The 222,566-nt window shown below is 50.1% G+C and overlaps 16 protein-coding genes across 31 annotated transcripts; 11 read left to right on the forward strand and 5 right to left on the reverse strand.

The window, feature by feature from the left end:
* Window positions 1–2,935: 2,935 nt before the first annotated feature.
* CBX7 (chromobox 7) lies at window positions 2,936–21,731 on the forward strand. Of its 6 annotated transcripts, none has more exons than XM_086752755.1 (7): window positions 2,936–3,091; window positions 4,548–4,591; window positions 8,594–8,659; window positions 9,184–9,250; window positions 9,862–10,201; window positions 12,276–12,464; window positions 12,594–16,791. In XM_086752755.1, exons 1-6 carry the CDS (start codon window positions 3,023–3,025, stop codon window positions 12,422–12,424), a joined length of 735 nt encoding a protein of 244 aa, XP_086608881.1. In that variant the 5' UTR covers window positions 2,936–3,022; the 3' UTR covers window positions 12,425–12,464; window positions 12,594–16,791. The 6 variants fall into 6 exon arrangements, with proteins under 6 accessions (XP_086608881.1, XP_086608890.1, XP_086608865.1 ...); XM_086752764.1 differs by having other exon boundaries at window positions 12,896–16,791; XM_086752739.1 differs by having other exon boundaries at window positions 12,276–12,410; window positions 12,896–16,791.
* A 2,703-nt stretch (window positions 21,732–24,434) lies between these two features.
* Window positions 24,435–41,089, forward strand: CBX6 (chromobox 6). The gene is made up of 5 exons (XM_086752791.1): window positions 24,435–24,528; window positions 24,697–24,740; window positions 24,937–25,002; window positions 25,197–25,263; window positions 33,223–41,089. The coding sequence occupies exons 1-5, from the start codon at window positions 24,460–24,462 to the stop codon at window positions 34,192–34,194; spliced, it is 1,218 nt and encodes a 405-aa protein (XP_086608917.1). The 5' UTR covers window positions 24,435–24,459; the 3' UTR covers window positions 34,195–41,089.
* A 4,654-nt stretch (window positions 41,090–45,743) lies between these two features.
* On the forward strand, window positions 45,744–56,544 carry NPTXR (neuronal pentraxin receptor). The gene is made up of 5 exons (XM_086752804.1): window positions 45,744–46,481; window positions 53,316–53,538; window positions 53,675–53,919; window positions 54,233–54,412; window positions 54,831–56,544. The coding sequence occupies exons 1-5, from the start codon at window positions 45,876–45,878 to the stop codon at window positions 55,053–55,055; spliced, it is 1,479 nt and encodes a 492-aa protein (XP_086608930.1). The 5' UTR covers window positions 45,744–45,875; the 3' UTR covers window positions 55,056–56,544.
* A 5,924-nt stretch (window positions 56,545–62,468) lies between these two features.
* Window positions 62,469–67,405, forward strand: DNAL4 (dynein axonemal light chain 4). The gene is made up of 4 exons (XM_086740124.1): window positions 62,469–62,487; window positions 63,852–64,072; window positions 64,905–64,988; window positions 66,189–67,405. The coding sequence occupies exons 2-4, from the start codon at window positions 64,001–64,003 to the stop codon at window positions 66,351–66,353; spliced, it is 321 nt and encodes a 106-aa protein (XP_086596250.1). The 5' UTR covers window positions 62,469–62,487; window positions 63,852–64,000; the 3' UTR covers window positions 66,354–67,405.
* Window positions 67,406–71,845: 4,440 nt separating this feature from the next.
* LOC104487634 (extracellular serine/threonine protein kinase FAM20C) lies at window positions 71,846–76,825 on the forward strand. Its single transcript, XM_086740125.1, has 10 exons — window positions 71,846–72,351; window positions 73,817–73,992; window positions 74,080–74,158; window positions 74,663–74,755; window positions 74,939–75,054; window positions 75,152–75,332; window positions 75,435–75,544; window positions 76,224–76,305; window positions 76,445–76,504; window positions 76,591–76,825. The coding sequence occupies exons 1-10, from the start codon at window positions 71,873–71,875 to the stop codon at window positions 76,823–76,825; spliced, it is 1,611 nt and encodes a 536-aa protein (XP_086596251.1). The 5' UTR covers window positions 71,846–71,872.
* Window positions 76,826–78,259: 1,434 nt separating this feature from the next.
* SUN2 (Sad1 and UNC84 domain containing 2) lies at window positions 78,260–89,227 on the forward strand. Of its 4 annotated transcripts, none has more exons than XM_086752826.1 (19): window positions 78,260–78,306; window positions 79,182–79,342; window positions 79,911–80,086; window positions 80,233–80,367; window positions 80,504–80,599; window positions 80,782–80,875; window positions 81,053–81,123; window positions 81,389–81,513; window positions 81,866–82,096; window positions 82,180–82,257; window positions 82,360–82,403; window positions 82,858–83,023; window positions 83,115–83,342; window positions 84,366–84,450; window positions 84,552–84,667; window positions 84,858–85,025; window positions 85,460–85,552; window positions 85,667–86,697; window positions 86,752–89,227. In XM_086752826.1, the coding sequence occupies exons 2-18, from the start codon at window positions 79,209–79,211 to the stop codon at window positions 85,778–85,780; spliced, it is 2,154 nt and encodes a 717-aa protein (XP_086608952.1). In that variant the 5' UTR covers window positions 78,260–78,306; window positions 79,182–79,208; the 3' UTR covers window positions 85,781–86,697; window positions 86,752–89,227. The 4 variants fall into 4 exon arrangements, with proteins under 4 accessions (XP_086608952.1, XP_086608942.1, XP_086608967.1 ...); XM_086752816.1 differs by lacking the exon at window positions 78,260–78,306 and adding an exon at window positions 78,695–78,748; XM_086752841.1 differs by lacking the exon at window positions 78,260–78,306 and adding an exon at window positions 78,695–78,748 and having other exon boundaries at window positions 79,914–80,086.
* A 1,513-nt stretch (window positions 89,228–90,740) lies between these two features.
* On the reverse strand, window positions 90,741–110,282 carry GTPBP1 (GTP binding protein 1). 4 transcript variants are annotated; one of them, XM_086752858.1, is made up of 14 exons: window positions 110,073–110,209; window positions 108,596–108,933; window positions 106,493–107,451; window positions 104,450–104,561; window positions 101,973–102,153; window positions 100,563–100,911; window positions 100,023–100,146; window positions 97,998–98,112; window positions 97,391–97,535; window positions 97,064–97,246; window positions 96,110–96,245; window positions 95,354–95,532; window positions 94,644–94,841; window positions 90,741–93,040 (listed from the first exon to the last, which is right to left on the reverse strand). In XM_086752858.1, the coding sequence occupies exons 4-14, from the start codon at window positions 104,553–104,555 to the stop codon at window positions 92,948–92,950; spliced, it is 1,809 nt and encodes a 602-aa protein (XP_086608984.1). In that variant the 5' UTR covers window positions 104,556–104,561; window positions 106,493–107,451; window positions 108,596–108,933; window positions 110,073–110,209; the 3' UTR covers window positions 90,741–92,947. The 4 variants fall into 4 exon arrangements, 3 of the variants coding, with proteins under 3 accessions (XP_086608984.1, XP_086608993.1, XP_086608980.1); XM_086752867.1 differs by lacking the exons at window positions 106,493–107,451; window positions 108,596–108,933 and adding an exon at window positions 93,482–93,523 and having other exon boundaries at window positions 110,073–110,282; XM_086752854.1 differs by lacking the exons at window positions 106,493–107,451; window positions 108,596–108,933 and having other exon boundaries at window positions 110,073–110,282.
* A 548-nt stretch (window positions 110,283–110,830) lies between these two features.
* Window positions 110,831–121,481, forward strand: JOSD1 (Josephin domain containing 1). Of its 3 annotated transcripts, none has more exons than XM_086752895.1 (5): window positions 110,831–111,065; window positions 112,045–112,874; window positions 117,157–117,285; window positions 117,397–117,591; window positions 118,998–121,481. In XM_086752895.1, exons 2-5 carry the CDS (start codon window positions 112,690–112,692, stop codon window positions 119,095–119,097), a joined length of 609 nt encoding a protein of 202 aa, XP_086609021.1. In that variant the 5' UTR covers window positions 110,831–111,065; window positions 112,045–112,689; the 3' UTR covers window positions 119,098–121,481. The 3 variants fall into 3 exon arrangements, with proteins under 3 accessions (XP_086609021.1, XP_086609006.1, XP_010122384.1); XM_086752880.1 differs by lacking the exon at window positions 110,831–111,065 and adding an exon at window positions 111,588–111,683; XM_010124082.2 differs by lacking the exon at window positions 110,831–111,065 and having other exon boundaries at window positions 111,963–112,874.
* A 219-nt stretch (window positions 121,482–121,700) lies between these two features.
* On the reverse strand, window positions 121,701–123,701 carry TOMM22 (translocase of outer mitochondrial membrane 22). Its single transcript, XM_086752906.1, has 4 exons — window positions 123,568–123,701; window positions 123,335–123,453; window positions 122,934–123,051; window positions 121,701–122,458 (listed from the first exon to the last, which is right to left on the reverse strand). Exons 1-4 carry the CDS (start codon window positions 123,673–123,675, stop codon window positions 122,384–122,386), a joined length of 420 nt encoding a protein of 139 aa, XP_086609032.1. The 5' UTR covers window positions 123,676–123,701; the 3' UTR covers window positions 121,701–122,383.
* A 227-nt stretch (window positions 123,702–123,928) lies between these two features.
* CBY1 (chibby 1, beta catenin antagonist) lies at window positions 123,929–127,521 on the reverse strand. The gene is made up of 5 exons (XM_086740126.1): window positions 127,081–127,521; window positions 126,230–126,494; window positions 125,751–125,856; window positions 125,547–125,662; window positions 123,929–124,507 (listed from the first exon to the last, which is right to left on the reverse strand). The coding sequence occupies exons 2-5, from the start codon at window positions 126,305–126,307 to the stop codon at window positions 124,427–124,429; spliced, it is 381 nt and encodes a 126-aa protein (XP_086596252.1). The 5' UTR covers window positions 126,308–126,494; window positions 127,081–127,521; the 3' UTR covers window positions 123,929–124,426.
* Window positions 127,522–136,247: 8,726 nt separating this feature from the next.
* On the forward strand, window positions 136,248–159,097 carry DMC1 (DNA meiotic recombinase 1). Its single transcript, XM_086752930.1, has 14 exons — window positions 136,248–136,341; window positions 148,285–148,375; window positions 149,000–149,044; window positions 150,840–150,986; window positions 151,292–151,374; window positions 151,977–152,029; window positions 152,935–152,976; window positions 154,222–154,294; window positions 154,933–155,024; window positions 155,866–155,939; window positions 156,038–156,152; window positions 157,006–157,066; window positions 157,599–157,715; window positions 158,400–159,097. The coding sequence occupies exons 2-14, from the start codon at window positions 148,319–148,321 to the stop codon at window positions 158,467–158,469; spliced, it is 1,029 nt and encodes a 342-aa protein (XP_086609056.1). The 5' UTR covers window positions 136,248–136,341; window positions 148,285–148,318; the 3' UTR covers window positions 158,470–159,097.
* On the reverse strand, window positions 140,023–161,468 carry LOC147602111 (uncharacterized). Its single transcript, XM_086745780.1, is given in 10 exon segments — window positions 140,023–140,100; window positions 140,376–140,516; window positions 144,371–144,442; window positions 144,975–145,029; window positions 145,122–145,171; window positions 145,174–145,224; window positions 145,226–145,306; window positions 145,308–145,397; window positions 145,400–145,485; window positions 161,309–161,468. Coding segments are annotated over 10 exon segments (864 nt in total).
* Window positions 161,469–161,482: 14 nt separating this feature from the next.
* DDX17 (DEAD-box helicase 17) lies at window positions 161,483–181,328 on the forward strand. Its single transcript, XM_086752916.1, has 13 exons — window positions 161,483–161,792; window positions 165,366–165,516; window positions 167,442–167,541; window positions 167,678–167,811; window positions 168,565–168,630; window positions 168,927–169,068; window positions 171,042–171,202; window positions 171,291–171,463; window positions 171,799–171,909; window positions 172,407–172,468; window positions 172,864–172,923; window positions 177,147–177,386; window positions 178,078–181,328. The coding sequence occupies exons 1-13, from the start codon at window positions 161,749–161,751 to the stop codon at window positions 178,599–178,601; spliced, it is 1,968 nt and encodes a 655-aa protein (XP_086609042.1). The 5' UTR covers window positions 161,483–161,748; the 3' UTR covers window positions 178,602–181,328.
* KDELR3 (KDEL endoplasmic reticulum protein retention receptor 3) lies at window positions 180,396–188,370 on the reverse strand. The gene is made up of 5 exons (XM_010128193.2): window positions 187,830–188,370; window positions 186,728–186,828; window positions 185,961–186,119; window positions 185,380–185,632; window positions 180,396–182,150 (listed from the first exon to the last, which is right to left on the reverse strand). The coding sequence occupies exons 1-5, from the start codon at window positions 187,918–187,920 to the stop codon at window positions 182,110–182,112; spliced, it is 645 nt and encodes a 214-aa protein (XP_010126495.1). The 5' UTR covers window positions 187,921–188,370; the 3' UTR covers window positions 180,396–182,109.
* Window positions 188,371–193,478: 5,108 nt separating this feature from the next.
* KCNJ4 (potassium inwardly rectifying channel subfamily J member 4) lies at window positions 193,479–209,036 on the forward strand. Of its 3 annotated transcripts, none has more exons than XM_086752964.1 (3): window positions 193,479–193,817; window positions 205,354–205,529; window positions 206,737–209,036. In XM_086752964.1, exons 2-3 carry the CDS (start codon window positions 205,492–205,494, stop codon window positions 208,064–208,066), a joined length of 1,368 nt encoding a protein of 455 aa, XP_086609090.1. In that variant the 5' UTR covers window positions 193,479–193,817; window positions 205,354–205,491; the 3' UTR covers window positions 208,067–209,036. The 3 variants fall into 3 exon arrangements, with proteins under 3 accessions (XP_086609090.1, XP_086609080.1, XP_086609099.1); XM_086752973.1 differs by lacking the exon at window positions 193,479–193,817 and adding an exon at window positions 204,699–204,775; XM_086752954.1 differs by lacking the exon at window positions 205,354–205,529.
* LOC104477232 (endosome-associated-trafficking regulator 1) lies at window positions 201,858–202,982 on the forward strand. The gene has a single exon (XM_010117259.2). The coding sequence runs from the start codon at window positions 201,858–201,860 to the stop codon at window positions 202,980–202,982; it is 1,125 nt and encodes a 374-aa protein (XP_010115561.2).
* Window positions 209,037–222,566: the final 13,530 nt, after the last annotated feature.

Genomic DNA, 222,566 nt, shown 5'->3' on the forward strand with positions numbered 1-222,566 from the left:
TCATGGCAGCACCGTGCTCGTAGGTTGCCAAGGCTTGATTCTGCTGCAAGGTCATTTCTTGAAGCTTCATCAGGCAGCATTTCTTCAGGGATGTACTGGGTTGTTTTGAAGCTATGCTGATCTTTGCTGCAGTCTTCTGAAAAAAAAAAAAAAAAAAAAGAAAAATCTTTGAAGGCTTGGTAGATTATAAATGATCATTAATAAATTTTTAGTGTTAATGTAAATGCTTGTATCAACTGGAAGCCGAACTGCTTAATCAGACTAGCAGCAATTAAAATGGTAATTTCTCTGTACTAGATTCTGCATGCAATTTTAACTCAAATAAAACTCTTTGAAGTTAATTGGAATTTTGATTAAAGGCTCCTGGACCTGGGTCTCTGAATTTGTACTAAGGAAGGTTCAATATTTGCTTTGGTTTTCTGCACATTGGGTTCACGGCTATATATTAGTGCGACTGTACAATTAGTCATAACAAGAACAACTCCAATAACGATTGCTGTAATCTAGTTCTTGATATAGTTTAGAAAAGGTCTTTAATCTCAGAATGGCTTTTAAAGTACTGCTAAAACAGGCTGCAAGATCTGAAAAACCTGATTCCTTAAATTGTTTATCTTAATTATTTCTAGTCCCTATAAACGGCTTAGTAACATTCACTTAACAGTAATTCAGAAGTTGGGATGGGGAAGGAGAGAGACATTCTTGCTCCTCACCTGCAGGGTTCTGGTTTTGCTTGTCAATGCAAATAAAAAAAAAAATCATCCTACTTGAATTACAATATAACCATTAATAGAATTAAAGGTAACTGTGGTATAACAGCTTTTTACTTTTTTTTTTTTCCAAAATGTTCCAAAAACCCTCCAAACAAACAAACCCTCTGGAAAAAAACTGACCAGACTGTTGTGAGACACTTAGTAGCATTTTCTGAAAAGTAAAATGAGCCACAAGCAGCAGATTCTGGCACTGAAGACACTCGAAGATCCAGGGGAGCACTGTTGTTGCAGCAGCCCCGACTCACACAGGTTTCACCGCAGCCAGTACAACCCCACCTGAGAATAAAGCCCCCGTGAAGGCAGGAGGACGTGCACGGAAAAAATCCCCCAGCAAACCAGAAACGCATATTTTTGTTATGTCGTGGGATTTGCCTGGAACTTTGTTGCACGCTGATGTCATCTTGTGGACAGATTTCATCACTCGCTCATCCTTCCAGGCAAAGGAGTGCTTTTTTGAAAGCTGCGACCTAACTGATGCAAATATTGCTTAAGCTTCACTTGGGTCAGCTGTTGGTGTGAGAAAAGGGAAAAGCAAAAAGAAAGAAGGGAATAACCATGCAAAAATCATACTGATTATATCGAGCATGTGGATTCTTGTTGTATGCTCCTGTTTGTAAGAAGAGTATCACAGTTTTCAACCAAAATGCAAGTTGATTAATTTTACTATTCATTAACAAAGTTTCTTTAATTTTGAAATATATGTATATATTCTTGACCTTAAAAAGACACATATTAAATAACAAGTTGCAAATATCCAACACTAAGAAGTGCAACAGTTTATCCATTATGGATTCACCTGCAAGTTTGTGGTGACTGTGGGATTTACTTGTTTTATGTTATCCTAAGGTGATCGTTGGAGCACAGTTTCTTCCATTTCCAGTTTGGCACCACAGTAACCGGATTCAAGTGCAAGGCAAGGGACCACAAACGGGTCGCTGCAATTCAGAGAAGTGTTCTGATCTTCTTTTGTCTCTAGTTTTTCTGAAGCTCTCAATTTCGAGATACAAAGTAAATTGTATCTTAAATACCTTTCTCTATTCTCTCTAAAACATAGAAGTGTAACACGAGAAAGAAAGGATTAGAAAGAAAAGCAACGCTTTTAACTAATTTATATTATTTTGCAATACAGTAACAGAACTTTGAATATTCAACGACTATGACATTACAAAGCCAAAACTACATTATAAACTGCTAGGTCTATTTAATGGCTAGCCCAACGACCACAACTCCTAGCAGTGAACTTTGAGTTCCTAAATGGCTGCACCATGAGGTGCAAGAATAAGCACCCCGCCAGTTACCACCTGGACACGTGTGGATTTGGTACGTTGCGTGAAAACGAACGCTTTCGAACCGAATGACTGACATTAACTCGCTCTCGTTGTAGGCTTCCTTTGGTATAATATCGGCCATTGGCACGGTAAGGTTCATCCCGTCTCAAGCTCCGAATAGGAACAGCATCCAGTGACACGCGGTCACAGCGGAGGAGAAATTGGGCACAGCCGTGGGAGGAAAGGTGGAAATAAGTCCCTACTCCAATTAAAAAAAAAAAAAAAAAAAAAAGTCCTGGGGAGACTTTAAAAAAATAACCTTGGCCGCCTTGGAGAGGCGCCCTTCGGCCCTGGCTGCTTCAAGATGCCGAAGGCAGGGGCACTGCACCTGCCCGTGCTACGCCGGCGAAATCCCGCAGCGCTGCGTCGGGGGGCTTGAAGCGGGGGCCTGGAGACACGGCATTTCACGGCCCACTCCCCCCCCCCCCCCCCGCAAGCGCCGGGGCGTTGGAAACAGACGGCTCATTTTCGGCCGTGAGGAAAGCGGGGTGCCGGCGGGAGATCCCGGCTCCCGGGGAGCAGGGGAGGGCCCGGTGCCGGCAGCGGGGGGGGGGGGGGGGGGGAGGCGGGAGCGGCTCCTCAGGCGGTTCCCGCCCAAGCCGCGCCCCTGCCCACCCCCCTCCCCACACACACACCCCCCACCCCCCCGCGCGCGCCGGGGAAAACGTTGCGCAGGTTCTAAAGCCGGGCGAGGGGGAGGGGAGGGGGGCGCGGCCGCGCGCGAGGGGGCGTGTGAGGGGGAGCGGCGGGTAACGGCCGCCGCTGCCACCACCGCCACCACCGGGCCACAGCCACCGCGGGAGGCAGGCCCCCTCCCCTCACCACCCCCACCTCAGCCGCCGACCTTCCGCCTTGCGACAGCCGGCTCCCCACCTTTGCGGGGCCGCCGGTGGCCGGTGCCAGCGCCGCCGTCCCGCCGGCTGCATGGAGCTGTCAGCCATCGGCGAGCAGGTGTTTGCGGTGGAGAGCATCCGCAAGAAGCGCGTGCGGAAGGTGGGCTGCGGCGGGGCGGGGAAGGGGAAGAGGAAGGCGGGGGGGGGGGGGAAGCTGCTCACCGGGACACCTCCCCCCATCCCCAGGCCTCTCCCGCCTCACACAGGCCGGGGGGGGGGGGGGGGGGGGGGGGAGGGCGTGGTGGGTGTGCGGCCCTGCCTGCACCCCCCCCCCCCCCCGCCTGCACCTCAGCGTGGAGTAACGGAGGCGGCACCGACAGCGGCCTGGGGCCGGCGGGTGTGTTGGCGGGACTTGCTGGTGGGGTGGGTGAGTGGGTGCTGCAGAGGGCTCCGTGGGTTGGGTTCTGGGGCAGCCTGGGTGGGGGGGGTAGGTGGGGGGGGGTGTGTCATTGCTGAAGTGGGGGTTCAGTTTCTGCAAAATCGGTGCTGGTGACAGCAAACCGGCCAGCCCGCGTCCCGGCACGGTCTGGAAGGGCTCGGCCGCCAGCTGAGTGACTCAGTTTCCCCGGCGCTGGAAGCCCTCGCCGTCCCCGCGGGGGGCTGTGAGGATTAACCCGTGAGCACGCCGCCCGTAGAGATCCGACGGTGGAAAGTTCCTCACCGGGCGTGTTTTCAAACATTCAGGGAGCTGATCAGTTCCCCTTCCTCGTGAGGAAAACGAAACCGGTTCTCTCGCTCCAGTGCCCAAGCGCTTTGCTGGCTGTGCTGCCCTGTAAAGGTGTCCGCAGCCGCAAATAGCGGCACTTCGAGGGTTGGCCGTCCTGCACGCACGAAGGCCTCTGCCATGCTTTGGGAAGCACTTAACAAGCCCCTCAGTGTAATATTAAATATTTCAATAGTTGTGCACATTGCTCATGGGCCCCTTGAACACAGTTTCCAATCACTATCATTTTTTTTTTCTTTTAAAATCTTTCACCTGGAGTGAACAAATAAATGGATAACTCTGAAGTTCAGCTGTGAGCTGCTGCTTGCTTGGGTCGAAAGGCTGAGTGACTGTGATGGATGGAACAGTGTTTGAGTAAAGCATGTAGCAGCTGGAAGGGAACATGCCAAAGAGACGCTTCATACGTTCTGAAATATTGTATTTTTTCTCTCTGCTTAAAAAAAATTTCTTCTGACACTTGCTCCTGGCATACATCTCCCTCTCACGTTTATACGTGCTGACTTCCTGTACGATTGCCTGTAAATGCAGGGATGGTTGCGGTCTTGCTCTCCGGTTGGCTTTTAGGGTTCTAACTGCTAGGCTTCTGCAAAGGTACGATCTCAAGCTGCTGGTAGGCCAAGCACACTTGAATACCCCTGCGTGCCTGTTTTCTGGGGAAAAAGGTATAGCAAGTGTAGTTGAATGAGGAAGTGGCTTTGTTTTGAAAGTAAAGTGATGGGAAATGAGCTTTTTCAGTTGTAGAGTTTAGTCCTGTTGATTGATTGCATCTCTTACTGCAGCCCGTATTTGGTTGCAGAGTTCACCTGTTTGCTTCTTCCTTTTTCCGCCTTAGGGTAAAGTAGAATACCTGGTGAAGTGGAAAGGATGGCCCCCAAAGTAAGTTGTGTTTTACTCTTTTCCTTTAATATTCAGTAATAGTTTACACTGTATCTCTGCAACTGAGGATCCCGTTCTTAATGGGTAACCTTTTATGCTTCATTCCAACAATGATAAAGAAAAACAAAGAGCCGCAAACCAAAACCAAATCTATTTCCGGACTGGCAGCTGAGAGATTGGCACACAGTTTGTATCTATTCTGACTGGGTTTTTGCCACCACTGAAATATTCCATTGACATGCTTTCTAGATACAAATGTTTTTAAATTCATTACGAGTTCAACAGGGAACCCTGAGTCTTCTGAACTAGGAATGGCTCCTATTTTCTGAGTCAGCACCAAGAAAGCCCCACTTTATTTTTAGGGCTATATGCAGTCTTTTAAAACAGAAAACAGGTTGATGGTCTTGTCTTGTTGTCCTACTGCTTCCCCTCTGCGATTCACAAATGGAAAGAGGCAATGTTTCAGATTTATTGATTGTAGCCAAATGCAGGTGATCTTTGTCCCTTTAAAATTACCGCCATGCGTTTGTTATTTTGAGTGCCTTTCTGCTTTTGCTGTGGTTGCTATGTTGCAAAAAGGGGAAAAAAATTGCAGCATTGCTTTGCACTGTTTACAGAGACTTCTCTTATTAAAATGCAGCTGCCTCAAGAAGAGTGACTCCTCTCTGCCTAAACAGTCAGTAAAATGCTTTGAGTTTAAAAGGATTAGGTAACTGGAGAATATTACTATGTTAGCTAGTTCACCAACCCATATGGGGGCCTGTCTTTGCTTTTCTGTTTGAAACTGTGTGTAGATACATAACGCGCGTGGGTACAACGACATTACACGTGCAGTTGCACTGCACGTTGCTAAGCAAAGGGGGCTGCTTTTACGGGTTCATCCTTGCAGCTGTGAAGCAGGGCCCACTAGGATGGTCCTGAAAGATTATACCTGCTGTCCAAGAAGCTGAAATGGGTTCCTGCGTGCCTAATCTTCGTGCGTACAGGGCGTGTGTGAATATAAGCGGCTTCCCCTCTCTGGTGGCGGTGGGAGAGAATGACTTTGTTCTTGATTGTAAGTTCTGCTGTCAAAGTGTCACCCTGTGCACTTGTTGAGCACCAGTTGCCAAATAGTGTGGGTCATTTCTTGGACTGCTTCAGCCTTTTAAGTAGCCAAGCCTAAATTTATCACTGGTAGAGGCTGGGAAATGTATTTGTATTCTGTGAGGCACCCCATCCCCTTTGGCCAGAATACTGATGTTTATCCCATTCTCCTTTCAACAAATGCATTTAGGTCCTTCTCTTGTAAAGTCACTTGCCAAGAAGGTGGGCTGAGGCATGGCGTAATGTTTCCTTGGAAGAGCAGCCCTTATTCTTACTGTGGCCTTTCCTTGCACTGCGCCTTGGAACTCTGGGGGAGCCAGAAACTCTCTTTTAGGAATTAAAAGCGCAGCCTTCTGCCCAGGGAGCAAGGGGATGTCAGGGTTCCCTTCTCTTAATCCTGTGACATGTCTGAACATCTTCCTTCCCTCTTCTCCCAAACTCCAAATCTGAAGGGCACTGATTTTTAATTTTTTTTTTCCTCCATTTTAACTGTTCTCTCAGTGGTTTGAGTTGCTTAAAACCAGGATGCTTTGAGCATTGAAGTCATTTTCATCCTGCTAGCAGTCTCTGTTCCTTGTTTCTAAACATACATATGCCTGTGATGGCATGCAGCACCACAAGCTCTTTGCTTCCAACATATTCTGTTTCCTCATCCCACATCATGTTTCTCTTCATTCCTCTCCCCAGCCTTGTCACATTGCTCTTTGTAATCTCTGTAGCAGTTATCTCATCATTCCCAGTGGAGACTTCATGGAGGGGAATAAGGATAGGTTAGTAATTTGCTGCTTTCCCATGTAATTAATATTTCACTTTTTTTTTCTTTTTAATAAAAAATTATCGTTAATGCCCTGCACCTCAGATTTCTGGATTGTACTGCTAGAGTCAGGGAATGGAGGAGTTACAGTCTGATTCTAACTACAAGCTTGTTTACAACTTGTGTTGGAGTTAAGAGGGGAGGGGGAAGAGGAGGAGTAGAAGGAGGGAGAAGGAAGATCATATGATCTATGTTTTTCAGACTGCCTGCTCTCTGCAGTTCTGCTGCAGCCTGGGCTGTGTGTACCCGTATAGCTCTGTGTGCGTGTGTGTGCGCGCGCGCGTGGCAAACTGAACCATGTTTTTTTTTATATGCAGTGTTTTGCCACTGCAGCGAAGCCAGAAACTGAGCTGCAGAGAAAAAGGCAACACCCACCAAGGTTTTTGTTTGGTTTTTTTTTTTAAGCAAATCCCCCTTTTTCTTCTGCCCATGAAAAGCAACCCAATGTCTTTTTTTTCCCCCCATTGTGTTATTTTTTTTCTTAAATTTGTAGAATGAGTGCCAGAATCCCTGCAGCTGGGAGGAAATCTTCCTCTGCTCAAACAGCATCTTGGCTTTGACAGCTCACAGTCAGGTTGCTGCAGGAGGTTTGAGCAAAGGAGGGAGGGAGGGAGGGATCAGCTGGTTATGAAGACATGTCTGTTCTTAACTCTCTGATGTACAGTGCGCCTTGGGAAATCTCAATTTCGTATTTTTGTTTCTCCCTTTTGTAAAAGAATTGTACTTTAATTTCTAGAATCATTCTCCAGGAATGTTCCTACATTTCAGTACCTTTCCTCTATCTAACAGACAGATGAAAGGGAAAAGCATTCCCAAACCACCTCCCTTGTGTACATATATACATGTATCACGAGCCTTCATGTGCCGTCTGTGCTTCATCCAGACACGTAAACATCCTAAAACACTTTCCCTCTATTTAAAGGCACTGATACAAATGCACCTTTGCCCACCTGCATGTGGCTCTTGCCTGGCTCTCCTCTCCAGGGGCTGGGAGGGGCTCTGCCTCCAGGTCCTGGACCTCACATTCCAAGAAAATTAATATTCTGAGTCATTTGGAATTTCAGACTTGTTTTCTTGCCTTTGAGTTTGTATGGTAGAGATGTGCTACCCACCTTTTCTGGGCAAGCATGACCCCTTAGAAGCAAATATGCCACAGGCACCACCTTGTGAGCCTTTCACCTTCCGCAATGAGAGTTTTTGGCTGCTTCTCCCTGGTATTAAGTGCAGCTGTGCCCCTTGGGAACTGTTTTTGGCATTGCCTGCTGGGTGGGTTCAGTCCTTTCCTGAGCATCTGACCCATCACAGCTGTCTGGCAATCGAGGAGGGAGATGGGGCAGTGAGTGACACTGTTCACAGGCTACTTTCAGAGCATGGAGCTTATTTTGAGTCGTTTTGGTAGCCCTAACCACAGTGCAGATGGGTTCCTCTTGCGCTGGTACAGAAATACTGATGACCTCTGCAAGTCAGAAATAACCTGCAGGGGGAGTTGAGCAAGAGGAGGAATACTTGGAAGGTCGCCATCAACTCACCCCAGGGCCCAGGTTTAAACATGTTTAGATGAATGGCATCAGTGGAGAAAAATTAAACTCTTCTTAAATGAATACTTTCAGCTCCAGCGATTAGAGGTAATTAATAATGCAGGTGAGAAAGCATACTTACTCTTTGAAGACTCTAAATTAAGAAAGACCTATTTTTTTTTTCAGAAAGCTGTATCAGATCACATCTCAATGTTCCATGGGGTTTGTTGGATTTGGGGGAGTGCTGTGGATGAGACCTGTTTAGGGATTGACTTAAAATCAGTTTGCAAGTGTCTGCACAGGCTTTGCAAACAGCGTGGAGGGGGCCCTGGGGAGGAAAGCCTTCCCTGTTCTCCTGCAAAGAGCTGCTTGATGCTTGGCCCTGCCTGTTTTGGGAAGGGGAGGTGGTGTCTGTGGGAAGTTGGGGAGGGAATTGCTGGATTCCTCAGAGCTCTCGCAATGTTGTGGCAGGCCCCACTGACCCCTGTGAAGACAGTATCCAGGGCTGCAGCACAGTGGTAGCAGGCCTGCAGAGAGAATGTTTCATTAAAATATTGTTTACTTTATATTCCTTATGCTTTTCTTCAGATACAGCACATGGGAGCCAGAGGATCATATCTTGGACCCTCGCCTGGTAGTGGCTTATGAAGAAAAGTAAGGGCACATGTTCTTTCTCTCCCTGGACACAGGAAAAGGAAATAGTGTCTTTATTTCGTAGGGTGCATAAAGTGCCCCTGTTGTCACTACTTCAGTCAAAGATGAGATGTATAGCAGTGAATCCTGCTTGATCTTTGTACCCTGGTATTGGCTGAGGTGGACAAAACAGGGTTAAAGCGGCTCTGATTGACACTGTTTGGGAAATGAGGCCAAGAACAAGCAGCATTGAGCCAAAGCGCAATCAGTCTCAGGCTTTAATCAGGTCCAGGGCTGAACTAGAGTGATGCGAGGTGGTAAGTTCCTCTGACCCATCCTTGATCAGCTGAGTCAGAGAAATTCCCTTATTGCAAAGCTTTCAGCCCTACAAGAAGCAGTTCTGGGATGTTTTCCAAGTCCGCACTGGTCACCATTGGGTTTTAGTGAAGGAAATGAGGGAGCTGTGCTGTGAAATGTAGAAGTCCCAGCTAGGCTTTGTGCTGTGGTATTTAGTATTCGGTTTGATTTGTGTTCCCCTTTCACAGGGAAGAGAGAGACCGTGCATCGGGGTACAGGAAAAGAGGCCCCAAACCAAAGCGCCTCCTACTGCAGGTAGCCTCTTGCTCTTCTTTGTATTTCTGACTCGTTAGCTGCTGTGCTGCTCCTCTGCACACAGGGAGGTGGAAACTGTCCATTTGCTGTTGCATGGACAAAATTGGAGGTAACAAGCTAACACAACAACATGAAATGAGCAAATAGGCAGATAGTTTTAACCTGTTAGCTGAAGAGCCAGCTAACTTGTCTTTAAAAAAGCAAAACGAAACAAAAAACATAAACCAATGACAGCTTTTGCTGTCTGAAGTAGGATTTTATAAACTTTGGGCTTGGGTGGTGGGAAGTTACCTGGTTTGCGTGCACTTTTAATTTCATGTTGGGCTTGGACTTTCCATCATGTTAAAGGTAGCCACTAGTTGGAAGTGGAGTCCCAGCACACTTTGACTACTGCCAAGCAAACAGCCAGTCCTAAGAAGCACATATTAGGAAGAGTTTAGATGGCAGTTGAAGAGGTGAGAGAAACAGTGTTGTGGAAGCAGCACAACTTATCCTAGCTCACCTAGATGTTCAGGGACTGAACAAAGAATAGTTTCCTGGCTCCCAGATGAGAGCCCTGACTGCGTTATCAGATTTCCGCTCTGACCCTTGCTGCGTTGATGTCTTGGCAGCGGCTGTATGGCATGGACTTGAGGAGTGCCCACAAGGGAAAGGATAAGCTCTGTTTCTCTCTTGCACGGAGGTTTGGAGGAGGAGACAGTAGCCTACCAGCAGCAAAGCCAGGGCAAGCGGAGTTCTCAGAGAAAACAGGGGGAGCGGTCCTGCCGTTCTCTCTCCGGAAGCAACGCAAAAACCAGAAGTACCTGCGACTGTCAAGGAAGAAGTTCCCCCGCATGGCAAGCCTGGAGAGCCGAAACTGCAGGCGTGATTTCTTCCTGAATGATGCAGTGGGCCTGGAGGCCAGGCAGGGCCCTGAGGACTGGGAGGCCATGCAGCACACCAGCAAAGAAGGTAAGGCCAGTCACTACTTGGCTGTGAAGTTCTGGGGCATGTGAAGGATGCTCTGCATGCTTCCTCCTTGCTTGCCTCATCCCGGGATTGCTGTTTAGGTCAAGTCCTCAGAGCAGCTCTTGCTGGCTCACGTTGTGGCCCTTTTGTCTGCAAGTTCCTGTCTGATTTGGATGAATGACACGTTGTAATCTGCTTTTTTGGTGCTGTCGCCTCTCTGTAGTCTCATATCAGTGACCCCCTCCCAGCGTTTGAAAATGTGTGGAAGAAACTGCAAGTTACTCCCCTCTTCTAGTTTCCTCCCAGCAGAGGTGACATGCAGGTGTGACAGTGATGACCTCTGCCTCTGTCAGCATACCCACACATGTTCAGCCTGCTGCTCTGCTAAAAGGAGCTTGGCTGGCAGTGGACAAGCTCAGACGCCAGCACTCCTGTCATAGCACTGCTCTGAGGAGCGCACAGGAATGCCACTAGGAACGCATAGTGCGTTCCTCTGTCCGCTCCTTCCCTTTCCGCCCCACACCTCACGTTGTCTCTGAAGTCTCTTGCTATAGAGCTACATGAGAGGGGGATGAGAGATGAAGTGAGGATGGTAACTCCTGCCTGATCCCACTGAGTACGCAGCATGAGTGTAGGCATGGGAGATGTCCAGGCACACTTGACATTTTGCGGAGGGATACCAGGATCTTGTGCAGGAGGGCTGTGGGATGTAGATGTTGCTCTGAGTTACCAGGGAAACTCTCTCCCTGCATTATTAGAGCTTCTGAAGGCGTAGCTTTCCTGAGGAGTGGAAAACCAGGGCTTGTGCTGCTTGTAGTAGCTGAGGGGATCCTGTTACTCCTTGCTAGGAGTAGCTGTTAGCCAAGCCAGATTAGGTGGGATTTGGGGGACAGGGCTGTATTCTGAGAATCAACGCTATCCTCCCCTTTCTGAGAGTGACTTGAACAGCGCTCATAATCCAGGGAGGCAGCAATGGGGCTAGCAGAGAGGAATCCAGTGTTGCATCCTGCCAACGGGCAAATGTGTGGGGCTGTTCCCCCCTAGAAGCACTGGGCTCTAAAGCATTTGAGGATCAGAAGAGTGAATGGCACTACAGAAACATGAAACTGTTTTTGTTCTCCCCTTGACACATGGCCTGCATGGAATTCCAGTTATTGTTAGGGGAGACTGGGCTCTTTCTGAGATGAAAGTAGGCACCCCAGGTATTTGAGACAGAAGCCTGGAAATATGCTCTTAAGGGGCCCTTGTTCCTTGCCCAGGTTGGGACAACAAGTATATAGTACAGGTATAGTGACAGGGAGAGGGCAAGCTTTCCTTCCTCTCTCTGCATTTTTATGTCTGTCTCTAGGGGCTGGGAGGAGGTGAGGCTTTGGGTGGCAGAGGGACTGATAATTATTTTTACAGTGAAAAAGTGCAGGGATGCTTGAGTTTCTTGTATGGAGCTATTGGGGAGCAAAGGAAGGATATGAGAAAGGGTGAGCTGCCTCTCCATGAAGCAATATTGATGGATTTTTGAGAGAATTGCACCCAGTCTGCGTGGCAGGTGCAGTACAAGGAAGATGTTCCATTTCGGATCCCTTTGACTCCTGTAGGACTATCTGAACAGCATGTGTAAGAGTGTGTGATTTTTGACTTTTCAGCAGGGCAGGGCATTTACAAGTAGGTGAGCTCACACCTGGTTCAGTATGCTTTGCTGACACAGAGCCAAATTAGGGGCTGAGATGGGGTGAGAGATATCAGAAAATTGTAGGGGTTAGATGAGCTGGGTGGTGTTACAGGGTCTTTTGACCTCTGCGTAGGCTGTTTCGATGCTGGTGTATGTCTGGACACCTTTGCTACTCTTTCCTTTTCCCATTATATCCTGCAGTGATGCTCCATTTTCCCTTAGCCTCTGAGGGGAGGGCTTGCCCATGCTCTTTCTTGCCTTGTATGTGCAGACTCAGTACAGGCTGATTTCACCCACTGTTTGTCAGAAAGGAGGCCCCTTTTCCACCCTTCCCTCTCTTCTTCCTCCTTCCTTCTCCCTCAACCTCTCTCTCTCTCTCTAACATGCTTTTATCTGCCTCTCCTTCTGCAGCAGATGTGGATGGCAGTCTCCCTTGGATTCCCACTGTGCCCCCCAGCGAAGTGACAGTGACAGACATCACAGCAAACTCCATTACCGTCACTTTCAGAGAAGCACAAGTGGCTGAGGGCTTCTTCCGAGACCGGAGTGCGCAGTTCTGAATCTCCGTTTTCAGTGCTCCCCAAAACCAGTGCTTTTAGGGTAGGGCTAGGGAAGGGTTATTTTTTCCCTTAAGAAAAAAAAAAAAAATCCAAAATGTCTCCTCTTAAAATGTTTACAGAGACCTTTTTTTTTTTTTCTTTCCCCTCTTCTCCTTTTTTCCCCTTTCAGATACGCAAAAAAAAAGGGCAGTGTAGGGGGGTGTGTGTTTGTCATTGCTTTGTCCATCTGAAAAACTGACAGCCCTTTCCCTGGCAAAGACTCCCCTCCTGGATGTGAAAGCAGCAAGCTGAACAATTTGCCTTTTATTCTGTTAAGTGGCAGCAGCTGCATTTGTGGGGAGAGGGCATGTGGAGGTGGAAAGAGAGCTGGATCTCTAGCCTGCTGCCTTGTTCTGCAATTGATATCCCTTGGATAAAGATACTTCTCTGTGCATTGCTCTTCCCACCTTCCTCCTCCCTCTCTTCCTGCAGCAGTGAGAGGCGATGGATCCTACCTGTGTAGATAACTCCAGCCTGTTAAGACTTTCTCTCCAGCACTGTTTTCCCTGTGGTCTGCTGTCAGGACTTCAGAACCGTATTTGCCTGTCTGTGGTAAGTCAGTCTTTGCAGCACGGGTCTGTGTAGACAGCAGAGGTTTCTCCCTTTGATTGTTGATCACCCGGAAAGACTGAAATGCATCTCTGAAATCTAGATTGGCGACGTAAATTCAATTTGCCCTCATTAAGAGCTCATAAACCCAGCGCAGTCAAGACATACCATTCTGTATATGTTAAACAGAATTTCCAAGCTCGGCGCTGCTGCGTGAGGAATGCGTTATGGAAAGTGGGGTGTTCTTGCTCTTTGCCAAATTCAGTATTAATAACAAATGCTGCCCTGAATCTGTGGTAATAAGTTGCTTGAAAACTGACTCCACTCCCCTGGGAGGAGGGGCTAATAGGACAACCAAAGCATTGCCTGGCACTGCAAAGATATCCAAGATACTGGCACAGGCCCAGGACAGAGGAATTGGACAGAACTGAGCTAGAAATGGACCTTGATTAGCAGCAAATTCTGTTCTTGGATCCCACTGAGAGATCCAAGGTAAACAACATGTAGGGAATGCATGTATTAGGTATGAGGAGGGGAAAAAAAAATCTTAATTCTTAGCAATGAGAGTTCTTGGATTGTACTGCCTAAATAATATTCTTCCATGACTCCAGTCTCCTCACAGTATCTGTGATCCTGTACTACTTTACTGATGGGAACTTCCCCTTGGAAGGCTTAAAAAATCTTTGCCAAGGAAAGTGGTCTGCATTTCAATAGACCCTGCCTGATATTGCACTTAAAAATGCCTTGTGCTGGACTGCCTGTGACACTTTGATGTTTTTGAAGAATTGCTGTGTTTTGAGTTGGTAGTTTAGCATAGCATCTCTTCTTGCACATGCATGTTCTCTTCAATTTTTTTTTTAAAAGCAAATTTTATTTAAATAACTTAAAATGTTACATACAGACCTTTTCCTATGGAAAGCAAGAAAAGTAAGCCAGAGTCTAAGGTGGGAACTGCAGGACAGAGTGTTGCAGGGTAACATTGGCTACTGTCATGATTACTGTCCTTAAATCCTTTGTTTCCTCTCCCCACCCCACCTGAAGCATCTCTTATCTGCTGTATTTATTCTAAATGAAGCTACGATCCTTCTGAGCTGTGAGGTAGACACCTGTGGCAATCCTCTGTGTTCCTTTGAAGAGCCTGGCTTTTGGCTTGCAGAATTTGGGAGCTCTGGGGCTTCTGGTCCTCCAAACATCTACTTTTTGCAAAGTACTTGGACTGCCCCTACGGTTTTTATTAAAAGCAGATTTTACCTCAGATAGGATATGGCAGCTCATTGTAGACTTAGGATTTCCCCTTCCATCTCAGAGCTGCTGGAGCAGACGTGTCTTCCACTGTGTCACAGCAGTTTCAGGATCACTGGGAAGATCACGAATTTCTGGACTATCCTTTTGTCTCTCAAAGAAGTGACATGGGAGTTTTATTATGGAGAAATCTGAGAAGGTGAGAAGTGGAAGCTAGGGGGAGGAATTATGTGGTGGGAGGAAGAGTGAGTGGGAAAGAAGCATGCAATAGCTAGCAAGGGCAAATCGATGAGGTAAGCATAGAGTCAGGATGTTTGCTGAACGTGGGTGTCCAGAGCGAGGCTTCTGAATCTGGAGTTGCACCACGTAAACAGGATCGCCCTCTTCTGCAGGATGTGGGGTCAGACAGTGTTGTCATCATCACCCCCACACACACCCACGCACCCTCTCTTCCCGACACCTGCCAAATGTGCTGAATACCTGCATCTCTCTTCTTGTGACCAGTGGACACATGGCTGAGCCCACTCTTGAGGGTTATGGCAGGTTGGATAGTTATGGTTGTAGAAGCATAGTATTTTAGCTTTTTTTTTTAAAGTCCCAAAGTCCAGCTCACCCTGCTAAATCTTCATGGTGTTTATAGGATCTGGCTTCTTTATTCTAATGGGGCTACTGCCACCTTTGTCCTTTCTTCATCTCAGTGTACAAATACACCAAAAAAAAAAAAAAAACAACCTTTCTATTTACTAAGGTTCCTGGCTTTGGCTGACATTGGAAGCAATACCAATCCTGTGGCAGGAAAGAGCTTGTCCTAATAAACTGGATTTCTATCCTCTGCCTTTCTGTCCACTCACCAGCTGAAATTTCTCAACGTTTTGTTTTGACATTTCTCTTTAAACATCTTTTCTTCCTCTTGCAGTGGAATTTTCAAAGACCTGTGGTGGTCTTTCAGAGAGGATCCACCCACAGCTTGGTATCTTAATCATTTTTTGGATCAGGCTAGCTTGCGTTCTGGTGGTGACTAATCATCTCACTACACAAAGTGTTGAATAAAGCACCTGTCTGCCATGCTGCTTTGTGTACAGGTCAGTGAGGAGTTAACCCTTATCAGGTTAAGATGCAATGAGTTCCATATGCGTGGGTTTGGTTATTGTGTGTGAGGAGGAGTTTGTGGTAGGAAACAAAGCGGTTATTGTGTTGGGGTGGACTTTCTTTTTTTTTTTTTTTGACATTCACGAATTCTTGCTTATCTTTTAAATCTTCTCAAAAAGATATTTCTCTTGATCTTTTTAAAATGTAGCTCTGTTCCATATTGACTGGTGACATATTGTTGTAAACTTCCTTGATAGAGCTGGCCTTCAGGGACTTTATTCCACTTCTGCAGGTGTAGGGATGTATGGAGATTTTACTTAGGATGTCAAGAAAGAGAGGTTGCCTGGGTTTATTTATGTCTTCTCCCCAACACTATCCATCTGCCAGTTCAATCCAAAATCTGAAAGCTGAATTGGGACCTCTTGGGCTAACATATCATGAAAATCAGATGCTGTGCTCAGAGCTTCGTTAAGCATTCCGTTTGATTAGAAGAGCCAGAATAGCATCCAGCTGAAGCCGAGTTTAATAATTCTATTTGAAGCACAAGCTGAGAATAGAAATGGGATAACTCTCCCATACCTCCTTTGGCTCCATGGCTGTAAACAAGAAAAACAAACTTCAGCCAATGGAAATTACTGAACTGTACGCAAGAAACCAACTTCTCGAAGAATAACTGTTCTAATAGACGTTCTTAGAACTGTTTCCATGTGAGAATTTACCAGCCACATTTGGGGGACAGAAGTTTTTGTTTCATAGATCTTCTCGTAGTGAACTTGCTGTATACAATATGAGAGAACTGAGAGGCTTCATGAGATTGGAAAACCTTTATTGTTAACACTGTGGTTTGGTTTGTTGTTTGGGGGTTTTTTTGTTGTTTTTTTTTTAAAAAAAACAAACAAACAAACATGTAAAGGACTGCCTCTGTTCCTGGTTGATTATAAACTAGATGTTATTGCTCTGATATATAAGTGATGCCTTGGAACAGCAAGTTTTAACATTTAAATAGTGGCATTAAGTAGCCTTGTAGCTCCTGCATGCTCCTTATTGTCTTGCTTTTGCTTGAGGGCCGTTCTACTTGTCAAGTCAGACGAAGGTGTTTTTTGGTTGTTTTTTTTTTTTTCTTTTTTTTTTTTTTCAAGCAAGGCCAGGATATTATTGTGAGAACGCCCAAACGCAGTTCCATTTGCCAAAATAAGCCCAAATTTGTCAGTGCATTGACCTTTGCTTATGTTGGAGCCTCAGACTGAAAGAAGCTTATTGAGAAATGAATGGCTTTTTTTGTTGTTGTTGTTAGTGTTGTGAAACTGTCCAGAATTGTTCTTCTGGTGTTTTGTGACTGAATGTATAAAATTGTTTGTTCACCTCACAGGGGGCCCTTGGCCCCAATACTGTTTCCTGCTGTACGCCAGCTAGTGCTGTTTGATGGTTTCACTGGAATAGAGAAAGAAGGCCTCACATAGGTCAAAAAAACAGGCAGGGCAGCTCATGCAAGACCCTCAGTGGTAGCCACAACAGAGACTGGGGTGCGGAAGACAGCAGCAAGGGCTGTCAGCCACATCCATGTATTTGGGCAAAGCTAAATCTACCACCACCTCTCCACCGCTTCCTCTCCTCTCAAGCTTTAAGTTTATGCTTTCTGAAATAGGGAAAGTGTAAAACCTATTTTTGCTGAAGCTAATTGGTATCTACCCACCTTCTGTTCCTCCCTTGCTTACCTGCATCCTAGGAAGAAGAGGGCAGTGGGCCTTTCTAGGAAAACAGTAGGGGCAGCTGCTTGCCAGAGGAGGGAGGGAAGCAGCTGGCTCAGACTTGCTCTTGCCATGCTGTGCAGGCCTTTGGGCGAGTCGGCAGTTGAGAGGGAAGGCATGTTAGAAGCGCAAAGAACTTGTAGTGAAACTGATCCCTTGCATCAGCAGGTGGATGCCCCTCGGAGTTCTGAGTGGGCTCTGAGGAGAGAAGATGGGCAGTGATGCATTTATGTATCCAACTCTTATCATTTGGGAAAGCAGGGGAGATGTGTAAGTTAACAGCTCACGTAGGGTTAACTTCTACATGGCAATGTATATCATTGGAGCATACAGGTAAAGGGAATGTGTCTCTCTCGCTGTGCTTGTCTTCAAAACAGTTGTCCCCAAGGGCATGGTAAACTTAAGACAATAGCTTATGATCAAGAGACCATGTTGTCCTCTGCCCGCAGAACTTACTGTCCTCGCAGAGAAAGCATGAACCTTCTGGGTGTCGAACCACTTGGATTCCACCCAAGCAGCTGGTTAAGATGGGAAAGCCTACAAAACAGCCCCAGGACAATGGCAAGGAGAGAGAAGCAATCACTTAAAATTTAATTCAGACCCTTCAAATATTTTCCTGTAACAAGCACTTCCTGGAGTGATGACCCTTTTTTTTTTTTTTTCTTTTTTCTTCTAGCTCTTTCCCTTCCACCCTTAATTTCTTAAAGTACAGTGGCTTAGCAGGGAGCAGGTGGGAGATGATCCCTAGTTAACTGGGAGTTGTAGAGAGGAGCAGAGCTCAGCGGGAGCACGTAATGGCTGATAGAGGGGAGATGGATTGCTACCGAGTTGGGATGGGGTAGAAGCTTTACTGCTGAGATTGTTTCCATCTGCTGTGGGCTGCTCTGCAAAGACATTAGGGGGGTCTTGTCTGAAACACAGTGTGGATGGCGCATCAGATGTTGAAAGGGAGAGCTTACACTACTGTTCGGAAGCTCTGTCGCAGCTTACCTTATTACTGGGGCAGCAGAGTTTTGACTGGGAGGGGGATTTCGGAGGAGGAGGAGATGGAAAGCCTTTTTTATTATTTTTTTAACCAGAAAATGTAGTGTCAGCACAAAGAAGCTTTTTGCAAATCTGTAAAAATGTTAAGCAGCTTTTTTTTTTTTTTCTTGCTTTTAAATCTGAAGTATGTTTTGAAGCACTTTGGAAATGCAAAGCACTAGGAGTACTAAGTACTCCTTATCCTCTGTCTAAAAGTGGCATTTGAAAAGCAAAAGATGTATCTGTTTCAGGCCACTGGCTGCTCCTTATCATTTTTCCAGAGCTGCCACCCAGCCCTTTGCCTCCCTCCCATGGCTGCAGGGGGAGCCATGTAGCGGGGGGCTCCCTAAGTGGGGAGAGGGGACCTGCAGAGTCCCTGCTCGCCTTCAGGGTCCAGGATGGCTTCCTCCCTCCCCACCCCATTTGTCTGAGGAAAGGGAAAAATGAAGTTGAGATTCAGTTTGAGTGGTCCTGGTCTGGAACTACGACCACTTCTTCCAGCTCCGGAGACATCTTCATAGAGTTTCCTGTTTGAAAAATTGCACCTTATTAGCTTAGTTGAGGAACAGGGAGATATCCGTCCTTCTGCAGGGAGTGGGGAGAGGAAGGGAGGGTGAACCAGGAGCTGTCTTCAGTAGCTGCTGGATTTTTCCAGAGACCGTTTCCTCACCTCATCTCCAAAAGCACAGCAACAAAAGAACTAAAATCTTTTTGATTAAGCTTTTGTTCTACAGATCTCCACAACCTTTTGAGCAGGCTGAGATGATAATGTTGGTTTTTTTTTTCCTCACCTAGCAAGCTCTACAGCTGGGGGGAACCCCAGTTCTGTGACTGGGTTTTCAGCACCAACCTTTTCTCTCAGCATATGCAGATCGTTTGGACTCTCTTGCACACTGACTCATCTAATTTGGCACGCTTCCTTTCTGTTGGGGGGGGGGGGAAGATGGGGGATGGGGTCAGTTAGAGGGGAGGGTCCTCGATTATTTTTGTTCTTGTCTCTTCAGTTGTTGCTGTTGTTCCTGTCAGCACGCTAGAGTATCTGAGTCTTTGCACACAGAAAGCTTCCTTTTGCACAGAATGAGCTTCTAGCTTTTGTACAGACTAATTGAATGTATTTGGGGGGGGGGGGAGAATAAGGAGTAAACCAATTCCAAACAAACCAATCGGACTATAATGCCTTTTCTGAGCGAGTATGTGCTGTAAAAGGAGATTGTAATAGCAAAGGGAGGGCAGGCTCAAGTATAATTTGACACAAAGTGTGGTTTTATTTTTGTACTGATACGGATAAGAGACTGTACAGCATCTATTTATTTAGATGATTTATGTGGTAAATGTTGCAAACAAAATTATTAAATATGAGAACTGACATTTACCTAATGGTCTGTTTGTGTGGTCATTTACCTGCCCTTGCTTGAATTCTACAGCTGAATTATTTTCCGCCAGTCACATCGGTTGGTACAAACATGCAGTGTGGCTGAAAAAAGAATGGAAAATGTGTGTGCGTGCGTGAGAAAGATCAGTAGAGAAGGATTGATGAAGAATGGAGCCTACAAAAGGCTGGTTTTGACATTACTCATTACTTTGATTCAAGGAGGTTAGATTTTTATTAATTTTTAACCCACTGGCTAAGTTAGAGCTGTGCAGAGGTGACCTGCGACAGCTGATCTTTGATGTATTAGAATTTGAAGGGGAGAACACCGATGGTGGGGTGACTACTGCTCTGGGTCTAGGGAGTTCTTGACATCCTTGCACAATGCTGTGGTGCCAGGACAGCTCTGCTGGCTCCAGGACAGTGCTGGTGTGCATCTCTTGTGGCAACAGAGGAAATCTGAGGCGAGGCCCAGGCTGCCAAACATGCTCCATGCTGGTTTCCAACAGGGAAGCCACTCTCCTCCAAGCCAAGCCTCCAGAGGGTTGGCGTGTGGGGCTTTCAAGGAGCTCCCCAGCACAGCAACTCCTCGGTGGAGTCTGGCCCCGGATTCACTGCAAGGAACACAGAGCTTAGCCAAGGAGCCTGAATCCTGAGACTGCTGGTACTCCCTGGAGAGAATCCCAAATGTCATGTAGTCCACTTTGGTTTCTGACTTGTTCCCTCAAAGCGTGTGACACCTCATCCTCTGTGGAGGGGGAGGCTAGCTGTTAAGCGAGGTCTGGGACTGTCTGAGATGTCTTCAGTAGATGTAACATGGGGGTGAGTCCTGCATCTGAACGCAGCTATGACGTTGATCACAAAAGCGGAGGGGGGGTGGGGTGCGTTTCCTGAGTCAGTCATGGCTCAAGGCAGCGTGGTTAAGTCTCGCCTGCGTTACCAAAGCACAGTCAGCGTGCTTGGCCTGAGCCAGGCAGGCTGGATTTGAGTGATGGCGTTGGAGGAGGACTCCAGCCAGCCACTTATGTTCTGGCAGCAGCTCGTGAGTCAGGTGAAGTTGTAAGAAACTGCAGTGCAGTGTTACGGGAAAGCCTACTCCGGAGATTGTTTCTTCCTACCCCTGCCAATGCTGCAGAGGCTGGCTGGCACTTGGAACTCATAATGGCTTGTCCTTTTGTATGCATGAGTTGGTTGGATTAAAGGTTAATCTGGGTAGTGTGTGTATATATATATATTTTTTTTTTTTTTTTTTTTTTTAAATAATCTGTTGCTATGCTGCCCCTCTGATCTGTGCAGCGCAGCCGGTTTGCCTTGTGCAGCTCTGCTGGTAGGATGCCTGAGAACAAGGGCACTCAGCTGTGCCTCAGGACGTGCCCCCGGGCCCCTGCTACGGTAGGTAGCACCCGAAAGGGGAAATGGCAGGGTTTGAGCAGCTTGGCACTCTCTCAGAAACATGGACTGAAATGCAGCATGTGTGGCAAGTGCTGCAAGGAAACCAGCCGTCACGTCCTCTCTGTCCAGTGCTGCTCACCTTCCCTGCTCTTGGTCCTTCTCTTCCCAGCGCTTTACTCACCAAGCAACTGCTTTTGAAGCAAGAGTGCTAGAAACCTGGGCCAGCTTTGGGAGCTCGTAAGCAGGCTCCAGTGGTGGACATCATAGTATGCCAGTGGCACTGCGTGAACCCCCACGAGCCTTCTCTCTCTGCTACATCAAAAAAGTCAGCGGGCTGGAGGGGTGGTTGTTCTGGCCGCTGCTTGGGCCACGTTGAGCTACCCATAACTGCTGCGCGAGGAGGTTACGCGGTCAGCTCTGAGGGGTCTGTCTCTCCTCTTGTGTGTTTCAGAGTTGCAGCTGGGAAATCTCACATTTTGACACGGATGACCATAGCGCCAAGGGTCTCCTTAAAAAACGATGCAGCATTTGCTTGAGGGGCTGGGGGGTGTGCAGCTGCACCAGCTCCTGAGGTAGGCGAGGGAATGACTGTTTCTTTACAGAAATCTGCTGCTTTTGACAGCAACCTCCCTGGAGCAAACAGCAACAGAGTCGGCTGATCAACCCTTGGTGTTGTTCTAATGGAGATAAGTGCTGTTACTCCTGCCAGATCACGGGTCTGCAAAAAAATGAGCCCGGAGGCAGCTACCGGCTTTGAGCAGGTGAGTTTCCCATTATCTAGTGCCACTTAAAAAATAAATAAAAATGTTCTTGCACCTGCTGCTCTCTCCCTGTGCTCGTACACCGCTTGCCAGTGATTCTGGTGAGAAAGGTCTTCTTGTTCCCCCAAAGATTATTGCTTCCCTGCGCTAGCTTCTCTGTGCTATCAAGAAGTGCTACAGTGTTGCCTATGGCACCGGGGTCTTGAGGACAGCGAGGCACCAAAAAACTACTTTATTTCAGTGCCTGTAGTGAACAATAGCTGTTCTGGGAGAGCCATCTTCCTAGGTTGGGTTTTTCTTTTTTTTTTAAAAGTGTTTTACTGGAAACGTGAATGAAACAAAAGAAATACCCAACAATGCTCTGAACAGCTGGATATTCTACTGCTATTTTGCTTTGTAAGAGTAGAAGTTAGATGAAAGGCTGGGCAATACCTGTACGATGGCTGCTCACGGTGATTTGAGCAGCCACTGTGGCTGGAAAGAAGGTCCTGCTGCCAGGCGAAAGGAGAAAATAACTGTAATTCACATGGAACTCTCTGAAATGCTGCTGCCCCTTCTGGTTTATGGATTTTGGGGGTGCCTTGTGCTCCTGCCCCAAGGCGAGGTGTGCTGCTTGTGACCCGTACATCTCTTTGCGGACAACAGTCCTGTGTGTTTGTGTGGCTGTGTAAGGATGTCTCCCCCATCTGATTTGGGAGTGCCTGCTTTTTAGGGTGGATAATATCGATGGTTGGAAGTTCAATTATTTGACGCTTAGCCACAAGTGTAAAAACAGTTGTTTAAACAAAGTGAACAGTAATAAATAACCCAGTTTAAATGTCGATGGTGTTAATGAACACTTAATGTGCAAAGTTAAAAGCAGTGAAAAAAGTGAAAAGCAAAACACAACGGGTGTGATCGACTTGTTCTTTTGAAGTCACCTTCAAGCATATAAAGAATTGAGATTTTAAAAAGTGGTGTCTAGAGAAATGGGGCAGTTCAGAAGGACTTGTCCCATTCTAGGTGGGAGTCTTGAGTGGTCTGCCTGGGGTTTTGTTCTCAGTTGGCCTGTGATAGTAAACACCTCAGAAACTGTGATAGTAAACACCTCAGAAATGGTCTCTTGCCACCTATTCTCAAAGCGACTGATATGACCTAAATGCAGAATTGTCAGTGGTGGAGTGGAGTACACTGTGGTTCAGTCCCTGACCACAGAAACACCTTGTTCTCTGAATTGTTTGCATCTCCTGAAACAGGGTCCATGTGACGGTCCATTTGCCGTCTCTGTCAGCATTCAGCAACCTCTCCATCCACCCTACTTCAAATGAGGACAAGGTGGTGGGAAACACGTCCTCTCTTGAGTCACCTGTCCTCTGGTCAGAGAGCTTGTGGTGGCTGCAGCGTTTCAGCTGCCAAGGTGAAAAAGAGCAAAGCGCTGTAACGCATCTTGCCTGAAATGCAGACAATGGTGAAAATGCTCGTTCTTCTACCTGCCCACCTTAATTTTGCGAAATCCATCCTGGCTGGTACTGATAAATACAGCCATTTTATGAATATCAACCTTCTAGGTGGAACTTTTGAACCAGAGGTGGAAAGGGAAAGGGGAGGCGAACAGCAAAGAGTTAGCAAAGGTCACAGGGGCTGTGAGAAAAGCAGGTAGCAGAGAGGTGCCAGTGCTCTGCAGGCAGCTGGTGAGATCGTGGTGGGTTGAAAGAGCAGCAAAAGCAGGACGGCCGTGGCCTACAGCCCTCATCACAGCTCCTCCTCCTTCCAGGGGGTGTCATTCTGAAACAAACCCCCTCCTAGCCCTAAAAACAGAGCTAAAGCAGGAGACTGTCCTGCTGTGCTGTGTGCCAGGTTGTTCTTCCAGGCAGCGGAGGACCACGAGCTCCACATGAAGGCAGCCGCAGGGCCACGAGCTTCCATTTTGAATCACACAGAATGACTTGTGACTGAGGTTTTTCCTTTCTCTTTAGCACCTGCAAGAGTGTAAAGCACACTGCAAATTAAATAGGATTTTGCAGTAACACTCAGGGCAGGGAATTCCTTTAAGTGACTTAATGTTTTTCTATTATTTTTTTAAAGGTTTATGTAGCATGCTTGGCCCATTTACCTTGCAGTACCTTATACTGGCTGAAAAATGAGGGCACGGACAAGCACCAGCCAAAAGAAAAAAAAAAAAATATTTAGGCGCCTTTATTATTAGTTTTTGCCTTAGTCGGTATTTCAAGACGGCCTGCTTCCCCGTTTACTCCCCCGGTGCCATCCCGCCGACGAGAAATGGGTGACGGTGCATCTGCTTGTGCAGAAGAGGACGTTGCGCGGCCCCCGCTGCCGCCATTGTTTTAAGAAAGGAAAAAAAAAAAGAAAAAAAAAAAAAAGGACCCGTTCGGGCGGGAAGGGGGCTGAGGCGGCAGAGGCGCAGCAGCACCGCCGCCATGCCGAGGGTCTTCCCCTCCCGCTTCCCTGCGAACCAACCGCCCGCCACCGGCCCTCAGCCTCGAACACCGCTGCCCCCCACCACCCCGGGGCAGGGGGCGACGGTCCCGCCCTCACGCCACCCGCCGCGCGCGGCCCCTTTAACGGCCGGCGCCTGCGCGCGGCCCCCTCCCCTTAGCAACCGCCCCCTCCCCACGGAGGAAGAGGAGGAGGAGGAGGAGGGAGGGTCACACGCGGCCGCGGCGGGAGGGGGCGCGCGGGCGTGCGCGAGCCGGCGGCGGCGGCAGCAGCAGCGGCACGAGGAGGGCGGGGCGGCAGGCAGGGGGCGGGGCGGCGCGGGCGGGCGGGCGGGATTATTATGGGCTGTGGGCGCCGCCGCCGCCGCTGCTGCCGCCGAGGAGCAAGATGGAGCTGTCTGCAGTGGGGGAGCGCGTCTTCGCCGCCGAGTCCATCATCAAGCGGCGCATCCGAAAGGTGAGGGGGCCGACCGGTGTGGGGGTAGCGGGGGGCGGCCGCAGAACACCCCCCCCCCAACACCCTCCTTCGTTTCCCGCCACTGGGCCCCGGCCGCGCTGCTGGCCGGCCCGCCGGGTCGCCGCCTCACCTCACCTCCCCCCCCCCTTTCTCCCCCGTGTGTTGCAGGGGCGCATCGAGTACCTGGTGAAATGGAAAGGCTGGGCCATCAAGTGAGTGCATCCCGGCGGGGGGCTGCCTGCCCGCGCCGCCCTACGGGGGCCGCCCCTGGGGCTGCGGGGATGGGGGGGGACGGGATGGAGGTGGGAAGGGGGGGGGGGGCTCCTCTGTGTACGGCTGTGGGGGGGTTTGGGCGCTAACCCCTTTGCTTGTGTACTCCCCCGTGTCCGCTGCCCGCGCCCCCGGCAGGTACAGCACCTGGGAACCCGAGGAGAACATCCTGGACTCCCGCCTCATCGCTGCCTTCGAGCAGAAGTGAGTGCTCATCCCCCGATCCCCCGCCCCGGGCTGGGGGGCTGCAGCAGATTTGGCTTTGGGTGGGCGAGCGGGAAAGGGCATCCAGGCTCCCTCTTTTTTTTTTTTTTCTCCTTTTTTCTTTTAAACTTGTATATTTCTGTTTCTCCCTTTGGGAAAAGTTTTAACTTCTTGACAAATTTGACTCCCTAAAGGGAACGAGAACGTGAGCTGTATGGGCCAAAGAAGAGAGGACCTAAGCCTAAAACTTTTCTCCTGAAGGTAACTCTTTTTAAATAACTTAGGCCTAGCCCAAAATCTCTCAAACCTTGCTGGTCCGTGCCCTTGGAAGGACTGGACTTTGAAGTGATTTGTGCCTGCTGCTCGGCTCTGGGAACGCGGGGAAAACCTGGGAAAAGCGAGTGGGGGGCAGGGATGCAGAAGTGTGTGAGGGGAGAGCGTGTGTGCGTGCAACGGGTGCCCCAGCAGGACGGTCGGCACACGCAGATGTGTGCGGTGAGGCTGCAGTCTCTTTTCCAATATCCTCTCCCTCTTTACGGCCTTCTGCTGCTGCAGTGGAGAGCTAGCCTGCCCCGCTCCCTCTTCCTTCAGTAGCCTATTCCATCCAGCCAGTGCCCTGCAGCTTAGCAGCATGCTGAGCAACCAGGCAGCTGTGGCGGGAGTCCCGCTGCCACTTGTGCTCCTCCAATTGTGTTTCAAGATGTAGCTGCTCCACAGGAGTTGCATGAAGGGCTTGTGTTTTGATCAAGCATGTTTGAAACAAGCAGGCTCGTTTCACTTTTTTGGGGGGGGGGGGGGAGGGGAGGCAGAGAGGAGGAAGAGTGTTTCACCTCTGTGTAGGATAGCAACTGAAGTTTCCAGTTCCCCCCGATAGATGCAGCATCTCTGTAAGAGGGTATTGTTGTACTACATCTACTTGCTTCCAGTGACAAATGAGGAAGGTAGTCTCTAGTGCAGCCCCCCTCCAATTTTTTACTTTCTTTTTTTATTTAAGAAATCTGGTAGCTGTGCGACTGCTATGTGAGCTCTGTGGACTTATTAGTCTACAGACAAAACTCCTTGCTTTGCTTCCCTGTTACCCACCTCTCTCTCAGACTATCTCAATCTCAGACTTCAAATTAACATAGAAACACAACACACCTTTTACGATTAAGGCAGATGAGGGAGTTCACAGCTTCCCTGGTTTTAATCCAGTAAAAAGCCCTGGAACAGCCAGGGTGGACCCTGTAGTAAGGCATCGCTATCACTAAGTCATCCTATGGCTTTGGGCAAGTCATTTAGCCTTTGTGCGTGTTTCCCCATCTGTGAAACAGGTTAATACTTTTCTTTGCCTGACAGCAGTAGGAGCTTTATTCAAGTTAGCACAGCACTTTAACTATGTGAGCACTGGAAAGAGCAGTGAGGGGTAGGGTGTCGCTCCTCTGCTTTAAGAGGACATAACAAAGCATATGGAAGAAATGCAGAAACAGGCGTATTCTGATGCTCTGAGGAGAACCCAGGGAACTCTGGTAATCCTCAGGGAGTCCTACTGATGGAACTGTCCTTCTCCCTCGTTGCCTCTTTTTCTGATAAGAGTTTTCGGTATCTGGAGGCTGAAAACTATGAACATAACTGATAATGTACTACCTCTTACTCTTTATTCAGGGAAACTAGACTAGTTGGTTTTTCTCTTTCTGGCAGTCATGCATTAAATGAAACCCTTGTGTTTAGGTTTCCAACAATGCAGAGGAACACTTAAAGGGAAACCACCAGCTTAAAATAGTTCTCTGCTTGAATTAAAAAAAATACTGGTGTTTGTAACACCTGACATTGTTCACAGTGGTAGAGAAGTGTTTATGCTATGCCTTTAATGTTACTGTGTGTAATCAGCTTCTTTTCTTTTTCGTTCTGAATGTGATATAGCAAAATCCACTGCCAGTTTTTGAATCCTTCAAAAAAAACAAAACCAACCCCCAAACTCAAAAATAAAACCCACTCACTCCTCCTCTTCTCCCCTTGCCCTTTAAGCCCCCTCCTAAACTTGGAACCTGAATTATTCAACAGCATCCTTTGAATCACGTCCCTGACATGTTTCTCTGGCACATCTTCCTTCTGCCAGCTTCTCAAACGCTACTGAAAACCTGTAGGTTTGCAGAGCTGGCTTGGTACTTTGTAGAAGATGTATCGCGATAGGGAGCGAGATGAGCTTTCCTGAAGGCTGGTGCCACGTTGTGGGAGAGGCTGGCAGGGCAGAGCACTGCCACTGCTGCTTGGTTTGCAGCTCTGGGAAACTGAGCTGGTGAAACTGTTAGCGCTCTGACTTGCCATTTTTTCTGTGACTTCGGATCCTACCCTAAAAATAACACCCTGTGCTGGGCAGCAAGAAGTAACTCTATCTCAGCTAGCCCTATCTGAACTTGTTTGAGCTCTGTTCAAGCAAAGTGCTAGCAACACAACTGTGGCTGGAAACATGACCGAGACCAGCGTGATAGCTCGCGTCGTGTGCGTCTCTCTGACCTGCCGAAGATGCACGTTTGATCTCTGCTGGCCCTGCAGCACTGGTGCTGCTGCGGGAGGAGTGGGATTTGGTTCTGCCTCGTGCATCGCTAATGGTGGTTTTGGTTCTTTCAGCTGCAGAATCTCTCGCCAGTGAGAATTTCAGAAGCAGGGGAAGAAATTTGACTCTTGCATCCCAGAGGGAGTCTTGGAGTTGGCAGTTAGAACAATATTCTATTTGATCTGTTAACCAAACAGATTAGGCCTGGATGCAATGACGTTTAAGCAGGAGTCTGGCCTAGAACTGCTTTGGTAGACTAGTCTGCTCTCAACTTGGGAGCTTGCTGGGATTTTTCATGTGAGTCAGTGCTTAACTTAGGCTTCCGAGTATCCAGTACGGCATTGAAGTAAGTGTCCCGATACGCTGCTCAGTCCCCTGGCTTGTGTGGGTGTTTCAGTTTGCAGTTGGGGCTAGGTTTACCCTGGGATTAGTTCTCAAAAGCTGCAGATAGGCACCCAGGGGGATTTGCAGAAAGCATTCCAGCAGGTTAGTGGCCCACGCCTTTGGAAAAGCTTTGAAAAGCTGCATCTTTGGCCACCTGCTGCCTTTGTAAGCCAGGCTCCTGTTGCTGAGAGCTGTCTAACACTTGCCCTTTCCGTCAGGCTGCAAAGGGAAATTACAGTCCAGGCTTTGTAATATCGCTATCAAGATGGCCGGTGTTGAAAGTGACCCTTGCAAACTTCAACTGCAGAGTTTTGGGCAGGAAATGGGTCTTTATCCTCTGCATGCTAGGGGCAAACTTTCCCACAGCTGAGATCCAGCTTGGCGGGAGGTTGTAATTCTTGGGAGGCTGCTGGTATGCTGCAGGCTTTGTGCTGAGCCTATGGGAAGTGGAGTCCTTGGTCTGAAATGGGCAGCACTGTATGTAAGGCTCTTACATTACTACTTAGGTGTCTGGCAGAAGTCATCCTTGAGGACAGGCCCTTCAGCTGGAGGTCAGAATGGAAGCTGGTGCAAGGTTAGAAAGAGACACAGCGCATGCTATAGTGATCTTCCTCTTTTCCCCTGCTCAGTTTGCTCTTTTTGTTTTGCTTTTCCCTTGGCACTCTGCTGCGTGGAATGCAAAACTCACCGACTAATCTAATAAACTCTAGCAAGTGCTGTTAAGAAACAGAGCCCGATCTGCAAGCTCAGTGGGTGGCTAGCAAAGCCCCCTAGTTGGGGTGGCTGTAAATACTGAGGTGAAAAGGCTGGAGAAGGCTGGAGTAAAGGAGAGCCTTAGTAGGGGAGGGAGGGGGGAGGAAGAAGAGGGTGAGCTGCGTGCTGTTCTAACGCTTTGCCCTTTCTTGAACTCTAAAGTTGGAGTTGGGTTTCTTTTGATCTCCTCCCTGTTCGTAAATTATCCCCGAGCGGTTTGAAAACAGACCATTCCCCTTTGTAGCATTTTGTTCCCCATCCAGTAGGGAGACTTTAGTTTATGGCAGTGTTGCTTGGGAGAACTGTGCTATGAACTGGCTTGCTGTTGCCTTGTCACTTGGAAGACTGCAGAAGAAAGAGGGCAATAAAAAGGCAGAATGGCAGCCAAAAAGGGGAAAGAAGAGCTCTCGTGAATGCCGTTTGGAGCAAGGACTGTGGGAATGCAGGTGGAGAATAAAAGACAAAGCAGAACCAGTAATTTATGAGAGAGTAGCGCTGCTGTGGTGCAGCAGTGCTACTGGAAGTGACTTGATTTTGAAAAAAAATTAACTAGAAATCTGTTGCCTTACAAAGTCTTTTTTTTCTTTTTTTTTTTTTTTTTCCCCTTCTTCCAAATTGCAGAGGTTTTGATACAAATCAGGTAAGAGAGGCTTTTCTCAGCACGTGTCCGTGTACGTGCTTGTGTGCCTCAGTGCATTAAGGGAATGAATGAACAAATATGCTTGCTGGGCCTCAAGGGACATTTATTCAGAAATAGTAGGGAACAGGGGAGATATACTGGTTCCCAGGGGCAATGAGGGAAAGCTGTATGAGCTAAATAAAGGTGATACATATCCCAAAAGGGAAGGGGGGGAAGGGAAGCAATCCTAGCAATTGCCTTGCTCTCGTGACAGAGCACTGCAGCAAGCCTCCAGAAGCTGCATCCTGATGTAGGCTGAGCTGTAAGCAGAGAGTAAATTGCTTCGTGTACATGCTGAGTACCTCCTCAGCAGTGAGCAGATCCTGCAGGTGAAAACAGGCAAACCTGGAGAGGTTTGGAAAACTTCTGAGTTAAGTAGCAAACTGTGGTGACACAGCTGAAAGGATTAAATAGGTTTGTTTTTCAAAGACCTCATGCTTGTACAGCTCGTGTGATTGAGTGATGGATCCGTAGCAGGGAGAAGTGAGTTTCCAACAAATAAAACTGAATGCTGAGTCTTCTCCAAACCAGAGGTAGCAAGTTACTTAATGAAAAGTTGGAAGCAGGAGAGGGAGAGCCCAGAAAATGTGCTGTCCTCTGCAGGGAAGAGACTTGAGTTTGTATAGTTGATGCGTGAATAAACCTGATCCTGTGGTAGGAATACTGAGCTTCTCAAGTGAGAGGGCTCTGGGGGCTGGTGTTAGATAAAGCCTCTGATACGATTTTTCTTGAAACCTTACCTGGAAAAACAAGCTCAAGGTAAGCTGAATATTTGCATATTGCTCTTTGGAACTCGCGTTGAAGCTGGTCACTAGGGACAGCAGTGTAGCACCTAGGGGAGGCTTTTAGGTCCCAGCTTACCTTAATTGGCTAAAGAGGTTGATGGTGCATGTAGTCTGCCTGGAGACTACTGAAACTTGAATTTAATAAATGCAAAAGCTGAAACATGAGTCAGAAGCAGCTTCAGCCTTGAGGAAGTGCCCCAGAAGTAACTGGAAACACAGACACGTAGCAAGTAAAGGAGACCTAGTGGTTCTGGCACGCTGGAGAAGTCCTAGCCATGGACCAAGGCTCTGTGCTAGCTGCTGTGTAAGTGTAAAACCAAGACAGGTCTCCCTGTCAAAACAGGACAGGAGCTGATTAATCTGCACAAGGCTGAGACAGTCAAATCTGCAGGACTCCTAAAAGTGGCTGTGCAATGACCATCCCACTATTACTGCTTCTCATTTAATGTGGCTTATGGGAAGCTTTGAGGAATTTTGGTGTGTATAAGGCAAGGGTGGCTCAGAGCAGATGTAGGGGGAGGCCTGCTTCTTTCTCATGTGGGTGGTGGAAGGCAGCGCTGTGGGCAGGCAGCAGTTAGACTTTGAGCAGAGGGGGCAGAACTCCTCACTCCAAGGCGTGATTACAGGGTAAGGAATTAAGATAGAAGACGTGTGGTGTTGGCAGCAGGAGAGCCCCTGAAGGATGCCTGTGTCTATCCAGTGATGCTGTGGATCAAGGATTTTTACCCCTGCATGTATATGTACTCTGCCTGTCTTCCCTGTCCTGCATTTTGGAACAGGACATTGTGTCGCTCTTTGTTCTCTGCTGAGCAGTGGTATATTGGTGAGAAGCCCAAAGCACAAGAGAAGCAATGCTGGAAGTGTTGGCTGTGATGGGGAAGGTGGGTAAAAAGGAAGAATAAAATTGTTAATCCAGGCTGTGCTGGTGTGTAATGTCAGAAAGCAAACTGTAGCTTGTCCTAGTGTCATCTGCCTCAGAGGGACCTGTGCTCCAGCCTGTAGGATGCCTGGGCCAGAAAGCGTTTCTATTATTTTTTCTGAACAGTTTGGGGCATGGAGTAACACGTGAGGCCGGGCAAAGAGAAACTAGCTGGACACCAAGATGATCCCTGCTACAGCAGGATGTCCTGGGGTTTGTCTGTGCTGGGGTCACTTCCCTCTAACTAGGTGAAACAACCCCGACAGCCCAGCGTTAACACGGAGAGTGTCTCTGCCTGCCTTGGCAATCGTGTTACTCGTCCTTTTTTTTTTTTTTTTTTTTTGTCAGTTGGCTAATACGAAGTCTAGAGTCTGTGGTTCCGATGAGCCTTCAGTCTGCGTTTTCACATGTAGCCAGGGAGGGAGACCTCACCTTTGCAGTCCTTTTAAAGCCAGGATACAAGTAGTACTGCAGAGCATGATCCAGCATTAGCCAGAGAGGAACAAAATGTCTTCACATCTCTGTTCTCTGCTCCTTCAGGATCTTCTGTGGTTCCCATGGGGATCTTGGTGGGAGAAGAGGGGTGCTGGGTGACAGCAGAGTTCTGAGGATGTAGGGCCAGGGCTTTGAGCTTATTGTGCAAGAGCTGGCCTGGGCCCCTCGCTTAGAGCTGTTAGGTCTCTGCCTTTACACGCACATTTTTTTTCCCCAGGCGTTTCTCTGGTAGGAGGCACAGCCTGCAGGGTGACAAAGGAGATGGTGTTGGAGTGCTTAAGCTCTTAGCTGGCAAGAAGCCATCCCAATCTTGGCGTGTACTAGGGGGCAATGGGATGGAAAAGTTAGGGAGGAAAAGCAGCTGTCGTCTTCTAGCACTGCAGTTCTTGTTGTGTCCACGAGATGGGGGAAGCTGCTCACTAGATGGGCAATCACAGGGGGGCTGGCCTGTCCCCTCCAGGCCTGGGCGACCTCTGCCTGTGACCACCGCTGAGAGGGAATAAGGAAGGGGGTTGGTTTGGGCAAGGAGTGGGGTGCAGGTGGAGGCTGAGCTCTACAAGCAACTGTGCTCTGACAAGGCGTGATGTAAGAATACACTCTGGGTTTCCATTCCCCCAGGGTCTTTGGGTCATACTGCCTCAGCTTACCAAAAAAACTGTTCTTCCTGCTGCCTGAAAATGTTCCTGTCTCTGGTGTCTCAACTAGGGCAGGCTTTGGCACTATCTGCAGGCACCAGAGGAGCTTAAAAGTCTTGTTCCCCTGCCCTGGTGCTCAGGGAGGGATGGCACCAAGCAGCTGAACCAGTGCTGTTCCTGTTTGGTTTCATTAGTAGGTTTCAAACAAGTGTGGTGTTCGAAACGACAAGGCAATCTCTTCTTTGGAGATGCAGTTAAACTTGACTTGAATTCCAGCTGGCCTAGTCTCTGGCTTTAAACACTGGACCTTGCTTCCACAGCAGGGTAAGGATAAACAATTCTCTTGTGGTCTCTGGTTAAAATTAAGCTTCAGATCTCTGCATTTATTGTGTTTAGCTAAGACAGCTCGATCAGACCACCCTTCCCTGCCTCCACCTGTTTCTCAGGATCTCCTTCTACCATGCTTTCCAAAGGAGATGAATTTGGCTATGGGAGAGGAAGAGCGAATGGATGCATTACTCTTCTTCTACCCCTTGTCTTGTGCTCATTTTGTAGAGGATCTGATACAGTCCCCTGTCTAGGGACTGGTATGTAACTTTGGGTGCTAACTCAACACTAACAGCCCCAGTGTCTAGGAGAACGCTTGCTTGGTTGGCTGACAGTGGAGGGTTGTGCACGCTGGCTGATGACCCGAGGTGGGGCTTGGAAGCCATTAACTGTAACCTTGAAACATGGCTAGAGTGTGACAGTTTCTTCCTTAGGGAAGCACGTGTCAGCAGGGGTACTGCCTAGGGAATGATTAGCTGCCCAAAAAGGATGTAGAAGTGCCCCATGCTTGTATGGGGGGCTGTGCTGTGGCTCTTAATAATCCATAGGTGTGTATGTGTGCTTGTCATTAATGTGGGTATAAATGTGACATGGCATTCTTGTCCTGAGGTAAGCAATGCACAATTTAAGATTTGGCTTGCACCTAGGCTGCCTCTCTGACCCTGTTTTTTTTTTTTTTTTTTTTTTCTCTCTCCCCACCACCGCAGGCTCGGGCCCAAGCGGAGGCCCTCCACATTGGGGATGTACACTTTTCTGTCAAGCCTGGTTCCAGCACCTCCTCTCCCAAGCTCCACTCCAGCGCCGCGGTGCACCGGCTCAAGAAAGACATCCGGCGATGCCACCGCATGTCCCGGCGTCCCCTGCCGCGTCCAGACCCCCAGAATGGCGGGAGCGTAGGTGGCGGGGCTGGCATCCGTCCTCCTGTCTCACCCTTCTCGGAAACCGTCCGCATCATCAACCGTAAGGTGAAACCCCGTGAGCCCAAGCGCAGCCGCATCATCCTCAACCTCAAAGTCATTGACAAAGGTGGGAAACCAGCCAACGGGGCCGGGGCCCTGGCTCGGCCCAAGATCCCATCCCGAAACCGCGTCATTGGCAAGAGCAAAAAGTTCAGCGAGAGCGTCCTCCGCACCCAGATCCGTCACATGAAGTTCGGCGCCTTTTCGCTCTACAATAAGCCATCCACTGCTCCTGCCCCTTCTCTGGAGGGCAAAGGGGAGGCCGAAGGCTCCCAGGCAGCTTCCTGTGGGCTCATTATGGGCTCCACCCCCTACGACGCCCCCAGCTCCAGCTCCTCTGGCTGCCCGTCACCTGCCCCCCATTCTTCCTCCGACCCAGATGATTCCCCTCCGAAGCTGCTCCCTGAGACCCTCAGCCCAGCCATCCCCGACTGGCGTGAGTCGGAGGTCCTCGACCTCTCCATCCCACCTGAGTCAGCTGCCACCAGCAAGCGTTCTCCCCCAGGAGGGTGCAGTGGGGGGCAAACGCCCTCCTTGTCCCTTTCATCTTCTGACCCGGAGCAGGAGGCCGGCGACTGGCGTCCCGAGATGTCTCCTTGTTCTAACGTGGTGGTCACAGATGTCACCAGCAACCTCCTCACCGTCACCATCAAGGAGTTCTGCAACGCGGAGGATTTTGAGAAGGTGGCGGCAGGCGGTGGCGGAGGAGGCAGCAAGTGAGCAACCAGGTCCCCCCGCTCCAGGGGTGTGGGGGCAGCTCTACCTGCGAGAAGTCGTGGTGCGAATGGCTGTCCTTAGTTCTGTCCTTCTCCCCTTGGCTGTCCCTCTGCCCTCACTGCCACCCTTCCTCCTCCTTTCCACCTGCCCATTCCCTCTTGCCTGGAGGCTGGAGCATGTCAGTGGAGGGCAGTGGGGGCACCCGCCGTTCTTGGGTGTTGCTGCCACTGGGAGGGGGCAGGGAGGGTTGTGGTGGGGCTGGGAAATGGTTGTTTGTGCTTGAATGTGGTGTTGTCCAACGGGCAGTGGAGCCTTTGGGGATGAGGGATGGGTGAGCGTATGTCTGTGTGCCTGTGGGGGTGGTGGGGAAGATGCTCTTTCCCCTCCTTCCCCTTCCTTCTTTGACAAAAGCTGAAGAGAAGCTCCAGACCCTTGAGGGGAGGATGTAAGAGGATTGGAGCCCTTGTCTGCTCCACCCAAGCCTTCTCCCACAATGTGCATGCAGTCTTTTCCATTCCTATGTTTCCCCATTGCCATGACTCTGATCCTGCCATCCTTCCCCTCCGCAGCCTGTGGCCTGGATCTGCTGTCTCCTGTGCTGTCCTCGTGGCAGTGGCTGATCCAGATGCCCCCAGACTGAAGGGGAGAGGGGCAGGTGAAACGTCATGGCTGGAAGGTGCTTCAGACAAAACTGGGGTGGTGGGGGGTGCCCCATGCAGCGTACGCCCCATATTGGCTTCCCCTTTCCTTTGACTATTGGTGCTACCTTGGCAGTTGTATGGGCATTTTCAGGTGGCCTGGTCCCTCTTCTCCTGCATCTTCCAACTTGCTTAGCTCCGCAGGGGGAAGGGAGGAAAAGGGGAGTCTGCTTCCAGGCCAGATCTTCTTCCTGGTGTTCATCACTTGCACTTGCCTGGGGGTAGAGGGCATGAAATGCCCTTCCCTGGCTTTTCTGTGGTGGAAGTGGGAGTTGGCTGTGCATCCATCCTGCAGTTCAGGGGCAGGTAGGCCAACAGCGTGACGCTGTCCCAGCAGGGTGAGGCTGATCTCCCACCTTGCGCATAAGCTTCCCCCGCTCCTTCGGAGGGAGGGAGGGAGGGATGGATGGATGCTAAGGTGGGTCATTTGCTCTTCCTGCTTCCTTTTGTCTCTCCTCCCCCTTCCCTGTGGTGAATGGCCTGGAAGAGGGTTCCCCTCTGTGTTTTCAGCATCTGAAACGGCCCTTACAACTGTCAACCAAAGGTGCTAATAAGAAATAACTGGCGCTCTCGCATCACATGCGTGTGTGCTGGATCTCTTCCCCAAGAGCTCCTGTGCACTGATCTAGAAATTCCTTCTCTTTGCCCCTTGCAAGTAGGAGCGAGCAAGACCACAGCTTGCCATTCTTTCCCTCTCCCCCTGACCACCCTTGTTCACATCCAAAATAAGCTCTCTCTTTCACCTGCTGTTTTTGGCTTCCTCTGTTTTCTGTATGGGTCCTAAGCTTCACGATGTGATGCAGTTCCTTTGCTCTCCCTTCTACCCCTACTCGCACATGTCTGGGCCTGTAGGGACAGAGAAAAGAGGTGCTGATCAATCAATGGGAGAGCCTCACTCTCTCAGCCCTGTCCCCTGTATTTGGGATGGGGCAGAGGGGCATCACTTCTACATAATGTGCTGCAGAGGTGAAAAGGGTGGAAAAAAATTCCCTGTGCCGGGGCTCACTTGCCCTGGGCAAGTGAACACGAGTGGAATTGGCCCCTCTGGTGCTTCCACATGAGGGTGCTCTGGAGCAGCTGGCTCTGAGGAGTGCTCTCATGTGGAGTAGTGATTTTGTGGTTGCAGTGGTCTGAGGGTAGAAGGAAGGCGGTTTCTGGGAGAGAGGCAATATTTGTCTGCCCAAGGGGCGTCGTTGGGGTGGTAGAGGAATAGACCAGCATCTGACCCTTAATTAGGGCTTCTGTGCCCAGAGCTTGTCTTTTCCCCACCTCCAGCGCCTGGATTGGTGTAATGAAATCTTTGCTGCCCTCCCCAGAAGCCTTGCCTCGCAGCAGGTGGAATTCAAAGCCGTGAGGCATGGTGAATTCACACCCTTTGCAGCTCGGTGTCTGCACAGACAGTCCGAGGGGGATTCCAGGTGCTGTTAGCACCACCCTTTGCACACCTCTTTCATTTTCTTTCCTTGGTTCAAGAGCTTAGTGGACTCTTTGGGGATGTGGTTGCATTCACAGCTGAAGCTAGGGGCAGGGAGAAAGAGACTTCCTCAATCCATTCACCAAGCTAAGGCTTCCTATAACTTGTTGGACTCGTGTGCGTGACTGTATTAATACCTGCCTGTATTTTTCGTGTCTGTATTTTTTTTTTTCATCTTTCCTGTGCCTGGCACACCCGGGGATCCCTTATTTTAGCATAGCCTATCCATTTGACTGCAGCTTCAAAGATGAGCAGTTTGTAGGCGTAGGGAAAAGCTCTTTCTTAGGGAAATAGCGAGGACATTCTTCTCTTGTATTTCCCCCTTCTGCACAAGGATTATTCTGCGGGTGCAAGATAAGAGGAGCTTATTTGTGAGGTGGATGCAAACTGGCCAGTCACTTTAGGCTGTCAAGTTACTGTTTGGTGTGTATGTGGTGATGTGTTTTGTTTCGTGGTATTGAGGTTCTGAAAAAAAAAAAGACTGACGTGTTTAAGTGGGAGATAAAAGGGAACTTTAATAGGAAACTCTTGATGTATTTTGGCCAAGATGTGTTCGCTTGGCAGAATTCTTTTCCCCAGTGTCTCTTGTATGGTGTTCTTTGGGGGCAGGGGGCAGGAATTGTTTAATTGAAGGGTTTTTGCCTTTCTCCAGAGTGACAAGCAAGGGGACTGTCTGTGAAAAGCAAAACAGTGGGTCACTGTAGGGATACTCCAAGAGGACCTTCTTCCTGTGGTGAGGAGATGAGGGGACTTGTTGTGGCAGAGGAACTTGTGCAGTAGATCCTCTTTGTGGAGGAAGAAAGGAGTATGATCCGGCTTGCAGACACAGCTCGACTGCTTGTGTGACAAATCTCTCCCTGGGTGAGTCACCAGGTGGGAACCAAACCCTGAACCTCTGGATCCAAAATAAGGATCCCGTGCTGTTTTGAGTTAGAGGTCTCCTAACTTGAATGCAGCAGCAGCCTCAAGTTCCCTTAGGTGGACAAGCCACTTGAGGCTGACTAACCTACCTTCGTATTCACGTGGGTTACACTCCTCCTTCCAAATTTTTGCCCTTACTCCTTAACGGAGATGGGAAGGAAGATCTATCCATGCTCTTTAAAAAGGGCGTGGGATGGAGGGAGGAGTTTATTTGAAAGTATCCCCTTCCCTTGCCCGTAACCCCTAGGAAAGAAAAAAACAGGGAAATATTCTCTGTGTCTGTGCCATGTTTGTTCTCTTGTCGTCGTGTTTTTAGAGGAGATTTTATGATGGAGTGGAAAAAAGTGAAATGATTAGTTTTGCATAAAAAAAGAAAAGTTTAAAAAAAATTTCTACAGGGAGAAAGCGAGAGAGAGAGTTTAAAAATTAATAATAAATGCAGTGATTGCACAAACTGTAGTGGTATTAGATGGTCCTTAGAGAAAAAGAGTATTTTGTAGTATCGAAGCATGTGTGTTTGGGATGGTGTTTGACTTGCTTGAACTGGAGAGAAAGGCATTCTGGGACTAAGCAGCGATCTCTGAGCTGAGAAGGCAAGTTGCATTTTGGAGGACCCTGTCTACAAACCTTTCCCGTCCTTGCCTCCCAAGTGTTGGAGTGAGTTTCCTTCCCTCCCATACCTCTCCTGTGAGCTAAGGTGGAGTCTCCAAGTGGTTTTCTGGCCGAGTGGCCTTCAGAAATGGCCGGTCGTGTTCTGGCAGAACATGGATCAGGCCACCAACATGGAAACAGTTGACTTACTTTGCATGCACAGCAAGCTGCTAAGATTTGGGGTTGGCATGTACCTTTCCTGCCAAGTTGCTGTCTCTTCTCTTTTCCCTCCCCCATATCCAAGCAGGATTAAACATGGTGGGCTTATCTCCCGGGAAGCAGATATGCCTCCCCTCGGTAGGGTCTCTTAGCTTCTTCCAGCATCAGGTAGGGAATGGCATTTTTCCATATAGGATTCACCACATCAGGACAGAGAACCGAGTCCCATCTGTATGTAGTCCGGCGTTCCCATCCCTGACAGCAGTCAGATCTTTGGAGCCAGATGAGAGAGCTGCTTTGTGTGCTCTAAAGGTGTTGCTGAGTGAGGCACACCCTCTTCTTATGGCCAGCAAACGCTGGAGGTTTTGGGGAGGGGAGAGGAGCACCCTGACGGGACTGTGCTCGCGTAGGGCTGCCGCCTTCCACTCCAGCTTCCTGCGAGGTGGCAGGGAAGAGTTGCCCAAATGTTTCTTCAAAGCAAGGAGGCAGCTCTCGTGTGCTGGCTTCCTCATCCCAGATGCCTCTGCTGGATGTTCATCTGGTGCGTGGGAGTAACTGTGGGGGAAGAGAGAAGCCACCAGATGTTGGTGTCTGAACAGAAGGTGGCAGGCAGGGGACGCTAGGACAGCTTTTCTTGTCTGGACTTCTCTGGTGCCCTTGGCTTTGCAGTGGCAGGTGAGGGATGTCTCGATGCCTCCCAAAGCCTGGGCTGCTTTTGGGAACTTCTCTCTCTGCCCATCGAGCTCTGTCAGTGCTTCCCACGGCCTTCAGCTTGGAGCGGCAGCTTCCTGTCTCGTGCTCTCTTTTCTCCTCGCTGAGCAGAGCGGGACTGGGGAGGCGTGAAGCTAATGGGATGCAAGCTCCTTTTGGGATGGAAAACAGAGAAACAGAGTGTGGCGAGCAGGCCTAGCTGTAGTGAGCCACTACTTAATTTCTGTTTTCAGAAGAGAAAGGGAGCATTCCTCTGCATCTCCCCTTACCAAAGTTCCCAGGGGGATTTTATGAAATAAACAAACAAAAAAAAAAAAATCCTGCAGGTAGGAGCTGTCTCTGAGCTGAGTCTTCCTAGGGATTTCACTCCCTTTCCTAGCCCCTCTTTGTAGAGGAGGTTTCGGCAGCTCCCAGTGTTTGGAGATGATCACCGTCCTGGGGACCTCCTGGCAGAAAGAGGTTGCCATGCTGAAGGATGGTGTCCCGAGCCCCCCGTACTTTTGCCCACCCCTGGTTGTGGCATTAGTGGGGCTGCTGGGGAGCAGGTCCTTCTTCCCAGGGAGGTGTAACAAACCTGGAGTGCGTGTCTAAGTGCTTATTTTTCCCCTCGCCTCCTTCCCCACCTTCCGACAAGACCTTTTCCTCCTTGCCTGGCGCATCCTTTTACTCCAATGTCGCTTGCTTTTGCTGCATTTTTCAATCGCCCAATAATCGTGCAAGAGCTGGGATCTTATTTACTTTTTATATATAAATATATAAATATAAAATAAACTCTCCCCTTCCCCTCTTTTCCCCTCCCTGTCTCACCCACCACCCCGCACGCAGCCTTCCTGATGTCGGTTCTGAAGGTGATGTGGTGTAGAGGGTTGATTTGGGGCCAGGGATTTGGTGCCTCCTGGCTTCTGTTCCTTCTTGGTTTGCCATGGCCTTTCTGCCAGCTGTGTCACTGCCCTGTGCCTCCGTCTCCCGCACGCAGAGGGGGTGGTGGGTGGAGGGGACCATCCTGCTGAGGGTGCTGGCAGCCCGACTCCTGCGGCGTTTGCCCAGAGCCAGAGGAGTGCTGAGTATCACTTCAGAAATCCCCCTCTCCCTGTCCGTGCTTCCTTCCCTAGGTAACTCCAGCAAGTATCTTCACTTCATCGATGCTTTGGGGTTCAGCAAATAAGTGGCTTTATTTTCTTTTCTTCTATTTTTTTAGGTCCCTCCCCAGAGCGCAATGTGTATGGTTTGTTTTTGGGGGTGTAGATGGGAGGAGATGTTGGAGTCTGTCTCCATCCTCACATTTGCTCTTCCATCCTCTGCTTCTCTCCCCTTTTGATGTTGCCCTGTGTCAGACTGACATCTCTAGTGGGGTTGCACCCTTGTCTGTGCAGGGTCAACGGGCTTGGCACCAGCAGCTTCACGTCTTCTGCGTGGTGAGTCTGAGGTGCCCTCTGTCCCACCTGCCTCACTTACAAGGATGTCGCAGGAGTTCTTCTTTCTCCTTTTCATTAGATTTCTCCTTTCAGGAGTGAAGGGAGGTGTTTTCAGTTTGCCCTTCCTGTCTTGGTGGGCTGCCTCTGGCAGCTCTTCTGGCTTCTACATGGTGGGAAACGATGTCTCCAGGACTGGCTGAAAGCATGGTCCTTGGAGTGAGAGCCCCTCCACCTTGGGTAAGTGCTGTACTTTGAGCCCTCTCCCTCCCGATGCACTCAACGAGAGTGCCAGCAGAGACGGCGCTGAGGATGGAGGAGTGGTGATGCCCTCCGCACCCTTGGGTTGAGCAAAGCAGGGAAGTGCGCAGCAAGCACTGGGAAGAAATGAGGTGACAGAAGAGCGGCTAGATGCAATTAGGGTGATGCCAGCTGCAGCAGTGGCTCAGAAAAATATATCTGGCGGGAGGGAAGGGGCACGGTTGGGACAAGCAGCCCAAGCGTTCATTCCTGTTGCTGGGCCCTGGTTCTTGACTTTGTTCCTTCTTCAGCTGAGCACTTAGAGCTTGCACTAAACCGTAGGAGCATGGCTGCATGCATCAAAGCACTTCATGGGGCTTTGGGGCCTTGTAGGGCTAGTGGGGCCCTTAGGTGCTCCTGAGCAGCCCCTCCAGCTGCGCCCCGCTCTCTGGGGGGTGCTGAGGGTTTCCATTTGGGCAGAGCAGCAGGTAGGTGCTCTTTAGCTGTCCTGGAGGGAGCCTGCTGCTTCCAGCCCTTCAGCTGCGGAGGGGGATGTAGTCTTAGGTCAAGTTCTCAAGCAGAACAAAAAAAAATTCATTGTGATTACTTTTTTAATTTTTTTTTTATTTTTTTAGAAAAAAAAAGTTGTCATACCCATGCCTCCCCCAGGCTAATTGGCTTGGTCTGCTCTCCTCCCCTCCTCTTCTGCTCTCCCCTGCCATTAGGCCTTGTACGCTCCTTAAGAATAGAGGACTCTCTCTATTTGGAATTTTTTTTTTCCCCCCTGTTTTCTTTTTGGATAGAAAGTTGTCCAGTGGTGGTGGAGGACAGGGGCCTGCCTCATCTGTTCCTTTCACCTTCCCCAGTGCCAAGCTTAGGCTGAAATCCTGCAGATTCCTGCTAATACTGAACTTGAGCAGGCGAGTTACCCCGCTGAGCTCTGCGGTACTTGGGTGCTTCAGATTCTGCCTGTTGCTTGAGTTTTGGCAGCGTCAGAGCCTTTTCCTTTCTCTTAGAGAAGATCAGACCTCACTCCTAGAGTGCTGATGGTTCTGGTGCAACCCATCTGTCTTTTATTTCCCCTCACTTGGCATACAGAGTGAAGGTGGTAATTTTTTTTTTTAATTTAAAATAAACCTAAATATGTATCTTGTAATTTTTTTTATTTTGAAAAAATGCATTTAAGGATTGTGCACGGATGAATTGTATATCTATATATTTTTTTTTGTCTTGCGATTTTCATTTTAAATATAGTGTTTGTTCAGGTTTTATTTTGTTTTTTTTAATCCAGTTCCCAGCTGGCTAAACTCTGTCTAGAGCTGATGGGTGGGAGGCGTAGCCACTGGAGGGGTGATTGAATCGCCCCTTCCTGTGGTGCTTCCCACAAGAAAATGGTTTGCTCCAGGTTTGGGGGTGGGGGTTGTGCTAATTACTCTTGTATTCTTGTACATTTTGTTCTTTCTGCTGCTCTTGAATATTGTATCGATGCCAGAAATGGGGAGTTAAAAATTAAAAAAAAAATTAACCCCAATAAATTGTTACATTCCAAAACCTGCTGTCTTCTCTTCCTTGAGTGGGCTGTGACCTGCTGGGGGTGTAAGTGACCTGCAGACCTGGTAGCGAGGACACTGAAACACCTGCCCTTAGCCAGCGTCAGTCAGCTCTGCAGTCAAATACAAACACGCATCAGACCTTCTCATGTGCTGTGGGTCAGTTCTGGTGTGGGTCTTCAGACCTCTGTGGACACGGAGAAGCTCTGCCAACGGACAAGGGGGACTTCTGTAATGCCAAGGGGAGGGGGGCCGCTTTGGGAAGGCCAAACTGTAGCAAGCTCCTCCAAAGTGCTCTGGAGAACCTCCCGTGGGCCTCCTGCATCCTTTTCTTTTAACAGTGAAATTAGATCTGAGCACAACCTTAGCCCTTGGAGGCTGGAAAACGCTTTGGGCTTTTCCCAGCTCCAAAACATGCCTAGGTGCACTGGATGATGTGCTAATCTAAGCCTGAGAACTACTCTTAATGTGCATCATCAAAGCCCCACTTTCACTCCATTAGACTCTTGCCCATAAAAATGCATTAAAAAAAAAAAAAAAAAGCTAAAGAAAAAATTCCAGGTGGGGAAAGTGGGTGGGTTTTGGGTGAGGAGGTGCTCTTCAGGCAGTCAGGGGGGAAGAGTGGGAAGTCAGTATTTCTGGGTGCTGGGAAAGGGTAGCGGCTGGGCACAGCTGTGGGGTGTCACCACTGAGCTGGCTCCCACCAGAACGCCCTCAGGGCTGCCCTTCTGTGTGGTGAGTGGGGTCTTGCCCGGAAGGGGAGAGGTGGGGCTGAGCTGGGGTTTCCTGGGCGAGAGTCACTGCTTCATTAGCCAAGGCTGCGGGTGCCTTGGGACACCCCTTCCCTGTCCGAGACTCAGAAAGTCACGGGACAGCCCTCTCCAGCAGTGATGTGTTTTGGCTAGCTAGAAGTGAGGAACACTGCCCGCCAAAGCTGAGCGCGGCCAAGGTGTTGTGCTGTTCACATCGTGCTGTCAGGCTCGCCTTGTTTCCATTGCGTGCCAAAACACTCATGAGCCCAGCACTCTCTCCCTTGTCCCTGTGCCCTAGTTTTGCTCGGACGTAAGTGGGCTTTTGGCTGGATTTGAGTACCACAAATGAAGCCACCTCTGACCCATGTTTCTGGAGCTGGAGGAAGGCTGGGAAGGCAGATGCCAGCCTTGATCGGGCGCATCCAACGAGGTCCTGCACGAGCATGCTGGCGCAGGCAGACCCTGTAACCAGGGCAAGGTGATGCAAGCCGCGTTTTTGGGGCCATAAGACCTGGAAATGAAAGAAGCCAGGATTTCTGCGCTGTGTGGAGTCTACGGATCCCCAGGTGAGACAGACTGAAGGTGGACATGGGCCCACAGGGTGGCAGCTGCAGAGGAGCCCTTCTGCCAGCCGGTGAGGGGCTGCCTTGTTCCTGCAGGGAGGGTTAGATGGGGGACAGCTCGTCCCTCTGGCTCAGAACAGGGGGTGTCTTTCTCCTGTCAGCAGCCCATCCCAAATGTCCCTCTCATCTCGGGGGCCACGGCACGGTGGCCCCTTGGCCCAGCTTGTCCTGCCTGCAGCTGCCCCGTGAGGACAGCTGCCAGCCCGAGACACCGTTTGGGCGCTAATTAGATGGAAGAAAATCCCCTTAATCTCTCACTCCCCATCCCTCTGGGCTGAATCCATGAGCTCTTGTTAAAACCAGCTTCTGTCACCACTCCTGCTCAAAATCGGCTCCCCAAAGCCCCTCCATCACCTCCCCCCACCCCATCACCCGCAGGAGGGCATGGTTTCGGCATCACTGCGTCCTCATGGAGCCAGCCGCGCACCGAGCATCTTTGAATCATTATTCACAGGACGGAGAGGCTGCTCTGTCTGCTCACCAGTCTGAGTCATCACCCCCTGTGAAAAATCTATTTTTGCTGCTTCTTTGTCTCTGGGAAGAAGTCGTGGTCCCTGCTGAGGGAGAGGTCGAGACCCCAGGAGTGGTGAGCCCTGCCCGCTGCGGCACCCAACTCTTCCACCTCTGGGCACGGGCAAGTGGGTCGGGGCTGGTGTGGAGGGGCTCACCCACCCTGCTCACCCCTGCAGCAGCATCAGCCGGAGGGATAAACCTCGCCGCTGCGATCCTGCAGCCTTTGGCGATAAAATCCGGATGGCCAGGCTAGCGCAAAATCCTCAGCACAGCATCGCTTGCCCCAGCCAGGAACCCCAAAAGCCTCGTAGAGGTGTACAGCTTTTTTTTTATAGGGTCGCAGGGAAAGGAACCCTTCCCCACCCTTTGCATGGTGTGGGGTGGGCTGGCACCCACAGCACCCACGTGGGTGCATTTCAAATCCACTCCCGCCTGGCCGCTGACAGGGGTGGGCATACTGCAGGCAGGGGGTGACACAGGGGGGGTGCAATTCCCCGCCAGCACCGGAAAGGGGCAGGTGGGAGGCTGGTGGCCTCCCTTCATGCTGCGAGGCGCAGGCTTCTGTTTCCTTTGCGTCCTGCACCAGTGCCCACTCGTCCCTGCGCACCAAGCGCTCACCTGCCTGGAGCGCGCGCCGGCCTCGCTGCCTGTCACTGAGCTTTCTCCACATCCACCTTCTCACCCCCATCCATGTTCACCTGTGCTTTTCCTCCTCATGGTTCGCTTCCTCTCTCCTTCTTCTTTAAACCCCTCCATCCAATTTCTTCTCCTCCTCCCCACAGCCTCCCGGCACCACAGGCCTCTTGCTGGCTCTGCGGTGAGGATTTGAGGAGGGCTGGGGTACAATGCACCCTGTGAGGAGAGAGTGCAACTGTGCCCCACCAGCAGCATCCCACTTCCTGCTTGCACGAAGCTGAACTTGAGGAATCTTTGTAGCTCCAGCTCCCTCGTTATCCACTCAAAAGCGCCTGGGGGAAGAAGATGTAATCTTTACTGGTGTTTCACATCCAGCGCTGGAGCTGTTTTAAACACACACGAGCTGCCGCTTCCCTGCCGGCTAGGAAGGATTTCCTGCCATTATTGAGCGGAACCTTAAAATCGATTTGCTTTCCCTCCACCGCTCCCCTTTGCTCGGCTGGGCTGCGCAGCCCGGGCCTCGTTGCACCTGGAGAGGGACGAGGGCACGGCTTGTGTTGGGCGGGCTGTTGGAGCAAGGAGAAAGCGGGTGTCCAAAGTGTCGTCTCTGCGAGCGGTTTAGGATAAAGCGATGGTCAGGGAAGATTAAATGTAGGTATTTATTTCCCAAATGGATGGCGTGGGCGTGCGGGGCAGGGGGTGAGGCATCCCACACGGCCGCTCTCTGCCAGCGCTCGTGCCTGGGCTGGGAGAGCAGGAGGCATTCCCAGAGCTGGGAAGTCACCGGGTTTAATTTTTAGGAGAAAGGTGAGGAGGAAAAGGCCATGAGGGTGGGGACGCCCGATTGCGAGGTGATGACCCTCAGGGTAACGAGGGGGCCTTTCCTTCCAGCCTAAACATCTTACCCCGGGGGCGGGGGGGAATCTTCCCCTTGGGCTGTCCCGGGGGAGCATCCCCTCGCTGGAGGGGGATTTCAGTGATTCCGAGCCCAGCCTGAGCCCAGCCTAACCCCGTCCCCGGGTGCCCCCACGGCCTGGGGGAGGGGTGCTCATCCCACAGCCAGGGAAGGATGCTCGGCGGAGGGTTTGGGGGGGGGGGGGGTTACCCTGAGAGAGGCTGGGCCGGGGCGGGGGCGGTGCGGTGCGTGCGGCACCGCCCGGCAGATATAAGCGTGGCGCGGCGGGGCCCCGGCGCCGGTGTTGCTGCCGGTGCCGTCCTTCCCCGCCGACTCCCTCCGCTCCGTCCCTCCATCACCCCCCCGCTTTGTTTTCTCGCCGTCCGCGGGCTCGGGCCCCCCACGCCGCTGCCACCCTGAAGTTTCTGGCGGTGCTGCTGGCGGCGGGCATGCTGGCTTTCCTGGGGGCCATCATCTGCATCATCGCCAGCGTCCACCCGGCCGGTACCGCCGCTCCCGCTTCTCCCCCCGCCGCCGCCGCCGACAATGACTCGGCCGCCGCCGCCCTGCTGCCCGCCGCCGACAAGGGGCTGGGAGCACTGCACGGCCCCGCCGAGGCTCTGGCCAGTCCCGGGCCGCGCTTACCGGGTGCCCCTCCGCCTCCTCCCCTCTTCAGCCGCTTCGTCTGCACGCCGCTGAGCGCCGAGTGCCCGGCTACCGGTAGCGCCACCGGTACCGGCAGCGGCCCCGAGGAGCTGCTGGCGCTGCGGAGCGCGGCGGCCCAGCTGCGCCGGACGGCGCTGGAGCAGAAGGAGCGGATCCGTATGGATCAGGAGACCATCCGGGAGCTCACCGGCAAGCTCAGCCGCTGCGAGGGCGGCCTCCGAAACCCCCCCCTCCCCGCCGCCGCCGCCGCCCCCCCGCCTCCCGCCGCCGCCGGGCTCCGCGCCGCCCCGCACCCCGGCACCATGGGCCACCCCCCCGCCGAGCCGCCCGCCGTGCGGGAGCTGGAAGAGGCCGTGCGAGCCCTCCAGGACCGCATCGACCGGATAGAGGTGCGAGGGATGCTCCCCGGGGGGTGGGGGGATGCTCCCGGGTGGGGATGCTCCCGGGCCTCTTGGAGGGGGGGATACTCCGCACACACCATTCCCCAAGCCTGCTACCACCCGCACCCCGAACGCGCTCGTCCCCTTTGCGAGGCTTCAGGCAGGTGCTCCTCACCTGCCCTTCCCCGAGGTCTCACCCCAGGGGCGAGGGGCTCACTCTCAGCACGCCCCTCTCTTCCCTCTGTGCCGGGTGGTCCCAAGGGGCCAGGGCTGCCCTGCTTCCCCCCACCCCAGTCTGCCCCCAGGTGGGGTGCCTGGCTTACCCTGTAGCCTCCACCAAGGCCTCCACCAGAGCGGGACGTCAGCTCAGGGCCAGACCCTGCCCTTGAGCAGAAAGATAAATCCCATCCGCTGCTGTTGCGGTTACGAATGGGACACCTCGCAAAGTAAAGGGTGGTGCCACCCACTGCCAGCCCAGCACCCCTTCCCCTCAGGGTTCTTATGGAGAAGGGGGCAGCTGGGGCCGCTCGCCGTGCCCATCGCTGCGGCATCGGGCTGTTGGGTCTTGGGATGTTGACCCCTGGTCATGTGCCCAGCAGGCTCAGCCTGTAGCCCAGCCGCAAGCCAGTGGCACCAAAGGCTCTACCCCAACACCTGCGATGGGGCCTGTCATAGAGCGTTGGGCACGTTGGTCTGTCTGGGCTGGTGTGGGCTCAGCAGTGGCACAGAACTCGGCAGAATTCGCAGGACGCAGCCGGGGCAACAGTTTGGGCAGATGAGAGCTGTTGGAGGGGAGTTGGCTCGTTTCCCCAGGGAGTCTGCTTGACATGCTCCATCTTTTCTGGGGGTTGTGTTGTCCTCTGAGGTCTGCTGTGGCCAGAGCCACCTAAACCTCCTTACTTTCCCCTTTGGTTCCCTGCTGTCCTCTCTGCTCCTCCCTAGAGCGTGGAGCTTGGAGGGAGGCCAGGGCAGGACCCTGTGGGGTCCCTTGCCCCAGCTTTGCCCTTCTGGCCCCCCACCCTTCACTACAGCCCCACAGGCACAGTAGCGGCAGGCCACGGGTGAAAAATTCAGAGCCGCTAAGGTCACAGGCTGAGAAGCGAGATGGAGAAGGGAGGGTTATCATAATGGCTGGAGAGATGAAGAGGGAGAGAAAGCTGCCAGTAAACGCGTGCACACGCATAGGGAAAGAGCTGGAGAGCGGAGGAAGCACCGGTGAGCAGCCAGGGTAATGGACACGCACATGCATGAAAACAAACACGGAGACATGCCGAGCACGTGCGGGGAGAGGCGCGGGGGGATGCGCAGCCCGGCTGAGCACGATGTCCAGAGCCCAACGCAGCCAAAGAGAGGGACGGAGCCACCCTGAAACCCTCCCCTGCAGCTCCAAACAAAGAGATTCTCATGAGCAGGATCGCACAACCGGGCTAAGAAATGCAGGTGCGGACAGCAGACGTGCTCACCCAGAAATAAAGGGCAGGGAGGGGGAATCAGCCCCTGCACACGCCCACCAGTGTGTGGGCAAGGACCAGGCGATGCGTGGTGGGACGGTGCCCGGCACATCAGTTTGAACCTTGGGGAGCATCGGGCCTTTAGCTGCTCTCCGGTCACGATCTCCCCATTCCCTGAGTTGGCTGCGTCACCCGTGAGCTGCCCTGGCCCCTCTCCTGGGGTTTCTGGTGATGGCGGGGCGGGGGTTTTGGGGTGGAGGAGGGTGAAGCTGACAAGGGCCAGAGCAGGCTCTCGCCTGCACCTGCGGAGCCTGGAGCGATGGCTGGGTTGAACCTCGCATGTGCACATAGAGATGAGGAAGATGAGCATCGCGTCACCAAAGATGTTCCCTCTCACGCTGCTGGGGACCCAAGGGTCCCAGGGGTACTCCACAGGGGAGATGCGGCACCCCGAAATATGGAATGGAAATAGGAAATAGGGCAGTGTATTGCAGGTGAGATGGACTTTGGCGGCCTGGGGTCTGGCCTGCTGTAAGGTGTCACCTGGGCCGGCCTGGTGACAGCCACAGCTCAGCCAGCCAAGCCCTGGGGTCCCACCTTGGCTGTGAGGCCAAGGCTGTCCGTACTCCCCTCTGGGCAGATACCCCAAAACTTGACGACAGGCTGCTTGTATTTCTCTATCCCATGCATCTCCCACCGGTCAGCCCTGGGAACCTTCCTGGATACCCCATGGTGGGGGATGGGGGGGCACCCCTGGCCCCAGCAGCATCTCCTAAAGCTCTCCCCAGCTCACCCCAGAAGGTGACCTGGATGGGGACAGTCCCAGAGCGACTGGCAGCACGCCAGAGGCTCCGCGAAACCCAGCGGGAGGCAGGGAAGGAGAGGAAACCCTGGTGAAGGCTGCAGTGGCTTCGCCTTGGGAGAAGGATGACAAAATGCCATACCCCTCCCCAGGGAGGCTGCGTCCCAGGGCATCTCCCTGCGGGCAGTGAGTGCCAGCAGGGATGCTCACTGGCAGCTCTGGAGCTGGGATGGTGGGGAGGGGGCTGGCAGAAGATCGCTGACCTAATCTGGGTGCTTTCAGCCCCAGCTGCAAGGCATAACAAGATTTATCGATTTATTTAACTATTAAGTCATTTGATTCATCTTTGGTGGTGGTGTTTCCTGGGGTGGGGGGATCCAGGGAGGGCCCCCATGGGCTCGCTCTTTGCCCTCCACCGTTTTGGTAGGGACAGGCAAGCACAAGCATGGTGTTCGCATTGAGACATCTTCTGTCACGTTCTCCTAAACCCCCAAGGCATCGCTCACGCTTTCCTCTCGTGCAGCAGCCTGGCTCGGTTTTTTCCTTCTGTTTTTGAGAAGTGTGTCTGTTCCCCCCCCCCGCCCCCCGCTGCCGCTCTCCACGCGTGCTCACATCCATACGCTCGGGTGCATCTTGGCACGCAGAGCCGGGGGGCCCAGATGCTCCTTTTCCACACTTTTAATTACCGCTGCACATGGAAACGGAGCAGTTTTGGAGTGAGGAGGGAATAGCCCCAGCCCCCTGGGCTGTGCTGGGTGCAGATGCCATTTTCATCCCTTGGAGGGGAGCTGACCTGGAGGGGGGACAGCCAAACAGGCCCTATGGGGAACCTGGCCTCAATAGAGCTGTAACAGCTTGTTTGCTTCTCAGCCGGTGTCCGGCTGTTCTGTTGTGGCCGGTGACCCGGCTGCTGGCAGGAAACCTGTGGGTAAGGGCATGGAAACAGGAGTGAGCCGTCTGCCTCCCTCCCATCTCCATCTCCAGCAGAGTGAGGATGGAGACCCCTGAATCGTGACAGCCCTGGGCCCCCCAGTGAGGTTTGAGGGGGACAGGAATGGGCAGTGAACTCTCCTCTTGGGAGGAGGAAGAGGAGGGGAAGGCCAATGCGTCCCTGCTCGCCCCCCACCCAGAACAGTTGCTCCTGGGGTTTAATGACCCTCAAGCTCCTGCCTGGGTCCGAAAGAATCCAAAAAGGTGGCAGGGTCTGAAAAACCCCGGTGCGGCGGGTGTGCCATCCTGCAGCAGCGAGCATCCCATGGCGGTGGCCGCCGAGGAGCTGCAGGCAGGCTGGGAGGATTCGTGGGTCCAGGGGAGGGAATGAGGCTGCTGTGTGCGCACACCCAGCTCAGCATCGTGGTCCCTGGGATGCGCCGGGGGCATCTTCCCGCAGGCATCGTCCCATGGTCCTGCCCACCCTGTCCCAGCAGCTAAGGTGGGCACTTGCATGCCAGAGGCCGAGGGGGAGCAGCGGGGCCCAGATTTGGCGGTGCATTAGTAAATGAGGCTTTGATCTCCTTACATAAATCAAAGTGAATTTGCCGACCGAGGGCTACAACCCGAGCGAGTGCACATCGACGTGCCTGCCAATGGCCCCCCACCTCCCCCACCCCGCCAGCTGCTGACATTTAATGTGATTAATATCACCTGGCATCTTTCAATCTTTTTCGCTGGCTCCGGTGGCCAAAAACATCGAACGAGCCTCCCCCACACCCGCTGCCCACTCCCCTGCTGCCTGCGCAGCAGCAGATGGGAAGCCGGGCGCCTGCCGAACAGCCGGGGAGAAGGCGCTTCCCCCCCCTTCCCCTCCCCGGAGGTCACCAGTTGATAACAATTGCACAATTAGCATTAATAATTTTGCAAATAATTTGATTTGGGAGAAAGATGCTCAAGCGACAACTTGGAGGTGCGGAGGACGTTGAGGGGATGCAGCCCAACTCTGCACCGGGGGGATCACCCAACACGTCCTGGCTGCGGAAGGTGGCATAAGAAGGTCTGGTCTCCTGTCCGGCCGTGGTCTGGCTGTGGGGATGGGGATGGGGTCTGCTAGGATGCTCCTGGGATGGTGGGGTGGGCCTCAAACTTGGCTGGATGAGGCTACTGGCTGCATCCCTTGCCGCAAGGAACATGGGGCCAGCAGTGGTTTGGGCAGCAGTGTGGGTCCTGCTGTTGGGCTGGAGGAACTGGGAAGAGCTGGGAAGAGGGACGGAGGGGGAAAAACCTCAGGAAAGGGGAAGGAATTGAGCAAAAGGGGAGAGAGAGCGCGTGTGTGCACGCAGAGGGGAGCATCAGGAGGAGACGCTCCGAAGCCAGAGAAGCGAAAAAGTCATAGGGAGAAAAGTTACAGAGGGAAGAAAATAGCAGCAGGAGGAAGGGGGAGGAAAAAAAAAGCGCTCAGTCACTACTGAATAATGTAGGGCAGGCTATCGAGGGCTAGCGAGAGCGACAAAAGCTCCCAGCCTCTTCTTTTTTCGTCATTAACAGATGGAGCCATGCATGAAAGCAGGGACGTAGGCTCCAAACCTGCGGCTCGAGCAATCAAAAGCGTGCGGCAGACGGGAGCGTGCCAGCCTCCGCCGCAGCCAGGCGGCATGAAAGGATGCGAAAAGCTCTTGGAGCCCGCGGGATGTGGACAAAGAGGCGAAGGAGACCCCCTCATCCCACCTGCCCTGCCCCCTGCCAACCCAGCCAGCTCCGTTTGGATACGAGTGCAGGCAGCCCCGGCTGGGAATTATCCCTGATGGAAGGATGGGAATTAACCTTTTCGCTCGCCTTTCTGCTCATCCTGCTATCCCTTCCCTGCTTCTCAGCCGGCTGCGCCAGTGGGCCCCCAAGACCCCCACAAAAAAAGGGTTAAAGCCCTCTCCCTGTTGACTAATCCCTCCCTGTTTTACGGAGACCGCAGGTAGGACGCCCTTTGCCGGGCGCTTTTCCCTTCCCAGAGGGGTTTTGCTCTCTGCGAGAGCACCCCCGGTGCCGCCGGAGCGAGCCAGCAGCGAAAGCTGGCGTTCGGTCAGGGCTGGCAGATGTCCCCCACACAACCTCTCTTTTCTTGCTGGGTTTTGGTTCTCCACGTTGTTTTTCCTCACAAAACCTGCGCATTTGTCCTGGCAGAGCCCGCTGGAGGCTTTTCCAGGCCCCAGGACGTCACAGCCGCTCTCTTATTTGCAGCCTGAGTTTGTTCCTGCCCGGTGCGGGGCCATTTGTGCTCACACGAACACCATCTTCTCGCTGCCTCTCTCCTTGCTCCCTTCTCCCTCCTGTTCCCATCCGCCACGGTTGCATCCTGCCTGGCCAAACCCGGCTTTCCTCCAGCCTTCCCCTCCCCTCTGTTTTTCGTGATGGATAGCAAAGATTGGAGGTGACGTGGGGGGGCATCCCCCGTCGTGTCTTTCTGTGTGTAATCATCAAGTCCTGTCCATCCTGGAAAAGTGGGATATAGGGAAGAAGAAAAAGCTGGAAGCCATGACCACAGATGAGTGTGGTGACCTCCTCCAGGCCACCTCCAAGGCGGAGGGGTTCCTGTCCAGATCAGCAGGGATGGCATCACCCCATGTCCCACCAGCACAAGCGGTGCGAATGTCCAAGGCTGAAGCAGCCATGCAGACCTCTCTTGGTGCTGCAGCAGCCGCAGTGGCCTCTGCCTTGGCCTCTGCCAGACTTCCCACCACAGCCACTCCAGCACCTTCAGAAAGGTCTGGCAGCACAGAGAAGGTGGTCACCATCTTCCCAAGCCTACGTCAGAGAGCTTAACACCCACGGATGTGGGGAAGGGAGAGGGCTGCTATTTACGGAGAAACACCAGGAGCATGGCAAAGGGCCACATTCTCCCTTCCAGCCTGGTTTTCTTCCAGCCAGGATGGAGACTCCCAGCGAGATGGGAGCTGGGGTCTTTGCAGGGTGCAGTAGTGGTTTGGAGCATCTTCACCGGGTTTTGGATCAGCCGCAGAAAGTGTTTTGGTCTGGGTTTTAACCCTGATGAGCCAAGATGTGCTCAATATCCTCAAGCGATGGGTCATGTCTCGAGGACTGGAGGACCTACCACTGGTCCCACTTCTCTGTAGCATCCTGATGGCCCGGGAGAGGCTGGCTTACGCTTACGGAGAGCTACCTGCCCAACCTGGCACACGTGCACACACCCCCCACGCACCGGCTGAGCTGGGCTAAGAGGATTACAGCCCCATTATCTGATGTTAATGTGCTGGCTGTGGTGAAGCAGCCTCACGCGCGGTGGGGAAGGGGAGCTCCAAGCTCCTTCCTGGGTTGTCCCCTCCTCATGAGAGGCTGCCTGCAAGGGATGAGGGTGCTTCCCGTGCGTCCTGCCCTTGCTCTTTTTCTGAAGCAGCAGAAAGTCACTAAGAGCAGCCAAGCTTCGTTTCGCTTCAAACTCAATGGGGGCTCTGAGAGGGGAGGTACAAAGTCAGCTGGAGCCTCTGGGAGAAGACCCTGCAGCAGATGTGAGGCTGTGGTTCCAGCTCTCCCCATGGTGGTGTGGGCTGGGCATGTCCTTATTTAACCTCTCATGGTGACATCACACTGAGTTTTCTCTTTTCTCCTTCCTTGCTCCCCCATCACCGCTGCTGCCAAGTGCAGCAGGAGCTGCCAGCCCGCACCAACGGCTCAGTGCCCACTGCCCCGGCGTTCGCCCGCGATGCCCTTCACACCAAGATGGAGCAGCTGGAGGAACAGCTCCTCTCCAAGATCCTGACCCTGCAGAAGGAGCGCCAGGCCGCCAGTACTGACCGCAGCCAGCAGCAGCACGACATTGAGAAGGAGCTGAACTCCCTCCAGAACCGGGTGACGGAGCTGGAGCATGGTGAGTCCTGCCTGGCGGGGATGAAGGTGGTGCAGGGGGGGTCCCTACCCCTGGTGCATCTCCAGGAGAGCCTCAGGACAGGCCACCCTCATCCCAATTATATGTGCTGACCCTCCTCTCCATCCTTTACACGTAGGACCACCGGGCTACAGTCCTCCTGATGCCTTCAAGGTGACCATCCCAGTACAGAACAACTACATGTACGCCCGCATAAAGAAGAGCCTGCCGGAGCTCTACGCCTTCACCATCTGCATGTGGCTGAAGTCCAAGGCCCTGGCGGGGCTCGGCACCCCTTTCTCCTACTCCGTCCCGAGCCAAGCCAACGAGATTGTGCTGCTGGAGTGGGGCACCAACCCCTTGGAGCTGCTCATCAATGACAAGGTCAGTCCAGCTGGAGCAGGGATGGGAGAGAAGCCTCTGCCCTCATCTCCCATGCTTCAGCTTTCCTGGGAATTGATGCTCCTGGGGGTACTGGGATGGGAGAGCTGGGAGGAAGGGGCCTGGGATGGAGAGGGGAGGCAGGAAGATGGGGAGGATGGCTCACGGGGAGGCAGAAGCAGTGCATTCAGATGTCTGTTGAATTTGGGGTGCTGCCACCGTGGGGGTGCACCCCTTGCTCTGCAAGGGGCTGGGTGGACACCGGCGTCCCAGTGGCAGTCCCACCAAGCACCAGGCTCTTGCTCTTCTCATGAAGGTTGCCCAGCTGCCACTGAGCTTGAAGGACAAGGCCTGGCACCACATCTGCGTGGCATGGACCACCCGGGACGGCAAGTGGTCGGCGTACCAGGACGGTGAGCAGCGGGGCGCTGGTGAGAACCTGGCCTCCTGGCACGCCATCAAGCCCCAGGGTGTCATCATCCTGGGCCAGGAGCAGGTAGGTGCCAGCCTGACCCCCAACGGCTGCTGGTTTGTATTGCTCTGTTGAGAAGCTGGCCAGGGGACAGCCCTCAAATGGGGTGAGGGTAAGGGGTAGCACAGGCAGGAATGCTCAGCACAGTGCATTGGCAGCTTGGGTGAGGGGTTCTCCTGCCTGCTCATCCGACCTTCTGGTGGGCCACACGCACTCGTCATCTTCTCCTCTTCTCTCTCTCCATCCTTCTGTCCCCCGTTTTCTCCCTGCCTTGTCTTCTTGCACCTCCTCCTCCACGTGCCCATCCCCTCTTTGCCATCGGGCATCTTGCTCCGCTTCTCCCCAAACTTCTCCCTGTCCGCCTTGCCCTGTTTGCCCACTGGGTGCATGTTCCTTCTTCTGTCCCCATCCCTGTCCCATCACCTCTCCTGCTCTTTCCCAGGACACACTGGGCGGCCGCTTTGATGCCACGCAGGCCTTCGTAGGGGAGATGGCACAGTTTGGCGTGTGGGACCACATGCTGGCACCGGCGGAGATCCTGGGCTTGGCCAACTGCACCTCCCACCTCCAAGGCAACGTGATCCAGTGGGACGACCAGGCAGTGGAGGTCTTCGGAGGTGCCAGCAAGGGGGGCTTTGCCGCCTGCGAGGAAGGGAGGAAGGCGTGAGCAGCCCCTCAACCCCTCTCCAGCGCCAAGGAGCCTGGCGGCAGCCCCGAAGCAGAGAGCCCCTTTCTCCCCTCCCAGATCACCGACCTGCGCCACCACGCTGGGGCGATGCTCAAGCCCCCCACGCTGGTGTCCTGGGAGGGAGGGAGGGGCCCTGGCAGCCACTCTCTTGCCCCTGCACTGGCGGTGTGGCTCGTCCTCCCTCCCGGCACATCTGCCCCTGGGTCTTGCCTTGCCCCACTTCTGTTTCGGGAGGACCTCGCCGTACCAGAGATGCGTGCGGGTACGGTGAGGGTCCCTGCCTTGTCAGCCCCAACAGGGAGTGGGAAAGAGACCTTCATCCTCCCCAAACACAGTCCAGCCTCGGTGGGATGCCAGTGTGTGGGTATCCCCTGAGCACATCCCCTTTCCTTATTTATTTCTAGCGCCCGGCCAACCGGTCTTGTGAGCCCGTACTCCAAACGAGGCCAAAGGCTTGGCCAGGAGCATCTTCCCCTCCAGCCCCATCCCCTCTTCTGCCGCCTTGGTTTTCAAGCGCAGCCCCGGGGAGGCTGAGGGAGGATGGCAGAGGGTTGGTGGGGCAGTGCTCCCCCCACACACCCCCTTCTCTTGCCTCTGCTGCCTATTTGGGCAGGGCTGCCCAAGGGGAGCCAGGCTTTCGAGGCAGAGTGGGGTTCCCACAGTTGGGGGGGTCAGTTGGCCACCGAGGAAATGAGGAGAAAGGGGCAAAGCATCTCCCCCAGCCCTGGCCAAGGGGAAAAGAGCGCAGCACTGCCACTGAAGGGAGCAAAAGCAAGGGAAAAAAAAAAAGTAGACTCGGGATGGTGGTGGCTGGACGAGCCCTGCTGTTCATGCCCCGGCCTTTTGGGCATTGGATTGGGTCGCTGCCCCTGCCACCACCTTGGTCCCCTGCGTTGAGCTGCTCCTGGCCAGGGAGGGGGCCACTGCTGGCCTCGGAACTGGGGTGGGGGCGATGGAGTGGGCTGGTGTTTTCCCCGTGGAGTGCCTGAGAATATGCTGTTTCCACGCTGTGTGGTCACCAACGTCTCAATACGTGACTGAGTGAGAGTGTGTGTGTGTGTGTGTCTGGGGGTGGGAGGGTTATTTTGGGGGTCTCATGGTTGCTCAATGTGATGTTTAGCTTCCAGTGCTTCCCCCTACCCCAAGTCCCACTTTGCGCTTTTGGCAACGGCTGCTCCCTAGCCCAAGGGAGTCAAATAGGGCAGAGGGGACAGCCCTGCCACCCAGCATCACCCCCCAGCAGGGTCCCCACTGGGGGGACGCAGAGGGGATGGGGCGCAGCCCTCGTGCCAAGTGGGAAACACTGTGACCTTTGTGCACCCCGCCGAGCTGCCCCCCCTTCTTCCTCGTTCGCTTGTGCGCTTTCTCTAATGCTCATTTGTGAAAGGGGCCTCTGACATGCGCCCGTGTTGGGACATTTCTTTTGTAAAGCTGATCGTGGACAATAAATGTGATGTTTTCTGTTCGAGCCTCCTGTGGGGCGTGGGGTCACTGCAGGGATGGAAGGGATCGGCTGGCCCAAGCCGTGGTGTCCTTCCTCGGGATGCTCAAGTGGAGGGAGATGGCCAGGCCCACAGCTGCGTAGCTGATGTTACAGAAATACCATCATGAGGGTCTGGGTATTGCCACAGCGGAGGTGTCACAGTTTGGGCACTTCTCATCTACCCCACCGTGCAGGAACACAGGCTGCTGGGGGCTGGAGGGGGAGCACCTCTCCACAGAGGAGGTACCCCCATCCTGACAACAGGGAGCAGAAAGTCAGTGGGAAATTACGGCCTCCAGGTCAGACCATGATGGTGAGGAGCTCACACCTAAATCTAATTAAGAACTAGTAATGAGTTCCTGACCTAGCTAGGCACAAGCTGGTTTGCCCTCAGCACGGCTCTTGGAGCTGCCTCTTCTAGAGCAACCTCTGGCCAGGTCTGCATGATGGTTTTGCCCCTCAGTGGGTCCCATCCCTCCTAGGAAAAGTACAACCTCACTGATATCTGGGGAGACCAGAGCATAAAAGCAGAGGACCCAGTTTTCCCCAGGGCTCTGCCACTGCTGATGTGCTAGTGGAGTCTCCTTGCTGAGCCAGAACCATCCCCCGCTTCTTCTGGAGGGTATTTAATGCCATAAAACAAAGTCTGGGGCTCTCCCTTTCAACCCCTCAGCACATCTCCTCAAAGTTGAGAGCTTTTTTTTTTTTAAGAAAAAAATAACTCTGAGTACGTACTTCAGCTGGAGCATACGCTCAAGTGCTTTGCTGAGCTGCAGGCTCAACCCCGCATCACTGACTGGAAGGGGTTCAACAGGTGACCTCTGCTCATATGCCCAGATAACAGCAGCGTCGTTAGGAAGGATGGCACCTTTTAGAGGAGGAAATGCCCAAAACCATTGCTGGGGTCCCACACTTAGGAGGAGGTGCAATAGGGGAGGGACTGGTCCAGAAGACCCTCCTAATAAAACTGCAGGAGCCTTCCAAGGAGGCTTTTGGGGCTGCCGGCCAAGGCAGGAGAGCTGCGGGAGGATGAGCAAGGATGGAAACAGCCTGGCCGCTGGTGCAGGGTACTGGCATAAAACCCATTTCCTCCGGAGCCCAGGAACCCAGCCTACGCCGGAATGTGTGTGAAGCCCCTCCACCTCGGAAAAGCAGGAACAAAGGGACACCAGGAGATGCTTGAGCAGGGACTGCCCTCCGCCTCCCCACCAGATGACGCTGGCGCGATCCCAACCCCAGCCGTGTCCCCAGTACACCTGGATCCGTCACTGCTGGGATGGGAGAAATGGGGGAGCCTGGCAGCATGGCTTCTGCAGGGTGACCTCTTCTCCCCTCAGAGGGTCACAGCCAATTGGGCAGACCAAGGGGACGCAGGAAGACTTGATCTAATTTATCCAGACATTTTAAAAGCTTACGGCAAATGCCTCTGTATAAGGCTCTTCAGGAAGCGAAGGCATTACGGGGAGATTAAAAACGGGTTGGGAGACAGAAAATCAAGAGTAGGAATAAATATTTTATTTCCATCCTGCCCTGACTCTCTGCAGGAAGCAGCGGCTGCTTCTGGCCCATCTGGGGAGGAGGAGAGCAGAAGGAGAGCTTAATTTTGGTAAGCTGTGCCTTGCAAGACCTGCTAACGTGCGACAGGGCTTAAAAGGTTGAGGAGACAACAAATCAATGGCGTTGCTGGCTGGAAGGAGTAATTACAACGACTTACACATATTGCTTGCTTCTAAATTAACCAAGAGCACTCAGGAGAAGCCCAGCGTCTCTCTAAGGGCAGCCGGTTGGAAAACAACGCGTCGCACGCAGAAGAGGCGAGGAACAACAAAGTCGCCCTTAGGGGGGTTAAAGAAGGGAATTTTTAACAACGGCGCGGAGCAGGTTTCGTGGTTAGGGTAGGAGTGCTCAGCTGGGATGCTGTGTTGCGTCCAGATAACTAAGATGGCGGGGTGGAAAAAGAGGGCAAGAGCCGAAGGCAACCCAAAATGTGGGCAGAGCAGAGGTAGGGGCATCGCCGGGCTACGGCGGTTCAGCGGGGGCTGGCGGATGAGGGGATGGTGGGGAAGACAGACGGATGTGACGGATACTGCTCGCGTGTTCTCCTCGATCCCCCCACCACGGGGCTGTTAACACACTTCAAGGGCAGGAAAGGGACTGCCATTCCCCTTCCTAATCTGCAGGAGTCGCTGCTACGGGGCTTCCCATGGACTGGGCGCTTAGCCGGACTCCAACACCTCCCGTTGAAAAGGGCTTCGTCCTGCAATGAACAAGAAGATCAGGTCAAACACAGCAACAGGAGACCTTCGGGCTTGACAGCTATTAATTATCAGGTTTGAGAAGAAAATGCTGCAATTCCTGAACCCCTCCGGCCCCTGCCCGCCTTTCCAGAGGGCACCACCAGGCAGCCCTGGGACCCCCAGGTGCGCTCCTGTGCTCTCTGACCCCCACAGCATCAGCTTTGGGCTCGCAAGTGGCAGTTCCCTGCAGCAGGTCAACCTCCCGATCCCCTCAAACCAGGTCAAGCCAGCCTGCACTTCGACCCCAGGAGGTGACACTTCCGAAGTCCTCGTTACCCGCGCTGCCCTAGCAATGGGAGGCCACCTTAATTGCCTTCCTGTGCCTCTCCATCCTGCCAGGAGCCTCCTCCGCTCCCTCCCGGAGCCAGGAAAGCTCATTAAGACTCGTGTGGCACTCGCATTGGGAACGCGCCGTGCTTCCAGAGCATCTGGCACAGGAATGGCTGCTAGCGCTGCGGCAGCAGACGTTACTAGAGGCGGCAGCCGTTACTAGAGGTAGTAGCTAAAGGCACCTGTGGGGCGCTGCCTTGCCCAGCAGATCAAGGGATCCAACTGTCCCAAAGCAGGTTGCTCTCTCCTCCGGAGCAGAGGCCTGGGCTGCTTTCAGCTGCCACCCATTCCTGCACACCAGTATCACCTTCCTTGAGCTCAACGCAATGTTGCGGATCCATTCTCAGCAAAATTTGGCTTCAGCATCTTCCCCTCTGGGCCTCCTGAGCATTCCTCCTGCCTCTGGAGAACTGTGACCATCTTATCCACCCTGGGGCAGCCACAGGGTGGACCTTGGTGTGCCCCGAGTCCCCAGGCCAGGTCCTTCGGTACTGCCCGAGGTGGTGTGGAGCAGCCCCTGGGCTGCGGCTGGCAGGGAGGACAGCAATCTCCAGCCCCCTGCTTTATTGCAGAGAGGAGAAAGGGCACGGATGGAGAGGTTCCAAAACCTGGCCAGAAGCAGCCAAGAAAAGAGAGAGTTTGTGGGTGCCCTCCACCTGACGAAGAGTCAGCCTGCCGTCCGGTCTGCTACCGTCAACAGTGGAGATGGCTAAAAGAAAGCACAGGGCAGTATTTTCCAGTCAGTGGTTAGATTTCTGTTTCTCAGCTAAGGAGTACAACACAATCTAACGCCGGGTGGCAAACGGCACTTCTCTGTTTTAATGCACTTCACCATGGCTGCCGAAGGCAAAGGGCTGAAAGAGTTTCCACTTCTGATCAGTGGTGAATAAGAACAGACCAGCCGGAGCAGACCAACCATTACAGTTCCTTAGAGATCCTGAAGGGCGAATCGGACCCTTGCTCTGGACTCCTGGCGCCTGGTCTCTCTGCACGGAAACTAAAGACCAGGTGATGTGAAGCCGACTGCGTATCTGCCTTTTGCGCTAGCAGCTAAGGGGCCAGCACGCGTAAGCTGTGTTGGCCCAATAAGGCTTTGACTGGCTCGCAGTGCTGTAAGGGAGGCAGCCCGCGGAGACCCCGCACTTGAGAGTCCAGAAACGAACTGCTCACGTTTTGCTAAGCCATAGCTGACGGAGACAGGCCAGTGGGATGCTTCCCTTCCTCAGGAGGCATCTCTACCTCGCAGCCCCGCGGTTTATCCCGCCACAATCACAAAAAAAAAAAAATGGCGTTCCTATCTTTGGGCCCTCTGTAGTTCTGGGTTTTTCCTTAGCTTTTCACCTAGGAGCCGCTGATGAATAATCCTCACAACCAGTCCCAGCATTTCCCGAGGGGAACGCTCCCTGTGGACGCATTGATCAAAACTGAAGCACATTTAATTGAACCCAGAATGGCAGACGCATGCGCGCTCCCCACGTGTGCGCGCACACACACACACACGAACAGAGGCGTACGCACACAAACACGCTCGCCTGTGTCGACTCGCTGCTTGGTAGCAAAAGTGGGTGAACTACACAGGGATTAAAGCATTAAAAAAACCACAGCAAGAATATGATGCTTGAAAGCGCTGTGTCCCTGGAGAGATTAGTGTAGCTGCCTGGAGATAAAGTAATGATGATGGAAAGATCTTCTTCCTCGCAGAGGTTCTATTCCTAATTATCTCCCCTACAAAAAAAAAAAAAGATGATCTCCCAGCTTTCATCTGTCTCTTGACAATTTTAGCACCGCGCCTGCCTCATTGCAAGAGGCCGATGCTTGCCAAAAGGAGGAAGGAGAAGAAATCGGCACAGGAGGGAGGAGAACGAGGGCGACAGGAGGCAGTGCTTCATCCCCGTCACCCGCAGCAGCGAAGGCAAAGGGAAAGACAAACGATCACTGCAGCATTGTCTTTCCCAGCCCAAAAACAGCTCCGCTGCCTCCATCACTGCTTTGTCAGGCGAACAACCAGGAGGTCTGCTTCACTTTTACACCAGCAAAAGAGACAAGAAGACGTCCTCCCTGTGGTTATAGGGCAGAAAAAGGTGCTTGGGGATTATGGTGAGGGAAGAGGACTCCTCCATGAGCTGGCAGTGGCGGGAGAGTGCCCAGCTTGTTCTCCCCCTCTCTTTTCTTCTTCAGACTGCTAGAAAGCCATTATTCTTTCAGCAGCCAGCCAGCAATAGGATGTTTCAAACACACACCAGCCAGAAGACCGTACGGAAGATCTGGCCCACAAGCCACCCTACACAACAAGGATGGGCTCTGACAGGAACCCCAGCATCATGCCCAGCAGCTGGGGCTTTGCATAGAAGTCTTTCTCCTAGGTATTATCCTGGAGCTTGCTGCTTCTCCACCTGTATTTATTTCAGACTAACACAATCTTAGACCCCCAGGAAACTGTTTAAACTGGTTTAAGGGCAATCAGTGCTCAGCTAGCAGGATGCAGAGGCAACACAGGTTTCCTAGAGAGCCGAGAAAATCCTCAAAGCAAACAGACGTTACAAATATAAAGGCCAGGGGGGCGAAGAGCTCACGGGGAGGGGGATTAGCGTTACAGGAGCTGTTCACAAACCCATGACCCATCCTCACAGTATCAGTCTCCTTTCCGGTTGCATCAAGATGCAAACACCAGCAGTTGCCTCTCCATACAATGAGAGCATATACAAAAAAAAAAATAAACAAACCCTGAATTGCCCCAAACCACTCCAATATTTGTCCTCGTTGTTTAAAACAGAAGGTAGAACTAGGCCCCAAAAGGGTTTTAAGTCAGAAAAACATTAAGGCTGCAGCCACAAGGCAGTTCGGCCGCGGGTGCGGCTCGGAGCCCACCACTGCAGCCCCGCCAGCAGAAACCCGCCCCGACGCCTTGGAAAGGGCGGGAAGTACAGAAGCCTCCCGGAACCCCCTTCAGCCCAGCCCAGGGGAGACAGGGCCCCTCCTCGCTGCTGGGAGACGGCCTTCCTGCCTTCCCTCCCTCCCAGCAGCCGCTGACCCTGAGCCCCCTCCTCCTGCTCCAGCCAGGGTCGCTGAGCCCGGATTGGGCTCGGCGCAGGACAGGCGCCCCGCGGCCACCCCACTACCGCCTCAGGCCCCCGCACTGTAGTCGGCAGGGCAGCCCACCAATCAGACGCGCCAGGCGGCGCGCTCATAGCCAATGGACGGCGAGGTAGGTGGGACTTCCTGCGCCGGTTGCTACTACAAGCAAGGCTCTTCCTTAGCAACGGGCTCTGGAGTGGTTGTGTGGGCCGCGGCGGCGGTGCAGGTGAGGCCGCGCCCGGCGCCCTCTCGTCCCCTTCTCCCTCTGCGTCTGGGGCCGCTTGCCGAGCCCTTCTCTCCCTTTCTGCGGGGAGGAGGGCAGCGGGCTGGTGTGAGGGGGCCGTTTCGGGTGTGCGGCCCGCTCGGACCGTATTGGGGCCCCTTGGTGGTGCCGCGCCGGGGGCGGAGGGGAGGCTCCTCCTTGCCGTGTCCCAGTGCCCAGTGGCTCCGATCCTCTCCCGCCGCCGACGCTGCGGTGTGCCTTCCCGGACTCAAGGCTGGTGGGCTGCCCCTAGACCGCCTCCCTGCCCTGGCTTTTAACCGCCGCAGCCGCCCGTCGGCAGCTCCTCCCTGGGGAAACCGGCCCGTGGGGCAGCCCCGGCAGCCTGCCTTGGTCTGTGGCCCCGCGCACATCTCGGGGAGAAGCTGAGTGTTGAAGTGGCCCCTGGGGTTTGTCCCTCTGTGGGAGGCTGGTGGCAGCCAGCCAGGCAGGTGTTCTGTCCTGTGGTGCTTCTGGTGAGGATGTCTACAAGTCCCATGGTCCCTTGTGTGAGAGCTGGTAGCCTGTCAGAGTTGGTGCTTTATCCAGCAACTCTGCATGCTTGGTGTAAACGCTTGGTCTGTGTGGTGTTGCCTGACACCATGCTCGTTTTGTTTTCCCTTTAATATGGGATCACCTTGCTTCCGCTGGGTAGGAGAGGAAGGTGCTTTGCTCTGGATGAGAGAACCAGAGGGAAGCCTGTGGAGAAATGTTCTGAGTCTGCCAGTCAGACAGTGCTGTGCCTCTGCGTTGCCCAAGTAGAGGCTGGTTGGTAATTAGACCCAGAGGCATGGTCCAGCATTTTCCCATATGGTCCTCCTCAGCTGACAAATGCTTGAGGATGTGAGGAACAAGTGCATAAACCAGACCAAGATGTTCCTGTTAAACATTTCCATCCACATATGTACGCTGATCCTGTTCCTAAAATACTCTTATGCTTTGCTTGTCATGCGCAGTTTGAAACCCTCGCAGATAATAGCGTCCTGGGAAAATCCTCTTGGAATTAATCAATAGATGTAACGGCTGATGTATTGTTCCCTCATCCCTTGTCGGAAGCTGTACCCTGACTTGGCTCTTCCTTCAAGCTGGATTGGTGCTTCTGCGAAGTGCTGTGCTCTTGAAGCCTCGTTTATGGAAAATGTTACGTTTTAAAAATTTGTTTGCTTTAATGGTCTGTGAGATAACTCTAAGTGCATGGCGTGTGAAAATGGTACTGGGAAACAGTAAGTAGCTGAGACAGTAGGGACAGTATTCTCGTAATAGTTTTAATGGCCTTCCATTTTAATTTAAAGTTTTCTTTCTCTTTCCTGTGTTTGTTTTTGTTCAAGCAGCGTCCTCTGGGCCGAGAAGTTTCCCCTCCTGCTGAAGCCGCTCTGCCCGTGTCCTGAGAGCCGTGTTCCTCTCAGCTGTCTGTGCTGCAGCACCTTGCTGAGCTCCAGGCAGCCCCTCCGCCCCCTCCCGGGGTCACTGTGGAAAGACCATGGCAGACACTGGGGAGGGGAAAAAGGAGGAGGCTGATTATAAAAGACTTCACAGCTTTCCACTGATTAGGGTAAGAAGAGGGGTGGATTACACATTTACCTGTGTTACTTTCATTCTTGCTAACCTTCCAAACTAGAATTTCTCCCCCTGACAAGCTGCTGTGAGAACATGTGTACTAATGGTCCTGCGGAGGGATCCCAGCCATCACCGCTGTTTTGTCTCTGTTCTTGACCTCTGTCAAGGAAAATTACTAGCACCGTTGTTCCCCCTGTCAGCCAGGGGAAGCCTGAGGCGAAGCGATCCCTCTAATAGATTGAACTTGCTGCCTTTGGAGTCCTCTCCTGTGTTTTGGATGCAGCTTTTTTTTTTTTTTTTCTGGATGCAGCTGGAGTAAAAGATCTTGCTAGCCAGCCAGATAGCAGGAAAAGAAGAAAAGGCTGTGTAATTTAGACTTCTTTGTTGTGCTTATAGCAACAGTTAAGAACTGTGGTTGAAGCAGTATTAGCCTGCTTTCCCTTTATCTTATAACAGAAAAACTGACAAAGGTATTATCCCCTCCTTTAAGCTGAGCTTACTTAGTGCTAGTCTAACTGTTAGGTAGAAAAGAATTCTACATTGCTTGGAACAAAGGAACGAATTGATCATTTGTAATGCAGTGTACCATTTTTGTATTTACTGTTCTCTGAAACCGTGGAAATGCTCCATGTACTGAGAAGCCGGAGCTCCTGGTAATGCTTCCCACCTTGAAGCGTTAAAAGGCAGGTGGACTAACTGCCTTTTGTCCACGCCCAGCAGTCTGGGCCCTCGCTGTAGCCTGGGTAAAGTAAGGGCTACTTACTGTTGCCTTGTGTCTAGCTCTTGTATTTTCTGCTTAGTTCCTCTTGGTTTTTTGCTCTTCCCAGCACACAGACATGCCGGAGGAGATGCGTGTAGAGGCCATGGAGCTATGTGTCACAGCGTGTGAGAAATACGCCACCAACAATGAGGTACTAGCCAAATCCCAAAATGGCCAGCCTTCAGTTGCTGTGACTCGGGGAGCCTGCAGGAGCAGGGCAAGGGGTGTGGGGCAGAGAGGAGTCAGATTCTGCATCCTATTACTCTCTCTCTGCACTGAGCAAGGGCTGAAGACGGCAGGGAGCTTGGTTAGATCTGAGATGTGCTTCCCTTCCCGGTCAGCAAGACCTGTAATAGCACTTTGCTTTCATGCAGGAAGCAAAGATTAGTGGTGATGCCACCTCCCAAACCTTACCTCCTTCCTGGCCCTGCCTGTGACGTGCTTCCACTCTGTTCATGAAATGCCCTGAGGGTTTGGTTCAGAACTATGTGGAGATGGGCCTGTCCTGTCTGTTCTTCAGTGTTGAGCAAGGCTGTCCCTGCCAGACTTGGGGAGAGACTCTTGTTTTGGGGATGAGCACGTGAAACTCTTTGAACCTTTAGCTACAGTCTGTTAAGTCTTCCCTCTGGGCTTTCAGCCTGTTGAATGAAATTACTGAGACCATATAAATGGGGGGTGATGGAGAAGTTATGGTCTTTGGGAAGGTTGTCCTTAACCCTGAGAGCCAAAGATAAAGGAAAACACACCTTTTTCCGTGGGCAGGGCACAGACTGCTTGTTGCTGGAGCAGTTTTGTGTTGGAGCAAGGCAAAGCTCTGAAGCCAGAGATTCCTTCTGTCCCATCCTGCCTGAGACATCGCATGTCACTGCAAAATTTTCCTCTCTTGTTTTTTAGATCAAGCAGGGTGTGATCTGGGAGAAGTGAGGGTTTTAAGAGTCAGCCTAGTTTCAGTGTTTTGGTAATTAGCTGGAGAAAAAAAAAAGGACTCCTGTAAAAATAGCCGCAGCTTAGTGACCTGAATCTCCTCTCACGCTCACTGCACCCAGCATAACTCCATCGGCATCTAAACGGGAGCTCTTGCTTCAGACTGGGTGAACGAGAAAAGTGATTGCTAGGTGCAGTTCTTTAATTTCTCCTAGCTGCTGTGTCAGGGGCTGCTGAAAACACAGAGACTTGTTTTACCCTTGGGCGTAGCTCTGGGGAGCTCCCAGTTCCTGCAGCGCAGCTCCTATACCTGTTGCCCATGGCTCGAGTAGTTTATTAAAGGGAGAAGATGACTAGGGGGATCTTTGCATAAAAACTCGCTGCTTGCTCTGTCTCACACTATGCTCTCCTTCTTAACATTCTCCAGAGCGCTGCCAAGATGATCAAAGAGATGATGGACAAGAAATTTGGGTCCTCCTGGCACGTGGTGATTGGAGAAGGCTTCGGCTTTGAGATCACTCACGAGGTGAAGAATCTGCTGTACATGTTCTTTGGTGGCAGCCTGGCCGTGTGTGTCTGGAAGTGCTCCTGACATCTGGCCTGGTCCCAGACTCGCTGCATTACAAGAGATCTCTTCCTTCTCTTGATGACAGGTTTTGGACAATCTGGAGGTGGGGCTTTATTTTTAATAGTTAAACGTCAACATTTTTTTTCCATACTGACGCAACAGTTCTGTGGGATACATATAGTTGAGGGATGTGTGCGTATAAATTTGCTAAACTGTCGTGTCCTTGCTCGTGGGATTTCTCACCTGTCTGTGGCTCTTTCTTTGCTGTTTGAGCCGAAGCAGGAAGGAGGTGGGGAATAGGTAATCTCACCACAGGCTGCAGAGCTGTACAGCAGCACTAGGAGGGAGAAGCAAAAGAGAAAAGGTGCTATGTAGCCCTCCTTTTTTTTTTTCTTTTAATTTTTTTCTTTTAATTTTTTTTTTCCCTCTGCCACGTGTTCCATATTGTGTCCTCTTCTCTGCCTTCCCCACCATTGTGTGGGATGCCTCTGACCAGCACCCATCTCTCCTCTCTCTGAATGCCGAGAACGCCTTCTTCCGCCCTTCCCAGATGTCCATACAGAACTGGCAGTGCCAAGGGTCTCCCTTCGGGCTGCCCGCGGAGGTGTTAGCCACAGGGAAGCAGACTCAGCTTGCCCTTCCCCGCTTCTTTTGGGAGGGTACGACAGCTGAGCTGCCTGGGTGTAGGAGGTTGCTATGCAAACTGCCCCCTCCTTTCTCGCCCACCGCACACAGAGATAGCATGAAAACACAGGCGGCTGACGACGCCTGGGGAGTGGGTGAGAGCTTTTCATACGGCTCAAATGCCTCCCTGTCAGTTCTTGGGGGTGTTGCGAGTGCTGTGTTCTTTCAGCATCTTGTTTGGAGGCTGGTAGAGGAAGGAGGCTCCATGTGAGATATCACTTGGTCATCAGAAACCTAACGTCTTTCTCGACTTGCGTTCTTTTAGCCTGTTTCATTTTTTTAGAGCTGTCAGTGTTGGAGGATGGAATGAACATAGTTGTATGTTACGTCTATGGCTTATTTATATAAATCTGGGGAACTGTGTTTTTACAATAAAAAGTTAGTAAAATGCCCTTTTCTGTGTGTGTTCTAAAATGAAAATCCCAAAGTGGAGGATGAGAAGGAAAAGTAATTGAGGAAACACAGAAATAAGCAAGCAACGGTGTAGGTTAGGTGGAGGACAGTGACAAGTGTCCATCCTGTGTGTTTCCTGGGCGAGTTGTAGGTATCGGAGATGTGATCTCATCCTCTCTGTTCAATTCCTTTCACCACTGCAAGCCACGATGCTGAGGAAGGTTGCCAGGTCTGCAGCTGTCAAAGCAGCAGCAAGGGAGTGTACCTGTGTCCTCTGCCTGGCCAGTGTGCCTCTGCTCTGACCTTTGGGGTCTCACATTTGTGGCCTCCTTGATTTTTCAGACCTTCCTTTTAGAAGGTCACCAGCAGTATCACTGGCACCACGTGTTTTGTGAGAGGCCACAGTCTAGTCCATAGGTCAATTCTGAAGGACCTCTCTGCATTAGTGTCTGTGGTGGATCAAACTGGTGGAGTGTGTTATGGTTCCTTTTGTTCCTTCTCTCAACCTCAGCGTGACGCTAGAGATGTCCTTCCTCCATTTCAGTGTGTCAGAAGCTCTTGTTTAAGCCAGGAATTGGAGTAACCTGAAGACAACTAGAAATCACTTCAAATTTGGACCATCTGTGCTGGCTGGGCCCCACATCTTCTCACATAATTCCTTTCTGATCAGGTAGAGGGGACTTGCAAGGTCGCGAGGGACACATAACTGGTACCATAATGTAGTTGGTACCATGACACCTACCCTGTGTGGTGGAACCACAGTGCCAGGAGCATCATGCAGTGCAGAGGAGTCCAAATCCTTTGAGCTGTCTCGTGCTGTGGTTACTCTGTCTCACTCCAGCTGGCTGCCTTTCCATGAAGATAGCACTGTTGACTGGCACTTTCTGCAGCTGGCAAAATCTGATTTGCTGTTCCGTGATGTTCTGTTTCCTCCAGGTTGAGAGAAAAAGGTAAAGCCAGTGTCTTTGGAATGCCCCTCGTTGGAGCATGATGATACTGTCAGTCATACCACAGTGGCTTTAATCGTGCTTCTTTCACACTAATGAATAATTAACTGCTGTGTGCATATGCACAGACACGCTGGTCATGGACATCTCTGCGGGGTCGTGCTGACCTGCCGATGATCACGGGGATCTGTTTACCTCAGCACGCAGTCTTTTGGCCTCGCTGCTGGTCTCTTATCTCTTTGGCCACCAGCTGACCAAAGTTGATGTCTCAGTGACCCGCATCGGCAAGAGGCCAATGTTGACCGCTCCCCAGACTTCTCCAAGCAGGAGCGTGCAGACAGATGGAGGTGAGCTAGGTGCGAATTTGCAGCAAGTCAGCTCCCACACTGTAACTCCCCCAAGGTAAGCGCAAGGTGGCTCACGGGAGAGTGGCAGGCTATTTTTGTTTCCAAGGATAACAGCTTTCCCACAAGAAGTTACCATGAAGAAGTCGACCCATCTTAGCTGGGTTGTGTGGCACTGTAGGTGAAAGCACAAGCCTCAGCTTCCCAAAATTCAGCTGTGCCTGTCAGGCCCCTGCTCTGAGGGAAGTGCTCAATAAGAGATCAATTTTCCTGCCTGTTGTAAGGTGAGCCATGCTGTGCTGGCCCTTGTGTGTAAAGAGAAAGACTTTTGCCCTCCTTTTGCTGTGGAACTGGCACACTTTCGGACATGCCTGTAATTTTCAGGGGGGTACAGTTTATGAATCGGTGACAGTCCCTCATCCTGTGTTTTCCCACAAGAGATCCCTCTGCGGCTGATGCTTTGGAGCCTCTAGGGCCTATCTGCTTTTGACTGTAAAACTGCTGTCCCTGGCTGGAGGATTTTACCCTATGAATTTTCAGCAGAAAGCTGGTAAAGCTGGCAACAGGTGGCTTGCTATTGTGTTCTCCTCTCCCTCTCATTTCTTGCCCCCTGCATATTGCTGCCATTACCCGTCAAAGCATCAGGCTGAATCAGATGTAGAAAAGGAGATGAAAAACGCAGGGTGATGCATCAGTGCCAGCCGAAACGACCCTTCCTCTCCGCCTGTCCCAGAAAGCTGTGATAGCATCTCAGAGGGCTGGTGCTTCATGACTTCATCCCTCCCCACTGAGGGGAGATGGGCAACATCATTATCCGCTGCCGGGGAGGCCTGACTCAGTGCCAGCAGTGGAAATGTCCTTGGATGTATGGCTCCTCCTCCACCCCAAGGGTGACTCGAACCTGCTGGGAAGGGGGGAAGGTGCTGGGAAGATGGAAGAAGAGCTGGGGCGAGGCGGGGAAATGGGAAGAAAGAGGTGCAAACTCAATGGCTTCTCTGTCATGATGTCATGGCAACAAGGCACGTCGACATGGTGTCAGGTAATCGGGGCAGGCTTTGAAGTTCTCCAGCTCTTCCCCATTGCTGCGGGCTTCTGTCTGGCTCTCTGAAAAATCTCTTGGTTAATATTTAATGCCGGCATTGAAGTGCTGAGGGTGGCAAGTCCCCCACCTAATCCCCCTGCCTCTGCTTTCCAATGGGATGCTAAATTGGGGCTGGAGGGGTAGGATTGCAAGCTCCCCTAGCCTCCTGGTCAGTAGGGTGGCTTCAGCCCACAAAGTCCCTGTCCCTGTCAGGCTCTAGGATGTGGGAGGGAGGTTTCTATCCCCCGAATCCAGTTCGGAGCTGGTTTGGGGCACTGGAAGGAGAGGGGTCTCTCTCTCTGCTTGGTCTCCAAGAGCTGGCTCTGGAATAAAGAAATCTGTGGCTCTGCTCCAGGAGCCAAGCCTGGCTCCTTTGATGCAAGCAGTTAGCACATGTTTTTTGTTGGTGGGTTTTTGTTGTTTTTTTTTTTGTTGTTGTTGTTGGTTTTTGTTGTTTTTTTTTTTTCCCCACTAAGAAATGACCTAACAATCCCATGTTCCAGCTACAGCCCCTCCTAGGCTCCTTCCTTCCAAATTATATGTCCGGACTGGATCCAGCAAATCTCCGGGAGCAAGACGCTGTGTTCCTTTCCCTGGGGAAGCCATATGGTCCCCTCTGCCCGGCTCCTTCTGCAGGGCTTCGAGCACGCCAGCCGGGCTGGAAAGCTCTCCTCCTCCTCCCTGTGTGCCCCGGCTCCCATCGGCCATCTTGTTAGCGCAAGGCGCGGGGAAGGGAACGCAGAGCTGGCTGAATCTGGGGCGGCTGATGGTGTCAGCCGGAGGCGGTTTCCAGGCAACTGTCGTGCTGTGGGACACAGCGAGCAGAGAACACCGGGAACACGGCGTTCCTGCTGCACCACCTGGGAGGGGGCCGAGCCCGGTGTGGATGGAACTGGCATGGGACAGTGTGGAGAAGGCAGCGCGAGTGAAAGGGTAGTGCAGGGATGGCAGCAGAAGAGGGGGTCTCCAGCGTGCCGCCTCCTGCCCACTGCTCATCTTAGCCTCCCTGGCTTGGAGCGAGGATGCCCAATCTGGCTGCTGGTACATCACGCAGTGAGGAAGGACCATGTGATGTACATGATTTCATGTGCCCTCCGCATCCTTTGGGAAACTGAAAAGAGGAAAAACATTGCTCTGGACTCTGTACCCAAACCCCCTGGGCAAAACTCCCCTTAACAAATCCAAAGCTCCCTCCCTACAAGTCACCAACCATTTTTGCCCAGGCAGCCCAGCTCTGTAACCCTGGCTGTTTCTGGAGAGGTGAATTTCTTCAAAAATGGGCTGCCCTTCCCTTCTGCGAGCTGCCAGTCCTCTCTCGGTGGGTCCTGCTGCCCCTCTGTGCTGGTGCCCGAGCATCCCCGCTCCCGCCTGCCCACCTCCACTGCCGGCTTCAGAGGCCCTGGGAGCATCCCTGGTGTGCCTCGCTGGCCTGGCAGCTTTTCCTTACGCTGCCTGCCCAGCTTTTCCCCTCCCGGTGATGCTGCTGCTCACACTCCCTTGGTTCTGCCTAATTTGAGTGGTTTTTGAAAGGGGAGTTAAGTACAGGTGACTTTGAATAGATGGGGAGGGATAAAATTGCGATGGCTGAGCAGCAGGAGAAAAACTCTCCTGGCCTATGAGTGTACAGATGCAATGGACATGGGCGCTGCAGAGGGGCAGAACCACTTTAATGCCTTGTATACTCAAAAATGTTCTCCAGCCCCGTGCGGGTGGCAGCACGACGGCACAGGACATGCGGGTGTTATCGGTTGCCATCACTGTTCCCAAGCCAGCCTTGCAGCTATTGATTTGGAACTTGCCCCGTTCACGCTAACCTTGGGGGTGACATCTCGCCCCTTATCAGCGCCGATAAACCCCGCTGCAACCTCCCGCCCCGTCCCACTGCCGGCCTGGTGGCATCACTCCGTGAGGTGACAGATCTTTCTTCTCTAGCTCTGCTCTTGCACCAGTTGCTTTTTTTCGCTGCGATGCTCTAAATCCAGGACGCCTTGCTCCTATTTTTCCACAAAGGAGTGACGAGACCACGGCTACATCAACTCTCTTTTAGCCCTGTGTGGGTGCCCACCCCTTCCTGAGTGTCTTGGGTGAGGAAGGATGAGGCGCCGGCTGCAAACGCTTTTCCAAAGGAAACTTAAAATCAGCCTCCTTTTCCTCCTGCTCTTGGCCCTCCTGGTGCACGTGGCGATGGATTTAGCTCTCCCCGCAGACCGCAGGCCCTGCGGCTGTGATGTGAAAGCACCGACAGCCTCGGGCATCCCGTCAGGCAGCATCTTGCTGGCTGGCCCCAAAAAACTGAGCCTACGAATCCTTCAGGATTTCAGCAGCAGCAATGGCTCCTTGGAGAAAAGCTCCCAGCCGCAGGGAGCAGGGCTGCAAGCAAGGGCTGGAGAGCCAGGGGTCCGGCACCAGAGTGGAGAGGGGAATGCGGGCTGGACCAAGGGATCAAAGCTGGCAGCGCTCTTTGAGCATCCTCTTTACAACATCCCAATCCCGGAGGTGATGGAGAAAGACAAGCTGTTTGTCGTTAACCCCATGGAGAAGTTCAGCCTGCACAGCAGCGGGAGTGACGAATGGTGAGGAGCGAGCTCAGCCCTGGCTTGCTGATACGTGGGTTAGAGGGGACAAGCAGCAGGGATCAAACATGGCGTTTCCTTGCGTAGACTAGCATCCCACCCCAGAGGGGCCTCAGTTGCTGAGGACGCTCTTCTCGTGCCTCAAATCCTCTCTTAGCTTGAATTTCTGGGCTGCTACCTGTGAGCCTTAGCACACAGCGTAGTCAAAGGAGACTCTTGAATTAATCATAGTACCATGTAGGGTATCTTTTAAGGTATCTCCTCGTCTCCTTTCCTTCCCTGGTGCAGACTCCAGCCTTTGGTCTCTCTCTCTATATATATGTGAGGAAGTCCCCACTCTGGATTTCCTAACCTCTTTTATCCCCCTTTCCTAATATGTTGAAGATGCAAAGCCCGCAATGTAGGTTACCTCTGACGGTGAGACCATTTCCCGTCCTGCGTTGACCTCTTTAGGCTCAGCCGTGTGGTGAGCTCACCGCTGCCGGCTGCCTATTTTTATCACTGGACTACTAACCTCTAATTAGGAGGGAAGATATTAAAAGCTTGAGCGCCGATAACACATAACACAGTTTCCTTATGGAAAGTACACCTTCCAAATGTGGTGGCTGCTAAAAATGGGAGAGAATAAAAGCTTGGTTAAGAGTTGGTTTCCACAAATGGGCATTTGCCTTGTCTCTGAAGACCAACTCAGCTATGGGTAACCACAGGAGATGGGTCTGGTTTGATGAAATCGAGGTGCAGTCTCCATTTTTCTAGAGAGACAGACGTGGATTTGGGTTATAGATGTCCTGGGCTGGACTGTCCCATTGTGGTGCTGGTGCAGAGTCGGGGCAGATACCCCCAGGACCCCTTCTTGAGTGCCAGCAAACTGCAAATTTGTAGGAGGCACAGAGACAGGGATAGCGCTAACCCAAACTCATCCCCCTGGGGAAACCAGGGCTGTGTGATAAACCCATCCGAGGGGAACCTGGACATTGAGGGTGGGAGTTCAGGTTGGTGCTGGGGATGGCTGGGAAGCCCCTGCTCCTCCAGTCCTGTTTTATGGACGTGTGTGCGTCCCCAGCAAGCACATGGGTGTAGCCAGTTGTATTCCCGGGAGCTAATCCCTTGGGGGAAAACGAGACAAGCTGCTCCGGCAGGGAAATAAAGGCACGGATGAGAGGAGCAGGATCAGCCTAGGGATTTTCCATGGGGCATGTGACGGTAGACGCTGAGCCTCCTCCGGCTGTGCCAGCAGGTCACCCTGGCCACCAGCCATGGGTGGGATCTGCCCAGGTGCCAGGAGTCCCAAGGAGAGCACACGGGGCAGGGGGGTTTCTCCACCATCCAGGGCTTGTGCGGGGGCTTCCCTCTGCATCAGTCTCCATGCGCTGGCTCCCAGAAAGGGGCTGGGGATGCGAGACCCGTCCTGTCCCAACTAAATACTGTCATTGTTGTTGGGGTGGCGGTGGCTGTTGGGCTGCAGGGTCAGCAGCAGTAAAGCCGAGACGCTCCTCCCGACAGGGAAGACGGCCTACGACACCTACCCACCCTGGCTCAAATTCCATGTTGGCATCAACCGCTATGAACTGTACCCCCGCCAGGACCCCCTGATGCCCACCCTCCTCCGGGACTTGGCCACGCAGAGGATTGTCAGCTCAGGTACTACCTCCCTGCCTGCACCCCTGCCCACACCCCTGCCCCGCTGCCTGCTGCCCACCTCCCTGATCCCTGTGTGCCCCCTTTCAGTCCAGAAGTCGGGTGGGACCCAGCTCAAGCTCATCATGACATTCCCAAATTACGGGCAGGCCCTCTTCAAGCCCATGAAGTGAGTAGAGCCAAGGACAACCCTATACCCCACCTGCACGGCCCTGTTAGGTGGCAAGCAGTGGCCAAAGGAGACCACAGAGAGAGAAATGGATAAACGCTTCGGGGCCTGCCTCGCTTCAGCCCTCCCACCCCAAAACTGGGGCGGCTGGGGTGGTCCCCTTCCCCTCACCTTCCCTGGTGATGCTTGCCGCAGGCTGGGCGCAGCTTGTGATGGGGTAGTGACCTCCAGTGGTGGAAAGAAGAAGATGGTCCATGAGGACCATCCAGGGCCCTCCAGTCCATGAGGGGTTCCCAGCCCTTGGGTTGGGAGCTGGGGGTGTGTGGGGGCCTGGATGGGGGGTTTTGGACAGCACCACTAAGCAGGAAGTGGCTGGAGGACACTGGGTCTGGCTGTGTCTCTGGTGGCACCAGGGACATAAGGTGAGCAGTGGTTTGCAGCCAAGCCCACGTGTGGAGTGACTCCATCCATGGCCATCATTCCCAGCCTCCCCTCTCTTTCCAGGCAGACCCGGGACCAGGAGACCCCCATCGACTTCTTCTACTTCTCAGACTTTGAGCGGCATAATGCAGAGATTGCAGCCTTCCACCTGGACAGGTGAGCGCAAGCTTTGCATCCAACTCTGCCCTCCCATGACAGCAAAGCAGCAGAGAAACTGCTCCTTCATCCAATCTCTTCCTCCCCATTCCATGGGATACCTGCATCTCACGGCGGTTTGAATAACTCACTGTGAAAACCGGCTGGGGTCATCAAGAAGTTATTCCAAGTTCTGTGTTTCAGGATCCTGGATTTCCGGCGAATCCCCCCAGTTTCTGGCCGTTTGGTCAATGTAACAAAGGAGATTCGTGACATCACCACAGACAAGAAACTGGCCAAGACTTTCTTCATCTCCCCAGGTGAGCTTTCATGCTGTCCATCCTCTCCTGTGGCCACGCGCGTGGAGCTCGTTGCCTTCCCACTCTTCGTCAAACTTTGCTTTGTCCTCACGGCCAGCGGGCAACGTCTGTTTCTACGGGGAGTGCTCCTACTACTGCTCCACCGAGCACGCCATCTGCGGCAAGCCGGACCGGCTGGAGGGCTCCATGGCCGCCCTGCTGCCCGACAAGACCTTGGCCAAGCGCCGTTCCTGGCGCAGCCCCTGGCGCCGCTCCTACCACAAGAGCAAGAAGGCTGAGTGAGCCGGGGTGTGGGGGATGTGGGGGCAGAAGAGCTGCGGGATGGGAGGGGTCTGCCCCATGGCCACTTTCACATCCCTTTCCCTGGTCTCTGCCCGCAGGTGGGAGCTGAACCCCAACTACTGCGCTCAGGTGCGAAAGACGCCACCCTATGACAGGGGCCATCGCCTCCTTGACCTCATCGACATGACCATCCTCGACTTCCTCATGGGTGAGCCCCGCTGAGCTGGCGCTGGGGGCGGCGAGGGCCCCTCGGGACCAAGAGGCCCCAACAGCTGCACGTCCAGCTGCACGTCTCGCGGCACCGTGCCCTGCGAGGTTTGTTGGCCAGACCATTGCTCAGGCTGCAGAGAGCTGCGCTCTTAACCAAAATGAGAGCAAAGGTCTGTGCTGTTGGACGCATTCTGGAGAGAAGCCAAAGAACAAGGGATGCTGGGGAGATCCCAGCTGAACACCCCCGGCATGGGAAGCGCCTCCCGGCAAGCTCCCACATGCAGCCCTTGGGGAGCTGGGGACGGAGCAGCGATGCTCCCCAGGGTTTGCGCTGCCTCTGCCATCCCCAGGGCCGCTCCTTCCTCCCCGCGCTGTGCCCTCACCGTCATCTGACTTGGAGAGCTTCCCATCTCCTCGTCCCCAGCCGCCCGGCCGTGCCTTTGCCATTACTTCTGCTCCATTTGCCGCTGTTGTCCCTCGACGGGGCTGCCAGGATGAGAAGGGGCCTAGAGGCCCCAGGGGTTCTGCTCAGGTCCCCCTCCACAACCATGGCCACCTTAGAGGTGCCCCCAGCCCTTTTCCTCAACCCCTGGATTTCAGTCTCTCACCAGGAGAGACTGACCCCGCTCCCCCCTCCCGGCCCACCACCCAATAGCAAATTTGTTGCCCCACCGCAGGCAACATGGACCGGCACCACTACGAGACCTTTGAGAAATTTGGGAATGATACTTTCCTGCTCCACCTGGACAACGGCCGTGGGTAAAGTGGGATGGGGCAGAAGCAATCCCGGCAAAGGGATGGGAGGGGACCACGGGTCTTGCCAAAATGCACCCCGTCGGGCTCTGAGTCATGGGGTGATGCTGCCCTGATGCCCACCAGCGGGCTTCTCCCCCTCCAGCTTCGGCACGCACTCACGCGACGAACCATCCATCCTGGCCCCCCTCCAGCAGTGCTGCAGGTAAAGGGCTCCCACCCCCCCACCCTGGAGCTGCTGTCGGGGTGAGGCTTCCCAAGTTGAAACCTCTCCCTCCTCATCTTCGGCAGCATCAAGAAGTCAACCTACCAGCGGCTGCAGCTGCTGGCCACCCAGCCCTACCGCCTGAGTGACCTCCTGCGGGAAGCCTTGGCCATCGACCCCCTGGCCCCCGTCCTGGCCGAGCCCCACCTGCGGGCGCTGGACCGGCGCCTGGGGAAGGTGCTGGCGGTGGTGGGACGCTGCCTGGCCGGGGCGGCCCATCCAGACCAGGTGCTGGTGGATGACGTGGGGTCGCGGGTGTGAGGGAGGGGCTTGGGTACCATGCTGGGCTGGGGTGTTTTGGTGCGCTTCGGTCGACGACGATACGGGGAACGGCATGCAGCTCTGACTCGGTGTAGTGTCAGCTTTCGGCAGCGCCGAAGCTGTGCACCAGGAAAGCGGGCTGTGAGGACAGCCGGGACAGGGAGGGTATTTAAATAAAAAAGTTGGCCTAGTGGAGAAGACACCAGCTGGGATCTCCCGCGTTGGGGCAGCTGCCCCAGCGCTGGCCTGTCCTTGCGCGCCTGGACGAGTCGCTTCAGCCTTCTCAAGCCTTCGAGGAAAGGGATTTTTCCTGCCTTTCCCCAGCAAGAACTGCCAAACTCCAGTGGCTGGCAAGCTCCTCCTGCCCCATCTCCCCAGCACGGCAATGCTCCGGTGACCCCCAAAATGAGAGCTGAGAGCTGAGGCTTCCCTGCTGCTGGTGTGGGGAAACTGAGGCACCAGCTCCCAGCCGCTCGCTGCTTATCCCTGCCTCGCTCTTCCCACGCCCACCCAAAAACCCCCGCAGCGCTGGGCATCATCACCTCCACCTCAGCACCGGGGGTGCAGCAAGGCGGGTATAAGACCCACTCCCCCGCCCCTCAGCAGCATCCTAAATCCCTCGGGAACCACCGCCGGCTCTGTCCCCGCCCGAAAAAGTGACTCTTGGGAGGGGCCGGATTGACCTGGGGCGGTGCACCCTATTTAGTGCCGGGTGGCTCAGCACCCAGCTTATCCCCTGAGCCTCCTGGGGGGGGTTAATCCGCCGCAGGGTGACGTCAGCCGGGGCAGGTGCCACCGCTACGGCCCCTGCCAGCGTCCCCGGGACTGGGAACAGGGGTGGCATCGGCATGGCTGGGCGTAAAGGTGCCACTGGGACATCCTCTGGCCCAGTTTGTTGCCCCCGGAGCAATGGGAGGCTGTGGGAAGGGGTGAAAAATGGCGGCTGGCGCAGCGGGGAAAGCCAGGCGGAGATTTAGGCCGGAATCAAAAATGGGCTCAAAAGGGAGAAAGAAAAAAAAAAAAGGGAGACAAAGAGGATCTGTCTGTGTTACACAACGGGGCTGGGGACGCTGAATAGGGGCTTGTTGCGGGTGCCCCCGCGACGCTGGCAGCGTGTCCTGCGGCCTGCACGCCAACCCTGGCACGGGGCGGTGGGAGGGGAAGGTTTCGGAGCTGTTTTGCAACAGGTTACTCCCCTTCTGCCGCTTTCAGCGTTTTTTAACCGTTTCTATAAACGCCTTTTTGCCGCCGTACCCACCCAAAGGCGACCAGGCCCTTCACGCCCCACGGACGAAGCCCCACAGCCGTGTCCGGACACAGGCGGCCGGTACCCACCCCCCACCCCCCCCCCGCCCCGAGCCCCTCCCAGCCAAATTTTTTTCCGAGGCGCTGCCGGATTGCGAGGCCGGGGCGTGGGAGGGTGCCTGGTTTTCGCTCAGCCCCGCGAGTTCGCACAAGGGCTGCGTCGCCGCGTGTTCAAGGTCCCACGGGAGCAGTCGGATTTGGCTCGCACCCCATCCCCCCTCCATCCCCCGAGCCGGCTCAGCCACCCGTGGGGGTGGTGCGGGGGGGGGGGGTGGTACCGGGGTGTCTGGGGCCCGGGGGAGCAGCAGAACTCGCTCGCCCGGTCGGGGCGGCGTGGGCAGGGGGGGCGTCGAGCGGGGCTGCCCACGCGGCGGGGATGGGTTCGGTCGGGACGGGTGGTTCGCGGACGCGCCGGGTATTTCCCGCCCCACCGGGACTGCGGGGCTGGGGGGGGGGGGGGGGTCGGGGGGGCGGTTCCAGCGGGCGCGCGCGCGCGCCGTGCGGCGGGGCGGGGCGGCGGCGGCGGCGGCGGGGGGGGGCGGCTGGGGGGGCGGGGGCCGGGGCCGCAAAACAAAAGGGAGCGGAGCGGAGCGGCGGTGGCGGCAGCCGGGAGGGACGGTGGGCGCTTTTTTTTTTTCCTTTTCCTTGTCTTTGCTCGCTGTGTCTCGCCAGTGGGTTTGCGTGGGGTGGGCGCGGCGGGTTTTGGGGGGTGGGGAAGTTGCGGGTGGGCGGGCACGGGGGGTGCTGGGCCGGGCCTGGCCAGGGCGGCGGTGGGGGGGGGGGGGGGGGAGGAGGAGGAGGAGGAGGAGTGCAGAGGGTCCGATGGGCCGGTGACGTGACTCCGCGCGCGGGTGGGTACTCGCGTGGGTAGCCCGTGGGAAGGGAGGTGGCTTTATCACCCTATAAGGGCAGGCGGCAGCGGGGCAGGCAGTTCCGGGGGGGGGGGGGGGTCGGGGGTCGGTGTGTGCCGGGACCCCTGGTGCCAGAAGTGGGGTCCTCCGCGGGTGGGGTCCTCTCCCCGTGACGCTGTCCTCTCTCCCCGGCCCCCCAGGTGAGCCGTGACCCCCGTGCCGCCGCCATGTCCCGCCGCAGCCAGCGCCTCATCACCTCGCGGTATTACCCCGGGGACGAAGATGCCGCGACCGGTAGCAGCAGCAGCAGCAGCTCCTTGCTGGGGGGGCAGCAGCTCCCCTTCAAGGAGAGCACCAGCAGGTTAGTGGGGTGTAGGGGTGGAGGGTCTCCCCCAGTTCTCCCCTTCCAGATTTGCCCACAGTGCTCCATCCCACATCATGGACTGGGCACCGGTGGGGCATCAGGGGCGGCTTGCAGAAAGGGGCACGATGGCAAGGCCACTGTGTTTTGGCATGGCCGTCTTGACACTGGCTGTGCCCGCTCCAGCAAAAGCCCCATTCTGCTCGCCTGTGGCACCTCTGCGTCCCCCCTGTCCCAGCACGGGAGGCTGCCATGGGTGATTCGGGGCGGCTGCGTGCCTCCTCTCCAGCTCGATGGCAGGAGGGAGGTAACGCTGCAAGTGCTGGGCCGGAAAACCACAGCGGTGTGAGCGGAAGTGGTGCCGGCAGCTGCCCAGCGATGGGCGGGAAGGCATTTTGCAAAGTGGTGGTTGCACCCCTCAAAACCTGTCACCATCCGGTACAGTGCGGGGGGAAGTGATGCTGGCTGAGAGATTGGGGTGAATTCCCCATTTCTCCCCCCATGGGTGCACTGTGACCCCCCTATCCCATAACCACACGTGGCTGATGAGCCTGTTCTCACCCCCCAGCAGGACTATCAGGAGGAAATCAAGCAGCACAAAGCGCCTCTCTCCCACCCCCAGCACCCAAACCTCCTACTACAGCGAGTCCCTGGTGAGCGAGTCCTACCTGGGGGGCAGCCGTGGCCTCGCCGCCCTGGGCAGCTCCATGCTGGACGATGCCCTGGACAGCAGCACATATTGGGGTGAGCCCTCCCTCCCTCCCGCGGCAGCTGGGGACCTCCCTGGGCACTGGGGGGATGTTCGGGCAGCCCCACAGGCCAGGTAATCGGGTTTGTCCCCTGTGCTGGTGAGTGGTTTCTGAGGAGGACTCTGTGTGTTTTGGGGACAGGTGGGGAGCTCTCTAGCAGGAGGAGAAGAGGCACAGGGGACACAGAGTCCAGTAAGATCAACGGGCTCCTGGAGAGCAAAACGTACGACACCTACGCCTCTTCGTCCGGGTACTCCTCAGAAGATGACTACGCTGGTAGGGATGCATCCGCTTCTCTGCGGTGGCAGGGATGCTGGGACAGATGTCCCCAAGGGTACCAGCCCAGGCCCTGGCTGAGACCAGGGGTGCGGGCTCCATTTGGTGACTTACCACTTCGCTTCTTCACTTCCAGGTCACTTGTACTCAGGCCAGAGTAGCTCTGGGTCGGGGCTGAGGACTGCAGCCTCCCGGGTGGGCTCCTTCCTCTGGCAGGTGCTCACCTCCCCCGGTGAGTGGACGGATGGGGAGGGGGTCCCTAGCAGCACCTTTCTTCCCTGCCCGCGTCTCCACTCCCTACATTCTGTGTGTGCTGTTGGTGAAGGGGTTTTACCCCCCTGTGGGAGCATCCTCGGGGATGGAGGGGATGTCTCCGCTGGGATGTCACCTGAGGCTCGGTTTCTCTCCTGGCAGTTCGGTTCGTGGGGTGGCTGTTTTCGGGGCTGGCAGCTGCCTGGCACCGCCTCACCGGCCTGTCTCCTCGCATGGGTGCTGTCCCCTTCTCCAGGTAAGTGTGGTGGCGGGACACTGGGATGGGGGGAGGCGTGGGGAAAACTCGGAGGGTACCGGAGAGGAGCTGCCCCACGGAGCCCGGTGTGTGTGGGGTGGGTGTTTTGTGCCAAAGCTCGGCTGGGCTTTGCAGGTGGCTGTAGTCCTACAGGCGCCTTTCTTCTGCGTGCTCCAGGCGCTACCCACGGCTGAAGAGGTCCCTGCTTTTGCTGCTCCTCCTCCTGCTCCTCGCCGCTGCTGCCTATGGTGAGTTGGCCTGACTCAACCTGTTTCCCTGAGATCTGGGGCAGTGCGGAGCATCCCGCTGCCCTGCCCGGGGGATGAGATGGGATGGCCATGAGCTCAGTGCTCGTGGCTCCTGGTACCCTGGGGCATCTGCACCCCTGCACTGGGGCCTCCTGGTAACCCCCAAGCAATGCTGGTGGCTGAGCCTCAGCGCATCGGCCTTGTCCCCTGCGATGGTCTGTTACCAGCCCTCTGTTTTAACCATCTCGCCCCTCTATGTGCCCAGGAGCTTGGTACTTCTACCCATACGGGCTGTCGACGCTCAGCCTCCCTGCCTTCCCGTGGTGGGGAGCTGGAAAGTTTTCCTCCTCTGCTGTGCCTGGGGGAGGGGATCTGACTGCACTGGACCAGGTGAGCCTCGGGGAAGGTGCGGTGGTGGCCCGGGTGGGGCCAGTGCCTTGCAGGGAGAGCTGGGATAGTGTGGTCCGTGGCTGAAGGAGCCCTTCTGGGGGATGGGGAAGTGGCAGAGGATGGGGCAGATGGTGGCCACACGCTGGTGGAAGTGGCTCCTCCAAACTTGTGGCCATCTTGCCCTTGGGACATCCCAGGGATGGAGTGGGGGGAACACCTGCCCTCTCCTGGCAAGTGGCAGATGAATAAGATGTAACCAACCCTGTGGACCAGCTGGCCTGGGTCCCCTTTGTGTAGGGGTCCATCTGGAGCAGGTGGGGGGCTGCATCGTGCCCTGCTTTTGCTACCGCAGGGGCTGCAAGGGGAGCACCAGCTCCTGGCTCGCTTCCAAGCCCTGGAGAAGCGCTTCGAGGCGCTGGAGGCCGCGGTGTCACAGTGGGAGCTGCGGCGAGGGGCGGCAGCGGTGGCAGCAGGGGGAGAGCCGCCCCCGAGGGACATCCTGGAGCTGCTGGAGGGGCTGGTGAGCCGCCGGGATGCAGGGCTGAAGGAGCATCTCCACAGCGATATGGCCAGCCACCTCCAGGTGAGGGGTGTGAGGGGGATGCAGGGATACGGAGGGCACATGGGGCCAGGCTCTGACATCCCCCCCAATTCCTCACCCTGCAGGGTGAGCTGGATGCCCTTCGAGCCCAGGTGCAGAAGAATTTAGACGGGCACCTGGGGAAGATGGCGCAAGCCGCTCAGGTGAGGGGATGAGCATGTGGTGGTACCCGGGGTGCAGTGTGTGCTGCAGGGCATCCTCACCGCCAGCGTTGTGGGTCTCAAATGTTCTCCTTCTGCTGGCAGGAGACGGAGGCGCGCTTGCTGGAGTTGAACTCGGAGTGGCAGAGGTAACGCTGGCTGTCCGGGCAGAGCTGGTAGCGGGGTGAAATCACACTCAATTAGGGGTAGGCAGGTAGCAGGGTGAAATCCCCACGGCGAGGCTTAGTGGGGGGGTTTCCAGATCTGGCATGCCTGGGGCAAAGGAGACATCAAGAGGCACAGTCCTAGGGGAGAAAAAAGGAGGAATGGATGTGTGGGTACGTTGGCAAGAGAGCGCCCTGCCTGGCAGCCTTTGCCGCTATCTATTTTTTATCGCTGTGGGAGAGCAGATCTTTCGGCCAAGGGGTGAGCTGGGGATGCTTTCCCACAGAATGGAGAAGAGTCCCTTGATGCGGGAATTAAAACCATTTGGGGCTGGAGGTGGGGTGAGCACAGGCACTTAGGGGGTCAACCTCTCCCCCCCCTCAGTTTGTGAGGGGAGCTGGGGCTGTCAGTGCAGGGTTTTGTTGCTTTTTGGCACAGCTCGGCACAGGAGGGCCTGCGAAGCAGCTTCCGACAGGAGGTGGGGAAGCTGGAGCAGGAGGTGGCGGCACTGAGGAGGGAGCTGGCGGGCCTCAAGTCGGACCAGGAGGTGATGGGGAAGCACGTGGAGGGGTTGCTGGAGCAGCTGAAGGCCGTGCGGGCTGAGGTGAGGCCCCCCCCCCAGTCCCCACCCTGTTTCGCAGAGGGAAGCGTGAGGGTCCCTGCCCCAGGGCTGAGCTCTGTCCCCGTTGTTTCAGGTGGAAGCGCAGTTCCCGGCCTGGGTCGCTCAGTTCCTGTCACAGCCCCGGCAGGATGGCACTGCCACCCTCATCCTCCAGCGGGAAGACTTGCAAGCAGAGCTCCAGGCCCTGGAGCGCAAGATCCTGGCCAAAGTCTTGGAGGACCGGAGGCTGTCAGCACGGGATGCTCAGGCCGGTATCGGAGTGGCCCTGCGGCAAGGGGGGACTGCGGGGGTGACAGAGGAGGTGAGTGCTGGCCTGAGCCCTGGGGACATGATGGTGACCACAGGTGTGGGATTGAGGGCTGTGCGGTGGGGGGCTGGCATGCATGCCTGGCAGATGGCGGAGCCATGGGGACAGCCCTTCCAGCTGGGACGTTGATCCTGGGCTCACATTCAACCTGGCAAGAGCATCCCTGAAACTCCTCCATCCCTCCTCTGCCACCAGCTTCCTCTGGGCTGTGCCTGTGCCCTGCCCTAGAAGGGGTCGTAGGTGGCAATATCACCACGCCTGCCAGGCTCCTGCTGTCTTAAAATCAAGTTTCTGCTTGTGCTTCTCTCGCCCAGAAGCGGGGCAGGTGCCAGCAAGGTGTCCGTGGGTTGAGCGTCTTGCTTACCTCCCTCCTTCTGCGGCGCCGCAGAGTCATGTGGGGCAAAGCGTTTCAGCGGAATGACACCGCAGGAAAAAATGAGCTTGCTTGCTTTGGAAAAAGTTGTTGGCAATTCCCTGTGGAGGGGAGGGATTGAGCCAGGATTAGCAGTGCCTGCAGCCCGCCCAGGCTTCATGCGCGCTGTAAAGTGTGGAGCTGGAGTGGTGCTGCGGTGTCCCAGCTCCTGGGGTTGGCTTCTCAGGGATGCTCTGGTTGGCGCGCATTGCGATGTCAGATTTTCCAGATGGGGATCCTGTGGGACGGGGTAGAGAGGACAAGGAAACGATGCTGGGGAGGACCGGGTGGGCTGTCGGGCTGTGTCCGGTACTCACTGGTGGATGTGGGGCCAGATCCTTTGGGATGGGGATGGGTGAGCCTGGCGTGCCTGGGTGCTGTGCCTTCGTTGCACAGCGCTTCTTAGCTGGGGTATTTTTAACAACCGGTAACGAGGCTTCCCGGCCAAATGCGTGTCCTCTCATTTTTGCCGTGGTGATTCATCCCCTGGCTGTTCTGTGGGAAGGTCCTTGCACCCTCTACATCCCTGTGGGGTAGAGGCGGGTGAGGGGCAGGATGCCAGTGCCAGCCCTTCACCCCTCTCGTGCCCTCTGCTCCCGCCGCAGCAAGTGCATCTCATCGTGGGTCAAGCCCTGAAGCGCTACAGCGAAGACCGCGTGGGGATGGTTGACTACGCCCTGGAATCGGCCGGTAGGTGACGGATCAGGGAGGCTCTCGCCCACTCGGGGTGAGCCGGCTGTCCTGGGGAGGTGTCACAGGGCTTAGCTGCTGCCGTCCCTTCTCTCTGCCAGGGGCCAGCATCATCAGCACCCGTTGCTCGGAGACCTACGAGAGGCGGACGGCGCTGCTGACCTTGTTCGGCATCCCTCTGTGGTACCACTCGCAGTCCCCCCGTGTCATCCTGCAGGTGGGCACCCTCGGGGCGAGACCCCACCAAGGGGGAGGGTGGGATGGGATGGTTCTCACGTGGGCTTGGTGCTTGGTGGGTTTTATTGGGCTCTTGCTGTCCCTCCAAGCAAGCAGCCAGGCTGGTCTCGGGGGGAGAAAATGGCAGCGATGGTGATAACCTTGCTGGTGTCTCCTTCCTGTGCTTGTAGCCAGATGTCAACCCTGGGAACTGCTGGGCGTTTCGTGGGTCCCAAGGCTTTGCCATCATCCGCCTCTCCAGCGTCATCCGCCCCACAGCTGTGACACTGGAGCATATCCCGAAATCCTTGTCACCCCAGGGGACCATCCCCAGTGCCCCCAAGGACTTTGCTGTCTATGTGAGTGCCCTGGCCTGGAACCAAGGGAGCAGTGAGGGGATGCGGTGGGAGGGTGCTGTGGTGGAGGGTGCAGGAGGGGAGGGCTAGCGAGCCCCGTACCTGGCTGGGAGGTGCTCTTGGGGGTGAGTGTTATCCTGAAGAGGAGGAAGAAGCAGTACTTTGAGGGGAGAGGGGGAGCATCAGGCCGTGGGAAGGGTTTTGGGAGACACTAGAAGAGAGGGGATTGAGTAGGTGTAACTTGTGGTCTTCCCCCCCACATCCTCCCCACTGGCCCCTGTCCCCACTTGTCCTTTTGGCCTGGAAGAGCAGGAGTGGGGGCAAAGCACGCTTGCTTCTCCATCTCCCTCTTTTGGCCCTGGGTGCACTCATCGCCTCTGGTCTTCCTCTCTCATCACCCTTGGTTCTCCCTTTCTGCCTCCCTGCCCCCCCCATAGGGTTTGAAGGAGGAGGGAGAGGAGGAGGGTCTTCTCCTGGGGCAGTTCACCTACAACCACAACGGCGACCCTATCCAAACCTTTTACTTGGAGGTAAGTGTTTTGCCCTCTGAGCACCTGACCCTGAGAAGAAAATGGGGCCACTGGGGTCTCTGAGCCCTTAAGAGCTCTCAGGGGCTCAGGTTTTTCCTTCCTCCTCTCCCCAAGGGTGACTCCGTGGGCACGTACCAGCTGGTGGAGCTCCGGGTGCTGAGCAATTGGGGCCACCCCGAATACACCTGCATCTACCGCTTCCGCGTGCACGGGGAGCCGGCGCACTGATCCCCGGCTCCCGTGTGGGATGAGGATGCTGCTGGGCCGAGAGCAGGAGGGGGATTCATCCGATTTGCTGCTTCGCGCGTAGAAACCCTGCGGTGCGCCAGCAGCTGCCCCAGGGAGCTGCTCCCCTCGAGGGAGAAGAGGTGGTGTTCAAGGGGTGAGGCTTTCACTCTTCCAGGGACCGGGGTGGTCCCTGGAATGCAAGAGCATTCCGCGTGGGTCCTAGCGCAGCCTGGCTTGTTTTTTTTCAGCGCGTATCGGACGTTTTAACTTTTTAAGCTAATTTTTTTAATGGGGTCTGTGCAGCCTCTCGTCCCCGTTGCCCTTCTCCTCTCTGACGGTGCACCTAGCGTTGCCGGGGCTCGGGAAAGGGGTCTGTAACTTTGCGATGCGCTTCACGCGGGCTTGGGCGCAATAACGGCGTATGGGACCGGTGGCTGGCTCAGTGCTGCTGGAGGAGGTGGGAGCCACCGGTCAGCAGCCGCCGAGGCTCTCCCCTCCATGCGGGGTCATTTTTCCTGCCTTGGCGTTGGTTTAGGTAAAGATCTCCAGACCTTTGATGCTGGGCCGGCAGAGGGGAAATAAGACAGTATTAACTAAGTATTAACGTGAAACTAACGGTTTGGGGCGGCAGGAGGGGAGAAATTCAGCACGCGTGGGTGACGGAGCCCGCCCCAGTGCTGCCCTCCAGCCGCTTGAGCCCTCCTGCCGCTGGTGGCTGTGTTGGGTCTTGGTGATGCTGTTGGCTCCCTGGTGTTAAGCTTGACGATGCTATTGAAAACTTCCTGCTGCCTGCTTCCCCTTTTGGGTTTGTTTTGGTTTTGTTGTGGTTTGGTTTTGGTTTTTTGTTTGGGTTTTTTTTTTTTTTTTTTTTTTTTTTTCTTAAGGGATGTGGGGAGGGAGATTATTTTCCAGTTGGGGTGTTGGGGATTTTTTTTTTTTTTTTTTTTTTTTTTTTTTTGGTAGTAACAGAGGTGGGGGGCAAAAAAAAAAAGACTTTTTTCCATGTGATTTCTACTCAAACAGAGAATGTTACTTGGCTCCGCTTGGGCGAGTGGTTTAGATGCGGAGAGGGCTAGAGCTTTGTTTAGTAGGAGAATAGCGCGCACAGTAGGATAAGCTAGAATAAGATGAGCAGAGCTGTTTAAAATTATGGGCCTTGAGTTGTCGGTGGCTTGGTAGTTGGACCTGGGAGACAAGGTTCTCTCTGGACTGCTGCTCGGTGGGGTGCTGGAGGCACTCCTTCCCTCCCTGCTCCGGAGGTGTCCTCAGAGACTGCAACGCGTGGCTGTGGCCTCTTGCCCGTGACTGCATCTGTATGCAGGCGACCGCTCGTGGTGAGCGGGAGCTGCTGCACCACTCTATCTGTGCCTCGGTGGTCTCTTGGGTGGGAGATGGGGTGGAGGGGAGACCGCCTTCTCCAGGGGCTGTGGGTGCCAGCAGGCTGCTTTACCTGGGGCTGCAGCAGGACCTCCCTGCACCTGCGGTGCTCAGGGCTGCCTCTGTCACCTCCTGGTCCCTGATGGCAGATGGCTGGCATGGCCTGACCTCCTTTCTCTTGGAAGGGCTCCCTTTCCCTCCTGCCTCTTTTTCGCTGGCATCATTCAGCTCCCTGAGCCCAGGCTGGAGAGGACTGGGCTGGAGCAGGACAGGGAGTCCTGCCTGCAGCAGGCACGTAAATCCTGCCTGTACCCATCACGTGATGGAGGGGAGATGTGGCAGGGGACTGCAGGAAGGATGCACAGGGACCTTCCCTGGGCTGAGGAACACCAGGGCCATCTGGCCACTCCAGCTCCTGGCTGCCTGCAGCACGCTTAGTTTGGCTTATGTTCTTGGACGATGTCTATAACCTCCACATTTGTCTTGCGTTTTGTTGAGAGGAAAAAAAAAAAGCTAAAGGGCTACGTGTTGTACATGTTTAGTGTTTGAGCCCTGTCCGATGCTGGCATCGTCTTCCCCAGGCATGGTGAGTGCTGGGGAAGCACCACGAATTGATTCCCACTCTGGTCTCTGCTTGAAGCGCTGCAGGGCCAGGGGTGCAGAGGAGGGGAAGGGGCTGAAGAAGGTGTGGGTGAAGCCCTGATGTGCGTTGGGCAGAGGCTGTGCCAGCCCGAGGGGATGAGGATGACGGGAGCATGTCCCTTCTGGAGGGGTCTCTTTGCTCCAGGCAAGGGAAGCAAGCCCAAAGGGTGCAGCCCCGTCCCCATCAGGTTAAATTTACCCCGTAGAGACCCTTGTAGAGCTGGGAGGCCCTGCTGCTGGGACAAAGCAGACCAGCAGCCAGATCCAGTGACGATAAATTCTCTCCTATATTGAGCGTAGTCTTAATTCTTGGCATCCGCAGCCAAAGTTATTTTAAACTTCTCTACAGCTGCCTGCTCGCCTTGGAGTCATGTCCATTATGCCCTGCGTGCATGGAGTTGTGCTTTTGTGAATTCCTAGACTTCTCCTGGGCTCGGCAGAGCGGCTCCTGTATTTAATTGAATGATAAAGAGAGCAGAGATGAAGCTCTCTGCCTTCCCCAGGGGTTCTCTGGCTGCTGGAGCACATGCCATAACCACGAGGCTGGAAAACCCCTTTTCTTACCTCCCTTCTGGCCCCCTGGCCCGTGGATTGTTGGGGTGAATGATCTTTTGGTAAATGAGGCACCCACGCCAGCGCGAGGTGGGAAAGGACGACCTCTTTTCCCAGGAAGGGAGCTGGAGCAGGGTCTCTGCTCCTTCCATGGGGGTGTTAACCACTGGCTATGGGACAGGGAGCATTTGGCTTTACAGGGTGAGCTTGCCCTGTCCTTTGGAGATGAAAGTCTGCTGTTTTGGGGTAAAACCCCCTGGAGACAGAAGTGAGAGGTCACTCGGGGGGTTTATGCTCTTCTCTATCAGACAGTGCTGGTTTTAGAGGCCTCACGGTGCTGACTGCGTGAGGATCCCCGGGCAGGCATGCTGAGGTTATGTGTGGTTTTCTCAGCTCCCAAATTCTGCAGCCCGAGCACCCGAAATGAGTGCCTGGCCAGCTGCCTCTTGCCAACAGCTGCTCGCAGCATTTCTGTAGCACTTTGCTGAGCTGCAAAGGAAAAGAGGGCACATGAAACCACTGCTTCAGCATGGTGCATCCCTCTACCCAGGGGTGTTTAATCCTAGTGCTGATGCAGAAGATGAGCCTGGTGAGGCACGAAAAAATGCAAAACAGCTGTTGGAGCAGATTTCCCTTACAAACTCCATTGCCCTCCTCTATTCTCTCTCCTTCTGGGTTTGCCCTACACATGTGTTATGAATGAGCCCTGCAGAAACAGATGTTTACAGGCAGGAGAAGAGTTTGTATTTGATGCTGTAGCCTGTTGCAAATGCTGCACTGTTTTTGTTCATTTTATTTTTTAATCAACAGATTGTAATTTATGCCTATGCAAGGAAAAAAAAAAAGACCAAGACAAATAAATTATATCAAAACTGCTGTGAGTTTTTTGGGTGTTCTGCAGGTGAATGTGGTGGTGGGAATGATGCACAACTAGTAGCTAAACAGAAGCCTTGGTTGTAGTTCCTCTCTCTATTCTCATAGCAGTCCTTATTTTCCAGCCTGACATACTGACTCTGGGGTCAGCAGTTTTCACCTTGTCTTTGAGCAATGATGAAAACAAGACTTACTCTTAAAAACTTGGATATCTTAGAACATTTAAAATGAAAATACTGCGTCTTTGCTGACTTCTAGCAGTCTGTGTCTGTGATGACTATGTCTATGCTGCAGTGACCTCGAAGCCGTCCCTGGGCATCACTCTGTCATCTGCCTTATCATGGCCATGAGCTGAGCCCAGCTCAGCCCTGAGGAGTGTGGCAAATGAGGGTGGCCTGACACAAATCACAATTAAGGGTAGCTGTGTGTTGCTCTGTTTTCCTTCACAGGGGCTGTAAATTACTCATAAGGCAGCTGAGAGCAAGTAGAAAGGAAATACTTAATTGTCCTCAGCCTGAGAAAGCTAACCTAGATCATTTTAAAAGGCTGCAAAAAGGGAAAGGGGACTGGCTGGAGGATGGGGAAGGTTCACACTGGTGTCTGCTTAACCAGGATGGGCTGGAGACAGGCTTGTGTTGAAGAGAGCCCATGCATCTCGTTGCAGAAGGCCACTCTAGGAAAAGGCCTGTTCTCTGCTGGCCCTGGAGCTCCCCCTCACTGGTTTTGCCGAGGGGAGGGACACAGAAAAATGGGATATGGGGATAGACAGAAAAAAAATAGATATGGACAAAGGGGAAGGGATTGGGTATTGGGTGCTCACAACCAAGGGCTCAAGCGTAGACATGAGCAGAGGGGTGAGGACACCTCCAGCAGCATCTCCACTCCCCACAGGTCTCAGTAGCATCTGATCCATCAGGAGCGGAGGGGCAGGGTGGGCCTGTGCTCTGGTTACTACCAGCTCCCAGCCCAACACTTGGCCATGTTAGGAAAGGGCTGTGCAGGGCAGGAAAAGCTTTCATGACCCTCTGACACCAACCGAGGTGGCAGGGAAAGGCCCATTCCAAGCCCTGGGCAGTGCGATTGTATTTACAGGAACAGGTGAGGTGCAAGTGGCTGCGAGGGCCCAGGGAAGCACAAGCTCGTGCAGCAGTGGAAGTGCTGTGCTAAAACTGCATCCTCTAGCACAGTGTCTCTGATAGCGCTGGACCCTGCTACCTTTGCTAGAGCAGCTCTTCACCCCGCCACACTGCATAGCTCACACCATGCAAGCATTCTGACTTCACCACTCTGCCACCAAGAAGCACTAAATCTTCGGCAGAGCAAAAGCTGTGGGGGCCGTGCAGAGGCTCGGTGGCAGCACGGCCTGCCCTTCCCTGCCAGCACTACACGCGCAGCCTCCGCCCGTAGCCAGCAAAGGAACACGGGGCCAGGCAAACGCGCTTCGTCTGGCTTTTGGCGTCAAAGCAGCAACTGCTGGTTTTCCAGAGGGACAAAAAACAACAAGGCATACTTTAACTTGGAACAAACTTTTTTAAAATTTATTTTATAGATCACACCAGCCTGAGTGATCTTTGAATGCTGGTCACGAAAGAGAGATCACACCACCTCCTTTGCACAAACTGAAGTAAACCCTCTTCCAGTCTCGGCAGTCTCCTTCATTTGGAGCAGAAGGAATGGAGAAAGAGAAAACCGCCTGGAGTTCCCTGCTTCCCTGGGAAGCAGAGGGCAGTGAAATCAGATGCAGTTTGATGCTGCTACAGGGCCAGAAGACAAACAAACCAGGCCCTCATGCCCTGCTTAGCCACACTTCACACCCCTCACAATGCGGGTGCTATTAGTGTCGTAGCCGCCTATGGTTCCTCCCTCGCCAGGAGAGTGCTGGTGTTCAGGCACGGAGCTGGATCAGGACTGTCTGACCTCCTCGCTTCCACCCATGCTCAGGCCACCGCTGGCTCTTAAGGCAAAGCACCCTCATCTCCAAACCATGTTCCTCACCTCTCCCACGCCGCTTAATGCTCTTGCAGTGCTGGTGCTGGCATCGGGAGATGCGCTCTTCCCTCCCTGCCCTAAGCCCGCTGTCGCTCAGTCGGCTTGGAAGCCTCCCTCGAATCACAAGGTGAACTGGGATGAACTGGGATGAACTCCACACAGGTGTCACAGAGTGAGAAACAGGAACAACCCACTAAGGAGGGACAGAAACTTTTCAGTCTCCCTCTAATTAAAACCAAAGTCCTTCACTGGAGGAGGAAGCCCTCAAAGAAACCGAGGCTGACCGCACCTGCCGGGGAGAGCAACGATTGGTTGAGGATGCCACCTCCTCCCTCAAAATGCCACCATGCTCCCACAGCTCACCACAAGCCAGCAGAGGATAACTCTGGTCCTTGTGGGAGCCAAGTGAAGACGCAGGGTTAGAAGAAGAGAGATCAAAATAAGCAGGGAATTTATCACTTGAACAACCCAGCGTCAAAAAACATGATAACAATAAAATTAATTGATGGACTGTCCTTGCAGGGCCTTCCTGGCAAAGCCAGATAAAATCTTAAAAAAAAAAAAAGAAAGTCAGAAAAATTACCATGTACTTCCAAACCTGAAAGCACTTCTGTAAGTTTGGTACCAATCCATCATCGCTCTCTTCAGCCAAGAGGGGAGAAAAATCCTACCTCTGCCAGGGCAAGGTTTGGCCAGTGAGTTCCAGAAAAGATCTGGGAAATTCTGGGAGTCAACAAAATCAAGGGGAGGTCATGTTTGCCTGCTGTCTCTGTTCCAGACATATATTCCCACCTGTGATCTCTGTCCGCCGAGGTGAGAAGGCTCTTTCTCTGGCTTGAGGGACGGACGGAGCGTTCCCGCGCTGTTCTCTTAATACTGTCAACAGAGCTGCCGCAGCCCTGAGAGGCAGGTTAGATCTGCTCCAACGTGCACTGAACAACCAACGGGAAAAGCAGCATGATGGGAAGGGGAGCAGGATGGGCAAATGGCTGCCCGTTTAATTCTGTCCCTAATTAAAATCTTAAGTGCTATCAACGTATTTGACAAGGATATTTAGTATAGGATTCCTCAACTTCACATCAAAAACTGCTTTCTAATTTGTTTTCCTCTTATATCTCTGCCTGATGAACTTTCTTACCATCTCCTTCCAACTTCAGCCACTACAACATTAAATTAAACCCACTTTGAAATAGTTTAAGATGGAGGGAATCCAGAAACATATTTGGCACAGGGCCACAGTGGTAAGAAAACAATGCCCTACGCAGCCGTCCTAAGCAACGTGTTTTAACCTTTGCGAGTCTGAAATTTCAGGCTTCTGATAACCCCTGCATCTCAGACAGCCAACAGGAGGAGAGCAGCAAGTCCTGTGGACAGAACGGGGTGAGGGAGGAGGGAGGCAGCTAACTGGCTCTTTGCAGTCCTATCCAGACTCTCCTCTCATCTTCATGCACACAAAATATAATAAAAACTAATAAGAATAAAAACTAAGCCCATGATGTACAAAAATGTGTCAATAAGGGGAGGAGGAAGGTGTCAGTTACTCAGTTCTGTGTGTCTCATCACCTTCACTAGCTTATAAATCATGCTCCTCTCCATCGCTTCCTTCTGGGAGGAGGGACGATTCTTCTGCAGCCAATCAGTCGGGATGGGTTTTGGTTTAAGCTGCTCTGGATCTTTTGGATAAGAAATGAAGGGAAGGGGAGGAATTCCTCAGAGCGAGGAGGAGTAAGAAATTCAGCAGCCACTGGCAGGAGTCACACAGGCTCCCTGAGACTTCACTTTATGGCGCTGACCCCCACGTCGCCGGCCTCCTCCTCCAACTTTTGACTGAAAAACAAGAAGATGCACTTTAGTGCACAACGATCTCTGAACCAGAATATCAACACAGCGGGAGTTCAGATGGATTACACACACGTCCAGACAGCGGGAGGGCAGTTGTGACTGATGAGCTTCCTACCACCACAGGAAGGAGACAAGGCAGACAGACATACCATGAAGGAAGGAGGAGAGACAGATACACCATGAAGTTCAGCCCTTCAAGCTGGGGAGGGCTCAATTTCCCATTTTTCTGAATGCTTCACTCCCAAAAGCGTCAGCAGGTGCCATGGGGCTCAGCATCCGGGAAATCAATGTCTCAGGCTCCCTTGGCTTTGTGCAGAAAGGAAGGAGAGCCCCCCCGCTCCCCTAGCAGGGCTCTCTTGCTAACCTGACTCTGTTCCCAGCCTCAGGCCAGCAAGCTCACCATTATCCTTTAAAGCAGCCATATACCTTATTGCCCTCACGGACGTGGGGCTCTTCATCCAGCGCAGGCTGAGGGGAAGCAGCAAGGAGAGAGAGGCAGAGGTGAGCAAGAACAAAAGCAACGCAAACTCTCAGGGCGAGGGATGAAACAAAGCAAAAGCTGGGAGTGCTACTTAGAATCACAGCGATGCTACAAGACGACAAGGAGGAGATGGGGGATCCGTAAGAAGCCACAAGGATACGCAAAAGGAGGGAATCCCTGCCAGAGTGCCCTCTTTCAGCAGCAAGCCTGGCTCAAGAGGGTGAGATCTGACCAATGACAACTAAAACAGTTAAAATTAAGAGGGAGGAACACTGACTAGGTTTCTTGACAGAGTCTGTTCCTGAACCTTTCGCTTACTAGGTAAGTATGCTAAAAGGAGAAGATTGATGTAATAAAGCTGATAAATAGCTCCCAAAGCTTGCAGTCAGAATTGAGGTTCCATTCCCTCCAGACCAGAAAGGCTAGGTATTCTCAGACAAGCTGAGCTGAGAAGTCCTAACCAACAAAATAACGTGGACAAATTTCTCTTGAAAGAGGTGAGACTTTCCTTCTACTCCTTGGATGTCTCCATCCTCCCTCTTTGACAGGAGAGAGAACCTGTGTCTGATACTACTACTTAGGTGGTCATTTCTCTAGAACAGGGATGTTCTACCTCTCATTCAGGCAGCAGAGACCCATTCTATGACTGGCTGTCAGATGCTTCACTAGTTCAGCTACTGGGTATATGGAGATGCTTCGTGAGGACAGCCAAGTAGTGAAACAGGTTGCCAAGGGAGGTTGTGCAGTCCTCCTCAAGGCTTGGAGGTTTTCAAGACATGACTGGATAAACCCCTGAGCAACCTGGTCTGACCTCACAGCTAATCCTACTTAGAGCAGGAGGTTAGACTAGACGCTTCCTGAAGTTCAACCCAAATTGTCCCAGGACCCGAAGCTGCTGAAAGGTCAGCCACACTGAGTCATCCAGTCATCAGAGAACTCTGATTTCTGCTGTGAGACTACTTATATTTCTATTCATTTCTGTTACACATTCAGTCTCAAGGTGAGTTCAAGGGTGTGAGGGGATAATGCTTGTGCTTTAGAGTGCCCTTCCTCCAACGGATGAAACCAGCAAACAGCTAGGACAGATAAAATATTTTCTTCACTTACCAATGGTTGCAGGGCAGTGGGTGTCAGCGGTGCTGCGGCTGTTGAGGGGGCCTCGTCCCCAGCTGGTGGGCCTCCAGCTGCTGTCCCAGCTGGGAGAACACCATCCTCTCGTTTTGTAACGGCTCCCTTCTTGGTTGACTGCATCTTGATCTGCTGTGGCTTGGAGTTCATTGGTGAATTATTGGTGGTCTGAAGCAACTACAAATTACAAAGGAAGAGGCCAACATCAGCATTAAAACAGCTAGGCTGATATGGCAAGGTTCAAAGCTGCTTTTTAACAAAAGCTTTCAGAGAATTGATACCAATAGCCACCGGGAGAAGAATGCAGCAGCAGCTGTTCAAAGAAATCCAGGCCCCTGAGCTACCCTCAAGAACCCTGACAGAGTGGGAAGGGTCACTCAGTTGAGGTGTCACTCAGCCCTCCTCACTATGACTCAAAGGGACCAGCTACAGGCTGTCAGAAGGAGACCAAGCTGTAAGAACCACAGGCATCTGGCTCATCCCCAGCCTTTGCACTCCCTCATTCACACCAGCTAAGACCCACCACATGACAAAGCACACTGGTCATCTGCAACCCATGTCAGGCTGACGTTTGTGATCAAAGGATGGCCTCTTCCCTCAATTTTCCAGAGCCATCTAATTCTCCTGCTGGCTTCTCACAGCAAAAAGTAGCTAATAGGCAAAAAGAAGTCGGACTTTTCAGCCTTTACCTTTGTGATGGTACCCACAGCTTTGGTGCGGCCTTCACGAAAGACCAGACGCTGGTCTATATGCAAATATTCCGGGGTTTTGATGAAGCGAAAGTGCACTGTGGCTTTGTCCCCTGTCCGCAGGCAGTCCTTGTCCATGCTGAGAATCGTGGCCGTCTGACGGATGCTGCCACAATGCACTGTGAACGTAATGCACAAAGTAATGCACAAAGGCTTTCAACAGCGAGTGCCATCAGTGGAATAAGCTTCAGACAGACATCTAAGGCAGCTCCTGCTACCCTACAGCTAACAGCGCTGAGTCTGGAATGTAAAAATCCATTGCGTACCAAAGACTATATGGGTCACATGGCTGTCTTTGTTCAGTCCTCAAAAAGAAAAGTTGCTTTCGAACGGAGACTTTTCTGAAGCATCCTCAACAGGATCCTACATGCCAAGCAGCCGGACTAGAGGGCAGGACCTAAAATGAGTCTCTCAGGCAGCATCTGAAGCTGAAGAATCTTTGCACTGTGGAAATCTGGCTCAAGCAGGCTCCAGGTACACTTGGAATCACACATCTCCTTTTTACCTACAGCCTTCGCCACTCTCCTCTGTCAGCTCCCTCCCCTCTCTCTAACGCATTGCTGGGAAAGGTCAAACCAGGAACTAAGGCTTATACTCAGGCTGACAGAGCCATCAGGAGAAAAATTATCTCAGGCTCATGCTGATGCAAACCGTTACCACGCAGAAACAAAGATGAGACAACACTGAGACACGTACCCATGGCCTGATATCGTGGGCTGATGGTGGTGGGGTGATGGAGCACCAGAATCTCTGCTTCAAACTCCCATGATGCTTGTGGATTCAGGCGGGGTGACACCATTACCATGCCTTTCCGGATGGAAGAACGCTTGATCTGAAAAGCAGAGACACAAAAAACCTTAGCACAATTCTCCAGGGAAGAAATTTGCTTCTCTGGCTGACTGCATCCGGAAGGATCCTAAGGGATTTCACAGATACTAACTCGTGCTCACCAAAAGACAAAGTGAGAGCTGTTTAGTAGTATGCAATGATGTTATGCAAAGGTTGCGAAAATCAAGTTCAGCTGAAGTTTCTGAAGAAGGTTTAGTTAGAGTGCTGAAAATGCTGGACACTGATACAGAGTTTTAACTCACTGATCCTTTAAAAGCAAAACATACACCATGGCTGCACAGTACCCAATGTGCAGACATCTCTCCAAAAGCATGATGTCTGTTAACACAAAATGGTAAGACTGAACACATGAAGTTTGGTAATAGCTTAAACCATATCCCCTTAAAATCAGTGAAGCTTCTATTGACAGAAATCTTTCACCAGAGGAATCGCATCAAATTTTGCTCATTTTTAAGACTCAAATAATGCAGCTGGCCCTATAACTTGAGAGGAATAGTGTAAATACCCTGGCTAGGCCACTAACGCAGTTGCAGCACAAGAGACCTTTCTTGCAACGCCTCCACTTTGTTATACATCTCCAACACTACTCCTCATGACCTTGAGTCCCACTGCCATGATCTGGCAGCTGTCAGGTGGAGCAACCAGGACATAGGACCCACAGAGGTTCTACGAGATTTTAACGCGCTGTGAAATGAGGCAGCTGAGGTTTGCAAAAGCAGTCTGACTGCAGCTGGATTCCAAGAGCACTCTAAAATTAGGAGGGTGGTTCCTGCTCTGGAAGTCTAAAGAATATTGTCTCACCTTTTTCAAAGCAAAGGAGGCAGTCTGGCCTCCCCGCACTTCTTTGACAGGCATCCTCTTGCGGTGGATGGACTTAACAGCAATAGGTAGGAAGTTGCCAAGTGGATCTGGCCCCAGCAGCAGAGTGTCATTTAGCTTGATCAGGCCTCTCAGTGTTGTCCCAGACACAACTGTTCCCACGCCCTATGCCAAAAGAGAAAAAAAAAATAAATTGGGGTTACTTGACCATGCTAGCAGAAGAGCTCCTGAACTCCCCTCTCTAGGGAAGCTGCCTTCTTCAACCTGAAAGAAACAGCAGAAAATTCTTCCAAATACCAGGCCCCTTACCGGGACAGAGTAAGTATCATCTATCTGGAATTCTGCTGGCTCTTCTTCCCTGTAACTGGTCCGTGGAGACAAGAGATTAAGAAACATCTTCAGCAAATCTAGGTTCTCCCCAGTGACATTTGAAATCTGGAAAATTGGGCACATCCTGTAAAGGAAAATTGATGAAAATGGAGTTAATTCACCTCCCTGCCTGGAATTCCATGTGTAGGGAGACATCCAAAATCTTGGGACTGAATTCAATACACAGTGCTAGGAAGGGAGAGCCTGGCAAGCAGTCAGATGCACAACAACACCCCATGTTTGAAAACCTGCAACATTGCCTCTGCCTTCTAATGACATTTAGGAATAGGTGTAAGGTTCCAGGACCGAAGGAAGCCGAATACCCTGCCATCTTCTGCAGGCTGCCCAGAAGCAGCCTCTCATTTCTGTCTCAGAGAGGGGAACACAAGCAGGTCAATCTCAGAATCAAAACATTCTTATTAAATCAACACACCACATGGCAGACGCAACCTTCACACAACTAGACAATGGGACTCTCTTTCTGAATCTTCTCACCCAGTCTCCAAATAGGATTGAAAGAGAAACGACTCTCCTCTACTCCCGTTACCTCTCTGAGCTGAAGTTGGAGGCTGTTACAATGACATCATCCTTGCTCTGAACCAGCACGGGAATCTTCCTGCACCCTGGGGACTTCAGCAGTCGCTGTAACAGCTTCAGGGTTTCTTAAAGGGTGAAATGAATATTGTTAGGGCAGCATCTCCCATCTTTACAAATCGCTTTTGTGGGGTCTTTCCCCAAAGGGAGACTGGTGCTCTTGCCACAGATAGACAGGAGAAGATGGCTGAAGGTGTCTGAGTGAGACTGAGTTTGCTGCAGCCCAGGTGGGACTTAGGAGCCATTCCACCTCCCATTTCATGCCAGCTAGCCTGCTGCCAAGCAACACCGTACATGAACAGACATGTTTGCAACGCTGTGAAGTAGACATTTTATAGCTGTCTATTGAGCAGCTTTAAGCAGTTACAAGTTATTTCCTCTTCCTATTTCCCTGGAATTCAATGAAAACCAGCAGCACTCAGGAACTGAAATATTTGAGAATACATGAATTAGAAATCAGTTTTGACCAAACAAACCTCAACACACTTTCCCTGGCGATCAACCTGCCCTACAAGGTTAGAAAAGTGTGAAAGAGGTAAAGATCACCACCACAGACTAGGACAGTGTAGGTGGACCAGATTAAAAAATAAGTATTTTGGGACAAATCTCATGGCTCCCTATTTTGATCTTTTGCCTCTTTTTAATTTATTTTCTAAGCCTCATCTCTTATCAGCCAGCCAGCCAGTCTCCTGCAAAGTGGCTTGCAACAAATAAGGGGGAAAAAAAAAAAGGCTAGTCAGGGCTTAAAAGAGCAAATCATTTAAATTCTACAATTGTCATCCAATTAGCTGGTTTTTGCAAACAAATGATTGCCTATGGGAAAGTAATGTTTTGGATACAGAAACACAAACATCTAATCATGCCATCTGCTCTTCACAGACACACTTGAGCCAAATCTTGTATCTATTTAATTTCAACAGAACGTGACACAGGAGTGGCTTCTCCCAAGAGCAGCTCTTCTCTCCTCACCGTGAGCTAAATGTTCTCCTTCCTTCCAGTTATTATCTTACGGTCGGGGCTTACATTTATTTGCCAAATATCTATTAAAGAGATATCTAGATTATCTTCTGATCATACATGCCTGTTTACCTGAAACTTATTTAGGATTTTTACAATAATGAACTAACCACAGACAGTACCGGGAGCATTCACTTTCCTGATTCTTAGGAGTGATTATAAAAAAAATCAGTACTCCAACTAACCACAGAATGTTCCTGAAGGTGTGAGAAACGCACCAAGAGAATTTAAAAGGTGAAAGTTGGTCACAGCCTGAAAAAATGTCAAGCATAGGTTAAAGGGACACTGTTGGGGTTAAAGGTGCTGCTTTAACTGCCATTGGGCAAAAAAGTCGCTAGGCCCTCCTGCTCGCTGCCATCCCTGCTTGTGCCTAGTCCAGTCCTGATACCATAGCCCACACGTGCAGCTGCTTTGAACCACGATTTATTATGCATTGGCTGGTTGTTCAGACAGAGGAAGGAGCTGCTGTAGTTAGGCCAGCGTATCTGAGAAGTGCCCAGGTGAGCAGCACGTAACAAGCAGCTGCCTCTTCACCTAACAGCTGTCAGAGAACAAGTTCGATCACAGCTTAAGATCACAATCAAACTGTGGGCAAGGAGGAAAGCAGCTTCCAAGAGAACTTACAGACTTTCTCTCCAGGTTTAAATACCCAGAGAGAAAGCAAAGCCACAACCCCAACTGTATGTTTCTCCCATTACAGCTCAGTTAAGCAAAATCCTGTGGCAAACACTTTCAGGTTGCCCAGCTGAGTTCCCCAACCTGGGTAATTTTGAAATGGTGACTACAAGTGAATCACCTGCAAAACGGGCAAGGGGAAAGTGTAGATTTCTGGAAGGTGTTTAAGATGCAGTCAAAACCAGATAAAGCAGCTTTCCTCCAGCAGTAATTCCTCAACCCAAGCAGAGGACAACAGCACGTACAGAGGTAAGAAACAGCCCTGGAGAGAGCTCATAGGACTCACCTTGCAGGATGTTGGCAGGGCACATGTCAATCTTGGTCACCACAACAAAGACGGGAACATTAAGTGCAAGCGCCAGCCCCAAGTGCTCCTTGGTCATTCCAACAATCCCAGCGTTACTGCCAACCTACACCAGGGATACAAGACAGGGTGATGTAAACGTTCCTCCTGTAGAGAGCTGGGTTACAGAGAAGGTCTTGTGTCAGACGTGCAGCAGGCTGTGATTAGGTTGCAGACACGTCATTGGGACCGTATGAGCAGACCCAGCTCATTTCAAATGCTGTTGGACACTGGCTAAGGACTCACTGTTTAGAAATCTTTCAGTTTTCAAGAACCATACAGCTTGGGCTTGTCTGAGACTGACAGTCCTCGGGAAGTTGCCTCAGAGCAAGATATCCACAGTGGCTGCTGCTCTCCACCTCTGGGAGATGCTGCCTCCCTCCACAACCCCACAGGGACTTTGCAGTAGGAAAGAAGTTGAGGCTGTCAAAGCTCTGAACAGCCCCGCTCCTGCTGGTACCGTACATCTTTCTTGCTACCTACCATCAGCATGCAGAAGTCGGGTAAATGGCCGGTCATGCCAAAGACGGTGGTTTTCAGGTACTTTTCGTGACCAGCCAGGTCAATGAAAGTAATGACCTTGGTGGATTTCTCACAGATCTTTGTCCATTCCAAGCTGCCACCGTGGCTGTCGGGCTTGTTCACCACGTTGCCCTCACTGTCGAAGCCCAGAATGTCATTGCCCACGCTGCTGGTGCGGCCTGACTCAATCTCATGCTTATGGCGGAAGAGCTTTTGCCGAGCAAAGCCTCGGCCATTGTCTAGTTCGCCATGTGTCAAGACACCTAGCAACGTGCTCTTTCCTGCATCCACATTGCCAACCACTGCTACCCTGGAGGGGAAAGGAAAAAGGAACTTGGTAAAATCTGATACCTGAAGAAACAAACAAGCAATCACAAAACCTAAACAGCACTGCTCCTGCAAATAACTAGCTCTTTCTCCCTGACTTTCAAACAGAAATTGAAAAATGTCAGACTTTCACAAGCAGAGCAGAGATTCTTTCACAGTTAACAGCAGAGATCCCAGACTCTGGCAACTGGGATGTGAAATATCGTGGAAACGTGTCACTGCTGTTCAGAACAGAGTCAGCTGAACCGGACGTTGCTTGATGCCATACAGAATATCTCTCATCCAACCCCTAGTCTCTGCAATCCAACATATACAGTGTGGCAAGTCAAAAGAAAGACTAAATCCTGACTTGGTCTAGAATATCTCTGCCTTTCTCATATTCTTCACGTTGTAATAGGACCAGGTGCTAGGGAAAGCACAGAAATTTAAATTGCTGTTTCCAGAAAAGGAAAAGCTCAAACAGCAATGAAATGTTTTATGGGCAAATCCTCTCCTACAGCCACTTCCTTCCATGTCTCTGATAAAGGTGGCTTTTATGGCTGTTGGCAAATGTCAGAAATCCATTCCGTCCAGGTCTGGGCAGACTCTCAAGTCTTGTCACACAAGTTATTATATGTCCATTAAAAGGTGACTTGGACCATCAGAGTCTTGGAACAGAATTGAATCCTCAGTCAAAAGTACTGTATTCCAACAGTGTGCATACATGCACACATATACTGACACACGTGCATATGTGACTCCTTATTGGGGTTCCAGTCCACAAAAGATCCCCAAACTGTGAAGCTGTCATCCAGACAGCAACAGCTCTCAGCTAAACACAGGCGAATCTCCACAAACAGTTTCTTCACAAAAGAGGCAGCAACAACAAAAAGGTGATTTCACTAGCAAGGAGTGGTCAAGCCAGCAAGGAGTGGTCAAGCCCTTTGCTGGGTAGCTACAACACCCAGACTTGAATCAGCGTTGCCGGCTCAGCATCGCAGACTGCTCACATTGTAAAAATGCAGCTGGGCTGCTGACTAACCCTGTCTCCACCCGGCTCCTCACCTGACCTCCAGGAAGTCGTTGTCACCCACACGTTTCCGAACGAGGTAGTCGCGCACCTTGCCCCCTGCCTCCTGGTGCTCCCGCAGGAGGATCACATCCGCCTCGATCTGTTCTGCCATGCTCTTCAATGTGGCATAGGATGCTTCCATGTCTGCCTCGCTCAGACCGTACTCAGTCCCATCTAGTATGGTGTTGAGGAGACAAAGGACAGTCAGTGAGCTCCACCTTGCAACAGCCAGCAGCAATGTCGTTCTGCCTGGGACTTCCACACCGATCAGGATTTATAAGCAGATTGGAGATCAGACACGTAAACGCAATAAGCACCCTTTGCCCAAAATAAAAAAAAAAAAAAAAGGATGGTCTTCACTCTAAGTCTTAAAAGATACTAGAAAACACCACCTTTCATCTAGAGGAGTTTTCTTCACAATTTCTACAAGCAAATATTTAGGGATTGTCCAGAAAGATACATGTCTGTCTAATTCCCTTACTTCACATGTTGAAGGTGCTTTGTGTGCAATTTCCTTCAGTCAGATAAATTGTCCTCTCGCGTGTCCTCTCACGTTGCAATAAAGGGAAAAGAATTAACAGAAGGAAAGCTCTGACTGAAATATCACCACAATTAACCAGAGAATGTGGGTCCAGCTTAAACAATCAGCTTATTTTATAAAACCACATCCCAAGTGCACATTTTCTGCAAGCGTGGCCTGCACAGCAATTTCTTTAGCCCCCATGTATTCCAGCTAAAACAATGTTTTTGGCATGCCTCATTGCCTTTGTTCTGGCACTTGAAAGAAGTGCTGACAGCACATGAGGCCAGAAGAAACCAAGAAGGCACTGCTGCCTCTGAACAGCCCACCTAAGCAAAGAGTTGACAGTCAGAGCAAGCCAGTGGCAACTATCTGGACAGTTTTAAAGGCCACCACAGCACTCAGCTGCTCTCCTAATCAAGGTGCTGAGAAGCTGCACAGATTTCAGGCCAGAATCTCCTCTGTGGTTGAAAAAAAACCCCAACAAACAGGTGGAGAGACAGACAGCACCTGGATGACCAAAGCTATTGCTGTGTGCGCATTCATATGCATGGCTGACTCATCAGCTGGTAAGCAGTACCTGCAGTTTGCATGAGCCCATCAGCACTTTAACTACCGCACAGCTCTACAGGTAGAGTTGCTGGGTGCTTCTCAGTCACTCGAGCTGGGTATCCATGATGATCAAAATCAGACACTCAAAGTGAATGCAAAGGAGAGGTGGTGGCAAGAACACCAAGATTTTTTCCTGTTGGCTATTGTTTCCAATTTACAGGAAAGATCCCCATCTTCCTTGACTATGCAACAACCAAAATGAAGTCAGAAGTTTTAACTCATATTTTAAGAAACAAATACCTACTTCTAAGTGCATCACTGCAACAACCACCAGTTAACACCCTCACAAGGTATTCTAGAGGAGAAAGCAGTTACTAGCCCAATGAACTAGATCTCCGCTGCAGATGTGGTCATCCCAAACACCAAAGATTCAGACTACACCTAGGAAGCTTGCTTGGAGGCAAGAGCATTATCCCTGTGATACTGCCTGCATGACACCTGGCCATCTAATCCTGGTTTCTCTTCTATGTCGGCTGCTTCGCAAGACGCCAAGAAAACCAAAAAAGTACACGGTTTTGAGGTAACACAACTCTCTCCCTCCATTATTTGAGCCAACCTTGGCACTGATGACACGGGTTTTGTATTCTTCCTCAAAAGCAGTAACTAGTAGAATGTCTGATCATAACAATTCGATGTCGCGCAGATATCTAATATATTTGAAACACACCTTTAGCTTTATGATAGCCATAGACAATTTTTTTGTATTCAGAAAAGGAATTTCAATTTTGAAGCAAGGCCATGTTCCATATTACGTTACCAGCATCAGATGCAAATATTCAAACTGTGAAAAAGAACAAAAAGGTAACCCATGCTAACTGCTAAAATCTGCAAAGGCAAATGACTGCAGTCGTTCCCAAGTTAACGTGACAATAAAGGGAAACCTTTCTCTCCACAGTACAGACACACACTAACAAAGAAAGTCAGCATTTTGGCTATCTGAAGTATCTCCAATACATTCCTGTGGGGTAAAAATATTGTTATTTACAATGGAGAAGTGAACAAAAACAGATGGAACAAGACCTCCATCAGACACTGGAGACGTCTGTACTAAAACTTGTTATAATTTCAGATCCTTTGTGCCCAGACAACTTATGCCTTATTTCCAAAAAGAACTTGTATGATTTTATACAAAAAATATGTTCAGTTCTACGACATAAGACAGCTGCTGGCAGGATAAAATAAAAGAATCTGTCCCACATGTTCTGCTATACTTTATGGAGGTTTCCAAGTTATTCTGGAGAAGTAAGTACTACCTTCAGCAGCAGTCCAGCTAGATGGACTAGGTTTTTCTTATAATTTTCATCTTTTTTTTGTTGTTTTCCTGAGGAAGCTACTCACCTGATCCTTGACCAATGACATAGATGGTCTCCCCACATCCCTCATCAATTCTCTCTGACATCTGCTGGAGCAAACTGTCATATTGCTCTGAAGTTGGACTCACCATCACCAGCTGGAAAAAAGATTAAATATCCAATTTGTAGATGTCAAGCAAACAATTTCAAAACCAGCTTCAGTTACAAGGAAAATCAACCCGTGTGCTTTATTGAAAGAGGAGGGCTCTTTTTCAAGGACCACTTTCTGGTGGTTTGTTTTTGTTTTTCTTTTTTTTTTTTTAAACCAGCTTCACTGACAGCTATTTCCTTGTGGCACTGTACAAGGTTATTTGTCTGAACTCAGAGTTCATTATGCTCAGAGTTCATTTATATCTGAGCTCAGATATACTTCAAAGCAAATAAGAATACCAAGCATCTCATTTTGAAGTAACCAATGTTTAAAAGCCACATTTAAGGGAACATCTCACTTCTACTTCCGTGTAGTACATGTTTCCATGCAAGGCAAACAGAAAGGGGAGGAGATATTGTCTCCAAAGAAATTCCTTAGCTGGGTATTCCACAGTCTCCACTGCACAGAGTGCTGCTGCTCCCCCAAAGCATGGGACAGCCAGAAGAAGCCAGCCAGACCTCGCTGCAGAGCACACCTAGGCACCAAAACCTAAAGCACCTCAGAAGTCTTTCACATACGTGATTTCTCCCGTTGTTTTCCAAGCAGGCAGAGGGGAAGGAGAGGACACGCATAAGGATTATTTTCAAACTCCTAACAAAACTTTAGGTACTTTACACTACAATACTGACAGGCAGACATACGAAGCGGTTTGTGCGAGCATATTTGCACGTTTCACCAGAGGAGAGCTGCAGTTTTGCAAGACAGCAGCTGCGTTACCAACAAGCTTTGACTGCAGTTATTGCAACAACCATAACTTCCTTTGCCCTTCCCTGCAGAGGCATCAAGAGAAGGAAAAAGTGGACAGAAACAAACAGTAAAATGAGCACAAGACAGTGCTTCAGGAAGGATTTTTCTTAGAATAGAATGGTGTAGCACCATTTCTGGCAAAAACCTGTGTCATTCATACAGTACAGCTGAAGACACTCGTACAGAGTGGCTACAGGGGTGGCGTGGCAGATCAAGGAAACCTTCATCACCCATTCAGGACCAAATGGCTACCTGCCTTCTGGCTGCCTCCATGACTACAAATCTATTGGTGGCTGAGGATGCTGGTACAGTGGCTCAACAGCTGTTGCAATTGAGATATGTAAAATATCTATGTTAAAAAGTCACTTTTAGTAAGAGTTGTAAGGGCTATCACCTACCAGTAGCCCCATGGATAGGTACACCTGTGCCACACTACAACACTCAATGAAATACACACTTCCACTAGCTGTCACTACATACGTTCCAAAATCACACTCAGACAGATATACTTCCCTTCACTATGCACTAAGGCCAGTCTGAAATCTGTGCTAGATTTGCCTAAAACATATGGTTTACAGCAGTTCATCTTCAAGCCTGCCCAAAATTCTCTGCTAACACAGGCTGACTTGCTAGCACAGCTAACAAAATGTGCATTCAAGGAGGAATTACTTTCACCACCTAGTACCACCACCACACAGGTGATGAAGACCTTGATTAGAAATCCAGAGTGTAAGGGCACCAAAAAGCCCACAACTAATGCTTAAGCAGCTTTCAAAACTATAGCGATGCATGCATCTGGAAAACTGAAGCACAGACAGCAAGTGCTGGTTAGAGAGTTTAAGGCAGCCAAAAGCAACGCTTTCCTCATATGTTAAGGGTCACACAGAGCATGAATGTGTTTGCAAGGGCCAGACAGCTATGAGAGAGACAAGCACCTGCAGGTGCTTACTTTAGATGTGTGCCCTACCTAAGACTTTGAACTACTCAGCATAGTCTGCAGAGGGTTAGCAAAGCACTCTGACCTAGAAGGCCACCTAGTCTTTCTATTTTGTGCTACAAAGGATTGAGTTTTGCTTTTATTACTTGTTCTTTTGGTTTTGTTTTCTTCTTAAAGGAGACCACTGCACGTACATTTATTGGGAGGGAAATCAGCAAGTGTTCAGAGGTTTGATCAGGACAGGAGTGGAAAGCTGTGTGTTGATGTGTAGGGCTTGTTTTGCTCAGCTTCCAGAAATTCCTGGAAGCACAGCAGACAGGCCCACTGTTTGGGCTAGTGCACCAGGACAGGTCAGGGACTCAGGAAGATCTCTTAGACACACTGTTACAGTCATACAGATCAATAAAATAACAGGGGCCGCCAGTGTAGAAGCACACTAACTTCAGTTTCTTCAGATCTCATCACCAGCTTCATTTTTCTACAGGTTCAAACACTTCAGCAGTGTGAGTGGGCAGGGTGCTGAAGTACCAGGGGACACTTCAGCTGAGCTGCTTGCTGCAGCCTTTCTTCACGGTGCCAGGCAGGAGGGCTGGGGGCTCAAACAACATGGTACCCACACACAACAGCTCAAAATACTGTCCCCCTGTCCCCGCTGCTTTCATTGCCATGCAAAGGTGCTGCCGAAGGGTGTTCCAGTGGTTGACTGCCTCCAAAGCCTACCCTGGAGCCGATGAAGCTTACAGCTGATACGATATAGCAGGACATCAAGAGAAGGACATGTAGAACAAACAGCAGCTTTCACAGATCACACTTTCCAATGCCGTTCAGTATTTCTAACGGCTGCTTCCGCAGCCCCCAGCCAGTTCTGCAGTTTCCTAGGTCACTGCAAGACTTTACTTGCTGTTTTGAAGATCCTGGACAGAGGGAGCCTGTTCTTTGTCATCTCCTTGGTCGGAGAGATGCCTTCCATCTCAGCCTCTGATTTTTTTTTTTGCTTTTCACCTTTGAGCAATTCCCTCCATGCATGCACTATGTATTCTTGTTTTTCAGAGGTTTTCACAAAGTCAGAAATTTTCACTTTTGTTCTTTCCACTTTGCCAGGCATTGAGCAGTTAACAGTAGGAGCCATATGGGTCTAGCAACTTCAGATTTCCTACAGGACAAAAAAAGTAACAACCAGTTATTGTTTTATTCTCATGACAGCAGAAGGAATATATCTCAGAAGTTTGAGGTGCCATCTCTAAAGTCCCTTCCCAATCTCTGGAGACAAGTGGCTTTTCCCACCTTTCCTCCAATCAGTTTTGGGATTAATATACACCAGAGATGGGTAACAGCTACAGCTGTTTGAGCTTACTCCAGGGGCACAAGTTGGACCGTGCCATTCTGCACTGTCCAACAGCAAAGCAAGAGGCCATAGTATTAATTAATAGCAATTTGAGGACACCAGTGAGATCAAGTTAAGGTTCTATCAGCACTGCTACAGGCAGTCCTTACAAAAGAAGCATCACATATCCACAAGGCAGACAAACTATAAAGATTAATGACAAACCAAATATTATGTGGTACATAGTGCTGCTCTTTATTAGAGTAACACAGCCACCACCAGCCAGTAGGAAGTCAGGGGAAAGGCACCTTCTGTAATGTCATATTTCGCTGGCACATACATAGTTCAAGCGCTATTAACGTTCTGTTGTCAGTGTAGATCTAATACAAGTATCAGCTTCACCAACAACCTTGTGTGATATGGTTTCGACCTGAAAGATGATTACTACTGCAGCATGTCAGTACTGAAGGGAAAACAAACACCCATTAAGATCGACACGATAATAAAATTGTGCTGATGAATAGAACTGTTTGCTTGACCAGCTGACAAGGTGCACTTGACAACTGAATCCAAGGGTTCCTCTCCAAAGAGAGCACACCTTACAATGAACTCACCGGGGGAGGACTGGGGGAAAAGTATGTAACACAGTGAGGGGGTGGGTCAGAACAGGACAGAAGTAGCAACTAGTAAACAAACTGACTGCAGTGGGAATCACCATTTTAATGGAAGCGCAGCAATTCAGCTGGGAAGACTGAAAAGATGGGAGGACTGGAAGGTAGGGGGCAGGTTAGCCTACTGCATTGTCACCATATGGGACTGCAGTTCTGAGGACATAGTGGGAGACTAACTTGGAGAGACGGGGCAGAGCTCATAGTCTTAGCTCTCATCCAAGGTGGGTATGAATTAAAGGTCCAGGGAAAAAGATAGGCTGTATGAAAAAGTAACTTGTAATAAAGGTCAAAAAAATGCTTACCTATCAACTCCATAGTGCCTGCAGATTTCTAGGAATGGAAGAGAGGCTGACAACACAAATGGAGGTTGTGAGATAAAAGCATTCCTCTCTCTTCGTCAGAATTTTGGTCAGGTTCCCAGCTGTCAAGAATCAGTAACACAGTTCTCGGTGTCCTCCTGCGCCCTCTTCCACATCGGCCACGTCCAAGACAAAGCACAGATCGATACTGGCATCCTGTATCAAAATCTTGTCAAGCTCATTAAGTCAAGAACAGGAGGCTCAATGGATACTGCACGTTTGATTTCTTTCCTTCACCTTCTTATAAGACATCTTCATAACATCATTTTGATACAGCACCACTGTAAAACAGCCAGTCATCCCCTCAAAACCAAACATTTCCATATCCACAAACCACAATTCCTCTCTCTTCATTTCTCCACAGAAGGCAAGAAAATCCAGGACTTTGGAACAACTCCAGCTGGAAGCATGAAGAGGAGGGATGGCAGAAAACCAGGAGGAAACACCAGCTATGCTGACTTCTGGATCACATAATTACAAGTGGACCAAACTAAGTTTTCAGGAGACTTCAGAGTGGGAGATGGCATCACAATACAACAAACTCTTGTCAGCAAAAGGTATACAGTTAAAGAGATCAGCCCGTTGGGAAAAAACAAAGACAGTTAGGAAAGGCAGCTAATGCGTCTGTGGCGCACTCTGGCATGCACATACTACTACAATGTACCTTCCTGCAAGATGGAAGTGAGAACGGATTCTGACAGAAATAAGACCACCACACAGTTTTGGATCCTAACAAGGAACTGCACAAGGTGAACAAACTTTCTTGTGTTGACTTAGCCCAGTTTGCAAGAGCAAGGCAGCCTTGTCGCTGAGCCCTAGCACTCAAAAGTTCGGCACTCTGACCCGCTTTTAGGATTGTGAAGAAAGCCCCAGGAACTACCACGACTGGCAGCAGAGATAACTACAGAGAACCAGCGCTGAGGAAAAATGTTAGCGAGACATTACAGTGGCTGTCAGCTTCAAACCCCTGTGCCGGCTGAGAGGATGCAACACCCGCCGCAGGCCCTTCCCCGGGGAAGCTGAGGAGGGGAAGGAGCGGGGCGGACAAGCCTGCCAGCCCCCTCCCTCCCCGGCCAGACCGCAGCTCTTCGTAGCTCAACTTCGCTGCGCTTCTCCCGGCCGCGTCCCCACGGCAGGGCAGGCTCTGCCGCCCGGCCAACTGATGTTGGGGCCGCGGGAGGCCCCCAAAACCCAACTCCAGCCCGCGGGGAAACCTCCCACCCACCCCGGCGGAGGCCCCTCACTCTCCTGAGGGGAGCGGCGAGGAGAGGGACCGGTCCCGGCTGTCGGGCCGGCCCCGCTCCGACCGGGACAGGAGGCAACGCCGCGGGCGAGGGGACCACCGAGGAGAGAGCAGCGCGGGGTCCGGCGGGGTGATGGCGCCCGCCGCCGCCACCGCCCCCCCGCCCGCCGGGCCTACCTTACTGGTGAGGTCGATCTCGGGCTCGCCGTTGAGCGCTTCGCCATCCTCGGCGTCGAAGGTAGCGCGGAGGGGACAGGCGGCCGCCGCCGCTACGCGGGGCCCCCCACCCGGGGAACTGGGTTCCGGGGCGAACATGCAGGCCGGCACCGGGGAGCTCCCCATCGGTGATCGGCTCCGCTCCGCCGCCGCCATCTTCCCTGCCCCGGTCCCTCCTCCCCTCCCCGCGCCCGCCCCTCCGCCCCGGGAGGAGCGGTGGCCCCGCCCCCGGCCCGCCAAGGCGGCGCCAGCCAATCGCCGGCGGGGGAATGGGGCGATTAGGCCGTAGCCATGACGACGGCGGGCGGGGTCGTTGTTATCCCTAGAGGGCGGGCCACGCCCCCGCGAAGCGCGCGAAGCCAATGGGAGAACCACTGCCAGCTCGACTTGTTTTCTATATATACACACACGGCAGAGCCCGCTCGACGTGTCCGGTGTTTCCTGCCCAATAGAAGAGCTGACCCTCGTGACAAACAACCCTAAAGACCAATCGAATAAGAAGACCCGAGCGACTGGGTGGGACTAAGTCCCAGCCACTGATGGGCAGGGCCCGCCCGGGTGGGTGGGCACTCTCTCTCTGGCTAGCCAATAAGAAAGAGGAATATTTTTCACGGACAGTTGTATAGGCCAATGGAACGGGGAAAGAGCTCGCACCTGGTGTCTCTCCAAGCCGCGGACTCGGTTGTCCCGACTGGGCTCTTCGCTAAGGTGACGGGCGCCGGTGTCCCGCCGTGCTGGTAGCGCTCACGCCTCGCTCGGGAAGCCGCCAGCTCCCAGCGTCGGTGCGGGGGTCAGCAAAGGGACCCGTTGCCCGCAGTACAAAGGGGAACGGCCCCGCCGGCCCGGGGCTCCTGACTGAGAGCCCCTCCGCCGCTCCGCTGGGCGAGCCCTGGGGGGCTCAGACCGGCAGGAAAGGAGAAAACCCCGCCCGCTGGGGGTTTTTCGGGCTGGCAGGTGACCCCGAAGCGGCGGGAAGCTGTCCGTCCCGTTTCTCCGCCGGGTCGGGCACCCGCTCCTCAGCTGCCCCAAGGCCCAGCCTGGCACGAAGTGACGCCGGGAAGGGTTCACGCGTGTTCAGCGGGCGGTGATCCGCTGCAGTCGTGCCGGCTGCTGCCTCCCAGCGTGAGGCCCGCCGCTCTCGTTAATTAGGCAGGCGAGACGAGAAGGGAAATGGAAGCTGAGGGAAATGAACTCCCCCGAGGTTACGCGGCGAATCACCCGCGGGGCCGGGAACGGACCTTTCCCCGCCCCGCGCCCGGCCGCGCTTCTGGCTCCCGGGCCCTTTCGGGGCCGAGGCGGGAACCGGTTCCGCCGCCGCGCCGGGGCCCCCTCCCGCCCCGCGCCGGCCGTTAACGTCAGCGAGGGGGGCGCGCTCGCGACGTCGGCGCGTGCGGGGCGGGCCGCGGAGGGAGGGGGTCACGGGGCGGGGGGGGGGTGCGAGAGAGGAGGGAGCGGGGGCGCGGCGCGCATGCGCGGGCGGTTGTCGGTGTGGGGCGGCCGGGGCCGAGGAGCGGGTGAGGCGGTGGCGGGGTGGCCCAGCGGTTCCCTTGGCGTTCCCGCCTGTGGGGAAGGGTACGTGCCTCGGCCCGGCGGCGAGCCCCGAGGAGCGGGGAGGCGGTTGGAGGGGGGCTGGTCGGGGGGGGGGGGTGGGGCTGGTCGGGGGCTCCCGGGGGGCTGTTGCGGTGTTGGGCTGGGCCTCGGGTGTGGGAAGCGGCTGCCGCCCGGGGAGGAGGAGGAGGAGGAGAAGGAGGAGGAAGAGGTGGTTGTTGTTGTTGTGGTGGTGGTGGTGGTGTTGGTGGGAGGGCCGGGGTGGGAAGGTGCGAGGCAGGCCTTGGGACTGGTCCCGCCTGCTGCCTGCCCTCCACCTCGTCCCCACGGGCTTTGTGCTGCCTCTTCTCATCGCTAATGGAGACTTCCCTTTGTCGGAGTGCAGGGTGACTTGTGAGGAATTGCCTTCCCCGGAGCCCTGGACCTGGGTTTTTTTTGTGGCCTAAGCAAAGAGGAGGAGGTTTCCTTTCCCGAGCTGTTGGCATCTCCTTGCCTGGATTCATCCCAAAGGAAGGGAGGAATGCAGCTGATAAGTCCTTAACCACCCGTGCTCCCATAGGCAGGACTAGAAGCTGGCTTCATCTTCTCTGCTTTGGCACTTTGGGGGTGGGCCTCTCTTTGTTACCTGCTCTGGGTACCTTTTTAGTGGCACTATAGACCAAAGGAGATGGAAGAAAAGGAGCGATGTGATAAATTCCAGCTGGTACCTTGAGACTAAGGGGATTCATATATTTTGACTTTTTTTTTTTTTTTTTTTCTTCTCTGCGGGGGGTGGGGGGGAGGGAAGTATTACATTTTATGGGGTATGGGAGGAGGGAGAAAAATATGTTGCAGATCTCTATGTGGTTTTTAAAACCAGCCATCAGAGGCAATTACTGAATAAACTGGGGCACAAGAGAAGGGTTTGTGAGCTGGAAGCAGAGCTAGCCTGCAAAAGAAAGGGGTGGTGGGCTGCTGTTGTGACTGTGGAGGAAGAAACTTCAGCCGCCTTCGTTTCTCACCACCTACTCTCCATCCACCCTGCGAGAAAATGAGTTGCGTGCCATGGAAAGGTGATAAGACCAAATCGGAATCGCCAGAGCCACCCCAGCTACCACCACTGCATATTTACCATGAGAAGCAGCGTAGGGAGCTGTGTGCCCTCCATGCCCTCAACAATGTCTTCCAGGACAGCAACGCCTTCACTAGGGAAACCCTGCAGGAGATTTTTCAGAGGTAGGATACTCTTTGCACTGCTGTTAGCTGTCTCTCTCCATTGTTGCTCAGAGGAATTTTTCAGATCTTATTTGGGGGGGGGGGGGGCGGGGAATAGAGCAAAGGAGGGCTTCAGAGTATGCCACTGCTTTGAACTGAACATAGCTGCTTTTAAAAATTCTCCTTCCTTCTCCCCTGCTCCTCCTCTCTCCATGCAGAAATTCTCTCTCTTTTCACTTGTTTCTTAAACTATTCTGGCTGCCAGTTTTGGCTCCCAGGGCTTTACCGCAGATGCGGTCATGTGGTTGGACTGCTGTCTTCTCCCCCACCCACCTTAATGCATCTTCTACCCATCTTCCGTGTTTTTGCCCCTCTCTCTTGTAGATATGTTATCTTGATGTTAATAATGGATTTGGGGGTTGGCTTGGGAGAGTGAAGGTGGCAGGAACGACAAATGGGTCATCATAAAAACTTCTTGATTTAGTACTGTGACACTTCTAAGTTTTTTGGAAATTAGGAGCTTTGCCAAATGAGTCACTCCTTATTCAAGCAGTAAAGTGATGTTCTTCAAATATTATTGGTTTTTTTTTTCCACGCAGCGAGACCCTGTGTACTCTGTCAAACTGGATTTAATTTCAGTAGCTAGATCCCCATTCTCTGTGGCATTGCTAAATATTTCTCAGAAGCTTCAGATTTAATAAAATTTAATAAAATTACTAAAAGTGGTTTTGAATATTACTGAGATAAATGTGAATTATTAATGTGGCCTGTACAGTAGCTCATATTTTGCTAAATGTTTACTTTATGCCGTTTTGGCACTCTGTGGAAATTCAGAGCATGCCTCTGAAAACTGTGATGACCTTTCATTGATGAAGCGAAGTAGTCAAATAGGAAACGGGGTCTCCTCTGATACTCAATCTGTGAATCTTGTACTCATTGCATAAATTGCGCTTGAATACCCATCGCCACCAGTTGATGGCATCTTGTGACAGGTAGGAAATCGCGCTTCATGGCAGCTGTTACACAGGTACAGTTGGACAAGGCAGTTGCAGTATCCTTTGCTGGTGAGCAGGGATCTGCGCGCCTGTTGCTGCTGTCCTGAAAATCGGCAGATTTATGGAACTGGTGCTTGACTCATCAAACACGTGCCTGTATTTGGCAAAAGAAATCTTGTGATGGGCAACAGCAAATATCAGATTGAAATGCTGGTTTTGATAGTGTTGTAAATAAAATTCCTGTTGGTGAAGTGGAGCTGGTCGATGGCAGGCTCAAGGCGCTCTTTGTCCAGTGACAAAGTGATATCCAGTGATACTATGGTTTTGTTCCAGAGCAGCAATTGTCAGAATCTTAATCACAGATGGATTGCTATTGGCCTGAAGCAAACAAAGGCAGTTCATGTGGTAGAAGGAGTGTGATGATCTAATTAGTTGGCTTTCATTGGGTTTGGTGAGACAGAATTAGTGTGCAGCATTAAACCTCTCGGAAGGAGCTGGGATGTTAATCTGATCGGACCTCTTGCTCTAGATTGGAGATTTTGTCTTTGACTCCAGCCTGGTGTTGTTTCATTCTCATATTTGGATCAAGATACACAGATTGATTCAGCCCCAAGAAGTGTGGAAATATAGATGGAAATTCCTCTCAGAAATGGCTGAACTATGATATACATAAGAATTGCCACTACCTTTGCATCTCTGTTGGGTTACTACTCATGTCTAGCTCTTTGACTTGCCTTTAAGAAATATGGATTTAGTTGCCCTTTATACATCACTTCATGATATCTCTTTTCTGTGTCTAGTCATGTTCTGTGTGTTGATAAAGGACTGATGAGTATTTTTAATAAGCTACAAAAACATTGCGAGGTGTGATTTTTAAACCTGGGGTTGACAAGGTAACGAAATCACAAATAAGCTCAAGCTTTCCTTAGCTTTTACCACATCCCTTGAAGAATGATTAAACCGCATTGCTTGATCATCTTTTCCCCTTTTGCTGCATCCCACTGCATAAGTCCAGTGTAGTCTCATGATTGTCATCTCAAGCGTATGCCAAAACTTGGTCCAAGCTCCCTTCGGATTTTGTAGTCCTTTCTCTTGTCTTTCCTCTAATGCAAGAAATATCTTTTTAATGTTCCTCTGGCTTTTGTTGCAGGAAGTAGGATTGCGTGTTCCAAATGTTGCATAAAGATACAAACAAAATCACTTCACTGGAGTCTGTGTATTGAGACTTGATTAGGAAAGACAACTCTGTACTGGAATCTCAGAGCCCATTGTGTTAAGACAACATGTTGATGAAAGTTTCTGACATAGAAGGCTCAGGAGGATTATTAACCGGATTTCTGTCCAATTTTGTCAGTCTTCCTCAGCTTAGTGTCTAGATATAAAAAAAACCAACTAACTTTGAGGAGGCAACTTAATTCCTTGTCTAATCAGAATCCTTCGGCTGATGATTATGGGACCTTTGTTTAGGTGTGTGTGAGTAGGGATGCTGAAGCGATTCTTGGTGAAAGCTTGCTTCTTTGAATCTCTTCATCTCATTTCTGGGGCTCTGAAAGTTATGAGAAGGAACAAGGATAAATGTGTTCTTTCAGCTCTCAAAAGCGCTTGTCTCTGGAAAACCGTGCCACAAGAGGGTGCTTGTGCAACCCAAAGGGCTCTGTTAATTGGGAGGCTTTCCTAGCTCACTGGTGCTCGTGAGAGATAATAGGTTGAAGCAGTGATCTTCAGGAATTAGTTGTAGCCAAGTGATCTTGCTTTATGGAGATGCTGGAAGAGCTGTGACAAGTTGCAGTAGTATCTCTGTGCTTAGTAAAATAGAGCAGAGATTTGGAGTCTGGAAACCATGACTCTCTGAAAATGTCACTGCCTCGCTCAGAAATGCCCTCTGGAGGGTATTAATAGCTTTTCCTATTTCCACATTGTTTCGGATTCTTCTCCCTTCTGCAGTTAAGTCACTTCCCAGGCTATTCTGCAGTCTGCTCCACTGCAAGAAAAATCACAGCTGATGCAAAAAGCTGCTTGCCTGTAGCCTCTCTAGCCTTGGTTGTTCTGCACCTCCCTACTCAATCCACTGCTTTCTTCTTCTAGTCAAATGCCTTATGTTATCAGGGAAGGAATGCAGAAGGACTGAGGGATTCTCACTAGATGAAATATGCCTGCAGAACTTGCACCGTGAAAAACGTGCAAGAACATCAGGAGTTTTGGGGGACAGAGTTGACACAAGGGAGAGGCAGGTGAAATGTGGATCTTTGGATGGTAAGAAACATCTGAACCTTGTGGCAGCAGAGCTGATGGAGTCCTTACCAATCAAAAGAGCAACTCATCAAAAGAGAACTGATCTCAGTCTTGGCTTGCTTTGGTTTGGCAGTGCGTGACCTTGCTGTTCGCTGCTCCCAGCTTCCCCCTGTGCTTGCTATTCCAGCTGTTGAAGCCCATCTGTCACCTTCATAATAATTCACCCCCTTGTTGTTTCCCCTCCTTACAAAATTTATTGGGGAGTAAAAACTGTAAAACAATACAAGTGTCTAACTGGGTTTTTTTTTTTTGCCACGTGTCCCCATGTCTTATGCCTTGCATCCATTATCTGCATTTGTGCAAAGGTTGTCATATCTTTTTGCGTGTAACGTGGTGGACTGTGATTCTGGATTTTTAGTTGCTGTAGTAATGCAAGTGATGTCTAGGCAAGCTTATGGCTTAAGCTGAAGAGATTTGTTTGTAACAAGGTTAGCTGTTTTGTTACCTACAGCAACAGATATATATATATATATATTTTTTAAGTCTTATAGCAATGGCAATGCTTTAGAAAGCTCCCAAATCCAAATATCTTCACAGCTTTGTGTCTGAATACTTCTTTCATTTACCAGAGGGGGTGGGGGAGAACAACCTTTTCTGCAGCCGACCCTTTCTGCCTCTTACCTCAGCCGGTTTTCAAGACTGATGTTGAACTCTTGAGATTATGATAGCCATTGTTCTAAATGGCAAACTGGCATTTACTCCAACTGTGAACTGAGGAAAAAATAATTGAAGCATCCTTCAGAAGTACCAGTTCAAGGGGGGAAGAAAGGCTTCCCGCTTTGTGGTCTCTTTCACAGCAAAGCTAGGGTCTCAGGAGGCTCCGTACATCAAAGTTATTCTTAATGCATTATTTAGCCCTCTCAGCCTCTCTGTTGAGTGATAAGGGGGAACAGAATAGTTTGTGTTTGAACATAAAAACCCTGAAAATGGGCTTCAAGTTATAAGGCAACTGGCCCCTTCCAGCTATGGCATGTAGGTTCAGCAAATGCTAGAGCAGTCTCCTGTTCTGTTTGCAGGCTGTCTCCCAACACCATGGTGACGCCCCACAAGAAGAACATGTTGGGAAATGGAAACTATGATGTGAACGTGATCATGGCAGCGCTTCAGACCAAAGGCTATGAGGCAGTTTGGTGGGACAAGCGCAGGTACTGAGAAGTCATGTAATTCTGGAGATGGCTGCTGTTAGTAAAAACAAGAAAGAGATGAAGTTGAAGTACCAGAATATAATCTTACTGTTGTTTTCTGCACTCTTTCAGGGATGTTAACATCATTGCCCTGTCTAACGTGATGGGCTTCATCATGAATTTGCCCTCCAGCCTTTGCTGGGGCCCCTTGAAGCTCCCCCTCAAGCGACAGCACTGGATCTGCGTCCGGGAGGTGGGAGGCACCTACTACAACCTCGACTCCAAACTCAAGGTGCCCGAGTGGATTGGAGGTGAAAGTGAGCTCAGGTAGGATTATTTGTATCTTGTTCTTCCTGCAATCCTTCCCTGTCGGAGGTGGGGAATCTGTCCTTAAACAGCAATTGAAATGTTTATGGTTGACCTTCAATAGCAAAGTTTGAGAGTAATAAGGTTCCTGTGCCTCCACTTAGAGTTATATGCTGTTTGCGTGGAGCTAGGAAAATGGTTTTGGCAGTGGTGATCTCTGCGAGCTCAGGAGAGCCTAGCTTCGTCCCTCACATGGCTGGCTCTGTCACTAGTGATGAAGGTAGAGGCCAAGCCTGGTATTAGCAGGTGACACCTGCAACGAGATGTGCTGTGCCTGACTCTCTCCCCAAACGTGAGAGTATCAGCATTCCTTTGCCTCTTTAGTAGCAATCTGTGTAGAAGTTCCCAACAAAAGGCTTTTTGGACTAAAAGTGCAGCCTTATCCCTGACACCAGTGAAAACCGCTTGCTAGGAATTGCTTGCCTGTGTAAGCAAAAACTGCACTTCTGGCTCAACTCCTCTCCTCTCTTCAATCTTAACACAAGATGGTTCCTGTAATTACTTTGGAAAGTCTCGCTCGCTCTTACTTGCTGTTCAGCTTCCATTCCTTTCTGTTCTAAAGCTTACTAGCAGCTTTGCTGCCTCAGCCAGGCTTGTTCTGAGTTAGGGATCGCACACAAGCAGCGTTTGCAGAGCATACCGTGCTGCTGAAGTCTCAGTACAGCCTTTTGTGAGCTTCTGGGATAAAGTAACGCAGTTCTGGAACTGCAGTGCAGAGCTTCTGGTGGATTTTATCCTGGGTGTGCTGTTCTTCTGCAATAAATAAGGGCTTCCTCTATAGGGAATTTTGAAAATATGGACTGAAAGATATCAGAGAAAACATTGATTTGACTGTCATGATTATCGGGAGATAATCCAGATTTGGTATTAGAAAAAGTTTACAGGCAGAAGGGGGCTGCAGAACCACATCAAATGACCAGGTGGTATGCTGCTGCTATGACCTGCGATAAGGACGTCTAAATGACAGTGGTTTTTTTCCCAGAAGTGTTCTGGATTTGTTGTAATTACTTTAAAGTACAGTGGGTTTTTTTTTTATCTTGGAGATGTGAAGAAACTGAACTTGGTTTAAATTCTGTTTTTGCCACCTTGGAAAATTGGGAAGTTTATATAGACTTACCCCTGCTGAGGCAAAGATCATGCTTATCGGATTGTGCAATAGCTTACTGGGTTAGAGGCCTGTTGAATCTCGTGGGGCAAGTTTAATGTTTGGTTTTGTTTTTTTTTTTCTTGTCAGGAAACAACTGAAGTCAGTGTATGTGGGTTTCCTCCTGTTTCTTGTCATGTTTGAAGAGTTAGTTGCATTTAGTTGTTGTAGAAGATGAAGTTCTACATTCAGTAGTGCTTATTTCTGTTTCTCTTTACGATAGGAAATTTTTGAAACACCAGCTGAGAGGAAAGAACTGTGAACTCCTGCTGGTGGTGCCAGAGGAGGTGGAAGCACATCAGAGCTGGAGAGCTGACGTGTGACCTGGACCGACTCTGTCCTCCCACTACAGCTCTTCCCCTTTACCGAACTCCTGACGTCCTGAAACCTGGATAACGGGTGCCCCGACTCTTTTCATCTGGAACTTCCTTTGTTTAGGCTCTTCTCTTCCTTCCTTGGTGCAATAGGGCAACGGCATAGGACATTGGGGGAGGTGGGTGGGAAAGAATTGAGGGCAAAGTGGAGGAAACTGGAAGCCAATCACTTTAATTGCAAAGGCAGATGAGCTGCGTGCCCTTCAGCTAGCTAGGAGGCGTCGCGCTCTTTAAAATTGGGCTCTGGGGCTAGGGTGTCTGGAAGCCTCTGGCCTCCCTTTCCCCACACGGGTCAAGGCTGTGTGTGGTGGGACACTGCTCCCTCCAAGGCTTGCCGGGGAGGAGCAGGGGCCAAGCACACTGCTGCCTCTTCACAAGTCTCTCCCTCCAAAACAAGTCATGGTGAAGACGTTTGCAATTCCTAAGGGTCTCTCAGGACACTCTCAAAACACTAGGAATGGTACGGTGCTCAGCGTAACCCTCTGCTTCTTAGGGATGGTTTGTGCCAGGAATTAGAAAACGGTAATTACAACAGTGTCATCTTTCAAGGAATTCTTTGGATAGCTAGCGGATTCTTCCCCAGTATCTCCAGGGACTTAAGTATGTGGTTAAGGCGATGTGGAAACAGCAAGCACAGGCGTATTGAGGAGTATCGAGTTTCTGGACTGGAGAGACACTGTAGTCTGCTTGGGTTTCTTTGTGGTCCATTGGGTTTTTTTAATTACTTTTTAGTTTCTATTTTGGTTTTCTGCATGGTCATCCGGTAGTTTAGGGGCTGCTCGGAGAGAGGAATAAAACTAAAGGGGTTTTGAGAGGAATTTGTTCCTTTTTATTTTCCTCTTTCCAGAAGTCTAGCCCGCAGTCGCAAATGTCATGCAAAATGTCCCAGAAAGAGGTAAAGTTGCAAAGCAAAAATCGGCTGAGGAAGGAAGCCTTTATAATAGTCAGGTGTTGCCCCTTCTATTGTTACTGGCTGATAACGTGGGAGATGCAGAGGGTCCACTACAGCCTTCGGGCGTTACAGAGACTCTGGCCTGCTGGCTGAACCAACTTCTCCTTTACCATTGGCCAACAAACATTCCATTCATGGACGAATCGCTTTTTCCTCCCCTCCCTTCCGCGGGGAAGAGCGACTAGACGTGGAGATGCTAGGAGTCGTCTCTGCTGGCTGTTTCCCGGTCACCTGGGTGAGCTCTAGCTCAGTCGCGCCTTCCACAGCGAGGAGGAGGAAACGCTGAATCTAGAACAGACTTTGTGGCATTTAGCTCTTCCTGGCCAAGCTGCTGTTTGCTTCCCTGCTTTAGGCGTGGGATATCTCAGTCAAAGAGTGATCTCTGGGACGCGACGGAGCTTGAAGGACCCCGCTCCATCGTGCAGGGAAGTCTCATTGCTGGTGTTTGAGCTTGCGAAAGGAGAGGGGCTGTAACTACCTTTTCTCAATTATTTTTCTCTTAAGAGCTCCGCAAAGCATGAGCGGGTGCTCGAAGCTGAGAGACCACCAAACTCACACCTTCCCAACAGAGAACAGAGGCCGTGTGACGACGGGACAATGACGATGTTCACTGACCCTCAGACATCTGGCAAGCACCATTTTGCAGTCTTTTGAGCACAGCCTCCCGCAGTTAAGGGCAAATGGCTCTTAGGTTTTAAAGTCCCAGCATTTCTATTAAAAGTCCTATTTCGTAACACATTCCACTGACCAATACCAGCTGGCAGAGTTTTTAAACACTTTACAGGCAGGACGCGCAGCCTGCAGGCGTTCTGCTCGTGACTTGAAGCCATTTCCTCAAGAGGGAAAAGGGGGAAAATCCCAATCTCAACAGCAACTTTTTCTATGCTGATTAAAGTCGCACTTTGGAGAAACCCTGTTTGCATGGAAACTGCAAGCCAACGGATCAGTGCACAATATGCAAAGTTGTTTTAAAATATTTTTGGGGGCTGCTTTCCCCTCCTTGTTTGTCAGCACCTTTCCCGTGGCGGGGGGGAACAGTGTGATCCAGCTGCTCAGGTAAAGGGAAAGTGTACGATCACACCGCCGCGGGAGGTGAGGCTGCTGCACCCGAGAGGGTGGGCCAGCAGGTCCAGACCCACCGCTTGGGAGTGGGAAAGCCCGTGTTTTGTTTTCTTGCTTGTTTTGGTTTTGTTAGAGCCTTGTCTTGGGTTTGTTTACAGAGTTGTATTTTGTTTAACCAAATATTAAAAATGGGGAAAAAAAAAATTTCCATATAAATGTCTTATCACTTCTGTATGTTCAACTGAATTCTTCTGTAACAAAGTATGTAAAGGAAAAATAAAGTTGTGGTTTTTTTTTTTCTTTGGTTATAAAACTGCAACCTTTCTCTGAGTCAGCCTGAAAAGTTGGTTTCTGGTGCTGAGGCAGAATCCCTGCTCTGAGACCTTCCCTAATGCACGCGGAGTTTTCTCAGCACCTGAAGGTGACAGAGCCCTGTCCCTCTCTGCCCCCTGGAACAGAAGGGTCCCTACCCGCAAAGCCACCAACAGCTCTGAAAGAACGGAGCCTCCCTGAAGGATGTCTATTAAAACCACACTGCTCAGGTTGGATTTATTTAATATTCAATACAAAAAAATATGCAGCTGATATCTGATGTTCTACTTCATGAGGCAGAGGATCAGCACGGATGTGATCGTCTTGAACCCGGCCTGCTGCTCCCTCGGCGCTCGCGCACACGTGAAGTCGCCGTGAACGTATTTTTGCAGACGCATCTTCCTGCAGAGTGTTTCCCACAGGGTACAGCTACCTGCACCCCTCCTTCCTCTGCTTCACCTGCTGGGAAAGCTGCTCCTCCTCCTCCTCCTCCTCCTCTCACTGGTGTCCTTCGGCTCCAAGTCAACCAGGAAAGGGTTTGTTTTGTTTGGCTGCTGCCTTTCAGAACCTGACCTGTGCCCCAAGGTGGTTTTGGGGGGGCGGTGGGGCAAGGAGTCTGGAAGAACTCCGCCAGTTCAAGTCTGTAACTGTTTACGGTGTACTGACTGAATAAAAGGAAAGACTCACAACTTCTAGCAGGGGGGGAGGATGCAGACAGGAGCCAGCATCAGGTCCAGAGGCGGGGGCTTCCCCCTCCACCACATTATGAACAGGTCAATGTCCCGAAGGAGAACCAAAAATAAAAACAAACGGGAAAAAAAAATGCCCTGACCCAATAAATCAACAGTTCAATATACCATCATCTCAAAGTCTTCCCACATGATATGAATCCAACGCAGCTTCCGCAAATTAGATTTTTCCGGACAGTGGAGGCAGGGCCCCTGGCATTCCCCCTGAGAGCCCCGTGTTGGGTCCGAGGAGGATCTGGAAAGAAAACGGTCAGGTGAGGGGCTGTGTGGACACGGGGTGGCTGCCCCACGCCGCCTTCCCCTCCCTTGGCCACTTGGCGAGGCGCCGCAGGTGCCAGCAGCCTTCTACAGAATTAGTTCCTCCCCTGTGACGACAACCAAGTTTAATGCTCAACCACACCAAATGCAAACGGGATGGATTGGGACGTTACCACGTTTGCCCACGCGCACTCCCCGCTGCGTATTTCGGCCCCGTGAAAGCTGGGCTGCACTTGCTGGAATTTGCCACCAGCCCGTTATGGAAATCAGTGAGACCATCCCGTTCAAAAATCCAACCAGAGTATCTGGTGGGATGAACGAGGCTGCAATGTGTAACAAACTGCACTCTTTCCTGTGTTCCCTAAGCTCCTCCAACGGCCGGTGACCGGGAGGAGGCGCAGGCACCCGGAGCCGACTCCGGCAGAGAGAGGGCTGCGGTGCTCCCGCCTCACCTGTCGCTGCTGCAGCTGCTGCTGTTGCTCCATCTGCAGTTTTTCCGTTTCAAAGACGACAGGAAGAACCAGAATCATGAAGGAGGTGGTCCCAATCCACAGAGCTGCCCTGGAAAACCTAGGGAGGGGAAGGCAGGTTAGGAATAAGAGTCAGTTCTTCAGCTGCTCCTTCCAGGCGCCTGGCTTCTCCTGCGTTTCTCTTCTGTGCCTCAGACAAAAGCCCTCCCCCTATCCCACTCGCAAGCCAGCTTCCCCCCAGCACCTTCCCCCCGCTCGCCTTTGCCCACGCTGCCCAGAAACAAAAACCGGGGCCCCGCCGCTCCCCGCCCCGCAGCCCCGGGGCCCGCTCCCCAGGGACACCCGCCCCCCGCCCAGCCCAGCCCGGCCCGCCGTCCCCTCACCGGTACATCTTCTGCGCTACCGTCAGCGACAGCTCGAAGGTGGCTCCGGCGGCCGAGCGGACGCTCTCGGGGAACATCTCCGTCAGCCCCCACAGCCGCTCCGCCAGCGTCTCGTCCAGCTGCGGGCGGCACGCAGCGCGTCAGGCCCTGCGCGCCCCACGGGGTCACCCCGCCCGCACCGCCCCGCACCGCCCCGCACCAGCCCGCCCCACCGCCGCCGGCCGCCCCGCTACCTCTTCGTCGTCCTCTTCTTCCTCCAACTCGTCCTCCAGCTCCTCGGCCTTGCCCGAGCCGCCCTTGGGCAGCAGCTCCTCCGGAGAGAGGGACGCAGCGGCAGCCATCACCACCAGGCGGGGACGGAGGGGGCGGTGAGACAGCGGAAGCGGAAGGGCGGGCGGAGCGCCGCCGGAAGTAGGGCGGAGCCTCCCGCCGCCTGGGCAAGACGCCGGGGCATGCAGCGACCCCTGGCGGCCGGGAGGAGCGGCAGCCGCCCTTCCCCCCCCGGTCCCCGTCCCCGTCCCGGTTCCCCCGGCCGCCCCAGCTCGCAGCGCGACCCTTTACACAACAAACACCCGTGAAATCCGGTTGTAAATGCAATATTTTTTTTAATGTAAAGTATGCAAAACCCTGCAGAACACGCAACTCCAGCATCCTGCTCCCCAAGGGCACGCCGTGACACTTGTACAAGCCCCTGCAGGCCCCTCCGGCGGGACAGATTTCGGAGGGCGTGGGGTGTGGTGGGGCAAGGAGAGGCCCACCCGGCGGTGGATCTTCTCCACCGGCTGCGGTCAGGCTGCCTTAGGAAAGAGGGTACCAACCGCCGGGCTGCGGTGAGGAAACATCGCGAGGTAAAGTGCTCGAGAAGAAAACGTGAGCGTTAATTAACAGCATGGCGGCGTGACCCGGGGCGCCGAAGCAGCCATCACGCGGCACCGACAGCACCGCAGAGCGCTGCAGGCACCTCGTTACCGGCGGTTCCGCGGAAGGCAGTCCCCACACACAGCACCAAAGCGGCCAGGAGACCCCAGCCAGCCCTGCTGCCGCAGGGGCAGCCCCCTTGCCGCCCCACGTCCTCCGGCCACCTCTTCTTCTTCACTTCCTCCTCCGGCTGTGGTTCTTCAGTTCCTCCAGCTCCTTCTCCATCAGGTGGGACTCGGCCGTGGTCTCGGAGAGCTGCAAGGCACAGGGAACGACGACGAGAGTGAGCGACTCCTCCAACCTCCGCAGCTGCGGGCCGTCACCCGGCCTGCAACCTCGCAGGGTTGGGAGGCGCGCGGCAGGACACGAAAGCCCCTCAGAGGGATCAGAGGTCGCTCTCCCTCTGGAGAAGCGCCTCACGTCGCGGCAGCACATGCCGCAGGATGCTCGTGCCCTGGCAGCTTTTCCGATTTCACAGCACAACCTTTTCAGAGGCGTCGCCGAGATTTACGGCCGCAAGCCAGCACCCGTGCGAGGGAATTTGTTCCCGTTTGAGTGAGAGGGAAGCTGAGGTTTCACACTTCCCTGAAATCGCCTGGAAAACCTGAGAGCTGCTGGGACTTCCGCTGAGTACTCCGGCCACAAAAGCCGCCTCAAGTTTTAAAACACGGGGAGAGTGTAAGGAAGGAAAATGACGAAGGAGTAAGCGTGTGTTTGCTCAGACTGACATAAAGGCTAAATCAGTTATAGAGTGAGGATACATCTGCTCTATTTCATCGAAAACATCTCCAGATTTTAAGCATGAAAGCTGAGATCTCTGTGTAAGGTTGAATTTTAGCTTATTTAGGGCTTGGGAATCCTTTCATCCACAGGTTTACACGTAGAATAGATGTCACACCGCTTGTCACAGCGGAAGGAAGCTTTAATCTTCTGTGACCAGGAGGGGTGACTGTAACCCGGTTTCACAATTCGGGCAGAGGGGCAGGGAAAACGCCTGCACTCCACGCAGGAAGGGAAAGAGGAGACACGGCGCTCGCAGGGGCTCCTGCCTCATCCAGCCACAGCCTTCACAAAAGTCAAGCTCTGCTGCGGGGTACGGGGAACCTTTCCCTCCTCGCACAGAGTAGATCAGACTTTACTCCCAGAGTCACTGTGCCGTTCAGAGTTGTCTTGCGTAGCAGGGTAAAGCGGAAAGAGCAGGGTGCAGTGAGAACGGCCTCCTTCGGCGGCCCCCGCACCCTTCGCTTGGGCACTGCCGCTGCTGCGGACAGGTGGCAGTTTGGGAAAGACTCACCATGTCCAGCAGAATATCCACTTTCAGCCGAAGGAGGTTGTTTTCTTCCTCAAGCTGCTGGTTTCGTTTGCGTAAGCGCTGCATTTCCCTGCGATCCCCCGTGAAGCTTCCCGATTCTGGAAGGAAAGAAAGAGGTCAAAAAAAATACGGACTGTCAGCCAAGCGTGGCTACTTCAGATCACATCAAGCTGAGCTGCACTCTACCTGCCACCCACTGGCCATTTTCAAACTTGAGGCTCTGGCCAGTGAGGTTCATGGTGGGGATGCCGTACTCCAGGCCCAGCTCAATCTCCCGGGTCGATCTGTCCAGCTGCAGGGACGAGATCACGCTCAGCGTTTTACAGAAATCCAAAGCCAGCTCCCGCTTTCCCATTTCTTAGCGACTGGCATTCCGGTGGACGCTGCTGGTCTGACTGGCCCTGGAGCCTGAAACCCTTACTTTAGTCAGTGGAGGACCGTGCCTGCACCTTCTCCCACCCAAACACACACTCCTCTCTCTGGGCACAAGGCGAAACAGTTCTGGGCCACAGGTGGGGTGATGACGCTCCTATCCTGAGCTATCCCGTTTTTAAACTTCGCGTCTGGTCACCGTTGATGGGAAACGGTGCCGCGGCGCGGGAGGAAGGAGGAGGCGAGGAGCCAGCCAGCGTTTCGGCAGCCGAGCCACGGGCACTGGGACTCACCAAGTGCAGGTTGGAGAGAGAGGCGCATTTCCTGGGGGGGGTCTTCTTCGGGCTGAAGGTGTTCCCGAAGAGCGGCATGGCGCGCTGCCGGCCGGGCGTGCGGGGCGCTCCCGACGGCCTCGCGCCGAGCAAGGGGGTCGCGGCCGGCCTGGGGCCGCAGGCCAGCAGCAGCGGTGCGAGGACGAGACGGGGGCGTTGGCGGGGAAGGGGTTTTCCTGTGGGGACCCGTTTTCTGGTGCTCCCACCGACGCGGCCTGGTTTCCACCTAAAACCGGACCCCGCACCCACAGGAGTTTAGGCGGGGGGAGGGGTGGGGGGGGGGTGTGGCCTTCCCGCCGCCCCGCGCGGGCACGCGGCCGCCCTCGCACCTCCGCCGTCACGTGACCAGGGCGGAGCGGGGCCGCCCCTGACGCCCGTTCTCCCCCTCCGCCCCCCGCCCCAACTTGCGCCCGGGCCCGCCGCGTACACACACACCCCACCCCCCCCACAACCCCCCCGCGCAGGCGCACTCGGCAGCCATCCCCAGCGCCACGCGGGCCGGCACCGGTGGGGGGGCGGGGAGGGGGGGAGCACGGGCCGCACCACCCAACGGGAGCGTTGAGGAGAAGGGAAGCGAGAAGCGGAGAAGGTGATTCCCCGTCACCGGGATGGTCCCGCGTTCTGTGTTTCCCCCCCCGACACTTCACCGGCGAAAACAGCGAGCTCGGCGAGGGCAGATGAGGAACACTCTCCCGCCCCCTCCCCCCGCCCCAGAGTGGTAGGGTCCCCCCGCGGTGCGGGGACGGGGAGCCCAGGCCGTACCATCGGGGTTCGCCCTAAGTAGGGGGGGGGGGGGGGAAAGGAGAAAGCACCTCTCCGGCGAGCCGCGCCTGCTCCCCGTCCGTCTCCGCGCCGATGGGCTCCGCCGCCGCGTGCCCCGGGAGCGGTTTGCGGCCGTTGCGTTGCTATGGCGACGGCGGGCCTCCGCCGCTTCCCGCCCCCCTCCGCCCCGACACTGCTGTCGAGGCGGCGGCGGCGGCGGCGGCCCTCAGGCCCGGGCGGCGGGACGGGGCCCCGCGGTCGTGCCCGGGCGGCGGCTGCCGTGAGGAGCGATGGCCGCGGGGGATGCTCCGGGGCTGCCGCCGCCGCGGAGGGCCGGGCTGGCGGGCCTTCGCGTAGCCTCGGCGGCCTTTTGGCGTCCCGGCTCCGGGCCCCGCTCTGGCCCCCGAGCCTCCCCTCTGGGCCCCGCTGGCTGCGGGGGAGAGCGGGTGGCGCGGAGGAGCGGCGCCGGTGGAGATGGGGCTCTTCGCGCCGTCCGGCTGCATCCCGCTTGCGGTGTTCTGCCCGCTGGTTCCTTACACGTTCCCTAAAACGCCTGAATTGGTTGAAAGTCTTCCAAAAATTGGGGTTTGTTTTTGCAGCTAAACAACGAAACGCTATTAGGCAGAGAATCCTTCCTTATTTAGGAACATGGGAGAAGAAGTGGAGGAGGTCTGTGGCCCTGGACTCCCCGAGTTCAGGGAATGGTGGGTTAGAAGTTGGAGACAGAAGAAGAGGCAGTTCTGTAAGAAGCTGTCCTCTGCAGCAGTCCCAGCGCCCCGATTTTCTGCGGATGTTACGAAGGCCTCCCTGCTCAGCACACGATGGGATACATCTGGTTTTCTTGTGTTACTTGCTGGGTTGTATTCCATGGGAGGTGGCTTTGGTAGTTGGTTTGGATAATACTTTGAGTGAACGGCAGGGGTATGTAGCAGATATCACCAGTGTTTTTATACTGCAGAGGCAAAATGCCACTCCTTTTCTAAATGTTAAAATAGTTCTCCAATCTATTAGAACTTGGTGACCTGAAATTACTTGCTTCATTGTTAGAAAAAGCTTCTGTTGAGGACTTTGCGAGGCTTTCTGGAAAATTTTAGATTACTGAGATTATACGAGGATACTGACTTCAGTCAGCAAAGAAATAAACAATAAAAAACAAAACAAAGCAAAACAAAACGGGAGGGGGGTGGGGTAGCGGATAAACAGAAGTGCCAGGAAAGAGAGGAGAAAATAAGGGAATCACCAACCTTTTAATTTAGTTTGTACATGTGTTAATACTGCACACACAAAAAAAAAAGTTTGTCAACAGTCTTCATTCTCAGTGTTTAACTGACACTCTGCCTGAAGTGAACCAGAAAATTCCTCAACTGGAATGAGAATTGGAAAGATACCACAGTACCAGCCCGATAATTACAGACAAGAAAAATCTCAGGTGCTGCTGTGTCATCTGGTAGTCCAGTTAAGCAATATCTGATTCTTCCAGGACGCATGCTATAAAAACAGTGGCCTTCTGACTCTGTGCATTGGAAATTAGTATTTTATTTTTTTTTCTTGTAGAATGGATTACAGGGATGGGGGAACCAAGACCCTTAAAAGTAGAACACAAACTTGTAGTTCTGAACAAGGGCTTTGTGAAGTAATTGTGGCTTCTACCAGCATTTAACATCCATATGTGTGTGCGCGCATAAATTGGATAAGAAAGACGAAAAGGCCAGAGTGAAATGAGAGCAAGAAGCTTGGACAGAAAGCTGTAAGAATGTAGAATTACAATTTTGAACTGAAAAAAAACCCTGCAGCTAATGTAACTGTTTGTAAGACTCAAAGGCCATACAGGACAGTGATGAACTGAGCTCTTAACACTTGCTTTCATTTTTTTTTTAGTTGCTAAATACATTGAAAAATTTTTAGTTTCCAAATACTCAGACCTGAAGAGCTCTTGATGAGAGAAGCATCTCCCTGAGATGCTCAAAGACTAAGGCATGCGTGTTTCCTTTATAAATATTTCAGGGGTTTGTTATTGGGGAAAAAAGGGACGTGCCCCACCAGTCATACAGGGGTAGTAATGTTCACCTTCCTAGAATAAACCTGTATGTTTCAGCACAGTTATATGCTTGAGTTCTCCTTGCACTAAGCAGGCTGGGTATTGTAGTAATAGATCGTAATTATTGTAAAAACTAAACTGTGTTGTTTATCCAGCGTCTCACAGGGATTCTCTGCGGCAGAGACTGGAAAAAGCCAGGCAGCCCATCCCTACCGCCCTGGCATGTGAGGTGAATGTGTCCTTCTGTGTGCCCGATTGCTGCGTGCACAATGCTAATCTGTACATGAATAGTTTACAGTTGGTAGGGCTTGTGAATGAGAGTTCAGAAAGCTTCTCCAGAAGTTTGAAAGCAAGAGAACGAGGTCCAGTGTCTGATTTTTGGAGTGATTTGCTTCAGGAATCTTTCTTCCTTTGCATGGTTTTACTAAATTTTGTTTCTTGCCAGACTCCATTTCCTTGAAAAATGCTGTGGAATTTCCTCGCTGCACCAACCTCCCAAGCTCTTCTGACAGTAGCTTTTTGTGGTTATTTCTCCACTTATATCAGGCAGATATTGAGACAAGAGCTGCCCACTGCTGTTTCTAGCATTGCCTCTGAATATATTGCATTGTTCTCCTGCCAGCGGGTAGTTTGACGTATGATTTTATGTGATGTTAAAAGCATTATGTTGTAGCACTGTGCATCCTTCTGTGCCTGTCACTTTGTGGGGAAGCAAACACCGCGTGCGCTCTCTCTCTCCCAGTACAATAACTAGAGATGCTGCTTAGGATCTGCAAAAGTTCATTAAACAGCGAGGGACCTGCATATTGCAGACATTGTGTAAGGAAACCACGTCTCTTTTTATGAAGACATCTTTGGGAACACTGGTGGAAGGCAGGTGACAGGGCAAAGATAGCGCTATAGCACATGACATTGTGGAAATTTTGGAATAGACCCAAGCTGCTCTTGGTGGCCTGATTTGAAGCATCTTCCTTGGCTTTTGTGGTTCACAAGCGATACAGAATCTGTAGCTAAGATGGTTTCAGACCCACTTTTAACTCCATAGTGTTTCTCTTGCCTTTTTTTTCCTACACACTGTGGGATTTATTATTGTTCTCTGTTACATCAATAATTACAGGGAAACCCCACTGACTGGTGAATTCAGTAGACTTACTCTAGGCTTACTCTGATGTCAAAGAGAATATTTATTGTGATTATTGCTGCTTCAAACTTGCTACATTGACTGGTAGGCTAAATGAGACTGAGTGTAGAACCTATAAAATAAAATATTTTTTGGCATATTGAAATTAATTCCATGCCTCATTTCTTCAGCAGTGAGATAACTTGAGATAATTCCTGTCGCCTCAGTACTCTGCAGTTAACTATGTCCCTTCTTTTAGTATCCTAGGTATTAGAACATCTCACCTACATTTTATTGACAAAGCAAGCACCTCTTTTCTTTCCCTATTTGTTTCTTGTCACTCAAGAGATAGAAGAGCAGCTGTTTCACCGCTCTGCAAAGAATTATGCTTTCCTCCTGCTTGACTATCGCAGATTCCACCACCAGGCGGCCCTCATTGAAGTGCTTATAGCTCGGCAAAGAAAACACAAGGACAGTCAAATGAGATGCAGAAACCCATCCCCACAGGAGTAATCCGAAACTAATACTTATCCTGTAAACAGAGGTTTTTCAAGTGCTGTGCAGGCATCTATCAATTAATTCTTGCAGGAATGCTAATATCCACCCATCAATTGTACTGTAACTGTTGATGATAGTGATGTGTCATGGGTGGTATCCCCGCATCGAATCACCAAGCGATAGCCAGGAAAGTTCATGCCTTTGTCTTCTGGATAGTAAAGCTCTTAATAACGTAAGTAAAATAATAAAATGAGGGAAAAGCACGGTTTTGATTTCTGGTCACTCACGTCTGCCCTCTATCTTTCACCCAAGGAATATGCCTTCACCTAATTCACCTCTGCCTTCTCTCTTTTAGTTACTTATTCCTGGGTTCTTAATTTTCTGCCACTCTTCACAGCAGGTTTTTATTCTCTCCTGACAGTTCCAAATATCTACACTAACTGCCTGATTATTCTCTTTTGCTAGCATGGCCTTCTTTAAAGAAAAGGGGAAGGATAAATATTTTCATCCTTTTTTTTTTTTTTTTTGCCAAATAGTGCATTTTTAAATTACTGGCTCTTCAAAGCTGCAGTCATTGCTTTGGCTGAAGTGTAGGCTTGATTATTCAAAAAACCCAATGATCTCTTAACTAAAAAGTATATAGAGTTGTCATTTTTTCTGTCCTTAACGCTAGGTTTTTCTCTTCACTGCTGAGTCCAGCCTTCTATATCTGATTCTGTTCTGGTTTCCCAAGATTGTGTTTCGGTAACGATGAGTCCAACACACAGCTTTGCAATGCAATTTCAGAATGGATGGTAGGTGCAAGTGGTTTTGTTCCTGCCGGGAAATGCAGCTTGTGCATGCAGTAGGCTGCAAATTGAGTGATCCCTGCTCTTTCAAACTCAAGTTTCTGCCCTCCTTCCCTGAATTCACACGTATACTTGGGCCTTTCTTCTATCTATGAATGTGTAAAACGTGTATCATCTGCTCTAAGAAGCAGAAAAAAGTGTATATGAAACCATGATGTTGTATACAAAGTTCACGGACCTCTGAAGAGTTTTTCTGATCATTGCTCACCGTTCTGGCCACCCAGTTCACCGTAAGCAAATATGCAGGCAGTTCTGCCACTCACGTGCTCTGGATGGAATTCATCGCGTCCTTATGGAGTTTGCTACGAGTCTGTCCTTCGTGACCAGGAGACCGACGGTTTGGATGACATGTGCGATCCACACAGCAGTGAAAACTTCTGCTAAGCTCTGTTTCATTCTGTTCCTGTTACCTGGCTACTCTTTGCTTCCATGTCTGTCTGTTACCTGGCTACTCTTTGGTTCCATGTCCATCCTTCATTCTTCTCTTTGTCTCTTCCTTTCACAGTCGTCTGTTTCTGTGGGTCACTTAAGACATCCTTTCCAGGAAATGACGGAAACCTCTAGTCTGTAGATGCCAAATTAGTGGATGGGGGGAGGCTATACCAGGGAAAAGATCTCTCAATATGGGTCAGTTTCTTATAGAATTATAGAATAATTAGGGTTAGAAAGCACCTTTAAAGGCCATCTAGTCCAACTCCCCTGCAAGGATCAGGGACATCTCCAACTAGATTAGGTTGCTCAGAGCCCTGTCCAAACTGGCCTTGAATGTTTCCAGGGATGGGGCATCAACCACCTCTCTGGGCAACGCGTCTCAGTGTTTCACCACCCTAATTTTAAAAAAATTATGCTCTGATGTAACCCTCCACAGCTGGCAGCTGCTGCGGACAAGATGTTAGGCCTTTGGGCTGAGCTGCTGTTGTGTTTATATGTGAGGGCAAACAGGGCTTGCATTCTAAATCCCCTTCTAAGCTTATTTTACCTCATGCCTTAGATGAACATCAACTGTGCGTTGTTCATAAAAACAGGCGATACTGCATCATGAGAAAATGTGAATCTTACTGTATATAGTACACTATGAAGATAGGAAAAAAAAGGCTTAAATATTCTTTTCTCTTCCATATTCTCTCATCATTCCTTCTTTCTCTCCCCTTAGGCACGCTACCAACCCCAAGAAGCTACACTAACTGGAACTATTTGCAGCTGGAACCAGAAAAACTAAAGATGAACAATTTGCTGCACCAAAGTGAGAGGAGAGTTGTAAGAACACTGCTGTAAGCAGTTCTGCCTAGTCCCTACTAAAGTAAATAGGAATTTTGTATCCAAACCAGATGGTCATTTTTCTCCCCAGGATGCCTTAATGTACAGGTCTTACGCTATCCTCATTCTTTCTGTTAGAAAGGTACGCCTGTGGATCACCTTTTATCAAAGGCAAAAAATTTGAAATAACATGGGCTTTAGATGATGTGGTGTCTGCAGTAGCACAAGAACGGACTGTGTGGCCCAAAAAGTCCTTTCCAGTCCTGGGTGTCTGCTGCAAGCTCATACACAGATGAGGTAGCTTTTCAGGCTTTTGGGGAATGCAGATGACTGCTCACCGATCGCCCGAACTAGCCTGGGGTAAAAGCTATTCAGCGACATGCAGGGGATTTAGAGTCCATTCCTATGAGACCTGTGGAGGGCAGGTACTGTAGTGCAGTAAATGGGGGATCCAGTTGTGTTGTTTTGGTTTTCTATCTTAATTTTGCGTTGTTCCCTGGGGTAGCAAGGGATGGAAATATGAGGCCTACTAGGACAAGGTAGAAGGTGGTCCTGATAGCTCAACAGTTGTCATATAAATAGCTGGATGGTGTCAGTGTGTTCAATAACACTAAAGCAGGATCTTCATTGGTTCACAAGGGAAAGAGAATCCTGAAAATACAAATTCTGAATTTGCATTGAATGCCTAAGCCAAACGAGCCTTATGGAGGATGCGCTTTCTGCATAAACTTGGTTACAAGTCTTGGATTCTAAATGTATGAACTGTGTTTTTCATTCTGCCTCCCTTCCCCAGATTTCTTCAAGATGACAAGTAGTCCAGAGAAGACTGGAGAGCACTCTGTACTTATAGAATGTAAGACAAAAATACATTCACAAGGATGCGCAGCCAGCAAGTGGATGTGTCACAGAAGCTAAGGCTTTCATTAAAAGTATCCATTGCTGGCCTCTTCATCTCGTTCTTATTACTGACAAGTTTGTTGGTTTGGGAGGTTTTTTTTGATCAGTTTGTCAGATGATATGAGAAAGGAGTTTTTACTTTACTATTCAGAAAGAATTCCTTGAAGTCATCAGCAGTCTTCTCATTTTCTAAGTTTGATCTTACTAATTTCAGTCACATGTCCCACAAGCATTACACTTCCCTTGTCATTTAGGGATTCTTGCTCACTGCAGGTCGTCATTCCACAAGCAACACCCTGTCGTTTATATTGTACTCTCCAGCCAAGATCGAGCAGACATTTCCTTTAGAAAAGAAGTAAGCAAGGAATGTGGCACAGGGGGCTTACATATTGTGAAGAATCTTGTATTTTTAATGTTACTGGGAGGGAAAAGATGTCATATTTAGAAACTGGTTCCCAGCTCACACGTGTAATTTGATTCATTTTGGAAATAAAAGCAGATGAAAATCTGAGTCTCTGAAGATTTAAATCTTGCCAGTCTGAAAGAAAGCTAGATTGTTCTAATGGGTCAGCAGGCAGGCTGTCTGCACAATTCATTCATTCATTTACTGCTGAAGTAATGTGCTACTTCAGTTCCAAGATTAAACAACTGGTGGTGATAACTTCTTGTCAGGGATCGTGTCAGTATGTCAAGCCTTGTGTACGACACAGGAAAGCTTGTAGTCGAAATTGAGCAGGTGAGCCAGAGTTCAACAGGCTGCAAATAAGGATAATCAAGTCAGTAAAAAATGAGAATTGCCATTTCCAAAACAAACGTACTGTGTTGATACTTAGTCACCTAGACAGGTAGTGACATTTTCCAAAGTGCTCCATGATAAGCATTTATTTTTTAGTCAATGAGAACTGCAGGTGCCTGGCACTTAAGCTTTGACTGTCCAAATGTGAGCCTCTGATTGAATTCCTGGTTTGAAATCTTGGGACCTGAATGACCTGGATGATGGACTAATGCAAGAGCATTACCGCCGGACTTGGGTACAGACTAGCAAATTACTTTGAAATGTCTATTAGAAATTCATTGTTCTTTATTAAATGTGATTTTGTTCGTGGTTTAGGAGAAATGAAAAGACGGTTATTTGCCACACAAGGGAAAAATTCTAAGCATAGAGAGCAAAGAAAGTAAGGCAGAATGAGGGAAGCAAAGAAGGATATTTGGGCAAAGTAGCATGGAAAAAAGTATGCATAATGGAAGGAATGGTAGTGGTAAATGTACACTGGACAGGAGGCTGGGAACGCTGAACCTGACAAAGGGGCCAGTAAGAACATTCAAAGTTGATACTGATAGAATCAGTAATTTATTTCTCTACAGATGCCTTGGAAATAAACTGAATTATATTGTTCTTAAATAGAAATTAAGAACAATGTGTCTGTTGTTACACACTTTGTAGTTTTTTTCCTGTATTGTACATTGAAGAGGAAAAGAAATAGGTGATCAGTTACAAGGTCTGCCTGTTCCGTTAAAATCTAGAGCCTTAGGAAGCAAGCTGGCAGGAGAGCAAGTTATTCTCCTTAAAATCTGAAATTAAATATATCAAGCATTTTCTTTTATATTTACTCATATTGCATAATACTTTTACTTCTCTCAGCATAACACACAATTTACTCAGCTTGCATCTTGCTGATTTCTCCGTATTTTTGTAATGAAGGTCTGTGCTGCCACAAGTCTGTCAACAAGTGGAAGCAACTGTTTCTCTTGACCAAGTTAAATCGAGTTTGGTGTATTTTTTTCTTTTAATATACACTATTAGAGCAATCTTGCCAGGCTCCAGATCACTTTTATTCTTTGGAATCCCTCTCTTTGCTTATATTTAAATATCATCAAAGTGATACTGCCGTACTGCCAGCATAGTAATTTGTCTCACCACAGCCAGGGTCTTGCCATTACAGAGTATTAGAAAAAAGACCCCTTTCCAGTGCTGCTTTGTCACTGTGGAGTAGAAATTTCACCAAGTAATTATGCAGGGAGTGGATATTTGGGAAAGATTAGTTTGCTTATAAAACTGGTTTAGAGAAATAACAGTAACCATGTGGTGACAGTGCCATTTTTTTTTTTTACCCAGATCTGCACACTAAAACACACAAATCTTTTGTGCTTTATTGATTTTGTTAAAGCAATTTATCAAGTCAATAAATCTTGAGTAAAGAAATCTTCCAAACTTGCTTCTGTTAGAGACAGCCGACTTGGGCATTTTATGGAATAGTTCCATCAGTTACTTTTTGCTAGATAAGGACATTACCCTGGTGTCATGGCTATTTTGCAAGCCTGTAATTGCCTTCTATGACCCTGAAATTTCTCCTGCCATTTTAGGAGGACAGGATGTTTTTATTCCTTTTCCCATGACTGCAATGTGGTGCTGCTAGCACTAGTGGCTGCTGTATTTTGCCCTAGAAACAACTGTTTCACTTGTGCATGGGCTAGACTTTTTTTTTTTTTTTTTTTTAAATAATACATGAAAATTAAGGCATTGATCCTACCAACAGGGTAAATTACTCAAAGTTTTTCTGCCTTTCATTTTTCTTGAAGGAACTGAGACACGGACAAGCTTCTAGCGAGTACCAACCTCATCAAACAAGCAGAGTCTTCCAAGTCCAAACAGGTAAAATATAACAGAGTGACGTCTCCAGGTATAGAATGGGGAAGAAAAGGTAAAATATTATTTATTTTACTAAGACTGTGCAGGCTTGTTGTTCTGAAGGCCTTTGCTATGCTATAATATGTGCTCCCCATACGAGAAGCAGGAGATTGTGTGTACATATATGTGTGGATGTTTGTCAATCCTCGACAGCTGGAACCCATCAAAGCTGCTTGTGTTTGTATCCTCGTCTGTGCCTAATCAGTGCAAATAGTTCCTTGGGTATTGGATTCACTGACATGTGCTAGGCGAGGGGAATCCAGACTGCTAATATTTAATATTTCAGACCTCCACACCCAAGATGCAAAGCTTAAAAAGGGTAAGAAGGAAAGTGCTTGGAAGCAGTCTTAAAACTAGAAGACTAAAAATAGCACCTAATCCTAGAGAGGTGCTGCCCTGTTTGGAGAAGGATGGGAGATGAAGTGATAGATTGAGTGAATTTTTCTCTCTCCCGCTGACATATCTGATCGTGTTGGCATCCACATATGCCCTGCAATACAGAAAAGATTCTTAAGCGTAGTTGCTTGTGTAAAGGGAGTGTGGAAGTGGGATTGCTTTGCATGTCTTAGTGTTGCTTTTTTGTCTGTTTTTCTGCCCAGATTCTGTCCCTAAGCCACTAAGGTCCCTTCCCTGTCCCCCGTTAAAACCTTTCATCTTCCTGAGAAGAATGAGTGAGAGGACTCTACTCCTTTCTCTGGAAGCAAGTCCTCTAAGAAAGCTGAAACAAGTTCTGTTGTGTTGAACTGCTGACCAGTACAGCTTCCAAACCTTAGTGCTTTGGATATATTTTTAGTCTCATAGCATTGTGTGCTTCTCAACAGGCCTCCTTTAGCAGCTGCTCTTTAGGAACATATTTATTCTAGCTGTGTCTGGAATTTCCTTCCCTGCCTTTTTTTTCCTATCACATATATGTGAATTCCTCCTCAAGCCAACACCCAGAAAAATCCTCCACCCGGATAGTTCATTCTCCTGAGCTGATTTGCAGACAATTTTAGTTGAGAGAGAGTTCCTTTAAGGCCACTTGGTCATTCCTTACAAATGCCTAGTATGAAATATGGTTGTTATTCTCCAATTTGCTTTTGCTGCATTAGCACTGTGATAGCTGGGAGTGGGGAACAGCGGCTGGCCAGTTAGGAACATCTCATGGCTGCAGTTCATTACTGAATACTATTTTGAAATCAAAGATTTGAGTGTAATGTGATTTCCTACTTGTCTCATACTCATTGCTCTAAGAACAGAGGTCATATGTGAAATTTGATCTCAGAAACTCTGACCTACTCCTCTGTCTTATTAGCTGTCTTATTAAATTATTAGTTGGACCATTACTGAAAATTAAGGATCTATATGTTGCAAAATCAAGCAAAGTATTTTAAAGCTGACTACAACTCCTGCAAGGTCTAAATATTATTCTAAGCTAAAAATAACTTGCGTGATGATGCAGTCAATGCCTATCCAAGTTTGAAAAACAAACTGCTCATGATCTGTTCTGGCCACTAGCCTGGCAAACATATGGAATACAAATGGAGCAAGATTATTTTTTTTTCTGTGGTTTACATACAAACTCAGTTGCAGAAGCAGCAGGCAAAGCCAAGAGTAGAAAACTGGCCAAAAGAAGAGCATGTTCAGTTCTGCAGCGTGGCTGGTTTAAACGAAAAGCTGCTACCAACCAAGCGGCTGAGCTAGAAAGCCTTAACTTTTCCAAACTTATAAGGCATGTGGAAACCCTGTGAAAATGATTTTTAAGTTTTTCAAGTAGAGGCTCTTCAAAGTTTGGGTTTTTTTTTTTTAATGAAGAAATGTCTTGAATACCAGTGCTGAACCTCTTCCAAGTGTGAGTTTAAAAATGTTTTTCTTGTAAAATGCCATTCTTTGATGTGACCAGTGAATTCAGCTGTGTCCTGGAAATTAAAAATTTTCTATTAGCTGCACTTTAAATACATTCTTCTTTCTGAAGCATGCCAATGAAGATGCTATCCTGAGTACAAAACAGAGCCATGTACTCAAAGGCATTATTCAACCTACTTGACAAGAGAAGCACTCAGCTTTTCTGAGCTAGAATGTAATAGGGAGGAAATAAAAAACATTCAATGAATTATGCTTTTTTTTAGCTGTAACACTGAAAACTCCACTCTCCTGTGTTCTATGGATAAAGTGGCTTTGCTTTGTGTCTTCTTCAGATTAATTCTCAATGCTGGTATGTGAATAAGTTAGAGAAGCATTAACTCTTTTGGCCATAACAGTAAAGACAATATTTGCAGTACTTCCAGCTTGTTTGTATTAGGAGTCAGAATTTCTTTGGTGTGAAGAATACACACACAGTCCTGTGTTCTGTAGCGTGGTTGATCCATCCGTGAGCAATTTTATTGTTTTAACTCCCTTTCTGAGGAGTTACTGCAGTTAAATCAAGTTTTCTGCCTCAGCTTCCTCCTAAAGCATCCTCTACTGTTTCTCTCTCTTTTCCTGCATCCACCAATGTGTACAGCAGCCGCCAGACAAATTCTACCTCCTGCATTTGCATTCAGTCAGAGAAGTTCCTCTGTCTACAGGAATGGTGGGAGTCCACCAAACGGCAAAACTGATCCAACACCTTGCTGGGGCAGTCTTTCCCTGTCTCTCTTCCCCATCCTCCAGCTGCCTGATCCCATCTTCTTTTTTTTTCTGTTCAGATGAGCACCAGAGTGGATACAAATAGGAGAAATGCAAAGCCATCTAGATAAGGGAGAACATGATGCCCCACTGGCTCAGACCAAAGCTCTGGCTAACTCTGAGAGCCAGGAGACTTTGGTTAGGAGGAATGTGCCAGCCTGGCCATGCTCTGCAGGCCGCTCGGGCCTGGCCCTAGTGCCTCTGTATTATGTGCTTCGTTCCCTTGGGTGGTGGCTCCCTATTTCATCTGCGAGCAGAGGAGTATTTAGTCACTTCTTCAGGTTTACCTAGTGAAATTAGGATAATTCACCCATGGACTTTGACCAAGTCTGTCACTGAGATTTAACTGAAATGCAAGCTTGTCAGTGGCGTTGTCATCGACTGAAGACTGATAACAATTTAATAGAAAATAAAAGTAGAATGAAGAAAACACTGGTAAAGTTTATCTGACCTTGGATGTCAACTCAAATGAATAAAGATATATGTAACTGCAATTACTTCTCCCAGTAAGCTACATATGTGGGCAGTCTTATTTCATAATTAATTTGTTATTCCCGTTTATCATAGTTGATTAAGCTAAAGTAGAACAACATGCACTTATTCCAGAACAAAAATCTATGTATGTGGAGTTAGTCAAGAGCAGTTATTTTTGAATTTGCAAAAGCTATTTAGAAAGCTCTCCCAGTTTAAAAAAGATCTGTATCTCCCAAAGTACACACTTCATGATTCAGAGTTATATATTTCCCCAACTGCATTTCGTTTCTTGCAATAGAGATTTTTGTGCAGAGATCAATAAATGAATGTCACAGCACCAGCCTCCCAAGCAGGAAGAATTATTTGTTAAAAATGAAAAAGCTGCTTTCAAATAGGTTTGTGTTTGGTTTTTCTTTTTCTTTTCTTTTTCTTTCTTTTTTTTTTAATATGTATTAGCATAGGATAGAAATGTGCTCAGTGAAAGATGCTAAAGGATTGAATTTTAGCTACAACCAGGATATGCACTTAATCCATGTCTGTCCATTTTGCTACTGGTCTGCTTTTTAGCTCAGGCAGTCCTTGAGTTTCTTCTAACTGATCAAGCTACCAGCGAAATTAGAAGAGGGTATGTCAGCCGTTAGTTAGTGACACACTGCTACATCGGAAGGTTTTTTAAGGACAAATAGGAAGCCCACCTTACAAATAATTAAAGCCAAGAATTTATTGTTAGTATAATTGAAATCTTGCGAGTCTAATGATTATTGATCCAGATAAAACTTACAGAAAGAGAAAGAAGAATAATGCAGTTAGAATACTTTTATAAAATGGTAATACATACACTTCTTGGCTTCTACCCCTTTTCCTTGTATTTCACTTACCCTTCCACGGCTCCTGCGGGTTGTAAGGTTGGTGGTTTCATTCTGGTATGTGTGCGGGGGGTGATATGGAGAGTTGTCAGCATCTGGAGTCCTTTGCTGGGAGAATATGATATTCATGTTGATGGTTTCTCCTTCCTCGCTCTAGGATCCACTTGGTGTCATTTTAACGTATTTGCTAGCACGCATTTACACCTTTCTTCATTGGTCTGCAGCACCATGCTACATCTGATTTATGGATATGGTGCCTATTGCATGTTAGTTGCTATTTTTATGTTCTCTTTGTTACCCCTAAAACCAGTTTCATCCACTCCAGGTCAGCATTTCTTTGACTGATCACTGGAGAGTTGATTATAGCCACCGGGTCTCCAGTGCTAAGCTTGTGCCTTGCCTGTTATCTTCATTTGCCTGTACTCCTCTGCACCATGGCTTGTGTCCCCATTTCTCAAGACCTCTGCTATTGCACCAGGCCTGCATTTCTCTACACTGCATCATTGTGCTAGTCACAAATCTGTCATTCTATGTAGAATAACTGTTTGTAATTGCTGTTGATAAAAAAGGATGGCTGTACCACACACAGATAAACAGAAGTAAAACAGATTAGCCATAGACCTGGTCAATTATGGAAGCTGCTGTTCACAGCTAACCAAGTAAAACAAAGGTACAGAAAGGTCAAGAGAAGTCCAAACAAAGCAAGCCTGAGAAGCCTCGGTCCTTGCAAATTCGGTACAAAACTTATAGCAAATTACTGAGAATGGCAGTACTATATTATAGGGCTACATGGTCACAATGTGTTAGCCCCAAAAGCTGAGAAAGGTAAGAGCAAGCTGTACACGCTAACAGATAATGCATCAGATTTGAGCAGGTTTTTTTTAGAACTGGTGATTTTTTTCTCTTTTGGGGTAGAAAATACAAGAATGCAAGAATTAGAATTCCCGTTATCTGACCTTTTAAAACTACAAGTTAGCTGAAGTATATTGCGTATTTTTACAGACAAAATTGCATTACGTAGTGAACAGTGGAAAACAAGGGTAATGGCAAAGATAGTAAAGCACTGAAATTGTCTGGTTCTTTCTCAGAAACCTCTGATAAAAGAAAATCCACAGCTTCCCCAGGCAAACAAACATCTGCCAAATTTAGCTGATTCTGCTTTGAGCGAGATAATCTCTTGATGTTCCTTTCAGTCCTATTGTTCCCTTTTACTAGTTTGCTTTTTTTTTTTTGTCTTAAATAAAAAAATCTGTGTGCATTCTCAGAAGGGACTGCTTTTGTTGCCTCCTTTGTCTTTTTGATAGACATATGATACACTGATGCGTGTCTCCAGAAAGCCTCTTCTAACTAGGTTTTGCAGAGCTTAAAAGTGGCCTTGCTTATTCCAGTCTGCATTTTTAAAAATACTATCATCCTTCATTGTATATTAAGAACTACTTATTTCACAATCACCTATTAAAATAATCCCAAAGAAAATTAAGCTCATGGTGCTTGGACTGCTATCACTTACTGCATTTCCATAGTTGATATACAGATTATTTCTTTTTTTTTCATTTAGAAGAATACCCATGCCTGAATTTTCTATTTGATGTTTTGATATTAATAAGCTATCTCTGGCATCTTTTCTTCTCCAGTCACATCCAACCTGTTGTAGTCCTGACTTGACCTGGCACCTCTTTAATATCAATGGGTACAGCCCTCTTAATTCAGCATTTCCTCCAGAGCTGCAATGCTGAACCAGGGTCTGGGCAGGACATCTTGATACACAGAAGGGAGATCACTAATCCTATACCATATCCTTAATGACTAAGTCCAGGTAAATTAGAGGTGGCAAAATCTGGGTCATTTTAATGTAGGATCACTCCCAACAGTGTCATATTGAGTATTTTGTCAAGGCTTTGACTAAGGATCTCAAGAATGGGACAGACACATCACTCAGTCTCACAGTACCATCTTTATTCCTTCCAGTAATTCCATTTTAACAATGGAGCCCTCCTGCTGCTCCAGTCTGAACGATGAAGCTTGGCTGGTCTGATATTTTGCCACTCCTGCCCTGAGACCCATCATATGCATACAGCTTTCTTAGTTCTGACCAAAGAGAAGGAAAACATAAGCAAGGTTGTTTCCTTTATGGAAAACTTAGTCTGCCCAACATATGCAGACAGAGTTTCAGGCACATTCACAAGATGGACATGGCGTTCAAAGAAGTGTTATCAGAGGCACTCCAGATAAATGAGACATTTGGACCAGAAGCAACAAAAAGATAAGCAAGAATTCCTTAAGTACAAAAGTTTGTGTGGATTTATCCTAATGTGTTCTGATAATCTGAATTTGATTCTGTTATCCTTTTCTTTTGCTAGAGGTATAACCCATTAGCTAACAGGGGTTTTCAGAAGGTACGGAGAAGGAGTGGGCTGTGAGGTGTGGAGTTAGTACAAATTCCATGGGGCACATTAAAGCAGCATGGCCTTTCCCTGAGACTGACTGAGGTGGAATCTGTTTGCTTGGCGCTTCCTTGCAGAGAGGTTTTTGTCAGATTTTGTTTAGGAACCCGTGATCATTAATTCTAACTGAGTAAGGGAGCAGGTAAAATGAGACATCAATGCAAGGCTATCATGATTTGGGTAATTTTGGGGATATAATAGCTAACATAACTTCCAAAGTGGTGCTGGACTTTTACTCTGTATATTCCTTTGCTGTAGGAGACATAAGAAGGTTTTTACCTTGTTAATACTTGGATTGCCTTTGAAATATTCAGTATTCCTTCTCTCTCTTCCCTTCTCCCCACTAAACATGTATTTTCAACTTTACGGGGAAAAAAAACCCAAACAAACAATTGCTGCTAGAGAAGGGAGAGCTGAAGAATATGAAGAAATTCCTGCATCTTTGTCTGGGACCAACCGTAAGTGGAATGCATTCCTATGGAAACCAGAAGGCACAGTTATTCCAAAACAATTCAGACATAAACTTACGCTCGTATCCCAGGCTGAATCTTCATGGGTTATATAAGGGAAGGCTAAATATGGGATTATTCTGTCCTGGTTAAGAACAGGCAAACTGACAACTTGAAAGTTCAGAGAGGGCATTAGATTGCATATTTGACGGTAGTCCATTTGATCCACACAAATCTGAATCAAAACCAGCCAACTCAAAAAACCCCACATGAGTTCCCTACTGCAACCATGGATTAAAATGGTTTGTGGGGATGAAAAAATCAGCTGGATACTTAGTATTTCTATTGTAATTGTTTGATTTGGGTCTTGTCTTGTCCAAACTGGTATAAGATCTCAAGTGGGCAGAAATGCAGATCACAGCGGTGTATCTCACTGCCAGCGCCTCGCCCGCAGCTGGAGGTGCACTGATCAGCAGCAGAACCTGTAAGAGGGAAGGAGCAGGCTCCGGGATGCCTGGGCTCACTTGGCTGGTGTGTCGTCTGATGGGGTATGTGGGGTTATTGCACAGCGCCAGCTGGAAGCTGAATGAGCAGTTAATGATCACACAGCATTTTGAAGATGTAGAATGTAATCTATTGCCCAAAGTAGCACTTTGGGGTGGGAAATTATCTTTAGATTCTGTGCATTCATTGACCCCTCTGAGAACTGTTTTACAAACGGGAAGGATAATGGAGGGAAGGTTGTTTACAGAGGCATTAGCTGCTGCAGAACTGTTCCGCAGCCCCAGAGGGATCACTCTCTGCATGTGCATTCTGTTCTGGAATAAAAGCATACTTTGTGAAGTAATTTGTTTTTAAAGGACTGTCTGCCTAAGTGCTCTTCTGGAATAGCTCTGGCTGAATAATGCTGGTTTTAAAAGCAGTGCCAGCCAGTTCCTCTGTATAGACAAAGCCTTGGGCACCCGGGATTAGACTTTAGGTTACTTATATAAATTGCTTCATGTCTCAACTGGGGACCCTGCGAGCACATCCTGCTGATGGTTAGGGGCTGTGGGTTTTGTTGGTTGGTTTCCCAACTTGGCCAGCACTGACAACACCCATGTGCCCTCTCAACCTCCCACGGGCAGAGGGTGAGGAAGCTTCCACATGCACCTTGAAACAGGCTGAGATGCTGCTCCCATTCCTTCTGTCATCTGAAACCCACTGAAAGAAGGGGTTAATACTAAGGAATCAAGCTGATAAATAGTGATCAATGATTTACTGACCTTGAGAGAAAGAACAGCAGAGTGATAAACTTAACCTAACGAGATACTTTCAGGATGCTCTAGCAAGAGCTAAGGTAAGTTAGATGGGAACACCCTGAGGGGGTACAGACACACTGGCTGAGACCAAGATAAGGGGACTTAAGAAGTTTAGAACCAACTGATAGGGTGGAAAAACCAAGGAAATTGGAAACAGCAAGAAACCACCCTGGCAGCAAGAACAAAGCAGGACAAAGGTTTGAACCCGGGCAGCTGGACACAGTGATAAGGAGGAGAGAACGACCACCAGAGAGACTATGACTCTTGAGAACAGACACGAGATGGACACAGAGACCAGGAAATAACCTGTCGTGGGAGGAAAGTTATGATAATGATTTTTCGGAAACCTAATTAATATATAACCAAGTCCGTGGGAATTCTATGAATATGTATGTCTATGATGCATAAATACTGTACCTGTTCCTTAACACGTTGCACACGTTTCGAGGAGCGATCCCCTGTGTGCCTGGCGCTGTAATAAAGAATACCTGCTTAATAGTTACATGGACTATTAAGTTTCTTTTATTTTAGCCTTTTCGGCTTCACCACCCCCCTCAGCAGGGCGGGGATCCCGAGGGGCAGCCAGCAACGTCTCCTGCTCTGAGGGCTGCACCCGCGTCTCCTTTTGGTGCAGTCCCAGACCGACTGTGCTACCAGGGCCCAGCAAAAACAGGTGATTGCTTTCCAAACACGGCCTCCCAGAAGGCTGGAGAATTGTAGAAGTGTTCATACCCTAAGCAGCACCTTTTCCATCTTTTTAAAATAGCAGATTAAGTCATGCATATGACTCAGCCTCATTTTCTCATCCTTTGATGTCAGGCGAGTCACTTCTCTCCCGGCTTTTGGAAACAGACGCTCTCTGCCAGGTTTTGGCCATCCAATCCAAAAATGCCGTGTGCCTTGTTTAGGAAGAGATCTGTGCGGCACCCTGACAAAATAAAAGCTGAGCTGTGTTCAACTGAATGCCCTCCAAACCCGTGTTTTTTATTAAGCCTGTCTTTGCCAGATGTGAAGTTAAGGGTCATACAGTATTCCCCGGCGATGGCAAATGTAGGAGTTGATAAATTTCAGAAGATAAAATGATTGAAGACAATAATTCCACTAGATTTCAGGGGGCGGGGGCGATGTGAGGAAGGGGCGGGCCGCGGCCGCGCGCAGGCGCTCTGGCGGCAGGCCAGCGCCCGCGCCCCGGCAGCCAACGGCCGCCGGGTTTTGGCGGGAGGGCAGCGCCCCGCCCCTCCCTCCTCCCCCGCTCCGGCGGGAAAAGCGCCGGGTCGGGCGGGAAGCGGAGCTTTGGAGGGGTTTAGGGAGCTCAGGTGCCTGCGCGCTGGGGTGTGGGGACCTCTTGCAGCCCCGCGCTCCGGGAGGTGCCCGGGGACGAGCGATGTTTTAACTCCTGTTGTCCTTTTGAGGGGGAGTTGTGTTCTGCGGGGAGGGAAATTCTGCGGCGCCTCACCCTGTGGGAACAGAAATTTGCAGCCCCTGGGAAGGCAGCTGGCCAGGAAAAGCCACGTGAATCCATGTGTGGAGGGATGGTCAATTATTTATTTTTCTCTGAGTCAAGAGATGTGAAATTCTATCGCGGTGCCCCTCAGGCCAGGTCTCATCTCCTCTCCCCTAACATGGGGCCCAGGCTCCAGTCAAGTCAGCCGCCATGTTTCTGTCTGTTCCGAACCTCACTAAACCCAGCCTGGGGCCAGGTCCCCGTCGCAGCAACGGCCTGTGCCAGTTATCTGTCGAAAAGAGTGCAGCACATAGGTCTTGCCTGCATATCCTCACAATTAGCTCCCGGGGCAGTAACAGCAGGGCACCCCAGGTGGCACAAAAGTGTTTGGGTTTCCCCGCAAAGGTCCTTGTTTCTTCATGGATTCGCTGCATTGTCTCAGGCTTTCACCCTTTTATCTGGTTCATTGCAGGCAGTGGCAGCCTGAAATCGTCTGGGTCTTTGGTGCGCCAACGCAGCAGCCACAGGAGGACTCTCCACTAAAGAGGAGGATTTTTGTTCATTCCTAAAGCTTTTAGTAGGGTGTGGTATAATTCCCCCATTTTCCCTCATAGCCTGCAGGAAGGCACAGGTCTGGGTCTGCCTTGTTTTTCTGCTATGAGATGCCAATTGCCTAAGGATGAACGATCCCACAACCTGTTCAGCTGTGCTTGGAGTGCAGCATTACATACATTTCAAGAGGATTCTTAATGGAGAAGGGGCTTGTAATACAATTGTAATGCCTTTTGCATTACTTGTTTTCCTTCCTTCAGTATTTGAACCTAAGGGAGTTTTAAAATATCTTCAAGTATTTTTTAATTAATGCTTTACTGTAATTATTTTTCTGATTGATATAAGGCATGATGTGAAGGCATGATTTCTCTTTCCATAATTGTCAGGGTTCTGAAATAGAAATTAAATACGTCCTGGCACTCTCAGAAACAACTGATTTTATAGCAATATTTTCATTAGATACTAAAAGAAATTACTCCATCATATTTTCACTCCAAAACCAAATAAGATCATTCTAAAATTATAATATTTTCTTTCTCACTTCTCCCAGCCTCTGTATACACAAGATTCTTGCAGCAAATTAGGCAGACCTTACGTATCCATTTAGAAGCCGAAACAAGCTATTTGCAGATTATCCTGTCCTGTGTTAGACTTCGCCCATCTTGTGCAGTTTCATAATAAACCTGCCTTACCTTTAATGGATTTTATTAACAAGGATGAGCGAGCAAACATAAATACACACATGAGGCAGTTTACAAAACTTTTGATCAGCCATAGCTAGAACAGCAAGCTCACAATTGAGACAAAAGCAACCTATCCATTTACAGAATCACAGAAATGATACAGTAGGTTATAAGATCATATTTCTAACAAACTAATTTGTATTCATTTTTTCTTGCATTCATAAAATTTAAGGAGGTCATATTTTGCTTTTTATTTAAGCATGCTATCAATAAATGCTTGTTCTGCCTTCAGGCCTTGCTTATAGGAAGTCACATAAAGAGGGCAGTGAAGCTATAGTGGAGTACAGACATCACAAATTAACCATGAAAAACCATGAAAAAAGCTCTCTGTATATGTTTTTGCATAACAAAAGCCTCAGATTTTTATTACCCTTCTCTTATTTTCTTCATGCAAGCATACTTCTTACAGGCATTACTTGCATGTCTTTAACATTTATTAGGTATTCTGAACTCCAGCAAGAAATACAGCTTTATAGTCTACTGTCAAAATATATGACTAAGGAGTTGTAGCCTGTTCAATAGCACTGTTTTGTGGGCTTTCTGTCACATAAAGACGGGGAAGCTGAGATGCACAGCCTTTCCATTACCCATTCTGCCTGCAACTATGCTGACTTTTGTTGTAAAAATACTGTTGGCCTTTAACTGTCTTACCAGAATAAATTCCACTAATGATTAATCATTTAAAATGTTCCCACCTCCAAACTCATAGTCTGACCCAAGATTCTCACAAGGGAATGAGATCTTTTTTTCCTAATACCTGTTAAACCCTTTCTAGCCAAACTAGTTCATCAGCGAGTAATGCAGCAGATGTTCTTCTTTTGGTCTGGAAGGTCAGATAACGAGGAGTGGGAAGCAGAATCTGAGTTTAAATCCATATGTGATGGCATACTGAGAAAGTTCTGTAGTTCCAGGACTTCTTAAAAGTCCTTCTACAGTCATTTACTCATTTATTGTCACCCCAATACTATCTTTGTTTTGCATTTCTCAGTAGTGATCAATACTTTATTGCCTGCTCTTTCACGATGAAGGCCATGGAGGATCAAGTAGTCCAAGAAGAACCAGGATACCAGGATGATGAGGTAACTTTATGGTTGATTGAAAAGTATGCGCAGCAAATGTGGTTTGAAGGTATTTTGAATGCGTTAAGAAATCCATGGAGAGACAGGAGGTCCCCGAAGACCATCAGGGAGTTCAATGCATTTAGAATTTTGTTCCAGTCTAATACCAAGAAAATCTCATTCTCCTAGTCCCTGTACAGCCTTGCTCTTCAAGTACTCTTCATTAACCTTTCAAAACCTAAGCACAGTTTTTAATGGGATTATCATTATTTCTTTGTATTTTATTCTTCTATATTAAATGCAAGGGGACTATCAGTTAATTTTATGCTTCCAAGGAGGGTCATCAGCCTGAAAAGGCTGAGAAACTGTGTCGGAAAGAACCAAGATGATGACAACCGTAACACAAGTTTTATTAGAGCAGCAGAGGACTGCTTGCCTGTGAAGATACACTTTATGAAGAAGGTGAATGGAAATGTGTAGGCCCTCTTGGATCACTTTGGCTTCCCTTATTTGGGTAGTGCAACAACTTATGTATTATTACGAAAAACAGTTTAAATGTTTACAAATTTGAAACAGGCATATAGTGAGATAGATGTAATTACAAGGAAAAGAAAAATCTTTTTTTTTTCTGCTTTTTTTTTTTAGGAATCCTTTTTTCAGGATATTGACCTGCTACAGAAGCATGGAATTGTAAGTATTAGCAATGACTTCACTGCACAGAATTGTCCATGTAAAGCTACTGTAAGGTTATTTCCAAAAGCGTGTACACGTTGATAAAAATAACTGAAGTGCCTCCTTGCAGTAAATTCTAAATCAGTCATGTGAAGACAAATTTTGCCTTTGGTGATAAGACAGGTTTTCAGAAAATCTCATTCCCATCAGATTCCTAAATAAAGTGGCAAGATATTCAAAGTATTTAGCACCCAGCACTCTTGAAAAACCAACTACTTGCTAATTTATTTGAAAACTGTGTGATAGATTACTTCCTGTTCCTGCCAATCTTTGTAATTACTCTTGCATTTTTGGTGCATGTGAAATTACACTGTGACAATTGCTGCTATACTATTTTCAGCATGCTGGTGATGGGGGTAGAGTGGGAGTGAAGAAAATATTAGTAGTTAGAGAAATAAGTGGTTAGTTTTCTTCATCAAATATGAATTCCTATAGTCGTTATCATCATCATTATTTTGACATAAACACTGCCTATTTATTTGAATTACTATTATTATACGTTTATCCAGGAGACTGTCTCATGGATGGGAACCCTATTACATTCAGTGTTACAGAAGTAGAATCAAAAGTTGGGTTTGCCCGAAGTAATGTAAGATTTGACTCTAATATAAATTACTAAAGACAGATATAGACGGGGGGGAGGGGGGGCGACGACACACACAGACACAGTGAAACAGCATTAGTCAGCACTGCAGTTACTAGGCTCAGCATGCCAGCAGTGTAATCATTGTCAACTTTTTAAACTGGCAAATAATTGACGGTTTTAAAGAGAGTTCTGAAGAAGGATCATGAGGTTGGGAGTGCTAACTATGGGGACAACCTAGGAAAAATACAGAAATTATTGTGTTAAAAATTTAACAAGATGACCGAAGAGGCTGGCCTCTTGAACTGGAAGGGAGCTGTACTAGCCTGTCACTGTCAAATGAGGCATGGTATGCAGATAATTATGCTAAGGTATGAAAGATCTTGACAATAAAGAATAATGACTTAGGCTGTACTTCTCACTTAATAAGGGTTTCCTGCTCCTTTTATTTATTTTTTTTCCTTCCTTCCAAGTGGTTATTCCCACACCCCAGGGGAAGTTTTTATTCTCCACTCTGCTAGTTAAAATCCTTGCGTGAACATACGATGACCCATTATGTGTTAAATTCATTTGCTTCAATAAATAGTTTTTGTGGCTTAGATTTGTTTTTCCTAGGAGTAGAGAGAGAAATATTTCCTAAATCTGACTCTGTGGCCACAAAGAGAGTCAGATTAGCACAACCAAGCCTGAAGATGCTGTGAACATGCACAAAGTTACAGTCAGTTTCCGACGATCCGTGCGAGTCAGCTCCCAATGATCCACGATCAGATTATCTAGTTTATGGATTATCTGTGCTAAGGGACCAAGGACAGATTGAGTGTTACAGGGTGTACTAGGTTGGGCTCCACGCTATCTGAAATAATCCGTACTGTTTCTTTGCTACCAGCTTGGATCTAGAAAGACTGGCACCGAACAGGGACAAGTAAATACAACTGGAGCCAAGATGCCTTTCTCTCAAAAGCACCAGGATGTTTCTGCACCATGATCCCTCACACCAATATTACTCAAAATTTTCTGTTGTTTGTCATAACAAAGAGTTTGCTGTCAATCTGTTTCTTTCTTGGTGAAAATACACATGCATGTGAATGTATAATAAGACATTTTTCAAAGATCCACTTCACCTAGTTGTTAACTGTCATGAGTTCTCACAGAAGGCAACTTTCTTCACAGAACGTAGCAGATATTAAAAAACTGAAGGCTGTTGGGATCTGCACCATCAAAGGAATCCAGATGACCACAAGACGGGCACTGTGCAATGTAAAAGGGCTTTCAGAGGCCAAAGTGGACAAGATTAAAGAAGCTGCAAACAAGCTGATTGTAAGCCAATCACTTTCTTGATAGTTTAAATTTATGCTGGCCTCTCCAAAATGCTGTGCACCATTTCTCTTAACAGATTTTTTTTCACCACACCATCAAGATAATTTTGAAAATCATTCCCCTTGTTACTCTGAAGGTATAATATTTTATACTCTACAACAACCAGACAAACGCTGTGGTGCTTTTCATACCCAGCCTGTGTAAATGAGGCTGGAGTGGAGAGAAAATATTTAGGTGGGACATTGCACTTTACCTGCAGCTTAAAGCTAAAATGAACTTCTTGTGTTCTCTTTGCTCTTCCTTAGGAACCAGGCTTCCTGACTGCCTTTGAGTACAGTGAAAAACGGAAGATGGTATTTCATATTACTACTGGCAGCCAAGAATTTGAGTAAGCTTATCTCTGCTTAAATCCTTCCTTAGTCCAAACAGTCATATTTATTGTCCTTAACGAGACACAAAAATATACAGGAATAAATATTCAGCTAGGACACGTAGGTTACCTTGCCTTTGGAGCTAGTGCTGGCTCAAAGATGCCTGTGTCAGTAAGCAACAAAACCAACTCATTTTCTGCGGGGAGACTGGACTTTGTACAGTCATTGTACATAAACAGAGTTGGGATCCAGAAATCCTGAACGTATCATCATTTTTTTCACCTAGTCAAAACAACCTGCAGGTCTCAGGTCAAAATTATAAGTCTTCAAGACCTCCCTTGAGATATTTTTATGGAATGTTACCCTTTCAAAGGTATTTTCTCTCTTCTTTTTTTTTTCTTTCCAGTAATGATTTCTATAGCTCTTTCTCTTGCACACAGAAAGGAAGGTTGAGACACTTAGTTCTTTATGAACCAGTGACCATTTAGTGCCCTGCACTTAATGCATCAAGTGAGGGGCTTTTTTTTTTCTCTTAAAGTAGCAAAAATTTATCTTTTTTACTTTCCTGTTATGATTTTTTGGGGGTTTAACTATACCATAATCCTCTCCCTTTCTCCAGTAAACTTCTGGGTGGTGGGATTGAAAGTATGGCAATCACTGAGGCCTTTGGAGGTGAGAAAACCACGTTAAATGAGTATTACTGAACAAAGAATTGCAACTTACTTGAGATTTTAAATAAAGATGGATTACTTCTATCAAGCTTATCACACTGTAGTCATAAAGATGAGTACCTGCATAAGGGTAAGACGAAAGAATACACTTCTCTTAAGTATTTTCCCATTTTTCCTCTTCATTTGCTTGCAGACTAAGCTTGAGCTGAGTAATTATTAGACTTGGGGCATGCTGATTCAGTACAACATAGCATTTTTAATACTATTACTAACATATGTCATACAGGAAAGATTTCCCTGATGCAAGCTGTGTTCCTTTCCAGTAACAAAACTGCCACAAAAGATATTTTATTTATGTACACTTAGGATACACTGCATTTCATACAAGATTTTGAAATCACAATTAAGCTATTATTATAGTAAATTTGATCAGTTAGTGGTTAACACTTCAACAGCAACAAGAAGAGTTCGTAAAACACAGTACTCTTCCCTTTAGAAAAGAGAAACTGGACACTGACATGATTTGATATAATGAGATTAATAAACTCATAAGCTTCTCCTTGATAATTTTACTGAAAATGAAACTGGGCCAGGTCAGTGAGTCAACCACTTCTTTCCTCCCCTTCCCTCAATTTTCCACAAGTGCCCTGTGGTATTTAACTTCTACACAGAAAAGAATAAACAATCTCAGCAGTCAAGTGTGATCAAATTAAAGCATTTCAGATTTTGCTTTTCACGTAACACATTTCTACTGCAGAGAATATGATTTATAAATTGGGATTAAATGACTTTAAAAGGTAGAGATAGAGATGAATTTTGTAAGTAAGAGTGTTTCTAACTGCAGTAACTCCTGAATCTGGCAAACTCAGAAAAACTTTTTTTTTTTTCTTTTTCTTTATTTAACAGAGTTCCGGACAGGGAAAACCCAGCTGTCTCACACCCTTTGTGGTAGGTGTACTACCTTATAACGCACATCCATTTCTTCTCAGTGAATCCATTCTTTACAACTATATCAGAAATAAACATGTGGAGACAAGTCAGAATCTTTTACCTCTGGAAATACAGTGAAACAGGCCGTGGTGACTCTTACCTCCATTCATTGAGTTTGAGTAGAGAACTCATAGAAATGATTACTTTTTAATACTGCTTACATCAGTGTAAGTTTTGGCATAAGGAGAGAGAAGATAATAGACCGCCTTAGAGAAACCAGGGAAACACACCATCTGGAAAAGCAAAGCACAGGTATGGGTTACAGGTGGACAGGGGCCTTGCTCAGAAAAGGGCAAAGGCAAGATGCTTTTTCAGCAACTCTTTTAATTTCCTGGTTTCAAGAGGTTTTGCTGAATATGACATTCTGAAAGGGCACTGAAAGCCTGCTGCTGGCTGACAGCAATTGGATAAACAAAGACTTTGGCAGTTGCTGTGTTTGGGCAATGCCAAATACAGTAGGACTCTGATTTCCCAATATGAACATTTCCCAGTTAATAATATTAACTACTATTACTAATAGTAGTTAATAATAACTAATGTAACTACTAATGCTGCTGGAATATAGTTGCCAGACACTGGATAGGCAAAAATTCCCTTAAATAAACCCTATATTATAAAGGGAATTATAGCACCTTCTAGAAAAATAAGGCCTCTTCTGTTTAGTACAGTCTAATGGTCAGCAGAGTCATACCCTTTTGCATGAATGATTACAACTGAATGAACTGAGTATTTTAGCTTATTCACTTCAAAGAGGCTAAACTCACAATCAGTAACTATTCACATATCAGGAAAAATTCATATCCAAAGAATTTTTGATCATATGAGTTACAGCTGGGAAAAAAACCCTACTAAATCAATACTATTAATTTGGGCAGAGGATTAAAAGGATGCTTTGTGCGTAAGAACTTCTTAATAATATCCTTTCCTATTTTCAATATAAAATATACAGATTTAGTACTGAGTAAAACACAACTCTGACACCATTAATTAAATCTCATCTGATACCCAGCTGAGAAAAAGTGTCTTGAGTTTCTTCTGAAGCTGGCAGTAAGACTTGAGATCCTCGTGCTTTCCACACTGATTAAAACTGGTGGTTCTTTGTAATATGAATAAGCAGTCATATTTTATTAAGGAATAGTAATAGAGGGAGTAAGAAAATATTTTTCCCACTTTTTCATTTTGATCTTCTATGATTCACTGTAGTGACAGCTCAGCTTCCGGGACCAAACGGCTACACAGGTGGAAAGATTATCTTCATTGATACTGAAAACACTTTGTATCTTTTGGACTGTTGAAAGCTGCAGGTAGGGTGAGCTGGAAGGACAGCTCATTTTGTTATAAGCAAGTAGGAGGCTCCAGATAGCTTCCTGCATGTGTTTTAACACGACTGACACAGAAGGCCTGGAGAGCACAGTGTGTAGTGGCCCACAACACAGTGACTTTCTTCTCTGTCTTTTGATGTAATCCAACTTGTAAAAAATAGAGTTAGAATACAGATTTGATCTTAACTGGTTTTTTTTTTAGATCTAATATGCCTTCTTTATAATGGTATAGGTGATATAAGCTTTTGAATTTACTTCCAGATAAATTCATCTAAGTACTAAACACTATTTTTCACACTTCGTATCTGTGGTAGACTGTGTATAAATAGGTTTTGCTCACAGCTGAATTCCTAGAGCACAGATATCCATATGTCAAATGCCCCACCTCAAACCCTAAACACAAACCAATTATTGTCTGGCCTAAAATGTCTTTAGGGTATTTGGGGCAGTGTGAAGAGAAAAAGTCAGTCTTCTCTAGGATCAAAATAAACATACTTCTGTGTTTTTCCATAGCTCTATTTTGGAATGGAGTTTTATTATTTTCAGAGTATAGTTTGTACAAAGAGAAATCCTTAACTTTACCTGATGTCAGCCGGCCAGACCGTCTCCGTGACATTGCTGATCGCTTCAATGTTGACCACGATGCAGTACTTGACAACGTGCTGTATGCACGTGCATATACTAGTAAGACCATTATTGCAACTGGCATGGTATCTATGTTTTTTCTCTAAGGCTCTCATTTTAATAGTTCTCAGTTTAATAACTGAGATTGCCTACTGAGGATCACAAAGAATGTTTTGTTGATAACAAAAGAAGGTTGCTTCCATTTTCTCTTTCTGGTGGTGTACACTGAGCAGATTTGTTCTCTGTAAGGATTCCAGCCCAGCTGCACTACATAAACAACAAAGTTTTGCAGTTTGCCTCAACATCAAGTTAACTCTGCCATGTATATGACGAGTGTCAGCATAGCATCTTAGTGAGAGAAGCACCAATTAATGTAACCCCGATTGCCTGAATGTAAGCTAATTCTATAAATGCTGTTGAGAAATTCTCTATGATCTTGTGAATGGAACTTGACAGGGAGAGCTCCAACATACTCTGTCATAAAACTTTGCATTAAAACTTCAAGGAAGTTTAAAATGGGACTTTAACTTTGAGAGTACAATATGAAAAAGTATAATATAATTAATGTAACTCCTATGTGTCATTTAATTCAACATTAAATTCAAATGTTTATATTGCTTTTCAGTTCTTAACACAACGATAAAGTTGTCTTCATGCATAGCTTTGTGTGAAGATTTTCACAGTTTTGTTAGCTGGGGAGATCGAAACTGGAACCTGCAGAAGCACAGGCACTGCTGGTTATTGTGGAAGTAGCTTGCTACTGGGCACTGGATTTAAAACTGCTGGCAGTGAAAACATAAACAGTGCAGGCATTTAAATTGGAATTTAAAAACTCAGGCTTTTGTTGCTTCAGAGCTTTTTTCTGGTCCTGATTTCATTTGGCAACTGTACTTCCCACCAGGTGAGCATCAGATGGAATTGCTTGACTACGTAGCAGCCAAGTTCCATGAGGAAGCTGGTATCTTCAAGCTATTGGTACAAAACAGTTTTTCTTTTGTGCGCTTACTGCTTTCAGAATAAGTTTTCCCATTTTCTTTCACTATATTGACTTATCTAGCGTAATTATAATGCAGATCATTGACTCCATAATGGCACTTTTCCGTGTGGATTTCAGTGGTCGCGGAGAGTTGGCTGAACGACAACAGAAACTGGCTCAGATGCTGTCAAGGCTCCAAAAAATATCAGAAGGTAAGGGAACCATCGCAAAATTTGGAAAACATGGATTGGGGTTACTGAAACAGTAGCTGTAGTCCAAGTGTATGATCAATCAGGCGTTAGCCCAGGAATCTTTCTTGACTTCACACCCCTCTATCAGTTACCAAAAAGATCAAACTGATAATATATTATTTCAGGATGACAGATTAAGGAGTCTTTAGAACTATTCAACATTTATAGTTCTCCTAGAAATACTGTTAAGAGAAGTCTTCAATGAGAGAATAGGTTGTAGAACTGGACAAATAGCCAGTAAGATAAATTGTCTTCCCCAATTTTGACAATCTAAATACATGAGAAACACAAAGAATATAAAAAAGGATGAAAGCACAGAGAGATAAAAAAGCCGTGCCCATTGCTATGTTCCCAGTACTTTGCAGTGCTCTGAAGGATGATGACAGGATGAATAGGGTTCCTCCTCTTTGGAATGTCTCAGAAATGTTGATGAGGAATCAGTAAATGTTTTTTCATGCTGCAAATGGAAAAAAAAAAAAAGCAGCAAACCAAAAAGAGTGCAAACAAAAACAAAGGGAGGGAGAGTGGGCGGACAGCAGGGATCCAACAGAGATGGGAACTGAGAAAGACTTGTTCAGTGGAATTCTGAAAAGTGCCCATTTTTTGGCATAAGTATCACAGCTAAAGTCACACAGGAGCAAATTCAGGCTGCCTCCTGATTAACTCCAGCCATCAGACATAAAGAATATTTGCTTCTCTTTCATTTGAAATTTGAAGTGCTTCAGCAGCAGCCTTTCTTTTACCATGGGTGGGTGACTATTTTGACATTCTAGTTGGATACAGTCCACCTTCTTTCCATCGTTTTCTATTGCAGAATATAATGTGGCTGTGTTTGTGACCAACCAGATGACTGCTGATCCAGGAGCAACCATGACGTAAGACAGCTTCTCTCCTTCCCTTTTTAAAAATCTCTTCTCTTTTGTATTACATACATAACAGAGATGAGAATTGAGATTGTATGGAGCAAGAGGCCCCAAAATGAAGGTTCAGACTGGTCATTGGTCCCTCTGATATGATGAATCATTCATGGATGACACCTATAGGTTTCTCTCAGTTCCTGTAATGAGGGTTTTTATGTTTATGTGCTGCCCGATGGCTTCTTTCACTGTGACTTGAACGAAGAGAACAAGCCATAAAAAGTATTGAAAAATCACCTCATTTTCTTTTGGAGCAGCTTATATACGAAGTTTAACGCTTGTATTTCTTGAGCCGCTTGAGTTTAACGAGAGGAAAAGTAAGCCAGCATTGAGCATGTCAACATCCTATCTTGACGCAAGTGTGCTTTTTTGATATATTTACCTATTTATTATTCATTACTGAGTTCACTGTGCCTCATCTGACAGTTAATCACAGTATTAACCTATGGAATTTGCCCAGTGAATCATCACCGTTTTCTTGCGAATTTAGCTTTCAGGCAGACCCAAAAAAGCCCATTGGAGGCCACATCCTTGCTCACGCTTCGACTACCAGGATTAGCTTGAGGAAAGGGAGAGGGGAGCTGCGTATTGCAAAGATATACGACAGGTAAATCACTTTTCCTTCACAGGAAGGAAGCTCTGCAAGCAACTGTAAGGTGGCAAAGTTCACGGCACTGAAACTTAATAGCCTGACAGCCGATTCATGGTTTCAAACTAACCAAGTTTCTGGATGTAATGAGAGAAAATCTGAAAGGACAAAGTAATTAACAGACTTATAGTTGTCTTGCGTATCGCATACATTCAATTATATAATCTTTCATCACAAATCTTATCATCTCTCAAAGAAGACCATCAAATAGTTTGGTCAGACTGGTGGTCCCTTGGCAGGAAAACTCCAGAGCTGTTAAATTACTAAGTTTTGCTGACAAAATGAGTATCAATTTACCTGGTAAGCTATGGCAGAGGCAAGTCATTAAACATTGTACTACTGGAACTGCATGGAGAGACCAGTGTTTCTGGTCAGGAACTAAGAAACTGAAATGAGACTTTGCCCAGACAGAATCTTTCCTTCTCCTGCACCTTCTTCCTTCCTCTGCCTTGTGCTTGTCGTCTTCCAAGAGATGGATTTCACATTTTCTGATCGTGATAATATCGATTGTGTTCTACAGCTTGCACGTAAAGATGCTGAAGTATTCCAGGTTGCTTACATTTACATTTGGGGACTGTTTCACAACTGCATTTAACATGCGGAAACCCACAAGCTCCTAATTCCTTTTTTTTTCCCCCGCAGCCCTGAGATGCCTGAAAATGAAGCCACATTTGCAATAACTGCTGGAGGGATTGGGGATGCCAAAGAATAGGCTGAAAACCGATATAAACGTACAGCTGAAAACCACCCGGACAGTTGGGATGAAGATCTGTGCAAGGTCACCAACTGCCTGGCTGCATTTCTGTCTTTTGGGAACCATTTGAGATATTTTGGGAGAACACTGGGATGAACTCTGTACAGTTCAGTTTTATTGATCTTAATAGAATTTGGTTAATTTAGGATCTTCGTTTTTCAACTGAACTTTCAGCAAAGATTTAAGAAATAAGCTTGTGAATCGTTCAAAGAATCCTTTTCCTATATTTTGCGAAAATCAAAGCTGTCCTTTCACATGAGATTAATATACTCTTTTTTAGTTTCTTTCAAAGAGAGTGTCTATGTGGTAGAATTTAATAGTGTGAAATGGAACAGAATGGGAATAAACTCAGTTATAAAATTGACATAAATACATGGAAAGGCAGTGGCAGGAGGAACAGCCCAAGAACTTGATGGATTCTCATGTACCGCAGAGGAACAAGTTACTTTAAAAATATGTTTTTAGGCATTTTTATCTTGACTAGATAATTTTTGTATTTTTATTTGGCATTTTCTGCCTTTGGGAGAGAATGTTTTAAAACTGTTCTTACTCAAGTTAAAAATAAAGATTATGAATTACAACAGCACTCTGCTTGTGTTTGGGTGCTTGGAATCAAACCCTGCTCTCAGGAATCTCACTGATCTTTCATGAGATAAATAACCCGGTGCGACCCAACATTTTAAACCCTTGGGTCCAGTTCTCTAGAGAAACAGACTTTGTATAATTGCCTTGTCAGTCTCCTAATATAAGTAAGAATACGAAAGATTATTATTAAATAATATTAAATGTAAATATTAAAAAGCAGAAGAAAACAAAACCAGTGTCTAGATAGGGGAGAGAGGCTGGCACTGGTACTTAGACCGAGGGAAAGGCACTTTTGATTCAGCTTGAGAGAGTGTGCCCGCAGGCCAGCCAGCACCGGCATGGCTCCAAACTAGCCAGAGATGGACGTCACAGAGAGGGGCAAAAGAAGCAGCCAGAAGTAAAGAGAGAAATGGGGGATCAGGGGACAAAATACCAATTCATTTTGCTTTACCTCTAATGTTCATGGAATTGCCTGTGTTAAAATAAACTCAATTTATCTATTAGATGCTTTAAGGGAAAGCCTTACTTTGTCCTCTTCTATAAAAATGCTAATTAGAATGGGTCTAACTTTGGTGTCTGGTTAGAGAGCTTGTCCTCACTGCATTTCTTCATTTAGATTAACTAATGCATCTAAGATAACATGGAGTAAAAGGGCAGTGATGACCAGAAATTCATCCAAGAAAAGCCTGACCCTGCAGCTGGGTTTTACCTCGTGACAGAGCTGGAAAGTTTGCCTTCCTTGAGCGGTTTCTTAACGTACCTCTGATAATTTTCCTGAGGTTAAGCACTATTTTTCACAGTGGAGAGAAGTCTAGAGAGACAAAAGCAGGGAGGTTGGCTGGTCTGAGAGAGCCAGGAATGAATCAGCCGCTGTTATTTCGTGTAACATCTAGCTCTTTCCATGTGCCGGTCTTTCCCACACAGGGCATTCGTGGCCAAGCACCCGAGCGTCAGTGAGAGCTTACAGTGTCACTTCCCTCCCTCCCACCCACTTAGAAAGGCCCAAGTTTTGTCCAATATTTTATTTTAAGTACCAGGATTGCTTTTTGCTTTCTCACATATGCCATACATGCATAGAGCAAGTAAAACTAAAATTGTGAACAATTTGTATCTCATTACAGGCTATTGTTTGTTTCAAGGGTCTGCAAGTAAAGAAGATTCACTATCTCTTCTGCCAATGTAACTGATTTTTGATAATCTGACAGCCCAGAAAGCCCTGCTAATAGCACACCTGCGTTTTGAGCCAAGCCTTGGTTTGGCTGCTGTACACGCATCACCCAGACGTGGTGACTTCCTGTGCTGGGTCAGACCCGCTGGCTACGCGTTGGTTGGTGCTACAAATGTAAGCACAGCACAAAAGAACTTACGGCCTATGCCACGTAACTGCCTTCTGGCTTATTTTATCTTTCAGCTAGGAGTCTCAGGTTGAGACTGGAGTCCAATGGGAGTCCAATTGGGAGTCCAATGCTAGCAAGCCATAAATGCGGTGTGCCATGCCCACTGTCCTTCGAGTACTCCACGAACCTCCTGCAGCTGCAGAAGGGGGTGTGTGACCGGGGCTTGCCGACACGACCCATTTTGGGGCCCGTTAGGCCGTTTTCTCCTGGCCTCCTGGCACTCGGGTGAACGCAGACATCATGGCTGCTGTCGCTCCTGCCCCTGCGCCGCGCCAACATCCCCCGAGTCATCCGCCAAGGGGAAAAAAAAAAAAAGTGCAGGAAAACCCAAATCCACAGCACCCCTGCGGCCTCGCCGGCGCCGTCGCGGAGGCCCGAGGAGCCGCATCCCTCTCCGCTGCCCCGGGCCGGGCCCCCGCCGCCGCCCCGGGCCGCCGTTATTGTCTGCACGGCCCCGCTGCCATCCTCCACGGGCCGAGCGGGCGCGGAGGCGAAAGGTCGTATTCTCCAAACCCGACTACGCTGCAACAGCACCGTAATCCTCCGACCCTCCACCAACCCTGCCCGCGCGATCCGCGGAAGAATTTTACGCAAAACACACAGGCTCTTCCTGCCCTACGCCAGCCTGAGTTACGCCACTCGCGTACGCCGTGTACTTACGTAACGTACGCCTTGGCCTAGGTTTTCCCTACCGTCCAGAAGGGATTACGGGGTTAACTTCTTGCGTAACGGACTTTGAGGAATAGGGAGAACGTTACTCTCCTCCCTCCCTTCATCACGCGGCGGCCCGGCTCGCGTAAAAGAACGCTACGCACCTTTCGTAACCCGCCTGCCGCGCGGAGCAGTGTTTCGCCAAGCGCTCTTAGGGCGTAGCTGGCTTCCAGGAATAGGCGTAGCTATTTTCGAGGGCCGCAGTTTGCGCAGCGCTGAGCCGCCTGTAACGTAACCGAAGCGGGTTGGGGCAGCGGCCGCCATTTTGTGCCGGGAGCCCGGAGGAAGAAGACGCTGGTGTCTCCACACTGCACGGGCCCTGGAGCCGACCGAGAGCCCCGCCGTTCCCTCCGCCGACGTCCAGCGGGTCTCTGACCCACTGACCACTTCTTCTCCTTTTGTATCCCACCAAAGAAGCGAGGTGGCGCAAAGCGATTCCTCCGAGGCACAGCCGCCCCTGGCTGGACCCTCTCCCCGTACCCCCAGTCCCTCGCCGTCCCCACGGCCGGCGTTCCGCTGCCTTTCTCCCACCCCTCCGGGTGCGATGAGGGGCTTCGGGGACCGGGGCCGCGACCGAGACCGCGGCGGGTAAGGGCGGGGAGGGGGGGGCAATGGCGCGGCATGGGTCGGCACGGCGTGGCGGGGGGGTGAAGGGAGCCGCCTCACCCGCTCTGGGGGCCTGGTGGGAAGAAGGCCGGGGAGGGGAGTAGGGACGAGGGCCGTTCAGCTTGTGATATCGAGGGGAGCTTTTCCCCAAAAAAAGTATTGGATAGGGATGGGGGAGGGGGAGCTGGAGACTTTATTGGTACGATTCTGGCAGCAAGGGGTGGTGGTGGGCTGTTGTTGTTTGGTTTCTTTTGTTTTGGTTTTTTTTTTTTTTTATTTAATTAGCTTATCCATCGTTCGTGTGTAACCGCGTGTGCTTTGCTTGCAATTTTAAGATCTACCCTTTTCTTTCTCCTTTAGCCCTAATTTATTTTCTGCCAGTCCTCTTCTCCTTTACCCTACTCGCGCTCCCCCCCCCCCGGCGGAAGCCACGAAGGACTTGGTGGCCCTGTCAGGGGTGGTTGGACTGTCTGCCCTTCTGGTTGTCATTGCCCCTTCTGGACTTGTTAGAAAGAATGGCAGTTGCACTCCCGGGCTTATCGGGAGAGGAAATGAGATTGCTGCCGTGCAGCGGACTTGCATACTCGAGAGGGTGATCTCAGTAAACATGGCCCTGGACGACACTTAACGAGCATGACCAAGCTTACGTAGCAGTCAAACAGGAGTTGTCTGTGTGGCACTGCAGAGGCCTAGTGCTTGATATTCTTGGTTCTGCTACGTAAAGGAAGCTTGGTTTGGAAAAGGTTTTTGCACGCTTGATTTCTTTCTTTTTTTTTTTTTTTTACGAAGAAAAAAAACCCTATATTGTAGTATATAACTAGTTTGAGACTTGAGTTTTTTTAAGGGTTGAAAGTAATAAGATGTTCATCCCAGGCCTTCTTAAAAAGAAAGTTAGAACTAATTTAGGAGATTGGCATTTTCTGTCCTTTACATCTCAAGTAGTTAGGCCTACATTCTCAAGGATTAATAATAAACATATCATGCGGGTTCTGTTATTCTTAATATGGCAGACTAGATCTTCCTTTTTTTTTTTTTTTCCTCCTCCCTCTTCCTTTCCTTTCCTCCTTGTTCTCCCTCCCCACCACGAGATTCAGGAATATTTTGTTCATATGTTGCAGTGCATTTTAACATTTAGTTTCTTGTCATCTGTGGAGAGAGATAGTTGTATCTTTGCTTTATCTTACACTTGCATTGCACGCTCTGAATTTAAAAGATACTTTAATTTTTTTTCGCAGAGAGGAGGGTTCTGGTGAATTTCCACATGAGATTTCCAGCTCAGTTTAACACAAGGACATTGGAGCAAACGCTTTGACAAGTCTGAGATAGTTTAGACCCCAGCTGTTTTTCGAGTTTAGTGTGTGAGTTTGATTATGCAGATTTATATACAGTTACTTAAAAGAACACTGTACAAAGTTGTCACAACACTTGACTTGCCTTAAAGTTAGTGTAATCTGGTTTTTTGTAAAGCTTTTGATTATAGTAGGATTCTTCTCTTTTACATCAGGGGTTTTGCATAAGTAAAAGGAGTGCCTTTCATGCTTCTTTTTGAAGTCTTTGGACATTTGCATGGAAAATTGTTTTCTTGGCGTATTATCCTGGAAGCTTTAATGCGTCAGGATTCAGTTTGTTATATGCGTCTATTTAAGGTGTGAAAATATTTGTAGCCACTAACACCCATCATAATTCATAAATAACCTCTGTAAAATTTTGGACTACCCGGCACGGTGGTGGTTAAGTGCCATTTGAAAGCTTATCACCTTCTTAGTGCTGATTCTTTTGTATGCTAAACACGTACAGGCTTTCTGTTTTCCTTCTGTCAGAATCAAGTTGTAGGTGACTACTTAAAATGGAAAGTTGTACTATTTTGCTCTGGAATTTAATAAATTCACACAGTTCTGCCCCAGAAATGATGGCACCAGTACTATTAAAGAAGAATGTTTTGTGTCAGTGTGAATTTATACTTGCAAAGAGAACTGCTGGCAAATCAATGGAATAATCTTAGATTTAAATCAGTTTAACTGGAATTGGAATCTCATTTTGCTGGTAATGGGAAAGTAAAGTGTCAGTTACTGCCAGTTTAGCTGATAAACTTCAGCAGAGGCAGTGTTTGAGGACTGCTGCCAGGGCTCACTTCTTTCAGGCCAGCGTACAGCCATACTGTGTGTAAGAATGGAGAACTGAAACTATGTGGCTTCTGTGTAAAATACTTCGATTCTTCCTTCTGGATAGCTGTGGAGCAAATATCCGTAGTACCCAACTGTTTCAGCGTCCAGCGTTGCCATCAGTTCTTCCATATGTTTCCTTTCATAAGGAAACTCATTGACCCTTGGAACCTCCAGCTGACTTCAGTGGTACTCTGGGTTTTGTTAGAACTACTTGGATACAGAAATAGCTGTCATTTTTACGTCAAGTTAGCGTGATCAGTAGCAGACATCTTCAGTAAAGGTGAATGTTCCTCTAGATTAAAATCTATACAATTTCTTTTAGCTGGTTGTGAAAGAAAATGTAATGTTTAAATTAGCTTTTGAAGTTGTGTTTCATAGTCTTTACACGTGACAAAAACTGCTGATTACGCAGGCTGTCTGGAGGCTATGATATACATAAGTAATGGGAAAATAAGGGATATTTGTAGGGGAGGGAAGAGAATGAAATGGTTGCAACAAAGCCAGCTTTTTAAAAGTTACTTAGCAGGTTTTAAATTAAATTCTAACTACCATACTTAGCTTTTCCAACATTGTAATTCCTTTTTCCTGTTAATATGTTGATTTGGGTTCTGGTTTTTTTTGGTCTCTTATACACTATAATTTGTCATTTCCATTGGAAAGTGATTGAAAGAGAAAATGTCATTAGTGTCTGAACAGATAACCTTGTACTTAAGATAATTTAGAAATTTATTTCAGATACTCTTCATTCCTCTCCCACCCCCCGATTAGTACCGTAAGGAGATTGCTTTGGAATTTTTGTTACTTCTGGTTTGTTTGATTAACAGTTTTTTATTTACTAGCAGACTGACTGGGTAAGGTGCAGACACTTTGAATTTGCTATCTAAATAAAAGTCTTGTTTTAAACAAGCATTTGTCATGAATTCATGTTTTGCAAAAAGCTGTAGCTTTATTAACCAAAATTAGGAAAAAATTTGAACTCATAGCGTTTGGAAAAGTACATTCTGCTCTGTTCGTATGCTACTAAATTATCTAGGTGAAGTAAACTGATCAGAGAGAGAAAAAGCGGTAACTTCTGGGTAGTTCTGCTACTTAGGAATTTTTTAGCAGAGTAAACATTAGCTTTAGATTTAAGGCAGTGACTTACAAATGGCTGTACTGCAAGGAAATTTTAAGATGGTTTTGGGTTTAGAACTGACTTAGAGCAGGTTTATGTTATTTCAGGAAACTGTATGCCATTATAGTGATTGGGAGAAGGGAGAGGAGGAGTGACTTTTGCTAGAATATTGTGCTCATGTGTGAACTTGGGGAGGAAAAAAGAGCGGAAGATGCTTAAGAAACCTGCAAATTCCAGAGTAATTAAATACTCTTTTTTTAACATTGACATTCCCAGGTTTGGAGCAAGTCGTGGAGGTCCTCTTCCTCCAAAGAAATTTGGTAATCCAGGGGAACGTTTACGTAAGAAAAAATGGGATTTAAACGAACTGCCCAAGTTTGAGAAGAATTTTTACGTGGAACATCCAGAAGTGGCCAGGCTTACTCCAGTAAGTTTTCAGATCCTGTCTGTTCAATTTTGCCTACAAGAGAAAATGTCACAAGTGGAAAAACTTGTCCTAGGAAGTCTGGGACAGTGTATAATAGAACTGTCTGTTCATTAAGCTTGTTTGCTACGTGTGTACTCTGCAGGATACTGGTTATAGTTGCTTTCAATACTTAGCCTCAGCAAAGGTGATGCTTCTGCTCTTAGATGTTTTTAAATGAGATGCTTTACATTTGGTCATTTGTAGTTCATCACCATAATGCTTGCCTGGTCTGGCTATTTGTTGCTGTAGATAAGACCTATCTCTTGTGAGAGCTGCAATGCTAGGGAGGCCCTGAAAGAATCTAAGATAATGAACCTAGAGCAGGCTCCTTAGCGCCTTCTCCTTTTGAGTTTAAATATCCCCAGGAGTGGAGAGAGTTGATATGGTCTCTGGGTGGCTGTCCCAGGGCTTATGTTTCTCATGGTATTTTTTTTCCCCCCCTAATAATTATTTGCAACATCTTCTCTATAGCGACTCACTGCGTAGTTGAAAGTAGGAGTTAAATTCCCCTGCTAATTCTGTCTCTCCCAAGCTAAATCCAGAGCTCCTTGTCTTTTTCACGCAGCCTGCACTCCAGCCTCTAGCTTTCCTCCTGTGGTTGGACATGCTCTGTTGAAACAATGCCCTTGTTACACTGGGGACTCAAAACTGAGTGCAGTACTTTGTGTTGACTCTGTAGATACAGTAATCTCCTCTTCCTACCCAACTTGAGTCTAGAGTTTGGTTTTTTTTTTCCCTCGTTGATGTCTTTTTATATTTAGGAATTAAGATATTTCATTCTTAATATGAGGAAGCAAACAAACAAAATGTTCTTAGCCAATGACACAGGCTTATAAATCTTTATGTGAAATATTCATGAGATATTTATATGGCATAAAGGAATTGGAGGAGGCATTAGCTTTTTAAACTTGAAATACTGAATCACAGCGTTAGCTGCTGTAGCTATCTTTGCCTTAGCCAACTAAAAGGATTTTCGTGTTTTTCTCAGAAGTTGTTTTATTTTTTTACCTTTTCATTCAAGCTCAAGAGATTCTCACAGATAGTAAGTTTATTGCTTTGGATAAAGTGCATATTTGGTATTGATGTGTATCTTTCTATTAATTTTTAATGAGCATTAGAATAAGGTCATGAATTGTGGAAGCATGTTGCAAATTGCAGTTGGATTTGCAAGATAACCTAGAGAAAGATAGAACACTTTTTCTAATCCTAAAATTAAGCTTATGTGAATACACGTTTCAGAAACATTTTATGAAGTTCCAGTATTTAAAAAATTCTGAGGTCTTAGGGTATCATTATGACGTTGTTTGGGCTTCTTTCATGCAGAAAAGAAGTGCCAGTTCTGAAAAGATTTCAAGCAATATCTGAGTTGCAAGTTGTCCAGCAAGAGCTGTGTATTTAACCAGGTCTGGAATGTGTTCCTTGAAGAAGGGGGACTGTCCTGCACTTCTGCTTGTTCGTAGTATATTAGGGCCTATTTATTTTGTTTCCTTCTTAGCACTAGCACGTGATCCTAATCACTTTTGAAGCTGTTGGTAATTTCTGGCCTTTGGAAGAAGAGTATAATTCTTAAAAATACTACATTAGTACACTTTCCGTTAAAAAGGGCTGTCTGGAAGAAGAGAGACATGAGTCCTTCTAGACTACATAGAGAGCTTATACCTCTGAATATTGGAGAAGCTATGTGATAGCTCAAACTCAAGATGAAATCTTTAGGAAAGCAGTCCTTTTTAGATCTCCGTTTCAATTCAGTTCTCTAATGAAGCTGTTATTCAGAGATTTGAAGTGAAGTGAGTTAATAGTTAGAAACATGCGCTTAAGTCCCTGCTGAGATTCAGCATTTGTCTTTGCTTTTTTTTTTTTTTTTTTTTTTTTTTACACATAAATAGTATGAAGTTGAAGAATTGAGAAGAAAGAAAGAGATAACAATCCGAGGAATGGAGGGCTGCCCCAAACCTGTGTTTGCTTTCCACCAGTGTAGCTTTCCACGTAAGTACTTTACCATTCTTTAAGAAACTGAGGATTACTCAAAACCAATAACTGTTTAGGCCTGATCTGTTTTCTAAAAGGTCTTCTCAAGCCTCAGTTATCCTTAAAGAAATTTTTTATTTTCTTAAATTCTTAGAATATGTGATGGATGCCTTGATGGACCAGAACTTCACAGAACCCACTCCAATTCAGTGCCAAGGCTTTCCACTGGCTCTTAGTGGTCGTGATATGGTGGGCATTGCGCAGACTGGCTCTGGGAAGACACTAGCAGTATGTATTCTTCCTTTTATTTATTTATTTAGTTTTCCTACTTGCTTTGCAGAAATTACCATTGGCTACTTGTTAGTAGGTTTTGAGCTTGTCAGTACTGCAAGCCTGAACTGAGATGATTATATGTTTTTGAAGCTTGCTTTGTGAGTGAGACTTAAGTCTCAACTCAACTAGCCTGCCTTATTCACAGTCTTGTATGTAGTCTGCCTTTTTGTTTAGATGCTTAGTCACTTCTCTTTAGTCTGTGCTTACGTTGTGGTTTAGAAAACAGTATGTGCTTTTTAGCATGTTTGTTTTATGAACTATACAACTTAAAATAAAAAAATGATGACTCTTCAAGATGTACATTAATTTTATCTGCAGTGATTAAGAAGGAATTTTATCCTTCGTGAAAAACATTGATTAGAGCCAAGAATGCTCAATTCTACTAACTGAGGCTCCAAATTTAAATGAGCCTTTGTTTCAGAGGTGCTGAGCAACTATATTTTGTGCTCATGTCAAGGCAGATGTGGTTGGTCAGCAGCTCTGAAAATCTTCTGTTGTGTTGGATAAATGCTAATATCTGTTTTTGCAGAATCATGGTATTTGTATAGCCAGGGTTTCTTGCTGTCTCTTATATCAGGTGTTGGCTTCTGCTTCTTGAAGAGATGTTAGGCTAAATGGGCTCTTGCTGTGATCCAGTTGTCATGGCAGGAGGTAATTGGCATTGAACATTGAAGTCCTGTGTCTTGACCTAAAATTCTTCTATTTTAGTACTTGTTGCCTGCAATTGTCCACATCAACCACCAGCCATATTTGGAGAGAGGGGATGGCCCAATTGTAAGTGCTTGTCAATTCCCTTCCTTTTTGTGTATATGTCATGCCATCATTAATAAGATGTGTACTTTATTTAATTGGTATTTCAGCATAGTAAGTAGAGAAATGTTTACTATCACAACGTGACCATCCCACTCATTAGTTGAAATTCTGTGCAATTGCTGACACAGTGTAAAGATATTTAAATGTTTTCGCTAGTAAAGACCAGATGGTCCAATTTTACTTACGGTATCTGGGCAGAGCCCTTAAGTTAGGGATGTGCATGCAGCTTGCCTATCCTAAATCGATTCCTTCTGCAGTGTCTGGTTCTAGCACCTACTAGAGAGTTGGCCCAGCAAGTGCAGCAGGTGGCTGATGATTATGGCAAATGTTCAAGACTGAAGAGTACCTGCATATATGGAGGAGCACCCAAAGGTCCCCAAATCAGAGATCTAGAAAGAGGTAATTTTAAAATGTCTGTTTGCAGTTTCTGGAGAAGGTGATACTGTAAAATCTCTGTAAAAAGAAAATTATCTTCTTAAAACCTGTTTGGAAGGGGATGTACATGAGGACTGGTGCGCTCTTGCTCCAGTTACAATGGTAGTTCATGAGGTAGTTACCTTATTTGGATATTAAATGTCCTTTCTGTTTTCACTTTGAACTTTCCACTTGTGAAGATCATCAGGATGTAGGAAAGGAGGAAAAAAAAAAAAACTTACCAGAAGGAAAACAGGTTATTTTTGAGGAAATACAATAGCAGCAAGTTTAAGCAATGATTTTTCATGAGCCAGATTTCAAGCTTTTTGTTCAGGCTTGTTCAAATAATCAAACTTAGTTTATGAATGTATAGAAACTTCTTTAAACAGTGGGGTTTGGGTTTTTTTAATTGTTCTTAAGCACTAAGTTCTGTTTCTGTTCATGAGCCCCATGACATTCTGTAACTGCCTTTCTGTACGTACAAGGGGTTGGAGTTGGGAATGATGAGGAACCATGGTTCTACAGCAACCGCTGTAATGCAGTAGTGTTCAAGTGACCTAACTTTCATTTCAAGGGCTAGTTAAACATCTAATTACAAATGCAGGGGTGTGCTGATGGCTTTCGTGTTCACTAGATTAAAAATGTAGTAGAATTAAGTGAAAATATGTAAGAAGTGTTATCAAGGTAAGCTTGTATATACAGATCTACTTTAGTTACCACTGCAGTTTGCAGAGTCATTATTGAAAACTGCAGTGATAGGATAAGGGCATGCCTGGTAGAAGGCTATGGGATAGCTCTGTTGAAGAAAGTGGTAGTGCGTTCCAATTCAGAAGTAGCATCTTCAATGGAAGAGTCAAAGGTTACATGAAGGGACCTTGGGAGGATCAGGCTTTTGCACACCTTCTTGGAGTGCTGTAAAATAGGTGTTTTGCTTATGTGGGAAACCCTTGGGTTAGAGGATATGGGTGGGTTGGGATGCTTTCAATCCTTTCAGGTGTATTTGGGGTATGTAGTGAATTTGCTTTGGAGGAGTATGTCATTGACAAAAGGGATTGCAGTTTAGTCAGTCTCCCTGGGAGACCAATGGCTCCATTAAAGCTCATACAAGAATTAGACTTCTATAGAAACTAGAAGTATGCTCAGCTTTGTCAGCTCTAAGGGATCCAGGCTGACAGACGAAAGGATCCGGGTTGCCATAAAATACTGTGTATCTATAAGTGCAGTATCAAGAAGGCTGTTGAGGTTTTGCTCTTTTTCACCACCTCAAACTTGCCTTCTGTGAGCATTTTAGTGACACTGAAAAGACTCACCTGTAAGATTTGGATTTTGGTGGAAATCAGTCCCTCCTTTTAAGGAACGTATAAGTTGCCGTACCTGATACTAGTTTTTGAATATTTGAATTACGTTTTTATGCTAATAAATACAGACAGGATCATTGTCTGTCAATGTTGGTGCATAGCTAGTCAGTATTAAAGCCCATGCTTTGGCTTTAAATATTGGGGGGGAGTGGAAGTAATTTGACCTATATAGCAAGAGACGCATTTAATGTATGATACGGAGTTTAGCTGGAGTTCACTCTTATTTTTCTAGAGAGCTCTCTAGAGCTCTACATAATTCTGGATGAAGGTGGGTCAGACTGGAGTAGAAGCTTATTTTACTTCTTATTTTTGAAAAGCTCTTCACCGGTCTTTTCTGACAGGAAGCTTTTTCTTCTGTACTGCGTTTATTGTTCTAATGGCACTGTAACAGTAATTTCAGAATGGAAAAAAAATATTAAAAGAAACTAGGGCTTCTACTGGAATGACTCAATCTTGGGTACGAATGAGGGTGGTGCTTTTTTTTTTTTTTTAAAAAAAAAAAAAACAATGTTTGCTCTGGAAGGTGATTCATTCTGACTAAAAATACCAATTGACATTCAAATGAAGAGCCTTACTCTTTTTCCTCATTCTGTTTTGAAGGTGTGGAAATCTGCATTGCTACACCAGGTCGCTTGATTGATTTCCTTGAGGCAGGAAAGACCAACCTTCGTCGGTGTACGTATCTGGTGCTGGATGAAGCAGACAGGATGTTGGACATGGGATTTGAACCCCAAATTCGTAAAATCGTTGACCAGATAAGGGTATGTGAACTTTGTAAAAGGACAGCCTCCTTTGGTTTCCCATTCAAAGTCCAGTACCTTAAATAAATTCATTTTTCAATTTTCTTAGCCTGACAGACAGACTCTGATGTGGAGTGCCACCTGGCCAAAGGAGGTGCGCCAGCTGGCCGAGGACTTCCTGCAGGACTATGTTCAGATCAATGTGGGAAACTTGGAGCTGAGTGCCAACCACAATATCCTGCAGATAGTGGATGTATGCATGGAAAGCGAGAAGGACCATAAGTAAGCTGATTTTCCTACCATTTCGCTTTTTTCTGGCTGTACTTAAAAATCTACAATCTTAAAAATTTGGTTTGTAAGCCAAATATGAATTCCAAATAGTGAAGTTACTTGTAGCATTATTTAACCTTTGAGTGTTACAAAGTAAGTCCATCCTGTAGTTAACTGATCTGTTACACATATTCTAACCGTACCATTGTACAACAGACCTAAATTTGTGTAAGTGATACTGACTGACTTTTGTGGATGCGTGTTGTGTGTTCTCAATGTAGTTTCGGAGAGTGCTGCTGTATTCTTGTATATGCGGATGTGTATTTTAGCTCTCATGTCTTTTTCAGACTGATACAACTGATGGAAGAAATCATGGCAGAGAAGGAAAACAAGACCATCATCTTTGTGGAGACAAAGAGGCGGTGTGATGATCTCACTCGAAGGATGCGCAGAGATGGGTGATTAGCTTCCCCCCTTCCTCCCTCCCTCCCCTTGTTTCTAGTGGGAAACAGAAATCGTAATAAAAAACAGTAAGGTTTAAATGTTTGTGATGCTGTTATGGGAACAACTTGTCCGTTCTTTTCTTGGCTGAATTCAGTCTTCAGTTTCCCAGAAGGTTCCAGTCTATCGAAGCATTAGCGCAGGAGAAAGCATTTGTAAGCTGTGCAGCTTTTAGTGTATCAGAACACGGACACGCTGATGGAGACTGTGTCAGTATAGCACATGTGATTTGGCCTGGACGGTTGTTTATGTAGGCAGTGGGTTTAACATGCAAGAAACAAACCAGTATACATGCTAGGTAGATACAGGCCAGAGGAGGACAGGGGATAAAATATTTCTCAAGTCTTTTATTTTTTTTGTCCTTTTTACTGAAATACTAATAAAAAAAAAAGCTTCCTGTTGCCTTTAATATATGTACTTTCTGTGTATGCTGATGTGCATCTCTGTTTGGCAGTTGGCCAGCTATGTGTATCCATGGAGACAAGAGTCAGCCAGAAAGAGACTGGGTGCTTAATGGTGAGTCCATCACTGAGGGGAGAATAACTCGGGCTGCTGCATGTAGTTTACTGAGATGTGCTTTTCTTAAGTCTTTTTTTTTTTTATTTTTTTTTTTTTTTTGTCTCTATAGATAAATTTCAAAAGAGCATCTTTTGCATTTGTACTGTTAAATTCCGTGCTTGTATTTGCCTTTTTTTTTTTTTTTTTTCCTTTGACAAACACATAATGGGAAAAGAGCTTCATTGGGAGCTGGATTTTGAAAAACAGTTGACAGGTTGTACCCTGACCTGCTGGGGTTTCTGAAATTGACCCATTTTGCCTAGATTCTGGAAAATGAGCATTTAGTGTAAATCAAGTTCAGGTAACTTCATGTTTTTGAAAAATCTTACTTCATAGCATGCTTTGTTTTACAGAGTTTCGTTCTGGAAAGGCTCCTATCCTCATTGCTACCGACGTTGCATCTCGTGGGCTAGGTTTGTACACATAGACCACTCTTGCCTATTGCTACATATTTTTCTTCTTTGGACTGAAATATGTTTTCTTTAAAAAAAAAAAAAAATTCAAAGCGTGATTTTCCCCCACATGTGAAATACGTTTTTTAACATTATTCTTTTTTTTTTCTTTCATATTCAAAGTCTCTTCCTGCTCCTAATGAACAGGCTTTGGTCTGCAGCAAGGCCTAGGCATGACCAATCGATCGCCAAGAGGGAGAAGAGACGTCCAATTATGCAACCCAACCCTTCCACCACACTCACTTCTTCCCCAAATCCAGCTTTTGTTGCTGGGTGATAGGAATGGATTGCTCTCAGTTCAGAGCGTGTCAGATAAAGTTCAAGTAGGAAGTTATGGGAGAGCATTTCAACAGCAAATAGCTAATATTCTCCCCATATGACACACCACAGATGTGAACATACCAACCCCAGTGTACACGCATGTTTACCCTACAGATGTACTCACATCTGAGAAAGCACTGCTCCAGATCTTTGGTCTTGATGTGTAGCCTTCCCTCCTCTGTGTTCCTTCTAGGCAGGACCACTGAGATTGTATATGGCCTTTAGATCGTGTTACCCAGATGTGTAACTGAATCAAAATTGCACAGCTCTGTTCTGGTGGTACGAAAAATGATCCGTCCGGATGCATCAGTTGTGCCCCCTTTTTTTAATAAGCATATTTGTTTTGTGAAACACTTTGTGTGCTAAGCACAGTCTTTATACACCTGCCCGCCCTAGAAGAGGAGGATGACTTCTGAAGTTCTCTGAGTTCAATAACAGACATTGAATACTCTACCGTCCCTGAGTCTGGTAGAAGATAAACTGCTTGGGGGTCAATGTCTCACTGCAGTAAATAGTAGACAAAGTTACTGCAAATCATTGCAGATAAACTCAGAGAAATCTCTAGTTAAAAATCTCAGTTGTCTGAGCTCTCTTTTTTTTTTGTATGCTGAAAGGGTGGCTGTGCTGTGCATCATATGGTCACTTTAATACAGGCAGACCATCACTAGACTTGGCAACCTTGGTTCACATAACCTTCACCCCTCCTTCCCCTCCCCACTCAAAAAAATGTCCAACACTTCCTCAGAGAGGTGATTGTATGGACTTCAGTCTCTGCCCTCTAAGGTCATGTCTGGACCTGTGCAGTTAGAACTTGGGCCTGTTGGGAGAAGGGACTGAGGCCTGAAACCAGTTTATATGAAAGAGAGCTGCTTTCTCGAGCAGTATTTTTTAAACAGGCTTGCTATGTGCTGGTAGCTTCTTTGTGCATCTTGCCTAGACATTTAAAACAGCCTCACTTCCCTCAAAAAAAACACTCCCCTCAAAACTACTCAATTGGATAACACTTCAGAAAACAGTCTCCCCACTTCCCATCCTCCACTTCACCCAAGCGAAGGGGGAAAGGTACCAGAGTCTGTTTCTTGTTACTGAACAACATCTCTGCTTATTTTGGGGCCCTGAGTTTGCTGCTTCTTAAAATAAGTCACTTAACTGGCAAACTTCTGGACGACTTCCTCCAAGATCCTGGAAAGTGAAGGCTTCTACCTAAATAACATAAAACAGGGGCGCGCGCCTTTTGGCTGGGTCACCAGGGCTTTCCCTCTTCCTAATGGAACATTGGTTTCAAAAAAGCTTCTTCCAGGTAAGTTCTGAGTCCCATAATGACTTCTTTGTGATAATTCCCTGGAGTGAGGTCCTCTCTCTGCACTGATTTTTTTTTTTTTTTTTAACTTTTTTTTGTTGTTGTTCAGTCTATTAAACTAAAAACATTGAATTTGTTTTGATTTGTTTTGTTTAACAGAAGCTTTGATAATCAGCTGCAGATCACTCTCAGTGCAGGGGTGGGGGCACATCTACATTGATGGTCTAAACAGCTCTCTAGACTAGCATGTTTGCTAGTTTATCTCTCTGCTGATTAATAATCTAAGACTGTCTGTGCCATAGGGTATTCTGATGGTCTGACAAAGGGAATGTTTCCCAGGTAGCTGTCAAAAATTATTTACAGTTTCAGTTCTTGATCCTGCTACGTTATCTTCTAAAAGCGCAGGAAGATGCGAGAGTGCGCAAAGACTTTGGAGCATGCTAGACTGGAGAAGCAGAGTCTTGTACTTGCTCTGGTCTTCAGCGAGCTGCGTGCTCTACCAGGACCACTTTCTAGTCTGGAAAACACCCTTGCATTTTCCTCTTCCTGCCTTCCCATTCTTCCCACTCCTTCCCAGTTGAGTCAGTTCCGTCTGCATTGGTAGCTACAATTCCCCGTGCTTTCTGCCGGGAAAGCATGTCCTTGCGTGCTCTGTGGTAATTCAAGTCGCTTTGCTACTGATGGATGTGCAAAATGGGACTGACTGAGGATCATGTAGCCTGCAGCTTGCCAGGCTAGTTACACCCTGGCGGTGAAGATGCAGTCTGTCATATGTACTCTTCTCTTCACTTTACTTCACTTTCCCCTTTTTAAAAAAAAACTGTTGCATCAAGGACCCTAGCTGGAGACTCGCGCAGCCCCCTGTGAAACCTGCCTTCTCACTCCCTTTTTTTGGTGTGATTCAGGACTTTGGAGTCAGCAAAGACTGAGGAGCCCCCCCTTTGCTGTAATAAGAAACAGACATAAAGTCCCCCTCCTGTCACAACAACCCTCTTGTTTTTGTTTTTCCTACAACCCCTTTGAAATTGATGCAGTCTGGGCAATAGATGCTGTCTGACCGTTTGGATGTCATTTTTGTATCTTCATTTTTTTTGACAATTGCCCCCAAGAACCCCAAATAGGGGATAAAAAGCGTTGGAGGACCTGAAACTTTTACCTGAACCCAGGTTCTCCGGCGCTTCACAACCAAATGGGGCCACAGAGAAGCGTCTAAGCCAGTTCACAGAGCGAGCGTGTGTGGGGACTTCTCGCTGCCACGGACCCTTGATGCATGCTCCCCGCGCTCCAGTGGTCCCGTGTCAGAGGGCGGAGTTTTCGAAAGGAGGCCGCCAAAAATAAAAGGCAAAGAGACGGGATCGGCTGCAGCGGTTTCCCACAGGAGGAGGGAGTGTGCATCGGTCTGGTAACAAACAGAGAATGTTTCTCTCTTTAAAACATCAACAACAAAAACCAAGAAAGGAAATCACAAGAATCTGTGTTTTATCTTGGATATTTTCAGAATATCCTTCTTAAAATGCAGATTTTTAATTTTTTTTTTTTAATGAGCTGTTAGGGTACTTACTGTAATACTGTGCTTTTTAAAGTATTTTATACTATAGCTAATAGGTGCTTTTGGTACTTGAGGTGCTTTCACTGAAGTGTTACACTAACATTTGCTTTGTTTCTGTCCCATGAGTTTCTGAAGTCTGACTTTCCAATAGGCATGCAGTTCTGATCTCCTAAATTTTAGTAGTATTCTGTATACAACGCAGTTCTGATAACTTCATTTTATGCTTCCATCTGACTTTGGAAGTAGGGAATTGTTAATGGAATTCAGGCTCGTCCAAATTAAGGAAGCTTTCCAGAACTGGATGGAACAGCATGGTGAAATGTTAGTGCAATGCATTCTGGTGATAACTACAAAACTGAGTTAAGATATTTTTAGGTCTGGATAATTTGTAATGGGTTGGCTGAGTAATACTAATGTAATTCGAGTATCTTGAGCTTTAAGCTAGGGAAAGTAGTTCACTGTATTTTACTAGGACTGTAAAACTAAATATTTTTAAGATTGCTTTTTATTTCATGTTAGCAAGTGGAAGGTAAGTGATCTCATTACCGTTATTACTTGTTAGACTTCTCCCAAAAGAGTAAAAGCTTTACTGTGGCAGTTCTGCCCTTCCACCCCAGTTTGCTCTGTCTGATGGTGGCATTTTCACTTTACGGATTGTGGTGGTTTAAAAAAGAAATTCAGTTAGCTCATTCACAAACATCAGTGTCTTTGACACATGAAGACAGAGAAATGCATTCTGGGGAGGATGAATTTGAGTGCAGGGCTAAAACTGCTTTAAAATTACCACTGTTTTTCAGGACACTGTTCCTGATTATCTTAAATTTGAGTCTTGTGCTCTTTTGGGATGAGTCTGTCTTGTATTTATTCCATGCAATTACTAACTTTGTATTTTTTTTTTCTTATTACTGTCACCTGCATTCGTGCTCCCCACCTTTCGTTGGCACGTCCTCTCTTCTTCTCCCCTTTCCTCAACCCCACCCCTTCACTGTGCTTCGCACCTGGGCACTTCACAAGACGTGGAAGATGTTAAATTTGTGATAAACTACGACTATCCGAACAGCTCTGAAGATTACGTGCACCGTATTGGCCGTACTGCACGTAGTACCAACAAAGGTACTGCCTACACCTTCTTCACACCAGGAAACCTGAAACAAGCCAGGGAGCTTATCAAAGTGTTGGAAGAAGCCAATCAAGCCATCAATCCAAAACTGATGCAGCTTGTCGACCACAGAGGCGGAGGAGGTGGTGGTGGAGGTAAAGGCACATGGGAAAAGGGCTACACAGGGAATAGGTTCCCCGTTTTGAGGGAGGGAAGATTGAAAGAGGGTAGGGAAGTAGTAAGTGTTAGTCTAAGGTAACAAACAGTAGGTTACTGTTAAAGCTGTTTGGTACCTGAGCTCTCAACACGTTACGTGGATGTTGTATTTCTGCCCAAATAAGAGGTAGTCCACTAGTCGATCTTAGTTGTAGATTTTTTTATTTTTTTTTTTCTCCTGATGAGGTCCTCACAGAGCTAATTTTACTTGAATTAATTAATGCCTTGCAGTTCTACCTAAGCACAAGCAACAGGGTGTGTATGCGTGCACATGCAAAATTGAAATCAGCAAAGGGATACATTGGCTTTACCTTCAGGGACTGAGGCTAGCATCCCTCCTGCTCCCTGAAGGAGTAGTAAGTTTCATTTTATTTCCAAATTAGTCCTGACTTTTTTCAGTTTCTGTGTCTCTAAACACGTGCATTAAGGTCCCCTTCTGAACTTTGTATTTACACCTTGAACAAAATGAAGAATCATAAGCACAGCTGTGTGGGGAAGTTTTAGTTGGTCAAGAGAGCTTGCTCCTTGTGGGCTAAATTGTGCACATAGGGGGAGAAAGGGTGGTATAATTGCACCAGAGTTCATTGTTTAAGGCTTCGTGGTACTAAATCTTAATATATCCATCGCCAGGAGGTCGTTCTCGTTACCGAACGAGCAGTTCAGTAAACAACCCTAACCTGATGTACCAGGAAGAGTGTGACAGGAGGCTCCGGGGAGTGAAAGAGGGCCGGAGAGACTCGGGTGGCTTCAGAGACCGTGAGCGTGGTGACAGTTATGCCAACGGAGCCAACAAGACCTATGGCAGTGCCTACGGGAGCCCAAATTCTGCTTTTGGGGCAGCACAGAGCCAGTATGGTTACACTCAAGGGAGCTATGGAGCAGCTGCCTATGGCACGAGTGGCTATGGCACTGCAGAGTACAGTGCTAGTGGCTATGGTGCCAGCACCACAGCTGCCACCGCTGGGAGAACCTCACAGAGCACTACCCAACAGCAGTATGCAGGGATGGTGGGGCGCTCGGGCCAGCAGCCACAGCCGCTCATGTCACAACAGTTTCCGCAGCCCCCTGGCACTAATGTGATGGGCTATATGGGACAGACTGCCACTTACCAGTATCCACCCCCTCCCCCACCCCCTCCTCCCTCACGCAAATGAGACCACTCACCCCACTGGTGACCAGTGTAGACCTCTTGCATTTAAAGGAGCCTTTTCTTTCTCTTCTTTCCCATTGTGATGTCTCTCTCATGCAAGTTAGACTTAGAATTCACCCTTCAAATCCCTTGAGCCCGTCAGAAATGGCCCCCAGTCTACATTACTGACCCTGTCCTCTTTTTTTTCTTTTTTTTTTTTTTTTTTCTTTTTTTTTTTTTAAGATATATATATAGTTGACTGGAAAATCTATTATTTTTTGTCTTGCATGTTGAGGAAATTCGAAATTTTATTTTCTCTAAAAGAAATGGGTATAAGGCAGATAGGTCCCAGCTTAATCATCTTGGTGTCTAAGGTTTGTGGGAAAACTTGCTTTTGAGGGGAGGAGGTTTCTATTCTGTAACACGTTAACTTAATTTCAGGAAGTATCGAGAGAGGTGGGAAAGTTTGGGGAGCCAAAAAGCACTTCATTTAAAATTATAAATGCAAGGGAGCAATGCTCACTTCTCCTAATCTTAATTTTTTTTGTTGTTTTTTTTTTTTTTTAAATAGCTCACTATTATTGCTTGTAATCTATCATAGGTGACTTTCTGTAGGAAAACTCTGCTCACTTGTCTGAGCCGGGCGGTGTTCAGAGTAATGCCTCAGGTACATTGTTGGCATTTTCTGCAGCTCTGGAAGCAGTGGCCCTATCTTCTAGTCCCGTAGCAGCCTGCAGTAGGGAAGTTGGGATTAAAACCCCAGTGTCAGAGACCAAACCTGTCTTGGATTCAGTACCTAAAAAACAGATAGTCACTGTAGGTACCGCTGCTGTGATGTTTAGCCAAGTAAATTCTTTTCCCTACGATTGTTAAACTGCAGCATCGCAAATGTATGGAGCCTGGTTATCCTTAAATTAGTTTCTGCTCTCAAATTCCTGTTGTTTGGTTTATTGAGAGAAGTCTTATTTGAGAGCCCAGAAACTAAACAGAACTGAGATGGTGAACAGCCTATCTCGTTCGTTCCTTACAAACAAACTACCTTTTGACATGGGGAATGTTCTGAATGCCGCTACGCTTGAATAAAATGTGACAAGAGTTTTCCACGCTTGAATTTAAGAGATTTGAATAGGGTGGGGTGGGGGAGGGGGGGACCGGCAAGGGGAGGAAGAGAGGAGGAGGAGATTGCCTGGAATCTCCTTTTCATAAGGTAAGCAGTGAGCTGGTTAGTGCATCTTGATTCTGAAGCTTTGTTTCTTTTGTACCTTGCTCTGACTATTGCTTTTTCTGGCTTTTGAGTGCATTTCCCTGCTCCATTGGTCCCTTTGAGCTGAGCTCTCGCAGGTAGGTAGCATTTTAGAAAATGTTAGAGAAGAGTGAAATTTTAGTAAATACGTAAATAAAACTTGTTTATTTTACAGGCTAAGGTGGGTGTGAGGGGGTTTCTCCTTTAGTAAAGCATGTTGTTGACTTGTTATTTCTAATACCAGACGGTTCAGAGACAGTAGATGGTAACAGGAGATGCTGCTCTTGATCTGATAATAAGACAAAAGAATGGATACATCTCCTGGTTTGTGAGGCATAATCTTTGCATTATGAGAGTGCAGGGTTTTGGGGTATTTTGTTTTTTGTTTGTTTGTTTTTCTTCTGTTGGCATTCTTGCGTATGGATGAACAAGGCAGCCCACTCCTTCTGTAGCAGAGTGGAACTTCTTAAAGCCCAGGAAAAGAGCTTACTTATACAGAAATGATTTATTTTAAAATTTAATTACTTCCCAGAGTAAAATTTTGGGGAATGAATGCGCTTTTTTTTTTTGTGTGTGTGTGTGTGTGTGCAGTACACAGCTAGGTTGCTGACACAGAGCGAAAGGGGAGAGATCTTCCAGAGCCTTGGTACCCTCGTCCCATCTTCTAACTCCAGTGCTTGGGCAGGAAGTTCCTTTGCTTGTGTTAAGTGAAAGCCAGATACGTTTAGTTTATCCAGGCACTGACTGATTTGTCTTTGGCCTCCCTCACAAGCAAATGTAGAGCGCTTTTAAAAAAAAAAAAATAAAAAAAAAAAAAAATTGCAAGTTCAGTGCGGAAATATGTTTGAGGGATGTAGGAGCAGGACATCTCACTGCCTTTTAAAAGGGTCTCTGGACTGTCAAAGCTGCCTTAGGGTCTGCTATAGCTTTCACTTCTTTTGGGGGGATTTGTGCACATGTGTAAACGTCTGTGCCAAGTCTGGCAGTGCTTTATTGCTGTTGAGGTCAGCTGAAGTCCAGGCTCTCGGTTCAGCTCAGAGTGTTAACCAGACCGTTGAATGCATCAGTGCACCGTGGCATGTGCTGCCCCTGTCCCACCTGGTGCTTGCTGCTCTGTTCCGTACACCAGCTGGAGGGCCCTTGTTGATACAGCAGTAGCCTCTAGTATTGTTTGCCTTGTTTTTGACCTGTAAAAGTTCGTGGGAGTGTCAGATGAGTTGGGTGTCTCCTCCCCTCCCACTTCCTGAAGTAATTTACTATTTGGACTTCTCTGAACAATGGAAGGGTTAGTGGCTTTGTGTGGGATCAGCATCTTGTTTCACGCACCTGCTGGTCTCTGAACACATTCCTGTTGTATTAAAGAAGACTTGAATTGAGAGATTCATAGATCTGTGGTGTTCAGACACAGGATACTAAGAGCTATGTTACTATTCTTAGTTTGTAAATTGTCCTTTTGATACCATCTTGTTTTCTTTTGTAGGTATAAATAAAAACACTGTTGTCAATAAATTGTGAACTTTGTCTTTATTTTTGGAGTGTAAAGCCTTCTTTGCCCTCGTTCTTCCCAGTTCTTAAAAAAAGTCAAATTCAAGGAGTTGGAAGTACCTTTTGGCAACCCACTGAATTTTAATTGAAATGGTCCCTGTTTGCAGAATAAGAGGAGCCGTCACTGAAAGTGAGTGATGGAGGAGGATGTTTGAATACTTGCGGAACTGGAAGATTCGTGTCATTTGAAGGGAATGTATTTTTCCTGCATGTTACAGGCCCTGTAGAGAATGGGAGTGGGGCAGAGTTAATTTTCAGGAGGATTTTAGTTCCTACGGAGTTAAAGTAACAGTTTGTAGTGTCTGCTGTGTCAGAGTGGCCGCATGTTAAATGGGTCAGTGGCCTTTGTGTATGTTATTGATAGTATCGTCTTCCCCTTACCACAGGCACTCCTTAAAGGGCTGAAGGTGGTGACACTCCGTGGCACTCCTTGTGCTGCCTCAGGGTCAAGGTGGAGGTGTGTTTTGGAGGTAAATGCTGGGAAGAGCTGGAAGAGAACTTGCACTACTTCAGTATTGGCCAGCACTGCTTACTAGCACCCAATTCAAGTAAGAAGAAATTTAAAAAAAAAAAAAAAAGTCTCATACAGATGAGAAGCAGAACAGCTTTCCAGGCCTCATTGTATTCCTGGCACTGGAGTGAAACTTGGCTGAGCCATCCATTAGCCAAAAAGGGCCAGGAAAGGAAAGCTGTGATCTTAAGAGCTTCATCTTTGCAATTTCTTGCGTTGTCTGTGGAAATGTTTTCAAACAGGCATGGGAAGGCTTAGCTTCTTTCCTTTCAGGACTGTGCAAAGAGAAAGAGAAGGTAATGAAGGAACCCTGGGGAATTAAACTCATTTTTTCAACAAATACTTTTTCTGTACTTGGTACGTAGAGTGCTGGATAGCAGGTTGTCATGTTTGCAAACAACAGTGAAATCGGGGCTATGGCGTGGGCCTTCCGGGGCGTCTTCCACCTGCTGCTGTAGCCGGTCGGAACAGAGCTGTGCTGCCTTCAGGTAACGCAGCTGCTGGTCCGCAGTCATGGCTAAGCTAGTAGCTCTAGAGAATCCTGTTCATTGTGGAAGGAGCATCTGGGAGAGTTTAGTGAGAAGAGTAAAAGAAAAATACCCTGCGTTTCTGAGGATTTCTGTGTCATCTTTGTATGGGAGACAACCACTACAAAATTGCTGCTGAAAGTGGAAACTCCATGCCTGACTGATTCTCCTTTTTGCTAAGGGAAAAGGTGTTTGTTTCCTTTTCTATAGTTACTCTTGTTCATGTATGGATCCTCTTAGAGACTTAATTTCCCCACTTTTTTTTCCTTGATGATGTAGTCTGGAGTCTGCTGTTCTGTCCTCAGTGCTATCATTCCCCTGGCGCTCTTTTAATAGAGGACATGACCTCAATAACGGGGCTGTGGCCAGACTCCCCTGGACCTGGCCCCTCTGATCTGGAAGCTGGGATGTGAGGCCTCTTGGAAATAGCAAGGGCCCACAGGCTTAGATGAGGTGGATGGAGAAGCAGCTACCCAGGCTCTTGTGGGGTGATCAGCGGCACGGGGTCTGGCTGGTGGCCTGGTGCTGATGGTGTAGTCTGGGGTTGGGAGCTGGGGCGGGTACTGCTGAACGCCCTTGGTGCCAGAAGAAAGGGCAGAGTGCACCCTCAGTGATTTGCTGATGAAGCGCAATAGAGGGGAGTGGCTGATACAGCAGATGGGGCCAAAGGGACCATGCCAGGCTGGAGAAATGGACTCATGGGGACCTCGTGTGAAGTTCAGCACAGGGAAATGCCATGTCCTGCCCCTGGAGTGGAGCGGCTCCATGCACCAGTGTGTGCTGGGGGCTGCCCAGCTGGAAAGCGGCGTGGCAGAAAAGGCCCTGGGTGTGCTGGTGGACACCAAGTTGAACATGAGCTGCCAATGTGCCCTCGTGGCAGAGAATGCAAACATCTTCCTGAGCTGCATCGCTGGCAGGTCAAGGGAAGTGGTCCTTCTCTGCTCAGCCTTGGTGAGGCCACAGCTGAAGCAATGGGTCCAGCTCTGGGCTCCCAGTCCAGGAGACAGGGATATACTGGAGCAAGTCCAGAAAGGCTGCGAGGATGGTAAAGGGGCTGGAGCATCTGATACAAGAGTGCAGGCTGCGGGGTGAGGCTGCACGGATAAATGCGTGATGGGGGGAGTAAAGCAGACAGAGCCAGATTCTGCTCAGCGATGCCCAGTGACAGGGCAAGGGGCGATGGGAAATTCTACTTAAGAAAAAGGTTTCATACAGTGATGGTTGTCAGACACAAGCACAGGTTGCCCAGAGAGGCTGTAGTGCCTCCATCCTGGATATACTCAAAACCTGACAGGGCAGGACCTTGAACAGCCTGCTCTAGGTGACCGTGCTCTGAGCAGGGGGGTGGATTAGATTATTCCCCCCCTGCAGTTGCTCTCAACCTCAGCCGTTCTGTGAAATACAAGTGCTCGGGAGCTGGAAGCTTCCTCGGAATATCTTTCAGGTCCTTGTGTTAAACAGAAAGTAGCTCATCTAGTTTTGAAAACAAGATCAAGAGAAGTTGCATTCTATAAAAATCCCTTTACAATGCTTTGGTATAGGCTCTGAAGTCCTATTAAATACATCTCTTTATATAACACATCTTCGCGTTTTTCACAGCATCGCTCCTGCCCCTTTTGTCTGAGCTCTTCGGTGTTAGAAATGTTTTGAAAAGATGGGTTTTTTTTTTCAAGAGTGTAAGAGAGATGCGACCTGCTCTGATATTGCTGGTTTTTATAAATATCTGCAAAGCATTTGCATATTTTCAGACACCTTTTCTCTCCCAGGATCCAGAACATTAGTGTAAAAGAGAAAAAAAAAAAAAAAAGCAATTCTTTCCCTGCTGCGATGTCCCAGGGACAACTGTTTTTTCTTTTGCCTCCTGTATCATCTAAATTTTGCAGCTCTATCGCTAGCAATGCGAGACTGAAAGCCAGCAGTTGTTTTTTTTTTCCCCCTTTTGTTCCACCATCCGCATCTACAAAGGGTATGGATTTCTCACAAAATACAGAAGGACACAGGACGCATGAATTGAATGAAGCTAAAATGGGAATTAGTTTGGAAAAAAAAAAAAAAGGAATTGACGTGGAGCACCTTGATGGCAGTTTTACAAAGAACTTTTCTGGCTACAAAAAAGTTTTAATGACAGAAGGAGGTCTTAATCTGCCAAGGCCAGCCAGCTGCTCAGTGTTCCTGTCACCTCTCTATCAGCAGGTATACTGCATGAAGCTACCAAAGATCCCTCCCTAGAAAATCAAACACGGGCCGTCACTACTGCTTTTGGCAGACAAGTTCGGGAATGTGAAGAAGGAAGAAAATATTTGTTCACTCAGCTAGATTTCATCACATTCCATCCTCCTCAACAGAAGAGTGTTTTAAAGCGTACTTCAGCATCAGCAAACCGTAGGACGTTCTACCAGATTTTATGCCCTTGATGCACTTGTTGGCTCTGGTACGTAGCCGGTTACCAAAGCACAGTACTGAAGTGGAAGGGGCATTGGATTTTGGGAAACAGAAAGGAGTGTCTTGTCCGTGCAGAATCAGTTACTGAGAATGTTACATCTTTTCCATCAAAAGAAAAAGCAGGCTTAATAATATCTTCATATGTCTGCAGCTGCTTTCTCAGGTACATTGTCTGCCTACAGCTATATTTTCCTCCCTCAAAGTTTTTTTTTTTGCGTGATTCATAATCTTTCAAAATGTACATAGAATTGAATATGCCTCAATTATTAACTTTCCAAGGTGGAGTTAAACCAGGTTTAGCCCTGGTTTAATTTCTGCTTTGTTTCACGTGCACATCTAGAGCATTGTGAGCAGGGATGCCTGCTTGCATTCAACGGATGTGTTTTTTAAACTGGATTTTAGGTGGACAAGATGCATCACAAATACAGCAAAGAATAAAGTCATGTAAGGAGTAACGGATGGCAAGCAGCAGCTCCACCATAGGTGCAAGAGTGCTGAGTGAACATTTCAGATTGATACCAACCTATTTACTTACCTTTGGTAACATAGAGATAGAAGAAGTCACAGTAGAAGATGGTTTGCACCACCCCGGAAACTACCGCGATCTGGTCGTAGAAATTCTCCGTGTAGTAGCGCCAGACCCAGTTGGCAATGTAGAGAGCGCGGTAGAGGCCCAGGAAGAAAAGGTAGTGCGTTGTGATGGTCTCCGCTTCCCCCGTCTTGCTGATCATGAAGAGCTGAGGAAGGATAGCCACAGACTCCAGGTAGATGGAGAAGGTCCAGAGTATCTGTGAGATGCAAAATAAAGGCAGTGGAGAGTCTTGGTTCTGGTTAACACACATTAAGACCCAAAGCTTTTCATTTCATAGAGCACTGATGTGTGAGTGGGATGAGCAGTGCTGCTGGAGTTGGAGAAAATGAGCCTGCTGTGCTGGGACTGAGAGGAGACAGCACTGAGCTGCTCTACAGATGGTACGGTCTTCAAGGCCTGCCAACCTCGCCTTTCCTGCCTGCTTTTGCTGTTAAAAATCTCAACCATTCAGCACGCGGCTCACTCTGCTGCCTGGGGTCAGGCTGCTGCTTCCCCTCCCCTTTCCTGCCTCCGGTTTTCCTTACCTCCAAGGGGGTGAAGCTGTGGTTCTCCAGAAATGACAGGCCTGTGACAGGGACCAGCAGGAACTCAAGGCGAAAGGAGTCATTCTCGCTGTCAAACGTTTTCCGGAATTTCACGTAGATCATGTACACGGTGACATAGGCACATATCAAAAAAATGACCTGGGGGGGGAAGGGAGACAGCAAGACTTTACCTGCAATTGCACCTTCTGTGCTTGAAGAGAGGACGGCTTTGCCAAAGTCAACATCTGTTAATACAGTTCTGGTGGAGCCGTGCCAGGACGAGATAGTGGTGAATGCTTTTTCTGCACTGGCTTGTGGATTGACTTCTGCTGGAGATACTCCAGCGGTCAAATAAGGATTGCCCCACCATGAGGACCGTGCTTGTCTGAGCCCTCTAGGGCTCTGTGTGAAGAGGTTGGCCTGGTGGCAGCCATCTGTTAATGTTCCTGCTCTGCAGGGGCGTTCAGGCTTGATTCATGGCATCTTGTTCTGGTTTTGGTGGTACTAAATGTGGTGGGCTCAGCTCGCTCACTGGATGTGGTGAGAGGGATTTTTGGTCAATGGAGAATGAGTGGCACCAAAGGAAACATCTTTATCCACCCTTCCTGTCTATAACTCCCTGTAGCGTTGGTCACAGGTGAGGAAGGTGGAATTGCTCCTTCCTCCCTCTGCCTGAAAAACTGAATTACTGACTGCGTACCCTTGCTTCCCCGAGAAACCGCAGTGAGCTGAGGGGAACCTCTGCTTCTGCACTGCCCTCTCCTTACCTTCATCACGGTGTTATAGATGGAGATGAAGGTTGTGAACAGGTCCAGATAGCGGGTTGTGAAGACGAGGGCAAAGAGAATCTGACTCTTCCCAGAGATACCTGCGTAGCAGGGAGAAGAAAGGAAGGTGAGGCAGATGAGAGGAAGGACACTTAGGATGATAGTTTCCCCTGATGCCTCCTTTGGAAGAAGTTGTATATACTTGTGGTGCTTTGTGAGCCTGGTCTGGTTTCTAGGAGCTGTGGTAGCTCTAGACCTATCCCAGGACTGGCTGGAGTCTTCCATGTAACAGCTCAGGCTTGTGCCGACACCCCTGAGCCCTGCCTCCGATTGTAGGGACTGGCACTTGGTGGGCACATTCACTGCTTTGACCGATTCAGTCCTCACTGTCATCAAAACGCCTTCCTCTTCCCTCCCTTGTCCCCTTTGCCTGCCCACCTCACCAGGGGTTGTGTGATATGACATCTGCTGCAGGAGGGAAGAGCTGCCGGATCAGGGACTAGCCCAGAGACGCTGATGGAGCTTAGTCACCTCTGGCAAGGAGGTGCCCTCAGACCCACCCATTTCTCTACCTGCGATAGCGGCCGTGGTGCTGCAGCCCAGCCCCAAAGTCTCTTGGGGAGGAAACCATGAACTCTGAGAAAAATCTTCCTTGGGGAAGCTGCTGCTCTGGTTTCCTCGCCCAGGGATGGGGCAGCCTCTGCTACCTGACCACTCGCTGGCAGGACCTCTGACCTAAAGCAACTTTCTCTCGAGGCTGTCGGTTTTGGTGCCACCACGACTTCTTGTGCTCATTTTCCACCTCCCTCCTCCAGCCTTGCTGCCCTCTCCTTCGCTTCACCACCCTGACACCAACACCTGCCTGAGGCTGTGCGCCTTGCCACATCACATCCTTCCAACATGGCCCTCTCCTCCTAGCAGGCAGACCTCCCAGTGGAGGAGGAGAAGGAGGAGAATGACTTCCCTTGAAGACCCCACCAGGGAGCACTGCCAGCTTGTGCAGGCTATGACTAGCCTTTTGGCACCCATTTTGCTTGCACCCCTCGACAAGCTGCCCTCCAAGAAGGGCCCCCCTCCATTCCCAGAGTGTGTGAGCACTCACCGGCACAGGACTTGGACTTCAGGATCTTCATCAGGAGGATGATGATAGCCAGCAAATGGGAGACATCCCCCAGGATGCGGAAGACGTTCATGGTGCCGGGTGGGCTCCGCTGGGGCGAAGGGAGTGGGGCGCTTTCTGCGGGCAGGGAGGGTGAGGGCAGGGAGTTTCTCCACCCTGAGCCTCGACCAAGTGAACGCTCTCCTCCGGCTTAAGTTTCCTTTCTCCCTGAGTACGGAGCCCTCTCTTCTGGTGGAGAAAAGTTCAGGCTCCCCTCTTTCCTGATTGTGAGTGCCCTTCCCCTGCCAGGTCCTCAAGCTGGATGTCTCCCTTGCTTACTTTTCCCCCAAGGTGGATTGTCTCTTTCCTCTGCCCCGGGCCTTCCTCTCCCTGCTCCAGGCCGAAAGTTGGGGTTTGTCCCTTGGAGAGCCCCAGGCTGAGCCTGCTGAGCAGCCCTGAAGCCAGCGCCGGGTGTCGGTGACGTGGCTCCTGGCTGGCCGGGGAGGAGAGAGAGGAGGAGGTGGAGGCGGGAATAACTGCGCTATTTTTCCCTTTTTCTTTTTTTTTTTCTCTTCCTCTTTTTTTTCTTCCCCAACTTGTCTCAAGTTACACACGGAAGTGTCGTTAAAGGGGAAAAGGCAGAGGGAAAGGGATTCCCATCCTCTGGCCTTGGGGATGCACCCTCCTTCGAGGGCCGGGCTTTCCCAGGACATTCCCGCCCCGTGGGTGCATTAATCTCTGTCCTGCTTCCAGGCAGCAGTCTCCTGCCCTTTGCCCTTCCCAGCCCCATCCTTCTCCTCGGCGCTCCACCTCATCTTCCGGAGCACACGAAGCAGCGGGGAGAGATCTGAATGACTGGGCCGCTGCGGCTGCGTGTCGTGCCCCGCTTCCACAGCGGGATCCCAGAGCCCAGCCCTGGAACAAAGGAAAAAGGTCCTCCCCAAGGGCTGATTTGAAACAAACTTTGCTGAAAATATTAATCCTGGATTCCTCCGAGTGGATCACAAACAACGTAATACACGCCTTGCCTGAAAGCAGCACGTAGGTACTGCTGGTTTCATAGATTTGACAGAAAGGAACTTAGTAGTGATGGTTATAAAGTTTTCATATTTTCAGAAACAGCCTTGGGTCACCAGCCGGGTTGGGATAAATCTTGTCCTTGCAGCAGCGGTTACTGCAGAGGAACCTCCACATTGAGACGGGGCCGTTAGATATTCGTTATCTAACCACTAATATAAAGCCGCTTTAATACAACCAAATGGATGTTTTAACTTGTCACCTCGTCCCTGACCAAATGGCATCTGGCTCAGGTTACTCAAGATTTTGGTTTCTCAGGGGTTGTGTGACTCCACATGCTCTCGCCCCGTGTCCCCAGCCGTCACCCGTGGCCATCTCCTCTACATCTCCCTCCGTCGGCACCTCCTTATGGGCTAGCTCGGAGTAAAATCCTTAATGACTAAAGTGTAAAAATATTATTCCCGGTGCTTACCGAGAGGACTAACGAGTCTATTAGCATCACTGGATTCCTTTCTGAATACATTTGCATACATTTCCTCTCTGCCCATTAGGCTGGCTGCCGTGTTTTCCCTCTCTGCCACTCCGGCACCTGCCGCACCGGGCTTTTCCAGCCACATTCCCAGGCTGGGCTGGAAAACACCCGCTCGGTCGGCCCCCGCGACACTGGGGGAGGGCCCTGCAAATGGGATGCCCAGCCAAGGCATCAAGACAGAGATGGGTGCGGTGCGAGATGAGCAGGTGAGACCAACGGAGAGCGTTGGCAAAGGAGCAATGGGGTAGGGACCGGATGAAATTGGGTTTCCAGCTGTCAGAGTGGAGCTGCCTGGGGTTTCAGCTGGGCTGTGCAAGACCATGCAGGTGCTAGTGAAAGCCAAGCCCCAGCCGTGGTGGCCCAGAAGGTCCCTGGCATCCCAGGTCCTTTCTACAGGTGGGCAGAGAGAGAGGGTTGAGCCTTGGAGCGAGGATGGGAGGCTCGGAGGGAAGAAACAGATTTAGGGTCCTCTCTTCCAACAGAGCCCCTCCTAAGGCCCTGGGACACAACATCTGAGAGGCCTTGTCATCCTCTGGTTCCTCTGCTCTTCTTTGCCGCTTCTTGTCCCACCCAGGGGATGAAGCCTCCCTCAGAGGGGTAAGACTGTTTTGGGTGGCAAAGGTTTATCCTCTTCACCTTGCACCTTCCCAGGAAGAGCTGATCGGCCCCAAGCCATGCGGTTATCTCCTGCTCTGGCACCAGGAGCTGCCATGTGATGTGACCGTCAGCGGGACTTAATGGGAGCAGCCCAGCTGAGCTCATTCAGCCATGGCACAGCGGTGGGGCTGGGGTCTTCCCTATGAGGCATGCGGGAGGGCCATGGGAAAGCTGCTGGGAGGGTGAGGGACCTCTGGGTGCTTAAAGAAGGAAAAACTGGCACATGAAGTGGGAGCGAGTAAAAATAAACCTTCCTTCTTCTCTCCTTACCACAACATGAAGCGCCTTGCGCCGAGTGTCTCCCTGCCTCCCGAAATAATGCCAGGCGCTGCCACCACCCTGCACCGTGATGCTCTCTCCATGCCTCCCGTTTCCATGGCAACCGTAAGGAATGTCGCCAGGGTGACAGGGAGGCGAGCGAGCTGGGATTTGGCATTAAAAATGGGAATTTGGGGTTGTTGGGTTTTTATTTTTTTCTTTTTCTTTTTTTTTTCCTCCTTTAGTTCTATTTTTGGGTTTCCCTCTCTGCCTTCGCTGGTCTGGGAGGCTCCTCCTCCTGCAGAGCCCCTAGGCCAGGCAGCAGCAGCTCCTGGGGGCCCTTCCCCACCTCCACCCATCCTGCGAGGCAATGGCGAGGGCATGAGAAGAGGGGCGAAAGGGGTCACTAAAGCATTTATTTCCTGCCACCAGGAAGGCTTCTGTGCTTTTTTTGCCCCTGGAGGTGCTTGGCCTCCATTTCTGCTGCAGGCTGTGGCCCAGGCCACATCCAGACCCGCTCTGGGAAGGTGGGCAGCTCCCTGGGATTCATGGCAGAGCGATCCCAGAGAGGGAAGTGATTCAGCATTTGTGGAGGGGCTGGGGAACATGGTGGGGTTGAGCACCATGGGCCACCTTGGTCTCTTGCCACCTCTGCCCCTGTGACCAAGACAGCTTGGCCGGGGCAGTCCTGGAGCACAGGGACAGAGATGGGACAGCTGGCGGAGGATGGCAGAGGGAGCCTGGTGGGGGCTAAGGAGTCCAGACTGTGTTGTCTGGTTTAAACGCTCAAAGTCAGACCTGCCCAGGGCAGAGATGACTTGAAGGTTTGTGCTGGCTTAGCTGGTGTCGCAGAAAAGCGGGACTGGATGTGCCCAAGCAGGGGCTGGAGGTTGTGCTTGTCTTCATCCCTGGGCAGGAGAGGGGTCAGGCAGCGCTCGCTCACCTTCCCAGGAGCTCCTGCTTCCCCCTCCATCCACCCCTTCATCCCTCTGCATCCATCCCTCCATCCATCCATCCCTCTCCATTCACCTCTCCATCCAACCCTCCATCCATCCCTTTATCTCTCTTTCCCTCCTTTCCTCCATCCCTCTCTCCATCCCTCCACCCTTCCATCCCTCTGCCTCCCTCATCCCCACAGCAGCATCGGGAAAGGTTGGCGGAGTGGGGCTATTTTTGGGAGCGTTTCCCTGGCAACGGCTGCCACCACCGTCTGTGGTGGCTTTTCCATAGGTGCTAAAATATTCCACGCTTCTTATTAAAGACGGTGCCGGTGGAGACGGGCGGGGGTGGCGAGTGTGAGCCACCCCGCTGCCGGGGCCGGCGGGCCTGGGGCGGCCAGGGCACGGCACCCTGGGGGCACAAGGACAGCAAGGGGCTGGTGGCATCCTTGATGCAACATCTCCATGTCCCTCCCAATGGCTCTGGCCATGCTGGCTGCCTCTTGGTCATGCCGGGGTGCTGTGCCGTGCACAAGATGCAGCTACTCATCCTCTTGCTGCCCAGGCAGAGGGAAACACAACGAGGTCTCAGGGGGAGACAGCAATGAGGAGCAAAAGGTGGAGAGGATGAAACCCAACCTGAAGCCAAGGGGGGTGCAGGGGTTCGTGGGTGCCTGGTGGCTTCGCCTACTCTGGGAAGGAGCAAGATGTCTCAGCAGCATCTCCATCCCTTCACCACACAGAGGGGAAAGGCCTGTTGTGGTGCCAGACGGCAGCTCCGCTTTGCCACGGGGTGCCTGCACAGCTCCCAGGTGTTGGCTATTGGGATGCAGCCCCACAGGCCCTGGGGATGGGGCTTTTGGGAAAGCAAGTCCTCCACCCTGAATCTGAAGACATCCCAGTAGGGACCGTTGCAGAGGGTATGGAGGGAGCAGGCTGGTCCCGCTCCATCCGGATACTGCGGCTCCCCGGGACCCCTGGTTCAGGCGTTGGGGAGCAGCCGCGGTTGGGCTGGGGCGAGCTGGCCAGCGCAGGTAGCTGCTGTGCTCCCCCTTTGCAGCTGCTCATCTGCACAGAGAGTGGCTAAAAATACCCTCTGCTCCCCCTGGGGTGGCTTTGCCAGGTGGGAGCAGGCTGCGCTCGCCGTGATGGTGCTCACCGGTGCTGGCAGGACATGGCAGTTCCTGCAGCGGGTTGTGTGAGGGGGCATCTGTGTGACAGGGGATCTTGGGATGATTTTGGGAGGGAGGGTCACGATTGTTGCAGGTCTGGGACCCAGAGGGCACTCAAAAAGTGGGGTTTTTTGATCTTTTTTTGAATTTCCAGCAGAGGCCTTAATGTTGGAGACAGCAGATGAGACACCGAGGTGGACCATGCCCATGGACCCCACTGGCCTGGTGCAGGGCTGTTCCTGGGACCCCATGTCTGCAGCAGCTGCCTGCGGGGTCAAGGGTCTCCTCAGCCTCCAGCTTCCCCCCTGCACCAAAGGGGCAGCTTTGCTGCCACAGGGTCCTTTGGCCCCTCGCCTTGCCACCAAAAAGAGACCTCTTCAAAGCCCCTGAGATGCTGCCGGCCGTGGAGACCCAGGGGAGGTTTCCGGGTGGGGTTTCCTGGCGGGGTGGCTGTGCACCATACTGGAACTCCGAGGGCTGGTCCCTCCTTGCCTGTGGACATCGCCTGTCCCCATAGGACAGCCCAAGCACTGCAGGGTGAGGAGGCCGGGCTGTGAGGCCATACCCTGCGGCAAATGCTCTGCATGAGCTGAGTGAACCTGGTCTTTCGTCAGGGTGAGGCATCAGCCCAGCCCCCCAAATCCAGGTGGGAAAAAAAAACCCCCAGCAGTGGATATTTCAGCCCCTTGCACCAGCCCGGCGGGAAGATTCACCTCCCTGGGGGCATCCGTCGGCCTCGCTGTCCCCTTCCCACTGGCGATGGTTGCGCTCTCGTCTCCCCCATGGCAGCTCCGCAGCGGTGCCTCCGTGGCTCTGAGCTCACACGCGAGGATGGGCTAAAGTAGCGGAAAGCTGTTGGATCCTACCACAGAGTTACTGACTTCTCAGCTACAGACTGCATAGCAATCAGCGAGGGGGAGAGGCAGCCAGCAAAAGGGAGCGGAGCGCAAAGGGAGGAAGAGTGGAAGGGAGAGGGGGGATCTGGGGACCAGAGTAGGGGGGCAATGAGGGGCACGGGCAAATGATGCCAGGAAAAAAGTGAGCCAGGCAGGAGGGGGAGACCTGAACCCGTCGCTGAGCCACGAAGGCACACATCAGCGCTCCGTGGGATGGACGCTCCCGGGAGCGAAAAATGCTGAGGAGAGGCAGAGGCAGGAGGAGAGCACTGGCGTGGGCAGGGCAGAGTTAGGAGAGGAGCAGGTCACTGTGGAGAAGTAGCTTCGGGGGGGGGGGGGGGGGGCGGAAAAAAAAACAAACCCCAAGCCAGAGGCAAGTGAAGGCTGCAGAGAGAACTCCCCGATTGCCTCCGGTCCGGCTGAGACATTTCATGGTGAGATGGAGAAACCGTCTGCTTTCCCCTTCCTCTGATGTTGGCTCGGCACAGCTGGAGCAGGCGGCAGCCCTCGGCAGGACCCGGGTAAGAGACGGTGCCGGGGTGCGCTGCTCCCCTTGCCGGCATGAGACCAGAAAGGGGTTTTTGGTTTTTTTTCCTTAGGAAAATAATGTATTGTTTCATCTGTGCTCACTCTGAGGAACAGCTATAAATATAACTTAGGGAGAGATGCGTGGCTTCGTGTGAGCGTGCCAGTGAATAATAAAGTTGCCTGTGTGCACGGTGTATGCACATACGGCTACCGGGGTGGCCGCGGGCCGAAGAGCAGGGGTGGGTACCTGCCTGTAAACCTCCCCAACTTCCCTCCTCGCCCCTCGCTGCCCTGACTTCAGTTGCTTTGCAGGTAACTTCTTCATTTTTTTGGCTCCCTGTGCTCCCTGTGTTTCCTTAGCACCTTCTTGCCTGGGGTTGGGTCCCGCTCACCTTTGTTTTTCCTGTTCTGCACGGGTGATGGCCCTGGCCGATTCCTGGAGAAGAACAGAGCTGGAATCTGTTCTACATGCACTCGGGCACAACTGGGGCTGAAGAGCCCATGTTGGCTCTCCCACTGCCCATGGAGCTTTCTGGGCTCCAGATCTGCCCCCTTCTCCCTTGCATTCCAGCTCTTCTAGTCCCAGTGTGGCTGATCCTGCCAGCGGTGGTCTAACATCCCTCAAGCAGGCACGGTGCAAAGGGTCTTCTGGATATTGAGTTTGGGTGAAGGAGGAAGCTCAGGAGGAAGCCATGAGCAAAATGCAGAGAATCTCTGCCTTTGCTCCCTGTTGGGAAGGCTAGCATCCCCGCCGGGGCAGGAGCAGGTACGCAGGTTTGCATGGTGCAGGGAGGTCACCTCAGACATTTCTGGTGCCACCTTCAGCCCCCGATGCCCTCCCTCCTGGGCAAATCACCTGGAGACAATCAAATCCCTTGGCCAAGAGCCTGGAGTCTCCCGTCCCCACTGCCCAGCCCTGGCTTCATCCATGGCAAAGCGAATGGCGGCTCTGGGTCCTCTCCCTTCTCCCCTTCCTCCCTTTTGTGGGTGTGCTGCGAGGGGCAGATGGTGACAGTGCATGTGGGGGATGTGTGGCGGAGGTGACATGGCTCCAAGACTACCCTCAATCCTTGCTCCGTGTCCTCCTCAGCTTCTCGGGAGGAGCCTTCTGTGTGAGGTGGGAGGTGTGGAGAGGGGCCTGGAGCTCGGGGTCATCTGGAGCCCAGGAAGGGATGGGAATGGTGTGCAGGGAGCACATCTTGTCGAAGATGTGGGGACGCGTCGCCTCTCCATTGCCCATCGGAAGTGGCGCGCACAGATGCCTGAGTCACTCCAGCATGTGGCCACCCCTGTTTGTAGCCGCTGGCAATAATAACAAGTGTGGGGGAAATATGGGCCTTAGGAGGGAAACGTGAGCCTTCTGGAGACAGGGCATGGTGAGGAAGAGGAGGGACGGTGAGGATAGCAATGGGTGGATAGGATGAGGTGGAGAGGGCTGATCTGAAGAAAGGTGGGGCTCCCTCTCCCCACCTTTCTCCTCTTCTGTCTCTCCTCCTCCCCAAACCTGAGGGCCACGATATGCGGTGCTGGCAGGGGGCTGGCAGTGGCCCTTGCCCCTGCAGTGGTCCTTGCTCTTCTCAGCCCCCATCCATGGTTTGCAAGGAAAGTCGGGAAGTGAGGAGGTGGCTGGGGAAGGACAGAGTTGGCCGACAGGAGGGGTCCCCACTGGACCCTCGGCCGCCCTGAGCTCAGCCGCTGGCCACCACCCTGGGATCAGCCATGTTCCTGGGGTGGTATCACCGGTGGGAGGGTGATGGATACCTGTGCCTGCCACACGCTGACACGAGTGCAGACACAGAGCAGAGCGGTTAATGGCAATCTGCCCTCAGCAAGTTCCCACTGTCCTGTCTCTTTATTGCGCCGAGCTGGCTTCACCCGACAGCGTGGCAGGGGATCAATAGATGGACGCTCGCGTCTTAGCGATCGATCCCTCACTCACATGCATGCGGCTCCCCAGCCTCCTGCTGGCGCTCATTTTTCTGTGAATGGCAAGGACCGAGTGGAGCCGCCTGTGCTCGCCTCCCAGCACTGCGAAACCTCGTTGGGATAAATTCCTGTTCCCCGATGGCACTGCTCCTGTGCCCTTTGCTGGGACGGAGGGGCCTCACACGGAGCCCATGGAGACACCAGCACTGGTTTTCCTTCCCACACAAGGCAGTTTTACCAGGGATGGTCAATCCTTAAGCCCCTTCTTTGTGAGAGATGCTGATCCTCTAGCAGTGAGGGGCAGGAGCCACCTTTGAGCTGGTTCTCACCCTCAGACCTCTCAGACTGGTTCTCCAGCAGCAAATGTGGTGCTGTGACCCAGGCAGACAAGGGATGGGAGCTGGCTGGGGTGTGACCCTGTCCCAACCGCCCCAGAGACCTGTGCACCGCTGTGCCTGTTCTCTCAGAAGCCTGGTGGCAGGCAGCTTACTTGGAGGGGAGGTTTTGGCGTTCACCCACTGGTGCATTTGGGGAGGAGATGCCACCTGGGGCTGGCACCGGCCACACTGGCACAGCAGCACCACCGCTGCTCTCACTGGAGATGAAGGCGTGCAGGATGGAGGACAAGGCATCCTCTGGCCCAGTACTGCCCCACGCTACGGGCCGGGGACTCCTGCCTCCACGCCTGCGCCAGCCCCTGCCACCATGGCGGCGGGGCCTGCCCCTCACAATCTGGACGGCTGTTTTATTTCTATGGCAACATTTCTCCTGAAATGCTTCAGAGGGAGCCTGGTGCTGTGCAAAAACGAGGGAGGCAGCATCCCCCACTCTGTCCCCTGCAAAAGGCTCAGAGAAAAGACCCCGACACCTCTCCTGCCTCCTTCCTCACCTCCTTCCCTCCCCAACGAGTGATGCCAGCACTGGTGCAATGAGCTGCCGGCCTCGTCCCGACTGCCTCTCCGCTGCCTGTGCTGCCTTCCCCTGCCTTCATCTTTGCTCTCCCCTCTCCTCTCGCCCGCTCCCATGGCATTTGCTGGCAGCCTGCTTCTGCACCCGCGCAGAGGGGCCAGCCGAAAAAGAGACTTATGGAAAGAGGATGTCAGAAGTGACTCCGCTGTAGAGGAAGGGAAAGCAGCCCTGTAGCCCCAAGAGAGCTGTATAGATCGGCCCCGCCAGCATCATGGTGAGCATGGGGGCTGAAGGGTGCCGGGGATCCCAGAGGCTGGACAGGCAGGCGCTTCATCCCTCCGAAAAGCTCGATGGCGTTACGAAGAGGTGGTGCCTGCCACGGGACTAGACCCAGTGGCCCCTCTCGTCTCCTGTCCCCGTCCCTTCCCCAGCCAAGAAGGAGCCTCCTGTCTGGGCTGAGGCGAGCAGGCAGAAGCTGCCGGCAGCACCGAGTCCCGGCGGGCGAGAGGCAGGTGAGCGGGCAGGGTCCCAGCAAGAGCGAGCATCGCAGCCCCAAGGAGTGGGGATATGACAGCCACCCATAATGACCTGGGGTGGTGAGGGGGGACTTCGTTGACGTGGTACCGCATCCTGCTTCGCACCATTTTCCCCCTGTGCCTGAGCCCATCTGTGCTGGCAGCCCCCGCCGCGTTGAGAAGCTGGAGGCCAGGGAGAGGAGAGGGGTACAGGCGGACATTGACCAGCGCTTGGGTTTGATGTTTTTTAGGTGTGTTTGTTTAATCAGACTGAGCAAGCTGCAGTCAGCAGGCTTGTAGCAAAACAGTCGATCCGCTCTCTGCGGGAGTGCAGCTTTGCAGCTTACCTGGGATGCTCCCTCCACTCTGTTTCGGAAGCCTCGCAGGCATGGCTGAAAGCTGAGAAGTGAGACCACCTCTGGTGGCTGGTGGCTGGTGGCTCTGCTGGGCTCCTTGTTAGAGCAGCAAGAAGAGTTTTGGGGTGGTAATTTCTTTTTTCCTGTTGCTGATGGGTCAGTGCTGAGCCACCAGGCCAGGCTGGGAACTCAGCCCTCGCGCAGCAGCCAGGTGCGGAGCAGCGGCCGTAGCCTCCCTTGGTGAAGAGCAAGCAACTGCAGTGGGCAGGCAGATGGCTTTGGCCACCCTTACCCCCATTTTCCTGCCCACCGGTAATGATCCTGGTCCCCAACTAGCTGAAAGCCATCAAGAGGCCTATGTGGGCAACCCTCCTGGGCAGGCCGACATAGGCTTTGGAGGAGCTCTGTGCCAGAGACGCACCGATGTGCAGGGACACTGCTGGGGACAGTCTTTTGGCAGGGCTCTCATGGGGCAGGATGGCCAGTAAAGGGAGCTCCTGGGGTGGGGGGCTTAGGGAAGATCCCCTTTTACTGGTGTGGCTGTGCTGGGAAGCTGGAGGAGACGACGTGACACACCACAGCCACTTGGGACATGGGGACCTGGGGAACACGCCAGTGCCTTCATTTCTTCAGCTCTTGCGGGTTTTGCACCAGCCCTTCAAGAGCCTAGTCCGTGGTTTTGGCAGGGTGGCTGCTGGGGCAGATGTCAGCCCCAGTGCTTCCTTGGGAACAGGCAGGATGCCGTCTGCACCCTGGCTGCCACAAAAGCCTGCCTCCTTTTTGGGCAAGAACATCACCCAGGAAAGGCCAGGGGGCTTCTGAGCATTTAATTTTACCTGTCATGCCAGCCACGAACAATAACACCCACCTACCTCCCTGGACAAGAAAATGGGGGGACTTCTCTCTAGCCACCGCCCCAGCAGCATCCTCTCCTTACACTCCCGCTCGGCTGCACCCCAGCCTCTCCCTCGTGTCCCCCCAGCCCAGTTTCGGCCGGAGAAGAATGGCTGAGCACCCGTGCCAGTCCCACCAGCCCCGCCGCAGGGTCCCCCCGCTCTCTGCCGGGATCCCAGGGAGTGGGCGGCTGCTTTTGCAGCGCCATTGCCCCAGTCGGTGCGGCCAGAGGTAGGATTCCCGGGGTGGTGTGGGAGCAGGCAGGAGGTGATGCTGTCACCTTTCCCTGCCTCTTCCCGACTTTGTCATCCTGGAGACCTTTGTGTGGATCCCATTTTTATCTGTGTTTTCTGCCTCTCCCTCTTTCTCTCCTTCTCTCTCTCTCTCGCTTTCTTCTCTCCCCCTCCCGTCAGTATGTGGGCTGATCACTGCTCAAACTTTTAATTCAGATGGTAATTGGAATAATAATACGGGCAGAATCCTTCTGGCTCCGTTGCTGCAGCTGGCTTCAGGGAGCTATGAATAGCTCTGAGTCACACACTGAGATGGTTTAACTTCAAATCATTTTGTTTTGTTTTCATATTACCCATTCCCAGGCTCCGGGGCTTCACAGGGAGGGGGGAAAAAATCCTCCCCGCCCCCCCCACTCCACCCCGAAATATAAACCAGGCAGAGGCACATTAATAAAATCCTGTTTCGGAGAGAGAAACTGGTCAGCGGATCGTGCCTCGCGGGGCAGATGGGGACTGTTGGCACTTACTCAATCTATTTATAATTATTGAACGAAAAGGCAGAAGTGTGTATATAAAAATGGTATGGAGTTGATTACAGCTTCCTCCCCTCACCTTCCATATGCCACTTGCCTTTTTAATATGGTAACGCTCTCCTGCGCGGCGACTTGTGCCTTCGCCTGTGCTTGTGCAGCCGCCACGGAGGAGCGAGAGCTCGGCCACTGCCTCTCGCGGCGAGAGAGCCCCGCGGCACCCAGCTGCCCTGCGAGCCCTGGTGTGAACCCTCAGAAGGATTCGTGAGAAAGAGGAGAAGAGATGGAGTTGTAAAGAGGATGGAGAGGACACCACCGCGTGCCGTGGGTCTGCGAGGCTCTGCAAAAAGCCAAAGGGGTCCCCCATCTGCTGCCGGTGTTCCCACCCTGACTCCCCTAGAGGCGAGAGGACGTCTGCCGTGTTGTCACCATGCCCGAGGCGGCAGGATGGGTCTGTGGATGCTGATCTCAAAGCCAGATGGTGCTACCCAGCCGGTAAAGGGTATAAAGGTACGAAACGCGGCACGACCAGGAGCTGCGGTATTGACCACAGACAGGAGGGAAGCATTTGCCAGACGACTCCAGATAAAGCAAAGACGAAGAGTGTAAAAATACCCTGGGATTTTTCCATTATCGTCGCTCACGGTGTAGGTCCCAGAGCACCAGATACGGTTGTTATAAAAAGAGAAGTGGGGGAGTGCTTCAGCGTGGACTTTTCTGTTCTGTTTCATGAGACTCTTCCACCGCACATTTAAGGAAGGATTGTCAAACATGATCCGCTCTGGCAGGGGCTGGAGAAATCCTGGAACGTGCGAGGCGCTGCACCGTGTACTGGGATGGAGCGATGGAGGCACTGCATCAGCACCATGTGCCCCAACGTTATTATTAGCCCACAGATCCCTCGGAAAACAATGGCAGCAACCTGGCCTCACACATCTGCTCAGGGTCAGAGCAGCACTGGGGTGGTGGCACAGTCTGGTGCAATGGCTTGTGCCACTGGAGTGCATTGTCACTTGGGAAGATGAAGGTGACTGCAGCACTGTGGCAGTGTCCCCGGTGTCACTCAATCTAGGGCACAGGAGGGGGAAAGTGGTTGGGAAGGAGAAAAGATGGCCCCTGGAGACCCACCAGGCTGACAGCTTCAATGTTGCAAGACAGGGGCTGCGATGCCCACGCTGCACTGGCTTCCTAAAGTGCCGAGGGGCTTCCTCAGGCCATGAAATACGTGGGCGGGGACAGGAGGGATGGAGAGGCATCTCCCAGGACTGCAGTCTCCTGCCTAGCATCTCCCAGGGTGCCCCATGCTGCACCCACTGGTAGAGTTTCATCCCACTCCCCAAGAGTTGCTGCTGACCTCCTGGCTTCCTCCTCCATATCTGTGTCCTAGGACACAGAGCGAGCTCCAAGAAAGGTCCTTGGACATGCTCCAGGATTCCCATGTCTGTCCTCAGCCAGGCTTTCCTCCCCCTGGAGCGGGGGGAAACAGGCAGCTGATGGGAATGGCATCCCTCTTTGCTGGAGACATCTCTGAGCCTTCTCTCTTCATCTCATTTGTGTTTCAGACTTCCAAGGAGCAATGGGAGCCTTTCACAGTCATTTGAACTGAGTTTGCAGAGGCTTTGGGCTCCTGGTACGGCCCCCGGCCTTGCTGAGCTCACAGAACCCATTTTGCAGGCAGGGATGTCAGCGGTGGCCCCGGACCATCAGCTGCTGAGGAGGGAGCGTGGCTACATCTCCTGGCATGCCATCTCCGGGGGGCTAACGCAATCATCGACCTAACACAACGGCAGTCCCCAGCCCAGGGCTTGTTGCCTGTTTGTCTTTCCCATGGCGGCACCGCGCACTGTGGGGGTGTGTTGGGGTGGAAGTGGTAAGCGGGTTTATTTTCGTTCGTCTCCTGGCTCGTGCCGCTCTGAGTTTGCGGCGCCCAATATTGCTAACGCTTCCCTGTGCCAGCTGGCAGCAGAGGATGAATCAGATCGGCAGCACCACGGCGTGGTCCACTCGCCGGCCGGCCCGCCTGGGGCAATGCCTCCGGCCAAAGCGCTGGTGATGTCTCCTGCCTCTGCCCAGGGTGAGCCCTGCCACCAAAACACCAGCAGCTTCATCTCGCTGCTAGAGATCTTTTGGTTTCATCCCACCCTGTCACGGCTAACCTGCGGGGCAGGGTTGTCCTCTCTGCCCCAGGCTGCCTGCCCGGGGCTGGCCGGTCCCTGTCCCCGCTGCAGGATGGAGGTCTCAGGTAGCTTCATGAGCTCCTCTCTGCCCACTGGCAGCACTCCTGAGCTGGGATCGGTTCTGTGGCCACAGGGACCCGGCTCATCCTCCGGTTGACAAAAAAAAAAGTGCTTTTGCAGTTGATAGGTTCCTCTTCCCCTTGGTCATGACCTCATAGCAGGCAGTGAAGTCACATAATGACATCACAGACCCTGGTGATTCCTGTTCTCCCCACAGCGAAGACACAGTGATGCTTTGTCCTCCTCTCCGCTCCCTCCTGAGCACCCTGGTGATCTAAATGTGGGGATTTTGGTGACTGCCTCTTCCCCTACGAGCATTGCTGAGACTGCAGAAGTTGGCACACTGCTTGTCAGTGTCACCTGTCTGCATGACCCAGGCTCTAGGAGGATAATTTGGATCCTCCTGCTTGCTGCAGCCCAAAGCATTCTAAAAATGTCATGGCTGCTTGGCAGCTCCGGGACAACAGACAGGGTCTGCCTAGACTCTCAAGGATTGGAAGATGATGATGATGGCAATGAAAACCATGACAAATTTGGCTGCTCCTGCCACTCCACACATCCTCCACCCCGGTGCAAGAGCCGTGACAGTTCTGGTGACAGTCAGCTGGGGGATCTGGGGGAACCCATCCCATTTTCCCTAAATCCCAGGCACCCTTACACAATGAAAGACAAAGGACTGAAAAATAGAATATATGCCAAAAGCTTGGCCAAGCATGCACTGGAGCTTGAGGAGGAAGCTCAGGAGTTGCAGGAACCATTTTACAAAGACATGGAAATGCCTGTCAGCTTGTCCAAAGATGAGGACCATAGCTGGACCTATCACCTTCCTGTGCATCAAAGGTCGCGTACTCTCCGGACCGCCAGTACGACACCATCTGGCTCCTGTGACTCTTTCCAGCATAGCGCAGATGAGAACTTGGGGATGGATGCCTTTGCCCTATGTGCCCACGCCAGTGATCCTTATCTGGAGCATCCAGAGTGCACCAGGGGAGGAGAGCCCCACATGCTGCATGAAGAGGCCATCAGGGACACAGAGTTCCCGTCCGTGCAGCTGACCTACTCCGTGCTGAGGAAGGAGAACGCCATGCTCTGGAAGGTGGTCAGGAGCATGCAGAGCTCCTTGGAAAGCCAGGTGCATACGGTGTGGAGGCTGGAGAGGCAGCTGAAGGCCAGCCTGGCCAAAGAGGAGAGGGAAGCACAAGAGCTGCAGTCCCTCGTCCAGCAGACTGAGCAGAGTCTCCAGCTAATGACCCAGCGGGCCCTGGAGGCAGAAAGCAATGTGGAGAAGCTGAAGCAGGAGATCTCTATTCTGCAGGGAGAGCTGGAGAGCTCCCGGGTGGAGAACAAAAACCTGAGAGCCGGCCAAACGACCAACCTGGGGGCTACGAAGCACAACATAGACTTCGCCTTGCAGAACCTCCACAAGATAACGGCAGGTGTAAACCTCTCCATCAGACAGCTTGCCTCTGGAGCGGAGTCCCTGCATTTTGTTGCTGAGGTCCTTAAATCTACCGGCAAAATTTCCGAAGTTGAAGCAGAACAAAGAGCTACGAACTAAATTCTGTGTGGGTCCTATGGATGAGTGTACGGACTGAGACCACCAGTCTCCCACTACAGCCTGTACTAAAACCATGCTGGCATGTGTGTTCAAACTGTTAGCCTTTATTCTTCGCGGAAACACTTTTAAGTGTTAAGTACAAATTGCAGGTAGTGACGTCGTTTTAGCTGCTGATGCTCTGTTCCAGCACCATGAAACCAGCAGCAAACATCTCCCAGGCTCCGAGCTGCAAGGTCCAGCTGTGGTGGGGTCTGTGCATGAGGCTGTGCCGCAGCTCCGGCTGACTATAGCTCCCGTGTGGGAGCCAGGAGGGAGCCAGCAGCACGGGATGCAGCGCTCTTAAATAGTGTGCCCATCCCTTCCCTTAGCTGCACCGGTCAGAACTGGAGATGAGCGCAGTGCTTGTGGTACCTGCATTTCACCTGCTGCTTTACCCCTTCTCAGTCTGGGGAAGGTGAGAGCAGAGATCTGGGTGCTGCTAGACATGGTTCCAGTGGGCAGAAGCTCCTTAGGTCTTCCATCCTCTTCTTCTGGAGCTGGCCACCACCTGGGCTAGAAATCCAAAGTCCTCCAGTATCAGTATCAGTGCTGGCTAAGGATGAGCTTGGCTTATCCGAGCTGGCGAAGGAAGGTGCTGGCTGGAGAGGATGCCCTTCCTGTCCTGGCTGGAGCTGGCATAGAGGCGAAAACCTGAATTGCCCTTCTTTGTCACCTCCTAAAGACCTGTGGGACCCTGCAGTCCAAATCCACCATGTGATCACTGAAGACATGTCTTAGCTTTATCCTAGTGGAACCATCTGTGAGGATGAAGTGACCTTTCTTCATCACCTGGTCATCCCTCAACATTTCTCATCAATATAGGTTACTAACCCAGCTTCTGCTGTAGGGTTACTTAGCTGCACAACCAAATTTCCTGTATCTGGCCAAACTGACCCTCCTTAAACACTTGGACGCTGTAGGGCGGTGGGGGGTGGGTGCTGGCAGAGTTCAGTGCCAAAGTGCTTTTTCCTGATGGGAATTTTTGGGCAGCTGTTCACTTTTGCCTCTATATGGTGAGCTGTGCAGTAAAGGTTGCTGTCTTCTCCTGGTCCCATAATATCCCTGGTCTGAACAACCACATTTGTGTTGCCACAAGGCTTAAATTGCCTCAGTAACCTTGGTCTCTGGAGGAGAGACTGGTAGTTAATCTTCATCCCACACATGACAAAGGCAGTGCTTGCACATCAGAGCTGGTGTCTGGAGATCTTTACTTGCTGCTATCTAGCCCATGCTCCTAACTGTAGAAAGCTAGTGGTCACCCTTAGCCACATGAAGCCCCGTTCTGTAACACTGATGATGAGACAAGGATGGTCCTCACCAGCTTTTCTGTCCCTGACAACATCACTTGCTGTTCCTCTCTCCTGTCTGTGTGTGACCACTTGCAAGCAGCTCCAAACCTTGGATTTGACCCAGAAATGGCAACCTCTGGTTGCTCATTGGTGAGGCTCAGAGGAAGCAAACTAGCTGGCTGTGTCTGTGTCCTGCACTCCACACTGGCTGCTGTAATCCAAAGGTTACAGTGCAGGATTAGCATGGGTGTACAAAGCCCTTCCTAATCTGTGAGTCATTACCCCCTTGTTGCATTTCACTTCCCAGCAGCTCTGGGCAAGCGGGATAGGTCAGCTCTTGAGTCTTCAGTTTCCCCATTCTGCAGCTCAGGGAGGACCAGGTCGGGACGTAACATCTCCTGGAGATCTTCCCCAGGGCTCTGCTGCTGAGCCGCTCTTGGATGCTGTACGCAGGCACGTCACAAGGTCTGTTTGCTCTAGATGGCTTCTCCTCCGCTACCCCTAAGCCCTTCCTTTCCATCAGTTCTCCTTTTTGGCTCTACCCATTGCTTTTCTCCACCTCTTTGAAACAAGGGGACGTTCTGCACCCCCTGAAAATAAATCCCCTCTGGGTCAGGCTGGGCTGACAGGGATCCCTGAGGGCTGCCGTGCATGTCCGTGCTTCGTTAGTCCTTGTGTGCAGGTATTTAGCCTGGCTGAGCTCTCGTCCTAGTGTAAGCTATGATATTAATATAATGGCTCAGGGCAAGGGCCCTGCAAGCTGCTCAACCGTTGTGCCCTTGATCTGGAGAGCAGTGACCAGCCGGCCCTGCATCTCTCTCAGTGGCAGATGCCGGGCTGCACGGGGGCTACGGGCCGTGCAACCCGGTCTGCATCTGTGGGCTCCTCACCTGTCTGAGCCAGGCTGCTGCACAGTGCCCCGCGGACAACTCCAGACCCCTCCTGAGCAAAAGGCTGGGAGTCCTGCGCCCCTTGCTCTGGGACTGGGACGGGTGCTGTCAAGGGAGGCTCTGACTGGGTTTTGCTCCATCCTTCTGTGCAAGGTGCACGCCCAGGAGCAATCACAATGGCAGCATGGGCCCCAGCTCGCCAGAGGTGAAACCCAGGGCCACCCAGTCCCATGTGAGTGCTGCTGCATGAGATCCCACGCCCACCCAGCTCCCGCGGCCCCCTGACATCTGATGATCCAGCGAGCCATGGGCAGCGTCCGAGTCAACCGGTGAGTAAACTCCTTCCCAAGGACTGCTGCTGCCCAAGGTGGCCGGGTCTTCCTCATCTGGCCCCTCAGGCCCTACCTTCAGCCTGCCTTTTGGTATATTCTTCTCAAATTATCTGCCAGGGGCTTTCCTGCTTCAAGGTATGGCTCCTCTCTCCTTCTCCAATCCAAGACACAAAATATATGGGGGCAGTGCTCAGGTGAGGAGTGCTACAGAGGAAAAGCAAAGCGCTGCGTGATGCTGGACCAGAAATTACAGATTCAAGCAGTGCTTCAGAAGCCCCCTGTCCCCAGGAGTCCTCAGGAGTCACAACTCCACACATGCTTCTCTTGCTTCATCTTCCCATGAGAGGAGGACAAGGGCCATGAAGCCCATGCTGGAGGGCTTCAGCTGACATGTCTACACTACTGGGTGGGAGGGAGACACTGCCAGCCTGACAGCTCCTGGGAAGTCAGGGCTTGGCAGTCAGGAGGGCAGAGTACTCTTGGTGGGTCTGTGCACTTCCTTGATTTTCTCAGTTGTCAGAGCATCTTCTGCCACCACGTCGAGTATCTGCAGCATACAAGGGGCAGCAGTGGTGCCGCCTGTGAGGGAGGGAGCTGGAGGGGCAAACGTCTCCCAGAAAGTGTGTAGGGAGCTTCTCCCAGGGAAATCTGCCAGCACTTTGGCTGTTGATCTCCAAATTACACCTTTGGCTTCAGATGCGGGATGCTGGGAGCCACGCACGTTGCTGTGGCAACAGAATTGTCCTGAGTGCAGGAAGTGTATAAACATTGTCACCAACGCACCATGAAATCAGTGAGGAGAGCAGCGGAGAAAATAGAAACTCACAGCCTTATATAATGTCCAGGGCCAAAATTTGGCCAGACCGCGGATGCTTGCTCCCAGGCTTTCTGGCTGTCCTGCCTGCCACCAGGCGGGAAGGAAGCATGGCGCTAGAAGCTTCTTCTGCTTTGCTGCCCTGTCAGGATGTTGCTAGATAGAACCTCCTGGCAGGAAGACTAGACTCAGCAAATATTGCACCCAAGCTTCATCAATTTGGTCAGAGTGGCACCACAGTGCAACAACCAGAGAAAAGTACTGTTGCAATATTCAACACCGCGGTATCGTAGCCTTGCGAGCCACCCACGTCTCCCGCCCTCGCTGTCTTGGTGGTTGCTGTTGTTCTTCACATATTTCTGCTGGAAATGCCTGTTTCTTCTCTTCCAGGTACAGCATCGTCTCGACTGAAGAGGATGGACACAAGGTCTCTGCACTGGGCAGCATGAACGGGCACAGCCGGAACGGGAAGGGCCATGCCCCCCGGCGGAAGCACCGCAACCGCTTTGTGAAGAAGAACGGCCAGTGCAACGTCTACTTTGCCAACCTAAGCAACAAGTCTCAGCGCTACATGGCTGACATCTTCACCACCTGTGTGGACACACGCTGGCGGTACATGCTTATGATCTTCTCTGCCGCCTTCCTGGTCTCCTGGCTTTTCTTCGGTTTCCTCTTCTGGTGCATCGCTTTCTTCCACGGCGACCTCAACGCACCCTCAGTGGGAGGCGGTCCCTCTCTCTTCAAGCCCTGCATCATGCACGTAAACAGCTTCCTAGGGGCTTTTCTTTTCTCAGTGGAGACACAGACAACCATTGGGTATGGCTTCCGCTGTGTGACTGAGGAGTGCCCGCTGGCAATCATGGCAGTTGTGGTCCAATCCATCGTGGGCTGCGTTATTGACTCCTTCATGATTGGCACCATCATGGCCAAGATGGCAAGGCCCAAGAAACGGGCTCAGACCCTCCTCTTCAGTCACCATGCGGTCATCTCTGTGCGGGATGGCAAATTGTGCCTCATGTGGCGGGTGGGCAACCTGAGGAGGAGCCACATAGTGGAGGCCCACGTCCGAGCCCAGCTCATCAAGCCCTACATGACAGAGGAAGGGGAATACCTCCCCCTGGACCAGCGAGACCTCAATGTGGGCTACGACGTGGGCCTCGATCGTATATTTTTGGTCTCACCCATTATTATTGTTCATGAGATTGATGAGGAGAGCCCGCTCTATGGAATTGGCAAGGAGGAGCTGGAGACAGAGAACTTTGAGATTGTTGTTATCCTGGAGGGGATGGTGGAAGCCACAGCCATGACCACACAGGCACGAAGCTCTTACCTTGCTAGTGAAATCCTTTGGGGCCACCGTTTTGAACCTGTTGTGTTTGAAGAGAAGAATCACTACAAAGTGGATTATTCGCGCTTTCACAAGACCTATGAAGTAGCTGGCACACCTTGCTGCTCAGCCCGGGAGCTGCAAGAAAGCAAGATGACTATCCTACCTTCTCCTCCACCTCCTAGTGCCTTCTGCTACGAGAATGAGCTGGCTCTTGTCAGTCAAGACGAAGATGAAGATGACGATGAAGTGGGTGTAGTGCTAGGGGGCAGCAGCAAAGAAGAGGGGGGGGTCATCCAGATGATGGATTTTGGAAGCCACCTGGACCTGGAGCGGCTCCAGGCAACTCTGCCCCTAGATACAATCTCATACCGCAGGGAGTCAGCCATCTAACTCCTCCAGCCTCCTTGTTCCACACCCATCGCCCACCGTCTCCTCCTCCGTTCTGCACCTGTATGTAGCTGGATAAGTCCCTTGCCCACCAAAAAATGCCTCCTGTGACTGCCTCTCAGCCCCTGAGTACATCAAAGCCTGGAGCTGCTCTGATATACTCCATTTCCCATGAAGTTGTACTGCCTGGAAGAGGAGTGAGGATACACTACTCTTTCAGCATGTGCAGCTTGTGCTAGGACCCCTTTCCTGCCCAGAGACAGGAAAGCAGCACGCCTGGTTTCTCATCTCTGGAGAGGTGATAGGAGTCCCTGCCCTCAACGGACAGACCGGGACTCGCAGCAAGTGTTTCTGCTGCTGAGGCAATGGCAGACTTTCTGTCCCCTCTCAACATGGGTAGACCCTGTGGCTGTCAAGAGTCATGACTGTCACTCGGAGAGGAGCGATACCTGAGCACTGACCGGACGAGGATGAATGGGAAAGTCTAGGACTCCTGGAGGGAGTGGGGAAGGATCTCAAGAGAGGGGTTTACTTGCATGTTTGTTGCTTGTTGCACATGACTCTTTCTTTGTATATAAAACAGAACGAGAACTGAAATCCATATTCTTCCACCACAAATGCCAAACTAGGAGACAAGGACACTTCGTGTAGCCTACTCTGCACTCTCCTTGGCTTTTGGCATCTGTCACCTCCGGAAGCAGCTCAGCTCCACAGACTCAGGCCCAGTTCTCCCAGTCCTCTTGAAAAACATGTCCTGCTCCTCTCCCGAGGTGGCTGGCAGAGGAGGCAGGGCCCTGTGCTCGCACACTCAGACTGCTCCCTGGCACAGCATGGCCGGGATGACAGACAAGTGACCTGACTGGACAGCAGACCCTCAACTTGCTCCTTTCACCTCCTCCGTTCTTCTCCCTGCTGCCATCAGCTGTAAAACTGAATTTGTAACTATTTATTTTTAATAAAGTCTAATATCCCAGGGGGAGGTTTGGAAGCAAAGGAGACACTCCAAGGCCGCAGTCTGGTATAGAGACTGATGAGCGTTATCAGTGCTGGTGTTTGCTTTTGGCCTGGCATTGGTGCTTGGAAGCTCCACCACGAGGGCTTCCTTGTTCTGGGCCTCTCTGGTAAAGACCTACAACAAAAGGCTCAGAGAATTTGCTCAGGGAGAAGACCATACAAAACGTGTGGAGCGAGGGAAGTATTTGTGGTTGATGCCCCATCCCTGGAAACATTCAAGGCCAGGTTGGACGGGGCTCTGAGCAACCTGATCTGGTTGAAGATGTCCCTGCTCCTTGCAGGGGGGTTGGACTAGATGACCTTTAAAGGTCCCTTCCAACCCTAATGATTCTATGATTTGCATTAAAATTACCAGTAGGATGGGTCAAACAACCCTGCTTGCTTTTGAGCTAACAAGAGTTTTGCCCAGGGAAGAGTTATAGATCTGCTTGATGAAGAGGCAGAGATGTGTGAGACACAGCTCTAGATGTAAGGCTCAAAAAAACCCAAAAAAAAACCAAAAAAAAAAAAAACCACCCAAAAAAAAACCCCAACCAAAAAACCCTCAAACATCTTTTTTTTTTTTTTTTTTTCGCTAGAGGCAAGTAAGAACTAGGGGAAATGAGGGAGGGCATCAGCCTGAGACAGACCTGTAACATCGCTTTGCTGTCATTTCACAAAATACATGAAAACCTGGTGAGCCTTTTCCTGTAAGAGCAGCAGGAGCACTCCCTCAAAACTGTGGATGATATGAGGACAGAAAGACAAATGGGTAGCTCAGGAAGCTGCTCTGGGCACCCAACAGTTGTGTCATGGGGGGAATGGCTGAAGAAACGATGTCCCACCCAACTCCTGATCTACAAAGCAGAAAACCAGTGTTTCGGTATCAATTTGGAATTGGTTCAAGAAGTAAGAGGAAGTGGGGGAAGAAGCAGAAGGGGAAGGAAGGAAATAGCAGGAGTGAGAGGAAGAAGCAGGCACAGCAGGCAGGCAGAGGAGGACGAAGGGAAAAAAAAAAGACGAGAAAGTGAGGTAATATGGGAGTGCATTTAAGAAAGAGTAGGGAAAGACTAACAAGACGGGTCTAGACCCAGACATGGGCATTTCTCGTCCTGACACCATTGGCAAGCCTTGCCAAGAAGGGAAGAGGAGCTGGTAGGAGGACAAGAGGAGAGCAGACAGGTGACAACCAAAGAGCAGAGCATCAGGAGCAGGACAGAAAGGAAAGGCATCACTCCCTCTCCTCCCGCCAGGCACAGAGTTGGGGACAGGACCTCGCGGATCCTGGTGCCTCCTGGCTTTTCCCATGTACAACTTGATACGCAGCCTCATTTTTCCATGCGTGTCCCTGTCCCACCTCTCCTACCCATTGCTAATTAATGAGGTCCCTCCCCCCTTCCTTTTATTATTTATTTATTTTCCCCAGAGGGAATAAGCAGGGGCTGCTATTGACCTGGCTTTTAATACAGCTTTCAGAGACACATGCCTGCCACTGGCCATGGCAGTGGAAACAAACTAATGGACCGAGAGAGAAGGACTTTGCGTGAGAGGGCATGAGCATCCAGGTCACAGACTGGGGTGGTGGCCCTCAGAAGAAGGGGAACCTGCATGGCTGGGCACCCCCCTTGCTGAGGCACAGGGTCCTTCAGAGGCAGATGGCAGCACTTGGTGGGGTTGAAGTACCCATGGCCTGCTAGCTCTTGGGAGCATCATCTCCAAGGAGCAAGAGTCCAGGGAGCCCAGGCAAGGAAGTGGCAGCTGAGGCAAGCTGGGGCCACGGGCATCCACAGCTGAGGCAATGGAGGCGGCACACAGGCCAGCACTGCCACCCCTCCCTTCAGACGATGTGACTTTTGGGAGAAAAATGGGAAAAGGTTGCAATAATGCTAAGGGAAAAAGCATCACACAGCCACACTGGGATCCTAGCCCCCTCCATATGTTTGAATCTACTGGCCCTTTTCATGTCATGTTTGGCATCACAGTGGAGAAGACACCGAGGCGTTGAGGAAAACCCAGCTAAAACCCTCCTGTTGACAATAAAACTGGGAGAAAGCTGACAATGCTGTCACAACATTAGGGAGGGGAGAGAGCTGAGGAAGATCCAAGGGAGAGAACAGAGTGGAGGGAAGAGGGCAGAGGGAAGGAGAGGAGCAGCTGGAGTGCCGGAGAACTGAGGTGATGGGTAAACCTTTGCCCAGCAGGCACTCCTCTCACAGCTGTGCCTCTGTTGCCAAAATGGCACGTTCCTCGGGCACACATGGCCCATCTGATGGCACAGTGCAGTCACTCCTCCCAGTAAAAAAAGCGCTCTTTGCCTCTGCCAGGTGCACGCATGCCCACAAGCTCTGCTGAGACACAGCGGTACACAACAGCCTTCTGCACAGGTACTTCTGTACCTGCACGCTCAAATCACAGAGTACTCGTGCCCAAGTACAGACTGCGCGTACCTACATGTGTGTGCCACACTTGGGGACATAACCCATCCTATACCACAGCTCCATCTCATAAACACCTACAGCTTCATCTCATAAACTCACCCAATATTTTGGCTTTTGCATATGATATATAGAGCATCACCTTTCAGGTAGGTGACACTTCCCTGTCCTGTGCTCTCCAGAGAAGACACCTCTATTGCCCGCCATGGCATGACGTCCCCAGGCTCTCTTCTTCCTCCAGGACCTGATGGAGGGACTGCTTCCCCAAGACCTTCCCCTAATCCCGAGGGTCTGGCAGCTTGCTTTTTAGAAGGAAGACACTGCTTCTTTGTTTATCTGCCCACAACCTATATTTTTTTTCCTGTCTTACTTCTGAATTATTCCCTTGGCTCGTTATTGAAAGCTATTCAAACACCAGAAAGATAATGGGGAGAGGAAGAACTTTTTCCCTGTAAATAAGATCCAGGCACTGGTTCAGATCCTCCACCCCATGACAACCAACTACGTTGCTGTCACTCTTCCCAGCTTTCAGATGAATGTTGTTCTTGTTTTAAATAAGAAACACTCGAGAAACTTGTTTCATGTTTTATTTTTGGTGACACTTTTGGACGACCCTTTTGAAAAGAAACCGTCATTGGCACCTTTCAACTCACCCAAAACTTGCTCAGCAAAACATTTTGATGCACACTGCAACTAAAAATATTTTCAAGAAACACAACAATAATCTCGAACGGGGATAAGATGGGTTTGGATTTCCGTGATCAGGAAATGCTGTTGAAAAATGTCTCTGCTGCTGAAGAAATGCATTCATTTTCAACTCAGCTTGGGTTTGCCCAAGTTTTGCCCAGGAACAGAATGGGGCATCCCACTGCCCCAGCAGCTGGACGTGGGCTCGTGACCTCCGTGTGGCAAAATGTCTCTTCTGCTCAGTTTGAGCTTTAGCAGCCCTTTTTCACCTTTGCAGCAGGGCCTGAGGTCTCTCCTAGCTTTTAGATGGGCAATATGAAGTGGTCATGGTTTTAAATGTCACCAAAAAAAACCAAACCAAACCAATCCAAAACAAAAGTAAACCACAACAGAAAAAAATGCCTTATCTTCCCAGCCCATTAAGGGCTTGCTCTTGCCCCTGCGAAGTCGATGGGACTTTTGCCATCACCCGTGGTTAAGAGCAGAGCTGGGCCCTAATGGAGCACCACTAATTGGAAAACCCCGCAGGCGCCGACCCTGTGCTAAATCCGCAGAGCCGAGATGGGATGTTGTGGGCTGTGCAGGAGGGGGAGAGGAGGGAAGGCAGCTTGCTGGGATGCTGAGAGCGTGGGGCAGCGTGGGGGCAGCTGGGGCAGGTAGAGGGGGACAGCAGGGGGATGGGGAGGCAGGGGGGCCAGCCTGCCGACACTGGGATTGATGCGGGATCCATCCCGCTGCCCGTGGGATGGTATCCCACCACCGGGAGATGTCGAAGCAGGAGGAGCTGAGATGGTAGCAGGTTCTTGGAGGGGCTACACAAACTTCTCCTCCTGCCGTGGTCAGCAGGGCGGGGGTCCTGCGCTCCCCAGCCCCACTATGTTCCCGCCGGCAGCACCCAGCGCAGGGAGGCCGAGCGGCACCGCACAAACCGGGGAGCCCGGCCGTTGCTCGGCCTCAGAGCACCATCTAGAGATGACAGCAAGGCTGGCATCCCCGCAAGTCCCCTCAAGTCCCCGCATCCCTGAATTTCCCCGCATCTCCGCAGGTCCCCGCATCCCCAAAGCTCCCAGCATCCCCGGGCTGGTCCAGGGCTGCAGCCGGCCCCGGTGTGGTGGCGGTCGCGGGTGGAAAGGTGTGATCCTGAGGGAAGGCAGGCTCTGAGAGGATCGGCACCCAGTGCCAACGCGGCACCCATCACCTGCACTGAAGGTCTGCCCACCTGACAGCCAGAGTGGGGCTTGGACAGAGCGGCCACTGACTCTGGAAGCAGTTCAGATACCCGTTGCCACTCCAGTTTCTTCTTGGGGAGAAGCCTGCAAAGCCGCTCCCGCCCTGGGAAGTTAGGCAGAGATGGTCTGGGTTCGGAGTCAGGTCCTCCTAGTTTTCGCCTTGCTGCCTGCCTGCCCTTCAGTCATCACCTTGCAGCCCTACCTGGCTGCATGTGCTCAATGGATGAGATTTGCTCTGTTTTTCCCATTATTCAGCCCCGTGGCACAGCACACACAACTTACGCTGTTGCAGGGCGCGGCTGCCTTTCCCCTGCCACAGGCCATGGGCAGTGAAACTGCGTGGAAGCAGAGAAATGGCCCTTTCAGACGTGTCCTCGCCAGCGTGAGGGCTCTCAGGTAGAGGGTTTGCAGTGCCCTGAAAGCTCTTGTGGCAACCAACCTTTTCATACCCCCTTGGGACATCAGATAACGACAGCTTGGCTTGAAAACTGTACAGAGTCTCCTGGGCATCCTCCAGTTCCCAGGGAAAGCAACACCAGCAGAGCAGTCAGTGGGCTATCAGTGTATTTGCTTACCTGTCACATCCCAACTTCTCGCCCATGATTATGTTGTGTCTGATTTACTTGGTCCCAGCACACAACGGTGAGAAGAGAGGAGAAGGTGACAGCGTCACTTCCCAAATTCTCGCCCGCGACTATGTCACGTCCGATTTACTCGGTCCCAGCACACAACGGCGAGAGGAGGGAGAGGTGACTCAGATTCACTGACTCCCCTAGTTGGAATAAGGTACATACAATACCGGTCCGTAGGTAAACAGAGACTTTTATTCAATACTTAAGCTCATTGGTAAATAATTGGGTAGCAGAAATACTTACTGTCTACCACACATGCGAGGATTTTATGCCTTGTGTTACTTACTAGAAAAAAGGTAAAAGAGTAAGAAGAAAGAGAGAGAGAGATCACTAGTCTGGGTTCCAGTGTTGGTCCAGCCAATGGGGGTCTCTGGTCTGTAGGAGCGCTCGTCCAGAAACTCCCCCTCTTTGTTAACAGGCAACACTTTTTATCAAGGTAATTTGTCCCTCCTACCATAGGTGAGGCTTAGCATGATCTAGGCAGAGTTAGGTGATGTTTAGCATGATCTAGACTGGGTTATGGATGATGTAACTTAGCAAACTAAGTAACTCCTAAACCTTCATGAGGCAAAGTTTGCTCAGTGGACACGGTATCTTTAGAAATGTAAGAAATGCAGTAATGGGCTAAGGCAAGGCCACCTTGTCTCCACAAGGTTCCATCCCCCAACCACATCCTGTTGCGGGGTCATGACACCCGTTCCGCTCTGTGAATGTCTGAGACAGATTTAAAGGCACTGGGGGTCTCCATCCCTCCTGCTCCCTTATCAAGCTTTGCCTCCCACCATTGTTCACACCCTTCTGAGGAAAACCAGTTCCCTGCTCCAGGGGGTCACAAGTTAGCCTTGGTCAGTTGGTCTCCTACGTTACCTTGAAGACACCGCCTCCAGAAGGAAGCATCTAGTGGGGGGAATTCCTCTGCTTCTTGGGCAGCCTGGCACACAGGCCCCAAGCGACTGGCTAGCAAAGTCAGGTCTGTGTGGAGAGACAAAACGCATGTTGTCAAGCAGAGCCATGTGATTTCGCTGCCCTGATGCCTGCGAAGAAATTCAGGATGGACACAAACATCATCCTGAAATAGTCTGTGAGACACTGGATATTTGAGCTTTATAAGTTGGTTTTTTTTTTTGGCCTCTGAAATAAGAAGGATTATTTTGGTGCTGGCCCCAGATTTGAAATAGCACATCTTGAAACCTGGGACTTGGTAATATTTGGGTCCCTGGCTGTAGTGCATTGACAGAGTTGTTTGAATGTCCCAGGGCTACTGTCACTGAAAGAGTTAGGTGACGGTCTGTACGATACAAAGCCTCGTTACAGAAGCCGTGCAACTGAGAGAACAAGCAGCTTGAAATTGCTCCTGACAGGTGATTAGATGCTCATCCAGCAGAAGACTCTGTGTGTCTATCAGGGACCCGACACAGGCCTGCGCACTACTCCTGGGGTATCAAACAGAGGAAGATGAGCTGACGCAGAAACTCCAGAGAAGACTTTGAAGATATATATAACACGACCTGCAGCCTGCACGTGTTTCTCTCAGGAATAAAATAATGAATCAGTTGGAGAGTGGGTGCAGGCACATGACAGGCGATGCAGACCTATAGCAGAACACTCGGTACGACAGAGAAGGAGCTGGCTAAGTGCAAGCAAAAGTGGAGCCATCATTTAGCTCCAGGCTGCTGGGTTACGCCATGTGCCTTTTGCTCTCCGGGACACAGTGCTGTGCTCACTAGCAACCAGGCTGCCTTGAACAGAGAAACTTATGTGACCCATCCAGCGCTGCATGAGGCTGTAGGGGAAGTTGGGGAGAGCTGTGATGAGAAACAGCTGTGGAGTGGAGAGCTGCAGACACGGGCTGACTGGCTGCACCGGGGTGCCAGGGTTCAGTAATTGGGAGCCCTAGGGTACCCAAGGAGCCAGGGGAACTGGTAGGGGCTGGTGAGACAGAGTGGTCTGAAGTCAGTGCAAGAGGGAAGCCAGGGTGAGAGCAGCCAGCAGCGGTTGCTGCAGAGGAGGTACAGGGTGTGCTGGTGGAGTTGTACCACAGTTGTACCATTCAAGATGAAGCTGCACGCTCTCTGCTGCTCTGTTTGAGATACATCTCTCCCACAGCGGTCAGATGGTCTCACGAGCTTGAAATGCCCTGTCAGCTGTTAAAATGCGTAAGCAATTTGTGAAAAACATGGGATTTTCTGAGTTACTGAGTAATTATCTGGTAATTTGTCCCACGGAGAACCCTCTAGAGCCCTCAGGTCTTCCACGTGTCCAGTTGTGCTTGCTCCTGTAGTTACAAGAGAAGGGGAACAGGAGCTACTCCTGTTCTCGGACAGAAAGAATGGAGAGGGGGAAGGAAGAGGCTGACAGCAAGGCAAAGTGACTTGCCCAAGATCACGAAGCAATCAGTGGCAAAAGGAGGAATTTAATACGCCACTGTAGGTTTAACCTGTCACCTCTCTGCACAGATGGGGACATTGCGAGTGATAAATGAACAGGGAGTGGTTCCCAGAATAGCTCTCTGCCCATCCTGCATCTGAAGCTGCAGTCAAGCCATGGCCAGGACATTGTACTTCCCTAGGTACGTACACAACGCCTATCTCCTTCGTACCACTGCCTATGACTTCAAACGGCAGCTCTGACGGACCAAGTGCAGTGCATATTCCCAACTCAGATATCCCCACCCTCCCGATATCTGCAGGTAGGAAATGGGAGCTGTTGGGCCACAGTACATCTCCCAAAATGCGGGGCTTTACAGATACAAATCTGCACTTTCAAATCACACCTAGAAGCGAACAGCAGGCCGTGGCAGGCTCAGACGAGCACGTCCTGAGGTCCCTGATGAGCGACAGCGCAATGCAAAGCAGAAGCAAAAATCCACAACCCCAGTCCTTGCAGGGAATAAGTCTCCAGCTGCCTCTCGCCTTTCGCTGCGTGGGATGGGTGGTGAGATGGCCTTTTGTTAGTCAGTGCCCTGTGCCTGGCGTTCAGCTGGCGAGGACAGGCTGTCCCTTCCAGAGAAACCCCTTGCATAAGAATTAAAGAGGAGCCAGGCTGAGATGCTGAACTAATCCACCAAGGCATGCCGGGAAGCTGCATTTTAAGCCATTCTCCCTGCCCTCCCGTCTCCCCCTGCGTTGTTTATCTCTCCTGTCCCTCCCACAGCTGTACGTGAATTATCCTGACTGGGCAAGCTGGTTTCATAACTGCCTGCGCTACATCCTGTCCTCCCACCCCCCACAAGTCCGCATGGGAGATGCTTATACACGGGAGGGGTTTTAGCTACCACCGGTTTGCGCCACTGTGAATAACAAGCCCACATGGACGCCGCTCCTCCCGCCTCCCACACACGCAATAGCTGCACGCTGCACACGCATTTTGCTACTATGGCCATGTTCGCTCCCCTGGCACAGGCACACAGGCTCCCACCGCATACTTACATCGCAAGAGTGCTTCATGTGCGTGTGACGCTCGGTGAGCTCATCAGTACGCGCGAAACTGGCACACTTGTCATTGTCACAGGCGTTCAGAGCTACCGCCCCACCTGCTCCCCTGCCACCACGTGCTCCTCACCCATCTCCCATCGTTATGTATGTGATACCCTGTCCTCCTACAGCTGCATCCTTCACATAGGACTTGCAGCTCACCCTCGCCATGGACACCTGTGTGGCACATACGTACATGGCACATGCCAAACACGCGCTACACACAAATGGGGCACTGCGCATCATGGGATCATAGGATAATTTGGGTTGAAAGAGACCTCAGGATAGCTCTGGTCCAGCCTCCTGCTCGAAGCAGGGTCAGCAAAGAGATTAAACAAGGTTGCTCAGAGCTTTATCTGGTCTCTAAGGATGGAGACTGCACAGCCTCTCTGGGTAACTTTTCCCCACGCTTGACTGTCTTTGGGGACAGAAAGATCCTCCTTGTATTCAAGCTGCACCTCTCTTGTTTCAGTTTATGTCCATTGTCTCTCTTCCTCCCACTGTGCACCACTGTAAAGAGCTTGGCTCTGTGTTTTACCAAGAATCCCAAGTCCTTTCCCACAGAGCTGTTCTCCATCTGGCAGGTCCCCAGCCCACATCATGGCCAGGGACTCTTCCTTCCCAGGTGCAGGGCTGTGCATTTGCCCTTGCCAAACTCACAATGCTCCTGCAGGCCCATCCCTCCAGCCTGCTTTTGTCTCTACGATGGCAGCCTTGCCCTTGGGCATACTGACTGCTTCCCCCTCCAACTAGGCATCATCTGCAAGCTTGGCAGGAGAGCATCCCATCACCTCCTCCAGATCATTGACAACCATGTTAAACAGGACATGTCTCAGGACAGGTACCCCACCTGGTACCAGCCTCCAGGCAAAGTACAACCCATTAACCACTAGCCCTGAGCCTGAGCAGCCAGCCAGTTTTTTTACCCATCTGCCTGTCCATCTACTGAGATCGCAACACCTCTACTTGGATATGAGGACACTGTGGGAGACTGTGTTGAAAGCCTGTCTGAATTCAAGATAAATGACTTCCACTACTCTCCCCTCAGTCACAAATCCATTCATTTTATCAAAGAAGGCGAGCAGGTTGTTCAGGTACGATTTACCTTTGGTAAACCCACACTAGCATTTGCTAGTCACCTTCTTCTCCTTCATGTGCCCAGAAATGTGTTCCAAGAGGACCCACTCCAGGGCTCGAACAAGACTGACCAGCCCGTAGTTCTGAGGACCAACCTTTCGGCCTTTTTTGAGGAAGAATGCAGTATTTGCCTTTCTCCAGTCATGAAGGACCTTCTTCAATCTCATCTCCAACCAGCCTCCCAAACACAAGCTGTTTTTTTCAAAGCTGAATTTCCTCACATCTGACCAGTCCTATACTTCATTTGGTCTGACCTGCGTATCTTCCTACAGGGGCAAATATGGCTTCTTAGTCCTCCATCACCTTCCTCCTGCTGTTCCGAAGACAGAGAGAGAGAGGGCTGTGTCTCTGAACCCCAGGGTTGTTTCTTTTTTCTTTGGGCTGCTCTTCTCACCAGAGGCTTTGAGAAGTTCGCACTGCTACCAAAAGCCGTCCCCAGTGCCATGCATAAAGGGAGACGGGAGCAGAGAAGCCTGATCCCACCCCTCCAGGAAGATGGGATGGGGCTGCCTCAGCTGATGGCTTTGCCACAGGACGTAGCCATGGGGCAAAAGCCCACACAGAGAGAAGGACCAGTTCAGCTCCTTTTCTCCAAAAAAAACATGGGTTAGAATTTCTTAGAGGGAGACATGCTGCTTTCAAGGTGAGGAGGAATCGACAAGACTTGGCAAGGCAGAGGTGGTGCCTCCCCTGCATCTCTGCATCCAGCCCAGGATGCTGGGCCAGGTTCTTCCACCAGCCTCAGGTGCCCTGGTGCCGGGGGAACACTCAGCGTGCAGGCAAGGAGGATGAGGTTACATGTCTTCAAGCAAGATCCTGCTGATTCAGCCCTGAGTGCAGCTCCTGCCAAGGAACCTTGACCCTGACCTGGAGTCCTCTGCTACATCCACCCTGGTCTGACACAGCTCTGAGGGTGCACCTGAATTTTCCTGATTGTTTGTTTGTTTTCCATTAGGTCGTGTTTTTTTTTTTTTTTACACAGCAAGCCAGCGTGGGTGTAATAAATAGAGTCAGTTGCAAACTAACAGAAGCTGGGAACACCACAAGGATAAAAAAGGCAAGGTATATGGAAAAAAGCAATAAAGAGCCTTAATTATAGGTGTGGCCAGGAGCAGCTCCTATTATTAAGGTTGCCGACACTTCCCCTTTTAAGACTCTGTTTTCACTTGCTTATAACTTTGTCGAAGTTCCACCACTGGAGCAGAACTTTTCCATATAAAGTGTTTGCCTCAGCTTGAACGGGGCACCTTTATTTAGCTCTTTTTTAAAATGTTGGCCCACCACTGTATTTCCTGGGTTGGAGGAAGTATATATATGGCCCAGGGGATGAAAGCTCCGGATCTTCTGGGCCCTCAAGCAAGGCTTGGCCTTGGGCAGGACATCAGTTTTTCTGTCACGGAGGCCGTGTTTTGCCAGCTCCATGAAGCCCCACTGCTCTCCCCCACTGGCATGGACAAATTACATGGTTTTGCTAAACACAGGAGGAAGACTTGTCACAGCTTCATAGCTACAAAGATTTCAGCTTTGCTAACCTACCCAGCCCTCGCTTGGCTTCTGAGGCTGGCATGACAGCCTATGGGCTTATGGAGGAGCAGGGCTGAAGGAAACCAGGAGGGCTTTCCCTTCAAGGGTCACATCTTGCTGCTCTGCGTCAGGCACTGGGCTGACTCCTTCAGTGTCTCCCTCTGCCCTGCACTCCCAGCCACCTCTCTTTTGGCTTCTGGGAAGCTCAGTGGAGGAAAACCCCTGATTTGAATAGGGAAGGGATGAAACTCAATGGGAAAGCACCAAAAATACGGGGAAAAGCAAGTGAAACTAGGAGATGGATGAGACTAGGAGCTGAAGGGAGACACTGGGGATGGTTGTGCAAGGGGCTGTTGCCTGGGAGCTGCCAGTGTGACGAGGGCTAGCTGAGCAGGGGAATTAGGAGCAGAAAATGGGGCTGGCTGAGGCAGTGAGATGGGGAATGGGAAGAGCAGAGGAGGGATGACTGGCAGCGGGGTGGGCAGGGGGCACAGGATGGAGGCAGACAGCGCTCAAACTATTTGCCTGGGGAGTGGGGGATTCTGGTGACAGATGGGCACTGGGGATACAGGAGAGTTGCCACCAACTGACTGACCAGGAAGGCTTGGACTGGTGACAGGGAGCAGCTTGTGTGGAGAGGGACAGCACGTGGTGGGAAGGCTGGGACTGACTGGCCAAGGACACACTGCGGGGCCAGACTGGTCCTGTCTGGGCAGGAGACTGGGCCTGGGGGCGCAGTGGGGAAGAGACAGGGAAGGGCAGGTGGACTTGGGAGGGGGCAGTGGCTGAGCCCAGAGCACAGGACTTTGTGACAAGCCTGAAAGACGGGAAACCAAAACTGGGAAAGCTTGGAGGGGACAAGGGGAGCAGGAAGGACAGCCATATCAGCTTGTGCTTCTGGGACCACAGATTTCTTCAGTGCCCGAACAAGAGTCTTTTCCCAAGACTTCTTCCCAAGTCCTCTTCCCAAGTCCTACTGCTCCTGTGCTGCTACCCCAAACGCCACCCGACAGCACGTCTCACCTCTCACCAGCTCTGCTCCTCACTGAGGACAACAGGCCGCAATTGCTATCTGCTATATTAGAATACACATTTCTCATCCATGAGAAATGGCAGCACCAAGGCTGGCTGTACAACTGCCCTTCAACGTCCTCATGCATATGAATTTCGGTTGAGTCTTTAATTATGTGGCCACAGATTTATTTTCCACAGGACACCTGCAGCACACAGGTTAGATGGTGCTCTGGATGAGTCTGGGCTGTGCTATGACGAAGGCTCTTTGCAGGGACTCAGCATCACCTTTTCCTTTTTTATTTTTTTCCCAAAAGTGTGAAGAAGGAGTGACTCATCACTGAGACAGCTCTGTGTTGGCCTGGATCCCTGCCCCTGCCGCGGATTTCCTACCTGATGCTGAGGGAGTCACTCACAGCAACCTTTTCAGAGGTAGCTATTAGCTATGTTTTATTTATTTTGGCGTTTTGCATTGTTTTTAGCCTTGTGCTATCCTGGGATCCTGACATCTCATTTGCAGGAGTATTTATTGCTCCCTGCTGCATGTGAATGGGGACTTGCATTTAACTGTAGAAAAAGCTTTAAAATGCGAAGTGCTCTGGCAAAGCGCTCAGATCAGCATCCCCACCTTGCAGGCTGCACTTGACCTTCCCTTCAGGAATGCTGGGTCTTCTCTAAAACACACTACTTTCTTGTTTGGTATGAGTATTGAAAAGGCAAACCCATTATTATTTGGGAAGTACTGAGAAACTAGAGTGTGTGTTCCATAAAAAAAAAGACCCTGTGAACAGTAATAATTGTTTTTTTTGAGTGGGGTCTGCATGCTCTGAATAAACTGTGAGTTAATGCTTTGAACAACTCTGTTCTGCTCTGTTGGATCTGTCAAGCCACAGGTACCTGCCTCCTCAGGAACCTCTGCTCTTGAACTGCAGGTAGAAATGCGTTTGTTCTCACTTCTCATCTTTTCTTGCTTTCACTGGCCTTGCAGAAGTCGAAGTTCAGCACAGAGTTAAAGTTTTCTCTGCTGTTTCCCTGATTCCTCACACTTCCCTAGCACAGGCAAATCTCTCTGTGAAGAAGTGGCTTTGGTCTTCAAAGCAGCACGTCCCTCTGCGGATAGTGGGTGAAACGGGATTCTGCTCACTGTGGATCAGGCAGAGCTGCCAAACACAACCTGGCATTTCTCTGAGGCCTGCTAGGTCGCTGGAGCTCACCTTTCCCATGAATTTTACTAGGTGCTATGAATATCATATATGGTCACACTGGAAGACCACCCAGCAGTGACACTGTGAACAAAGGGGGCAACTCTAATCCTTCTTCTCGTTTCCTACCCAAAGAATAACATGGTGGGCAGTAGTGAGGCTGGGTGGGTGCCCAATGAA

The sequence above is a fragment of the Chlamydotis macqueenii genome, chromosome 1 (genome assembly GCF_036417535.1).
Source record: "Chlamydotis macqueenii isolate bChlMac1 chromosome 1, bChlMac1.mat, whole genome shotgun sequence".
In the NCBI taxonomy this organism is placed as follows: domain Eukaryota; kingdom Metazoa; phylum Chordata; class Aves; order Otidiformes; family Otididae; genus Chlamydotis; species Chlamydotis macqueenii.

Coding starts and splice junctions, on each gene's coding strand:
- DMC1 (XM_086752930.1), top strand. CDS start 148,319: ATGAAGGCCATGGAGGATCAAGTAGTCCAAGAAGAACCAGGATACCAG. Junction 152,977..154,221: donor GCTGTCTCACACCCTTTGTG/GTAGGTGTACTA, acceptor GATTCACTGTAG/TGACAGCTCAGCTTCCGGGA. Junction 155,025..155,865: donor GTATGCACGTGCATATACTA/GTAAGACCATTA, acceptor ACTTCCCACCAG/GTGAGCATCAGATGGAATTG.
- CBY1 (XM_086740126.1), bottom strand. CDS start 126,307: ATGCCGCTCTTCGGGAACACCTTCAGCCCGAAGAAGACCCCCCCCAGG. Junction 125,663..125,750: donor AAATGGCCAGTGGGTGGCAG/GTAGAGTGCAGC, acceptor CTTTCCTTCCAG/AATCGGGAAGCTTCACGGGG. Junction 124,508..125,546: donor TGGATATTCTGCTGGACATG/GTGAGTCTTTCC, acceptor TGTGCCTTGCAG/CTCTCCGAGACCACGGCCGA.
- NPTXR (XM_086752804.1), top strand. CDS start 45,876: ATGCTGGCTTTCCTGGGGGCCATCATCTGCATCATCGCCAGCGTCCAC. Junction 53,539..53,674: donor GGTGACGGAGCTGGAGCATG/GTGAGTCCTGCC, acceptor CTTTACACGTAG/GACCACCGGGCTACAGTCCT. Junction 54,413..54,830: donor TCATCCTGGGCCAGGAGCAG/GTAGGTGCCAGC, acceptor GCTCTTTCCCAG/GACACACTGGGCGGCCGCTT.
- DDX17 (XM_086752916.1), top strand. CDS start 161,749: ATGAGGGGCTTCGGGGACCGGGGCCGCGACCGAGACCGCGGCGG. Junction 171,910..172,406: donor CGAAGGATGCGCAGAGATGG/GTGATTAGCTTC, acceptor TCTGTTTGGCAG/TTGGCCAGCTATGTGTATCC. Junction 172,924..177,146: donor CGTTGCATCTCGTGGGCTAG/GTTTGTACACAT, acceptor GCACTTCACAAG/ACGTGGAAGATGTTAAATTT.
- DNAL4 (XM_086740124.1), top strand. CDS start 64,001: ATGGCAGACACTGGGGAGGGGAAAAAGGAGGAGGCTGATTATAAAAGA. Junction 64,073..64,904: donor ACAGCTTTCCACTGATTAGG/GTAAGAAGAGGG, acceptor TGCTCTTCCCAG/CACACAGACATGCCGGAGGA. Junction 64,989..66,188: donor AATACGCCACCAACAATGAG/GTACTAGCCAAA, acceptor AACATTCTCCAG/AGCGCTGCCAAGATGATCAA.
- KCNJ4 (XM_086752954.1), top strand. CDS start 193,768: ATGTTGGCTCGGCACAGCTGGAGCAGGCGGCAGCCCTCGGCAGGACCC. Junction 193,818..206,736: donor CAGCCCTCGGCAGGACCCGG/GTAAGAGACGGT, acceptor CTTCTCTTCCAG/GTACAGCATCGTCTCGACTG.
- GTPBP1 (XM_086752867.1), bottom strand. CDS start 110,267: ATGGCGGCGGCGGAGCGGAGCCGATCACCGATGGGGAGCTCCCCGGTG. Junction 102,154..104,449: donor TGTCATTGGTCAAGGATCAG/GTGAGTAGCTTC, acceptor ACACCATACTAG/ATGGGACTGAGTACGGTCTG. Junction 93,524..94,643: donor CCACTGCCCTGCAACCATTG/GTAAGTGAAGAA, acceptor GCTTCCCCTCAG/CCTGCGCTGGATGAAGAGCC.
- CBX6 (XM_086752791.1), top strand. CDS start 24,460: ATGGAGCTGTCTGCAGTGGGGGAGCGCGTCTTCGCCGCCGAGTCCATC. Junction 24,529..24,696: donor TCAAGCGGCGCATCCGAAAG/GTGAGGGGGCCG, acceptor CGTGTGTTGCAG/GGGCGCATCGAGTACCTGGT. Junction 25,264..33,222: donor CTAAAACTTTTCTCCTGAAG/GTAACTCTTTTT, acceptor CCACCACCGCAG/GCTCGGGCCCAAGCGGAGGC.
- LOC104487634 (XM_086740125.1), top strand. CDS start 71,873: ATGAGGCGCCGGCTGCAAACGCTTTTCCAAAGGAAACTTAAAATCAGC. Junction 73,993..74,079: donor GCAGAGGATTGTCAGCTCAG/GTACTACCTCCC, acceptor GCCCCCTTTCAG/TCCAGAAGTCGGGTGGGACC. Junction 76,505..76,590: donor CCCCTCCAGCAGTGCTGCAG/GTAAAGGGCTCC, acceptor CATCTTCGGCAG/CATCAAGAAGTCAACCTACC.
- SUN2 (XM_086752826.1), top strand. CDS start 79,209: ATGTCCCGCCGCAGCCAGCGCCTCATCACCTCGCGGTATTACCCCGGG. Junction 79,343..79,910: donor TTCAAGGAGAGCACCAGCAG/GTTAGTGGGGTG, acceptor CTCACCCCCCAG/CAGGACTATCAGGAGGAAAT. Junction 81,124..81,388: donor CCTCGCCGCTGCTGCCTATG/GTGAGTTGGCCT, acceptor CTATGTGCCCAG/GAGCTTGGTACTTCTACCCA.
- TOMM22 (XM_086752906.1), bottom strand. CDS start 123,675: ATGGCTGCCGCTGCGTCCCTCTCTCCGGAGGAGCTGCTGCCCAAGGGC. Junction 123,052..123,334: donor GTAGCGCAGAAGATGTACCG/GTGAGGGGACGG, acceptor TCCCCTCCCTAG/GTTTTCCAGGGCAGCTCTGT. Junction 122,459..122,933: donor AGCAGCTGCAGCAGCGACAG/GTGAGGCGGGAG, acceptor TTTTCTTTCCAG/ATCCTCCTCGGACCCAACAC.
- CBX7 (XM_086752739.1), top strand. CDS start 3,023: ATGGAGCTGTCAGCCATCGGCGAGCAGGTGTTTGCGGTGGAGAGCATC. Junction 4,592..8,593: donor TGGAAAGGATGGCCCCCAAA/GTAAGTTGTGTT, acceptor GCTTTTCTTCAG/ATACAGCACATGGGAGCCAG. Junction 8,660..9,183: donor GTAGTGGCTTATGAAGAAAA/GTAAGGGCACAT, acceptor CCCCTTTCACAG/GGAAGAGAGAGACCGTGCAT.
- KDELR3 (XM_010128193.2), bottom strand. CDS start 187,920: ATGAACGTCTTCCGCATCCTGGGGGATGTCTCCCATTTGCTGGCTATC. Junction 185,633..185,960: donor ACAGCTTCACCCCCTTGGAG/GTAAGGAAAACC, acceptor TGCATCTCACAG/ATACTCTGGACCTTCTCCAT. Junction 182,151..185,379: donor CTATCTCTATGTTACCAAAG/GTAAGTAAATAG, acceptor CTCTTTGCACAG/TCCTGAAAGGAAAGAAGCTA.
- LOC104477232 (XM_010117259.2), top strand. CDS start 201,858: ATGTCATGGCTGCTTGGCAGCTCCGGGACAACAGACAGGGTCTGCCTA.
- JOSD1 (XM_086752895.1), top strand. CDS start 112,690: ATGAGTTGCGTGCCATGGAAAGGTGATAAGACCAAATCGGAATCGCCA. Junction 112,875..117,156: donor CTGCAGGAGATTTTTCAGAG/GTAGGATACTCT, acceptor TTCTGTTTGCAG/GCTGTCTCCCAACACCATGG. Junction 117,286..117,396: donor GTTTGGTGGGACAAGCGCAG/GTACTGAGAAGT, acceptor GCACTCTTTCAG/GGATGTTAACATCATTGCCC.